Here is a 223,284-nt window from a genome sequence, read left to right as displayed (position 1 = left end):
CTTAGTTCTGTTTTCCCCATTGAGGGTGTTTTGTTTTGCGTTTTTGTATAAATAAAGTCTTGTCTGTTAACCCCTTCACTGCCTGCCTGCGCTTGGGTTCTTCTGCCAATCCTTGACACAAAATAAGCATCTCCAGTAAAAAGAGAATTTTCATTTTTGGGCTAATCTATTCCTTTAAGGATAAGGTAAAAACCTCTGTATTGTACTCTATCGTTATCGTAAAATTCTACTAAAGAGATAAGAGTAGAAATATCTTGGCCACTAAATAAATCATGTAGGAAACGCGATCTTATAAAACAACCAAAGTAGGTATGTATACGTATCATTTCTGAGACAGCTCACCTCACCTGCACTATGGATTTTGGATAACTCTGATTTGGAAGACCAAACGCGTGGCATTTAGTCTTTCCTCATAATGACAATAAACAAATCCGCCCACAGTGTTTCTATATCTGAGGTCCATGTCACATGCAGATCTGAAGCTGGAGGCTTGACTTCACACAATCAATTTATAAAATGGCAAACAGAAAGCTGTGAGTCATTTGATTGTGTAAGCTTTCAGACTGTGAAGAAAGTCCCCTCTTAACAAGGCTAGGGGTAGTTGAACATACAGCCTTACATGAGGCCATTCCGCAAAAAACATGATAAGAAATGCGAACCCATTCAGATTCAATTTAGCACATTTGTTGGAAGTATAAAAGATAGTCTTACTTGGATCTGATTTGGAAAACGTGTCCATGTCGAGAAGATTTCTGTAAAAGAAAAAATACATTTAAATATTTGCATATGGCATGTGGCCTATATAATCTAATGCTAAATCTAAAGGTCCCTCCCCAGTCTACACAGACAACTCATTGAAACTAAGCTTACAAATTCTTACAGTCAAAGGTTCATTAATATTATAACCACCCAATTTAAAATAAACTGAATTTGAAATAAATTCCTTAAAAGATCATTTACAAATGATAATAAAAACTAATACAAACATATAAGAACAACAGAGTGAAGAAACATGCAAAGTTCATCCAATAATAACAGAGGCCAGATACATTACGTAGAAGTCTTAGGCCCGATTCACATTCGGTGTCTTTTCGTTATTTTAAATATTGATGCGCTCATTTGAAGAGAGAAAGCAGCTTTTTTTTAGACGCGAAATGTGAATTGGGCCATAAAGAAGCACTACTGTGAAAAAAGTTGTAAAAAACCAATCATAACAGTTTAAGTGGAAAAAATATAGGCCCGGTTTCACAGACAAGGTTTAAGGCTAGTCCCAGACTAAAATGAATATGTGACCTGTCTTAACTGAATATAACTTGCTCAGAAATGTCTTAAAATATATCAGTGCCATTGTTTTGTCTCGAGATGCACACCAGTAATGTATTCTTCTAAGGTATTTTTATAAAAGCGACATAAATATCTTAATTCAACTAACGCATAGTCCTGGCTTAAGCTAAGCCATGTCTGTGAAACCGGGCCACAGTGTATCAACAATAAGTGGACTTCGGGGGTACATATTCTACAAAAGTCTATAGAATATGACCCATTTACAGTAGACGCACAATGTAAACTCAGCAGGCACAACATAGAAGAGTTGATGTCCCACATCTGTGCATAAGTAACTTTGCATCTGTGCAGGTTGTGAGGTAAGTTATTGTGTCAGTGGTGGCTTATGAAAGTCTGCCCTGTCCACTCAGATAAAATCTTGGCTTTAGGATAGATGTTTTCTGTTTCAGGTGCATGAAGGGATCAGCACTGAGGGAAAATATGATTTTGCAAGTAGTGTGATATTTGTGACCCTGGACGACAAAACCAGTCTTAAGGGTCAATTTTTTGAAACTGAGATTTTTACATCATCTGAAAGCTGAAGAAATAAGCTTTCTATTGATATATGGTTTGTTAGGATAGGACACTATCTGGCGGAACAACAACTATTTACAAAGATGGAATCTGAGTGTGCAAAAAAATCAAAATATTGAGAAAATCGCCTTTGAAGTTGTTAATCTGAGGCACTATAGCAGGCCATCCACTCACAAAAATAAAGTTTTTATACATATACAGTAGGAAATTTATAAAATATCTTCATGGAACATGATCTTTACTTAATATCCTAATGATTTTTGGCAAAAAGAAAAAATCGTAAATTTTTGCCTATTACTAAAAATGTTCCCGTTCTACTTAAGACTGGTTTTGTTGTCCAGGGTCACATTTATAGTTTACATGTTTAGTTTTCGCAGTAACATTAATAGTGTGACCAAAATTATTTATCACCACTCAGATCAAAATTTTGAAAGAAGTTTATAGCAAATCGGTAATTACAGAACACTTAGAAAGAGAAATTATTTTCACGCTACATATGCTTACTGTGGCATTGGGTCAAATATCCAGACTCGCAAAGGAGTGTGTTAATTCACATTAGCTAATGCATTACTTAATGTTTATGAATCAAACTCTGTTGTAAAGGGTTGCCAATATCAACGGGCAAAGTCCACCTTGAATGCAAGTAAAATGATTATTCAACATGTCACAATTTCTAATTACAATTTATTATAGAGTAACAAAGATAACATCATAATATCAAGTTGCTAGGCTGCGGATGATTCCCATCACTAAAATAAAGTTCTTCTGATGCGGAGCTTACAGGCTGCACTTTATGTGGAAATGTGCAGTATATCCCCTGACAACCTGGACAAATCCCTGGGATTGTTAGTGAAGTGTTTAATGTACGTTCACACTCCCTCTCTTGCTCTATCTCTTTCTATCGAAATATGACATTTTTATTTTAACATTATTACTGTCTATGTACTGCATCTACGCATTCGATTTATTGTTTATGTGAAAAATAAACCTAAATCTTTAGCGTGATGTTATTCTAAGATAAAACCATTTTTTAAGTATTTAACTTGGTTATCAACCCTGTAAAGTTATAATCCAATCTTTCAACTAATGTCATAACCAGCCAAAACTATAGAAGGATTTTAAAAACTTTATAAAGCAATGGCTATGTATTTCCACTGCTTGCACTTGTATCTATACTATATGCAGAGTCTTATATATATATCTTATATTATTTTAATAGACTGCCAGAAGCTTTTAAGATATTTTTACACAAAACTAGATGGATATCCTACATTTTCAAGATGATAACTGGTCGTCACATGCTAAAATAAACATCCAACATCATTCCATTTTAAATGCAATAAAACTTCTTTCTAATTCAAATTGCGTAAATTGAAAAGAACCCAGAATGTTCATTTAATCTTTGAATGTGGGCAGCTGCACACATGGGGTTACATCATTGGGTTTCCGGAGCTTTCAGGGTCCTGCATAAGAGCTTTCACCTGACATGCTAATAAAATTGACACATGCTTCAAGGATTTTTCTGAGGAGAAAGAATGATAAATTAATAAAAACAGCTCTTTCTCTCAGCTGTAATTTCAAGTGGCTGGGTGAATGTTCCTGGCAAGCTGACAGAGGGGAAACACCTCAAGGACAAGACGGAGGGAGAGAGCAGGGCAAACCGAGTGAAAGACAAAAACAGAGAAAACTTTTGAGGAATGAGGAATGTTTTGGGCCCACTGTTAGCGTTGTTTCTTTGCACATGCTGTCTGCATTTGTTTAATAAAAAAATATGCACATCAAGAGCGCAAATGGTCTGAAATTCAATGTCTCTTTATTGCCTGTAGAGGGGAACATGTTTAAGTTTGATAAGCAATATTAATAGTTTATTACTGGATAAGAAATACCTCAATATATGAAATACTTCAAGCAAAAGTGGCGCATCGATTTAATAAAGTTGCCCCAAGTGTGTGACATAAGTTGGTCACATTGACAAAATCTTGATGTAGACACCAAAGATATAGCAAATAATAGCGTGGTGGTCCTGATCTTTTTTAGGGAAACACTGCTAAGGTTTCTAACCCCGCAGTTGACTGGGTGGCATCAAAAATGCAGCATTAACTCCGGACAGAGTGTAAATAACAGGGCAAGTGGGAGTAGGAGGATAATGGAGCTCACTGTGAGACAGTCATCTATTTCATCTGCTGATAGGATACAGACAGATGCAGCCCCTCGGAGCTACAGTGAGGAGTGCCAGAGAGAGAAAGAGAGATATGAAAGCCGAAAGCGGGGGTGAGATGTTTGTCACATGTTAGGAATCCCTGTGTAAAAAGCACTTAGGAAAACGTGACATTCCCGGCAGTTCACAGTTTACACCCACCCACTCCCTCCCTCTCTCTCAGAAAACATCTAAGCTGTCTCCTTGAATAACTGCCAAGTGCTCAGTCTGTGCACCCTTTCAGTGAAGTAGTTTTAGCCAGCGATGTACATCATAATATACAGTACATAAATAAACACATAATTGTCATAATTAACATAATTATAACATAATTAACATAATTAATAAATAAACATAAAATATACATAATTGTCCCCACTCCTTCATTCCGATGTGTCAGACTATGAACAACTGGCTTCAGATTTTAATAATAACAGAGTGCGGTAATAATCAACGTGGTAAACATGATTTTTCAAGGTAGGAGATCTTCCCAGACTCATCCTTTAATGCATAATAATAGCATGCAAGGCTAGAAATGTGTAAACCAGTGGTTCTCAAACTTTTTAGTTGTAGGGCCCCCTTAGTGTAGGGTGCATCTTTTTGTGGCTCCCCCAAATAAAGACTCATAAATATGTAGGATTTTAATTAAACCAAAAACATATTCAGTTCTACAATGCTGAAACAACAATTTTTTTGGTTGGTGGGCTTATTTTATTGATGTATGATGCATAAAATTTATGATAAATTACTATATTTCATAAAATACCACAAAATCTGTGGCCCCCCTGGATCCATCTTGGGGCCCCCCGGTTTGAGAACCACTGGTGCAAACTGTGTTACTTACTCATGCAAGTAAGTTCCTCTGAAGGCTAATTCACACTGATCCAACAAACTCCAACAAACACGCTTGTTGGAGTTTGTTGGATTAATGTCAATGAGAATTTAGAATGTGTGTGTTTACTGGCATTGGAGTTTGTTGGTGTTTGTTTTAGTCTGAATTAGCCTTTGTGCAAGCGATAAAGAAACATAAAAAACAGCAACACAATCACGTTACTTATTTAAAGGGGCTAATTCGTATGAATTAATTTGATCTCACTTGTGCGTTTTAGTATGCTTTGCTTTGATGTCAGTGACAGTATAGCTTTAGTATTTATTTTTCTACTAATCATACATTTTTTGTCCCATTCACATGATACGAATTCATACAAATTACCACCCTGTAAAATAGTTACGAATTTCAGTGAGATCAGGCTAAACTCAGTAAAAAAACGTGTCCTAACCAGGCACGCACATGTCCTCAAAAGTGAAGCCAAAGCAATTTGATCGCCCCCTGGTGGCTGGCTGCAGTATAGGTCATAAACCCCGCTCTCCATGTAAACAAACAGGAATCACACCAAACTAAAAAAACAAAATTGCACTACAAATATATTTTTGCCAAAGAGGGTTTCTGTCATTTTAGTTGGTTCTTGATGTATGTGTTTGAGTTCAAGTGTTCGTTTTTCTAATAAGTTTGGTTTTAGTTAGTTATAAGATGTTATGAATAGGGGCGTGGTAACATGATTTCTTCATTTACGATTAAGTCACTGGGGAATATGGGCTGGATCTTGCTAGCGCGGTCCACCTTGCGCTAACTACTGCGCAGACTCTGACATCAAATGACGTCATTGGCGCAATATATTAGCGACCATATCTCTGACATTTTGGCTACAGTTTTCCACAGTGGAAGTGAATGGTGAAGTGTCGTCCATCTTTTTAACGGTCTATATCCTAACCAAGTCAAGATAAAGAAGTTGTCATTGAGAATTGCACAACACAAAACTGTAATGACTTCTAGGCAACGCTGCAATCACAGGTGTACATTTAGCTGCTATTTGACTTGTTCTAGTTAGAGTTAGCATTAAGGTTCTAAAGAGTGCAGGAACATGTTTTGTCATGAACATACAGCATAGATGTTCGTTTCAATCTGGTGCTTGGATGGTCTCATTAGGTTGAGCGCTGGTCAGCAGGGACGGGCAACATGTTTTAATCACCTGCATAGACGCATGGCAATCATCCGTGTGGAAAGCAGCGAGGGAATCAGTTCGTCAGAAGCACAGCTGTCTGAATTCCCAGAGAAAAGGCTTTTAATTAAAGAACAGTCACAGTACAGTGGACCTGCTACGGTTTCCTGATGCGTCAATTTACAGGGAGATGAGTGGAGGGTGTGACAGAGGAACTAAGACAGTGTGATAAAAGATTATATTATTACAAAACAGAAGAGTCATAAACATAGGAGTCATAAACATAAGCATAAACAATGAAAGGACTGTTCTACACATACAAACATCAGACTCTGAGGTAACAGCCCAGAATGGAAGGTTCAGACTTTTGCCAAAGAAGCTGTCATGGGAGCATAGTTCAACACAAACTGTAAACAGCTGCTAAATATGACTGGAAACCTCTAGTCTTGCTGAAGCATAGCTGTCCACCCAGATTCCTGCTAAAAAAACATGCTTCGCTTGGTCGAGCTAGCTTGGTTTGTTAGTTTGTAAAGGATTTTTCAGCTCTTGTCAGCTGGTTAAAGCCAGCGCCTAGATTTGTTGTTTTTCCATGCTGGTTTGCTTGTGTTTCCACCTGCTGCTGACCAGTTTCTTCAGCTGTGTTTGTTGAACTGGAATTGCTTGGGGAGATTTATTTTGAGTTTTATTTGTGGTGCAAATAATGTTACTGAATAATCTATTTTAAATGAAAACGTAAAAGAATAGTTCACTTCAAATTGAACATGTTATTTATTCACCCATGACATGTCATAACAAACCTAGCGATTCTCTAGTTGCTGTTATTTTACAAACTATGAAAATCAACCGTGAAAAGTTCTATATAGCATCTATAACTACTTTCTGTTCAAGGAAGAAAGGGAAGAAAGGTTTAGAACCAAGTACCCATCTAGGACATCTTCTTGAACCAAAACACTTTTTCTTGAACAGGGGTGGCGCCAGAACATTTTCCTCGGGGGTGCTAGAGGGGATTAACAGTTTAGAGGGTGTGCTAATAAAATTATTGAATAAATAAATGCCTTAGCTATACAACATGAATGTATTCAACATGAATATATTCACAATTGGCCAGAACTCCATATACTCTGTTGTCGTTTTACAATTCTGTAACTATAATGTAAACTAAGATAGCACTCCACGTACAAAAACAACAAAACATCTGATTTGACAATCCGGTTTACCTGCTCTTGAGCTGCTCTCTGCGGTAAGATGGAGAGTTTCTCTTCCAGATCAATACGATTTGTTTTAAGTAATGTTTTATTGAGTTCGCTGCTATCCAAAAGACACATTTTCTTACACTAAAGTACTGGAAAAGTTTGACTGGATAGCTAACCACAAACTCACGGGCTATAACAGATGCCAATCAAACATTATTCAAAAATACATTTTTTATTTTGGATGTTATCAGCTTGTTTGTAATTACATTAAAATCAATAAAGTAAATAAAATATCAATGGGACTATTCGTTAGCCACTTTTCAATCTTTTTTCATTTTATTAAGAATAAATGGCTTAATGATCTGATATGTGATGGGGAAAAAGTTTCAAAAAGTAGTCAAAATAGGCTTTACTCGCTACGCCACTGGAGACGCTAGTTGGCCAGCGTCATTCTTACATCTTCTCTATTCCAATCAGAAACTGGTGGGCAGAGTTAGTGTACATAGCCTACAAGGCTATTTGCAATCAGGGTAACGTTAAATAGACACCCTGTAAAAGATATTAGAAAATCCTTGGGGGTGCTTTGCCGGGGCTAAGCAGTTTTCTGACGGGGCTGTAGCCCCAGCAAGCCCTCCGCCCTAGCGCTGCCACTGTTCTTGAATAACATTTCTAGCAGTTTTAGAGTTAGGTTATAGGCTTGAACAACCTACTGTTTGATAGGACTGCTGTTCCAGAATCAACAAATAATGCTGATCCAAGAACATGTCTTTCTTAACTAAAGCAACATTCTGCATCACAACGGAGTGAAATCCAAATACACAAGTGAGTGACTTGGAAACCATAAAGGTGGCAAAGAAATCAAAAGCTCTGAGGAGATAACCCAGCATTCCAGCCCTGCCTGAAACCTGTTCCATAACCGTCAGATATTGTGTTATCCCAGCTGAACAGCCACTCACTTAAAGCTCAGACAAGTTCCCTGTCACTGTGACTTCTCACATTTTGTTTTTGCCAATTCAATAAATGCCTCTCCTGGCACTTTCACTTAACTGTGTTTGTCTTCATTTCTGTCACAGTACTATTACCACTGCTTCCACACAGCAAATAACTTGACCTCAGAGTTATAAAAAAGCGCTTCTGCAGCCCACGTTTAATTTAACCAGTCACGGAATAGCTTGTAATAAATACAGCATAGTTTAGTAAAAGTAGAGTAGTTTTATAATTTACAGTAATTTTATAGGGAATACAGTTATATTTTGTATTTGTTTGATGGAACAAATTGTGAGCTGTTTTCCAAGGACACACAATTTGTGGTATAGCTGTACCGTAGTACAGTGACTGTATTAGATAATACTGTAGTCAATGTCATGTAGAATTGGTGCTTAAACATCATGATACTTGAGGGTACTTCTGCCATGTTAAAATAGCTGTGATGTCTGAAGAAGCACATTGAAACTTTCAAAGATAAAATTCATTATACACCTGTCTACCTAAAGACATTAATAGCTACAAAATTTGGCTCGGCTTCATAGCTTTCATTTCCGCCTTCACCGTTTACATGCTTCTGCTTATGACAAGTTCGCGAACTGAAAAATACAGCCTGTTTCTAATGTTGTCAGACTAACCAATTACAAATATCTACCATTAAAAATAACAGTACAAAATCAGAACTATAAAATGGTAGTGTCTGCCAAACATTGTCCTCATAAAAGAAATAACAAATCAAATCATGAACATTCTGTCAGAAATGACTCCCTGTAATGTCATGTTGGAAAGAAGACAAGATAATATAATTGTTTTCTTTCATTGTACACAAAGAGATAACCTTATCACAAGTTTGATGCTGCGCTTTTCCATGATTCCAATGATTAAGGGCTGCCAAGCTTAAGAAAATGTTAAATAAGCACCATAAAACTTGCTGGTATATTCAAGTGAAAATGTTCCAAAACCATATGTTTCACAGGTGACCACGTGATAATACATACAGTATGTGAAACTCATGTGGCTTCTTTAAGGGTTTCTTGTGTGCTTTTTTGGTCAACTTTGTAGTCCCTTCTCATCCTCGACTTAATTGTATGGAAAACAGCACCATGTATTATCCTTCCTTATATCTATATTTCCCCTTCAGTCGGTCTCTCGACGTTGTGTTGAGAGACAGACTAGGGTTTGATCTTGAGAACCTATCATCTCCGAGAGGAATTTAAAACGCTAATGGGCTTTGGTGAATGGCACACGCACGCCAGTCCCCGCCCCGTGCATATAGGTATAAAAGGGAGGTGGCGGTGGCCATTCACTCATCCTTTGAACCTGCATGACGTACATGTCAAGCGCTCCATCTCTTTGAGATCCTCCCAGACTGCTGGATTTACGATGAGAAGCAGTGGATTTCTCCCTCTCTGTAGCGGACTTCCCCTGGGCGTCTCGGCAGCAAGCTGCAGATATTTCTGAAAGAGCAAATTTCTCTTACAGTCTGCGCTGTCTTCGGGCATGTCTCGCAGCTGTGTTCATCCCCGGGTCAGATGGGCACGACACCTGTATTGCATGTTGGGGGTCCAGCATGCAGTGGCAGGGCTCGTTCATTAAGGTGTTGCGGTCATGGTTGGCTACGTTCTTCGGAATGTAGCCGCAATTCCATCTGCTTCCCGAGCAGCGGGCAGACTCGACAATGGGATGGGGACAAACTTTCTGTCATAACGTGGTACTGGGGCCCTCCAAGCGATGGCGCGCCAGAGATGCAGAGCCCGCGGGAGAGGGCTTCTACCCCATTGGGAACCTGCCTAGGAGACAGAGTGGCCCTGACGGGATGAGCCAGGGGGATTGAGAGTAACAGGGGTTCCGCTCGGGCAGGTTTCGAGGCGCGTCGTGGTCACGACAGACGCCTCCCTGCAGGGGTGGGGTGCAGTGTGTAACGGGTCCCCGGCTGCGGTGGCACATCAACTGCCTGGAATTGCTGGCTGTGCTTTCGGCACTCAGGAGGCTCCGGCCCCTCGTGCAGGACAAACACGTGCTGGTCCGGTCGGACAACACGGCTGCCGTGGCGTCACCGTGGCATACGCGGAGCCGCCTTGGTTGAGCGGTTCGGCCAGGAGCAGGTGGACCTGCTTGCCTCCCCGGACTCCACCCATTGCCTGCTTTGGTACTCCCTCACCGAGGGACCCCTCAGCATGGATGCCTTATCACACAGCTGGCCGCGGGACAAGCAGAAGTATGCCTTCCCCCCAGTGAGCCTCCTGGCACAGGTCCTGTGCAAAGTCAGGGAAGAGGGACATCAAGTACTGCTAGTTGCACCTTACTGGCTCAACCAGACTTGGTTTTCAGATGACAACAGTTCCCCCTTGGCCGATTCCCCTGACGAAGGACCTTCTGTCGCAGGGGAAGGGCATGGTGTGGCACCCCAAGCCAGGCCTGTGGAATCTCCAGGTCTGGCCCCTGGACGGGACGAGGAGACTTGCCGCCGACGGTCAGAGAGACCATACTGCAGGCTAGAGCCCGCCACTAGGCGTCTATAAGCTTATAAGTGGCGTCCTGGTGTTCTTCTCATCCTGGTGTTCTTCTCGCGGGGAGAACCCACAGAATTGCTCAATCGGGTCAGCGTTGGCCTTCCTACAAGGAGACTAGAGAGTAACCTCTCCCCATCCGCGTTGAAAGTGTATGTAGCCACACCTTAGGGACCTTAATGTGGTCTTACAGATGGCACTCTTGATGGCGCTCGCTTCTATCAAGAGGGTGGGGGACCTCCAGACATTTTTCGTGTCCCATGGGTGCCTAGAATTTGGGCCCGGTAGTTGTCGCGTTATCCTGAGACCCCGGCCCGGTTATGTGCCCAACGTTCCCACCACTCCCTTCCGGGACCAGGTGGTGAACCCGCAGGCGCTCCCCTCTAGGGAGGAAGACCCAACCTCCAACGTGTTGTGTCCAGTACGCGCACTGCGCCCCTACTTGGACCGCACGCAGAGATTTAGAAGCTCTGAGCATCTCTTTGTCTGTTATGGGGGACATCACCAGGGGGGCTGTCCGCAAACAGAGATTGGCGCACTGGATTGCGGATGCCATAACTTGGCATACCAGTCCCAAGATCGCCCGTGCCCGCTTGCAGTGAGAGCCCACTCCACTCGGAGTATGGCCTCCTCGTGGGCACTGGCTCAGGGCGCCTCTCTGGCAGACATATGTAGCACTGCGGGTTGGGCTACACCCAGTACCTTCGCAGGGGTTTACAACCTCCGCATGCAACCAGTGTCAGCCCGTGTCTTACACGCTGCCGGCGTATAAGGCCAGAAACTGGTTTGGGCGTACACCTGTGAAAGCGCCTTCTCCCCTCTCCAGGCGAGTCTAGTGAGCTATCTTAGCCTCCCTACTTCCCAACTTAGGGTGAAGTATATGCATTCCATCCATCACTAAGCATTGGCATTATGGTAACAGACCGGGCGGAGCAGTCTGTTAGAACTAAGTCCAGTACTGGTAGAGTCGCCCCTGCTCAGGTGGACCCCTATACTAGGACTGTTGCCCCATATATAGTGACTCCCCTGCAGGGTCGTCCCGTATGTTGAATTCCTCACTCTTGGTTCCCCTGTTGGTGAATCCGGTGGATTACACCACCTGGGTTCTGTCGCCCCATTCGGGCTGAAACAATTTCTCACATGTTGTTCTCCGCACTGGTGAGACCATGTTGGTGTCTCCACATGTAACCTCCCCTTGTGGTAGGATGTGGCCTCCGTAACACACTCTTCAACGAGGAGAGCAGTGTTTCCCCAGTGTTCTTACGGCGCCGGATGATGTCTCGCTAATAGAAACGAACGCCACCACCCGTGATGGCCGTCGGTACAAGCCTCTCAGTATGCTACTAGTACTGATCCCACTGGAAGATTACGTCTCGCAGTAGCGCTCACTTGTGACTCGCTAGTCTAGTCAGTGTCGCTCTGCTGGAGGTCGTGATACGGCTCAGCGCCGTAGCGTGTAAAGACAGGTCCACAGTCTGTCTCTCAACACAACGTTTCCACAGAGGTATGAAAACACTATATTTTACGGTGTCTGTAATAAAGAGCAATTACTTAATAATGTACTGATTAACCGACTAGAATAATTGTAATAACAATATCTAGTACATGCAACAGGCGTCTGCTGTCAGTTACACAGCTATCAATTTTAACAAAATACTCTAGTTTAAGGCTCTCACTATTAACTTTTTAGCTATTTTTTTACTATTTTAGCATGCATACTACTAGGATATTGGCGGTTTAGTAGTACCTATAAAGTAGGCCTGTGACGATATACATCGCGATTCACACTAATTATACCTGTCTATGTCGATTCTGAAATCGCAAAGGCTTCGATTCTGTTTTATGCACAGCTCTTCCGTGAACTACGGCTCTTTGATCAGTAGGAAGTACTGCTCGATCTAAAATCATTACGGCTGCATTCGAAATGGCATACTTCCTTGCTATATAGTAGGCAAAAAGTAGTAGGTGAACGAATAGTATGTCCGATCCGTCAGTATTCATAAAACAGTAGGCGAGAAATATCCGGGTGGTGGAGAATTTCTCGTGAGATTCGGACATGCGTATACTAATGTTGCGTCCGTATACGCCTATTCGAGAGCGCCCTCTGGCTTTCGGATGTGGCGGCGTTTAACCGTAATCCATTGAGAAACTGAGCATAAAAATTACACGATATATCGTCCCAGCCCTACTATAAGGCATATATTAATTCCTTATTCTGCGTGCATATTCTACATCCCTTAATATCCAATACCAGACCTAGCCGATGCCTAAACTTAACAGCTTCCTTATAAGCAGTAAGTTGTACTTGATAGATGCAAAAGTTGTAGTTAATAGTTAAAAGTGAAACCCTAATCTAAAGTGTGAACCAAAAATTCCTGTTATATATGTTTGTTACAGACCTAAAAGTATATTACATGTACATAATTACAATCTGTAAGTACAGTGATACCTTAACTTAGTAACATGTTAAGAACATTTTCCGGCATGTTATTACAACACTTATTACTACATATTTAATTAAGTAATTACTCTAAATCATGAACACTAACACTAAGTGTTACCAAAATAATACAGGTTTGGAACTACTTGTATAATGGACACAACAAAAATAAAGAGAGAATTTTGTTTGTTTGGATGAACTTCCCCTTTAAAGCCAATTAAAAGGAACGGATGAGACTTGAGGCAACTAATAAATAACACAAACACAGTTGTATAATTACTGTAGATGGCATCATTTAAAAGCTGTTCAGAAACAACAAAGGGATGATGAAGTGAGAGAGACAGGCAGAGAGAAAAAAACACGACAGGTCTGCTGTGTACGGCTGCCTTCAGCACAGCCCAAACTCCCTATGGGCCGAGAGTGAAGCTGGAGGCAGTTACCCTGACAACTAACTGCCAATAATGATGTCTGCTGCCTTGATTGACAGCTGCCCAGTATCCTCTCTAAATTATAGATTTGAGATATCTTATATAAGAACATATGGATATATTTTTTTCTCCCTGCTTCAACTATTTTCTAATTAGATATCACTTTAATAATCGTTTTAACAAGCACAGCTAACCGGCTCTTCTGATTGGTCCTATGACAGCGTTGCCTTGGCGACATGCTGGGCTCTGATGGCCCCTCGGGACCTCACCTAGCTGTCGTCGGGTCCAGGCTGAGAAATAAATTGGATCTGTGTCAAAAGAAAGTAGCTAGACGACTGCGACAGAACAGTTAGTCATACAGTAACTAATTACATGAAAAAGCCATAACCAATTTAGCATGGGATTTTCTGTGCTTCGTGTCTCGGGTATTGCGGCAAAAGGTAACTTTGGAGAAAATTAGAGGAGACAATGAGAGGAAAGGAGAAAACAGAGGAGAGGACATACAGTATTCTGGAAGCCGTGTAGGGCAGAGCAGGGTGTATCTTAGCAGATCAATAAGTGAGGATGGTAAAAGTGTCACAGAGACATGACAGATGGTCAAAACAAAGCAAAACAAAAATGTATCTCCCCCGTCTGCTGGGTTGTCCTCAGACCTTGTGAAATCCCAGGCGATTCCTTTTGGCTTTGGCTTTTCCTGTAGTGACCTGGATAAGGGCTCCTCAGAGACTACAACATCTCACTGAACTAGATTCAAACTGCTCTGAGAAAGTGAGATGCCTTCACATTCCAAACACAAGCGTTTCACTCCAGCAGCTCAAAACCTGGAACCATGGAAAGTCTGACGTAAAACTTTCAAAAATGCCACAAACTTTGAAGTTTCAAGGGATGAGTGCCAGAATGCTAAAATTCAGAGCACCACAAAAGTGTTAGTTTGCCTTACAGCTTAAGATGTAATTCAGAGGTCTGTGACCCAGTCACATTGCTGATAGTCAGGATCGATGCACAGGAAGAGAACCCAGATGCAGGCAGTGGTTAAGGGGTTAACACAACAAGGATTTATTTAACAAAACAAAAGACCCACGAGGGGGTAAAACAACAATGACAAGGGGAAATAAAATAACAGGCAAACAGGAACGTAAACTAACTACAACTGGACTAAAACAACACTGACAAATCTTACACTAGACTAGACTTAGATCTTTTCACAGGTCGGAACAAGACGCAACGTCATGAGAGACACGGCGGCAAAAGAACAAATGGTACAAAACAAACGAGCACAGGACAAAAGACACAAGGGCATAATATAGGGGAACTAACAAACGATAATTAACAAGGGACAGGTGTCAGGGATGAAACAATAATGGAAAGCTAAACGAGGAAACGAAAAGGGCGGGGCCAAAGACGAGACAGGAGAGAACGCACACTATGTCCTAACAGACAATAATGTGCTTCTCTCCACACCAAACAAGAGGTTCTAACATGATCCTGTCACAAGACCAAGAAAGACATGACATGATGAGGCAGAATCATGACAGATATACTAAGCTTTACAGTACGAGCAGTTGTACAGAGTTGGACACACATTTACACACACAGGGAACAAGAGTGAACATCTGCATCGCTGTGGCTTGAATATTCTCAGTGCCTGTTTCAAAGAGACCTGCCCTAATTTCGTCTGACAGGGGCTGTAAAAGCCTGGAACCTGTTTGCACACGAGCTCTTTTGCCCAGACAACATCAAGAAAGCAACACAACAGACACACACGCATTGTAAAACACCAGCAGGTAATGAAAAGATGTAAGAATACTAAATGCACACAATTTGCTTGTAAACTAACGGTACTGTATAGCGTGTTGACAAAATGTTTATAAGTTCTCCTACTTGTAAGTCGCTTTGGATAAAAGCGTCTGCCAAATGAATAAATGTAAATGTATTTAATGTTTTAGAGTAAAATCAATACGGGCAAGTTCATTTTCTGCAAGAGCTAAATTGCTTTGAAAAACATAGCGTTTGAAACCAGAGAGAATCACTTGAAAAGTATGCAACATTTATTTAAATTGAATTAAATTAAAGAATTTATTTGCAAAAACAAATATGTTTAGATTTTTATATCTAATTTTTATTGTGCATTCCAATTAATATCAATGAAACTCCAGTTGGGTTGATTTGATTAAGTAATAATAACTAAAAAATACAGCTATCACAATAAAAAACAATTAAAACATGATGTGCAGGAATGTCCTGTTACTGTAATTTGTCTACATGTCTTTTCCTGTTGTCATCTCCAGATCTTCGTCTGAAACTGCACACAGTGGGGCTGTGTCCCGGACAGGGATTAGTTTAAACCAGGACTAGGCCTTGGTTAAATTAGGATATTTAAGTCGTTTTTAAAAACAGACTTTACAAAAAAACATTACTGGTGGGCATCTTGAGACAAAACAATCACACTGATATATTTTAAGATATGTCAGTGCAAGTTGTTTTCAATTAAGGCACCTCTAACATTTAAGTTAGTCTGGGACTGAATTAAACCACCACTGATGAGCAGTGTCTTTTCTAACTGGGTGTGCAACGCTCTTTATAGTACACTATACATATCAAAAGTGTAGCACTATAGCACTAGTAAGACTTGTCAAGCATTGTGAAAAGGAATAATATGACAAAAAATGTATTGTAGTAAAATATAGTAGTAAAATATATGTAGTAAAACACATAGACATTGAAACAAAAAAATGAAGTGTCAAAAAAGTCAAGGTGTCAGAATAATCAAAACTGTAAAATATTTACAATAGCCCAAAGCAAGGGGGAACATGAGGTCACTAATGCATGCATGTTAAACTAATTCCACACAAAACACACACGTGAACTTTTATCAATTGTCCATGAAATCAAACAACAGCAACAGCCCTGTCGACCTTCCAAATATAACATAAGAAACAAGATCTGAACAAGCTGGTTTACCCGCTTTTGAGCTGCGACCTGTGAGCTGATAAACAGCCTCTGTCCTGGGTCTATGTGAGTTTTTAAAGTAATGTTTCATTGTATTTTGGTTAAACATCATCACTGGCCACAAGGCCAATATTCTTGTATGACTAGATGGGTGAACTCACACAAACTCGCAGGCTAAGCCTGAGACAGTCTGGATTCTCACTTATACAAAGATACGAAATGGACTGGATACTAAACTTACTATCTTATCAAGCATTATTATTTATATGATTCAAAATGTTATAATAAAATAAATGAAACATAAAAAATTTTGTATATAAAATATTTGTATAATAACTCCGTGGGTCTCATCATAGTGGGCAGGGGAATGCCCATCAGGCCCGTCCATTGGCAACATCAATGTCAGACGCAACATCACATTTTGTTTCATTCATTTCAATTACATTCTTGTAAAGTGAGATTATAGACCAGTGGTGTCACAACTGGCGTGGCTGAAGAACCCAAGTGCAGGCAACGGCAGGTAAGGGGTTAACAGGGGTATTTTATTGTAAATATAAACACAAAACAAAAACTCCCTCGATGGGGAAAAACACTGACAAAGACAATGTGAATAAATGATAACAGGAAAACACAGGAACCAAGGACTATTAACTAGACTATAAAACACTTGACTTAAACTGACATAAACAAGACCAACAATGACTCACGATGGGAACAAGAAACATCGATTTGGACAGGTTTGAAACACGACATCACAGGAACAAGGAACGTACGTAATCCACGAGCCACAAGACAATGAAACATGAGGACTATTTAAAGGGTAGACAAACGAAGGATAATTAACGAGGGCAGGTGGGGAACATTAGACACGGCAGGAAAGCAATACATGAGACGAGAGGGGCGGGGCCAATGACAAGACATGAGAAAACACATGAGATATCAGAAGATAAACATCCCATGGTCTTCTCACACAAAACCTAAGGCTTTGCCATGGCTCTGCTACAGGACCAAGAAAAACATGACTAAATGAAGCAGAGCCATGACAAGTGGTTCTCAACTCTGGCCCGCGAGAACCATTTTCCTGCCGAGTTTAGCCCCAACTCTGATATAAACCACCTGAACAAGCTAATCAGCGTCTTTAGGAATAGATGTGTTCAACTTAATGCGGCGCTGCTCAAATCTATCAGCGTATGGCATTTAAGTACCGCCGCAATAGCGATTTAAGTGGAGATTGCTCGGTACGCATTTGAAACGCTCTTGCGGTACTTTAATACGATATGCCAAACAATCTGCCCAACATTAAGTTGAACGCGTCTGTTCCTGAAGTCACTGATTAGCCTCTTCAGGTTTTTTATCTGAGTTGGGGCTAAACTCGGCAGGAAAATGGATCTCGCGGGCCAGAGTTGAGAACCACTGTTATAGATGGTTTCATCTTAACAACATAAACAAACGTTACTGCGCATGTGCACTTTTGTGACTTAACTTCCGGTTCACATTCACAAACAATAGAGAAGAATGATTTGACAATAAAAAGAAACCCATAAGAACCATTACTTGGCTAAAATTGTCCCTCCAATATTTTGAATTTGGACTCCGATACCAAGATCAAACGCTAGATGTCAATGTACCATACGGTTTCTTTAAATGCGACCAGATGCGATAGAGTAAAATAATAATACAAATTAATATTAACATAAATTAAATAAAATATAAATAGTTATATTCATAGAAACGGTTATATTATTAGACACTAGCCAAACACAAATCGGAAATTAACTGGGGATCAGGCCTGCGCGCGTCAGATGAGTCTATATCTTTCATAGTAAGCAAAGGCGCTAAGGTCTGTTTGTTCTAAAGCACATTTGCAAACACACTGCTAATTATTTACGAAGAGAGACAGTGACTTGGATTTGTAGTGTGTTCTTCACTACTTGTAATTGCTGGCAGAGAGAGAAAGAAACAACAGAAGAAAAAAATGCACGTTTTTGTCACGGTTCTGCCACCAGACCAAGAAAGACATGAGGAGGATGAATCATGACAGAACCTCATGTTTAATGTGGAAAGAGGCATTTTTGGCCCTTATGGCTTTCCATACACTCTCTCGGTCTCGTCTTTGTCCCCGCCCCCTCGTTTCCTCATTATTGATTGTTAATTATTTCATGCCCCACAGCTGTCCCGCTCTTGATTTGGTCCCTTTATAATGTCCCTGTGTTTTCTGTCCTGTGCTGGTTCATTGTGATTGTATGGTGAGTTCCTGTGCCTTGTCAAAGTCTAGTCTAGTCTAGTCTAGTCTAGTTATTTGTAGGTCATGTCATATGTAACTTTAGTCTTGTTTAAGTGTAGTTAGTCTCAGTCCTGTCTTGTCTTGTCATGTATTATACATTATTCATTATTCCCCTGTTTTGTTATTTTACCCCTCGTGGATTTTTGGTTTTGTCTTTGTTATTATTAAACGTCTTGTTAACCCCTTACCCGCTGTCTGCACCTGGGTCCTCTGTCTGTCTCTCACCTCCACAATCTTGACAGTTTTGAGTTGATCACACTTTGATCAAACTAAGCCACTTCTTTGAAAACAGGAATAACCTGTTATGAAAGGCATAGGATCCCACTGAGAACCACAACTTTTATTTCAATGAAACATAAATGTCTTGAGTATCTTAGATCCTAATCACATTTTATTGTAGTCTGAATAGATCTAGTATCCAGATGTGATTTTTTACTTAAACGAAATATTGACAGGAGTTGTGATACAGAATTATTTATTTATTTATTACATGGGTTCACTGTGTGGGGCACAGACATATGTATTTTTTCTGACCTACTCCCAAAATTACCTGATAAAAATACTACATATAACATATATAATGTGTTTTATCAACACGACAGATGTAGCAATGCAACTTATGTTAGTTACTTATGACAACAAACCAGCCCAAATGGTCTCACCCCTAGTGTTGAACCTTGCTGTGTTAAATTGGAATGTGAACTGACTTAAACAAACACAGAGAGGGACTTTGTATCTTCAATTCAGCAGTGCACCACAGTCCACTGTTAAACCCCGATATATACAGTATGTAATAAGTTACACAACACTCTGTCTGAGTTATTTCTGAAGCTACAGTACACACAGAGGAAACAAAATCTCATGAATATAAACTGTATTCTACCAGACGGCCACGTACGCACACACTTTGGAAAGAAAGGCGCACAACCCCTTTCACTTTGCCAGTTTTCCTCTTTGTCAATCACAGGATGTTGGAAGCAGTGTGATAGAAAAGCCCTGGGTGGGGGGCGATTCCTGAGCTCTGGAACGCCGTGAGCATGCCCAGTGGAATACTAAGAGGAACAGATATGTGATCTACGTAAGGATGACTTCATCAGACTCGCTTTGCTCTCTTTTTCTTTCTTTCTCTCTCTCTCTATCTCTTACCTACTCTGTCCGTTTTCACTGCTACTAACGGTTGCATATGGAAAACAGCAAGGAAATGAGCTCTTGGTGGTTTAACAGAATGCTGACTATTCAGTTATTAATCAGAGACTATAAGGATATAGATATTTTACCCAGATGATTTATTGGCAAAAAAAGGTTAACAAATATTTCTAATGTCTCAGTTATAATGCTGCCATAGAAAACAACTACCTACTTAGATAGTCGACAGCATCTTATTAGGTTTTGGATCAGAGCCGCATCTGTACACACATATTGTAAACATCATGAGGTGTGTGATAAACATCTGTGGACTTTTGCCACCCCAGCAGTCTAACAGCAAGCCCGGTTTACTTTGACAGTGATTGACACAACCCTCCAACTAACTTCTGTTCTTGGCCCTGCTGGATTACTACAGTAAGCACAGTACAGATAAGAAACAATTCTGCCAAATGCATAAAAAGAAACAATTAAGCTAGTATGAACAGAAGATAAAATCATATAAACTCTACCACAGAAATGATTGTCCCTAATGCATTGTGAAATAGAATCTGTGTGAAAATAAAGGATTCTGGTAGCTCAGTTTGTGGAGTATTGTTAGCAGGGAATGACTGGTTCCTGCATCCAGTAAATGTAAAATTTTGCGAATTGAATATTGAAAAATGGTGGGTAAGGGACCATCTAAAAAGTTTACACATTATGTATAAACGAAGCCGGATTGTGATTCACAACAACAGTCAAACATCTTTGAAGTCATGAAAAATTAAATCACAACATCCCTGTAGGGTCAATTTTTGAAAGAGGATAGCCCCCGAAAATGGACATGCCAAAAAACATGTTATGACCAAAGCACATGTTCAATATCTGTGACAATAACATGGTACAGTGACCGTATATCTGACATATCTGAATATCTATTAAATATCACACATTGTCTACATATTGTACCTTCTGAATCACCAAATCATGCAAGAAATCTGTGGAAGAAAAAATGCTTTGCCGCGTGGAAAGGAAAGCTACTCAATTTATTTTAGTTATTATAGTGGCATTTTAATTTTGCCTACTTGCAAATGTCAGATTATTGCACTAAGCCTAAAAGAGCCGAGTTAATTTAGGAAAGATCTTGTCGCCGAGCGAGAGCATGTTAAGAACGAAATCAATACAGGAGTCACTCTGAGGGAAGAAAGAGGCGTTGGGCTGACAAGAGCTCTTTGTAGCAAGAGCTGATGATGCGGACAGTCAAGGGGACTGTAATTAGCCATATGAGTGTGTTCAAGAACTCTAGAAGTATTCACTGGTGTATTTCTTTACTAGGCTTTCAGTGTAGGTGAGGTAAAGGTATCACTTTAGTTTCACCCTAAAAGTTTAAACGGACCTCCTTTAATATTGTCAGAAAAGGTCAACTAGTTTTTCCATTATCAGTGGGTGCAAGCGCAACATGTGCAGTTCCACCTGGGGGCAAAGCATTCGCTTGCAAGGATAAAGTGAGTGTTATTGAGAACCAATTAGAGGGTTCAAGTGCGACATAATTTTAAAGTGAGGGCTGACATCCTAATAGACTGCACAATGGAGTAAGGCTCTGTTGTAGCCATATTATATTAAATGTGCATGGATATCAAAAGGGTCATACTTTACATTGAAGTGACAGTTCAACCAAAAATGAAAATCGTGTCATCATTTACTCACCCTCATGTCATTCCAAACCTGTATGACTTTCTTTCTTCCGCAGAACACAAAAGAAGATATTTTGAAGAAAGTTGGTCACCGAACAGCACTGGCCCCATTCACTTCTATTGTACGGACACAAAACCAATGCAAGTGAATGGGGTCCCGTGAGCAACATTCTTCAAAATATCTTCTTTCAAAATAAACACTTTAAGTGTTTTTAAATACTGCATTTAATACACTGCACTTTAATACATTGGTAACATTTTACAACAAGGTTGTATTTATCATTAATAAATGCATTAACTAACATGAACTAACAATAAGCAATGTAGTTTTTCAGCATGTATGAATCCCTGTCAATGTCAATACAAGTTTATGTTAGTTTATGATGCATTAACTAATGTCAACATGCCGAAATTAACATAAACTGAGATTAATACAGTAAATGCTGTAGAAGTGTTGTTCTTTGTTAATTCATGTTAGCTAATGCATTAACTAACTATTAACAAATGCAACCTTACTGCAAAGTGTTACCAAATGTATGTTGTGGGTAGGTTTAGGGTCACACGTGTAACTACATACAAATACTTTAATTGTGAATGCATTTTAACAATAGGTACATTGTATGCATTTTTTTCTCGCATAGAGGTCACTGCAGTGGACAGTTTTACAAAAAGTAATTTCTCATGTATAGCGTTTTGATGGCATAATTGCACATCAACCACAGGGGACACTAGTGCATCATCCTACAGTATACTGTCATCTCTTAAAATGTCCACTCAAGGGACATCTGAAAATCTAGGCTATTTGAAAAGTAGGTGTGAAAAAGTAATAGGAACACAGAAATCGTTTTGACTTAGTTTGTCATAATTCAAACACGAAAGAGTTAACTGGGGCCAAACATATTAATCAACTGTTGTTATTATTATGTATAATCACATAAAAAAATAAACAATAATAATACATTATAAAATAATTATATTTTATACGCTACTGTTACAATAAATAATCTATTCTGGAATTCTTGGAGACAATATTTGGAAATGCATTTGAAAAAAGGTAGCCGAAAATGAATCACATCACAGATAAAATTTGGGTATCACGCAGCCCTACATCAATGTCAACATGAATCACACATACTGTACCTGCTCGCAAAGCATTGTTTAAAATTACTGACCGCAACAACGTTTGAATTTTTATGATTTAGATATAACATCATAGATGTCAGGTCTACGGTCTCATATCAACATTTGACTTACATGATAAGACATTATAATACAAAACAGATAACTGAGATTACTTCCCCATGGCTGACCCCTTTCTTTTTTCTCAGTGCATGATTTCGTTACCACTTGTGTGTCATATGTGCCATGCATGTGTCATAACAAAATTGGTTATTGATGTTTTCACTCTGAAGTGATGTTTCCAAGGCATTGTTAGCTAGATCATAACACGGCCAGGAACAGTGTCCGACTTTCACACAGAGGAACAAAGAAGATGTGATAAAGCATAAAGCAAAAGCTATGACATGCAGCTTATTTTGACCAAGTGTTTTTTATAGATGCTGACATTGTTGTCAAAGCTCTCAGCGGCATTGTATTTCTCTGAAATCTCAAAGTGAAAGACAGGTGGTATAAGACACCAAAGCACTAGGAAAAATATATTTTAAAGTGAAGACATTATCTTTGCAAAATGTTAAATATATTATGCTAACCTTAGGAAAAGCATTGCTGGTCACCAGCATTCCTGTATATAGGTTTTCTGTTGTTTCTTTAAGATTTTAGTTTTTCAGCAAGAGCTAGTGAACAACACGACAAGCTCTAAAGCACTAACCATCATAAACCAGCCTGTACCAGAATAGAAATTCGTGCTGGTCTTTTTAGCAGGGTATTCTAATGAGAAAACACTTTTAGTGTAGGCAGTCACATGTAGCCTAGGCAGTGACATACTGTTATAGTAATTTCAGAATACAATCTTTTTACTGAAATATAAGACATACTGTTTCTACAGACACCATATTTTGTCATTCATGAAACTTCACAGGTCAAGAGCTATTTTTTTCTGTTGTGATCTTTACCGTAATTGTTTATTTATGCCTTGCTAGCTTGAAACAGCATATTACCATACCACTAATTTTGTGGTATATATACTGCATTTGAGCTACTTGATTGAAACATGTTCTATAATGAAAACATCAATGAGAAACTTAATAAAACAGCGTTAAAATTTTTAATTAATTGTTTAAATAATGTGAAGAGCACAACGTTTTTGTAAAACTCTGAAAAGCTTAGTACTGAGTTTTCATCTCAGTGTTTGATCAATGTATGCGATTGCATATTGATGGTTGTCTTGGCCAATGGTCTATCCCATCATGCACTCTGCTTTCAACAGTTACATGAGCATACCAAGCCCAAACTAGATGTTGGTCTTAAACGTCCCTGTTGAAAAAAACAGCATGTGCTGGGTTAGGTATGTTTTGATGCTGGTTTGACCTGCTTAAACCAGCTAAGGACCAGCACATGGCCATCTTAAACCAGCACAAACCAGCATCAAAACATACCAAACCAGCATATGCTGGTATTTTCAACAGGGGTCTTTATGCTTTAGTAAAGAGTTAAAAGACACAAGCCTCCCTGTACCAGCAAACCAAAAGGCTTGTCCTTCCAAAAAAGCTCTTGGTCTATAACCACTGAGGAAAATGTACATCGATTAAATACTGTCAATTGTTGGGATTGTAGCGTTGTGTTCTTTGCAGTGCAGCCTGTTTGAGTCTTCCTTATAGAGCATATTGAGGTCTAGCTCAGCGGGTTTCTTGTCACTGCTCAATACACTCAGACACACCTTTCATTTTCCTCAATGCGACCCATTATGTGATCTTTATGGCCTTATAGGTCAACGGAGCGGCTTCCTGCTGTCGTGACAGATCACGGTGCCAAAAATACCACAGTAAGATCAACTCAGAGCAGTCTGGCCCATTGCGCAATTCAGTAACCATTGTTTTTCAATCAATGAGATTTTAGCATTTCAGGTAAAAACAAGAGAGCTTTTTAACTCCACTCACAAGAATTATACAGTAATTTAGTAGTTTGTCATTCAAAAACTGTTTATTTGTGGCAAACATAGTCAGTTTGTAAAAAAAGTGCAGCAAATATAATAGTTGGCCAGACAACATTCAGCATTACTGATGATTTTAAAATGAAAAATAAATTGTTTTTACTGAAACATTTATATAAGTGCTTGTCCCACAGACTTTGCCCCATTATAGGTACATTACTGTAAATGTGATTTCTGTGTTTATTTAACTGAGGAAGGGCACTACATTAGTTTCTGCTTTAGAGCTCAGGCCATATTTAACCCCAAATTTTATAAAATAAAAACAAGTTTTTCATAATGTGCCTCTTAGTCAGGGTTTGCCCTTTTAGTTTGAACCGTGACCCCTAGTTTGAACTAGCAGAGAAGAGCAAAGCATCTCAGTAATGTGACATCCAGAGCAGTATAAATCTCTTATCAGGCCTGAGGAGCAGTAGACCAACAGAGGTTCACCGCTGCAATGAGTCACATAGCAACCAGAATTTACCGCTTCGACAGGCTCCTGGAAACCTGGCGAGCATTTGAGCCGGGGCCAGTCACGCTGTCCGCCTGGGCAGGTCATCATCACTGCTTCAGAGGAAACAATGTTTGTTCCACTGAACAAATGTGAACATCTCCCATCTTATCCTAAAAAGTAAACACACAGCAATGCCATTTTTCATTTTAAATTATATATATATTATATATATATATATTTAGATTTTAAATATTAAGTTATCTTGCAGTTTGTATCATTTTTTATATGTACATGCTTTTATGGATGAGCATTTATTTCACACTTTCATATAATAATATAATATTCTTGTATATTTATATTAACATGTTTTTAAAAAGAACATTTCTCAAAAATTATAATACATTATTATTATACATTCATAATGTGTAAAGCCTGTTTCTAGCAGCTTCTTCTGTTAAGGGATAGTTCAACCAAAAATAAAAACTCTGCCATTGTTTATTTGCCCTCATGTTGTGTAACACAAAAATATATTTTGAGAAATGTCTCTGTGGCAAGGGGGGCGTGGTTCAGCGAAGTCTGCAGCAGGAGAGAGAGTGAGGAGACGAGCGGTGAGTGAGTGGCGCTCACACAAATAATGAACACCTGTGCATTGTTCCAGTAACTGGCGTGGAGAGGCTTAAAAGCAGCGAGGCAGAGACAGTCGGGGAGAGAGACCGGAGCTGACGGCTGGTGGCGAGTGGCTCTGCACGAATGTCCAGAGGAAGTAAAGCGGGAGGCTTTGACCACGAGAAAGACTGTTCAGCCACAGAAGTGGCAAGTGTTTTGAATAGGCGCGTACAGCGCGTGTGTTATTTTTGTTTAAATAAAAGTTCTTAGTCGTCAGCTCGACCCTGATTCCAGCCTCTTCCTTCCTGTCCAGTTGAAGTCTTGTTACAGTGGTGCCGAAAACCCGGGATGGAAGGAAGTAGGAGTGCCGCGACCGGGGGGGCGGGTCCGTCCGGTTCGCCGTTTGCGGAGGTGATCTCTTCGCTCGCGGTCCTCCATCAGGAACAGCATAGAGCGTTGCTGCAGCTCTGGGAGGACCAGGATGTACGGTTCCAGGCGGTCCTCCGGGCTCAGCAAGAGGACCGCGAGTCGTTCCGGAGCTGGGTGCACCGGGAGGTTCGGACGGGGTCTCGCGCCGACCTGGTCCTCCAGAAAATGGGCCCACAGGATGATCCCGAGGCCTTCCTCAGTCTTTTTGAGCGAGTAGCGGTCGCGAGGGGTTGGCCGGAGGATCAGTGGGCCCTACACCTCATCCCACTCATTTCTGGAGAGGCCCAGGTGGCGGCGCAGCAGTTACCCCCGGAGAATCTCCTGGTGTACGCTGAGCTGAAGAAGGCCATCTTGCAGCGGGTCGGCCGGAGCCCTGAGGAGTATCGCCAGCGATTCCGATCGCTGGGGTTGGCGGAAACCGGTCGACCCTACCTGCTAGCTCAGCAGCTCCGGGACTCCTGCCGCAAATGGCTGATGGCCGGAGATAGCGACGTCGCGAGCATCGTGGATAAGGTGGTACTGGAGCAGTTCACGACCTGTCTGCCCCGGAGAACAGCGGCCTGGGTCCAGTGCCACCGTCCGACGTCGCTGGACTCGGCCATCCAGCTGGCGGAAGACCACCTGGTTGCGTGCCCTGGAATCGGGGAAGTTTTGCCAGCGGTCTCTCTCCCCACACCGGCAGCTCGCCCAATACCAGCACCACGGACCAGGCCACCGATCCCGCCGAGGGGAGGGCTCCGGGGATGCGGAAGTTACCCGACCGGACCGACCGACGGAGGGGGAACCGGGGCCGGCAGGTCCGCCGCGCCGGAGACGAGCGGCCACCCCTACACCATGCCTTACAACCCGTCTGCCTCTTCCTCCCCACGCCAGTTGGTGAGCCCACTCCCTGCCATTGGGGTGGCGGGAAAGCCTGGGCCGGCTTGTTGGCGCTGCGGGGACCCGGACCATTTCATAGATCGTTGCCCGGTGATGGATGTGGGGACCATGATCCGGGTCCCCGACGAGCCACGAGCTGCCCCTGGTCCGGCTGGCCTGTACCAAATACCCGTGAGTATTGGGGGGGTACATACCAGGCTTTGGTGGATTCGGGTTGCAACCAGACCTCCATCCACCAAAGCCTGGTTCGTCTCGGGGCATGGGGTAAAAGCCGCGAGGTTAGGGTGCGGTGTGTGCACGGGGATGTGGTGAAATACCCTTTGTTGAGCCTGCCCATCAAATTCAGGGGGAAAAAGCATAGTGTAGAGGTGGCGGTTAGTCCTCACCTCCGGCATCCGCTTATTCTGGGGACGAATTGGCCGCTTTTCCCTAAATTACTGAGGTTATTGTGTGCGGATGCCTCTTGGCGAACGAAGCACGGTAAGGGAAGTGGGGTGCATGTGGGCAGTGTGGTGCCGGGTCCGTCGGAGCCAGACTCCGGGGAGGCGCGCGAGATCGAGAGGGTGGTACTCTCAGATCGCGATGACTTTCCCCTCGAGCAGGCTCAGGATGCGACGCTGGAAAGGGCGTTTGAGCAGGTTGCATCCATCGACGGACAGCTGGTTCAGCCCACGCGGCCCCTCTCCTATCCGTATTTTGCTATAAGAAAGAATCGGTTATATGAGGTGACCCAAGACACCCAGATGAAAGAGGATATAACCCAATTGTTGATTCCAAAAAACCGTCGGGAAATGCTTTTTCAGGCGGCTCATAGTAACCCAATGGCAGGGCACTTAGGGCAGGGTAATACACTGTCTCGCCTCATGGCCCGATTCTTTTGGCCGGGCATTCACGACAACGTGCGCAGGTGGTGCGCGTCTTGCCGCGAATGTCAGTTGGTAAACCCACCGATCACCCCAAAAGCGCCGTTGCGCCCTCTTCCGTTGATGCAGGTCCCCTTCGAGAGAATTGGCATGGACCTCATCGGGCCATTAGAGCGATCTGCACGGGGATATCGCTTTGCATTGGTTCTGGTGGACTATGCAACGCGATATCCCGAAGCAGTGCCACTCCGCAGCATTTCCGCGAAAAGTGTGGCGGACGCACTGTTTCGGATCATCTCCCGGGTGGGGATCCCCCGCGAGATCCTCACCGACCAAGGCACGGCGTTCATGTCACGTACATTACGCGAACTGTATGAATTATTGGACATTAAATCGATTCGCACCAGCGTCTTCCACCCACAGACCGACGGACTGGTGGAACGATTTAATCGCACGTTGAAAACCATGATTCGTAAGTTCGTCCACGAGGACGCCAAAAATTGGGATAAATGGTTAGAGCCTCTCTTATTCGCAGTACGAGAGGTCCCCCAAGCCTCCACGGGGTTTTCCCCCTTCGAGCTCCTGTATGGACGCCAGCCCCGGGGGGTGCTGGACGTCCTGAAGGAGAACTGGGAGGACGGGCCTTCCACCAGTAAAAATGAGATTCAGTATGTCCTGGACCTGAGAGCAAAACTCCGGACACTGGGGCGGCTGTCGATGGAGAATTTGCTACAGGCTCAGGACAAACAAAGCCGTCTGTATAATCGGGGTTCTAACCTGAGGAAATTCACACCGGGAGAGAAGGTACTTGTGTTGCTCCCAACATCTAACTCTAAATTACTTGCGAAGTGGCAAGGACCCTTTGAGGTCACACGGCAAGTCGGGGATCTCGACTATGAGGTTATTCGGGCTGATAGGGGGGTGCACGTCAGATTTATCACCTCAACCTCCTTAAAAAATGGAGCGAGGACGAGGCAGTGATGCTGGCGACGGTGGTATCCGCAGAGGAGGATCTTGGTCCAGAAGCGAATGTTAAACCGCATTCCATTGCTCTGGCCCCGGGGGGACCACCTCTCACCCTCACAGCTCACTGACATGGCCCGCCTACAGGCGGAGTTTGCCGATGTGTTTTCTCCCATTCCAGGCCGAACGAATCTCATACGGCACCATGTCGAAACCGAACCGGGGGTAGTGGTGCGTAGTAGAGCCTACCGTTTACCCGAACACAAAAAAAAGGTTGTTCAGGCAGAATTAGAGGCCATGCTAGATTTGGGGGTAATAGAAGAGTCCAACAGTGACTGGGCGAGCCCGATAGTTTTGGATCCCAAAACGGACGGCTCGGTCAGGTTCTGCGTGGACTACCGCAAGGTGAATTCAGTGTCGAAATTCGACGCTTACCCAATGCCCCGGGTCGACGAATTGTTGGACCGGCTCGGCTCGTTTTTATTCGACGCTGGACTTAACGAAAGGGTACTGGCAGATCCCCCTAACACCAGTATCCAAAGAAAAGGCAGCCTTCACCACGCCATTCGGATTACACCAATTTGTAACACTTCCGTTCGGATTGTTTGGAGCCCCGGCTACCTTCCAGCGCCTCATGGACCGTGTCCTCCGACCCCATGCGACGTATGCCGCTGCTTACCTAGACGATATTATTATCCATAGTAACGATTGGCAGCGGCATATGGAGCATTTGAGAGTGGTCCTGAGGTCGCTGAGGGAGGCTGGGCTCACAGCTAATCCGAAGAAGTGTGCGATTGGGTGGGTGGAGGTCAAGTATCTGGGCTTCCACTTGGGTCATGGGCAGGTGCGTCCCCAAATTGATAAGACCGCAGCGATTGCGGCCTGCCCGAGACCTAAGACCAAAAAGGAGGTGAGACAGTTACTGGGGTTGGAGGGATATTATAGACAGTTTGTGCCTAAATATTCGGAGCTCACCAACCCGCTGACTGATCTCACTAAAAAGGAAGTACCCGATACGGTCCAGTGGACGGAGCAGTACCAGCAGGCTTTTACCATGTTGAAGGCTGCCCTGTGTGGCGGGCCGCTCTTGCATTCCCCTAACTTTTCTCTCCCTTTTATCCTGCAGACCGACGCGTCGGACAGAGGGCTGGGCGCAGTACTGTCCCAGCTGGTGGAGGGTGAGGAGCGGCCGGTGCACCATAGAGAAGGAGTGTTTGGCTATCCGGTGGGCCGTCCTCACCCTCAGATACTACCTGCTGGGTCGGGAGTTCACCCTCTGTTCGGACCACGCTCCCCTCCAATGGCTCCACCGCATGAAAGACACCAATGCCCGGATCACCCGTTGGTATCTTGCTTTACAGCCTTTTAAATTCAAGGTGGTCCACAGGCCGGGTGCACAGATGGCTGTGGCCGACTTCCTCTCCCGGCAAGGGGGGGGAGGACTGCAGGCCGGATGGCTCCCCGGCCTGAGTCGGGCGGTGGGGGTATGTGGCAAGGGGGGCGTGGTTCAGCGAAGTCTGCAGCAGGAGAGAGAGTGAGGAGACGAGCGGTGAGTGAGTGGCGCTCACACAAATAATGAACACCTGTGCATTGTTCCAGTAACTGGCGTGGAGAGGCTTAAAAGCAGCGAGGCAGAGACAGTAGGGGAGAGAGACCGGAGCTGACGGCTGGTGGCGAGTGGCTCTGCACGAATGTCCAGAGGAAGTAAAGCGGGAGGCTTTGACCACGAGAAAGACTGTTCAGCCACAGAAGTGGCAAGTGTTTTGAATAGGCGCGTACAGCGCGTGTGTTATTTTTGTTTAAATAAAAGTTCTTAGTCGTCAGCTCGACCCTGATTCCAGCCTCTTACTTCCTGTCCTGTTGAAGTCTTGTTACAGTCTCATTCATTGGTTTTTTGTCCATACAGTGGAAGTCAATGGTGGACAATGTTGTTAGCAACATTCTTTGGTGTTTTGCAGAAGAAAGTCGTACAGGTTTGGAATGACATGAGGGCGAATAAATAATGACAGAATTGTTTATTTTGGCAATCTCTTAAGTACTGTTCAACTGTTATTATCAATATTTACCTTCATTCTAGTCAACTTCTGAACAAATCCATCCATTTTCAACAGTCTGATTAATTCATGTGGCTTTGTGGGCCTGTGGCAAATAAAGGGCTTTATAGCATTTTCAGCCAGTCACATTTTTTTCATCTTTCTGACACACAAAAACGTGACATGAGGAAAACAGCACAGGCTCGCATGGAAATTCCTCGCCATCACTTCCATGTACATTAGCACCCGGCTCTACTGTCAGGCTGGCCCCCGAGCAACATATTCAATTCTACTCTCATTTCAATCTACATGCTTTAATGCATTCGGCTACTAATAAGTCCAGCAGTCACAATCTGAACGCAATAAACGCAAGCCTTTTTCATGTTCTGACCTGCGAGTAAGACCTTGTTTCTAAAAACAGAAAGACAATGATTTCTCATATACTCTCAAGGACCGCAAGATTTCTCTCATCATTGTCTGGGGACAAATAGCTGCCAGTGTCACAGCATCTAGTAAAGCAATCTGATGCCCCTCAAAAATGGTTTGTAAAGTTCAAGAAGCTCTGATGAATGAAATGATGCACATGTACCTCTCATATTAGAACAAATAGTAACACATTAAAGCTACAAAAGTGAAAAAAAAATGGTAAATTGGATATTCTTGCCTAAAATTATGAGCTCATAAACACGAAAATCACCTGTAAACCCACCTCTCTGAAATCACTTTAAATCATTCATGATTTTTTTTTCAATTATTCTGCGGTCACACTAGACTTTCAGAATGTGACATTTTTGCGTATATGGGCAGTAACCAGAGAAAAAACATTGTGGATTTCAACATATTTAAGATGTTATTGTTGTTTTATTATTGTTATTTAATGTATTATTGTATTATTAATTATATATACTGTATATAGATATATATTATTTAATGTACACAATTATATATTATTATTATTAGGATTTCCTCCAACTGAAAAAGGTCATGCCGTGGCGATTTCATCTTCTATTGGTCACACATTGTTATGTGATATTACAAACTTGCAGGTTAGAGTTAACCAAACATGGCAAAATGCTATTTTTTACAAGAACTTGCGCTTCTGGACTACCACATTTGCATGCATATGAAAGGAAGTCTAGTGTGATCGCAGAATACTGAAAGTCTTCATTCCTTAAACCTTGCATGCAAGGGAGAAAAGAAAGAAAAAGGCTTCTTTGAGGTGATAAAGTTGTGTTCAAAGATTCAAGAAGCGATCGACAGAATCATCAGCAGGTGCGTAGTGGTAATAAAGTAGAGATGAGAATGTAAAATAAGCAAATTTACGTTTAAGAATGCAATAGGAAAAGGTTACAGACAGCAGCTTTTAGTAGACCCAACATCATTCTTTACATTGATACTGTATCTTCTGGGTGCAATATAAATCCAGAATCGAACCAAGGATGAGTTTATATTAAGGATAATGTAAGGGTTCTGGGCTGTGAAGTTGTTAAAATGCTAAGAAAACCACCCCAAGAGAGGCTGGACTCAGCAGGGTCTGCGGCTGCCCTCATAATTCTCCATATCGGTGACACAGGAAATAAATAAGATCCCCAGCACATCCACCTGATGAAGAGCTTATTAAACATGTCTCTAAATTAGCATCAACTAATGATGTTAGACACGAGAATCACAAATTGGCAGGCTGGAAGTAAAGTGGTAGTGCCTAGCAAAACGAATCTGTGGGAACAGTTTTGATATAAGGAGATCAAATGTGCTGTTTCAGGTCGATCCACTCCCCGAAAACGAAACTATTCACACATTTCTTACGTACTCTCAAAGGAATGTTCTGAATTCAAAGCAAGTTAAGGTTGTTTTACCATATCATTTTTGTTTGGTCTGTTATAGTAAAAGTGAAAGATTTTGTCTTGTGTTGTAAAAAATGAATGGAACAGTTTTGTATTTACAGTGTCTATGAAGATGCAGGCACAAAACGTTACAACTTTCATTAACTTAACATTAAAAAGATAAATGATACAGAGCACACCTAATTTTTCTTCACTGTAACTGGTAAAAAGTAGGTGTGAGCTGAATGTATGAAGATAAATCTTTCTCGATAACCCAACTCAACTTTATTTATATAGCGCTTTTTACCATTTTCATTGTTACAAAGCAGCTGTACATGAAACATTTTGACTATAAGCAAAACATTTAAAGTTATATAAGTAAAAACAAAAAAGGTGAAAACACAGAAGACAGACACGCACACACATGTTCAAACACACCCATATACAAAACACAGACTCACAACTCCACACACACAATACACACACGTACAGTGGTTATCACACACGGGCGCACACACACACGAGCACACACACACACGACAGTGGTTATCACAGAGAAGCACACATTTAAGATAAAGTAGAGAGAAACACAGGTCAAATATTAAACAGACTATAAATTCCTATATGTAATAATAAATAAGTTAAGTAAAACTAAATTCTAATTGAATTAACTCTATTTATTAGCAGAGCTCTTCACATTTTTAACTCCAAGAAGTGCAAGCAACTTTCATTATCGCAATCACATACACACACGGCCCCCGTTTCCCAGCATACCTTTGCTGACACCGCTCTGAACATCAACACTGCGAGGGAGGCAGTGCCAGAACATGTAAATAAATAAACATCTTTTTTCTTTCTGCAACCAAAGGAAATTGAGTAATCAAATATATACGTAAGAACGTTCAGCAACCATTACCAGTGTTGGGTAAGTTACTCTGAAAAAGTAATTAATTACTAGTTACTAATTACACATTTGATAATGTAATTAGATTACTGTACAAGTTACTCTCTTCAAAAAGTATTTAATTACTTATTACAAATTACTTTCTATATCCTATCAACCTTGATTAGTTAAGTGATTCAAGGATAGACATGAAACGGCTCTTTTAATTCATTCAAATAAATAATATAAAACTACATAAAGTATTATTATCAATTACAAATGTGAGAATTATACATGAAAGCACGGATTTTAAAGTTAGACTTTGAATTTTGATGTAAATTCCTCTTCTGCACACACACATATTACACAAAGTATTTAGTTTAATTACATCAGAAGTAACTGTAATTAAATTACAGAAAAATAAGAGTAATCCCTTACTTTACTTTTTCAAGGGAAAAGTAATTAAATTACAGTAACTAATTACTTAGTAACTAGTTACACCCAACACTGACCATTACATTACGTGTTTCTGTGCCTCAACTAGTACATCACTATGTTAGCAGTGCAAAGGTTGTGGGTTCAATTTCCAGGGAACATACATACAGTACTGATAAAATGTATAGATTTAATGTTGTTGGCTTGGATGGAGTCTGACAAATGCATTAATGTAATGTAAACGTAATGTACGTGAAGTGAACAAGTGACAATCTTACATTATGTCAGTATGATTCTAATGGAGCAAACAGTGTACCTTGCTATATGTTTTATTACAGAACATATACACAAAAATGACTACAGTAAGTTCACTACGCCATAAGACTGAGTGAATGAGGTTAATGTGACATTGATAAGTCAGACCTATTGTTCTAAATATACGCTTATTTTATTCTTGAAATCTGGGAGGTGTTGTGAGGGCCAAACAGGAACAGAACTGAGATCCACAGTCCTGTTCACCAATTCATTTTTATAAGAGAACTGTAACAATCCAATCCGGCTTTAATAAGGTCGTAAACAAAGGAAAGGTCTTTCTTTTACTTTTAAGACAAACCCTGACCCAGTTGTTTTGTAAAAGTAACAATATTTGAAGGAACTAACAAGCAAATATGTGCCACTGAATAGATCTGTAACTGTATAGGTGAATAACAATGGAAGTGTTCAACAGCTTTACTGTAATATTTGTGCAAAGTACAGTAATAGGCCTTGAATTTATTTGCATTTACACAGTGGCGTAACTTTGTTTTGAAAAGTGGTGGGGACAGAGATGACAAAAACAATACTTTAATAAATTGTTTCTGTAATAACTCATTGGGAATATTTATCAAAAATAGTTGGCTACTCCGCTTTTCGACTCCAGCACAGTATGTGATTCCCAAACTGTTGCGGCGCATTACACTTAAAAACAGTTTATTCCTAAAAAATGTCACTTGTTCATTGGTTTACGCGTTTTTGTGCTTGGACACTGGATGCACAAGCAAGCGCCACGAGTGCAGATGATGCATGCATTTTAATACTGGCCACGTCTCTCTGTCCTCCGCAAATATAACTTCGCTTTGGATAAAAGCGTCTGCTAAATGACTAAATGTAAATAACTTAAGAGTGTGAGCAACGGGAGCGGCGCAGCCTGCATTTTCCATGCATTTTAGATGTTAATGGCCCCTAAACAATACACACCTTCCGCAAACATTTCCTAATTTCTTCCAAAAAGTGGCGGGGACGTGTCCCACCCGTCCCACCCGCAAATTGCACCTATGCATTTACATCCAAAGCGACTTAAAGGTGTACAATTTACAAGAAATATAGAGCATTTACTATATAGTACCTAAAATTCATACTTTCCTTTAGTCAAAGAATGTACTTCATATTACAGTGTATTATAGGTACATACTACATTCTTTCTCATTTTGTAATTACTACATACTAACCTTGAGCTTAACCGTAAACCATATTAGGTACATGTAGTTTCCTGTTTTGTGTGGGGTTTGTACAGTACACTGTAAGTGCACATACTGTAAAACCAAAAAAGCACTTCCAAGTCACTTGTCAACTAACCGTGTGTCTCTACAGGTATGTGTACTTCCCTAATAAAAAAGGTTGGTAACACTTTATTTTACGGTGCCCTTGTTAGATGTTACATGAATTTACTATAGTATTTACTATACATTATGCATAATTACGTGTAAGCTCGACCTGATTTTGCCAAGTGGCTGAACGGGCACTGTAAAATAAAGTGTAACCAAAAGGTTTAGTCATTTCTATTATTACAAGCCTCTTAAAAAAGACTTGGCTTAACTAGTAGGAGTGTAACGGTTCTCGGTAAATAATCTAACCGTTCTCCACCAACGGTTCGGCACACGGCTCATCTTAAATCTGACGACGCATTTATAATATGGTTCGTTAAAAATTATAATGCATAAAACAGACTGACAAAGTTTAGCTAATGTATGTTTGTCGATGGATACACATTTAATACCTACAACAAATCAAATAACGTAGACAAATTTCAATAGGATTGACGTATGCTGTAATATGATCAGTCATTTATGCTTTCATCACCCGGGTGTTGTGAGCGCGCGAGTGCAGGTGAGATGTTGCTGTTTAAACTACACTCATTCAAGCCTTGCCAATTTAAACATTTAAGTGCAAGATGATGCACAAGAAAACTCGCTTGCGCGCTGTGAGAAGATCCGAAGCGCGCATAAGGAAAGTCTCAGACATGGCGCAAATATTGAGTTGTCTTTGAAGCGCTTAAACGGACAGATTCACACACGAAGTAGATCAACATGCCCCTCTTGTCGAGTATCTTAACAAACATAGTAGGTTATGTCTTAAGTGAACGGACGAAACGGACGAAAAACAACGCATGTGTACAGTATCAGTGTACTGGATCTGTTTCATTCCTCTTAAAGCGACAGCAGCATATTCCTGCTGTCTGTTAAAAGGCAAGGAAATCACTCACTGCTTGTGACTCAATAGCTTCTGTAACTTCAATTATGATTCGTCTTTATTTAATTTGTACATATGCAATGTTATGTTTTATTTGATTACAATCCATTTCTACCTTAAAAGGTGTATATATACAGTATATTATTTAATTTTCTGCTTTGCTCTGTTGTTTTATTGGTGCTGTTACTTGTAGCTTGATCATTTGTTCTTATTTTTATTTGTCAGTAGTCCCTTTTCCCTGAACATAGCACAAATCGAACCGAACCGAAACGGTGACCCTAAAACCGTGACACAGACCGAACCGTGAGTAATTTGAACCGTTACACCCCTATTAACTAGCTTAAACCATTGGTGTGGATATTCTGTAGACATTTACCAAACCATATGCGATTAGAGTGACCTAACACCCTCATGCACTTTAAGTTCAGGTAATTACACTGCCTCAAAAAAAAACCGTCAAATGGAGATTGAACTCTGGTCACAGCGAAACATAATTAACACCTTGGGAAGCGGCGACCTGACAAGAGCTGAGATGATAGAGCTGGATAAAGAAGGACGCGGTCACCTGACACGTCTTCACCACAAAATTTCAAATGCTATTAGATTATTAATGATAATCTTAAACTATAATTTACTTTATTGGTAAGTTTATTTATTTATTTAGCCCTGTTGTGCAAGCTCTCTGGAGCTTGTGCAGAGGCAGCAGCTTTTGCCAGAGGGGAACTGGAATTAGGGCTGTGCCGATAAACGATATCATATCGAATCGCGATAGAATGTATTTCAAAAACGATGATAAGCTATTGGCATTTTGACTCGATATGGATTAATTTTACAGTCTAACAGAACGCAGAAATAAACGCAACAACAGTCAGTCAGCGTGCAGCTTTTAGCATGCGCGTCAACATACAAAGTCCATCTCATACTGCACTTGGCAAAGAAAACTCGACATGAGGAGGAAAACATTACTGAAAGCGGAAACAAAGGTGAAACTAACCTCGAGTTGTCATCACGCGGTTTATCAAGTGTCTTATTATTTTCACAATCGCCGGTTAAACAAAACAAACTTGAGGCGCACTTGCAAGCGAGTTAACGTTACTTCGAAACTCAAGCACAAACGTTTTTATATCCATCGTTAACATATCTGCTAACATGAGCTGGTGCATATGAAACAAACCAGCGCTGCCCTGTACAGATTAGAGATGTAATAAAGTGAGTTTGTGTGCACATTAAAATATTGAACCTTGTATGTAAGATGCTTGCATGATTAAAAAATAAGATTATTTTTTATTATTTAAAATAGATTATTTTAAATACAGTTTTTTAATTAAATATATATCGAAATAAATATCGTTATCGATCAATATAGAAAAAAACTATCGAGTTTACTTTTTTGCCATATCGCCCAGCCCTAACTGGAATCCCCTGGTTGGGAATGGGTTCTCCTGAGGTTTTTTTTCTCGATTAGAGTTTTGGGTTCCTCGCCACCATTTGCATACTGTTTTTTGCACTATTTGCCTGGCCGGGGGGGCTGCTTTAGAATTTTAAAGTTTTACTTAATTAATATTGCATATAGGAATTTATAGTCTGTTATATTTGACCTGTGCTTCTCTCTCCTTTATCTTAAATGTGTGCTCTCACTGAGCGTGTGTGTGTGCGTGCGTGTCTGTGTGTGTGTGCGTACTTGTCTGTGTATGTGTGTGTGTGTGTGTCTATGTCTATGTGTGTTAGTACGTGTGCATATTGTGTGTGTGGAGTGTTTTGTATGTGGGTATGTCTGTCTTCTGTGTTTTCAACTTTTTCTTGTTTTTGCAGGTACAACTTTAATTGTTTTGCTTATAGTCAATATGTCTTATGTACAGCTGCTTTGTAACAATGAAAATTGCAAAAAGCGCTATATAAATAAAGTTGAGTTGAGAGTTGAGACATGTGGACTAAAACAACAGGTTTCTTTGTTCAAGTAGGTTCTGATACAGTATATCAATAACACGTGCATTAGTCAAGATTCTTACATAATTAATATGCATCCGATTCATTTTTATCCCAGTTTATGGGGTTTATTGTGACTCAGCTCATCTGCAATGATAACCATGGTGACAGCGGTAAAGTGGCCCTACAGTACAGGAATGCACCTGATCGTAACCATGGCATCAGTTTAGGTCCTGCCCACCCTGTGCAGTCTTGCAAAGGAGCTCCAAGATTGTGCGTATGTGTGTGTGTTCCCTGTTGAGTAAACCTGCTCAAGGGGACAATGAGTGTAGTAATTCACCGTCAACAACATCTCTTCACAATGGCTGAGAAGACAGCCGCTGCCCACTCACATTTGTTTAAGCGAGCAAAGCCAGATGCACCATAAACTAATACACATCAATAATTCATTATAAGTACACAGAAAGAATAAAATGTATATATGAAAACAACAACAGAACTGACTCGCTATCAAAGCCATCACATGTTTTCCAGCGAAGTCGAAAAACACATGCTGTTAAGAAGTATGAGATAAATCATTCTGCAAACAGCCTGTGACTAAGTAACCCTTCTGTAGGAGAAAGAGTTGGTAATTGATGAGTAATTGTATGCAGATGATTTATAATAGGAATACATCTGAAATTAGTCAAACGCTAACGCCTCTCTCTTTTGTAAGTTTGGAAAACAGCATCTGCTAAACAAACGATGTAAATATAAATAGCTAGCTTATGTTTGACAACAAAAATGTGTTATTATAAATGACAATGTAATAGCATGACGTGAGATCTACAACATTTATCATAAACAGCTGTTGAGCAACTGGACTGAATTAAACAATAACATGGGTGTCACATTTGGAAGTGTCTCACCAAATATAGCGAAACCTGCATGAAAACAGTTTTATAAAGTAAACACACACAAATGTTGTATGTAAACAACTGAACTCAACCGAAAGTCCCCAGTTTAAATGCAAATGTGCAAAGCGGTTCGTGCAACCATATGAAATAACCAACACATAACGAGTCGTAATCTTAACATTAAGCACCATATCTGCGCTCTCTGTAAACGGTCTTGTTCTTTATTCTTTATTTAGGTACATCCCATAAAAGCACCATATGCGGTTATTCCAGTACACAAATAAACTTAGACTAACAGCTGGCGAGAGCAGTGTGAAGTGTTTGTTTTGGTGCATAAGAGTGGGCAACTCTGAAAGTAACTATGGGGCGGAAGTAACATATCAATAATATTCATTCAAATCTATTTAATAACACCGATATGCATCACATATACACACATTTTTTTGTGGAAAATACAGAAAAGTATGTATATGTGTTGCCCGATGGAAGTTATACGTAATTTTGTCTTCTCCAAACGCTCTATAAAAACAAACCGCGCAATGTGTGTAACGTTATAAGCGGATTGAGAGTAAAGGTGTGAGTGGCGCGTTGCCTCACCTGCAAGAAACGGTGATCTCAACTTTTGTGGCTGGAATAGTGGCATTGAGAGGGTCAAAATCTCCTGTCGTCGCCATGTTCAGAAAGCCGCAGCTACTCATTGTGTTCATGGTGAGCTTTCGGTTTTAAACTCCTGCCTACGGAAGTGTGTGGAGACGCGCACCGCTCACGAGAGGAAATTCGTAGAGGATCACGAAAGATTGCGCCGAGAAAAGCAAAGCTGATGTCAGTCCATAACAGAGACAGCGTCCTCTGCTCGCCATAACAGAGCGCGTGCGTGTGTCAGTGAAGGTACGTGTGTGTCAGCCTGCATGCGCGACGGAGTGAAACCACACTTGGCGAATTCTTCTCTGTGAATTCATGTGAGATTCAAAACAGATTTAACACTGACAGTGCCGTGACATATATAACAAAACTAGCAATAACGATATTATTATATTATCAATATAGTAGTAGTCGTAGTAATAATATTAATGTTAATAATAAATATTATTGTCTATAATATGTTACTTATTGTTGATGTTATTATTTTATTAATTAAAACCACACTTGTTTTAATCTCTTGTTTGTAAACTGAATAGAAATAATATGAAATAATTATCAGTATATAACTGTATTAGTAACTATATATTATAAATAACAGTATAATCATAATTGTTGCGTATAGTGGCCATGAAGGGATGACTGGAGGGCATAATTCCACAATATTTGCTTTAATACCCTCTCAGTTTAGATTAAACCAACCAAATATGAGGTGTACAATACAGTGTTTATTTTACAAATTATTTAGCAAAATGACACAGAAAAAACCAGAAACAAAAAATATGCAGGACATAAATCATAACCCATAAAAATGGGTTATTTTCAACTGGTTGGGTCAAAAGGGACAAACCCAACCGTTGGGCTAATAAATGATGTTTTATTAACAAAGTTCGGGAGAAGCCGGAGCATATAATTAACACCGGCTGGTTAACCAGCACATAAATAGACCAGGAATCCTACCTGAAACCATCTCTAAAGGATTAAACATCCCTCCACCTCCCCGGCTCCTCTCCCCGAACTTGAATATCTAGCAGGATTCCGGGGGGTGAGTTCTTGGTTCGGCCGTTTCCGAGCTCGGCGCACTCGCCCCTATTGGGGGGAGAGAGAGCGTACCGGGTTCGGAAGGAACCGGCGAGCTCGGAGCCCGCTCCCCGGACAGCACGCCAAATACGCACTACCCCTGCTATTTTTATTATCTGCACAGGTGAACTCGTGAATGTGATGGGTTGTTTCAACCCATGGTTGGGTCAGATATGAACATTTTCTGGGTTCATTTGAGCCAGTGGTTAGGTTCGTCCCCTTCTGGCCAAACTGTGGGTTGAAAATAACCTAGTGTCATTTTATCCATTATTATCAATATTTATTAAAAAGTCAATCCTGATCTCACAGTTATTCGTAACTATTTTACGAAGTGGCTTTTTTTGTATGAATTAAAACGTTGTGAATCGTACAAAAACGTACGATTATTACAAAAAGGTGAAACTGAGACCACACCGCTAGCCACGCTCCTAAACCTAAAGTCCTTGCCGCGAAAGCAAATCGTACAAAAATGTAGGAATGAGCTAATTTTAATACAAATTAGCCACATCATAAAATAGTTACGTTTTGCCGTGAGATTGTGTTGGTTTGACTCAAGCCAGCCTAGGTTGGATTTTTTTGCCAGACCAAACATTCTTCCTGAAGACACTCCAAGCAATTTACCAACCAACTTACAACATGCGTATAAAATATATCTTTAAGATTCGCTCCAAAATTTCTGTTTATTCTGCATTCTTCTCTGATGGAAGTGTCTTTTCAAACTCTTGGAATATAACACACGTTGGTCTCAATATTGCACTCATAGGAAGAAATACCATTACAGGGCTCAACATAAGTAATGACTGTCATAAATTTGGTATTACCAGAATTACAGTCATGATAAATGACAAACAAAAGTGAGACGAAGACTTATCAATACTTCAATGAATTCTAAAACTCTTTTACGTGGACAGCTAAACAGATATTCATTAAACTTATCAGATATTGTGGGAATATTTTTTAGATAAAAGTATGACTTAAATATCAATATAATCAATAAGTGTTTTCTTTCATTTGTTTCATTAAGCTGTGTGTTTTGGTCATGTGCTTTCTATTTCACTCAGTAGAAAGTTACTGGGGCAAACAAAGAAAACAGAGAAAGTTGGGGGTTGGAGTCGTAAATTATCTAGATAAACACACACACATATAAAGAGTCACAAAGAAAAATAAATGTTATGAATCAATCCATTGCATATGTTCTAAGTATAATCATGAGTTGTGATGTGTTTTAATGAATCATAGGATTAAGAAACAACGCTATATAATTAAAAACATTAGATGATTGAGTGTTTTCTTTTTACTAAAAGAATGTTAAGAATGTTGGTATGTTGTCCGGCCACAATAAACTGTTTCTAGGAGACCACTCCCCAAAAGAAACTGTCCTGGAGAACATTCCTCAGGACTGGCGACTGACCACAGGATATACGTTTTGAAATGTTATTTTACAGGAACTAAGAAAAAGGACTTCACGGTGATTGGTGGAAAGGGAGCAGCACTCCTTAAAAGGCAGAGGAGGAGTCAGAAGATACGAGCGACGTCACATACTTAATAAATATGGGTGTTTTTGAATATTTTGTGTTGTTGGCTTGTGGTGGAGTGAGGAGATCGTCTGACAACCCAAAGCTTTGTTACCTTTTTACATCTGATAATAAAACTTCTGTTTAATTTTGGAGAACGTCTCTGTGCAAATTTTTGAGCATGCAGGACTGCCTTTAAAGTCCAACAAATGGTGACCCCGAGACGTGATTTGACGAGACGTGATTTGATGAGAGACGAAGGCATTTTCTGCCAATTTCGTTCGGAACGGATTCAGATTCAACACACAGGTCGACCTAAAAATAAAAGGTAAGCAGAAGCCTGTTTATTCAAAATTCTGCTATTGAATATACCTAAATTGCTGTGTTGAATTTGATGAACATTCCGAGTAAGTACAAGTAAATTATAAAAAAGAAGTTTGAGAAATCAGATTTAAAAAGGCCAGGGTATTGTAAATCCCTCATGAGTCTGGGACTCATAAATTGCGTTGTGGTATTCGCGTCTGGGACGAAAAAGGCTAGGGTGAAATAAATCCCTTTGAGTTTGGAACTCATAAACTGCGTTGTGGTAATCGCGTCTGGGACGAAAAAGGCTAGGGTGAAATAAATCCCTTTGAGTTTGGAACTCATAAACTGCGTTGTGGTAATCGCGTCTGGGACGAAAAAGGCTAGGGTGAAATAAATCCCTTTGAGTTTGGAACTCATAAACTGCGTTGTGGTAATCGCGTCTGGGACGAAAAAGGCTAGGGTGAAATAAATCCCTTTGAGTTTGGAACTCATAAACTGCGTTGTGGTAATCGCGTCTGGGACGAAAAAGGCTAGGGTGAAATAAATCCCTTTGAGTTTGGAACTCATAAACTGCGTTGTGGTAATCGCGTCTGGGACGAAAAAGGCTAGGGTGAAATAAATCCCTTTGAGTTTGGAACTCATAAACTGCGTTGTGGTAATCGCGTCTGGGACGAAAAAGGCTAGGGTGAAATAAATCCCTTTGAGTTTGGAACTCATAAACTGCGTTGTGGTAATCGCGTCTGGGACGAAAAAGGCTAGGGTGAAATAAATCCCTTTGAGTTTGGAACTCATAAATTGCGTTGTGGTAATCGCGTCTGGGACGAAAAAGGCTAGGGTGAAATAAATCCCTTTGAGTTTGGAACTCATAAACTGCGTTGTGGTAATCGCGTCTGGGACGAAAAAGGCTAGGGTGAAATAAATCCCTTTGAGTCGGCGAACTCATAAAAGAATATTTAAAAGTGAAAATTGCGTTGTGGTAATCGCGTCTGGGACGAAAAAGGCTAGGGTGAAATAAATCCCTTTGAGTTGGCGAACTCATAAAAGAATATTCCAAAATTGTCTGTTATATGTTTGAATGTTTGAAAAAGTGAATGCAATTGTTGATGTGAAAATTAATGTGAAAACTGATTTAACCGTGTGAAAATAGATACTGTATAATTTTTGCAAACTGTGAATAGAATTTGTGTATAAAATGGCTGAATTTCAGAAAGAATGCGATGAATATGGGTGTCCGCCAGTAATGGTGCAGTGGCAAAATGTTACAAATATGCTTTTAGCACAGACAGAACCAAAAGATAGAAAGCAAAGACAGAAAGAAATTGATAAGTGTTGGGTAGCATTGTGTGATGATTGTGGGTGGGAAAATGCAGAAGAAGTGAGAATGCCTCTAGCACCGAAAGTTAGAGAAATGGAAAAGAAAGCACATAGTAAGTTACGGAGACATATTGAAGAGAAAGATAAGGTTAAGTGGTATAATGCAGGAAAAAAGAAATTAAGGATGTGGACTAGAGTAGCGTTAACAACCACAGCACTCAGCTCACAGAAACCACAGAGTAGAGAGAGAACACAGGAAGTGAACAACTCAGCAGCCAGAATGAGAAATGGAGAGAATACAGGAAGCACCAAGACTATCCTCTGCTCCGCCCCCAGAAAAGACCAACCCACTTCATTATACCCAACCCTAAGCAACCCCCCTTCATACGAACAGCACAAACAGCAGGTATTGATGACAATAAATGGGGGAGAAATGGATGTTGCAGTAGGAGAAATGACTGGTGAAATAGACAGGATACGCAAGGAATTTGATGAATTAAAAACTGCAGTGAACAAGGGTGTGGAAGACACATTAGTAAAAGCACGACGAGTTATGGAAGAAGTAGAGAGAACAAGACATGAACAGGAAGAGTCTGAGAAGGGTGACAATGAGAATACTGAAGAAGACATTATATTTGCAAAACCAATAAATACATCCACCCCTAATCCACAAGCAGGGACCGATATGCTAACAGGGCCAATACCAGTTCAATTTGCAGGGAAAATGACACTGGGTGAGCCAATAGCCCATAGGTTAAGGAGCAGGAAACAGCCAGGGCACCCAGACCATGAGGAAGAGAAGGAGGAAAGGGAACATTACCTGAACTATGACCCAAGTCGTCAACTACAGGTACCTCAAATGCAAGCACCATTAATACACAGACCAGGAGGGAATTCACAGTACCAACCTTGGTCACACAGTGACATGACAGCAATAGCGAGTAAATTGCCACCCATTACCTCAGGAGGCAGCAGATGGTTGAGTAAGCTGACAGCACTCAGCCATGGCACTGATTTGGCTTTGGGTGATTTGAGATGCCTGTTGGGTCAGATACTGACAGCCTCACAAATGCAAAATTTAGAGCTCGATGCAAATACTATGTATGTTGCAAATGAGATACCATTTACCAGAGTAAGTACTGTTGTAAGCCAAACTCTTCGTCGACTATATCCTGTGCCACCAACGGTGTACCAGAATATAAAATTCCGCATTAAGCCAGGTGAGACTGGAGCGGCTTATTATTTCCGTTGTGCTGCTGAGTGGGAACAAATGGTGGAGGAAAACAGTTTAAACAACCCTGTGACACGAGACATATTTAGAGCAGCAGTAATGACAGGAGCTCCAAATGGAGTAAAACAAGCAATGGAGAATAACCCAGATATCCCAGTGGCAAGTAACGAGGTATGGGAAAGACATTTAGTGCACCACACAGACAGAGCAGTGGAAAGAGCCAATAAAGAGGAAGAGGAACTAGAAAGAGTTAAAACCCAGTTGTTAAAATTGCAATTAGAAAAAGCCAAAAGTGAAGGGACAACCAAAAAGGCCAAGCAAATGCCACAACATACTCCCAATGCACCCCAACCCATAGACCCATATCAAGGACCCCCTTACAGTGGTTCTCCTTTTGGAGGACCGACACACCACCATCCATATAGCAACCCACATTATGCCCAAGGACCAAACCGTAGGCAGGGACCCCCCTGGAGAGGAAATGGACGAGGGCAGCCGGAAAGAGGGAGGGGAGGGTTTGAGAGGGACCAGTGTTTTGAGTGTGGTGGGTATGGACATTGGGCGAGAAATTGTCCACAAAAATCAGCACAGAGTCAAGGCCAGAGTAACGGTCCACCTGCGGGGGGATGGGGTCCCCGAAGAGGTGGCGCCGGTGGTCGTGGCAGGGGACCACAAACCCCACACAACCCGGGGCAACACTTCCCGTCACCTTCCAACCTACAGGCGCCTGTGCACCCAACATGGGGCCCGGAGGGTGGGGCGGAGGGATGTTGAAGGGGCCCACAGAGAACCACCATGAGAGGAATGGCTGAACCTCTCATGGAAATAGTGGTAAGTGATCAACCACTAAAGGCTCTGGTGGATACCGGGGCCACATACTCTACTGTAACAAAGGGCACGATTGACAATAGCGATCTGACAAATCGCACAGTAGGAGTAATAGGGTTCTCTGGTGAGGTAGAAAAATGGCCTATGACAAAATTGCTGAAAGTAAAAATTGACAAACAAATATTGACACACTCATTCCTGTACTCTTGTAATGCTCCCATCCCCCTTTTAGGCAGAGATCTATTAATCAAATTAGGAGCCAGCATTTTATGTTCACCCGAGGGAGTGATAGTGAAATTTCCAGATGGTTCAGAAACAAATTGTTCTCTTTCAGGTCACACCACAGACAGTCAGTGGATGTTAACATCGTGTGGTGAGTTAGAAGATGCTGATATATATTGGGTTGAGCTAGATTCCAGTGTAGCCACTAATAGTATTGTATCTAGGTATAATGAACATCGCCAATGGATAACAAATATAGATATTTTTCTGCCACCAATAGACCCCTTACATTGCACATTGTTTTATGACAGGGATGACACCACACAATACCAAGATCTATTTCAGGAAATAGAAGACAGCAAATGGGTGATAAGGGGATCTGGTCTCATGATAGGAAAAGAGGGAGTAGTGACACCAATTTTACTGACAGAAGAGCAGATGAAATGGTATGAAATGTCTGATACAGCTGCACCACACGTCTCTGTAGCATTACATCCGAAACATGAAGCTAGGGAGCTAGGCAACATGACTAAGAGGCTGTTGGCAGCTAATGATTGGAAACCCACAGAAACTTGGGGTATCCTGTATTCCGAGACACAAAAAGCATATTGGGTGCAAGACCAAACAGAAGACACAGGGGTGTTGACACATAAACAGATCTCTAGAAGCCATGGTAGGGAGCAGACAGACGCTGACGGAGCAGAAAAAATGATTGACACATTGCCAGATAATCTATGGTCTCAAGGACCAACAGATGTAGGGTTTTGTAACATCAAACCTGTTAGCTTTAAATTAACCACCACCACACCTATTTGGGTCCCTCAGTACCGCAACAAACCAGAAGCAGAAGAAGGTGTAGCCACCACTGTTTCTGGACTGATTGACAAGGGAGTGATAACCCCTTATAGGTCTAATTGGAACACACCAATTTTTCCTGTGCCAAAACCAGGCACTAACAAATACAGATTGGTACATGATTTACGAAACATCAACTCCATTGTAGCAACACCTACAATGACAGTGCCAAACCCATATATTGCGCTGTCCACATTGACACCAGCGCACCAATGGTTTACATGCATCGATTTGGCAAACGCTTTCTTCTGTATTCCAATCGCAGAGGATTGCAAAGCATGTTTGGCTTTTACATACAGGGGATGCCAGTATTCTTACAACAGACTACCACAAGGGTTTATTTTGTCACCAGGAATTTTTAATCATGTTTTAAAACAACAGCTACAGGACTGTAGCTTACCTGAGAACTGTGTCATGATCATGTATGTTGACGACCTACTCTTGGCAGCCACAACTGAAAAGGCGTGCTTGGAGGCTACCAGAGTTGTGTTGCTTCAGTTGCACAAGTCTGGTTTCAAGGTAAGCAAGGACAAACTGCAGGTGTGCAGACCTTGTGTTACATTTTTAGGTCGACTGATCACGGCACAGGGATCAACTTTGACAGGGACACAAAGACAGGGTATACTCAGCCATCCTAAGCCAACCACAGTGAAAGACATGTTGTCATTTTTAGGCCTCACAGGATTCAGTAGGCACTATATCCCTATGTATGTTTCACTGACCACACCACTCAGACAGTTGATCAAAGAGCATGGCATGAAAAATCTGAAAGCAGAACTTCAGTGGACACAAGAGGCTGAACGGACGTTCATTGACCTCAAGACACAGCTAGCTCATGCCGCACACCTGAATTGTGCCAATTATGAGTTACCTTTTTTCCTGGATGCCTCAGAATCTGGCTCCAGCGCACATGGTGTCCTGTTTCAGAAAGACCAGGGCAGAAGAAAAGTGTTGATGTATGCGAGTGTGTTGTTAGACTGTGTAGAACAAAGACAACCACTTTGTTCTCGATTTGCAGCGGGTTTAGCTAAAGTTGTGCATAAAACATCACACATTGTAATGGGCCACCCACTGACAATACTCACCACACACTCCATCATGTCATTCGTAAATTCAGCATCATTCACATTTTCACCACTGAGACAGAGAAGAATAGCTAAGATTTTGACCAGTCCCAATTTCACATACACACATAAAGGCATTAATATGGCTGATCTGATGGGAGATGGACAGCCACACGATTGTGCACCCATCACCGAGAGAGCATCCAAAGTAAGAGAAGATCTGTCTGCGGTGCCATTGACAACCCCACCGCCAGTTATGACATTGTTCACAGATGGTTGTTGTTTCAGAGCAGAGGATGGGAGCCTGAAGGCAGCATATGCAGTAGTTGAACAAGTGGGAAGCTCATTAGTGACAAGGAATGCAGGGAAGTTAGAAGGAAAACAGTCAGCACAGAGAGCAGAGATGATAGCAGTGACAAGAGCCCTGTACTACGCTGGTGAGACCCGTGTGAACATATATTCCGATTCAGCATATGTTGTAACAGCTGTCCACGTGGAATTGCCCTTATGGCAGAGGTGTGGTTTTATCACATCCTCAGGTCGACCAATCAAGCATGCATGCGAAGCCAGAGACCTTTTAGAGGCTCTGATGATACCCAAAGAGGTAGCAGTTATTAAATGTCCAGGACATTCCAAAAATGATTCCCCTATCACTGATGGTAACAATGCAGCTGATCTAGCTGCCAAAACTGAAGCTGGCTATGTTGCAACTCAGCAGGTGGTAAGATCAGATAGAGCCTGTAGTGATCTTTTGCCTCGTTTCACTCGAGAATATTTGGTCAAAGAACAACAGAAATCTGCCCCTGAAGAACAATCAGTCTGGTCACAGCATGGAGGCATCTGTGCTAGTGATGGTCTATGGCAAGCGCCAGACGGACGTCCGGCATTGCCTGTCTCTCTGACCGGTTCAATGTTAACACAAGCCCATGGGGTAAGCCATGTCAGTGACAAACAAATGATGAGAGCTCTCGAACATTGGTGGCATCCATTTTTGCAATCCATGGTGTCAGGTCATGTGACGAGTTGTTGTATCTGTCAGGAACACAATGTAAAACCTAGCATCAAACCCAAACGGGGGTGTTTCCCTTTGACATCTGGTCCAGGGGAAGAAATTGTGATTGACTTCACAGACATGATTACACGAGTACATGGCAAACGCTATGTTTTGGTGATTGTTGATTATTTCACTGGTTGGCCAGAAGCATATCCTGTCGGCCGAGAGGACAGTACGGCCGTGATAAAGTGTCTAATCAACCATTACATTCCACATTATGGGTTCCCACGACGTATCAGATCTGACAATGCCACCCATTTTAAAAATGAACATTTGAAAATTGTTGAACAGGCTCTAGGCCTAACACATGCGTATGGTGCAGTTTACCATGCGGCCAGCCAAGGTAAGGTTGAACGTTTAAACCTGACAATTAAACTAAAATTGGCTAAAATCTGTGCACAGACTAAATTGAACTGGCTGTCAGCTTTACCCATTGCTCTCATGTCTATTCGTTCTTCTGTCAACAGGATCTCAGGCTTTACACCTTTTGAATTGCTTACAGGTCGTCAATTTCCAGGACCAACCACGGCGTTGAGAGAGGACACAGTGCAGCCATTGTCACATACTGTGTATTTTGATAAACTAACAGCTCTGATTCGAACCTTTTCCCATCAGGTGACTCCTGTACCAGCGCAACCCGAGGAACTGCCATCACCAGTCACAACAGACTGGGTCAGGATCAGAAAATTCCGCAGAAAGTGGAATGAACCACGGTGGTCTCAACCTATACGTGTGACAGCTCGCACCTCACATTGTGTGCAACTCCAAGGCAAAGGAGACACTTGGTTCCATTTAACATCCTGTGTAGCTTGTGACCCCCCTTCTAGGTCTCTTGCTGACACTGGTTTGGACCTGAGGACTCAGGTCCAAGAGAGGGAGGATACACAGAGTGGGAACGGTAACACAGACACTGAAATTGCTATTGAACAACACCAACAGCTCCAAATTATACACAAAACAGGTGACATTTTCACAAGTCCACACACAGAACCATTGGCTCACTGTGTAAGTGCTGACTGTGCATACGGAGCAGGTATAGCTAAACAGTTCAAACAACGATACGGTACACAGAAAGTAATTGATCAAAATAAACAACCAGGTGAATGTGCAGTGACTAAAGAAGAAGACGGCAGAATTATTTTTCACCTAATAACCAAAGAACAATACACTGATTTACCAACATATGACTGTTTCACAGAAAGCCTAAAACACATGAGAGATTGGTGTGTGGATAACAGAGTAAAAACAGTCTCAGTACCCCGGCTGGGGTGTGGTCTAGATAAACTAGACTTCAAGAAAGTACAAAAGATTCTGAGTGAAGTGTTCACGGACGTGGACATACAAATAACCATTTATTCCTTATAATCAAGTTTTCATTATTGTGTGATTTTGAGTGTTTTTCAATGTTTTTCAATTTTCAGGTTTAACAGTGTATTTTTAAGAAGTGTTTTCTTACAGGTTTTAAGGTATTAAGTTTTTAAGAAGTGTTGATGTTGTAAAGATAACAAGATATTACTAGAGAGGGTGAATATAACAGCAACAAAATGAAACTGTGGGAAAATTGGAAGTTGTTGTGTGTTAGGGATAATTGCAGGGACCATCGTAGGGATAATTTTTGGAATACAAAAAAGTAAGGAAGGTAATAGCACCACACCGCGAACTATACATAGAAGGTCAATAACATCAACAGACAAGTGCTTACTGAAATATGGAGGAATAGAGATAGAATACACAAAAGGGAGTAGCACATCATATACATTTGATTTAGGATTTTGTGTGACCTCTTTCGAGGTCAAGAGAGGGAATTGTGGGAATATTTTTTAGATAAAAGTATGATTTAAATATCAATATAATCAATAAGTGTTTTCTTTCATTTGTTTCATTAAGCTGTGTGTTTTGGTCATGTGCTTTCTATTTCACTCAGTGGAAAGTTACTGGGGCAAACAAAGAAAACAGAGAAAGTTGGGGGTTGGAGTCGTAAATTATCTAGATAAACACACACACATATAAAGAGTCACAAAGAAAAATAAATGTTATGAATCAATCCACTGCATATGTTCTAAGTATAATCATGAGTTGTGATGTGTTTTAATGAATCATAGGATTAAGAAACAACGCTATATAATTAAAAACATTAGATGATTAAGTGTTTTCTTTTTACTAAAAGAATGTTAAGAATGTTGGTATGTTGTCCGGCCACAGGGAACTGTTTTTAGGAGACCGCTCCCCAAAAAGAAACTGTCCTGGAGAACATTCCTCAGGACTGGCGATTGACCACAGGATATACGTTTTGAAATGTTATTTTACAGGAACTAAGAAAAAGGACTTCACGGTGATTGGTGGAAAGGGAGCAAAAAGCAGAGGAGGAGTCAGAAGATACGAGCGACGTCACATACTTTATAAATATGGGTGTATTTGAATATTTTGGGTTGTTGGTTTTTCGGAGGTCGTCTGACAACCCAAAGCTTTGTTACTCCTTTTTACATCTGATAATAAACTTCTAATCGATTTTGAAGAACGTCTCAGTACAAATTTTTGAACATGCAGGACTGCCTTTAAAGTCCAACAATATTTAAAGCCCACTTTTATTTAGTAATGGTGAATGTTAGTTGCTATTAGAGCTATTACATGAATGGCCAACCGGAGTAGGTTGTATAGCTATAAGTGACACAGAATTGAGTAGAATCACAAACCGAGGGATAAAAAGATATTTTGTGTGGGCTCATACTTCAAAAGAGATATGATTATCCCTATTGACAACTTGTTCTAAATTGTGGTAGAGACTGGTTATACTTTTGTTTACTGCTTCTCTATGTGCAGTAATAAAGCAATAAGGTTCAAAAAGCGGTGCTGTATTCTCCTCAGCCTTGACTATAGCACAGCATCAAGTGCCTTGTTGCTTGTACAAAACAGTTACGACATAATAAAAGGCACATATGTTAATTCCATCACTCTGCTAGACGATATAATGCCTGACATATAGACAGTAGCATTTTTGTTGTGCTCTGCAAAGATACCAAATATAGCTTGGTGAAAAAGGTCATAACTGTGATTTATCACAAAAAAAACATTTAGTATTCTGAATCTGTTTTATACATGTATATTTAATAATAACCAATAAGGTAGGAGGCTAAAATGAGCTACAGTTTTTTTTGTCACATATTTTACTGAACATTTTGTGTTATTGACATCCAGGACATTATCCATGTTATAAATAATTTTATAAACAAAACACCATCGTGATAAAGAGTCCCTATCATACTCAGTGAGTTAGTTATTTCATCATATTACAGCATAAGTTCAACATGTCATGAACAGTGAGGTGCAAGGACAGAGGACCCACACGCAGACAGCGGGTAAAGGGTTAACACAGACTTTTAATTATAAAACAAAACAAAAACCCATAAGGGAGTAAAATAACAAGATATAAACATAACAGATAAACAGGAACACGGACTAACTAAACTAGACAGGACAAAAAAAAAAACATTTACCATATATTGCAAAAACACTACACTACACTACACTACACTACACTACACTACACTACACTACACTACACTACACTACACTACACTACACTACACTACACTAACAAGACTCAGAAGAACTCACCCACATGAAACAAGTGACAATGAACCAGCACAGGACAGAATACACAAGGGCATTATAAGGGATCAAAATCAAGAGGGGACAGGTGCGGGGCATGAACTAATAATTATCACTAACGAGGAAACAAGAGGGCAGGAACAATGACAGACCTGGAGAGTATGGAAGGCAATCAGTGCCAAAATGCCCCTCTCCACATGAAACAAGAGGTTCTGTCATTGTTCTGCCACTAGATCTAGAAAAGCAAGACAAGATGGGGAAGAACCATGACACAACAGGGCTTAATTAATACAATTAAAATATTTTAGCTGTAGGCTAGTTATGCAGCTAGTTTATCTTTATCTTTACAGAGAAAAACGATAAAATAACAGCCTCATGCAAAGCATTCTGGGAACCAGAAATCCACATAAACCTTTTTCTGTTTTTGGTTCCCAGAATGCTTTGCATGAGGCTGTTATTTTATAGTTTTTTTTCTGTAAAGATAAAGACTTGTTAATGTTTAATGTTCATTTATCTTTGAACAAACTGTTGCCAGTAAATTACATAAATGTAAATCTACAGTAAGTTACTGGCAAACTGCTGCCAGTAATACTGTAATTTCGACATATTTTTTTACAGTGTACAGTAGGCTGTGTGGATTTTTTCGATGATCTTTATCATCGCACATAATGCACATCGTACACCCAGCAAGCCCTTTCTACCATGCAGAACCTCAGCGCCCAGCAGCTGTCTTCATTTCGCAAGGTGCTCGTCTATATTTAGAAGAGGGAATTCACCCAGCTGTAAGGAATTTCTCGGCATCGACCAGCTCAACCACAAACGCTCTTACGTCATCATACCATACTCATACCATCATGCCATGCTTCAGTATCTTCACTGTCCCACTTTACCTCAGATATAACAGAAAGACACTATAAAACTGAGAATCAAGTTAACTGAAGAAGTGTTTGCATGAACATGCAATGTGAAACATATGCAAATGCTATGCTCAAAGTGAGAGTTCACCGAAAATTGATTCTGTCATCATTTACCCACCCTCTTGTCATTTCAAATCTTTATGACTTTTTTCTTCAACAGAACACAAAAGAAGATATTTTGAAGAAAGTTGGTAATCGAACAGCGCTGGACTGCATTCACTTCTATTGTATGGACACAAAACCAATGTAAGTGAATGGGGTCCCGTTAACAAAACATCTTCTTTTGTCAGCCATGCGACCAAACAGATCCCATCTATTAATCTACAGATTCTATGCATTACTTAGTACTTTGATGGGTAAATAAATACACTGTAGGCACACTGTGTATTGTGTGAAAATGACTTACTGTATATCCAGTGTCTGAAATTGTCAAGCATTGACGGTCATTGAATTTCAAATGGTCACAAATATGGTCACAAATATTTTCAAGTGATGTGACAATAAAGAGCAAACACCATAGCAACAGCATTTGTCATGTTGGCTGTAAGTACAAAAGACGTCTTATTATAGAAATGAATATAAATGCTCAGATAAAATTGACACTCGCTTACTTTTTATAGAGTGCTTCTTTATGTAGATTATGAAACTAATTAGAATACATTTGTGAGGATAATTATTTCAAAGTTATTTATCTTTAGTATTTATCTTTCAAATAAGACCCACGCCAACGTCTAGTTCGCCATCTGTGCTTTTACTTTAATGCTTTAACTCTTTCAAAGAGAACATTTATATGATATTTTTATACTGCCATAAATAACAAATCATTCAACTTAAATGTAGTTTGCATGTTATTATAGGTTTTTTTGGAGGAGTTTTTGCAGTGACTACTGTGCATTACTAGGCCACAGCTCTATATACCATTGTATATAAATACACTTTTTCAGTTTATTCTTTTGTTTCAGTTTTGTGAAAACAGGTTTTGGTGTGGGTAATGCTCATTATTGTAAATTCCATTGCTTAGTAGTGTATTTGGTATTTTGCCCAAACATTTTTCAAGAAATATTTTGTTTGGTTCATAGAAAGCGAAGAAACTCTACACTGACCTGCTGGTTACACAGAGACCTTTTTTTTCAGCAAAACTTTCAATGTGATCCTAAACTTCCTGTAGACGGCATGGGGTCATATACTTCACTGTTCTAAAGGTTTGAGGGTCACTTTTAAATGTTTTTCTGAGCTTAAAACCCTTTCTGAGATGGTGTCATACTCAAAACATATTATTTTCATTACAAAACAAAAACAATATTTAAACATATGAAGAAAATTTTCATAAAAATTTTCATTTTCATCAGAGCCATGAGGAGATGGGAACTCCTTCAATACTGTTTAAAAAGCTTCTCAGTGTGAAACCTCAAGATGTTGACTGATTAAATGCCAGGAGTTTATTCTTACAAAGGGCAACTAATTTGGAGACGTTAAAACATTCCAGTTTTGAAGTATTGTGGATTTAGTCACAGCATAATTCTCATAGCTACATTTGTTTGTTATTATATAGTTTAGATGAGTTGCTGTTTCCCTTTCTGTCGGTCTCTCGACGTTGTGTCGAACCGACAGAATGGGGTTTGTCTTGAGAACCTATCATCTTCTGAGTATTTAGAAAAGGCCAATGAAAATTGGCGAATGAAATTTGCATGCCGGGCTCCTCCCCGGATGTCCGGGTATAAGAGGGAAGCCGGCGTGCTCATTCATTCACCTTTTGTTCTTCAGAGCCTACGCATCTGATGAGCTTCTCTACGATCTGGGTGATCATTCTTTCTGTTGGAATCTACGACGTGGACAGCGGACGGTCCCTTCCTGCAGTGACTCTCCCCTGGGCGTCTCGGCAGTTCCGGAGGTGTTCGAGCAAATTTCCTTTTCTAAAAGAGCAAATTTCTCCAGCGTGGCTTGTCCCGCTGTTCTCATGGGTGCAACACACTCATCGAGGAGGGGGACGGACACAATGCCTGCTTCCAGTACGCTGGGGCAGACGTTGTGGATACGTCCTGCCCGCACTGCGGGTGGTGACGATTCAGACGTTGCGTCACAGGTGGCTGTGTTCCCCGGGACTCAGCCACCACCTCGTTTGCTCCCCGTTCCGTGGCGGCAGGACTACGGCCCTGCCGTCCGCTATGGCAAGCAGCGAGGGTGAGAAGAGGATTACTGTGAGCGATAATCCGCCAGCCACGGCTCACGGACCGTTCACACCTCGTTTCGCTCGTCTGACCGTTCCCCAAAAAAGACGGTCCGCCGTCTTATTCCTCAATCACGTATTCGGACACGATGCGTGATGATGAGAGGTCTCTTGCAGCATCGGGGGGTGACGTACTGCCATCCGACTCCGACGATTCTTCGGGCTCCCTCCCTCGGGGGGTCGAGCCCAGGAAAAAGCGGATGTCGAGATGTCGGCCATGCTTTCCCGGGCCGCCGTGAGTGTTGGGTTGCAGTGCCCGCACTGCCTCTCCCGGCGTTCGCGGCTGGCTACATGGCGCCTCGGGTTTGAGCGCGGCTCCAAGCCGCGCCCGCCCCCAGTGCCGTGTTTACCGGAAGTGCATGAGGAACTTTGCAAGACCTGGAACGCCCCTTCCGGCACGTTTCACGTCAAACAAAGTTCTGTCACCCTCTCTTCCCTCGAGGTTGAGACAGCTGGAGGATGCGTCGGTGTCCCCCAGGTGGAGTTTGCCGCCGCGGTGCACTCGTGCCCGTAGGTGGCGGCCACCTGGGGGGGCTCGACCTAGACTCCCGTCCAAAGCATGTGGTGTCTCGGCATCTCTGGTGTCGAGAGCTTACATTGCGGCGGACCAAGCTGCCTCCTCTCTCCACGCTATGGCTCCTGCCAGGCCAGGGCGTTGAGAGAGCTCCACGAGGGTAAGACCGACCCAGCGCTTATGCAGGAACTCCGCGCCGTCACCGACCTCGCTCTACGGGCGACCAAGGTGACCACGGGGGCCCTGGGTCGGACGATGTCCACACTTGTGGTCCATGAGGAACTCCTCTGGCCGATACTTGCGCAGATGAGTAACGCTGAGAAGGTCCGCTTTCTCGACGTACCCGTCTCGCAAGGGGGGGCTGGTTGGTGTTACTGTGGAGGGTTCTCGACAGTAAAAAGCAGTCCTCCGTGCCGCAACTCGGCCGCCTCGGCCGTCGAGTCCCGTGCACTGTCTGCTTCCCAGCAGCCCTGGTCCTCTTCAACGCCCTCCAGTGACCTGGAGGAGACAGCGAAGAGGAGACCATCGCCCCATCAGCAGCCGCGGGCAGCGGCTGTCATGGGATCACCTCAGGGGGATCGAGGCTACCATTGGGCCCGACCCCAGCCACAGCGCTGGTAGGTCGGATAGGGACGGTTCCTGCCCCGTCCCTCCATCTGCTGGCCCCCTCTGGGGGGCTGGCGCCCACTTACTCTCAAAAAGGAGAGTTTCCTCTCTCTCTGGGTTACCTCAGCCGCTCTCACCCTCTGCACGACGGTGAACGGCAAACTCGACGTTGCGTCATGGCAAAGCGCAATGTCGAGTATAAACACCAGCCCTCAGCACTCTCAGTCAGACAGTGCGTTGAGCTGCGCAGTCGCCAGGCAGGAAATATGGCAGAGCCGATCTCCTCCCCGGGGGGCCTCCCCTGGCAAGGAATCCGTACTGCTAGCCATCGAACCACCCTCCGCGGGGGCGATGAAGCAGATCAACCTCTAGTCCCCTGTCACAGTTCTGGGAGCCCCCAGACTGTCAGGCGGGCTGAGGAAGACGATCCGTCTCGGCTACGCGATTCAGTCGCTACACGTCCGCCCAAGTTCCGGGACGTCCTTTTACCTCAGGCAGAGGCAGGGATGCCCCCGTACTTCGGGCGGAGGTCGCCTCCCTTCTGGTGAAGGGAGCGATCGAGCCCGTCCCACCGGCCGAGGTGTTCAGCGGGTTTTACAGCCCGTACTTCATTGTCCCTAAGAAAGGCGGAGGGTTGCGCCCTATCTTGGGTCTGTGTGTTCTGAACAGGCACCTACACTAGCTGCCTTTCAGGAGGGTCACGCAGAAGCGCATCCTGGCGTCCGTCAGGCGTCAGGACTGGTTCATGGCAATCGACCTGAAGGACGCGTACTTTCATGTCTCGATCCTCCCTCGACATCGGCCGTTCCGACGGTTCGCGTTCGAGGGACGGGCATATCAGTACAGGGTCCTCCCCTTCGGTCTGTCCCTGTCTCCACGAGTCTTTACGAAGGTCGTGGAAGCCGCCCTCCTTCCCCGTTGGGAAGGAGGTGTACGGGTACTAACTATCTCGACGACTGGCTCAAGTTTGGGCACACTCTCGAGATCTGTGGTGTACACACAGGGACCTGGTGCTCCGGCACCTAGATCGGTGGGGCCACAGGTCAACTGAGATAAGAGCAAGCTCTCCCCGGTGCAGAGCATCCTCTTTCTCGGTATGGAACTCGACTCTGTCCTCACGAGCGGCCCCGCTCACCCCCAGGGGGGGGCGCGAGGACTAGCGCGCCCGGTCAGTGTTGAACTGCCTGAGATCAGACAGTCAGCGGTCCCCCTGTAACAGGAGGCTCCTGGGATTCATGGCATCCTCGGCGGGGGTGGCCCCCCCTCGGGTCGATGCATATACGACCGCTCCAACACTGGCGGCAGAGTCAAGTTCCTTGGAGAGCGTGGCACACCGGCAGCAGGCGTTGGTCACACGCTTTTCTGCCGACACACCCTAAGGGGTGCCGTGTGCAACGGGCAAGCAGTGTCGGGGCGGTGGACGGGCCCCCGCCTGCGTTGGCATTCAACTGCCTAGAGTTGTGGGTTGTGCTACTTGCATTGAGGGACTTCCTCTCGTGCAGGGAAGCACGTGCTGGTCCGGTCGGACAGCACAGCTGCTGTGGCGTATTCTTCACTCACAGCAGCTAACATGACTCGCCCGACGCCTCCTCCTCTGGAGTCAGCAGGTGATCAGCTCCCTGCGAGCCACACACATCCCAGGCGTCCTGAACCAGACAGCCGATGTGCTCTCTCGTCAGTTGACGCCTTGCGGAGAGTGGCGACTCCCTCCCCGCGCAGCCGGCTCATTTGGGGGCAGTTTGGCCAGGCACAGGTGGTCCTGTTGCCTCCCCGAACTCCACCCATTGTCCGCTTGGGTACTCCCTGTCCGAGGTACCCTCGGCACGGATGCCCTTGCGCACAGCTGGCCGCGGGACAAGCGGAAGTACGCTTCCCCCCAGTGAGCCTCATTGCACAGGGCCTGTGCAAGGCCAGGGAAGAGGAGCATCAAGTGGTACTAGTTACGCCCCTTCGGCCTAACCAGGACTTGGTTCTCGGAGCTGAGGCTCTGACAACAACTCCCCCCTGGCCGCTCCCCCTGGCGGACAGCTTCCCCAGGGGAAGGGGCACGTTACGGCATCCCAGGCAAAACCTGGTCTCCATGTCTGGACGGGACGAGGAGATCCTGAGTGACCCACCCCCGGTCCGGTTGGGACGTCACTCAGGCTAGGGCTTCGGCCACTGGGCGGCTATACGCCCATAGGTGGCGCCTCTTCTCGTCCTGGTGCTCTTCTCGGCGAGAAGACCCGCGGAGTTGCTCGGTCGGGTACGAGCTGTCCCGTCCTCAAGAGAGACGGGGGAGTAACCTCTCCCCCTCCACACTGGGAATGTATGTAGCCGCTACGGCCGCTCATCATGACCCAAGTGCTGGGTAGCCTCTGGGACAGCACGACCTGGTCATTAGGTTCCTAAGGGGCGCGAGAGGGTGACCACCTTACCCGCGCTCCGTACCCTCTTGCGACCTAGGTGGCGGGCCTCAAGAGGCCCCGCCCCCTTCGAGCCTCTCGGGGTTGCCGCTCTTTCTCAGTCTTGATAAAGACGGCTTTCCGCATGGCGCTCACCTCCAAGAGGGTAGGGGATCTACAAGCACCCTCCGTGTCCACAGATTGCCTAGAACTCGGGGCCGGGATTCTCACGTTATCTTGAGACCCCGCCCCGGCTACGTGCCCAAGGTTCCCACCACTCTCCCGAGAGACCAGGTGGTGAACCTGCAGGCGCTCCCCACCGGGGAGGAAGACCCAACCTATCCGTGCTTGTCCAGTACGCGCACGGCGCCTCTGCTTGGACCGCACGCAGAGCCCAGAAGCTCTGAGCAGCTCTTTGTCTGTTTCGGAGGTCAGCAGGAGGGCTGTCTCCAAACAGAGGCTGGCGCACTGGATCGTGGATGCCCTCGTTAGGGCATACCGATCTCATTTCGCCCCTGCCCGTTGGGAGTGAGGCACACCCCTCATGGGCACTGGCTCAGGGCGCCTCTCTGGCAGACATCTGCAGAGCTGCGGGTTGGGCTATGCCCAACAACTCCGTGAGGTTCTAATACCTACGCGCGGAACCGGTGTCAGCCCGCATCCTGGCAAGGTGTGGGACCGGCAGCCGGTAGGGCGTACGCCTGCGGAAGCCCTTCCCCCTCCGGGGGGAGCAGTGGCGATCCCGCCTCACTTCTTTCCCCTCGGGTAAAGAACAGGCATTCCATCCATCACTAAGCACCCTTCCAGGGGACAGGCTGGGCAGAGCAGCCCTGCCCCCTTAGGCCGGGGAACAGTTGAGTTATCTCCCACATAGCTCTAACCGGACCTAGTGCTCCAGACGTGGTAACCCCCCCTCCGTGGGCTGTTCCGTCTGATGTATCCTCATGAATGGTTCCCACCTTGGCAACCCATGACCTCCCCAGGTGGACTCCCACCTTGCGGTTAACTCCTGCAGTCCGCACTTTCTTCCCATGAGTTCTCCCCTGATGGTGAGACCATGTGGTGTCTCCACTAATTCCTCCCTACGGTAGGTAGTGGCCTCTGCAGCGTTTTCCCCCCAGGGGGAATAATGCTTACCCAGTGGCCCGTACGGTGCCGGGCAGCTTCTCGCCATTTAGAGAATTAGGCCTCCGCCCGTAACGGCTGGCGTTAGGGGGCTTCCCAACTTTTTGTGGAAAGCTCTGGGTCCCCCTTCCTCTCCACTGGAGGGTCATAATTTCCATAGGAACCCCATTCTGTCGGTTCGACACAACGTCGAGAGACCGACAGAAAGGGAACGTCTTGGTTACGGATGTAACCTCAGTTCCCTGATGGAGGGAACGAGACGTTGTGTCCCTCATGCCACAACACTGGCCACCCACCCCAGCGGTCTTTAGGCTCCTCAGACCAAAGGTGAATGAATGAGCACGCCGGCTTCCCTCTTATACCCGGACATCCGGGGAGGAGCCCGGCATGCAAATTTCATTCGCCAATTTTCATTGGCCTTTTCTAAATACTCAGAAGATGATAGGTTCTCAAGACAAACCCTTTTCTGTCGGTTCGACACAACGTCTCGTTCCCTCCATCAGGGAACCGAGGTTACATCCGTAACCAAGACGTTTTCCAAAATGGAAAACATAGCTGAAATTAACCCTAAATTTTGAGCAGTCTGAATGTCAAATACCACTAGACTACATGTTCACTGTATATTGTGTATGCACTGCCCCCTATTGATGCTTCTCTAGGGTCAGCGCATTGCAGAACAACCCAATTTTCTTCAACTTGGAATGCAACGAGAACACACCTAATATGATTTTGACAGATGTAGTTTATTTTACAACTGCATCTGACATTCATAATAACTACCCGACATTAGAAGAAATTGTACAGCTTACCCGAAGGTTTGAACCAGAAAAACAGATGTACAGTTCAGGCTTTATGAAAAGTAAAACAGAGGACAGAGACGCTGGTGCAAATATCTTTGTACCATTCCAGCAGTTAAGACTACGATACAGTTGCATCAAGATTTGTGACGTGTCATAGTTCAAGTGTAGAGATCCACACAATTAAGTAACTTTGGTCAACAAACATCGAAAAAAATAATGGACATCAATATTATTGAATAACTTAGGAGCAAATCAGTTTAGTCCAGTCCTTACATTTACAAACACATGTGCTTCTCAAATGCACTGCTCACGTGGCAGTCTGTGATGCCTAAAGCCCAGCTTTAGGACTGTGCCACTTAAACAAACACACACATTGACCTACAGTATCTCCTATGATGGTCAGCAACATCTATAGGCTAAACATAAATATGAACAGGGCACTTTAACACTGCAGTTTAGAAAATATACAGCAGGAAGATCTCTGGAGCAGATACAATAATTGGGCTTCCAGGAATGGGAGCAGAGTTTCAGAAAAGAGGTGTGTCACGGATAAGAGGAAACTCGGAGGAAGCCAAAAAGTTCACTGTGAACGTCTTGTTCATCTATGATGTGGTCACTGAAGGCCCTCCTCTAAAGATCCTTTCACCTGCCAGATCTTTACTGTCCGGTCACTAAAAAAAAGAGAGAGAAAGAGAGATTATTACATTTTAATGCTCACTCTGCTTCTTACAAAAGCTTACTTCACACTGGTGTGTTCTTGTGAAAGAACTGTGTCACTCACTCTGAGACGGTGAAGAGATGACTGCTGTTAGTGCAGATGTCATTGATGGCGCTGTCATGAGCCCTTATTTCTCCCAGGGCTCTGAGCGTGTCTGAGTGCCAGAACTTGAGCAGTCCGCCCCTGCAACTGCTCATAACAGCGCTGGAGCCCGGCACTATGGCCAGACCATTGACCAGGTCAGAATGAGCCTGATCTACCTGCTAAATGATAGAAAAAACATATAAATGGTTGTTTTTGTTACCATAGTAAATTCATTCCCTGTTGAAAAAAAACAGTATATGCTCAGTTAGGTATGTTTTGATGCTGGTTTGACCAGCTATGGATCAGCACATGACCAGCTATGGACCAGCACATGACCAGCTATGGACCAGCACATGACCAGCTAAGGTCCAGCTTAAACCAGCACATGACCAGCTAAGGACCAGCTTAAACCAGCACATGACCAGCTAAGGACGAGCTTAAACCAGCACATGACCAGCTAAAGACCAGCTATAGACCAGCACATGACCAGCTATGGACCAGAACATGACCAGCTTAGACCAGCACATGACCGGCTATGGACCAGCACATGCCTGGCTATGGACCAGCACATGACCGGCTATGGACCAGCACATGACCAGCTTAAACCAGCACATGACCAGCTATGGACCAGCACATGACCAGCTATGGACCAACACATGACCAGCTATGGACCAGCTTAAACCAGCACATGACCAGCTAAGGGCCAGCTTAAACCAGCACATGACCAGCTATGGACCAGAACATGACCAGCTTAGACCAGCACATGACCGGCTATGGACCAGCACATGCCTGGCTATGGACCAGCACATGACCGGCTATGGACCAGCACATGACCAGCTTAAACCAGCTAAGGACCAGCACATGACCAGCTATGGACCAGCACATGACCAGCTATGGACCAGCACATGACCAGCTTAAACCAGCACATGACCAGCTAAGGGCCATCTTAAACCAGCACATGATCAGCTATGGACCAGCTATGGACCAGCACATGACCAGCTAAAGACCAGCTTAAACCAGCACATGACCAGCTTAAACCAGCACATGACCAGCTATGGACCAGCACATGACCAGCTTAAACCAGCACATGACCGGCTATGGACCAGCACATGACCAGCTTAAACCAGCACAAACCAGCAAACCAGCATCAAAACATACCAAACCAGCATATGCTGTTTTTTTTAAACAGGGTTAGCTACCATAAACTAGCATTGAGTTAATTAGCATTGCGCTTTAGTTAATGCCAGTATAGTTGTTCATGTTAGTTTATTGCGAATTGACTAATGTTAACAGTTACAACTTTTGATTTAAAAAATAGATCAAGAAATGTGCAGGAAAGTATACTCATTGTTAGTTTATCTTAGCTAATGCATTAATCCATAATGTTTCTAGTAAAATTTTGGTAATGCAAATGGCAATCTTCCAAAAACATGGTTACTATATTTCAAGTCGAGTCAATATTATTTTATAGCACTTGTCATTGTTGCAAAGCAGTTTTACATACATTTTAATTTAAAACTATAATAGTAATAGATTAATAAATAAAACAAAATGAAGACAGTATATCATATTAATATACATATATTACTGCAAGATTTTCTGTATGCCATGTACCAGTGTTGTAATGTAACGAAGTACAAATACTTCGTTACTGTACTTAAGTAGAATTCTCACATATATGTACTTTACTTCGTTATTTATATTTCTGACAACTTTCACTTTTACTCCACTACATTTCCTAAATAAAATGTGTACTTTTACTCCGATACATTTCTCCTAACCATCTTCGTTACTCGTTACTACAAATGAAAGAATTTTCAGAAGAAATTTGAGTTGGTGACGTAATGCCTGTTTGTTGTCATGTCAACCGCCAAGCACGAAGAAGAAGAAGTCCTGCTTGTCCGGGCATGTCACATTATTGATGCCATTATGGAAGCACCTGCTGCAGGCTCTGCTGCTAACGTTACCACTCCGGTAGCAGATGACGAGCATCTCGACTACAGTGACGAACTTGGTGAACTCCGTGGTGGTGACGAAGATAACGTATTTGCAAGAAATATTTTCGTACATTGGAGTGAAAAATTCTTCCTACCGGATTAAGTGTGGGTTTCCATTACTCTGGTTTTATTCGCATTTTGAAGTTTCACATCAGAAACGAGTGATGGAAATGCCAAATTTCTAATTAAAAAACCTTAATTCGCAAAAAGGTTTTTACGCTCGCTTGAGGTGGTTTTTCATTTTTGCGAAAAAGGGTTAATGCGAATAATGGGAGATGGAAACGCATTTGCTGAATAAATTCCTCCAAAAAGTCATGTAACTGCACTATGAGACTGCGTAACCTGACTAACCAGAGTAATGATCTTGTGACACAGCATCAGAAATGTTGTGATGGTCATTCTTAAACGCCTGAGCAAAGTCGTCAAGTATTTTTGTAATTGCCTCTTAGAACTGTCACGACTGTGTTTCCCGAACAGCAGGCATCCACAAAAGCACCGCATTTATTGAGTTTCCTAATCGTCTGCTTGCGCAAGTATATCAAAACTATTATATTCAGTGGCTTCTCTTACTGATATTTAGTGCCAGTTTATTAGGTTGACTAGTTGGATGGAAACGGCAAATGTTTTATGCGATTTTCCAATTTTGCGCATAAGCTAAATTCGCAACTTTGGATGGAAACCCGGTATGCCTACCGAGAGTCACTGAAATATTGGCATTAAAAAACTCCCCGTCCAACCTGAAGAAGCACATCGAGGTAGGTTAAATTAATTTTCATTCAATTCACGTTATTTAACATGAATTAGTTATCATAAGCCTGTTCAGATATCTGGCTAACGTGATGGCCAGGCTAACGTGTGCTAGTTAACTTTTCTGATTAGCCAATGTGCAGATATTTAACAACACCAATGATTTTCCCTCCGAATTAATTCAACACATAATACTGAAATGGTTAATAACGGTTTCTGGTATAGCCTAAGTGGCGGCCGAATATTTCCTAGGTAAATTAGCGTTACACCGGTGGAGGGATTTTTTTTAGACCACATTAGGCTAATTAATGGCAGGTTACAGAGGAGCCTTCAGGATTACTCACATCTTCAAAAGCACCGTGCATTTTGTTGAACTTGAGATTTGCTTTGATTTAATTACCTCAAAATTCTAACCGTTCACTTTTTTTTAAATACCTTTACTTTTACTTTTAATACTTAAGTACATGTTATATCAGACAATTACTTTTGATACTTAAGTATACTAAATGTCAGGTACTTTAAGACTTTTACTCAAGTAATATTTTAAAGGGTGACTTTAACTTCTACCAAAGTCATTTTTTGGTAAGATACTTGTACTTTTACTCAAGTATTGCTTTCAAGTACTTTATACAAGACTGCCATGTACATTGATGAAACCTAACTGAAATAAATACTATGCTGGATTGTAAGAAAATGTCACTATCCTTGATTCATTTCAAGTTTGTCATGTTGGCATTAAGCAGAAAATATATATCTTATTGAAGTAGACATAAATGCTTACATAAATCACTTATGTAACTTTCATTACTTTTGGTTTCATTAGTTTACAAATAAAGTGCTTCTTCGTGTCAGCTTTTTATGAAACTAATTGGAATATATTTGTGAGTACGAATATATAAAACGCCCTACTTCAAGCACCTTTTTCAAAGCTAACCAATGACAGAGACTTATCGTTTCCATAACAACATGCGAGGAACGTGATTGGTCGAGAAGGCTCAAGCTCGAAAAAATAAAATGGCAGCCGAAACGCCCGTTGGAGCATAGTTAATTAATAAATGTAAGTTTAATTTTCACTTTCAATAACTTCTGATTGCATTTCCAGCAAGAAATTAGTATTGTAGTTTTTAAATATGTGACTGGTTCTTGCAAAGACGCTCTCTGTTTATAATTCAAATAGACTTCCGTTACGCTGCCTATGAAGCCTGTCTCGCTAAGCTGCCTTCGTGCACAAATGCTATCTTCGAACATTGCTGGCTGCTATTTGTAACCACAACGCTGCAAGCATTTTTTTTTTTACCAAAAAAGCATCATTGTCAACATTTTCTTATCAAAAAAGAAGTCAAGTGTGAACACGGCATTAAAGCGTTACAAAACACTAAACAACATTTATTTAGATGGAAACTAGTTAATTTTGAGCTTTTTTGCACTATTTTTGCCAAACGACAGTAAGGTAGACTATAGCTGATAATGGGGGATTCATGACCCTTTAAGCTCAACATAAAGACAGCAAATTATTGAATGTATAAATGCTACTTTATCTTATGTTCCACATTTTTTTGAACAGTGCAAACAGAACTGCAAAAACTGTGTAGGTGTTTACCGATCAGTGTGAATTTGCATCTACGCAGCTAAGATTTACAGTGGATGTGTCATCCTGCACTTTAAATGCTTCCACTCTGACTAATTTCTTATTTGTTTTAGTTAAAATGTCACACATTGAAGTTGCAGTACTTTATTAATTACACTGTTTCAAAATAAATCCAATAGGAGATTGTAAGCAAAAGACGTATTGTGTCTTACATCATGTGTGGGTGCAAGATGGTGGGAAAAGGATGGGTTCTAAATATTTTCAGTTTGAGATACATTGGTCTAGAACAAACTATTTTCTATCAATCTGATGAGCTTTGATAAGTCTGACGGAATGTATTCTTGGACGGCCTTACCCACAAAATGTTTAGTTTTTTATACATAATATTAAACTGATGGTTCACCCAAAAATGAAGCCTCAAGCCTCAAGTTGTGTCCAACATGTATGAATTTCTTTGTTCCACTGAACACAAAAGAGGATATTTAAAAGAATGGTTGTAACCAAACAGTTCTGAAGTACAACTGACTTCTATACTATAGAAGTCTACTATAGTAGTCTATGGCGTGTTCAACAGATCAAAGAAATTTATAAAGGTTTGAAACAACATGAGTGTGAGTAAATTCATTTTCATTTTTGGGGATACTGTTTCTTTAAGAAAAGCCTCCTTATTGGCAACATACCTATTATGCCCAAAAAATGCTGCACAGACAGGACCCCACTAGGGTTTGAAACTGATCGATAGTGTTTGCTATAGGTCAGCAAAGATACCCTTCCTTCCCTCAGTTCTTACCACTTGCAGCTGTTTGCTGGTCAAATCCCATTTCTTAATGCAGCAGTCTCTGGCAGCGGTAAACAGAGAATCGCTTTGTATTGCCAGAGCCTCCAGGCCGTCCTGATGGGCCGAATCAAAGTAGTGTGTGGCACCGATGCTCCCCTGAGCACCTTCCACCACATCAAAAATCTGCAACACAAACAAAATGACTTAGAGACTCATCACATAGTCTAACAGTCCAAAAGCATGTTCTTTCACACTGTGTTTAATGATCCTGGTTGCACATTGGAGGCATATTAATGGTTTAAACTATTATTTGTGTTCAGGCAACCACAAATGAGCCGCAACAGCTTGTGAAATTGTGCGTGAGCTGTGACCGAAAGGTGAAAATTATCATATGGAAATCAGCATACGCAATTAAGACCCAAGAGGCATCTGTGTTAGTTCACAAACAGTGTTTCAGAATGTCTGAACGTACTTTTACAGTATGATCTTTTGAGCCTGTGATGACCATATCTTGACCCTTTCCCATCTGGTCTACCGTAAGGCACATTACTGCTCCCAGGTGTCCCGTCAGTTTACCAGTGGAAACAAACCTGAAGACAGAATTTAATAACATGAAAATGTATAACTGGAGACTCCGAAAATATCCAAACAATGGCCTTTAGTGAAACTATTTCTGCAAAAATCTTCCGAAACACATCAAAGGGCATTGCATTCTGTTGCCACAGGAGGCGCTATTTGGCAGAGCAACAGCTGAACAAAAACTGGATAGTATACGGTGATAGTAATTCAAATGAATTTTTCTGTCATTTTAATGTATCGCCCAGTTAGTCAACTTTTGTTAACATAAAATAACGCAAGCATGCATGTAACTTATTTTTAACGGTTATCAGGTCTTTAAAATCTTTGCTCAAAAAACACATTTTGGTTCATTTGGTTTAACTTTGTTAAAAATATCATAATACATTTTTTTGGGGGTCAGTGATAGTCAATGAAAAGACCTTAAAATGCATTAGGGAAACTTTATAAAAATAGTGTTTTCATTATCTTTAGAAAGTCATAGTACCTCCTTAAGTCCCACATTCTGACTGTGTTGCCTGATGCAGCATACAGGAACGTTCCAGAGGGATTCAAGGCGATCTGGTTGATCTGGTTTTCTCCCGGTGGGATGCCAACAGAACTGCTGCTCATAGAAGCACATGTGTCACCTTGAGACACCTGTCCGGATGAACTGAAGGACAGAGATGGAGGGCTATAAGTGATCATCGAGAACAATTCAAAAACTCCAGATTTAGGCTTTAGTAACTGGAACACCAGCAGTATAACTCACATGAGGGTGCGGATGCATTTGGCAGAGTCCCGGATGTCCCACACTTTGATGTAGGCAGTGGAGACACTGAAAACCAGGCTGGAACAGTATCGGACTGACACCACACTGCTAGGGTGATCGCCAAGAGACATGATCTCCTGACCCGTTACTAGGTTCCACACTTTACATGTGCGATCTAAAATAAAAAGACCATTCACATAATGAGTACTGTATACTGTATATTTATCCATAATATTTTAATAAAACAAAGCTGTGGAATATGTGGAAAATGAATAACATGGACCAATTTTAGGGTTCACTTAAATGTCACATCTCCACTATAAAAAGCACACTGGACATTCTGCTGAATTTCTCTATGTGTTCCAGAGAGTTAAAAACATACCAGTTTGGAGGGTAAGATTTAAGATTAATTCGCTGTTTACTGTTCTTATAAATATTTCTAGTTTAAATGAAAGTGAATAGAGCACAAATACATGTACAGTACAGTATATCCAGTAATAGAACCGTATAGAATTGCCATACTAAGTTGTGTTAACATAGCATTTGTTAAAGGGATAGTTCACGAAAATGAAAATTCTGTCATCATTTACTCACCATCATGTCATTCCAAACCTTTATGACTATCGTTGTTCTTTGTTTCTTTGTTGAACACAAAAGAAGATATTTTGAAGAATGCTGGTAACCAAACAACATCGGGCCCCCATTGACTTCCATTGTATGGACACAATACCCCCGAGACATTTCTCAAAACGTCGTCTTTTGTCTTCCACAGAAGAAAGAGTCCTATACTGCGTGAAAAAATGATGACTGAATTTTTATTTGTGGGCAAATGATCCCTTTAACACAGTGTTTTAACAGTGTACTTATACTTTACTTCATAACACTGTTGTAACCGGCTTCCCATGACATGATTTGCATGATTCTCTGTCATCCCTTAAAGCAAATAAGATTTGCTGCGCTGTTACTATCTCTTAAAAATGTCATGAAGTTGAATGTCTGACCCTTTGAACCAGTGAAGAGAAGATCATCAGTCGAGTCCACACACAACAGGGCTTTAGTATGACCCTCGGCCACGTGCGCGCATTGTAGTTTGGCTGTTCGACTGGACCGGGCTGCTTGAACTGGGTTTAATGCGCTTCTGGATCAAAGACACACACACACACACACACACACACACACACACAATACTGATACACTATCCAAATTAATCAAGCAAAAATAATGGCTGTCAATCAACTAAACGTGTTCAATTATTTGCATAATATGTTGACTACTTCATGCAAGCAGTTATGTCTGAAACAGCTAAAAGATATTCTCACAGACAAATAGTACAACATTTCTTGATGAAAACGTGTGAATCTTTTGAACCTTATTTCCCCAGTGTTCACACTGTTTTGTTCAACTCCTGTAATTAGAAATATATTTTCATTATAGGAAGCCTAAATTAGCATCACCCATGTGCCCGCAGTGTGATGCAGATCTGCCATTGACCCATTTCTTGTGTAGCCTGATGGCAGGGAGACTGATGGTAACGCTAAAAAGAATGTTGGCAGTCAAATAGGGCTTTGGGCCAACACACACGGCAGCGCTATCCTTAAAAATCGTATTTGTCTCCATTGCTGTTTTTTTCCCAAGAATGCAAATGCCAACATAGTTTTTACTTTGAAAAGACAGCGACCAAAAACGAATAACATACAGTTAAATGATTGTACATCTTAACTGGTTGGGATGTGCAGTACATAAGTTTGTACTGTATTTTGCTGTATGTGATTCAATGCACCACCTGGTGGATATTGTGTGAAGCACAACAAGTTTAAATTCTAAGCGTGTGTGTTGGAGCGTGTTATGCATTTTAGGTTGATGCTTAAATGTTGTTATATGGTTATTTTCAAGTCTGAAGAGCTCATTACCAAATCCTGATGATATTCTGGTCTCTAGATATAGTTTCTACATGATAGTATATGCAAGTCCCTACTTTAATGAAAGTGTATGATTCTTTTGCCTGGTTTATTGTCCACTATGCAGAAACATGATCAAAGATGACAAAAAAGTCACAAAAATACTGTACAATCACACCTATCCTCAAAAAGCGGCACCATTTTAAATATCATTAATGTTTTAGTACAAACATTGCGGTATGAGTTGTGCACTGAAATGTCATACTTAGGGCTTCTACTTATTCCTGGCTCAAATTACAGGATTCTCGGACAGATTTTACCCTCTTGAGAATCTTTGAAAAAATCGTGTCCATGACCTCGATCGGGTCAGATGTTCGGTCCAGATTATCACGTAATGTGAGGCATTCACAGATCAAATTTTACACCTCCCGATCTGCTCTGAGAAAATCGGGATGGCCCCGATCATATCAAACATGTTTAATATTTAGGATTTTAAATCGTAATGATGACGTTGGTACTTTCACAACAACCAATGAGAGACAGGGCTGCTACATGACGGAGTGACTGACAGGACAGTAATAATGTAAACGCATTGCGTTGGATAGCAGAGATGTACAGATTTCAACAGCTTGTTGAAATGTGTCAACATAACAAATACCTCTGTAATGTGTCCTTAAAGTTGTCGCTTCGCAATGTCCATTGTGTTCTGTATTTTACATAGTGAAACACAACTTTATTTAACAGCTACCAGAAACAAATCATCCCTGCATGACCACTAGTTGACATAACGCCATACTGCCACTAGATGTCCCCATGACATCACATTATTTACATCTGCTTTCTGGTGAAATCACATGATACGCGTTGTCCTCTGGTACGATAATCTTAAAATGATCTTGTAGTGTGTGATGTGACAGAAATGTCAAATATTTTGTTTGAGCATGGTTAAGATTTTAAATAAGAGAATCTATCAAGATTCTCCTTATGTGTGTGCTGCAACCAGATTTTATAATCGGTCAGGATATTAAAACTCCTGTAATCTGAACCAGGCTTTAAGTAATAAAGTCCAACTTTTTGTTTAGAATTTAGCATTGAATTACCAATACGAAAAATAATTCTTACTGTTTGTCCTGGGTTCTGGTTCTGTCTGCAGGGTTTTGGCTTTTCTCCTGAGCTCTCCTGCGGGTGACAGGCGAGCGATCCAGAGACCTCCTTTCTGTTGCCGTAGGAGATCTGGCACTATAAAAAGCAACTCTGGATTAAAATCCCCAGAAATACTGACGGTTAAGTTAGTTCTAGTTAAGTGAGTATTTTGCTGAGGACACGAGTTTCGTATTCAAAGCAAAAAGGTTTAGACAACAAGAGGATGAGTAAATATTAATAATTCTTTTATGTGTCCATATTTTCTTGGCACGACTGAAAATTTGTTAACCAGACTTACGCAGCATTTGTTTTGGATGTTAAGCTTATTGTGTCTCTGTCTTTTAAGTGGGCTGCAGGATCCTTATGACTGTCTGGACCCACTACAGGAAGCAGGGGGGAAGAGAAATCCTCTGGTGGGACATCAGGGTCTCCAGTGTTGGCGTACAGCAGCTCCATTTGAGTTGTTGTTCTTCTACGAGCCTAAATCCATTATGCATTTAAAAGAACAATAAGTGCTTTACTTACTGTATTTTTTAAATAATGACCATTTATTAAATGCTTATTATTATCATCCATTTTTTAAACTGTGGATACTGTGGTAGGCAAAAGAAGAAAATATCAAACTAAAGACTTTGATAGGTTAATTTAAAAAACATGAAATCATCATGTAGAAATTGTGTATATGAACTAGCAAGAAAGGTAATACAAGATTGGGAGATAGTAAGGGTTATACAAAACAGACTACTTTAAAGACCTATGGACTGGTTTTACAAATGTAGTTTTTTCTATCTTGGCGTTTGGAATAAGATTTGAAACAGGTTAGAGTCAAGTTCGGGTTTGGACAAAGATTTCCTACAAGCTGTTCATAGTCACTGGCATGAGAAGCATTTGTTATATCGAGCATCTGCTTGGCTAAACATTTAAGCAGATGTTATTAATATGTTTGGCCTATTTTCATGGCAGAGAAGGATGTGTATATTTTAGTTAACTTTATTTTCTTATTTTTTAGTAATTCACTAATATACAGATGCCCTCAAAACTAACAGGCACTCAATAAAAGTCACAAAAGTCATGAATTCATGGGGTAACGTGTAGAAATCGGTTTGTTTTACCTTACTCCTGACTTTGGTTTCTCCACAAAGCTTCATGAGATCTGAAGCCAAAGAACTAGAAGAGACAAAATAAATATTCTGTTATCAGATTCTGCATTGTTGCAAAGCAGTTTTACAGAATGTAAATTATAGAACAAACAGAATATAAACGAAAAAAAAAAAACAAGATAAAATAAGGAAGAAAACAAATGATGGAAAATAGGAAAATTACATTTTATTTTAAAAAAAATTTATCAGAAAAAAACTAATTTAAGGAACAGCTGACCAAAAAACATTTCTTTGAAGATCGCTTTGTTCTGTTGAACATGAAAGAAGATATTTAGATGAATGCAAACAGTTCTAGGGCACTTTTGTCAACCATTGTAGTTTTTCCTAATATGGTAGTCAATGGTGGCAGAGAACTGTTTGGTTACAAGCATTCTTCCAAATATCATCAGAACAAAGATAGTTATACAGATTTGGAACAACTTGAGGGTGAGTAAATGTTGACAGAATTTTTATTTTTGGGTGAACTGCCCCTTAAAGGGGTCATATGCTGCGAAAACGTGTTTTTCTGTGTCTTTGGTGTTATAAGTTGCCCATGCATGCATTAGACACATAAAATTGCAAAAATTAAAGTGTCGGAACAAAAGATGCATTCTATCTAAAACAAATGCTCAACCAGACCTGTTTAAAACGCCTCGTGTAACCACACCCCCACAAATCTATGTCTGACTGAGACCGCCCAAATGTATACGCAAGTAAGGTGGACGTACCTGTCAGTACATTTGCTTTGGAACCTGATGTTACAAATATGGTAAGAGGCGTTACATTTCCGTCACACGTTTTCAGTATTCGACCAATCACTACACACTGGTTAACTGGCCAATCATAGCACACCTCGCTTTTCAGAGCGATGAGCTTTGTAAAAAATCTGCGCGTTTCGGAGAGGCGGGGCAAAGAGGAGATACATACATGCACGGTATGTGTAAAATACAGCATTTTTGAACCTTAAATCGTGTATACACATTGCATTACATCTAAAACAAATGATAATATTCGTTTTAGCCATCTCATATGACCCCTTTAAAGTAAATAGATCCAATTTAGGAGTAAAATAACTCTTTGGTGCTAACATGTTATTCAATATTAAAATTGAATAAAATAAATAATTTGATAATGCAACCATTTTTTGCAATGAACTGACACGACCAGCAATCAAATCAATTAGGTGTGGTTTGTAGATGAAAGAACATCAAGACTTGCCTTTTCTCTGTAGTCGGCGTCTGAGATGATTCATCACTGCTACTGTCATCACCGTTCTCTGAATAAACACAATGACATACACAAACACACTTCAGCGCTCTCTTTTTTAACTTGTTAATGTCAGTAAACAAGTGTTATTCGAGTGACATGCATCATGGTGTTGCAATTCAATCCTGAATTCAAAAGAACTAGAAAAGAGCTTTGCATGGTGGGGAAAAGCCAGGACGCCAGCGTTAGGGTTGCAAACGCATTTCCACCAACCATCTGAAAATGCATGGGGTGTAGAGACAATATGGGGATCTCAGATGTAATGTAAATACGTCCCTTTCCAAATCTAATCATAGAGGCCACAATATCAACCAGAACAATCCGACGGCATGTTTTTCACCTGAGGAGTAACTGTAGTTAATAGTAGGGCTTGGAAAGCCGCTAAAAATGATATACGGTATTTGCATAATGAACTTGTATTTTGTTTGTTTTCAGTTGTGTTCTGACACATTATGGAACTCAACAACAATCTTGCATAGCGTCAAGTAGTGTGTTTTGGACGTTACAAGCAAACCACTATAAAAAAACGGATTCATTAAAATGAATATTGATAGTAATAAACTGAATTTCCTAATTCTATCTGTGTTTCTGAACTTGGTCCATGTTTATAAAGTGTAAGATAAAAAAAAGAATAAAATAGTACTCAATATCGAGCCCAGCCCTATTTAATAATACTGGATCTCACTAACAAAACACATGTCAAAGTCTTCCACGGGTCTACATTGAAAGCTTTCTATTGTGCTTCTATATGCAACACTTCAGTTGTGCTGTAAAGAGTGAGGTCCGCAGGTGAGTTTAGTCGAGAACCATGCAGCTCTACGCTACGGTTACTGTCTGCGGTTAGTCTACGGGAGACACATGCACAGGTGGACAACTCTAGTGGCCTTTACTTACCCGACGGCGTGTTACCTAGTTCTGTTTGAATTCAGGCAACAAAAGACAAAAGCAAATTAAGATCAAACTTCAAAATAATGAGGCAAAACCATGCAGGATTATGAACGCGTGTTCGAGTGCATGTCGGACCTTGGAGAGCGTTTCCGAGCAGAGCGTCCAGCTCAGGGTTGAGTTCGGCTTTCTCTTTTAGCATGTGGAAGAGCAGCTGGTTCTGAGTGGCGCTGTTGATCTCCGTCTGTTTCAAACGGCCCTCCATGACTTTGATCTGGGACTCCTTCTGCGCAGCTTGTAAGCCCTGAGAATAGTTTTGAATGATAAAGCAACAAAATTGTATTTGCAATCCTGGTCTTACTTGAAAAAGCCTTTTACAATCTTTTCAACATCATGTGCAGTAGAGTATAAAACCGAAATGCAATATCAGCTTTTCACAATCCAATCAAATCCTGAGGAAAAATCAAACCTTGTCATTTATAACATAATATAATACTGTATAATATAATATAATATAAAACTGTATAGTATAATATGTAAGGGATAATGTACAGGCAGCCGGCTTATTTCGCGATAACAGCCGACTGATTGTACATGATCCTGCTTATTACACGGCTACTTGGCACATGAGAAAAAACTGGACATGAAATGTGAATTTGAAATATTTGATAAGCTCATTTTTACCGAACGCAGACCTTCCATGATGAAAAGCCGATTACTTTCGGTTTTAAGGTAAGAAACGACGTTCAAATGTCACGAACAGGCAATTTGGTTTAATCATTTGTAAATATAATTTCATATATGTTATTAAAAGACATATTTATATTTAACTTGTCAAAATAAAACCTGTTAAACTGATTTGCTGCATCCGGGTTACTGTGGGTTATTCGTTTTGAGAGGTTGTTATCTGGGAATAACGAAACTGCAAATGTCGCGACTGGCCAATCAGAATCAAGCATTCCAACAAGCCGTATAATAAAATGTAATAATGAATATCATTAAAAAAATTCATAATGTTAAATAAATTGTGAATTCTGCTCTATTTACAATACTACATATTTTACATATAAGGGCATACTTTATTTTGACTGATATTAAACAATGGTACTACTACATTTTTCTATATTCGATAAAAAAAACAATCCAATCAATACAGTTTTTATGATATTCGATGCATAAGTATTATGCTTAAATGCCGATACTGACACAGTCACCAAATTGTAAATGTATTTCAATATCTTTTCATTCAAATTAAAATCTACGGATCTTTTATACAGTACCTTATTGATGGCCATTGATAGGAAGTGGTCGAGCAGGACACGTGCCTCCGATAGTGTGCATGAGCTGATCACAGCAGAAACATCCATTGTATCTCCTTCCTCCTATATTGACCAATTCATATAGAACAGTTTTAAACCACTGATTGGATCAAACAAAATGTATTTCGTATCATGAACAACAATACAGTATGTGCACGGTATGTTACTGCACATTGCCTGTTATCTCTACACACCTTGGCCTCTTCCATCTGCATGATGTTGGCCTGGCAGTCAGCGATGCTGTCATTGATGTAGTCTATGTTAGCAGTCAGCGACTCAATCTCTTCAGTGAGAGAGAGGACGGTTCTGTCGGCATCCGTGTCCTCACTTGTGATCTTATCCCTCTTTCTCATAACCTTCTCTTTGCGCTTCGTCAGCTCTTCACGTTGCTGTGGAAACATAATTGAAATATTTGTCAATGTACTTAAAGCAATTGATTGGGCCTAAACTTTAAAACTATTTGACCCTTTTGGTTTGCTTTTTTAATTTAGATTAGCTGCATGTTTTAACTAGATGCAATGTAATGGCATCAAGCAATTTTTGATCCTCAATGACAGTAAAATATTGTGCAAAGCAACAAATCCACTGTCAGTCAATCTCGGTGTGGGCGGGGCTAACCAGCACTACACAATATTGTTGACAGCTGCAGTTGGTTAGGACAAAAGGGAAACGCAACTGTTAAACCAACTACTTTACATGTTCAGTAGTAAAAAAATCAAAATCAACATCTTTAAACGTCTGTCAACCAATCAGGATCAAGCTTTCAACAATGTTTAAACATTATATATAATATCTCAGTCATTGGTCAGCAAAGTTTTTTTATTTTAGTGAGTGGTGTTAAAATATGAATACTGTCTGAAAACTAGTTAAAACTCATTATCAACAGTCACCTTCAGCAGGCGATTCATATCGGTCTCCATGTTAGAGATGGTCAACCTCTGCATGATGATGTCACTAATACGACGCTCCAATGACTGCCATTTAGCCCGTGCCGACCTAGCAAAGTATACGCCTCCTGTTCTCATCAGGTATTTTCTGCAAAATAAATCACACTCGCTTCAGACTAGTCGCTCAAATGAACATTAAAGGTCATGCATGTTATTTTTCCAAAGTTAAATACTCTGACGAGACGGGAGTGTTCAAGGAACCTGTTTGTTTGGAGAGGCCAGTGTCAAAGGAGTTCCCAACTTCACATTAAAGTAACCTATGCGTAATGAATCACACATTACCTTGTTCCATTAGCTGCAGTGGCGCCTGCGGTTTGTGGTCGAGGCGTGCGAGGTGAGGACTCCTGCAAAGGCTCTGGTAAACTGATCTTACGGTTAACCTTGCCTGATGTGGGTCGCACCTGTCGCCTCAAAGCGGTTATCTGATGCAGGGAATAGATCAGACATTCAATATATTTTATGATGGTGTTATATTGTTCAGGTTAATTTGATCTTTAAAAGAATAAAACAAATTGCAATGCTGCAATTTAGCACACTTATAGGGAGACTTTCATTCTTCTGAGGGCACGAATTTCGCATCTAAAACCACACGGAAAACGCAAGCCGCACTGCTTTCTCATGCGCCTGCCGCGTCTCTACATTTAAAATAACGAATATGCATGCGGAAAAGACGCGAAATGTGAATCGGGCTTAACAATGGCGGTAGCCATTGACTTCTATTAAATAGACAGAAAAGCAATGCGAGTGAATTGGCACCGCTATTGTTAGCTAACTTTTTGGTAACATTCTTCAAAATATCATCTTTTGTGTTCTTCAGAAGAAAGTCATACATGTTTACACTGGCAAGTGAGTGAGTAAATGACGACAGAATTTTTATTTTTATGCATTGTGTAATGTTGCTGTGTGTGAATGTAAGCAGTCTGCCAAGTTGTAAAGCCGAAAGTGAATGAATAACAAAGTTAATGGCTTGGGGAAAAAGGAGTCGACTCTGAATCACGCGAACCGAGTCGTCTGTCGTTCTAATTTCAGTTCCGGGTCAGATTTGCGTTACTCCGTGTAATGCCCACCTACGTGCCATTTGCGACACTGCATGCGGTAGACCAATCACAGCAGACTAGACCATCTGACCCATCAGATCAGAGTAGGCTGACAGAAAGGAGGGGATTAGACAGATGAATCGCCGAACGAATCATTTGAGAGTCAGTCAAGAAGTAAGCCAAGGTATTAATAACTGCCTATTATTAGAAAATGAACGTTTTTTTACACCGTGTATGTACGTAAACTTGTTGTTGGACACTCCATAAACCAAAGTAGCACCTTAGAAATCATAAAATATTTACTCTTTAATAATAAATAAGCATTGCAGATTCGGTCACCTCATCTGTCCTCCTGCGCAGGATAAGCTCCTGTTGTCTCTTTTGTGCCTCAAGCTGCCTCAGCTGGTGCTAAAACAGAGAAATGCGAGAAAGAGAAGTGGTTAAAGTGCGAGTCTCAGCATATCCCATAGTGAGCTGTTCGAGTGGCAATGTTTTACCTCCTGTTTGCGCTGGTCTTTCTTTAGTGTGGCGATCTCTCGGTTCCGGCGGGTTTCTGTGGCTCGGTTCCTCTCCTGTTGCTCTTTCATATGTTTCATCAGACCCACCTACAGGCAATAGAGTCAACATGACATATGATAGTACCAATTTCATAAAATCATGAATAAAACAGGATGTTGTTTGGAGAGTTTGAAAAAGTTCCCTGTATATTAAATAGTGGTCCGTAAGACATTTGAGCGAGGTTACGAATGTTTTTCTGGTGTGTCGCCAATACTGGTTTAATTTTTTTATTCCTGTTTCTACTCTTTTGGTGCTAAGATTCTTTTCTGTAAGACTGCATTGTGAAAATCGCTATATTATAAAATATAATAAATAGTTATATAGAAGATCAAATAAGTTCAATTTTAAATTGAAAGTTTCTTCGTGGCATCCACTACAAGTCTCAATATTCTAATATACTGTAAAAATATTGGCGACTCTGAGATCCTTTGGAAATTTGTGACATTTTTTATTGTCTGCTAAATCAGAACGGTAGAAAGAAACACATGGCACCTCAACAACGCACATGATTCGAGGTGTCATGTCTTCGCACAAACTGTATACATACTGTATAACATAAAAATATGCAATGATAAAACTAGGCACACGCAAACATACTTTGGTTTTCTTCATCTCGTTCACTTCCTGCTGCAGTTTCTTCAGCTGTTTCTCATACTGTGATTGGTTCTTCAGCAGGCGGGCGTGCTCCTTCTGTGCTGACTGTAGTTTCTGCAGCTCCTTATTCATGGAGTTCAGTTTCTTCTCGTATTCTGACTTTATCTTTTTTGCTTTCTCTTCCGTACACGACTCCACAGAGCCTGTATTAAAATATTGACTTAAAAGGTGCCTTTGTGATTAAATGACAAAGCTTTTTATCACTATTCCAGTCAAGCTGTTTCCAAACAATACCACTAGAGGGCGATACAGGTAAACAGATGGGAATGCTTGCCTTGCATATTTCATTTCCAAATGCTTTTGTTTTAGTGTTTTTGACCAGTAGACCAAGTCAAAAAATACTTTCATAATAAAATAACTTTTTTTTCATAATGATGAGTTTACGAGTGTCTTGTGTGCATGTTGTACCCATGTTGTGCAGCACGCGGTCCCTCTCCAGCTGCGTGTCTTTGATTTTGCTCTGCAGCATCATGAGTTTCTGTTCGTACTGTTGTTTAAGCGTGTGCAGGCGCCTCTGACTGTTCTCAAGCTCGTCGATCAGTCGCTGCTTGATGGCAATCTCACACGTGATGTTGGCCAGGTCTGCCTGGAAGTCATCTGTCAACACATTCACAAAACAGAAAGCACAGATTCGATCACCAGACGGGCAACAGTGGACAACTTGGTTTACTTGGGTTTCTTAAAGTTTTACCTTTTTCCTCCAACTCAGAGTCTGACTCATCAGAGCTCTCCACCTCCATCTCATCCTCCTCTTCATCTCCATCTGCCTCCTCAGCTTCATCATGATCACTCCCATCCTGCAGTTGTTACAGTACACTATCATTAGCACCAACGTCTGGCTTACTTTCACAGTAACCACATGTATTTTGATCTATGCCCTTAAATATGGTGAATTGGATCGTAAGACTTCTGAAGAACAGTACACTGTAGGGAATAATAAATATGTAATGATTATGGTTAATAAGTAAATGGGCAGTTTTCCCTTCATACAACAACTTTGTCGACTTGGAATTATATACAGTACCGGTAAAAAGTTTTAGGACACTTGAGTAAAATGTTTCTCATTATTTTGAAAAACTTTTCATCTGAAGGCGTATGCTTAAATGTCTGAAAATAGTTTAGGAGACAAAACTATAATTTTGCAAACATACATGTTTTTATGACAAAATCTACATTTTATTTTTTAAATGGATGGTTTTGAATAAATAATGAAGAAGGAACAGCCAATAAGAACACAGAATAGATGGGAACTCTTTAAATACTGTTTAAAAAGCATCTCAGGTTGAGACCTCAAGAAGCTGCTTGATAAAATGACTCTAGTTCTACAGTTCTACACTTAAGATGATGAAATATTTACATTTAGTCATTTAGCAGACGCTTTTATCCAAAGCGACTTATAAATGAGGTAAACAATGGAAATATAACATTTTATTTTTTTACTTTTCCATAGTTCCCTTTGTTTTATTTCATAATTTTGATGAGTTTATCATTATTTTAAAATTTGGAAAAAATATGAACACATAAGTGAGTAAGAGTCCTAAAACTTTTGACAGGTAGTGTAGTAAGATTTGATATTTTTTGTCAAAATTTAGTTAGTCCCATATTCTTTTTCAGTGACAACCTATTTACTGTACATCATGAGATGTTGTTTTTCTATTTCAAATAGAATGCCAAAACTTTAAAGCTCTCATAATCTCAAAACTGCTCAGAATGCGGATAGAACATAATTCCAAGGCAATGATTTATTGACTATTCACAAAGAAGTTATTCTCTTATTTAACTTCTGATGTGTATTTTTACTTACATTTCACATTCAACTATTTAACCCTGATAGCCCTATCTGCTCAAAAGGTCCCCTTTAAAAACTTTAATCCAATCTATGTTCATAATACAAAGTTAAACATTCTAATATATTTGTAAACCATCCAACAACTGACTTTTTTAAATATAAATGATCATTTTAGTCTGACAAAATAGAGTCTGTAAAAACATACCCCCTCTGGTTCCTCATTGGCTCTCTCTGAGGGCTCCTTGTCCTGTTCATTATCCGGCCCCTCCTCCTTTATGACACTGAATGACATGATGAGAAATATTATTAGAACATAAGAGCACAAATTTAAGACTGACACATCTGAAAAAAGGGAACCCTCAACCCAGAGATTTGGTTCAAGACTCGATGAACTGAAAGTTGTCTGCATAAACAACTTCTGATCCCCATCAGTGATATATAGTAAAATCCCCAAATTTTCATAGGATCCTTAAAACGCACAAATGAGAAAACCTGATTAAACCCAAAATTAATAAATTCCAGATTAATTCGGTTTAGATCTGTAACACTTTACAATAAGTTTTAACAACAGAATAACACTTCTACAGTGCAATACAGAACAATATTTCTACATTGTTTATTTATCTTAGTTAATGGTCATTTCAGAATTTACTAATAGATATTTAAAATAAAAAATGGCAATATATTAGTTAATTCACAATGAACTAACATAGATGAGCAATAAACAAGTGTACAGTACAATGTTTACTAATATTAAAATGTTACTGTAGTTCATGTTAACTAATGCATAACTGAATGAAAAGAACCTTGTAAGGTGTTATAAATCATTCCTTCATTAAATCATTAAATCAAATATTTCACTGTAAAACCAAAGCAAGCTCCCTTCTGCTTACTACTTTCATTATTGATCAAACATTAATTTAGTAGATGAGACATGTACTAGTAGCTGCCATAGTATCTTCCCTGTAAGGTTGTAAGAAATGAAGAAAATAAAGAAATTTGATGAATCTAGTGTGTTGAAACTAAAATCATTAATTCACTGAAGTTGGTGGTGTTATATTAGAGAAAAATGAGGAAAGAACAATGGATCAGCTATTTCATGGCATTGTGACTACGGATAGTGGAAAACGGCATTTAGCGACTTTTCCCAACCTGACATTCTCAAGATCCTCGTGAACAACTTCATCCATCTGCTGGAGTCTTCAGGAGTGAAGGGTTGGATTGAAGAGTGAGGTGAGGATGAGAAAAACCAAAGTCCCAATGATGACGGCAGAACAGAACATGTGAGGCACAAACTATAATTTTACTTTGTCGGTTTGGCAATACTAGTAGCCTACTTTGTTTGATGTATGGTGTAGATACTGTAATGCTGTTTGGTCTGAACCAAACTGAACCAAAGTGCCATTCCACCCTCTCATCTTCTGGCCTCATTGCACTGTAATATTTGGGTTGACAGTTGTTTGCATCAGTGTTTTAGGAAGATGAAAAAATGGTCATGTCATTTTAAACCTGAACATAACTCTTTAAAAACACAAAAGATGTTTAGAAAAAAATGTGTCCATACAATGAAAATCAATGGGGGCCAATGCTGGTTGAATAGAATTTTTTTTTTAAATATCTTTTTGGTCTTGTGAAAAAGGCATTGAAGTTTTGCAATGACATGAGAGTAAATCATGAAAAAACGTTCATTTTTTTGGTAAACGATACCTTTAAATAATCTCAACTAGTTGGTTGATATACATATGGCTCAGAGAGAGGGTGGAAAATGATCGTAAAAATTAAACTAACAGTTTTTGGTGCAAGCATTCCTAATAAGTAAATAAAATAAAATGGTACAAAAGTATGAAAGTGTAGAAAGTATACTTGGATATCTGATATAGGTTGAAAAGGTAAGGAGGAGAATATGGTAACCTATGGACCTTTTTCACAAGCCTTCTGATGATGCGTTGAATGGTAGTTTTTTATATTTTCATTTTTTATAATGTATGTACATTTATAACACTGCACTTTGTATTATATTACTTTTGCATCAAATTACAAAAAAATGTTAACGCTAATGCAAGTGTGTTTCTTATACTGCCGTTATCAGACTCTCTATTATATTCATTTTGTTGAAAGTAGTGAAAAACTATTTAAGCAAATGAGAGTGCAAAAAATATATATTTGTGGTAGTCTCCCATTCATCGCTATAGAAGTTTACCCAGCTATGACAACTTCCGTTTCTTAGAAGCCCGGAAACATGAAAACAGTCCATTGAAAACCACACATGCTTATGTTTATGCAAATGTTTTCCAATGTTTCCTCTTGGGAGCTATAATTCACAGCTTCACTCTCCAGAAGCTTGGGAGCTATAAAACAAGCTATAATTTTACTCTGTCGGTTTGGTAATACTAGTAGCCTACTTTGTTTGATGTACGGTGTAGATACTGTAATGCTGTTTGGTCTGAACCAAACTGAACCAAAGTGCCATTCCACCCTCTCATCTTCTGGCCTCATTGCACTGTAATATTTGGGTTGACAGTTGTTTGCATCAGTGTTTTAGGAAGATGAAAAAATGGTCATGTCATGAAATAATGGTCATGTCAATGCTCTGTCTATTCAAGAACAATCCCTGACACACCCACGTTTGTGCAGGGAAAAAGAAGACATCCGAGTTGTTTCTCAACTACTGAGCATCAACGTCAGCATCTTACCTCTTCTTTTTCTTCTTCTCTTTTTTTTTCAGTTTCTGCAGGTCTTTCTTTGCGATTTCAATGATATCCGCTGCCTCTTTTTCGGGTGCAAGGTGAGCAGGGGAGATGGCGGAGCCAGTGTAGAACGGAGAGCGTGTGGAGGCACGCGACAGGTTTTTCCTTAGGTTTTCATTCACAGCTTCACTCTCCAGAAGCTTCGCTCTAAAAAAAATAAAAACGTACACATGCACATTACACACAAGCAGCCAGAGAAAAGTAGAGGCACAACTTATTTAATTACTTTCCAGTATAAAAATAAATAGTTATGCAAATACTGCTGTGTATTTTAATATATTGAACTATAATATTAATTCACATAGTAAATTAGGATGTTTTAGTTATATTAGTCGTTTGTTGTGAAAAAGTTTGTTGCTGTCCTAATGGCATGCTCATATCTTTTATTTAATACTTTTTCTATTCTAAATAGTTTTGCGTGCATTACCTAAGCTCCTCGATCTCTTTGATGTAATTTTGGATCATGTTTCCGATCTCTTCACTGCCCTCACCTGCGGAAAAGTTCAGCACATTCATATACAGACACGAGGTATGTAAAACGAGTAGAATCATTGTTCACCTGAAGGAAATAATCCTTTCTTCAGAGATCAAATGAACCAAATGGGGTCCTGGATTATGTTCTGGTCATATTTAGAAAATCCCACCATTTTTTACATGTACCTGCTCTGGCGAGGGTCTGGTTGGCCTGGTCGCTCAATAGCTGGGTGAGTCTGGCTCGCTGGGCATCGATGGTTTCCTGCATGGCTTTCACTCGCACACGCAGGTTGTTGTTTTCCGTCTGCAGCATTGAGTTCTCATGAACCATGTCATTTATGCTTTCCAATCCGTCCTCGCCAACCATACGCTTCCCCTGAGAAATATATGAAATTTGAACATCTTTACATTCATCTTTTGCATTAGATGAATATAACCTTGGGCGAAATGTACATTTTTCCCTTTAGATGCCGTTATCCAAACGCGACTTACTAATGAGAATGCATTTACCATTTTGGGAATTGTTTAATGTATGTATAGCCGAGGAAAAATGAAGAGACCATTTCAAAATGTAAATACAGTTTTATTTGTAGGTTTGTGTTTAGGTAAAATTAAAAAAATTTTTTTTATTAATTTTATTAAAAAAAAAAAAAAAATTTTTTATTTTATTTCAAATAAAACTTTTTTTTAATTTGTGTTTATTTGCAGAAAATCAAACTGGAGAAACAGGTCCAAATAACAGAAAAGATGCTCTGTATTTTTTCTGTCCTCAAATACTGCACCGAAAACAAGTTAATTTTCACTTTTAGCCAATTCAACTATTATATTTGTAAATGTACTTAGAAAAAGTAAAAAAAAAAATGTATGTGATAACCTTGATCACCGTTTTCATATGTCTTGTCATCCCGTCAGTCTTTCACATTGCTGTTGGATGACTTTAGGTCATTGCTGAGGTTTGATTTGCTTAAAATTCAACAGACACTGGAATGGCCACAATACATCTAGACATGTCGAAATACTACATCTAGAAATGAAAATTTGGAATACTTTTTTCTGCGGCTGTATGTACTGTATGTTCGACAAAACAAAATCGAAATATCCCAGAACAAACCGTTTTGTACTCCATCAGCTCCATTTGCAAGCGAGCGATCTCCGTTCTTAAAGCGCTGATCTGCTGACTGGCCCGGTCCTGGTTGACCATCACTCTGTTCTTGATGTTGCGGGCGCGATTTGCATACTTCAGCGTGTTCAGGGTCTCCATGAAGTCTCTGTCTGATGGGCTGATGCAGGCAATCATCACCGTCTGACTGGAAGTCACAAGAGACAGGAAATGTTTGAAAAGATTGTAGAAACATTGACAATTAAATGTCTCAAAAGAAATGAAAATAATCTACAGGTGCAGACCTGTTTCCTCCCAGGGAGTCTTGAAGCAGGCGGGTGAGTTTGGAGTCGCGGTAAGGCACGTGTGTAGACCGTTTGCTCCTGTCACCCAAAGCGCTGATCACATTGCCCAGAGCTAACTACATCACCACAGAACAAAACCAGGATTATTAAGATAACAGAGGTGTATGTCACTTTCACATTAAAATGCCTCACATCCATGAGTTTGCTGTATTAATAACCATATTAATAACCACCAGAGGTAAATATTACTAGATACAGGTGCACATACATGTATGTAATGTGGAATGCCATTTAGTCTTTATTGTCACATAGTGCCTCTTGTAACATACCTTGTAGCTCAAAGCATTAAGTGTTTAAAAACCTTGTTCTGTGTTTGGTTAAAATATAACCATTTATTTTATATTAAATTGATATTCAAATTAATTAAGAAATGAATAGTCCTTGTTCTGTGTTTGGTAATAAAATAGCTATTTATTTTATATTAAATGTATATTAAAATTAATTTATGTTAATATCTTATTGTATATTAATTGTAGTAAATTAAATTAAAACTACTCAAAAGTTATTATTTCTTTGCAGAGGTCTACAGGAAGTTAAGTTTGGGCCAGATAATGTTTGTTTATGTTGTTGCCACTAAAACCATCTATAAAAACTATAAATTAGGATTTTCCACCTGTTTTATCAAATATCGTGTAAAAATTACATGACCAAAAAAAAGGTATCAGACCTTTGTCAAACTGGTGAAACAAACAGTAAGTTCAGTGCATCTGAACACTAACATTTGAATGAATTTTACATACAAACAAACTTCTATTCTTAACAAAAAAGTTCTTCTCTTACCAGTCCACAGTTGATAGAGATGCCCTCCTTGGCCCTGTCCCCGGTGGCCCCTGTTCGTTTCAGGCGTTCAGAGCCGGCTAAATCAACAAAGTGGAATTTAGCCGTGAGCGTCTCGAACTCGTTCATGTCTGAGGATCCGTTCACCAACCTGTTATCTGTCTCTGTGTCCTGTAAAATTAAAAGAAAACGATATAAAAAAGACCTCATGAAAAGCTTACTGATGGTAGACCAATCAGCTTGCTTTTAACTTGATGCCGGACTTCAGCAATGGTAAAAAGGTAAATAACCAAGTATAAAAATGTTATTTATAAGGGATGTAACAGTATCAAAATCTCACTGTGCGAAAATACCTCAGTATACAGTCCAATGTACGGTATTTATTGCAATATTTAAAATGACAAATGATGACTTGGAAACGTGCCAAAAGCATCCTCTTTTCTTTATCCTCTAATCATAACTGTTGCTTAGAGGTATAAGTTATAGTATGTGATGGGTCAAATGACCAAAAATCTCTTTTATAAAATAAAATAACTGCACCAGGTGGACCTTCCCAAAGGTAACATCTATTATTATATCTATTATTTTTTCTAACATTCTCTATGTTAGGCCCGGAAGACCTATCGTTTCATACAGTCACGTGACCACGATAATATTGAGACAATTTTGCTATTGCGATAACACGATATCGATAATATTGTTACATCCCTAGTATTTATACTAGAAACTTCTTGGTATAAATACCAATATATACTATACTGACATAATATCTGATAACGATTCTCTTTCCTTTTTCTTGGCTACAACGGTGCAAACATTTGGTTAGAAACAAAAGATTTAAAAGCTGTTTTTTTATGTTGTCTCTCACAGATCCATGTTATTGTGATCAGTATGAAACAGCAGGGAGAAAGTTTTCCAGCAGCCTCTGGAAGTTTGCCAGCTGGGTGGCATCACTCACATTGTCTGAGGCACAGACGCGAACTTGGCACAGGTGGATGGTGAAGATGGCATGTGAGCGCGAGCTCTGAACGTTCATTTGAGTGCTGGCAGTGGTGCGAGATAGAGCACCTAATCGGAGACACTGCATCATCTGCAAAAGACAGAGATGAATTTCTGACTGGGCCCTAAAACACTTAATCTCTCATCAGCATAAGGACAATAAAGAAATAATGCATTAATGGTGTTCATTAAAAATGATCATAAACTTTAAAAAACCCTAAGAAACAAACAAACTAAGAAAAATTACTTAAAAAATGAAAAGATGTAAGTTATCAGTAGTAATGATATTTTAATATGTTTTGATCATTTAGATTATTTAAAATTGTATATGTAAACTAGTGCTTTGTGTTTATATAATATATATGTTTGTGTTTATATATAGCTGAGTGTGGTTTGTATATTAATATATGTATATACAGTATTTAAGAAATATGAGTAATATATAGTAATATTTATACATAACGTAAATCATATTTGAATATAAATGTTTATATATTTATGTAAATATTTGCCCAAACATTTATTTTGGAATCGATTAATCGTGATGAATCGATTTGACAGCACTAATGTAAACTGATAGTGTAAAATAAAATAAGTAAAAAAATAAACTTACCGCTCATTACATTTTAATTTTCATAAAAAAACATGTCATTTATTTTTTTGTTTGTTTGTTAAGTTTTACCTCAGCTTCAGAGCTAACAGTACGTGTTGTGACTCCCACAGTGTAAATCCCTCCGTTGGCATCATCATGAATCTTAATGTTGGATTTCTGCTTCCGGGCCTCCACATCACGGGTGGAATCAAACAGGTCCAGGACTTCTTCATTGTACAACTACGAAACAAAACGCCCCACCTTAGACAGCTGAAAACATGCCAAAATTTTATGTAATTAATTAGCCAAGTAGAGGCTTGTGTGAAAATCTCCAATCTCTGCCAATGTTAAGACAAGCGTGTAGTATTTGTGGCACGCTGTCAACACCACTACTGGCATGACAGCAGCTCTAACTGCATTATCAATGTATAAATTTAAACCTCTGCTCTGATATGAACAGATAACACAACATCTCGACTTCCATTAAGGCCAAAAATACCAGGCCTGTCACTCATCAGGAGCCACATGTCTCTGGAATCCTAAAGGTGGTTTCCCGAGCTCAGATTAAACAAGAATGACTGAGAAACCAGCGGTTGTTGTCACCTCTAAGAATTGGGCGTTGATCTTAAACTCAGGCACGGGACGTCCCTGCTCTGTTGCGCCCTGTCTGCGCTCTTCTATGCCCCTGAAGAGGTGACTGACCGCCCGTGGGATTATTCCCAACTCTACATCACCGTTCACATCAAAGCCTGTGCCCATGGTGTGCGTCTTCCCAGAACCGGTCTGTAAAGATAAATGATGTCAGGTGAAGACAAGCTCTATTAAATGGATTACAAATTGAAGTGTGTAAAGAAATAGAAACAAAACTAGGTTTTCAAGCCAGTTTCTCCAAACAATCCCCACCCATAATTATGTTTTGGGATAAAATAGAAGCAACAATGCAATTATATGGACAAATTCCAGCGTTATGAATGTGACATTTTCAGTCAAAACTTGAAATGTAGATTCTCAGAGAATGTATTTCTTACCAATATGTTGAACCAATCGCTTTATATTTGACTAAACCACTGATGATAAAGTCAAGATATCAAAAAATAACTTGTGTCTACGCACAAGTTTTCTATTTTTCAAAAGAGGGAAAAATGTATTTGTTTCGGATGTGACAGCCACATTTTTGAGAATTTTTGTGAATTAAAGGTGTGATGAACTGGGCTTGTTTATTGTTGTATACTGTTGTATGCGGTCTACCTATGACGTTCGCGTGGTTTTTACATAAAAAACAATAAGTAATGGGCTATTTTCTATGTGGCGCGGTATTTCATGTGGCGCATTCGCACGGGATATATGAAGCCTGTGATTTTACTCAAATTTCCTGACTTATTTCCCGGATGTGATGGCAAGGCTTTGCGTATAGTTTGTATAGCCTATAGTTGTATGGTGTTTAATGATATCTGTACCTGTCAACATTTGAGCCCCGTGATCGTGAACCGGACATAAGATCACCGCGATTTTCCATGATAAATAAACAAATGGGAGACTCCCGGTAACTTATGGATATGACCCAGCACCCTAAATAATACCAAAACACTTCAAAACAGAGGATAAAACCTTGAAAAATGATATATGAGCCCGCCAAATAACAGCGATCTAACAAAGCAATAGTGACGCATAGTACAAATATGTTGTACTCACATAAGATTGCTGCGCCATTCCTATCGGATCCAATATTGACGGCACAGCACTGCTTTTTAATTTTAGTCTCTCCGCAATCTCTGCCTTGTTCACAAAGGAATCCGTGGTAATGTTTTACCCACGTGAGCTGGAACCTCTTTAAAAATAAACTTCAACCACGCATAACTAATGTCGGAATCCGAAGGAAGGTTATGCAGTGACTGTGTTCTTCCACAACCAGGCACTGACTCCACAATATTTTGCGATCTTTAACGGCATATTTATTGCTTGCTCGCTCTATCTGGTTCCACGCAACTTGTTTTACTTCAGTACTGTCACGCGCGAACCAGTGGGCGGGGCTAGAGAAGTAGTCATTGATATTTTTCTGTGGAGGCGGTGTTCAACCTATCAATGACATCAGAGATGGCAAAAGTACACACATCCTTTACTTAAGTAGAAGTACAGATACTCATGTTTAAAAGTACTCAAGTAAAAGTTGAAGTACTGACTAAACTTGTTTACTCAAGTAAAAGTATAAAGTATGGGCTCTAAAATGTACTTAAGTAAAAAGTAGCCAATACTACTACCTGTTTTAGAGTCACGCTCGTACCTCACAACTGAACTACCATTATGTAGAACACAAGCATAAAAAAGACTGATGGAATAAATCTATTTGCCACTACCTAGGTAGTGGAAAAAAACACAAATTTGTAATACAATTATGATGTAAGATAAGAGTGTAAAGGACAAGCGTATTGATAATAATTGTGACAGAATTCCCTTTGTCTCAAGTTCTCAACCATAATTTTAGCTATTCTTTGTGTTGCATTCCGCCTTGGTCTGTGGCAGCTTCTTAGACTACTATCTTAATAGCCAGGAAATGACTGTTTGGTACTGTGATTGTCAAAACATTTTATAACAGAATTTCACTGCTTTCAATTTTAGATTAACTGTCCCTTTAAATTTTATGCACAGACCATTCATGGACATATCATTATACAAAGGTTGTAGACACTTGGGAGATCTTGTCAAAAAGAGAAAACTGAGAAATAAAGAGATAATTAATTAGGCAAGTCCATTTACTTGGTAACCATTACTGTTTTTCTCGATTGGTTAAACACATTTCTTGAAATTATGCCTCGCTTTAAAATATTAAATGTTTAGCCTCTTACATTGTACGTTACACTCGTTCAACATTAAAACTGATGTCAGTGTTGCTAGATTAGGTGGATGATTTCCAGCCCAAAGGCTCACTAAAGCCTACTCACTCCAACAAAAACCAGCCCAAAATTTTAACTTCCAAAATAATGTGATAGTATTTTATTGCAATGTCAATCAACGTTGATAAGGATCGTTTTTTATTTCCTTATAATTTTAATCATGACAAGATGAAAACATATAATAAAAATAAGGAAAATAGATCGAACAGATCAAACAAAGCAAATGCATTAAGAACATTAGAAAATAAGACTAATAGGATATGTCCAGAAACCACTTCAAATGGCAATCAGGAAATTAGCGCATTTTTGTGCAAAAGTGCCCACTATAATTAGTTCATCAAAAGCAACGCAATGAGCAGGTATTTTTCACTCGTTCATGAACTTAACGCACACACCACGATAGCAAAAACATGCAATTCATACATACTAATGAACAACAATAATGCGCTTACCTTAACGAGCTGCCTTAACTTCTGACAGAACTACAGTACATCTTTCGTGAAATATATGTTTGTAGAACATGCGAATAGCTAAATAGCTAAATTACATATTTAAAATCTGGTCCTTTCGCGCTAAAAAACCCTACCATTCACGAGTCACCACATGACGCAGAATATCACGCTCGAGATCTGAGAACAGTTACCCCGTCTTCTTTGATTTGATTGGTCACCGCGTTGCTCTGTAAACAGTAACTCCCGCCTTCTTACATTTGATTGGCTAGTGGCCACCTCACACAGCGCTTCGGCTTTTAGGCAGACCTATCATTAGGTTGAAAAAGTCACGCAATGACAAGAAATAATATTGATTGTGCATCAAATACAGATTAAAACTAAAGTAACGAGCATGGTTTGAAAATGTAAGAAGTAGAAAGTACAGGTATTTGCGTAAAAATGTAAGAAGTGAAAGTAAAAAGTCGTCAGAAATATAAATAGTGGAGTAAAGTACTGATACCAGAAAAATCTACTTAAGTACAGTAACGAAGTATTTGTACTTCGTTACTTCCCATCTCTGAATGACATAGATAGGTGCATTCCAGGACCTGGCGTTCCCTGAGCCTGGTGTCCATAACAGTTGTAATTTCAGTAACAAGGGCGTTTTCAATTCTGACACTTACAGGATGTTCGCTTCAATACAATTCCCTCTTATATAACAAAAGCCTGGGTTAAAATTGAGGTCTTAATTCATCGCCCCTTTAAAATGTGCAAACCAGAAGCAATAATACCCAACAAATGGAGAAGTGATGACTCCTTATTGAACATAAAATTACTATATTTTAATTTTCAAGCCCATTTATGAGGAAAATGGACCATTATGGATGTGACAATTCTGTTATGGAAGTGACAATTCGCTGACTATGGAAAAATATGCTTTGAAAACATTAAAAAATGCTTTAAAACGTTAAGATAGATGTGTCTCAGTATTCAGTCCTTTAAGAAAAATGATTGTTTCACCTTTAACAAAATGTTGCGCATATCATGAAATATACGTTCACTTCAATTTTACTATTTAATTTTATACATATAGTCCTTTTCCATGCATTGTTACCCAGCATCTTTAAAGAAACATTTACTCTAATAATTTTACACATGGCCATGCTACTGGCTGTGTGATAAATACAAAGCAGAGACGTTTTCTGTTAGCATGGCTCGCCGAGGGGGCGACCACAGACAAAAGGGGTTCAGGGTCCCTGTTGCTATAGACACAGAGAGGAATGACACAAAGAGGCCTGTCCACACGTCACCCTGGGAAAGAGATGCTGACAGGAAGAGCCTAAACAACAGCAGGAGAATGAATAAAAAGCCAGAGAAATAATGATGAGATGTTTGGGGTTCTCACGAGGGAAAGTTTTTAGTCATAAATCGAAAGAACACACTGGACAAAACATAAATTGTATTTAGATTGAGGGGTTTGGCTCTTAGTAATCCATTAGTATGATGAAACCCACAGCTTCTTGTCAGAACATGTCCGTTGTTCTGGTTTTGACAGACGCTTCATGGCTTGTTTGCTTTTCTTGATGTGTAGCACGTTCCAAATTATCACAGCTAAAAGCAGCTTAGGCTTGTGTACCATGCAGAGAACAGTAAAATAAACATTAACCAGGTGTTTGTTGTAACAACAGAGAATAGACATTTTAAAAACATTTAAATTACATAATAATTTATCTTGCCAAAAGTAACACATCAGCCTTTGATGAAGTAAAAGTCATTCAATTTCTTTTGAGCAGTCCGGGAATTCAAAACATGATTTTTCTTGTTCTTTGAAATAAGATTTTGACGTACTATATCGACATATTGTAACACAAATTAAAAACACCATTTACTGTATTTGGTGAAGCTAAGTCGTATGATAATATTATGTTTACTTTAAAGTCCCAGTGAGATAAAAAATGACAACCCTTTTTTCCTGAAATATTGCAGCGTTTATAGTAAAAAGCTTATCAATGTGGGTCATTTTCTCTTTCAAATTCATGTACCCTCATAATCTTCAGTTAAAATGCACTGAATTGACTATCCATCTCAAATGACGTAAAATGTACATTTTGAGTAGTGTTTTATCATAAATCCAATGGGAAAAAACAGTTCTAAAAGCAATCCCAATATTACTGTTGGTCTGTACCGTTATAGACGGTTTCAAAGTGACAACATAAACAAACTTTACTGCACATGCGCGCGTTCGTGGACTACCCTTAACTTCCAGTACACATTCACAAACAATAGAGTGCCTGTAGATTATTTCTGATAACAAGCAAAAGAAACCGAGAAGAACCGTTACTTGGCTAAATTTGTCTCTCCAATATTTTGAATTTAGACTGTGATATCAAGCTCAACCGCTAGATGTCAATGTCCCATACAGTTTCTTTAAAGGGGAACTCCGACCAAAAATGAAAATTCTGCCATTATTTACTCACCCTCAAGTGGTTTAACATCCCTAGAACCTCGGTTTTTCCCCAGAACGCAAATTAAGGTAGTTTTGAAAGTTTTCTGACTCCTCCATAGATTGCAACGCAACCAAACACACGAGCCACATGACAGTGCATCCAGTGTCCACATCGCTCGACGCATGCACGTTCTGACCACGCAAGCTGATGCTGACACCGGATGCACTGTCGTGTGGCTCTCGGGAACGCACGCTGGAAACTAACACTCAAATTAGGACGTTTTTTAATATATTCGTTAGTTTTGTTTGTTTGCGCACAAAAAGTATCCTTGTCGCATTATATTAATTTATACTAAACCACCGGAGTCGCGTAGACTATCTTACGATGTCTTTACGTACTTTCAGCGCTTTGAAGAATGGTTACATTGCAATCTAAGGAGTCAGAAAGCTTCCAAAACTACGTTAATTGCGTTTTTGGGAAAAATGGGGGACCTACAGATGTTAAACTACTTGAGTAGGTGAGTAATTAATGGCAGAATTTTCATTTTTGGTCAGAGTTCCCCTTAAATAAACAAATTGTTTATTTAATAAAATGAACGTACAACAAAATTCAACAAATCGTTTATTTAATACAATTATTATACAATAATATGATAATATAAATTAAATACAATATAAGTAGTTATATTATTAGTCACTACAGACCGGAAATTCACTGCAATCCCGGCACGCGCGTCCGATGAAGCGGTTTACTGTATAGTTATGGTGTTGAAGGCCTTTTTCTCTCAAGTTAGAATGGTTTTAATGAAAACTTCAAAGCATAAGGGCCGAATTACAGTTATTTTATATCACAATTAAAATGTGTTATTATAGGCAAAATGTGATCTGTCCATTTTAATACCGACTAGAAAAACAATTAGACCTTCAGTTCATCACCATCCCGTAAAACACTTGTATGATTATTGAAAAGATGTCACCACAATGCTTTAGTGCTTTAGCCTTACCTGTCCATATGCGAAGATAGTGGCATTATATCCTTCAAAGCATCCTTCGATAAGTTTATCAGTGCAGTTGCTGTAGATGTCATCCTGCTGCGAGTCCATATCAAACACATAGTCAAATGTGAAGGCTTTGTCCTTTCCCAGAACCACCTGGGGCTCCCCAGGGGTCACAAAGGTACAGATGTGGCATCCTTCTATCTTTTCCTTTGCCAACTGTGGACGAATCCTGAAAAACAGAGAGCATTTAAAAAACATTTAACTGATTAATGTATTTTATGTTGAAGTCGGTTGGTACAGTTGAGTGTATCACTAAATTAAATTCTGCCTTAACATAAAATCAATATATAGACCACTTTGGAAGATGTAAATAATGGTCCAAAGGCACTTCCGGTTTCATTTTTATTTCTTTTATTTTTAAATCTCAGATACACAATCAAATCTATATATTCGTTTAACATTTTGATTTGGTTATAAATGTTCATACATTTATATGAACATTCTGTTGGTTGTATTTTGTTCAAACGTTTGTGTAGTGTTAAAAAACTGAAACGGGAAGTTCTACAGGACCAGCGTTGAACCAGTGTTATTTACGTCATCCGAAGTGGTCCATATTTAAATGATAATTTGCTTTTCTATTAGATTTGCCTAAACTCTGTTTCACTTTGGTGCTATCAAAACACAGTCCTATTTGTTTAAACATAAAGCATGTAAAACAAGCAGTGCTGAAGAGCTGATTTGTGTACAGTAAATCAAATCAAACCCTTAAAGGGATAGTTCACCCAATAATGAAAATTCTGTCATCATTTACTCGCCCACTTGTCATTTCAAACCTGTATGACTTTCTTCCACAGAACACAAAGGAAGATATTTTGAATAATGCTGGTTACCGAACAAGGGCGGTACCCATTACTTTCATTGTAACAAGAGGGTGAGTAAATGATGACAGAATTTTTGGATCCCTTTAAACCTCATTCACCACTTTCTCAAGTGTTGTTCATCCTGATCCAAAGCCTCCAACAAAACTACTGACACTAAAAATGCAGGTTCCATACAGTTTTTGGACAGAATATGTTTTTTTTTTGCAAAGAGGATGTATGGAAGGATGGTCATAAACTCAGAGGACAGAACATACTGTATGCTCCATTTGTGTCTAAACATGTGATGTAGAGTAAACTTCCCTTTAAGAGGATCATGACTGCTGTTTGTGTATGGAAATTCAGCTTGATGCCACACACACACACACCCACACACACACGCACACACACACACACACACAAACACACACACACACTCTATTCCAGAGCCCATTTATGAACAGAGGCCCTCTGTGAGAGAGAGAGAAAACTCTGGCAACCCGATAGGTAAACAGTCACACCCTGGGATTCATTTACTCCCATTTTCTGTTTTCGTTATTAAACCTTTCATCTATATGACCTCTGCTTTGCCTAGTACTTTTTAAATATGTAAATATTAAAGGATTATTTTGTAATGAAAGAGTTGAATGAACTATACAACAGGGTTATTCAGGTTCATGGTCAAATTCACAACAGCACTGTACTTTCTGACTTATGGTGTACTGTATAATATGCAAAATTTGTTCCACAGTCTCATTTGAGGCTGTCAACTAAATGTGACTTTTATGTGCTGTCTTTATAGTGTTTCACACACACAGCTGTGACATTTTAGCTATATTCTGGTTTGTTATTGTGATGTTGTCAGTTTTAAATACTGCATACATCCAAAATTGTACAAACACTTTAACAAAATAATAGCTAGACTAGTTAGACTGAGTCTTTTCTGTAATAACCTTGATATAGTAACTAATTGTTGAATTTAGTTTTTGCAATGAACTACAGTACAATATCAATTTATGTGTAATACAAACTAAGGGATTGTGTTAAAATTCCATTCTGCTCAGTGTAACAACATTTAGAGCACTTTTAACAGGGTACGATGATATTAAACTTAACAACAGACTCAGTTGCTCATTTTCAACTGTAGCATGAATGGCTGTGAGAGCATGAGCTACGCTAAAGCTACAGTAACGCTGGGTTCACACCAAACGCGAATTAAGCAATTTGCGCGAGTACATTACATACAATAGACGCGAACTCGCAGCAGGGGATGAGAATGACGCGAATCGGGCAGCATGAATACCGCGAACACGCGTCAATCTCGTCTTCCACGAAGGTTGAAAATATTTGTCAGTTCGCGTCACTCGCGTAAAAAGAATGAACTTTTTCCGCGAGTAATAAAGAGCGTGGAACGCGATTGTTCGCATTTGGTGTAACCCAGCATAAGAGCCAATCACTGCTCTTATTTTCTCTGCTCTTGGTCAGGAGACCTTTGTTCAGACTTTGAACGGCTTATGCCGTTAATCCAAGACGTCCAACACCATCCTTCTGCAGCAAACAGATCTCGCACACGCAAACTTACACATTTACACATTCGCATTTTGAGTGTTACAGGTAATGCTTTGCAATTGCAATGCTCGAGTGGTTTTTAGTGTTATGTGTCAGTCAGTTTCAAATAAACATTGGGTGTTCACATTTAAAACTTACGTGAACTCCTTGTCCAGGGAGTGGAAATGGGAGTGTATTGCACTCTTGTAAATGTCTCACAATATCTTTTACAATATGTATAATTACAGAGTCACTGAGGCAGGGTCGTCGTATGGTCTCTCTTTGATGACATCATCAGTGGTTAAGAGGTAGCTGGAGTTAAATAACATTTACGAGACCAATTTATATGTCCACAAAACACTTAAAGATTTTACAATGGACTAAAATTGTCATTGTAGTATGGTTTATTTTTTAAATATGCGTTAATGCATTCCCTCTAAACTGCACAGAATGCACAGGCACACATAAGGCCAAGGGTGACAGGCTTAACCCTTGACTATGGAGACATTGGAGATGTCACATTGCAAGACAAGACACACAAGCGTGTTTGAGCAGTACTGTCGTGAAAGTGACATCAGGACAGAGAGAAAGAAAAGAACAGCTAGAAAATCATTCTATGTACACAACGATGCTTTGTTCTTAACATTTGTAACCAGGGAATTAACTTCTAAAGTTGTGTGTGTGTGTGTGTCTCTATGTCTATGTGTGTTAGTACGTGTGCATATTGTGTGTGTGGAGTGTTTTGTATGTGGGTATGTCTGTCTTCTGTGTTTTCAACCTTTTCTTGTTTCTGCAGGTACAACTTTAATTATTTTGCTTATAGTCAATATGTCTCATGTACAGCTGCTTTGTAACAATGAAAATTGTAAAAGCGCTATATAAATAAAGTTGAGTTGAGTTGAGTTGAGTTAAAGTCTACCAGCAAAGGTGGATGAAAGAAATGCAGGGCAGGTCACACACTGTTTAAAAGACATGAAATGCACATCAGCTTTTGACAGGCCTTGATCATGTGACTGACCGTGTTAATGTCAAGCTACAGGCCTCATTACTGTGATTACACTGACAAAGTCTCCACAGCTTCACATATTCCCAGAAAAAGCCATGACTGAACTGGGTATGACCGTGCTCTGCAGGTTATCTGGCCATTATCCAAAGGCAAAAGAGTCCAGTTGGTCTGTTAATGGTCATTTGACCTCTCATAACTTCTCATATGACCACATAATGAACCAAGAACTGGTGATCGTAAATAATGTGAAATGGAAAGTAAATTGCAATTCCAATAAAGCAGACTTAAGCAAATGAACAAGTGCTGATGATAAAATGACTCCTACTTCAGAAAAAAGCAAGCCTATTAGGGCAGCATTATAGGTAAATTATATTTTTTGCTCACAATGATATTTACAGCTCGTTTGAGAGATGAAAGTATAGACATTGTCTGGGGATATTACATCTGTGTATTTTCCCCCTCAAACCAAATTGTAATATGCAGACTTATACCAAAAATATGAGGTGCAAAACAGATTATAAAATATCACACACTTTCCGACTTTCTTGGATACCAAAATAAACTGTCATGATGTTCCGAAAACAACAAACTTAAGCACACCCTACAGTCGTGAGGCTTGTTTCCAGTTTTCATTTCTTTGCGAGAGTCATCATTTCTGTTGGCAGGTCAACAGGTGACTACAGATTTCAGTCACTGAACATTATAAACTGTGAGATGTTAAATTAATTTACAGATTCTACTTAAACTAAATTCCAATTACAAACAACAGATAACAGTTGTAATTTGCCTCTGTTAAATTAGAGTTTTTATAATTTTATAAAAGGCAATATCTAGAGCTGTCAAACGATTAATCAAGATTGATGGTCCAGAATAAAAGTTTGTGTTTACATGATATATGTATATAAATATTATAATGTCATAATAAATGAGTACTGTGCATATTTTGTATTTATAAAAACATTCACACACATGCATATATTTAAGAAAAATATAAATATTAATACAGTATATAATTAAAATTATTGGTAAATATAAATAAATACGTGTAAATATTTCCTAAATATTTATTCACGTATGTGTATGTTTATAACAAAATGTAATATGCACAGTACACAGACATATGTTATGTAAACACAGACTTTTACTCAGGATGCGATTAATCGCGATTAATCATTTGACAGCCTTAGTAATAACCATATCATAGAAAAATCTACACTGTAAAAAATTGCTGTTAAAAAACAGCCAAATTCTGACAGTAACATACAGTTTTTTGTTAAAACAGTAATATACTGTAGAAAACAATGCATCCTGGGCTTGCTGTTAAAAAACAGCCAAATTCTGACAGTAACATACCGTTTTTTGTTAAAACAGTAATATACTGTAGAAAACAATGCATCCTGGGCTTGCTGTTAAAAAACAGCCAAATTCTGACAGTAACATACCGTTTTTTGTTAAAACAGTAATATACTGTAGAAAACAATGCATCCTGGGCATTATTTTGCAGTTTAAGAAACTACTGTTAATTTACAGCCATCTGTCAACAGTAATCTACTGTTGTACTTGTATGCAATGCATTGTGGGCTGTGTTAACCCCCTCAGACCCTGCTTCAATAAGAATGGACATTATGTCTATTTTGGTTTAGACCAATAAAACTGCATGTTTCTATCATTTTAATAATACCTCACAGATTGTTTACCAAGTTAATGGTAACCTCATTGTCTTGCCCCGGTTATATTTTATTTGATTATGTTATGTTTTTCAAAAGAATCTAAAGATATTTTAGAGTTGTACAACACAGGATTTAATTTATTTAATGTCCATCCCAGTGGACATGCGGTCTTAAAAATTATAAAATGGCAGACTTTTTTGCACTCCAGCTCATTACACACAATTGGCATTTCACAAACATTGATCCCTTGATTACCAAGCACAAGCATAAATATGATCAAATCAGCCATCAAGTATACGCAGAAACCCAACAGGCACAATCAGACATATAGGGCCTATATATAGGCTACACATGTGGTACACAGATTGAAATACTGCAAAAAATATATGTTTTTTTCTATTTACTTATTGTATTACTCAGTCCTACAATAAATATGTATTTTGTTAGCATTTTTTTTTTACTTTGACTTCTATCACACTGTTTAGATTTAAATTACAATTCACATGGTTAAAACATGCAATTTTATGTTGCTTCAGTTGGGGTTTGTATGTAAAAAACAAACAAAATCGTGAAAGATACCACAAATCCTATTTTTTACATTTGTTTCTAAATTAAAGAACAGTTAATGTCAACAGAATATTTTTGCATATCCTTTTAGCATAGGAAAATATCAGAGGGTAAATAACAGTACAATGCAGTATTTTTCTGGAGCATGAGAATTAGTTTTGTGAAAGTTCGTGATTGTTTCATCAGTTCAGTAAGTTCACAATTCTTTAGCGTCCCGAATCATTTTCAGTCAGGTACTTTTGGCCAGGTGGAGTTTTCCCACAAATGTCAGACTTTTCTGCCCGAAGAGGACCCACGCGAGGACGGACCATCCGTAGCGCTTTATCTGCACCAACCTGCATTTGCATTTTCAAATTACACGGTAAATAAAGCATTTTTTTTTACTTTTATCGAGAGTATGTGGTTCAGAAAGGAAGTATTATCAAGTAATGTTTGAAATCGCTGCCTAACAAGCTGTAGTTAGTAAGTAACTTACGCGATTTAAAAAGGGCTCGTCATCTCCGAGATATAACCCAAATGTTCATATTTACTTGCATTTTACAGACCCCATTGTTTTATCGGCTTGTTTTGTCATCTCTGAACTTTCATAACTGTGGTTATTGCAAACTGGCTAACGTTAGTAATCTTAAACAGTCTGTTGCTAATGCTAATAACAGTAGCTGCAAATCACCACTAAACGTAATGTTTGAAATTGCAATGATTTTCCGTTTAATTGTGGCTTATGTTTGAAAGGAAAGCAAACTGACAGTTTGAGTGTTTAGCAAATACAGATTGATTTAGCATCACTTGCGTAATGATTAGACATGGTGGTGGAAAAAAATGAGAGGGAAGAGAAAAATATTTTTAATGCTTTTGCGCTATCTTGCAAAACTTTTGCGTTCACGCGAGAAACATTGCGTTCTCTCGCAAAGATATTTACATTCTCTCGCAAAGATATTTGCGTTATCTTGCAAAACATTCAAACGTCCTGTTGTCCCGCTCCGTACATTAACAATGGAGCGGTTTATAGTAGATTCCCAATAACTCGTGAGCTAAACGTTGTTATAACACAAATAACACACAATTCCTTAGATTAGGATCTACATCCCAGTCTTCCTCAAAACGAGAATATAAATTGATATCATCTGAGCAGGCGACATGGACAAGTCCAAAGGAACCGTCGGCAAAGTGACTGTAAATCCGAAAAGCGTTACTACAAAAATAGTAATTAATAACTTAAATGTTACACACTGAAGTCTCACCAAATTCAGTTTACACATTAATGCTCTCCTGCTGAATTTAAACTGGTTTTAGTTATACTATAGTATGTAACACTGAAGTTAATGACTATTATTAGTAGCCTAATGATATTCGTGTTTTGCACTTTGCAGACGATCCCTTCGGTAATGTCTCAGCCAGCTCCCGCCTGAGATCAATAAAAGACTCGATTTGTGGAATATTAATTTAAAGTTCATTGTTTACGTTACATAGAATGAGGTGTAATTTGTGTTATAAGAACGTTTAGCTCACTAGTTATTGGTCCGGGAATCTGCGACTACAGACCAATGTTTATGTAGCCTACGGAGCTAGTCTTAAATTCTGCCAGCGGGACATTAAACATGAAGTGTTTGCGAGATAACGCAAATATGTTTGCGAGATAACGCAAATATGTTTGAGAGGGAACGCAAATATCTTTGCGAGAGAACGCAATGTTTCTCGCGTGAACGCAAAAGTTTTGCGAGATAACGCAAAAGCTTTAAAAAATATTTTTCTCTTCCCTCTCATTTTTTTCCACCACCATGTCCCTAAAAGGGCTCCGTATAATATTGATATTGGTCACATGGAAAATTAGCCATTTATTCACCTCTCATTTCCGACATATTTGAGCCTTATATCGCTGCATATTTAGTGTTTAGTGTCAACGCTTATCTAAATGTTGATTAAATTTAATTTGATAATTTTTTTGTTTTCTGCTGTTTTACAGTGTTCCATGGAATACATCAGGGAGAAAAACAAGCAACCAACGTTATGGTCATCTGCAATAGATGGTTGATGGATAGTTCCTAATTACATTTTTGAATGCCAGCACCTTCAGTATCTCATAAGACTCTTAATAAATGTACTCTCATGTTTTAAATATGTCAAGTTTAAAGGGGGTAGCCTCTGTTATTTAACCTGTTTTATTGCCATTGTTTTTATTTGTAAGTTTCAATTATTTGTTTTGCTACTGAAAAACTTAACTTGGTTGCTTGGTACTTGAGTCATTCTTTATTTGTGTTGCTGCTCTTAAATAAAAAAAGTTGTTTATGTCCTTTCTAAAACATTTGCTAATAATTTTATTAATATTTTTTTATTATACATATTTTATGTTAAGCAGACATGTGTAGCCCAAAGGACAATATTGTGCAATAAAGATTAAGTTAAAAAACAGCTATGTACTGTCGTTAATTCTTACAGCAATATACCGTAAAATAATTCCACAGCATGAGTAACGTAAAATTACGGTAAATTACTGGCATCTCTGCTGCCAGCATTTTACCGTTAAATACGGGAAAAACAGCAATGCACTGTATTTCGTTTTTACAGCAATATACCGTAAAATAATTTAACAGCATGAATAACGTAAAATTACGGTAAATTACTGGCGTCTCTGCTGCCAGCATTTTACCGTTATTTTACAGAACAATCTTTTACAGTGGATATGGCTGAAAAGAAAACAATAATATGAATAGAAATGTTTGAGGTCACATCATTGTTTAAGGAAACTTAATTTAGTATAAACTGCGCCATTAGCTCAAAAGAAGGGCTCAAATTAACCCGGATAACATACTTTGTACCGATTCTGTATCACACTTGCATTGAATTTGGATACTGTAATATTATTATTGAATAATTGGATTATTCATTTTATAATACCAAATATGAGTAACAGATATCCAATAACAATCCAATACATTTGCAAAATTTGCAGACAGCAACACCCAATTGTTAGACCTACCTGTTTTAAGGCACTGACTGACAGGAACAGGCAACGACTGTAGTTATTACACTATAATTATAACAATTACGAATTATAGATTTTTTCCCCTATCAAGTGTACTATGAAGTTGAACTCCTACCTTTGTTTACCCTTGTTGCAGACACACCCTCAGACCGTTAACAGACTGTCTGATGCAAATTGCACAGAAAACTCAACACAGTGGCTATCTAACATTATGCCAAAAACGTTGCATTTGTTAAATATGCATTTGTAATGGTGGCATACGTTTGCAATACTTTGCCAAAGCATTTGCACATCTGTTTGCATATCTGTATAGGAGGTGGTTCCTGCTAAGATGCAATGCGAACCAGATACACTACTTTGGTTGTCATAAGTCTGGCTATGTGAGACTACACTTTTATCCTTTGACCATTTGTCAAACATTTCTAAAGGGAAACATGATCAGGGACCTATGCTCTGCGGTTAAATGCATCCTGTTCATGGAAATTACCCTTTCTTCTGTATCTCTCTACCATTTATATTCAATGAAAGGTTGTCTAAGGTTGCAGGAACAGAATATTCCTAAGTGGCCACATGAGTGAATAAGAGCATATTTGGCTCGCCAATATTTCTGTTTGTCATCCTTGCACTATCTACAAATTTACAATAGTACCACTGTTTGCCAATGTATCTTTTTAAATATTTTTTAATTATCTTGTCAAAGAACACGAATAATGCTTCAAATCATTTTGCTTTTTGAGGAGAGGCGGGCTGTATTTTTATAACTGATCTGATTATTTTCACGTAGGCTAGCAGACAATAAAATGAGCAAATAATGGCATGTAGAATGAAGGAGGGACTTAAAGGGATAGTTCTAGGGATGCACCGATACAGTATGTATATACGATATATGTCCGATTTACAGTATCTAAATATTAATATAAAATTCCCTAAGACTGAAACAAAAGGCAAAAAGTGGACATCTGCTTTTATTTGAAAACATTGACAGAAAACAAGGTCATCATTAGTTCTCTTTTTTTCCCCATGAAAATCATGTACAAAGCCTACTTTACACTATTAACGATTCTTTAACCTTTTTTTGGTATATTTTTTATTTAATAAACAAATTATAGATGTTCTTCCAGAGCAACCCAGAAATGTTTTCTTTATAGCCACGTGTCTAACAGGTCTCAAAACAGAAAGCATTCAGACAGCAGTTTAATTCAAACAATATGCTTTTGCTCCTATAATTTACACATTTATAAATACTTTATCTACATACTGTACCTACATCAAAAATGTTTTGCTAATAGCAGTAAGTGAATGATCACTACAGAAAGATAATGTACTGTACTGTATTTTAACTGTGAGCAGCGTGCAGCCGAAGAAGTTTAACCAGAGGAAATTATTTATGATTTATCGGCTATAACATATCAGGCTAAATTTTATTATCATCCGATACCGATAACATTAAAAATGACCATTTATCGTCTGATACCAATAACATTAAAAATGACCATTTATCGGCCGATACCGATATTGCCGATAATTTATTGTGCATCCCTAGATAGTTCACCTAAAAATGAAATCTCTGTCATCATTTACTCACCCTCAGATGGTTCCAAACCTGTATAAATTTCTTTGTTCTGCTATTTGGAGGAATGTCAGTAACCAAACAGATCTCATCCCTACAATTGCAATAAATGGGGGTTGAGATCCCTTTGGTTGCCGATATTCTTTCAAATATCTTCCTTTGTGTTCAGCATTTATACAGATTTGGAACAACTTGAGGGTGGATAAATGATGACAGAATTTTATTTTTGGGTGAACTGTCCCTTTAAGCCATATCTTATAGTTGCAATGGTTTTATTCAAAGTATGTTGTTTCAATTTTCAATTTCAGATTTCAGTGTTTTTACTAGGGCTGCAAGGTATTACGGCGTATGCCTCTGCAACGGAATAAACGTCAACAGCAACAGTTTTTTCTATTTCGTGTATGGTATTTAAATATCCTCAACATCAACCTGCCAAAAAAGGGACTACGGATGAAAATTAGCCAGTGTTGGCTAAATCTAGTGCATTTTACATATTGTATGTTTTATTAATGTGCATTGTCCCTGATTAAAAATAAAAAGAAAATAAGTGGGCGTGGTCAACTCACATGCAGCGTTTCTGCAGGTTAAAACGAGTGGCAGGTGAGACTGGGTGTGACAAAAAAAACATGGAGAAAAATAAACATAAAAGAGGTGGACATGGCTTGGGATTCTATATGTAACTATATAACAGTGCATATCGTTGGCATGAAATGTAATTACTTATATCATGAAACAGGTTTTGTCACCATCCCTTTCTTCTACTAATAGAGCTTCTCTTGCAAATTAACTTTAAAGAACAGGTACAAACAAGCCTATTTTCTTACACGTTGTAACATAGAGAATCATGCTATCGCATTTCTAAGCCTATTAATATCCAGTGAGTGTTCGTCCTAACAGGATAAAAATGTCTCTCGAGTATAAGGAATAATGAGGGATTTTTTGCACAATCAGCTGTGCATTATCAGAAAGTGTGAAATAAGTATGTTTGAGTTGCACAAATGCAGAAAGTGTCCACACTGGTTGACAGCCCGATCACCACTTCCTGGATCAAAGGTCTCACTGCACACGTGAGGTCACGGACAGGACGGAAACATAAGGTGTCCAACTGCCGCCCCATGGGTCAAGCAGGGAAAAATAAATGACCAATAATGAAAACATGGACGCAAAACAACCGCTCATGCATATGAGCTCATAACCAAAACATTTTAAAAATGGAAAGAATCTGTTTCCTTTATGAGTGATTACTGTTACAGTATATTTAAAAGACAAACATATATGATAAAATGAACATGATGTCACTTCTTGAACCGTCTGTTTGTACACATTATCTGTACACATCAGCAAATTTGACACTCCAGCCTGAAAGCTTATATTCAACTTTTTCAAATTATTTGACTGATTCAACTTTATTACAGAAATATCAGTGACTTTCACCTCTTTAGCATTAAACCGCAAAAGAGTGTGAATGTAACAAGGTTGACACAAACAATGCATTCATCTAGTGGCTCTAGGATATTTATGCCCGTCTATGCTTATACTGTATACTATATGACAATATCTCAAGAATAATGCAGTTTCACAAGAGTAAATACAGATCTATGCAGGAAAATTGTTTTCTCTACATAACTAATTTCAACATTCATAGATATGATTTCAGATTAAAAGATCATGAAAAGCAATTCGGTCAAGTGATTCTAAACTTTTGAACGGTAGTGAATGCAGCTTTGACTTTTCAAAATAATGGCTATTGAGTCTTGCTTTATAAAAAGGCCATTTAACACGCTAACAGATGTCTTATGTGCATGAGTAAACATAAACCCATCTATCTGAAGAAGTCCACTAATGCCATCATCTCTATACACTAAACCACCCAGCCCTTTGTGCACGTGATTGTGTTGAATCATGAATTAACATGACAGATGTCTCTCAGGGTTGTTTCTATTTAACTCCTTCATAAATAGTCATGAGCAAACCTTAACAAAATCCAATACACTCAATGCACGGCCACTTCCGCGTTTACACTCAGGGGGCGAAAACACATCCGCTGCCCCAAGGGAAGCCATTCATCTCTACCTAGAGCTGTGAACATGACAGAGGAGAAGATTCATATTTGTACTCGCTGCTTGCACAAAATTTGCCGGATTACAATAAACGATATTCGTCAGCATTGTGAGACTGTCAGCTGCCCCCTGTCAATTAAAATGGAGAAGTACTTCAAACTACGTTTAAAAACACATGGACAGCTTGGATGCTATTGCTATTAGCATGTAACACGTAACGTTAAGGCTGGATAACACTGAATGGCATCATCTTTACACGGAGTTTATCAAAGATTTTCAGCCGTTAAATACCTTTACCTTTAAACAACAAATTTGTATGAATCTGACCAGATATCAATAACACAGTTCCCGGTAAGACACATCTGTCATATGGCTCTAATATGCAGGTTTGCTGTAAAGAAACAGACATCGCTTGGCTCATAAAATGTATATTGTTTAAATACTGAATCGGTTTTTAATTTGTTGTGTTACACAATTCACCTTAAGTTGATGACATTGATTTTTTAAAATAAATTTTAACGTTCTCACTTACCTCATTGTTATGTTACGAGTGTGATTTTCAAATCATTAATACTAGGCTATATGTATTTTCTCAGCTCCCAGTCAGAATCAGATGACAGGTGATCAGGGAGAGGACGACATGTTTCAGAATTATGATGAAGTCAGAGAAGACACAAAATTTAGGAACAGGACACACCAAAGGATAGCTTTGACCTTAAGCTTCAATTTATCGTTTAAATTTTGTGAAGTTTTCCAAAGATCACAGACAAAGTAGTACTGTTAACCACAAGAAATATGAGAAATGGTTAAGAGCCGGGATAACATGAGAAGAACAGGGACATCTTTTGAAATAAGTAGTGAGCATTTTTACTGTGTATTGTGAGAATTTCATATAGTCCATTCATTTTAATCATTTTAAATATTTCACTTTACAATATTCCAATATGAAACCTTAGTTAAATCAAAAGCATTTGTTTGACGTATTTAATAGTTTTTGTATTTGCATTTTACCAGACAATTTCTCTGTATCAGTTATTATATACAAGCTTACATTAATACATAAATAGTTACACACAAAAAGTACACACTAAGAACTAAGATATGGATGACTGCACAAGCACATATAATGCATATTACGTACAGAAACAAATATGTACATTACATTAATGTCTAAGTATATATTTACATTATTTTTATTTACATCACAATTTGTACAAATAAAACCAAATGTATGTATCCACAGTGTTACGTTTATTCTTTAGCCTTAGCTAACTTTAACGTTTTCACCAATAGACCATTTGATCTTCAGTAGCTGACGTGCTGTGGCTCAATCACATCTGCACTCTTAACGTGATGACAACAAACTGTAGTACCAGTTAAGGTTTAAATCCTTACTTGTAATAATGTAAATCCATGCTCGGAACATTATTAAATCTCTGTGAAGCTTCATAAAACGACACAGCCATGCCTGACATAACCACAGTCACGTGTGTATTTAAACGCTATAGGTCATGACTAAATTAAAGTTTTGTATTATAGCACCGTTACATGTTTAATATATAGTATTTTAACAATACGATGTATTTCACTTATCTATATTACACGTTAATTCCCCCCAAAACGAGCGCTGGTAAAGCACATTTGCTATGGGTGAATACAACCCGGAAGCTTTCCCGCCCCCTGAAATTTTACCGGAAATACGTAGGCAGCACTCCATGCATTGAGTGCATTCAGCAAAGACAGAAGGTGGAACTCTTGATTTTAATGTAGTCCGCCCACTTTTCAAAAATCTATAACCATTCCAATCAGCCACACAATGACCATGTACATATTGCAGCTAAATACGGCTGTCAATACTTTTCTGAGGATTTACTCTGAAATATCAAATAGTGACAACTGTATTTGTGTATACAGATCTGAACTGAACTAGTAGTTGTTAAAGACAAAATATGAATCATCATTCATTAACTTTAGTAATAATGTTTTTCGAGTGAAACCGATTTTTAAATAAAAAATAATAAAATGTAGGGCGGGACTCTTATCACCAAAAATGAAGTGCCTCATGAAAGGACTGTTCATGATGCCTGGTAAGATAGGAGGGGTTGAAAAACAAGAGGGCTTGGTTAAAACCGTTAAAAAAGTCATTACATTGTTAGTTATTACATTATTATTTTTCCCTTTAGTTCACAATAAGACATGCAATTAAGAATAAATATTACCTTTATGTTGATTTAATATACAGTACAGTAGTGATGTACTGTAATTGGGCCAGTTGCATAAACTGCTTAGACTAGTTTTAGAAGTTAGTCATCTCATTTTTTTCTTCAAGACTGGTCATAACTTCTTTCATTAAAACCTTCATAAAAAGGTAGATTGGTCTAACTGAAATGTGAAAAGGAAGACTGATTAGTCCTAACTAATTGCTAGTCAGTGAGACTAGTGGTTAAGACGCAGTCTTAAATTAGCGGCTAAATTTATGCAACTGGCCCATTGTGTTGAGGTTGCACACTAAGCAGCAGTTTAAAGAATATTTAAAACTGTAATTAAAAAAATATATATATATTACAAGTTCATATAAAATAAGCCTTACAAGTGATTCGCAACAGTAATCTCATAATGATAAAGTGTTGTCAGGTACAATTTAACATATTGTGAGATTATTTGACTTTAACACACAAAGATACAGTAAATCCAGAATTTGATTTGATTGTCAACCTAAAACATGTTTTTCAATCAACACCCATTTTCACCCATTTCATTTTTTACAAAAAAAGCACTTTTTTCATAATTGCGATCACTGTAAAAAAAATGAAAAGTTAACTTAAAATTTCAAAAAATTTTGAGTTTACTCAACTTTTGGCCAATTATTTCACCTAACTCAATTAACTGAGTAATGTCACATGACTGTCAATAGAAAAAAAAAATGTTGAACCAACTTAAAATCAAATTTCTGAGTTCACTCAACTATGGACTTAGTTGACCCAACTCAAAAGATTATGTTTTATATAACTTTAATATATAATTGTTCTATTATTATATACACACTCTACTTAAGTAACTGCTTAAGCTGTTTGTGTTTTAAACTTTTAGTAGTGGCCTCACTGCGACTTCAGGCCTCAAACATGGTAACAATCATCAAACATCATATAGTTAAAAAAGGAACTCTAAATACTAAAGGTAACTTACAATGACAACAAAAACAAAAAATATAGCCAGCAGGCACTTTAATAGCAATCATTTTAACCGGCGAATTGAAAATTCTGCAATGCATCCTGGGAACTTTCAAACACTAGAATTGTTTTTTGAGATTACACAGTTTGGCAAGTTGGTCAAACTTCTTGAAGCGCTTTGGACAATCACATAGATATCTAAGTACAGTCAACAAAAGAATCTTTGTTGGTACCACATGTAGACTCATTTTGTTCAGCGTACTCAAAATATTACATTCTTCTTCTTCTACTAAAAAAACTTTGTTCAAGTTACTTTATTTACCTTTGTTGGCAGAACAATTTGAAGTTGTATTTTTTACAGTAACAAGGGTAAATGTAAAAAATATTAACCACAATTCTGTCCATGGTAGTTGTAATAAGGATACAGTAAATACTTTATATGTGAAGCTAGGGCTGCATGATTAATCGTATTTTAATCGTGATAATGATTTATGCCTCCCTCAATTAATTGATCATAATCGTTGTGATATTAATGTTTTAAAAGCAAGCACAAAACTCCCGATAAGGCAGTGTTTCTCAAACTTTTTCTGCCATTCCCCACTTTGAAGGTATGGAAAGGTTCCGAGCCCCACCCATCCCCAATCGTCCCAACAAAATTATAAACTTGTGGTCCACAATCTGCTGTAGTGTTGTCAAAAATATCGATATTTCGATAAGTATTGATACTGAAGAATCTGAAACGGTTCCAATACCCATGTCCCACGTATCGATATCAGCTGCGCGTTCCCGCTCTCTTTCTCTTTTCCGACAGTGAGTTAACACACACTGCACGTGAACGCATAACAACAGAGCCCCGCCTCCTCTCACATACTTGACTCGTTTGTGGCAGTTAAATCGTGTTTATGTTAGAAAAGATGGCCAGTCTCAGTAACACATCTGGCATGGTGCACACTCGTTACGCTTCCCGTGTTTACCATAGCGATCCATGTATGTGCGCTGATCAATAATTTTATCCACTCGTTTCATTCGCCCTGGTTGTTGTTTATGTTAGTACAAAGTCTCCGCAACAGTTCTCATGTTTAATGCACGCGTTTCTGTCTTTATGTGCGCTCATCAATGATTTCATCCACTCGTCTCGTTCGCCCTGGTTATATGTTGTTTATGTTAGTACACAGTCCGCAACAGTTCTCATGTTTAATGCACGCGTTTCTGTCTTTATGTGCGCTCATCAATGATTTCATCCACTCGTCTCGTTCGCTCCGGTTAATTTGATGTTTGAAATAATGCTGGTGCGGGTAAAGTCTCCGCAACAGTTCTCGCGTGTGATACACGTTTGCACTTCCGTGTTTACCATAGCGCTCTATGTATGTGCGCTGTTCAATGATTTCATCGACTCGTCTCATTCGCTCCGGTTAAACGTTGTTAATGTTAGAAAGATGTCCAGTGCGGAGTCTCTGCAACAGTTCTTGCGTTTAAGTTTGCGTTTCTGTCTATATGTGCGCTGATCAATGATTACAGTATGGGCCTATGTGAATAAAAGCCAATTTAGCCAAATAAAAATGTAGGTGTAGCAAGGAAGGCGGGGCGAGAGCCGTGGGGCGAGTAAGGCGGGGCCGGCGGCGTAAGTGGCAACGAGTGTCAGCTGTGCGACCGCCTTACTCGCCCCACGGCTCTCGCCCCGCCTTCCTCGCTACAGTAGGCTATTAACTAACATTAACGAACAATGAATGAGCAATACATTTGTTCAAGTATTTATTAATCTCTTTTAAATGTTAGTTAAAAAATACAACTATTTATGTAAGCTCCCCTGTTGAAAAATCCAGTATATGCTGGGTAAGGTATGTTTTGATCGATGCTGGTTTGATCTTAAACCAGCTAAGAACCATCTTAAATCAGCATATGACCATCTTAAACCAGCACATGAACAGTTTAAACCAGCACAAACCAGCAAACCAGCATCAAAACATACCAAACCAGCATAGGCTGGTTTTTTCAACAGGGTCTGGTCCATTAATACTGACAAATACAACTTTGATTTTAAATAGTAAATGTATTCGTAAAATTAACATTAGATTAACAATTAATAAATAATGTAAAAATATATACCTCATTGTCTAGTCTTGTTCAATTTAACTTCAAATAAAAATTAAAAAGGCTTATATTGCTATTGCTTATTAGGGCCTTATTGCTATGGCAGTTTATTCCCCGTGGTATCGAAAATGGTATCGAATATCGATATTTTTTTAGGTATTGAATCGAAGTTAGAAATTCCAGTATCGTGACAACACTAGTCTGCTGGTGTTGAATCTCCAGTTTTCTATTCATTCCATGTCACAAACGTATCCATTGCTAATTTTTATACGCATTACCGCCTCTCCACAATAAAGTTTTTGTTCTGCTTCAATTTACATTCCGACGTGAAATCATTCTCGTAGGCTACTATGGCTCATGTGAAATTTTCTTCACTGTCCGATGTTGTTTTAAGTTAGACTTACCAATAAATGTGTCAATGTTTTGAGTGTATGGTCAATAAATAAAGGAATTAATAGAGATGGGCACAAAAATGACAAAATTTCCTCCCATTTCCCCTCTATTCCCCACTAGTGGGGCCCGCCCCACACTTTGAGAAACACTGCGATAAGGTCAGAAAATCATTGCAAAACTTGTATCTTTTAAACTGGCACTTTACAGGAAATACAAACACAACATTTTTTCACTGCATTTCTACTATTTTAATACTTTTTTGCAAAACCCACAGACAAACATGAAAAGTGACCAATGATTTATAAACAAAAGAACAAGAAATCAAAATGGAGTAGCAAGGTTTCATTCCGAAGGTCACAAAATTCTTGTGGTGGAGTGTTTAGATGATTGATTGCGTGCTTTGAAACATAGCTTCAAAGTTCAATGGCAGCAGATTATAACATATTCATTGGCTGTAAAGTATAGGCCTAATAAACATTAAAAACAAAAGTTCTGAACTGGCAAAATAATCGTGTTTATTAATCGTGATAAAACTTTTGAGCAAAATAATCGTGATTTAACATTTTACCAAACTTCAGAAGTGTACATTTGATCATTTTGTTTTTTATGACAGGGGTCCAGACTCAATTTTTTACTAGGAGCACTGTTGCCCCTGACTGAAATTTATAGGAGCAGAAAATTTAGGGTTTACTACGGTGGCCGCTACACTGTAAAAAATGATTGCGCCAATTAGTTATCAACTTACAATTTAACATTTTGAGTTAGGTTAACTTCTCTAGATTTAACTTGTTGAGATAACTCAAATATCTAAGTTTATCATGGCTGCACTTATCAGACTTAAAAGTATGAGTCAACTGAACTCAAACATATTAGTTAAAATAACTATGCTTAAATTATCTGGCTTTTACATAGTGCAAATGTCTTGTGCATGCGGACGACAGTGATTGATTTGAGGCCCAAAACGGCTAACGTTAGCTGTTACTTTGCGTGCATTTTCGAGTAACGTTAACGTTTTAAGATGATAGTTTGCGACAAATCTCTTTGAAACAGCACCGTCATAGTTGGGTTTCAGTGTCTCGCATCTATTTGAGTCTGTTGTTAAGTTTAAAGTTAAAAACAATCGTCTTTTCTTGCGTTAGCAAACTTAAAACTTAGTTAAACTTAAAGTAGTAGATATGTGTCAGGTAAAATTCAAAAATAGAATAAAGTTTTATGTAGTTCAGGTCCAACCAGCAAAGCTTATCATTATTATTATTATTAGTCCACAGATTGTTCTGACGATCTGAGATTGTGCTAAATTACTTCCCATTCAAAACTAACGTTAACCCAAATCAGGCAGCACAATCTTATGTCTTTTGATTTTTATGTTGCTTTTCAACTTCTAACATTTATTTTATTAAGCAAACTGTACAGTAAAATTAAGTAAACATTGATAATGTGTTTTTGCAAAAATTGTAACCTAACTAACTTTTCTATCCTGCCTCTTTTCAGGTGAAAACTGAAGCAGCCAGCTAATCCGTGGAGTTTTCAGTTAACTGTTAGGTACATTGATAATAAATGATTCTGACTAACTTAATTGACATGCATATGGTTTGAATGTTATAGTTAATTTCTTTTTATGGTTTCTCAATTTAGAACATTAATAAAATATATACACTGTACTCTCTTATACCCATATTTGTATCTCTGCTAAACTTTACAGAATAACAAACATCAACCAGAAAAAAACACCTTTGTTTTGTGTTGGAACAACTTGTGACCAACTTAAGAGCTTGTTCAGGTAAAAGCGACTCACACTGCACAGAAGTTCTGGATTTATGACCTCCAGGTTAGTTGGTAACATTTTTTGATGCCTGATTAACATACTACAGATAGTTTTGGATTAGGCTATCTTTGGTTGAACTTTTGGGTGATGTAAATTGTTATATGGCTGTGTGATTATTATCCACAGTGAATTAAAAATATCTTCTCTCTTAAAGGTGCATGTTGACGTCCGAAATCAGATGGGTCACTGTTCTTCGTGGTCTCCTTGTCTATATGTTTGAGGGCAGTGTTGGGTAAGTTACTCTGAAAAAGTAATGAATTACTAGTTACTAATTACACATTTGATAATGTAATTAGATTACTGTACAAGTTACTCTCTTCAAAAAGTATTTAATTACTTATTACTAATTACTTTCTATATCCTACATCAACCTTGATGAGTTAAGTGATTCAAGGATAGACATGAAACGGATCTTTTAATTCATTCAAATAAATAATATAAAACTACATAAAGTATTATTATTAATTACAAATGTGAGAATTATACATTAAAGCACGGATTTTGAAGTTAGACTTTGAATTTTGATGTAAATTCCTCTTCTGCACACACATATATTACACAAAGTATTTACTTTAATTACATCAGAAGTAATTAAATTAAATTACAGAAAAAACAAGAGTAATCCCTTACTTTACTTTTTCAAGGGAAAAGTAATTAAATTACAGTAACTAATTACTTAGTAACTAGTTACACCCAACACTGTTTGAGGGTCACTCTTCAGAAGATATGGTATGAAAGTGAGCTTACTGTTGAGAATTTATATGTCGGTTAATCATGGAAAACAGTTGATATTTTTCACTATTCTTGTATAATCTATGCACAATAAAAAGAATGACTTTATTCAATTATTTCCTCTCCTCAGCTTTACTCTCCGCCAAGCTCTTGGACTTTGGATCTTAATTTGTGTTCTGAAGATAAATGGAGGTCTTATGGTTGTGAAACGACTTGAGTATGAAAAGTAATCCATGACAGAATTTTAATTCTTGGGTGAACTAACCCTTTAATAGGACCTACAATGAATATTAAAGTTTTATTTTGCTGAAGTCTATAAAATTAATAATTATGTTTCTTATTTTTGTTTTGACAGAAAACCCATCAGAGAAATTGTCAGACTGGCTGATGCTCTTTGCTGTGATTTAGGCCCTGGATATAGGCTACCCAAACGAGTTGTCTAACAAATTTGACTGTCCATAAAGACTTTGTGGGTATGCAGAATGAGAAGTTAAGGCCCATTACAAGTTAATGTGTAAGGTTTAAGTCAAGTTTTTATTTGTTTGAAAATATTTTACAAATGCTTACAAAAGTATACTTGTTTTTTTTAATGTAAAGTTTGAGTGTGTTACTGTTGAATGATGTTACGTTGAATGATGATGTGGACATTGGACATGGATGTATGCCAAGGATACAGACACCTTGCCACATTGTAGCTATATCTGGGAAACCGTTGTATTGTTTATGTTTTATGGTTATTTAATAAAAGAATAACTTAACTTGTGTGGGTTCATCTGAGTTAAGTTAACTTATCGGGTTTTACAGTGTGTAAAACCCGATAAATACAGGGTTTTACAGTGTGTAGCAGATTATCATCACTAAATGGCTGGTTGTCTGAGTGGTGCCTGCAGAATGATATAGTTTTTATAAATAACTGGAAGAGTTTTGAGGGCAGACCTGACCTGTTGAAACGAGATGGTCTCCATCCCTCCTGGGTTGGGAATTCCATCCTGTCTAGAAATATGGCAAAAAGTCTTAATGCTAATGCTAAAACTTGACTCGCTGGGGCCCAGGTCAGGGAGCAGACAGTATGGCTTAACCAACTGTCTGCTTGCCGTCTCACGTCGCAGAATACACAAAATGTACAACATGTAGTAATCCGTTCTCCCAAACATCACAAAATAGAGACTGTGTCTGTCCCCCGGATTAGCAAACATAAAATAATGCGTAAACCTCTTGAAAGTAATTTAATAAACGTTAAACAAACTAAACATGAACAAAATACAGATAATCAACTGTTACGACTCGGATTGCTAAATATTAGATCTCTCTCTAATAAAGCACTTTTTGTTAACGATATGATAACAGATCATAAAATAGACATGCTCTGTTTGACAGAAACATGGCTAAAACCAGATGATTATATTGCTTTAAATGAATCTGTCCCCCAAGATTATTATTATAAACACGAGCCTCGTCTAAAAGGCAGAGGGGGAGGTGTCGCAGCACTTTACAATAACTCTCTTAGCATTTCCCAGAAGTCGAACTCTAAATATAATTCTTTTGAAGTCATGGTTCTTCATGTTTCAACACCTAATACTAAAGATAAAACTCTTTTTAAATTGATTCTAGCTATTGTATATAGGCCTCCAGGGCACCACACAGATTTTATTAAAGAATTTGGTGGGTTCTTATCAGAACTAGTACTGGCCGCAGATAGACTCCTTGTCGTTGGTGACTTTAACATCCACGTAGATAACGTTACAGATGCCTTAGGAATGGCTTTCAAAGACACTCTTAACTCCATGGGCATTAGTCAACATGTGTCAGGACCCACTCACCTTCGTAATCATACTTTAGATTTAATACTGTCTTACGGTATAAATGTGGACGACGTTAAAATCCTTCAGCAGAGTGAAGACATTTCGGATCATTATCTGGTATTATGTTTGCTTCACTGGCCTACGGCTGCAAATAAAACTCATTGTTACAAATATGGTAGAACAATAACTTCAACTACCAAAGATGCGTTTCTCGATAATCTGCCCGAATTGTCTCAAATCATGAGAAATAACGTTGAAGATCTTGACATTACCACTGAAAATTTTAATTCCACCTTCTCGGTAACGCTAGACAAAGTTGCTCCACTACGTTTAAAGAAGATTAAAAATGGCAGCCCCACACCGTGGTATAATGAACACACTCAGGCTCTAAAGAAAGCGGCCCGAAAAATGGAGCGCAACTTTAAGAAAACTAAATTAGAGGTATTTCGTACAGCATGGAAGGATAGTATTCGAAAATACAGGAAAGCCCTAATAACTTCTAGATCCGCCTACTTTTCATCACTAATAGAAGAAAACCAGCACAACCCTAGGTTTTTATTTAACACGGTGGCTAAATTAACAAAAAATAAATCGTCAGTGACTTCTGATCCTGTATATCAGCATAGCAGTGATGAATTTATGAACTACTTCACATATAAAATCCAAGATATTAGAGAAAAAATTATAACAATGCAATCAGAAGTGAAACCCGCTGAACAAACTAACTACAGCGCCCTTAAGGAGAAAATGCAATTATTTTATACCGTAGATCAAGATGAGCTGTCTAAAATTATTAGATCATCTAAATCAACAACATGCATACTAGACCCTATACCTACAAATCTACTGAAAGAGATGCTCCCAGAAATTATAGATCCTCTTCTTGGTATTATTAACTCATCTCTGACATTAGGACATGTGCCTAAAGCATATAAGGTGGCTGTTATAAGGCCCCTTGTCAAAAAACCCCAACTCGACCCTAGAGAACTAAGGAACTACAGGCCTATATCGAATCTACCTTTCATATCTAAAGTTCTGGAAAAAGTAGTTTCAACTCAATTATGCTCCTTCCTCCAAAGGAATGACATCAATGAAGAATTCCAGTCTGGATTTAGAGCATGTCACAGTACAGAGACTGCTTTGATCAGAGTTACAAATGATCTGCTATTGGCGTCTGACCGAGGTTGTATCTCGTTATTGGTGCTGCTAGACCTTAGTGCTGCATTCGATACCATTGACCACAGCACACTCCTACATAGACTCGAAAATTATGTCGGCATTAAGGGAATAGCTTTGAAATGGTTTAAATCTTATTTATCCGACCGTTTTCAATTTGTAGCAATAAACAATGAGGTGTCACGCAAATCGCAAGTCCAGTACGGTGTACCACAGGGCTCAGTCTTAGGGCCTCTGCTCTTCGCATTATACATGCTACCTCTAGGAGATATAATAAAGCGACACGGAGTTAGCTTTCACTGTTATGCTGATGATACTCAACTTTATATTTCCTCGAAGCCTCATGAAACACAGCAGTTCCATCGAATAATGGAATGCATAGTCGATATAAAAAACTGGATGAGTAACAACTTTTTATTACTGAACTCGGACAAAACGGAAGTGTTACTTATTGGACCGAAAACTGCTATAAGTAACAACCAAGAATACTGTTTAACTATTGACGGATGTTCCATAAAACCCTCGTCGTCAGCAAAGAATCTTGGCGTTCTATTCGATAGTAATCTGTCATTTGAGAGCCACGTCGCCAACACCTGTAAAATTGCGTTTTTCCATTTTAAGAATATATCTAAACTACGTCATATGCTGTCAATCTCAGATGCAGAGAAGTTAATTCATGCATTCATGACATCAAGACTAGATTACTGTAATGCACTGTTAGGTGGTTGCCCTGCAGGCTTATTACAAAAACTCCAATTGGTCCAAAACGCGGCAGCTCGAGTTCTTACACGTACAAAAAAGTATGAACATATTAGCCCGGTTCTGTCAACCTTGCACTGGTTACCTATAAAGCATCGCGTTAACTTTAAAATCTTGCTTATTACCTATAAAGCCTTACATGGTTTAGCTCCTCAGTACTTGAATGAACTCCTTTTGTATTACAGTCCTTCACGTGCATTACGCTCTCAGGCGTCCTGTCAGTTGGTAATACCTAGAATTTCAAAATCAAGTGCAGGTGGTAGATCCTTTTCCTATCTAGCGCCTAAACTTTGGAATAGTCTTCCCTGCACTGTCCGGGAGGCAGACACACTCTGTCAGTTTAAATCTAGACTAAAGACGCATCTTTTTAATCTTGCATACACTACTCTTCCATAATATAAATCTTCAGAGGGTTTAGGCTGCATTAGTTAGATCAACCGGAACCAAAAACACAACTGATGTACTTGTTGCATCAAAGAGTACAGAACAGTACTCTACTCTCAGCCAGTCTTGTCTCATTGTTCCAAGGTTACCACAGCGAGCAGGATGCAGTTCATGGCCTGACCTGATGGTAGAGCGGAGAATGGGAAGTGGGGACCTGACAAGAGCTGAGATGATAGAGCTGGATAAAGAAGGACGCGGTCTCTTGACACGTCTTCACCACAAAATTTCAAATGCTATTAGATTATTAATGATAATCTTAAACTATAATTTATTTTATTATTAAGTTTATTTATTTTATTTAGCCTTGTTGTGCAAGCTCTCTGGAGCTTGTGCAGAGGCAGCAGCTTTTGCCAGAGGGGAACTGGAATCCCCTGGTTGGGCCTGGGTTCTCCTGAGGTTTTTTTTCTCGATTAGAGTTTTGGGTTCCTCGCCACCGTTTGCATACTGTTTTTGCACTATCTGCCTGACCGGGGGGGCTGCTTTAGAATCTTAAAGTTTTACTTAATTAATATTGCATATAGGAATTTATTATCTGTTATATTTGACCTGTGCTTCTCTCTCCTTTATCCTAAATGTGTGCTCTCACTGAGCGTGTGTGTGTGTGCGTACTTGTCTGTGTACGTACGTGTGTGTGTGTGTGTGTGTGTGTCTCTGTGTCTGTGTGTGTTGGTGTTTGTGCGTGTTGTGTGTGTGGAGTGTTTTGTGTGTGGGTGTGTCTGTCTTCTGTGTTTTCAACCTTTTCTTGTTTTTGCAGGTACAACTTTGATTGTTTTGCTTGTAGTCAATGTGTCTCATGTACAGCTGCTTTGTAACAATGAAAATTGTAAAAGCGCTATATAAATAAAGTTGAGTTGAGTTGAGTTGAGTATGACACTGTATGTTTTATGTATTAATATAACGTAATTTGAATTGAATATGACACAATTGTAAAGAAAACACGTTCTGAAAGTGATTTGCAGTAAAAAAATATTTGAAATTACACTACTTGTTGAGTTCAGTCAACCTTTCTCTCAGTTACGACAACTTAACATTTTAAATTGACCTTACTTTAATAGTGTTCATTTCACTTGTTTTATAAAGTCCATTCAACTTTATTCTTAGTTCAGACAACTTAACACTTCAAGTTTACTGAACTTAAACTTTTAAGGCAGCACGAACACTTACTTTTTTAAGTTGAAACAACAATTTTTTTTTACAGTGTAGGTGTCACCGCGCTGCAACCAAAGAAAACACATGAAAGCAGAAAAAACACCAGCAAATTCAGAAAGCATCTTCATTAGTTTGGCGACACATGCCCTGCAAATACTCGCACCACAAACAAATACAGAAACGCGCTGCAAATTCTCGCAACACAAACAAATTAGGGCTGAAACGATTCCTCGAGTAACTCGAGTAATTCGAATACAAAAAAATCATCGAGGCAATTTTTGTTGCCTCGAAGCTTTGTTTAATCCATTTAACTACAGTACACACGGAGCACTGCGTTTACCCACGGACCGTTATTACTAACGCACAGCCCGCTAAACTCTATTCATGTTACAGGGTTCTCAAGTCTCACACACACATTTTAGTCTGTTCACACGTATTTCTCATGGTGATAAATAACTGATAGCTTATTGAAATGGTGAACTGCTATTTTACTTAGTTTTAGTCTATTTTGCGAGTGAAACTTGTTTTCCAGCTGCATTGAGTCCATCAAACTAGATGCAGACTTGTGGATGCCAAATCTTGTTATTTTCACATGTCATCTGGCTGTTCTGCGTGTCTGCCTGAATGAACTGCACAGTTTATCGCGTGATGCTCATACATTTGTCTGCGTCTGCGCTGAATGAGGACATAAACACAGAGTTGCGGAGCAGAAATGCGCCCGCGCGATAATTCTTTTCCGCTTGCGGATACTGTTCTGCTCGCTCGCGGAGTTTAAATGCGCCCTCGCGGAGCAGCTTTCCGCGCGTGGTTATCATCATGCGCGTTTGCATCGCGCGTGTGCCCACGGATTCCATGCGCGTGAGTTTTGGGTCTATAGAAACTCCATATAATACTGTCCTCACGAACCAAGTTCCAGACATAGTCGCCCATCATCGCTTCATCCCACCATCCCTGTGCTACAGAAATTTATAGAATTTTCTGACAGTGACAATTGGAAAATAATGTTTAAAATATGTGAACATTTTTACAGTTTTTTTTTTTATATACCAATATATCGTATGAGCTAAATATACCATAAAAACATTGATGCTACATGAAAATAAATATTACCACAATAATTAGCACCACAGAATTGTACAAGAACTATAAAAAGAAACAAAAATTTGTTACACTGTGTAATCAAAATGCATGACTTGAAATTATGATCAAGTGGAGTTTTTCATCTCATAACTATGGTGGTTTAACCAGGGGAAAGGGGTATAAATATTCAGTTCAATTGAGTTACTCAATAACAAATGTTTGCCCAATTGCCCTTCTGAGTAAACATTTTAAATAGAATAGAGGTCAAAAAAGTGAACCACTAAGCAACAAATGGCAAAACCAAACATGATGCTGTATCATGTTCAATATAAACCCTGGACCAATTCAACTGACTCAGAGAGTAATTTGACAAAGCAGCCTGTTGTTAGGCCCAATGGCTTTAATTATTAATGGCTTACTCAAGCATGCAAGTGATACTGAATATACTGTACCATTGATAAAGTCTTATAAGCTTAGAACCATAACATTTCTAAAGGTCTTTCAATAAACTATACAGTAAAGAAAGCTCATCAGTGTGGTGTCTGCCTGGCTGTTTTTCATACACACCAGAGTGTCAGTTGCAAAACTCAAGTGCAATGACCTGCACAAGGTACACAAACAATTCCTTCCAACTGCTTTCCTATAGAAAGGGGTACCTTTAGTTTTAAAATGTTTGGTGAAGGCAATCATTACTGTTACTGTTAAATGGTTATGGTTAAGTGTTTCAAAAATACGCAACTTTCCTTCTGTGCCATGAACATGAAAATGAACATGAATACTTAAACTTACTGTTTTTAGTTACAATTATAAGTAATTAGATTAAGTGTAAAATCTAATAGGTAAACACACAAACAAACAAACAAACAAACAATTCCATAGACCTAAGCCACACCTTCAGACCAACATATCATTGCCAACAACCAACACTTAGCAACCACCCAGAACACCCTAGAAACCATCTAAACATCGTACTCAGGGAACACTCAAAAGACCTTGGCAACAGCATAACAGTGCCCTGACAACCGTGGCAAAGACTTTTGCATGGGCAAGTACCACTCAAAAAAGTTGATCTGAGAATAGCAAGACAAAGCACCCTGTTTTTTGGCCCATTAGTAGTGGTTTATTCAAGTATGCTGTAAGCTGTCTAATAGCCTTGTTTCAGGTTTAAGTCTGTCAACTAATGAACAGACATATAACATGACAGAATTCCCCACTATTAGAGTTGTTATGCTGTTCGCAAAGAGAAGCATCCAAGCATCCGAATTCTATTTGAAGTAGAGTTACGAACACAACAGATTAATGAATTTGATGTGAATCGAACACAAGACAAATGAAGTGCTTTTGAAAGGCAACAGTGTAACAGGTAGAGACTGGTACTGTATCAACAAGTCATTTAAGCCTGGATAAACTAAAATGTAGAAGAAGTTTCCTAAATCTCATCTATTCCACAGTAAAAACACTGTCACTGGTTACACTATAATTAAACGGCAGTGTCTGTCGCTAACAAAAAGAAAAATGATAGATTCCTACTGTATGCATTATTGTAGCAGATTTGTGGGTTTAGGTTTCTGTCAAAGGCAGTCATCATCGACTCCTTTTATAAGAAAATAAAGAGTCCCACTGTCTCTAGGTGCTGAACCAGACCAAAAAACACTGATGTCATGCCTTGTGAAGAGAAATTCCACTGATACTTGAAATTTGAAGACGTTACGCAAAGTGATTTCGAAGTACAATTCAAGCTTAAACAAACTTTGTGGCGTCTGTGCTTTGAAACCCAAAGGGGGTGTTGTTGTGTGTGTGTGATAATGTCTGAGATATGTCAACACGAGCAAGTTCTTAGGGTGCACCTTTGCACTATGCCAGAGAACTCTGCAAATCCATTGATTTCAATGGAGCTTATGCATCGCAAGGACGCAGTGCGTTGTCATGTGACCGAAAGCTCACCAATATAAAATTCCAGTTGTTCTTTTGGAAATCCAATTTGCTATTTTTGAGCCCGAGTAGCTTAGTGAAAGAACAAGTGTTAAGCATGTATGACTGTACTTTTAAGAATACCACTGGTACCTTAGTACATGCCCTAAAAAATCTGTTTTTACTCATGTGATCTGTTTTTGTCCCATATGCCCACTGAGTAAAAATACAAAATTGATCTGTTTTTGTCCCATATGCCCACTGAGTAAAAATACAACATAAAAACTACAGACCAGTATGTACAGACCTTCTCAGCCAACTTTACCTATTTCCTGTAAACATAATTTGTACACCCCATATACCTTTTTATATGCCTTTGCAATAAACATTGCTTGTAATAAACATTATTAAGCACTACACACATACAGTTTTCCCAGATCATACAGGTGCCTCCGGGATTCGCAAAGAGGCCTGCACCTGTTTAGATACATTCAAAGTTCCCACTCCTTCCTTTCAATCTTTGACAAGCTTTTATAGGCAAACAGGATGTCTTCATAGAAATGTGACAGAAGAATAAGAGGCGGAGTGAATGACATTAGGCCTAAAACCAGACTTTAAGCAAACTGAGCTGCAGGTCAAAGTCTGTCAACTTCAGTAACCAGAGATCCTAAGACTTATCAGAACAATGAAACTTGAGCGTATAGAAAGCCTTTGTTTTTAAGAAGAAGCATTCTGCATACCCTTTCAGTCTGATCACAAAAGGACTTGTTTAATAACGTCATTATCAGATAGTCCTGAACAGTATGACAGTCCTGAACGTATATGCAAAATGAATGATATATTCACCGAGTACACATATGGATCAAGCAAGTAAGACATTTTAATGGCATTAAAGTTGTTTTTAAAGGTTGTTTAAATTGAATTGAATTGAATTGAATTGAATTGAAAGGGATCTGGAGTTGAAATGGCAATAAGAGTTTAAAATAATAACATGAGTATATAATATATATATAGTATACTGATAAACGATATACACAATATAATATAATATGGCTTCATCTATCTAATAGACTTAGAAATTACCATAGGTAAAGTTAAAGTTAAAAAATTCTAACAAAAAACAAAATCTATATAGAATATGTAGATCATAGCCTACATGCATTACACATGACATCATTTTTTTTACCATAACTACACTTCTACATTATCTGCTGTATACAATATAAGCGCAATGTTTATATAACCACATAAGGCCTCAGAGCGACAACCTAAAAAGTAAGGTAAAAGCCGTATGCACGCAAAAAACCTTATATAACCAAAATGTCTAAACCGCTTACAGTACGTTACAGTATGTAAACACAATGAGCTTGTGCCGAACATAAAACCCTGTGGTGATGTTGTCATTGGGCCCTATGATGATATTGTAGCAGGTACATTAGAGGCGGGCCCATATGGAGCATCGTCAGACAGACTCTGTCGGCACTCCTGTAGAGTACATAATAAATCCGTAGAATGAATATAATAAATATAGATTTAGATTATATACCTGACAGCCACGCGCACTGAGCTCTCGTCCTGTCCCGCAGACATGATCCCGTTCAGGACACACGGGATAAATATAGATGGTTTTCCTTTTCTTGATCGGCTTAAGCAGCAGATACACACACGGCGTCTCTCCGGGCGTCTATTCGGCCATTATGAAGCGCGAGTAATCCAGACAGCTGCTCTCTTGCAAATTAAATGATAAAAGACAAAACAAAACATCTCGTGATCGGTGCAGTACTGTTCGATAACTGACTGCTCTAACACACACACGCGTTGTGTGACCTGAGGAGAGACTCTCCCCCGGAGCGGTACGTCATCGAAATGCACGTTAGGCCACGCCTTCTCCCTACAACAAACCAAATCGCTGATCGTCAGATTTTTTTCATTTTTATTATTTTTATTATGTTACTAGGTGTTCTGCGATTATGAGCTAATATATCTCAATAGTAGCTATTACTTAAAAACGTTAATATTACATTAAATAATTGTAAAAAATAAGCAGATAAATGCTTATTATATAAAATAATAATATACTCATATATATTTATATTCATGCGTATTGTATTACATATGTACTACTATGTAGGCCTATTGCTAATTTTAACATTTTTTTCTTCGTTATTTCTCCTACCTACATGCTTAATGAGCACCACAGCTCAATGCAAAACAGCATTGCTTCGGTTTACATACAGAAAAGATAAAAACTTGTAATGTAAAGGTAGAGCACCTCCATCTGGACAACGTGCAGTAACTGCACACAAAATAATGTGACTCGTGTGTCCAACGAAGACCTTTGACAGTTTGTATGTATTTTTAGTAAGCAGACAGACAAACAAACTTATTTGGTTCTGTTATTTTTATTACATGTTATTGATTGTTTACATACGTGATAGTCAAGTCTCATCCACATTATAATTAAAAGTACAAAACATACCCTGACAGGCATTGAGTTAATAAAACAAGTATAAATTAATCGTTTTTGTTCACTGCTTATTTAATGTTGTATTTTTGTACATTAGGAAGTACAATTACTCCTTGGGTTTATCTTAACTAAAACATTCCCCCAAATGAAAGACCTAATACCCAGAGGTCAACATCTTCCATAGACATAATAAAGGTAATAATTGATTATTACAAATTGTTTCTGGTATGATCACCATAGCAATTGGCTAAAATGTATGCGGTCCATTTAAGCACATCCTTTTTAGTAGTGTAAAAGTAGCCATCCCAGTCCAATTAAAATCTGAAGGTGTTCAGTAATGTTGGTGCTATCCTGCATCTTGTAGTTATTTTATCTGCTGGCAAAGAAAATATATGGTATCTTGCTGGTCATCACAGCTATGTTGGTAAAAAATAAACACTACAAATGTTTTACCTAAGCATTAAAATTAAGAAGCTAAAAATACAATGAACTGAACACAACCATATCACAGATATGTTAGACAAATTTCACAGTATATCAGTCTGAAAAAGACAAATATGTGCAATACATTGCCAAACAACCAAATTATACAATCTGACATGAGACATAAGAACAAAGAAAAAAATACAGAACATACAGTATTTGTTCAGAAAAGCAGAAACAATGATCTATATCTCTTTTCGTAGCCGATTCTGTAAACGATTGTTCTGTGGATTGTATGTGTATAAAAAATATTGTCATATTGGTTTTACCACAGGTAAGTTGTTCAGGGTATTTATAAAAAACTAGACATAATTATAATAAACAATATGAGGAAACTCAGCAAAATAACTTTAGAGTTGTAATACTTGAAAGTACCTAACCGAAGCAATTCAAGAAAAATACATCATGTGAGTCTTTCTCTTCGTCCACATAAACATGAAAACTATTTTTACAGTTGAATTCCTGGTTAAAACAAGCTTGGATAAAGTGCCAAAACTAAGCAAAACAAAATAAGTAAAACAACAGAGCAAAATAAAACACGAAAGCAAAATTAAGTTAGATTTTAGAAGTTTTTACAATTAAAGTTGCTTCACTATAGAGAAAAATGTATACATCCCGAATGTTAAAATCAATGTTAAAACTTAAGTACAGAATCTTTTGCATTCCTGAATATCAAGCACATTTCTCATTCCTCATCCTTTTGTTCTGTTGTCTTTAGGACCGAATCCTCACCCAAGATCTTACATAGTTCATTCAGTCTGAGCTGCATCTTAGGGATGCCGGCGAGCTGAGACTCTAAGCGCTGTTTCTCCTCTGTCAGAGAGAGCCGTGTGGCTGTATCCAGCTGCTCGAACCGCCAGCCACCCTCTCCATCAAACTGCAGCAGGTGCGTGTGATACTTCCTGTGGACAAGGGTAGAAATGACTTTTAGCCAATTGTTCCATATGTGAGTTTAGTGTATTTATAAAGTTGGTTCCCCTTAAGTTCACAAAGGTGTCCCAGCAGCATAAAATGAAAGCATGTTTTACAAACATGGCAACCAGAAAGTGTCTTTTAAATAGTATATTGATTTTAAACCTTTCATAATTTGTCTATTATGTGTTCTTTTGCAATATATATTTTGTTATATATTGCAAAAATACATAAATAATTTTTGTGGCCATTGGAACATTTATAATATATTTGTGAATATTCTTTCAAAGACTATGAAACACATTTCCTTCAAGCAGGGTCCCTCGTATTTTTGTTTTGTTGAAAAAGTGTTACGTTTCTCACCATAGAGAGGGTCTATGAGTAATGGACAGCAGAGAGATCCCAGCATCCTTTGCAGCTTGAAATATTTTACCCTCTACATCAATGCTGACAGCACTGGTGCACTCATCTAGCAGCGCATACTTGGGCCTAAAGAGAGGTTTAAATTACATTCTATAAGCTTTCAACATAATGTACCAGTAAATACAGACAAACAAATGCAGTATAAATTAAGATGTCTTACTTGTGGTAAAACATGCGTGCCATGCCCATACGCTGCTTCTCTCCTCCTGAAAGTACATCTTTCCAGTCCAGCTCAGCATCCCAACCTGAAAATGTACACCAGAAGAAAATGTTATTGCTTGGAGGCTTCCAGTTCATAGTTCTGAAGATTTAAAAGGTGTTCATACTTGCTGTCAAGAATCAACTTTGTATCTCTAAAGTTGTTTAGGAGAATTGAGTTACAATATTCAGATATAGTAGCTCAGAAAATGTTATGTTGATGTTGTTTATTTGTACGCATAAGTGTAAATTGAGTGTTTAATAAACAACAGGAATTATGCAAACTAGGTGCCACAAACTTTCCCAGCAAATTTGCACTGAACAATGGCCCATTATGCAGACTGGTTCTGATTGCTGCTGTAGGTTGTGGATGCACCAGGGACTGTACAGCATCACTCCACTATTGTGATCTAGGCTCTTCAAATTAAAAATTGAAAAAGTAAACTTGACTCCATTACAGCTCTGGATGTGTGTCAAGTTATAACAGTGTTCTCCATTATTTAAATATTGCTGCCATGATCAATATAAAAGGTAGACAAGCATCTTTAACGTTTTTTTTTAACTGTCTACTACTAGCACCGTGTTACTTTTAAATAGAGTGCACTCTGCAAGTAATATGTTTACTGCTTTATCATAGTTTGCATTCTGGTCTTTTATTTTGAAGGTTGTAGTGTTATGTTGTCACTTCCTTTTGTAGTCATTTTGATGGCCTTTGTAGTTCTTTCATGTTGCCTGCACTAATTGTGTCCAGGTGTTTTGTGTTTCCCTAATCATTATCATGTGTATAAAGTATTTACCATTGTGTTTGTTGTTGTCTCTAGCTGGTCGTTGTTCATGGGTACATGCTGTTCAAAATCATGGTGATGTGCTATTGTTTGGATTTATTAAACATTTTTATCTGCGTATGGATCCTGTCTTTGTACCTCAGATTTTGTTATTCTGAGACATTTATGTAAAATAATTGATTGTATTCACTATGTGAACCAAGAATAGATGTGACAATGTGGGAACGTTGTTAAAGCACCACGAAACCCAAGCACTATTTTTGCCTTCCGGGTTTAAAATCCTCATCTAGCCAACGTCAAAAGATGTGACGTGGCGATGTACTATAGTATACAGGGCTCTTGCGACCTAATTTCTCAATGGTGCAACTAAAAAAAATCTGAGGTCGCACCGGTGCGACCAGCCGTTCGAGGGAAAAAAGTCTCGGCGAAAGTCTCCCTGTGGCTCAACAACAGACACATTAGGCCCATATCGTGGTCTAAACCAATCAGAGATAGTGAAGGGCGGACCCCCCTCTGATTGGCCGTGGTCCAGATATTCCTGTACATGTGTACGTTTGGAAATGCTGTGCTGCAGTCGGACAGAGAGGTGAGTAGCCTAGGCCCGTCAGATAAACAGAGTGGATGTAGCCGCAGATGATGAGAGAACATGAAAAGAACGATTGACAACTTTTTCGTTAAGAATGTTAAGTTAAGGCCTGATCCGTCCGGAAATCATAACCAATGCTCTGACACGCTAGACTGCGACTAAATGGTCTCATTTTGCGACAAATTTTCCTGACAGTGTGACAAGTTTTTCTTAATGGTCGCACCGGTGCGACTGTCAAACTGATCAATATATAATTTTTGCGTATTATAAATTTAATGCGCAGAAATGTTATATTGCGCAAGCTGCGCATTCAGTCACTCATTTTCGTCTCCCCTCCTTCAACCATTCACTTATCCTTATTCATGAGACTGTGTTTTCTTGACCAATGAGAAGACTTTCTCCTAACTATTCATGACAGAGCCTTGTGATTAGAACGCCCGCCTCCCATGTCGGAACCTTCGCCGGTGGTTCTTCTTCTCACAGCGTTCACGCCCAATTTAATTGCATTTTTCAAAAACGACAGTGAGGTAGAATGTAGCTGAAAGCGGAGGTTTCGTGACGCTTTAATTGCCAGGCAAGAATTATGCATACGTACCTCCCTCCCGAGTAACAATCTGGTTTAGATTGACAATGTCCAAAATAACTTCCAGGTCTTTGTCTCTGTAACCCTTTTCATGCATGTCGTCCAGAGAGTCAGGGTAGATGACCTGGTCCCGTAACGTTCCGATGGACATATATGGCCTGGGAATATGAATAACACCTTAGCAAAAATTATGCATGTGCTATATTTACAGGGTCAGACTGTGGTGAAAAAAGTTTTTTGCTTAAAGTTCTCTGTTACATGACAGAGCATCTAGTCCGCACATAACTCATTGAAAATTAATTGTGTCCTAGAAGACAATACAATTCAGAAAGAAAATGTTTCTCTAAATTTATCACTTCACAGTTTTGCTACCTTGTCAGAAGCGGAAAAAAAAAATCATTTTGTTTGCACAAAATCCCAGTGATGATTCAACCAACAAGGAACAGCTACAAAGATCTACAAAGATCATAGCTGATCTGGTGTCTCTCCATTTCTCTCCCATCAGCCTGAGTATAAAATATTAACTGCCTTCCTGAGCTCTGGCTGCGCTTGCACCTGCGGGAAACTGTAAATATTTCACTACTGAGGACTCTGGTTTCTGTCACTCAGCAGTTCATAGAGCTTTAGTTACGTTGTCTCTCTCTCTGGTTACAGGTCTTCTGCACAGGTCAAATACTGAGGGCGCAACATCTGCAAAGTAGACACCATTTTAAGTCATCACGATAGAGATTCTTCCTACACGAAAGCAGTTTCCAAAGGAACTAAGACTCTTTGTTTCGACAAACATCTATCCATCGCTAACAAGTCAGTCCCAAAATGCATCGCTAAGATGGTGAATGAGAATACAGCTTGTGTGTCATTTTTTTATTTGCGTCTTAACCGATTTGTATCAGCGTTCCTATGAATAATTACTGTTGCACATACCTCTGTGGGATGTAGAACATGTGCTCAGGTGAAGGTTTGTGAAGTAGGCCCCCGTACACAGGCCAAAGGCCGCTGAGGATCCGGAAAAGAGAGCTTTTCCCACATCCATTTGGCCCTGTGATTAGCAAATGCATACCTTCCTCTACCTGTAAACAAGACCCAGGTACATCCAATCACATCAAATAGGTCTTGAACATTTTATGATTTAAATGCAAGTGCAAAGCATACATTCATTCTTGTGTAAATCTATGTGATTTCAAAACCACACATATAATCACTTGAAAAAGCTCACCTGTTCACAACAAGTTACAAGATTTGAGGCAAACTGGGTAGGATGAGTTACAGTATGAACCAAAAATTTGTTAAAAATCCCTGACCTTAAAGGGGTGGTTCAACAGTGTTTCATGCATTCTGACTTCTTTACAATGTTAAAAGTGCTGGCTTCTCATGCTTGACGAGTTGGACGTATAACGTAGTATTTCTGTGCTCGATACACTACCCCAGCGTTCGTATAGGTTTCGGGAAGTTTTTTTCGAATATGAAATTCCCTTACGTAACAACTTTGGACAATTCTCCCGGAAAGCACACCTTTAGGAGGTTGTCTGTTTTCGGAAATAATCGTACAGCTGTATCTGTCTTTTATAAATGTAATCAAACTAAAGAGTCTTCGAAGTTACGAAGTATGCAATACTACTCTATAGATACTCAAGATTAATATGAGATTGGCAAAAACTGCGTGTGTTACATCCACTTTAAGTATGAGTAACAGTAATATAGATGCCTGCTTTAGCAAAACCACTAATACCAGCTTAGTAGCACAAGGTTATGTCAGTGCTGTGTGGGGAATTATAATCAATACTGCAATGAAACTGAATGAAAACTTTCTAAACTAAACTTTTTTTTGTGTATATGTTTATGTGTCAATTTTAAAGTTTGTTATATTGTTGTTTTACTCACCTTGAAGTTTAGGCTGGATACAACCACATCTCCATTCGGAGTGATTATAGGCACATTTTCACAAACAATACCTTTATCCACATCTATTACTTTGCCTGTAGAGTGCACAGAAACAATATGTTTATCAGGCAGAATTCTGGAATATAGAATATTTTTTTGAAACAGATGAATTCAAAAGTGAACACTGTATTATGTCACACTTATTGTGGCCAATAGGTCATTGTCACAAATAATACCAAAGGTTGCATGCATTTTCTTATGAGCTTTGAACTTTGTGAACTATATTATGTCCTCAATTTTCATGGTATTTACTGAAAATGGTCTTATCTGTGGTTCTTAAAAATCAATTTGTCTATCTTTCTGTTATCATTGGTTGTCGCATTTCTTGGGACTGATGGTCATTGTTCTCACACCTGCTGTAACACATTTTACACATCCTGGAATACAGTACAAGTATACAGATTACTAAACTCATCAGCTCCCTGTCTCCTTTCTTTGTGAAAAAGAGTAGCAAAACCATTTGGTAAAATATACAGTATTTGAAAAGATTGTCAGCCGATTTGGGTTTGGAACCGAAGAATGTAAGAGTTAATCTGGCATAACGTGTCTTAATAGGTTATACTTGTATATCATCTAAGGTATGTGAATAAGACAGAGCATGACAAAAGCAGCAGAACTACCTTTGATCTCCAAAGGACCATCAATGTGCATCTCAGGTTGGTTCCCGCTTGTGATCTCCCCTGCAGTCGTGGCAGTAGATGAACGTTTGTATATTCCCCTCTGGACTTCATCGAACACCAAGAACAGGTTGTGTACCCGTGCTGTGTAACCAGCCAACTCTGTGACCTATAGTACACAAAGAAAACATTAAAGGTTGGTATGACCCAACAACAAGATCTAGCATCAGATAACATAGCTTGCTTTTAGATTCAAGGTCAGTGGCCAGGCATTTGGAATACTTATGTAAACATGTGACCTAAAAATTCTGCATCTTGAAACTAGAAGCCTGCATCAAAAATGCTAATCAAACCCATTGTTTGACGTTAACAGATCAATCCTTTCTTCTGCATGGGGCAGAATTCCTAATCTGATTCAAAGCATGTGTTAGGAAGTGTTTAGCAAGTGTTTTTCTTTGTTTAAGCAGACACACCACATCCCAAGAGGCTCAGCAAGAGACATAACGCTTTCCTTTGGGAACTCAGTGGAGTCAACTGGAAAAGATTCATCAGTCTTCTCTACTTTTGTTCCTACTCAGGCTGAAGAGTTCAACCATAAAGGTTTAATCTTAAGTAACACATTTTGGCAAATAATTTGTCATGAATTGCATTTGAAACTGACTTGCAGAGGAGAGGTGTGCCATACTGTACTTCAGCCGATAAAACAGACAACAAATTCCTATAGACTTATATTGAAGGAGGAACCAGAATATGCCAGAGTCTTGGTGTGACCTATTTTGAACCATTTAACCACCTTTCTTCCATGCAGAGCACCCTAGCAACCACCTAGAAACCACATAGCAACCATCTATAAATGCCCAAGCAAACTCTGAGCATGTGAAAAAAGTAGTTCAGCCCATTTAGAGTATTTCCTTCATATCATCCTGTGTGATAAGCACAACACAATGTCATTTAAAGCATTGGTTGGGGGTAGCATGTTGTCAAACTACATACTGTATGCTGCATGGCTCTGACTGTTTCTCTATTCAACAGATGGTGGATTAAGTTGCCCAACAGGCTTAGTCAAAAGAGAGTGAGTCTGATACCAACACTGCAAAGATTCCTAGCTTTCACTGATCTGTGACATCACATCCTTTTAGTTTTTTTCATTCATTTTAGTTCCTGTGGTGATCCAACACATGCAGCCACGATTCAGCTCAAGAAAGCACTACAGCCTTATCCATCTAGTTTCATAGATCTTTTGGTCTTTGCTTTACATATAATGTTACATGTACTGTATATAATGATGTTATACTTATTTCTTCATATTCTTGTGTTCAGTGATCATATCAAGAACAATCATAATGAAGATTTATCCGAATCGGACAATAATAAATGATGATCATGCATTTAAAAAAAAAGGAATATGCATTTTACCTCTTTATAAGAACACATAATCCTTTCAATGGCATCGGCTCCTGAAGCCAGCAGATTGCGTGCAGTTGTGAAGGCCTCTGTTCTCTCACTCACCAACACTTGTGTCTGACCATCAGCCAGCTCTTTAAAAGCAAATGGATATGAAACAACATGTTGTGAGCAAAATGCTGTTAACATGCTTAGGTTACTCATAGTATAGTGCAGAAATGCTGGAACTTTAATTGTCATTTTAAATACCCATCCAACAATCAATAAAAGATTGGCGGTTATCAGAGACCTGGTAGCTGTAGAGCGGTGAGTTGTTTTGTGTTTATCATGTAAACGCACTGACATTTTGTGTCACGAATGTGGCAAGAAGAAAAGAACCCAGATGCAGGCAGCGGCAGTCAAGGGGTTAACAAAATAAGACTTTAATAACAAAACAAAACCCCGCAATGGAGGGAAACAAGACACGGTAGTAACTCATATGGAAACATAAAACAAAAGACTTCCCACAAGGGGGCAAAACAAGAGAACAGGATAACTCAAACTTACTGATTAAATGACGGAGAAGAATATATAACATACATGACAAGAGACAAGGGGCTCAAACAAAACAAGGTACACTGACTAGGCACAGCAACCGCCAAGGTATACTCCACAAGCACATACACATGCAATACAGGAGCACAGGACAAAGAAACATGAGGGTGTATATATAGGAAAGACAAACGAAGGATAACGACACAGGGCAGGTGAGGGTAATCAGACACTGCTGGGGAAACAATACAGGAAACGAGAGGGGCGTGGCCAATGACGAGACACTGGAGAGAACGCATATTATTGTCAAAAGGACAATAATATGTTTCTCTCCACACATAACCAAAGGGCTCTGTCACGATCCTGCCACATGACTAGAAATTCATAAACAAGAAGGTGGACCGTGACATTTTGCCTATTAAACACTGAAATTAAGTCTGACACCTCAAACAAAAAACAATCAGACAAAAAAGACATCAGCAAATCAATAAAATTGACATGAGATGGCATACAGAATTACCATACCGTTGTCAGCAAAGCCAGTGGCGGTGATAATGGGCACAGCTACCATAACCAGACCACTTCCACTCCAGACGTACTTCATGAGGAATTGTTCGATCATGATGTACCACAGACGTTTGGACAAGATGAGATTCATCTGCTCAGCCAGGGCGCTATAACATTTCTGCAGCTGCCTCATCTCCACCTGCCATGGGCAAAATGATGTATGACAACAGCCAAAGGATGCTGATCTAGGCATATGCTGTTTGAAAGTCTCTTTAATGACTTTCAAATAGCAAGTGCCTAGTTATCGGCAGGAACTTGGAGAGATTAAACTGAATTTGAAATGAAATCTTGCACACCCCATGTTTTCTATAGTAAGCTATTTTCTACTGTATGCATATATTCATCATTGCAAGTATGTTATGGTCTGTAACCTTTTCCCCATCATGTCATATTTAAAGTATTTACACATGCCATTTGCATTATGTTTTTTTATATATAAATCTATTAACAACGTAGGCTGCGTCATCTAAATATCCACCCCCATAAATATACCCATATCATCTGTAGAAAGACAACTTCTGCATTTGCTATAATTCTTTTGATATAATTTTCATCGTATTATCATTATATCTATACATTTTTAAATACATATACCGTTCCCTGGTAACTGAATTGACCTTTGCGTTGCTAACATAATGCCCTACCAACTGAGCTCCAGAAACAACATTGTTACGGTCTTCGTGTATGTTTATAAATACATACACATGCGCATTAAATACTCACCTTGTGTCCCCTATAAAAGGCTATCTCTTCTGCATTGGCTATGATCCTGGAGTGCACATATCGCAGGTATCCCTTCCTGTGCGCCTCCTCCGCCACCAGCTTACCGAACCTCGGCGAGCAGGCACGCAGAACCTTCGCCGTTGCGAACACGACAAGACCGGCCAGGAGGGTCGGTCCGGTCGCGTTCGCCCCGCGAGATCTCGCAGTCTGTATTAATGTATATGAAGTAAGTATCACATCCAAGATCGGTTTAGTGAGGTTTGAGTACAGATGCGCAATTGACTGCGAGAACATCATCACATCTTCGGTGAGTGACTGGTCTGGGTTCGCCAGCCTCCCGTCCATATTACTGACCTTATAATAGGTCTGGTCGGTAAAATATGTTTTATACGCGTGATTGACAAGGCGCGTGCGGAAAGCCAGTGCGAGTTTGCACTCCAGATAACGGATTGCGCTGTTCACAAATGTAGCCGGGATGGCGATCAGAAGCCATTTCATCAGTTTGATCACGAAGCTCCGCGGCTGCTTCTCTACGATCGTTTTCACTATTTTACCATCCAAACCAGCCACGTAAATAGACAGAAACGTCCTTGAAACCAGAGCCAGTGAATGCAAACTAAGCAAAAACAGTTCCTTAGTTAAGAACCTCGGAAATACGATTTTAACCAGCTCAAGAACCTGCTTGAAGAATTCCGCATTGACACCGGGCGATTTATTAAGACCCGAAATCGTCTCCGGGGCGGATTTATGTGTTGATGATATCAATCCATTTTCTTGCCGAGCTGCGTGTGGGTTGTTCTTTTGTGTTTTGCGTTGATTTATCTGTTTGCAGATGATGGGGTAAAGCGTTTTCGCCCCGTATGCAGCGGCCGCTAGGAACACCGCTCGTTTCGCCGCAGTGCTCTGATTCCATCTCACTTTAGATGTCGCATGGAGGATGTTGCTCATTTTTTGTCCTGGTGTTACAAAAATAAATGTTTTGCAATCTTTAGTCTATTCCGAACTAGTTCCATAAGGTTATGGATGCATCAAAAAGGTGATATAAACAGATAACTTCATGGCATTGTGATATTGAAACAACACCACTCGCTAGCAACGTTTCCGTGACCGTCAGTCCGGGTTTCCTCAAAGGCCGCCACGCCCCCATCGTATGCTCTTGCTGATTGGTTGCTGCACTTGACGCGTTTAAAACGGATCTATCTATCTATCTATCTATCTATCTATCTATCTATCTATCTATCTATCTATCTATCTATCTATCTATCACACATCTAAGTTAACTGTCAACCGGTATGAAGTTATTGTATTTACATTACACTCATTCATTTAGCAGATCATTTATCCAAAGGTACTAAACATTTTTAAAACTATTAATCATGTTTTACTGTTTAGTCGGGTAACCTAAAAATGTGTAAATTTAAAGGGTCAGATCAGATCACAATTAAAAAATTAATAGATAAATATATTTTAATATAAAACAATTGGCTATTTTTGGCCACGAAAAAAATGTGCTGAAGTTTTCCTTCTGGGCATCGTATTCTTATTTTTTATTTAACAAGTTAAATCAATTGGTTGTGACGTTACAACAAGCTTCCGTCAAAAGTTTGATTTCTTCCTCGCGCAAACTTTAGCCCGCATGTATTAGCCTAGCTGCTTTTAGTAGCCTACACGTATTAATAACTTACGTATTGATATGTAGTAATTACTGTTGGTTAATATTCCTATTTCCCGTATATTTCTGGTGTACTCCTTACAAAATAAAAATGGGCGCTGTCATTTAGTTTCTGTATAGAGAAAGAAAGCACGTCGTTTTTTTTATTTAAGTCGCCTCAGACTATTCAATTTACTGTAAAACATGAACTGGGTCGGAGGATCGCGGTAAGTATCTTACAAGATAACTTAAAACTCATTGTTTACAGACTTTATTATACAATGTAAACCAAAGAAGTTGATATGAAAAACATTTAACTTAAATCGTTAAAATGAAGTAACGTTAACGTTAGCCCAAGTTAGGTCTAAGTATGTCTGTTATAAATGTGTCTTAACTAACCCATTTCAGGAGCAGGTTTATGAAGAACAAAGAAGACACCATGAAACAAAGGGTAGTGTATTCAGTCTTTCAAAATTTTGTAAATATGAGTTTAACTGTATTGGTTGCATAAACCTGGATTGGAGTAACGGTTATGTTTACGTGTACAAGTATGTTATTCTGTCAGAGAGCATGTCTGTGTGATTTCTCTTTTTAAATTCTAGGCGTTTTTTCAAAAACAAAGGATGAAGGCAAATTGCAAAAATGTTGACCCACCAAATGGAAACAATACTGGAAATATGGACCTGCTGACATTATTCATTGTCAATCAGATAGCATCAAAGAAAACGCACACTGGTACTTAAACATTTCTAAATTTACAAGCAAGGTCGGAACCTGATTCCCTCAGAATGTAGACACTGTTGATTTCTGGATTAAATTCTGTGACTAATTTATATGCATGTTAATATAAAAGAGCAGTATGAACATTGTTTGTCTTTTATCTGCATGATTTCATCTTTTAATAACCTTAAAATAACGTTATATAAAAATGAAGGTCATGTGTTATACTTTGACTTTCAGGCAAACCTAAAATGAATTTGTTTAATGCAAAAGTGACCAAGAAAACTTTAAATGAGCCCTTAGAATTACCAATGAGCCCATGTTCTCCTTCAAAACTGAACCTGGTCACCAGTCAGCCACAGTATATGGCTACGTAAGCATGTTATTCCATCTACCTGTATGACATATGCTTCCTAATAAGTTCATTATGGACCATAAATCATGGGTCTTGGTTTTGACAGTGCCGATTCAGATGTTGATACACCTGGTTTCAAAGTCAGAAAACATCAGATTGCTAAAGAATTCAAGTTTAAGCCGGTAAATTTGACTAAAAATGGCCAATACTACAAATTACATGTATTTAGTTGAGTAGTGTCGGACCTTTATTACATTACATCTTTTTCAATGCTTTAACCAAACAGCATTTTATTCTGCTCTTTATTGTTTTAGCTTTCACCCTTGCTTGAATCGAACCTCTCTGACATTAGTGGCTCAGAAAACCTACCTCACATCCTGAACACTGTAAGCTCCCTGCCAGATCCATTTAGTATTCAGTCCAGACCTGCATCACATGTGTCTTCGTCCTTGCCATCTCAGGAGAACCCTGACCCTGACAGTATCAAGGTACACTGTGTAACTCAGCTTTCACAATGCATTTAACTTGTGACATATTTTGAAAGTAAACAAAATATTGGCACCTTTGCACCATTTGTGCCAGAGAAATGGATCATAAAGCTTGTTAAGGAGACACGTGCCACATGATCATACCTGAAACTAGAATCCTCTAGATTTATAATGAAAAAAGGCCCATATTTAGGGACCAATTTTAGAGAGATTTTAAACAGTTTAGGTCAGTAAGCATTAGCATCACCCTGTCCATCATCCACAACCAGGGCTGGATTGGCCATCGGGCATACCGAGCATTTTCCTGGTGTGCCGATGTACTTTTTGGGCCAAAACGGACGCATGAGCCATAGAGATGGACGGATTAGAAGCGTGAATCGGGCGCGTATGCATGGAACGCGAATGCAATTGCGAATCGGACATGTATGCCATGGCCAAATTAACATCCCAGTCCAGCCCTGTCCACAACACCCTAGCATTATGGCAGCAAGTTGTGCATGACATGCACCTTTTAAATTTTCTTATGATAATGTAAACTATGCACGTGATGATCATGATATATCTGTTATTTGTACATATTAGGTTGCTCAAATCAGATTTTTTGTACTTTATTAAAACCACTGATTGGAAATGTTTTTTTTTTTCAGTTTGTGCCATTCTCTCAGCGAATAAAACCAGCTAATCCATGGACAGATGTAGCAAAGGAAGCACATGTCTTGCAGAGCAGCCCAGTGGCTGAAACTCAGTTTGGAATCACATTACCAAAGTGGGTGAACTGTTATTATCATATTCCAATGTCCAGCAATAAAAGAGATTAGGCATGCTATAGGCAGTTGATGTCTCTGTATATTTGAACTACTGACCCATGTATAACAATATAATTATCATCTGTCACAGCACAGGCACAGCAGATGAGTCGGCACACTCGGTTTTGTATCCAACCAGCCCTTTAAAGAGCAGTGAACAGCAGGAAGAGCCACTGTTTATCGATTTCAGTAACAGAGATCATAAAGGTCGAGATAAGGCTCATCACAAGCAATCCATTCAGTTAATGAACCTTACTAAGTTTTCCTCTTTTATTGCTTATAGAAAGTCCTCACACTGAGAACATCTTTTTGGAAACGTCACTTTCTTCCTCCATGAGAATAAAGTTAGTGTTTTGATTGATTGTAAATAGATGTTCTTTAAAAAACATTGTTTGTATCATATAGTGATTGTGTCATCGTTTTCTTTCAAGAAACAGTGATGGATCACAAAACATGGACCGAAATGGACACTTCCTAACACAGGTATAAAGAACATTTAGTTTGGAAGGTTGCATAATTTCTTGACATGCTCAGAGCATCAATATTTTGATGACATGCTCAGAGCATCAATATTTTGAACTATGACGTTTTTATTATAACCCACTGTAAAACAATATACAGGTCAACTATATTAAATGTAAGAAAAACTGAGAAAAGAGTCTCTGCTTGGCAATACCATCAGAAATGGATCTAAACGATTTCCCCAATCAAAATAGATATTTCATATTATTACTATACATTTATAACAATTTTATTATAATTTTTTATTATAATTCTATCATACGTTTTCCCCAATCAAATTAAACATTTCATATTATTACTATATATTTATACACATTTTATTATACTTTTAAATCTTAAAAAGTTGCACTTGGGTACATTGATAATTCCTGTTGGTGATTACTGTACAAGGAACATTTTTAACAAATGAAACAAAAATAACTTCTTGATACATGAATGTTTTATTTAGTTCTCTGTGGGAACTAAAAGTAATTGTGCCCAGGACAAATCTTTTGGTTTAAATGAAATACTTAGAAGAATTTTAAATGCCTAAAAAAGCTTTAATGCAATAAAATATCCTTCACACAGAAAAATCAGCGTACAGGAATGGACCTATAAAGGTACAAATGCTTTGTCACTCCAGCTATACCCTAACAAAAGTGTACAAAAATGTACCAAAATGTATCCAAAAATGTTTAAAGGTACAGTTCTGTACACTGTCAGGGTACAGCTGGAGTGACAAAGCATGCTTTCCTGTGTGATTTAAATGTCTCGCCTTTTTCTCCATCTCATGAGCCGTCAATGCATTCCTGCATTGGTATATACTCCCTCCTTTTGGTCAAAAGAAACACTGAGATATGTAAAACGAATAGTTCACCCAAAAATGAAAATTCTGTCATCATTTACTCACCCTCTTGTCATTTAAAACTTGTAAGTGACTTTTTTTCCGCAGAACTCAAAAGAAGATATTTTGAAGAATGTTTGTAACCGAACAACGGCGGTACCCATTGACTATTTGACTTTCATTGGTTTTGTGCACATACAACAGAAGTAAATGGGTACCACCATTGCCTTTGTTTTGAAAATTCTTAATAATATCTTCTTTTGTATTCTGCGTAAGAAAGTCATACAGGTTTGAAATGACAAGAGAGTGAGTAAATGATGACAGAGTTTTCATTTTTGGGTGAACTATCCCTTTTAAGATTTGTTTTTAAAGACATTTCAATGGCTACATGGCCAGACTTTAGTACAACATTATTTTAAGATTCTTTCATTTGTTGCAGGAATATGCCTGCTCAAATGAACAAATATTACACACTGAAGATGCACTCATCAAAAATCACTGTTTCCTGTCAGTGAACAATTCAACATCAGCACCCTCACTAGCCCCACCCTGCAAACAAAAAGTGAAATCCAACTGGGGTTTTCAAAATGAGGTAAAATTAAAAGTTTCAGACAGTTTGAGCAAAGTAAGCTTTAGAGAGAAATACAAGATACATTTCTTCTTTCTCATCTGCAGATTAAAAAACAAACACATGATGGGAATGCTGAGAAAAATGCCCCAATAATGCAGGATGCAGGGACGCAAACGGCAGATTTTTCCCACATTTCCTGCTGTGATGTATCAGTGCAGTGCTCACTTATTCATGCAAACTCCATCAACTCAACCAGAGTCCACACCACTAGGCGGCAGTCTGTTCATTTTAATGAAGTGTCGGCAGGTGCATCAGCTACAAAAATGCAGGCCCAGACACATCCAAAACTACCAAAAGGGTTATCTTCCCGCAAATCTCACCGACAGACCAGCATGAAAAAAACTCCAATACTGAAACGTCCCTTACGCAAAGGCTTAGGTATAAATACACTAACTAATCTATGTGAAACCTACAAAACACATTTTCCAGATTTGGTTTCTGAGAATGATGAAAATTCTGTCATTATTTTCTCACACTCATAAAATCAAGGAAAAGAATTGCGACGTCAAAGGGAAAATGGGCTTTTTTGAATTTCAGTCTATTTCTAATACGGATATAATTGTATTTTATTATATATTAATATATATATTACATTCATTTATTTTCTGTCATATATTTTGGGCCCTAGTCACTGTAGTTTGCTTTGCAACATGAAGGGTAGGAAATACAGACAGGTTTTTTTTGTGAATTGCTTTTGTAATATTATGGTTCTAAAATGTAAATACGTTGGTGTAAGATCAGAAACATTTTTACATCCTTTGTTTACTCCAGAATTGAAAGTAGGGCAGCTGATGGAATGCAGAGTAAATATAGAGAGGTGTGAGGACTAACGGGTGGAAAGTGTGATGCAAAACCCTGTCAAGGACATCAGGCGTGCAGGAGAATCTGTGAAAGTGAAGAAGAACTTCACAGCAGAGAAAGGTGCGAATTGTGTCTCCGGGGAAACTGAGAAAGAAATTGCTGACATTACTCTGACATTAGAGCAAAATGAAAAAAGGATTAAACACTTAGAAAAGGAGGAGGAAAATGAAATTAGACTACAAGAACTAAAAGCTGATTATTGTTTCTTCTTTGTGTTCACGTTGTTCAATGCCTGTTGATTAAAAACTGAATCTTAGGAAAACAATGTCAGGTATTTGTATTTCTTTATTATTATCTCCAAGTACATATTCAAGTTTTCAAAGTTTATATATTTAGTTTTATAGAATATAAATCTAGCCAACATTTACAGCAACATTAATCAAACACAACATTTGTCCTCAATAGGTTGTATCAATGGTAAAAACACTGCATTTCAATTTTTGCACATACAAATACCAAAAATACATTAGATGTGTTGGTAGTGACAAAGGGCTGTCCATGTTGGACCACCTTCCAAATACAATCAAAAAATCAAATACATCTGCTACACATGAAACTGTTTAATAAACCTTAAAATTACATCAAAGACAATCAGGAACTTATTCACTTTTCTTTGACCTAGTTGAACTAAAACGTTTTATTTTGGAGGTTCGGTTAATCCCAGGAATATTTCACCACAAAACAAGAAAATTCTATTATCATTTACACATTTTCACGTCGCTCATAACCTAGTTTTTTTTTCTTAGTATGTGTTATAGTCAAACAAAGCTACTGCATGGATCTCGTAAGTGATATGAACTTCTTTTAAGATCCGATTTGGCAGAAAAAAATATCACTGACCCATTCATTTTGTTAAGAACAGCTCAGACAAAACACCTGCCTTTGTATTCCACCGATGAAACAAAGTTCTACAGGTTTAGAATGACCCGAATGTATGTAGATATAGCCAGAATTTTCATTTTGGGTGAATTATTTCTCTAAAATCTGAACGGATATAATTGTTAATTTGTGCTTCTTTCTAACAAGTCTTTCAATAAAGAATATTAAATGACAACGCAACAAAACTCACAATACACAAATCCTAATGTGCACAATTATGTATCACCGAACAGACTGAAACCCTTAATCCACAAGTTTTCAGTTGCACAATAGCTATCAACTTGGTTTTGATAAAGCTAAAGCCACAACATAGAGATTTACGTTTTTCTCTATTTGGATACTTACATAGTAGCACACCAGAACATTGGATATTATAGTACTTGTTAAAGTACAAAACAGTTAAGACCAATGCGATGGCTTTTGTACACTAGGCTATAAGGAAGACAAATTCAAAAGACAAATAATAAACATAAACCTTGAAAATTAGTCCAAAAAAATAACCAACTGAACCAAGTTATCTGTAAGGCCACACAACACTATCACAGGAAACTGCAGAAAGCTACATAAGACTTTTTAGTGGAAATTATTTTTGATCCTACTGTACTGCTTATGAAGGCCCAACTAGTAATAAAGGTTAAAAGTCTTAAATTACAAAATAAAAGACTTTGAATCATACAGATCACATATCGCAAATAAACAACGTGGTATGCTACAATTTTTCAAAGTTTCAATATTTGCAAATATTTTAGTAAGGACCTTTTCCATTATCTTATTGTTGTTGTTGATGATCAGGGGATAACGTGTTAAGCAATAGGATCAAGAATGCAATTTTTTTTAATATAAAATTAGCATTTTGATGCTTAAACAAACAATACCCTTCAGCATAGTACTGATATTTTTACATGTCATTTTACATGAATAAGCAGAGGGTATTCATCTAACACTATAGAGTAATGTGCCAGTACCGCAAAAACACTGACAACATTATAACAACTGGCTTGGCACTGTGTGTATTTGTTTATGTGTGCTCTGCAACCCTGTTCTTGCCATCGCGATGGACGTCTGGATGAGAGAGACTCAACCTGACCAGTACAGTGGGCGGACTTGACATCAGGGTTAAGTGAGGCTGTTCAATCGATAACTTCTCATCCCCTTCTGCCTGTTATTCAACATCTGATGCATCGTTGTCCGATAGGTGGTAGTTTGACCCTTTCACCCTGATGTATTCCACCTGCCGATCTTCATCAGAATCTGAGATACCGCACGAGCACAGCTGGTTTTCAAACAATGACTCGATCTCCTCTAGCCGTCGGCCCTTAGTCTCGGGGAGACAGCCGTAAATAAAAAACAAACCAATCAGGGCCAAACTTGAATACAGGAAAAATGCGCCTGAAAAACAACAGAGAGAAAAGTGTTACGACATGCGAAATGGTATTGAAAATCTATTTTAGTTATAAGAGATGTTATTATATAGATATAATAATGTGACAACCTTTATTTCCAAGTAAAAGGATATTTAATGAGAATAAACGGCAAAATGTGATTTTCCAGGGAGTTCATTAAATCATAAAAAAGTGAGTAGCTGACCTTAAAGAAAACTAGAGAAGATATTTTAAAGAAAGTTGGTAACCGAACAGCACTGGCCCCCATTCACGTATATTGTATGGACACAAAACCAATGCAAGTGAATGGGGGCCAGTTAACAACATTTTTCAATATCTTTTCAATTTTTTCATATCTTCTTTTGTGTTCTGCGGAAAAAAAAGTCATACATGTTTGAAAAGACAAGAGGGTGAATCTTGACTAAATGATGACGGAATTTTTATTTTTGGTTATCACTTTAGGTAGGGCCTTAATGTAAAAATGTAAATAGTTTATGGTTATGTGTTAACATTATCCAATAGAGCGGTTCAGCCATGACATCAATTTATAGGCCAATCCAAAAGGCAGCATTTTGATTTTGTGTTGACCTTAAGGGGAAAATAATACTGAGCCATGGAGACATAATTAGTTCTAAAACACCTTCATGCATAGTACACACTCTTGAAGTTGTGATATCAAATACGGTATCAGTGCTGACATAAAGGTCATGTTCATGATTGATGTCGCTGCACTAATTAAAGCATTACCGTAGTAAGTCAGGTACTGGGCCATGTGGAGGAACGTCAGAGACACCAGTACATTAAAGGTCCAGTTCACCCCGGCTGAACAAGCATTGCCTGTGCTTCTGGCCCACAGAGGGTAAATTTCAGAATTAACTGTCCAGGGCATAGGTCCCATTCCTGTCAGGAGGTTACAAAAACATTGTTGGTAGGTTAGTATCTGATACTGGACCTTATTTGTTTTAAGACTTGACAACAAAACGTTATGGCAAAAACCTTTAAACTGAAAAATGACGTAATACTTGACATTTATAAAAAAGTTTGAGCCAGTGACTTGACCATCTTACCTGGGGCAAAGAATGCAATATAGAGCACAAGTCCCAGTAGCACAACCCACGAGTAAGAGGTCGGACAAAAGTTATAAGCCCATATGCCACTATCCGCCGCATGTGTTGAGTTAGAGCACCTGTTGGACGTAATAAAGACACAAAATAGTAGGGGTGAAGTTTAGTTGCTAGGACATTTTCATGTGGCCACTAGAATGCTCTGGGTGATGGCTAAAGAAAACGCCTTTATTATCATTATCATTTACCAAATGCGATCTGTAAAGCATTTTGTCCGTTTACGGCTACCGTAGAAACAACATGGCAAAATCCATGTAAGGGGACCCGCGGTGTATGTACAGTAGATAGAAATAGCTCATTCTAAGGTAATAAAAACACAACGCTTCATTATGCAAGGTCTTTATACACCTCTGAAGACATAGTTATGTATATTATTCTGCATTTCTGTCAGTAGATCTTCTTAAATATTACACACAGCACCCTTGAAGCATTTTTGTTTGTTTTCAAAGCATAGTTTTCCACATGTCACATCCATAATGGAATCGTCACATCCATATTAGTCCATACACAGAAACTGTAGATTTTGCATCTCCTTGTGTCTGCTTTCCTTTGTAGAACAAAATCATTGACAGAGTCCACCCTGTTCACTCTTAGTGTATAAAAAGTGAGTCAGTTGTTTTATAAAGTAACCAATGTTTTGGGTAAACTATCCCAAAAAATGAGCCAGAGGATATTTTAAAATGAGATTATTACACATGTATTATACATTTCAATGTAATTAAATGCAAATTTACCCAGGCATTTGGAAATGTACTGTAAAACTAATAAAACCCCCTAAATAATCTGATTTTAGCATCAGTGGTGACTCACCTGCCCCACGCTGCTCTCTCAGTTGAGGTCGGATTGACTGGTACACAGGAGGAGGCAAACACAGCAGTGTTGTTTTCCTGATAACAGTAACCACAGCTAGAATCCAACATACAGGGTTCACATGACCTGAAACACAAGTTGCCAAAAATGCAGACAAAAATGTTTCAATTTCAAGTCTTGGGCAGACATTAAATTTAACTTAAAACATTATAATGTACATAATCTAACGTTCACAACCTCAGTCAATTCCAGACCATTTATTGAACCAGCTGCTCAATAAATACCTCAACATCCATACCAGAGCCTCATTAAGATGCCCATCGACTTTGCAACACTTATTCAGTATTCCTAGCCAGTCCTAATGAACAACATTGTGTAGCACTGGCCAGTCATATAACAGAGGTCATTTACATATAGATGTGGTACAATTTCATAGTCATTTTTAAAGTCATTTGCATTAAGCTGGTTCTCTGCATTGTCTACCTCCTAAAAATATTATTTTAGTTTACTCAAATGAAAACTTTTAAAACGTTCATTGAAATCAAATCAAATATTGACCTAAAAATTATTGGAAAAACTTAACTCACTGAAAATTTGAAATGTTGCCTCAAAAATAAACTGAAGTAAGTTTAAAGCATGTAAAATTATAAAAATAAACAAAAATAAAAATGAATTAATCTTATATTAAAACATTAAAAATAAACCAATAAATCATAAAATGACAAAAGCATATACCAAAATGGATAAAACATTAAGTAAAATTAACACAGAAACTAAAAATCTAAAAATAAAAGCTAATTTAAAATATGAATAAAACTAAAATCAAAACTATAATAACTCTGGTATACACAAACACCATCATATTGCTATTTGCACTTTTGGTTAGAAGTTAGGTTTCACTGGCTCTGCACTTGTACGGTGCACAGTTACAATAAAATAAGTTCTAAAGGTACAGTAGCTGGTACAACATGTTTAATACTGTACATAAACAATAGGTAGAGAGTGGATGGAAAATGGTATCAGATTTTGAAAAGTCTTTCAATTTTCAAAGCAAAATATTATTATAGAATGAATTTGAGGGGAAAAAATGAAATGCTCTAAAATAAATTATATACATTTTGCTAACAGAACACGCCAGCAATCTTGACAAGTTCACTGTGGTGACGGTGTGTTAATTAATCACTATACAGTATTCCATTACAGACAACTTGAGGACAGGTCATTCGAGAAATCGGTATGTTGTCACTGTGACAGTGCTGCCATTACCCATCCATTAGCAGAAAAATAAATGTGTTTTGTTTCTGCGTTGTGTGCAGGGTGAACTAAAGGATGGTTGTGGTAGTAAATTAGGATGGAGGGAGCTGCCACACTCTTTCAGACTACAAGGGAGGTCATTGTTATAAGGTTAGAGACACTTCAGACACTATGTGAAATTAGGCAACAGCGAGCAGCCTGGACCCCCTAACACGCACGGTTATTATTGCAAAGTACACACCAGAAGAGCCAAACATAAAATTGATTTTCATTGTGCTTTGAGGCTGATGTATTGTTTGTTGTCTAAAGGCAAGAAAAAACCCATTAGACATTGTATAATTTCACAGTAAGAATATGGTTATACACATTGTGCTTAGTGGACTCAATTCCATCCAGACAAACATTACTTTAAAGGGATACTTCACCCAAAAATGAAAATTCTGTCACCATTTACTCACCTTCGAGTTGTTCCAAATGTGTATACATTTCTTTGTTCTGATGAATACAGAGAAAGATATTTGGAAGAATGCGAATAACCAAACAGATCTCACCCATTGACTGCCATAGTAGGAAACATTACTTTATATTTTGCTGTGTTCTATTGAACACAAAAGAAGACATTTTGAAGAATGTAGGACAGCAAACAGTTCTGGGGCACTTTTGACAACCATTGTTTTTTTCCTACTGTGGTAGTCAATGGGTGTTGAGATCTGTTTGGTTATAAGCATTTTTCCAAATATATTTCTCATCAGAACAAAGAAATTTATAAACATTTTCATTAGAACAAAGAAATTTATAAACATTTTGAACAACTCGAAGGAGTAAATGAGGACACAATTCTCATTTTGGGGTGAAGTATCCCTTTAAGTTAGAATTTGCATTTGCAACCCATTTTACTTACCGTAAAACAGAATGTTCATGTAAAATGTGAACCTTTTGGTTAACATTATTTTCACCCCAGTTATTACTCTTTGAGGGAAGATTACAAAAAATGTTCTGCTTTGGAATTACATGCACTGATCAAATAAGAAGAGTAGCATATGCACAAAATGGGACTAGTTACTTTTTATAAAAATCTTATTGACAAGTCACCAAGTAACAATACACATGTCACCACTTTTTTGTTTGCTGTATTATAAATTATTTATTTCGCCACGGGGAACTAGCTCTAGAAGATAACAATGTGCATTACTGCATACTCACAGATGAGCTGTGCAGCTAGAGTTGGGGGTTGTGGGGTCTGTCAGATGTTGTGTGACAGGTGGAGAATGCTGGGCTGACAGGAGGAAACCGACAGCCAGGACGCAAAGACTCAAAACAGTGCCTATACATAAAAAAGTGCACATGTATCACATTTACTGTCGCACAGCGAAGTATATCTCATGAAACTGTATTTCAATGTACAAACACTTGTTTATTCTCAAGTGTAGATTCAAGTAGATTTTAACTGAAAGGCTGAACTGTGTTTACAGGGGACGGTTTTGATTGACAGGTAGAGGTGGTAAATACAGTAAATTATTTTGCGGCAATGAGTTTATATCTTGGCGTTTTATACAATCATGAACCACAATATCAATTTTATGCAACAATGATTTAAATTATCTTTAAAATAATTTTAATTTTGGGGAATGGCTGTTAGTTACGCAAGTACTGACTTAAAAAAAAACCTATACCAAGTCACCCGTAAAAACAGACAACCAGCCCCTCTCTCCTCTGATATAGCTATATGTACAGAAAAACACTGAAAAGCTTAAGTTATAACATATGTATCATATTTGTTTATTTGGGTATGTCAATATCTTACCAAAGATGCTCCCCAAAGTAAGTCTGCGTCTGCCCACCCGCTCAACCAACCAAACACCCAGCAAGGTAAACAGGAAATTGGTGAACGCTGTCACAGTCACTAGCCAGATGGCCAACTTGTCATCTCGAACTCCGGACATCTGCAGAATAGTGGCGCTATAATACCTACAAATAGAATGGGAAGGGAACAGTTGAAAATACCTATTTACATTAAAAACATTAATATTCATGTTACATGAAGAAACAGATTTAATTGTCAAAGGACATCAGCTACTTTCAAACAAACATTTACATACGGGGACACATTTATCCAAAAGGGACTTGCATCTAAGGTATATATTTGAAAAGTTTGGTTCCAAAATGAGATAACTCCTGTTTTTTATTTTGAAAAATCATGTTTTTTATTTTGTTATCATGTTTTATTGTGTTAGTTAGTTGTATTTTTTAAGTTATTGGCTTAAATATTTAGTTATTGGCTTAAATCAAAACAAACCAACTGCAGTTTGATTGATACACAATAAAAAACATGATTAAAAAAAATGTAAACGGAGCTATCTCATTTTGGAACCAAACTCTTCATTTCATCAGTATGTGTGTCCCCTGCATCAAACCCATGACTCTTGCAGTGCTAATTCAATACTCTACCAACAGAGCTACAGGAAAATTCTATACTGCCTGCTATTTTTTTAAATAGTTAGATAAGTTAATTGTGCATCGATAAACATTTAGTTGTTAGATGATCACATTATACTATGCTACCTTGAAAGGATAGTTCTTAAAAGGATACTATCATAAAAGGAGAGTTAACACAAAACATATTTGGTGATATATGCATAATATATTTTAAAGAACGTTGGTAACCAAACAACATTGAGATTTCTCTAAATATTGTCTTTTGTGTTCCAGAAGGAGTCATGTACAGGTTTTGAATGAAATGATGGTAAAGAAATTAGGATTTTTGGGTGAACTATCCCTTAAATGTTGGGCAGACTAATAAATAATGGGTCAAAATATTAAAGATAGCTTGTCATTCATCACATAGGAAATGTTTGAGGTATTGTGAGATGCCGTATCATGTACTGGGTGCTTTTTACAAGCATAATGCTAGAATAGCTTGCTTGTATATTACTAGACATGCCAGCCAATGAGAAAACAGTCATGCAATCAACTCAGGTCCATCATGCTATAATCTCATCTGTTTTTTTCCCTTAACCAACACTTTACAGTCTTGGAGCTGTTAATGTATATTTAAGCATCCTCATACTATTACAAAACATACACATACAATTCAACACACACACACACACACGCACTTGTCTGGTTTACTATCTCCGTGGGGACAGTAGTATAAACTGTATATTCTACCCCCTATCCCTAACCCTACCCCTAAACCTAAAGATCATAGAACACTTTTTGCAATTTTAGATTTAAAAAAAATATTGTTCTGTACAATTTATTAGCTTTTTTGCCCTTGGGGACCTCAATTTTGGTCCCCACGGTGACACGAGTCCCCGTGTGTTGGTGTGCGTTCAGGTTTAGGTCCCCACCGGGATATACAAACATGAACGCAAATTACACACACACGCACGCACACACACACACGCGCTTGGCCATGACATCAGCACTTGAGTACTTCATAATGGATGTAAGGTTAAATGAGAGGGCAAAACTCAGGCAAAAGTGTTTTCCTCTACACAACAGAGTGGAACAAGAAAACATTCATAAACTGAAAATTTTGGCTTTTGGTTTATTGCATTTGTTTACCTTTGTTTTTCTAAAAGGAAAAATCATAAAAACATGACATTTTTAAAGCACACTCTGTTTTGCATTGAAATGTCCAAACACCACCGTGTTATATATTTTGTTCAGTTGTGTACTTACATAATTGCAAATGTTCCTTTAAATCCAGAGAATTTCACAAATTTAAGGAGTGTAATGCCCCTCTTTATTGTGCCACATTATCCTCGGTTTCTCTTTTACTGCCGTATAAATCATATGCGTGTTCGACTTCATGCGGCGCTGCACAGATCAATCGACATAGCAATCTATCGAAGTATCAAGAATGATTCGAAAGCAGTAGGCTACTGTCAGGTCGCCCTCATGATACTTTGTCATATGCTGATCGATCTCTGGAGCGTAGCTTGCACTCAAACACACCTTATGGTCTCATGAACCAATGTGAAATAGGCCTAGTGGTAATGTCTATCCTGCCACTCTGTTGTTGTTATTTATTCATTTTTGGCATTTCCTTTAACTGAACAATGCTAACCAGTCAAACCCTGATTTCAAAAACAAAGAACACAATGAAACAATTAAAAAAAGTTGTGTTTCGCTTTCATTTTTACTCTTTCTTTATGAAGTTTAACATGTTGAATATGAAAATCCCATATTTTTTTTACCATTGACGGTACTCACAAAAAATATATTTTCACATATTATACATTTCGTTATTGTTCCTCGTACACAGAAATAAGAAGGTACTGGCAGAACACTGTGCTCAAAACAACAGTTTAACATAACAGTAACTAAAAATGTGTCGTCCAAAACATCAGAAGTGTGCATTTGATTGTTTAAGTTCCAGATATAGTCACCCATCATCGCTTCATCCCACCTTCCCTGTACTACAGACATTTCTAGAATTTCTGGCAGTCACAATTGGAAAACAATTTTTTAAATTTGTGAAAATTGTACAGTTTTTGTTTATTTGCAATACACCGATATATCGAAATGAATGATATAAGCTCAAAATTTACTTGAGCTAGGGCTGTCACGATAAACCGACGATAAATATCACGTGATTTATGCACAGCTTTTGCGTGAAGTACGGGAAAATGCTGCCGCATCCGAAAGCCAGAGGGCGCTCTCGTGCGGAAACTCCAAATACGCACTGCAGAAGAAGACCATAACACGTTCTAGAATCTAGGGCTGCGTCCGAAATCGCATACTGTGACAGTCCGTACTGAATTTGAATAAGTACCTACCTATTGGCCGTCAAAACAGTACGTTCTATATAGTATTAGTGGGAGTAGTATGAATACATTTCGGACATACTGCGTCCGCCATGTTTTATGGTCATGTGCCCCGTATGAGAGTTGTTAAAAACATAATTTAGTCACGAGAAATTAATTTATTGGCACTTATATTAGAAACGGACGTCCGCCTTAAAGTTTTACGGTCAGCTCCCATGGCATCATGGGATAGATAAGTTTCCATCCGATCCACAATCACAAATCTCGGCGGAAGTAGTAGACCATCCGGATATTTCTCGCCTACTGTTTTTTTGCATACTGAGGTTTCGGACATACTATTTATGACTCATACTCATTTTCGCCTACTATATAGTATGGAAGTATGCGATTTCGGACGCAGCCTAGGAAATGCCTATAGACATCTTTTCATCAATGTTACACAAGCCTCATCAGGTATTTTTATGATAATAAAGTATATTTATAATGATCATGTTTGACGGGTGTTGCTTTTTCAAATGCACGTTATAAGCCACGCAAACTCGCACTGCTTTTAGATCGAGCAGCATTTCCTACTGATCCCAGAGACGTGCTTCACGGACAAGCTACGCATTAAAAAATATCGACACATCGCTTATCGCAGCCAACTCGATTACAATAGGATTTAGTGGTATCGCGGTAAATTGTCGTGCAGCCCTAAGCTAAATACACTAAAACACTGATGCTACATAAAAATAAATATTCCCACTATACTTCGCACACTGCCAGGGAACCCACAGACGAGGTTATCTTCCAGCACATGCAATATATTTAATGAGGCACGCAAGATTACAACAGCAAAAACCCAGGATAACAACACAGGTAACCATAACAGTAGACAAGACAATAAACAAGGGAACAGGCTGAGTATTTATAGTGTCCGGGGATGAGGCTGATTACGGGTGGTGCCATGATTACAAACGAGGGACTGGTGAGGGAACGTGGAGGCTCATGGGAAATGGAGTCCTTGGGGGAAACACAGGAGAAACAGGCATGGGAACAGAACAGGACTGTGACAACCCCAGAATTGTACAAGAACTATAAAAAGGTCGGGAGAAACAAGAAATTGTTACACTGTGGAATTTATAATACAGAAAGAAAGCAAAGCTTCCCCACCAAGACGTCCTCTCAGTATGCAGAAAGTACACATTGCTTAGAGAATGCTGATTAGAGGATAAAGTGTGAAAGCATACAGTTTGGTCTGCTTTAAAACCAGAGACAAAGTTTAATTATTTCCAAAACAGACAGCATTTGTGCTCAAAGCAAACTACGAGATTAATAATGGTTCTCAAAGAAAAAGCTTACTATGTGAGACTAATAGACAAAGAAAAAATGGTTTAATATTATTGGGGAAATAACTGAAACCTCAGTTTTGTTCTTATTGCCTGTACACTGACAATAAACCTTTCATCTGTCTGGAATTAAGAGACTGTCCTCCAAAACAGCATGTTTTTGCTCAAAATTCCTAAATAGTGTAATGCAAATACAAATAATTCTGGTGGTTTCAAATAAAAATCAGACCCAACACAATCATCCATCATAGCAACATTATACACATAAATATGATTTCATGACAGAGGTAGGCAAAACCTTCGCATGCTGCTGGTAGAGGCACCAGTTCACCCTCTTATGGGCATATTTGGGGAAAGGGGAGAACAACGTCCTCTCATAATGGTTGGAGCATATATAGGCTGGGAATTAAATGTAGCTGTTCCGCCAGTGACGTCACAGGTCTCAGCTGTGAATCGGTGAACATTTAACTTCATTGCATGAGCCAACATATATTTAATTGGAATGAAAATAGAAAAGTAGGAAACGTCCATGAAGATAGCACCACTTTTAAGATATTTCATCAGTTTCTGCTTTCATTAGCAAATTGAACCCATCACATTATCCACTGGATCTGAAATCCCAGGCCTATCGAAAAACCTTTATCATGTTCTCCTCCAGTATTCCCTTGCGTATATGTTAAAAAGTGCAGTGGCTTTATCTTTTAATGCCTTCTCACTCCATTCCTGAGGTTTGAAGTCTGATGAAAATGTCATTCTCAACAAGGGTCCCTACTCCTTTAATAATCTCATATAGTGGCCACTTGGATTAATAAAAAAGATGAGAGAATTCAAGACGAAATATAGCACAATGACAGAGGTGGGGGGTATTTTGCTCGTGGTAATAGGTGTCACAGAAGGTCAGGACATGAGAAGAAGACACTGATGAGTACTTATTAGAGGGTCAAATTAGAAGTGTGTTTTTTCTTCCCCCATGATTGCAAGGACATTCTTTTTTCTTTGTATGTAATACAGTGCTTCTAGCAGTCTGTCAGAGATCTCTTTGGACTGCAGACAAATTACCTACACTGCAAATACTGTATATTTATTTTAAAGGCAGTGGTGCTTTGGAAGAACTCAACTCCTTCAAATGCTGCAATATGAGCAAATAGCCACAAAGTGTGGGATGTGAAGGACAATTTCATTGATTGGGCAATTTGCTGAACGAGTCAGTGTTTAGAGTCGACACTGGACATGTCAAACGTGATTTGAACTAACTTTCTGGTGAATTAACCGGGATATGTTCCTACACAGCAAAATCGGCAGTGTTAAAAAAGGTCAAATGAACTCTCACAGTGTATATATAATCCACACTTTGAGAGTGTGGATTATGTATACACTGTGAGTGTTAATTTGACAACTAGGGATGCTCTGATCACATCGATCTGATTGAAGTCATTTTGCTTTGAGTATCCTCTGATACCAAATACCAGTTCAATACTTCATGGTAAAACTGTTCATGGTAAACAAATGTGGCTTGCTTTACTTGAAGCGGGCTCAAACCCGAGGCTTCTCTCCAGCTCCAAATGTAACCCTCACCCATAATAGAACTGCACAGAGAAAGAATAAGAGCAAAGCAGTTGGACATTGGAGGGGGAGGGATGTCTGAAGAATTGACACTGGGGCGGCATGGATTGACAACATCATTATGTTCTAAACCTACACTGTTAAAAAAAGTGTAATTTTACAGGTAATGGTCTGTATTATTTTACAGAAATTTTCCTTTTTTCCATTAAAAAGTTAATGCCTGTTATTTTACAGATTTTTGCTGTACTAAAAAATACTACTTATTAAATTATGGTTAATTTCCTGTAATTTTAAATTACAGAAATATTATGTTTTTTTAAAAGCAATTTATAGTATTTTTACAATTCCCAAAATGCAATGAATTAAAAATTTACGTATTTTCTCTGTAAAAAAAAATGTAAAATTGCAACTGCTTTGTAATTAAATGCAGTTGAAGGTCATTATATATTTAGGGTATTTTAGAGGTCAACTGGTAATTCTACAGACACAAATGTAATTTATTTTGACATTTATTTTTGTTCTCACCTAAACAACATACAACTTTGCATTTTGACAACTTAAATATAGTAAACTGTAGTAAAACTGCTAGATCCTATTACGTTTTTGAAACTTTGCCTAACATATTAAATATTAAAATAAAGTATTTACGTGTGCAACGGTTATCGATTCACTATAGCTAATACAACATACAGTATTTTAACAATTTGTAATAATTTCTGTAATATATTACAGTACCGCAGTATTTGTAATTTAAACAACAATATTGTAATTAATCTGCAATCAAATTTATAACTCTCCTTTTGGGCATATATATTTTAGTTGTGTAAGACTCCCATCATCCAATCAGAGGCTGCAAATTTAAATTTGGCGCACTTGCGTCCTAACGGCTGTGAGTGGCGGTACTAGTGCGAGCAGCAGAGCCAGAGCGGGAGTTTTCAAACTCCAGTGGATTCCTATGGTAGCCAGGCAGGCACCGCGGGAAACATCTCTGAGAACAGCCGTGAGCAGTAGCGTGCGAGTGAGTGACAGTGAAGAAATTTCTTCCGCTCCGATGGAAATATATGACATGTAGGCTACATATAAAGCGCCAATACTTTTGAAACTGTGAGGAAAACAACGCGCCTTTAGCGCCTGCTTCACTATAGTCGTCGTCACCATGTCAGTCAGAGCAACCGACCGCCGGATGAGGTAAGCGTTTTATAACACATTTAAACGATTATTTTATTATTTCATGTCGTGTGCAGCACTCTTTGTCTTAAAGCTAATTGTTAGCACTCTTCTGATAAACCTGGAGGCCTAACGTTACTGTAATGTTAGCTATGGTTAGCTAAGGAGTAACGTTAACGTTAGTACATATAATGCAGTAATTTGTGTTCTCAAGATAAAAGTTTTTTTTTCAGAGACGTTTTTATGAACGTTTTTGGTTATAGAAATGTGTTTCCGATCCAGATAGATGATTATTAGACCTGTAGGTAACGTTACACTGCAAAAAATGACATTCTTGCTAAGTGACAACAAATCTCACCCCATTGGCAGATTTTATTGCCTGTTTTTACCATAAACGTACATAATTCTTATATAATTTTACATAAAACAAGACTAAGGCCCGGTTTCAAAGACAAGGCTTAGCCTTAGCCAGGATTATGCCTTAGTTAAATTAGGCTATTTAAGTTGCTTTCATTAAAATGCAACAGAAAAAACATTACTGATGTGCATCTTAAAACAAAACAATGGCACTGATATATTTAAAAAATTTCAGTTAAGACAGCTCAAAATTCATTTTAGTCTGGGACTAGTCTTAAACCTTGTCTGTGAAACCGAGCCTAAATACCTTTGGTCACTTTTCTTGTCAAGTAATTGTATATCGATTTAAGAAGTTTTAGATATTTTTAATAAAAACAAGACAAAACTGCTGCTTAGTAAGAATGGCACTTTTTGCAGTGTAGGTAAAAATGATCTAATGTTTTCCCTATACATTTTGTTTTAATTTCATAGCAATACTCTAACGTTATATCTTAATTTTCTTGTTGATGTTTTATATGTCTATCTGTGGAACTTGTGCTTTGTATGTGTAAATGTTAATACAAACAATTTATTTTAAATATTTTATTTTCAGGTTCTGGGGATCTAATGCTTGTGATAATCTACAGCAGATGACCATGACAATCCAGGTATGGAAAATATTGGACTGTTTATAATCTAAAATCTACTTTGTATGTGTGAACGTAATACAATGTATTTAAATATTTTCAGGTTCTGTGGATCGACTGCTTGTGCTAATCTACCGCAGGTGACCATAACAATCCAGGTATGTAAACAATTGGACTGTTTATAATCTAAAATCTACCTTGTACGTGTGAATGTAATACAAATTTATTTTTAATATTTTATTTTCAGGTTCTAGGGATCTAATGCTTGTGATAATCTACAGCAGATGACCATGACAATCCAGGTATGTAAAATATTGGACTGTTTATAATCTAAAATCTACCTTGTACGTGTGAACGTAATACAACTTATTTTAAATATTTTATTTTCAGGTTCTGTGAACTACTGCTTGTGATAATCTACAGCAGATGACCATGACAATCCAGGTATGGAAAAAACTGGACTGTTTATAATCTAAAATCTACTTTGTATGTGTGAACGTAATACAATGTATTTAAATATTTTCAGGTTCTGTGGATCGACTGCTTGTGCTAATCTACCGCAGGTGACCATAACAATCCAGGTATGGAAAAGATTGGACTGTTTATAATCTAAAATCTACATTGCCAAAGACAGACAAGTAATTTGATTCCATAGGATTGCTTTGACAGTGGCAATAAATTAAATTTGATCTACACGGTATCATTTTCCTATAATATTCATTATTAATAATTTGTGTTGTCCTTGTGGGTCCACTGTGACTGTGCAAGATGTGTTACTGCAAAAGTAACTCTTGGGAGGTTTTGCTATAAGAAAGTAAACTGAATATAGTGTATAATGTACATAGAGATTTGCAGTCAGTCTAAGTATTTTGCTGCGACCGTTGATATCTGAAAAATATGTTTACCTGATGCCATCTAAAATGTATGTTTTTCTTTCTTCAGCAGATAACTTCAGGATTTATAGAAGGCATATAATGACAGTGAGCGGGACCAAAACTCTTGACAATCTAAGTCCACCTATAGGTAGCATAAGTAATCTATATGACTCAAGTTGCTCAAATAATGTCTAGATGTGTAACGAATACCTTGCATGTACAGAGCTATGTTCTGAATCTGATATACTCCACTTGTATTCCCACTGTCAGATGAACATTTTAAAAAATAAATATTTTTGCATTTCCCCAGAATGTCTTTTTCTGTTTCATTGAAGGTACAAAATAAAGTACTGTTTTTTAATATTGAATATTTATTTTACATGTAAAGAATTTAACAGGAAATTATTGTAGGCCTGTGACCTGATAGATTCAAATAACTGCTAATTACTTTTAATTAACAGTATTGTAGGTTTTAAATGTAGCTACTTTTGGTGTATTTTAATAATATATATCTTTATTATAACTGGTAAATGTACAGACATTTGGTTTTTATTAGTAGTTTCTTAGTTATTATACATTTAAAATGTTTTTTAAAAGTAAATTCCTTTGTAGATTGACAGAGAAGCTTAATAAAATTACTTAAAAATTCCTAAATTTACAGAGATTACCCTGAAAATAAGTTGCTTTTTAATGTATTTTAATATAATTTATCTGTTTTTACACAGTTTAATGAGCAATTATCAACAGTGCTGTACTGTAATTTAACCAATTTTGACCGTAAAATTGGCTCTGTATTTTTACAGTTCATTTCATGTAATTTTGTGAAACAGTTCTTTTCCGTAATTTTACGGGAAATGTCTGGAAACTCTGCTGCCAGACTTTTTACCGTTTTTTTACAGATTTTTTTTTAACAGTGTACTGTATGTTTAGAACTATGTCATAGGAAAAATACTGAATGAATCCAGGTTTGTTCCCTTCAGTTTTATTATTTCATTTTTTACAGAACACAATATACTTTATTATGATTTTATTGCATATTTTTATTACAATTCAGCTTAATGGAGCATTATACTAAAGCTATAGTCTAGTAAACATGAATGAACTAGAATGTTCTACTTACTATATAGCAGCATAATATTAAAACGTTTAAGAAGACAGTCTTTTATCAAGGACTTTAAGGGGTCATACGACATGGCTGAAACGAATATCATCATTTGTTTTAGATGTAATGCAATGTATAGACATGGTTTAAGGTTAAAAAACGCTGTATTTTCCACATACCGTGCATGTTTGTATCTCCTCTTTGTCGAAAAAGCTGAAAAGCGAGGTGTGCTTTGATTGGCCAGTTAACAAGTCGAATTCTGCAAGCGTGTGATGGAAATGTAACGCCTATTACCATATTTGTGGGGGTGTGGTTACATGAGGCGTTTCAGGCAGGTCTGGGTGAGCATTCGCTATTAGATAGAATGCATCTTTCTCCTCATAAATTGGTAAGAACAGAGCTTCATTTAATACGGTTTCAAACTAAAAATACAGCTGGTTTACTCTGTGCTATTCACTCACTTATCTATAATTGTACTCTCACTTTGAAATGAATTGAAATTGGTATTTGTCTACAGGCGAATGTAATCTATCAAATTACAATTATTTGATTGTCAGTTTCATCATTAACAACCCTGTTGGTGAGAAATGAGAGAAATAAAAAAACATGTTCATTCAACTGTCACAAAGAATACATTACAGATAACTTAAAAGTCAACTTGATAACTTAAATAATCGTGATCAACTAAATTAGCAGCTGTCTGGTCCTGTCACAACTCTGCTTTATCTTGTCATGGATTTCTTGATCTTATGGCAGAGTCGTGGCAAAGCCTTATGTTTAATGTGAGAAAGCCATGAGGTGTTTATTTTTTGACACTCCATGTGTTTTCTCGTGTCTTGTCATTGGCCCCGCCCCTCTCGTTTCATGTATTGCTTCCCTGCCGTGTCTAATGTTTCCCACCTGCCCTGTGTCATTATCCCTCGTTTGTATTCCCTTTAAAATGCCCTCATGTTTCATTGTCTTGTGGCTCGGTCATTGTGTTTGTTCAACGTCTCCCTGTAGTGCAACTCTGTGAGTTTCTCGTCTTGTCCTGCCTTGTCATTTGGATTATTATTTTACGTATTGGACTTCCTTGCATTTTGCGTTGACGTTTGGTCGTGTTTAGTTTTGTTATTTTGTCCTGCTGTTTTTGCCCCCTCGTGGGAAGTATTTTTGTTTCCGCTTTTATATTAGTTCTGTCCTTGTTACCCCATTGTGGGTCTCTTGTTTTGTCTTTGTATTTAATAAAAGTATCTGTTAACCCCTTCACCACTGCTGCCTGCGCTTGGGTTCTTCCCCTCTGAGATGTGTGACGGGTTCGGTCAACCAAAATAGAAACTTCTGTCTTTACTTTTATAGTTTATGTAAGTTGTTTCACCAGCAAGTTGTTTTTTTCCTCTATGAAAAACAGAACACACTGACCTTCAAAATGATGAAAGAACAAACATAGTCACGACTATGTGTTATCTGTGCAGCCCACCTGCCTACATTGAATAAACTCTTTCTGATCATGAAAAACTCAAAAACAGGTATGAGTGTGAAATGGCAAAAGTCCTGGATTTATGACAAGCTGTGAGATGGACTCCTAGTCCTGTTTGAAAATAGTAACTGTTTGAAGAGTGTTTAGACATAACCCTGCATGCAAAAAAACCCCAAGGCTTCTCAATGGGAGTCTAAAATACAACAGATGCCAATTGTTCGGAGAAGGATGGCGGAGGGGTTCCGATATGGTTAGAGGACATAATTGGTGAGTTTTGGGATGAGATGGAGAGGTGTGGTGAAGGTCTAGACTAGATGTCTAGCCACAGGCCAGACAGCTTAAAACTTGTATTGTACCTGCAGAATATCATAAATATTATATTCTTTGATCTCTTGAGAGTGTTGTACTATGAAATCATTTATTCCACCCAAACTAAAAAGACTCAGTATGAGAATTGCCATTGAATATAGTGTTAAATGAAACCAAAAATAACAGTGCACACAACTTTTGTGATAAAAAAATTACACAATTTTCCTTTTGGGTGAACTATCCCTTTTAGTAACTAAAATCGAGTTTCTAAGAAGTCATCAGCTGTGTCCTGAGGATAAAATAAAACCCCCAACTTTATAAAAGTGCACACAGATGTATACCAGACACAATGTTCTCTTGTAAGAGACTCCCGCTGGCCGACAGACAGCTTCGTTCATTCTAGCCAAAGGTACACACACCTCATGCTGATATTTAAGTTATGAGGTTTTCTAAAAGGTCATATTGCCACCACCGTCTGCCGAGACAAAACGTCGGATTAATAGCCATTTGTTTTATTGCACCCAGTAAGGCCATCAGAAGAAGCATTAGGATGACTGAAACCTGAAAACCAAGATTATTCATTTTCAGAAAAAAATGAAAATTGCTGGTGGCATTTACTCTTTTTTTCCCTAGTTTACAAATGTATGAGAGACAAATGTTGTGTCCTTTTCGGAGGATCTTTGTCTCCCATAAAGTAGCCCTAAAAAAGAGCATTCTGCTGCGGTTTTGCTTGCAACTTGACTCATTGAATAACAGATTGTGGTGTGTTTGGCTAAATCTCAGTCACCATCCATCTCAATGATAAACTCTGTTATGTAACGGGAGTGAAGGGACATCATGGATAACAGGTTGGGAGCAGGGAGGGTGCTGTGGATTTACACTCAGCACTAAGGCAGAGACAAATGTATGTTGTATGAAAATAAACACAGAGCGAGATGCAAAGAGACAGACAGAGAGAGAGAGGTAGAGTGAGATGTGCTCCCATGAGGGCTAACCTATTTCACCAATGAAAAAACTGAACATTGCTTGGATGCTATAGTATACAAACCTATGGATACACACTCATCTGCTCATTCAAACAAATCAATCTGAATTGCTCTGTCTCAAAATGACTAATTTTGGCGCAACTAAGCGTGTTGTTAAACACCAGCACTAGCACATCAACAATGACATGACAAATATGTTTCAGACGTTGTTTTTAGCCTGTTTAAAAAATAATATTTTGATTATGCTGTTACATAATAAACATTTTATGCAAATGTTCATTTTAAATGTTCCTTACCTGTCTAGCGATGGGTGTTTATGCTCATGTTGATATAATATGTAATAGAAGTTTGTCTTTTCAAAACTTCTGCTGCGTTTTATTGAGTTACGGTGAGAGGGTTCAGAAAATGTGACGTGATAAGAGAACATGAGCATCAGTGCTCCCTGTTTTTTTTAATTGTATTTTGGAAATTTTCAGGGCGCAGATGTTTCAGTGCACTGGAATGATTTTTCAACACTTTGACATATTGAATTATGTTTGTTATAAACATTGGAATGTCGTAATCCAGCTTCAATTACGTCTGCCATGTCCACTAAAGTACATTGCGAATATTTTGTGAACAAGAGCAGGTATTTGTACTGACATATCATTTCAAAAGTGTCTCATCTGTTTACTAAATATCTGAAAAAACGTTTTCATCTAATATACTTATCTTTATAAAGAAAAGTGTATTAGATACATTTTCGTGGATCCGATTGTTACATTTTGCTTGTTTTGTTGGATGTTTTCCGTATGACCATATCTTTTGTTACATTTGAAAAAAGTAAAATGTTTGAATGAACTTATTCATATTAAGTCTTTGCCACCACCAAAATAAAATCTACTTTTTCTAATCTACAATTCTACATTTTCTAATAATATATAGAAATGCAACATCATTTTGGTGAATATATTACAAACGATTGCGGAAGTAAACAGTAAAAATATTTTTTGTTAACTTTAAAGTGGATGGCAGGTCATATGTCAATAAGATGATAAACATAATAAAACAAACACTACATACAAAAGTGATTAAACTGTTTATAGATTGTGCACTTGTTTTAAATGTCAATCTGAAAACCTTTCAAATGAACTTAATGTATTCAGAAAACCATTTTTGTTTGCAATATGCATCAGATGGTCAGTCAACAGATTGTGGTCTGATTTGGTGGATGATAAACATGAATCACACACGACTCCATGCTGATCGTCAAAACCATAGAGCGCCAGCACCGTCCATGCCACAAACGTAATAAAAAGACACAGCATGCCAGCAGCAGCAGAAACAGGCCAGCACTTTATAGCTCAAACTGATCGGTATTGCTCACTAATGACTCAAATGAGCATCCGTCTTCATTGAAAAACAGTGATTCCGGATTGTTGTGCCTGTTTTGGCAACAGGGATTAATACTTTTTTCCAGCCACAGATAAGACTCAGTTGCACGCGCACACACACTCTGTACAGGATGCCCAGACAGCTCTTCCAACATTCACACAAACTCTTCACAACCCTTGTGACTTGTTGAAACACTTTTGTACTAAAATGAAAAACATGTATGTAAAGCATTAATTAGCAATTAAGGCATATAAATAATGGTTTTGTAGGGGATGAGGTGAGTGGAGAGGAAGCATTTTGCAGGAAAGCAGACTTGTCGGTGTCTGATGAGAAGGAAGCATTAGCACAACCTAATTACACCAGCAGCATGGCCAGTGTTTCAGCCTACACGGGGATCTCATCCAGCTGCTTATCACTGATAAGGGAAATCTATTGTCCTTGTCTTTGGATGTATTAAGACGCCGAAGAGCCTTGACAATCAAATGACAGTTTTGCGTATGAATATTTACTATGCAGCTTTCTGTCAGTCACACCATTCTTCAGTCTAATATTTTGGTATAATGATGCTAAACTGTACAAAGTTTAAATGCTGTAAAAACACTCCACATCCCTTTTCTTCATATTTAGCTAATTAGCTATCTCATTAATGCTGCGTCTTGCAATTGGAAACAATTAAAACGGCCCTGGAAGACATTAGTATTAATAGTAGCTAGTGATACACATTATAATGTTGCAATATTCTCTTGTTGTTTACTGTCGGTAAACTTATTCTCCTCTCTGTTTATCATATTTCTGGCTTTAATGAGCTCTGCAACTCATGTCAATGTGTTTTAAATGACTGTTTATCTACCATTTCCTTTATTATGTCATATTTGATTAGCCGGCTTTGATTAATTTGATTAATATCTCCTGGATCAGCCTTTCAATTACACTCTAATTCAAGTACGTTATCTAACAATCTGTTTAATCCTATTCAGTCTGGTTTCTGCTCAAACCACTGAAACCGCACCACAGAGAATGACCAAACAACCTTCTCTCCTTTGTGCTGACTGTTTCACCATCCTAATGCATAAAAGTGCTGCATTCAACTCTGTCATCTCATATTCCCATACATACATGCACTAGCCATATACACATACTTTCTATAGACATCTCAGGCACTGCTTTTATAAGTGAATCTTTGACTACTCATCTTACTCAGGGTCTCCCACAGGGCTCTGTTCTTGGTCCTCTACTATGTATGTTACACTTAATGACATTATCCCCAGTGATAGGAACACCATTGTTTTACTGATTACCTTCAAATGAACATACTTATACACCTGGTACTTAGTACCCAGTACCATTTTTTTAATGTAATACTGACTTACCTATATTATTTTATTTGGTCCATCATCCTTTTGTAAAATATCTTGTTATTAATGGGGGGACTCATTTCATCCCCTCTCAAACTGTCACATTTGGCTCCCCCACCTAGCATCTTAAACTCATAAAAACTCTATTACCAAGACTGCATTTCATTCTTTATGATATTGCACATCCTTGATGGTTTGCAAATGTTGTTCCAAAAGATACACAGCAAATATTTTAATCATGAATCCTTCACAGAGCCTTTGAGTTATTAAGGCACTATACAAGGAAATCATTGTCAAATTTTGGAAAAACAAGATAATATATGCAATATATATACACCAAAAACGCCAAAAAAATCCTAAATGAGGTGCCTAGACCAAAATAATTAATGCAAAAGGAAGCCCACACACTAATAATAGAAGAGAAAGGCCTTTGTTTTACTAAAAATGGTCACATGTGACCTTTCTCAATGCCAGAACAAACTGTCTCGATTCAGAGTTGATTAAGATTTGTGTTCATGCATGTCTAACCAAATCGATATTTATAACTGGCATAAATTACCCCAAGAATTTTTTTTAGCAGTATTTACAAATGCTTCTTCTAGAGATTACGCTTTACAGATAACTTATTCCAAGTTTTTCTGTGTACAGGGGATTAACATTTTACAGAGTTGTAATGCCTGAGAAGTAGAGAATTTTGGATAAATATCGCACTGCCCATTGGGGTACTGGTATGCTGTATAAAGGTTGTGTTGATTTTCTGTTTGGCATTTTTGAGTATGTGTGTTTGTGTGTATATCTGTCAATTTTAGCTGCTATGATCTCTGTCTACACTCACTCTGAATAGATGAACTGACAACGACAGAATGATTAAACTGAAGGTGTTTGATAGATCGAAAATGTCATTTTAGGACCCATCTGTCAAGACCTGTAATCTTCCAAAATGACAGCCGAGAAAAAAGTCCACACACACAATTTTCCCCTCTCCCTCCAATAAACACTCCTCATTTTCTCATGAGAGGTTGCCTAGCAACATCACACATTCCGAGATTGTTTAAAATGCTTGAAAAGTGATCATGAAAGGAAAACCGCACTACAGCAGGGTATTTATAAAGGTTGCCTAAAATAAGAATTACAAGTACAGGCATCACTAAAAGTGAATAAATAAGGACTACATTTTAAATCAGATACACAAATCTCTCACACAAAAATTGATTGATGTGGCTGTTACTTGGGTCATCCCCAACACATTCACTGCCTTTGTTGCACCATTCCCTACATCAATTCCTTGTCATAGTTACTGATTTGATTTTGTTATATTCAGGTGTGTGTATATCATTATCGTTTGTAGTTCTGTTCTGTTTTAGTTCCTGGTCCGGTGTTATCAATATGTCGATAGCCGATGTGTATGACAAACTTGAGAGGATTCTCTCATCCCATTCTTTGGATTTATTAAAGATTACTTGGTAGTTTCATTTTTCGAGAGTGTTTATTACCACACAAGTGTCAACATGAAAATGACAAAGGGCTCATATTTTTACAGTTTTTTAAGCGTTTCATGCATTAGTAGACATGACATTTAGAACTAAATGCTCTCTCCCCAGTCTATCTAGATGATTTATTGTTTAGCAAAACTGTGAAATAAAAGCATACAGTATGTACATAGTGTATCACCTATTCAGTTATTAGGAACTAGAATAGTATTAGTAGACTTATAGACTTATTAAAGTGTCTTAAAATGTGTAGCTTTGTTTGTTGTTTGTTGCTCCTCACTTATTACAAACAGTAATAATAATCAAATCACTTTTATTGTCACATCACCACAGCACAAGTGCCTTGGTGAGTGAAATTCTTGAGAGCGTGCTCCAGAAAGTGCAGAAACAATTTACATATAGACAGTACCATTTACATACTTACAGACTTATACAGATGACAATGTGCAATATACACATACATATACTCCGTACACACAGTGTACTATTAGACATACTTACAGTTATCAATACACCATATTATACACCTTATGTACACATTCTACATTATGTACACATATATACACACAATAATATGTGAAGGTGCAGCAGATTATACATAAAATGGATACGCAAATGTCATGGATGTGCATTGGATGATATCCAGTGACAGCAGATAGCTGTTGTATTAGTGCAGTGTGATAGATTGTTGTATTAGTGCAGTATGTACGTGTAGTAATAGCAGTTTGTATTAAGTTTACCTCACTAGAGTTTGATGACAAGCTGAAGAGCAGAATAGTGAAATATCAGCCTGTTGTCTGCTATAACGTAAATAGCTGCCCGGAGGCGTTGCAAAAATGGCCACCAAGTGAATGGACTTTGTAGATATCTTTACGTCTATGAAAGCCTTCAGTTTTGATTTCATGGGTACTTTAGCAAGTCTGTTTACATATACAGTAAGCATCACAGAATTGTGGAAAATGAAAACAAAGGAAAATAATAGCTTTATTTTAAAAAGTTTGTGTGCTGTTTCTGCCTGTGTGATTTTCACTTCAAATCACCTTTTACGTAAAATTTCAATTAAGATGCTGCCTTAGAACTGTTTTTGAATTTTGAAAGAGTACATAGGTAAACCAAGGTAAAAGTAAACTTTTAAGATGCAGAAGTGTAGAATATGGCCTATTCAAATAGATATAAAGTAGGGTGAAGTCAGCTTGATTGGGACTGTTTTTGAATCATCTTAAAGTCAAGAAGGGTCCCAATCTACCTGAATTCACCCTACTTTAATTCAAGAAGCATTCATTTTACTGGCCCTGTTGAAATGAGTTTCCAAAATTACCCGAGTTAAAAGACAAAATGAGACTTACATGACCGTGTTGATGCCGGAAAGCTGTTGGAACATCTGGAGTCCGCAGCCCACGATGAGAGCGCGACGAACCGGAGGGTAGGTCAACATGCGCCAGATCACCGGGCCCTCTGTAAGCACAAAAACACATATTTACGTCAAAACATTGACCAGTTTTCTTAAAAACAAGTGACTCACACTTGCCATCACAGACATTCCCTCTGTCACCAGTACAAATACAAACATACCAAAGATTTTTGTAAAACTTGACTTTATTTAGAAACTTGTTGTTTACAAACATCTAAAAAGAGCGAAAGTGATATTTTGCAAAGTGAAAGATGTTTCAGGTCAGGGTTGTTTGTGTTAAAAAACACCATTACATTAACCGTAAACTTCAACAATGATGCTGACCAAAGAACTCTCACCTGGCAAAATCAGAAAGGCCAAATGTGCACCAGTAGTATACATTTATATTTAGCAGAAGCTATTATCCTTACAAATGAGGTAAACAATGGAAGGAATTGGAAGAACATAAGAACAACAACATAAGCCAGTAAAACTGGTCTCATATAGCCACAGTATACAAAGCTTTTAGGATTGAAGGAGTAGAAGAGAGATAGAAGTCAGAACTAATCGGTCAGGTGTTGATGGAAGAGATGTGTTTTCAGCCGATTCTTAAAGATGGCTACAGAATCTGCAGCGGGCAGATCATTCCATGAATGTGGAACAGATCCAGAGAATACGTCAAAGGCTTTTTCATTTAAACAAAATGAAAGCAACAGATTCTCAACAGATTCTTAACCTATCTCTATTACTTCTATGAGCAGACATAATTCGATATGGCTTTAATGTGGAATCCCTACACCGAACTCAACAATGACCCTGCAAGGATATGCCCTGTTAACCTGAACCAATTAATGAAATCTTCTAGATGAAAACACAGACATCAAATAATCATTACTAATGTACTGTACAGGTGCTGGTCATATAATTAGAATATCATCAAAAAGTTGATTTGTTTCACTAATTCCATTCAAAAAGTGAAACTTGTATATTATATTCATTCATTACACACAGACTGATATATTTCAAATGTTTATTTCTTTTAATTTGATGATTATAACTGACAACTAATGAAAATCCCAAATTCAGTATCTCAGAACATTAGAATATTACTTAAGACCAATACAAAGAAAGGATTTTTAGAAATCTTGGCCAACTGAAAAGTATGAACATGAAAAGTATGAGCATGTACAGCACTCAATACTTAGTTGGGGCTCCTTTTGCCTGAATTACTGCAGCAATGCGGCGTGGCATGGAGTGGATCAGTCTGTGGCACTGCTCAGGTGTTATGAGAGCCCAGGTTGCTCTGATAGTGGCCTTCAGCGCTTCTGCATTGTTGGGTCTGGCATATTGCATCTTCCTCTTCACAATACCCCATAGATTTTCTATGGGGTTAAGGTCAGGCGAGTTTGCTGGCCAATTAAGAACAGGGATACCATGGTCCTTAAACCAGGTAATGGTAACTTTGGCACTGTGTGCAGGTGCCAAGTCCTGTTGGAAAATGAAATCTGCATCTCCATAAAGTTGGTCAGCAGCAGGAAGCATGAAGTGCTCTAAAACTTCCTGGTATACGGCTGCGTTGACCTTGGACCTCAGAAAACACAGTGGACCAACACCAGCAGATGACATGGCACCCCAAACCATCACTGACTGTGGAAACTTTACACTGGACCTCAAGCAACGTGGATTCTGTGCCTCTCCTCTCTTCCTCCAGACTCTGGGACCCTGATTTCCAAAGGAAATGCAAAATTTACTTTTATCAGAGAACATAACTTTGGACCACTCAGCAGCAGTCCAGTCCTTTTTGTCTTTAGCCCAGGCGAGATGCTTCTGATGCTTCCTGCTGCTGACCAACTTTATGGAGATGCAGATTTCATTTTCCAACAGGACTTGGCACCTGCACACAGTGCCAAAGCTACCAGTAACTGGTTTAAGGACCATGGTATCCCTGTTCTTAATTGGCCAGCAAACTCGCCTGACCTTAACCCCATAGAAAATCTATGGGGTATTGTGAAGAGGAAGATGCGATATGCCAGACCCAACAATGCAGAAGAGCTGAAGGCCACTATCAGAGCAACCTGGACTCTCATAACACCTGAGCAGTGCCACAGACTGATCGACTCCATGCCATGCCGCATTGATGCAGTAATTCAGGCAAAACGAGCCCCAACTAAGTATTGAGTGCTGTACATGCTCATACTTTTCATGTTCATACTTTTCAGTTGGCCAAGATTTCTAAAAATCCTTTCTTTGTATTGGTCTTAAGTAATGTTCTAATTTTCTGAGATACTGAATTTGAGATTTTCATTAGTTGTCAGTTATAATCATCAAAATTAAATGTAATAAACATTTGAAATATATCAGTCTGTGTGTAATGAATGAATATAATATACAAGTTTCACTTTTTGAATGGAATTAGTGAAATAAATCAACTTTTTGATGATATTCTAATTATATGACCAGCACCTGTATGTGCTATTAGGTCTGTTCCTTCTGTACAATCCCAATGCACACTTCAATATATGTGTCATGGTTATGCTCTATTTTGGTTTAGTTTTCTGTGTTCTGTTCTCCTGCCTCATTTGTTCCCTTGGTTGTTAATTGCCCCACACCTGATTCAGTTTCCCTTGATTACATTTCCCCATGTATTTAAGCTCTGCGTGTTCCTCAGTTTGTTATTCATGGTTATGTGCTTTGTGGGCTTCTTTGGATTTCTTAGGCTTCATTAAACTATTCCGTTTTGGATTATACTTCGCTTTTCACATTTGCCACACTTCCTTACTCCACTCTGTAACAGATATACCACCCTTATTTAAGCCATAATGTGACATGATGTCAATCAAAAGGTTTTCAATCTGTTACAGTGCCACAGTGTTAACAGTCAACAAGAGAGTTGGCCTACAGTATGTATAACTTTTTTTGTACTGCGCAACGCATTTTGAGTACTTAAAGGCTTTGAGAAATGGCAAAATGTTCTCGAACGCTTTTCAGAATCAACAATAAGTAGGGCCTACAATTAGCACAACAAAGGCTACATACAATGAAAATTCTACCAGTGTAACCACCTCCTTACATGTAGGGGAACTGTTGCTTAGTGCTGAGAGTGTTTCTGTTTTTGCTCATGAGAAATATTACACTGTAAAATTATCAATAGCTTTGGTTACATAAACAGTTTTTTGAAACTAGCCTCCAAACAGCAAAAGCCTCAGATTGTGAGAGAAACCTATTGCATGTTTTTATGGAAAGCGATGGCCGGTTATTCCTCTGAGACATCGGCTGATTTGATTACTGCTCCAAATTCAGATTCATGAACTGCATTTAACAAGACTGTCCAGAGGAACAGCGCTTTTAATGTGGTGTTGAGTTCATCCACTCAGACCTGCAATTTTTACTTACAAATAAAGCTGGATAAACATCTGTGTGTCCTTTTAATCGAATCACAGCAGGAGCACAGTAACTAAGGAAATAGGAGAAACATTGTTCCCAGTACTGAGGATTTTTTTATGGAAGAAAGCATGTAAAGTTATCATTTATCCAATAATTTAGTCTCTTTTCAGACATATATTCTATAAATAGTAATCAATGGCAGATTTGGCTCTTTCAAGGAACAACTTTGTGTCTTTAAATGAGTAGCGTAGTAGTTGTGAATAATGTAATAGATACCACATGACAATGCCATCTGGCCTACCCAAATAATGAAATTGAGACATAAAATGGAGACTTGTGGGTGGACTATTATAATTTGTGCCAGTAAGCACCTAGCCAGAACACCCTAGAACAGTGGCCGCCAACCCATCGATCGCGATCGACTGGTCGATCTTTGAGACGTTACTTGTCGATCCCCGAAAGTAGGCTAATACGAAAATGGAGAGACAAATATATTGTGCCTGATCAATGTCCAGTTTTGCAAGCGCATCTCTCTTTCTCTTCATTCAGTGGTTGTATGTTTTTAAGTTCTGCATTAATCTTTTCATGGCTGTATAAATAATGATTCCCTGGCCTGCGTGAGTTTTTAATGCGACCGTTATCATTAATCACATTTCATTGTGATGCGCGACTGCGCGTGATCGCTCTTCAGTGTTTCTAATGTCGGTGGTCAGTGATCAAACGCGAAATGAGACTCGCGCATGCACTGGCGTAACTGTCATTTGGAGGTCACTATGCTGTTGCGGTGCATTACGCTTAAAAACAGTTTATTCATATGACATAAAAATGTCACTTGTTCGTTGGCGTTTTTGTGCTTTTACACTGGATGCGCAAGCAAGCGCCGCGGTTTCATACTGTCCGCGTATCTGGAATCGCGGCTCTCTGTCTTCAGCGAATGTAACTTACGAGTGTGAGCAACGGGATATGGTGAGAAAGCGTCGCATTTTAATGTTGAGTTTGTCTGAAAGACAACATCGGTCTATTCACAAAGTTGTAATAGTGAATGATCCGCGGGTCTGTCAGTGATGGTAAACTGCACCAGTACTATCTCATGCGGGAGATGACATCTCCTGCTGATATCCTATTTATGTTTTCAATTAGCCTAATATGATAGCCCATTCCATACTACTACCTTTAGCTATTTTTGAAACAGATACTTATTACCAAGACATTATTAGACGGGTAAAAGTAAATAGATAAATGATTTAAAATAAATAATTAACGTTGTTGTTATTATTAGGCCTATTTATAACATTTCCATCTATATGATGTATTTACTTAATAAAAGTAAACTAAATAAATGCATCATAAAGAACAAATCTTTATACAGTAAATACCTAAATAATTAGGGTCTTGTTAAACTTATTCTAAACCTCGTTTTAATGTCAAGCTGTCATGTATGAATTAAAGTCCTTGAACTGGTGTTTGAATGGTGTTTTTCACCTCATTATGGCACACTGAAAGTGGCAACTCTACATGTTACAGAGTTTGCTTAGTTGCATCTGAAAAGTGGAACAAAGAATTTCAGGTAATTCAAATAGACCCACAATTATAGACTAAATAAAAGGCCTCAAGCAGGAGGTTCAATTGGGTGTTTTTATTTTCAACTTTTTGAATGGTAGANGAGGAAGGGCGGATGAGTCCGGAGTTCAATGACTCACGAATGTACTTTACCATGGCCTCTCTTTCAGGACCTGAAAGGGAAAATAACCGACCCCTAGGCGGAGAAGTGCCCGGGAGGAGATCTATGGCGCAATCGTAGGGTCGATGCGGAGGTAGAGACGTGGCGCGGGACCTGCTGAACACGGTACGCAGATCGTGGTATTCCCCGGGGACTCCGGTCAGGTCGGTGACATCCACCTGAAACACAGGAGACAAAGACACAGGCGAAGGAGCAGGACCAAGACAAGACACATGACAAGCAGGGCTCCAGGACAAAATAGATGTGTTAACCCAATCAATGTGAGGATTATGTTGTGACAACCATGGATGCCCTAAAACCAGAGGGGAGGTGGGGGAATCGAGGATGTACAACCTAATCTTCTCACAATGATTACCCGATAGAAATAGGCTTACGTGTGGAGTGGTGTGAGTGACTGAAGAAAGCGGCAGCCCCGTCAGCGTCACAGCAGAGAGGTGTGGATGCAAGGGGATGATAGGAACTCCCCACGCTCGGGCTGTGGATCTATCCAGAAAGTTCCCCTCTGCTCCGGAATCGACGAGAGCTTTACCGGCATGGGTACGTCCTTCGTAAGAAAGGCGAAACGGCAGTGTGGTGCGCAGAGTCGAAGAGGTTCTTGTGATGGCGCCCACCCGGACTCTCCGTTCTACGGGTGGGCGCTGGCTTTTACCGGACACAGAGCCACCTGATGGCCCGCCTTTCCACAATAAAAACAGAGTCCTTGGGAGAGACGTTGCTGCTTCTGCGCGGAAATCAGATGTGAACGTCCGATTTGCATTGGCTCGGGTTCCGGTGGTGATTGGAGTGCAGCAGCGGCGCTCCGGTCAGATTCACGTCCGTTCTCCCGATTAGGATCCCGACGACGCCAGGCAGGCGGGGAGGTGTTGCCCCGGCGACGGGCATTGATGCGACTCTCAATCCGCAAGCACAGGTTAATGAGTTCCTCCAGATCCCGGGGTGGATCGAGTGCCGCGATCTCATCAGCAATATCTCCTGAGTTGGTAGATAACGGCACGGTGAGTCGAGGATAGATAGCCGGTGCTGAGAGTTGGGCGGAAGCGCCTGGCGACCTCACCCGACTCGAGACCGCGCTGGCAGGTTGGGGGAAATGCTGCGCCTGGAGAGGTAGCAAGGGAATCCCTCCCAGAGAAGATGTCCGACAAAGGTGATCACTGACCGGAGCGCCAAAGCAAGCTGCTGAAAGAGGCAGACCAAAAGAAGGAGCGTGGAGAACAAGGAAGGTAAGCAAATAAGACTGGATACAAGACACGACTAGACAAGACTAAGGCTGAGATACTTGAGACAAGAAAAACTAAACAGAAAACTTAACATCAGCAGGCGAGCCGCAGCTACACCTGGGGCAGTCTGGGGCAGAAAAATCCACAACGAACAGACACTGGACAAGAAACACTGAGGGAGTTATAAAGAGAACGTAACGAGGAGATCATAACCAGGTGTGGAGTAATTAAGGAAACGATAATGAGTGAAGTGCCAACAGGCGTGTGAACACAGAGTGGAAAAACACCAGTGCAGGGGAAGTCATACGGAAACACGAGGGTGGGGCAAATGACGCAGACACAAGCACGAAGCCAGCTAAAAGCTCGGTGACAGCCAAGTGCTTGACAAAAACAAAACAATCCCCGTGCCAGAAGATGACCCGACCAGGCCGTAACAGTACCCCCCCACCAGCGCCCCTAGGCGCTTAAGGGGAGGGCTCACCTCGTCTCCGGTGGAAGTCCACGATCAGCGACCGATCCAACACGTCCCGCGAAGGAATCCACGACCTTTCTTGTGTGCCATAGCCCTCCCAGTCCACCAAATACTGAACGCCCCGGCCGCGGATGTCCAGGAGTCTTCTTACAGTATAGACTGGGACCCCATCCACCAGCCGCGGGGGAGGGGGGGTGGGCCGAGAACTGGCTGGGTTAAGAGGAGAGGTGACTGCCGGTTTGACCCTGGATACATGGAACACAGGGTGGACTCGACCAAGGTTGGGAGGAAGCTTGAGACGTACGACCACTGGATTAACCACCTTGGTGATCCGGAATGGCCCAATGAACCTGGGTGCCAGCTTACGAGAAGGCACCCGGAGAGGCAGGTCCTTGGTGGAGAGCCATACCCGTTGACCACACACGTAGGCGGGGGGAGAGATCCGGTGGCGGTCCGCCGCTGCTTTGGTTCTCAGCGTGGTTTGGGCCAAAACCTCTCTGGCCTTCGTCCAGATACGGTGGCATCGCCGGACAAAGGCCAGAGCTGAGGGAACCGCAGCGTCGAGTTTCTGGGAAGGAAACAGAGGAGGTTGGTATCCGAGAGAACACTCAAACGGGGACATACCTGTGGCTGAGACGGGAAGGGAGTTGTGAGCGTATTCCACCCAAGAGAGCTGTTGGCTCCAGGAACCGGGATTACTAGATGTCAGACAGCGGAGCCTGCGTCCCAGCTCCTGGTTGGCTCGCTCGCATTGCCCATTAGTCTGAGGGTGGTAACCTGACGACAGACTCGCTGAGGCCCCGATCTGACGACAGAATTCTTTCCAAAACCGGGAGATGAACTGAGGACCCCTATCGGACACGACGTCCACCGGAAGGCCATGTAGGCGGAAGACGTGGTCCACCATCAGTTGAGACATCTCTCGGGCGGATGGGAGCTTGGGAAGAGGGATGAAATGGGCCGCCTTGGAGAATCGGTCCACCACTGTGAGAATTACAGTGTGTCCACTCGACAGGGGAAGGCCAGTCACAAAATCCAGGGCGATGTGGGACCATGGCCGGGAAGGGGTGGGAAGGGGACGAAGCAGACCCGTGGGAGGATGGCGGGCGGTCTTGCTTTGCGCACAGACAGGGTAAGCCAACACAATCTGTCTGACATTGTTGGAGACCGACGGCCACCAAAACCGCTGACCCACAGAAGCCAGGGTTCCCTTGATTCCTGGATGGCCGACCAGCCTGGACGAATGACACCACTGGAGAACCTTCGGACGCAGCGAGACGGGAACAAAAAGACGACCCGCCGGACACTTCCCTGGTATTTGCACCCAGCGACCGGCCTCCTCTACCCGCCTCTCGATTCCCCATGCCAGGGACCCGAGGTCCCCCCTTGGTGGAGGTCAACGCGGTGAGCGGTGCGGCCACTTGGCCAAAGCCCCGGATGAATCGCCTGTAAAAGTTGGCGAACCCCAGGAACCGCTGCAGTGCTTTACGAGAGTCGGGAACTGCCCACATGGCGACAGCCTTGATCTTAGCGACGTCCGGTTCTATGCCCCGGGGTGAGACCACGTGACCAAGGAACGAAACCGTATCGGAGTGGAATTCGCACTTCTCCGCCTTAACGAATAGTTGATTCTCCAATAGACGTTGGAGGACCCTCCTGACATGTCGGGTATGTTCCTGGAGAGACTGGGAAAAAATCAAAATGTCATCCAGGTACACAAAGACAAAGCGATTAATCATGTCGCCCAGCACGTCGTTAACGAGGCCCTGGAAGACGGCGGGAGCATTGGTCAGCCCAAAGGGAAGAACCAAGTACTCGTAATGTCCCGATGGTGTGTTGAAAGCCATCTTCCACTCATCCCCCTCGCAAATGCGCACCAGATGGTAGGCGTTGCGGAGGTCTAGCTTAGTGAAGACCCGAGATCCCTGTAATAATTCAAAGGCAGACGACATTAAAGGTGTAAGGGGTATTTATTCTTTACCGTAATTTCGTTCAAACCTCGATAGTCGATACAAGGACGCAGGGAGCCGTCCTTCTTCTGTACGAAGAAGAACCCCGCGCCGGCCGGCGATGAGGAAGGGCGGATGAGTCCGGAGTTCAATGACTCACGAATGTACTTTTCCATGGCCTCTCTTTCAGGACCTGAAAGGGAAAATAACCGACCCCTAGGCGGAGAAGTGCCCGGGAGGAGATCTATGGCGCAATCGTAGGGTCGATGCGGAGGTAGAGACGTGGCGCGGGACCTGCTGAACACGGTACGCAGATCGTGGTATTCCCCGGGGACTCCGGTCAGGTCGGTGACATCCACCTGAAACACAGGAGACAAAGACACAGGCGAAGGAGCAGGACCAAGACAAGACACATGACAAGCAGGGCTCCAGGACAAAATAGATGTGTTAACCCAATCAATGTGAGGATTATGTTGTGACAACCATGGATGCCCTAAAACCAGAGGGGAGGTGGGGGAATCGAGGATGTACAACCTAATCTTCTCACAATGATTACCCGATAGAAATAGGCTTACGTGTGGAGTGGTGTGAGTGACTGAAGAAAGCGGCAGCCCCGTCAGCGTCACAGCAGAGAGGTGTGGATGCAAGGGGATGATAGGAACTCCCCACGCTCGGGCTGTGGATCTATCCAGAAAGTTCCCCTCTGCTCCGGAATCGACGAGAGCTTTACCGGCATGGGTACGTCCTTCGTAAGAAAGGCGAAACGGCAGTGTGGTGCGCAGAGTCGAAGAGGTTCTTGTGATGGCGCCCACCCGGACTCTCCGTTCTACGGGTGGGCGCTGGCTTTTACCGGACACTGGACCACCTGATGACCCGCCTTCCCACAATAGAAACAAAGTCCTTCGGAGAGACGTTGCTGCTTCTGCACGGAAATCAGATGTGAACGTCCGATATGCATTGGCTCGGGTTCCGGTGGTGATTGGAGTGCAGCAGCGGCGCTCCGGTCAGATTCACGTCCGTTCTCCCGATTAGGATCCCGACGACGCCAGGCAGGCGGGGAGGAGTTGCACCGGCGACGGGCATTGATGCGACTCTCAATCCGCAAGCACAGGTTAATGAGTTCCTCCAGATCCCGGGGTGGATCGAGTGCCGCGATCTCATCAGCAATATCTCCTGAGTTGGTAGATAACGGCACGGTGAGTCGAGGATAGATAGCCGGTGCTGAGAGTTGGGCGGAAGCGCCTGGCGACCTCACCCGACTCGAGACCGCGCTGGCAGGTTGGGGGAAATGCTGCGCCTGGAGAGGTAGCAAGGGAATCCCTCCCAGAGAAGATGTCCGACAAAGGTGATCACTGACCGGAGCGCCAAAGCAAGCTGCTGAAAGAGGCAGACCAAAAGAAGGAGCGTGGAGAACAAGGAAGGTAAGCAAATAAGACTGGATACAAGACACGACTAGACAAGACTAAGGCTGAGATACTTGAGACAAGAAAAACTAAACAGAAAACTTAACATCAGAAGGCAAACCACAGCTACACCTGGGGCAGTCTGGGGCAGAAAAATCCACAACGAACAGACACTGGACAAGAAACACTGAGGGAGTTATAAAGAGAACGTAACGAGGAGATCATAACCAGGTGTGGAGTAATTAAGGAAACGATAATGAGTGAAGTGCCAACAGGCGTGTGAACACGGAGTGGAAAAACACCAGTGCAGGGGAAGTAATACGGAAACACGAGGGTGGGGCAAATGACGCAGACACAAGCACGAAGCCAGCTAAAAGCTTGGTGACAGCCAAGTGCTTGACAAAAACAAAACAATCCCCGTGCCAGAAGATGACCCGACCAGGCCGTAACACTCTGAGCATAGCTTACCAGCTTGAACCATTTTATTTGATGACAATGCAATTTACTTTTGAGCCCTAACACAATGGAAATACCCAATTACAATACCTATAACACTAGGCAGAAAACCATCGCAATTGCAAATTATGCTGAAAACAATTATAGTGTGCCCATTCATAGTGTTTATATAGTGATATGCGCTTATTTCAGTCGACATCATAATACACATCAATTACTGTTACATGATCTTCTTACAGTAAAATGTACAAACACAACAAGCACAGCACTTAAAAAAAAATCTTGTTTGGACCAAAAATGTTGTTCTGCTCTAGGGATCTTGAAAAAAGCTGCAGAATATTGATAGGTAGCTGGAGAACTGGTCTTAGGGAAGCCTTGCGCCGTTAGGTTGATTTACGGATTATTGGACGCATTTTTATGGGCCATTCACGTTTATTTGTGTATTCAAAAATAGCTAGAAGGAGCTTCAACGTATTAGGACAGAATGGATATCATATCGCATGCTCTCGTATTACTTTAACCTAGTAAAGGGGACATACCTGCAAGGCAATATACATGTACTGTGTAAACCTGTTTAACTGGACATTTCCCATATTTACTGCTGATCTACTATTAACTTTTACAACATTATTGTGCTAACTGAAAAGGCACTGCAAAGTGATTCCCAAACAGTATTTAGGACCTTTCAACGCCAAACACCAAACTATACAGTATTAGACAAGCACCAGCTGACCAAGTAAATAAACACATAAATAATGGTATTGCCAAAGAACAGACAAAATCCCTGCCAGCTATATCTGGATCGATTCAAAACTACTAGCCACAAAAAGGCAGCCAGCTACATCATTCATAAATCTCTAATCAATCATGTGCCCACATTAATCGGACTACAAGTTGCTTATAACTTGACTGACCACTTCTGATTCACTTTAATGGATGAGCAAAGAACGCCAGTTCTGGTTTTAATACACACTATGGCAACAAAGAAACAATGAAAAAATCGCCTTTAGTCAAGCCGATGTCTCTTTCATGTGCTTCTGACAAAGAATCAGGTGAACTGGTTGCCAGGCATCCCCAGTTAAGTTCACCAAGCCCAGCTACAAAGATTCGCCCCGGCAGCTGGGTAGTTATCAGAGAGTGCCCTGGGCAAATGGTTGCTAGGAAGCTAGACGTACCCTGGAGACGAGAGTACGGTCTCGCTCTAGCTTTCTCTCGCTTTTTCTTTCACTTTCTCTCATCTCATAGTCTACAAGCTTTGTTTCTTAGACCTCAGCCAGGCTTGAAAAAAGGAAGTCTACACACAAAGGACGTCCTCATTATCGTGTCCTGAAATTATATGCAAAAAAAATGCAATACAGATAAAAAGCGCTTTCACTCTTTTAACTTGCATGTTCAAAGTGTTGCATATGGGTACAGGTTGTATAAGGTTATGATTACAGTACATTCTGAAGAAGAGATGCTGTAGACATTTGTGGTGGACTGCTGCAGGGTGCACGCATGCAGTTTATTATTCAGGAGTTGAGTATACGTTTGTGAAATACAATAAGAGACTCATTTTAGCACCTTTAAGATCTATTGAAAAAAGCCACATTAAACCCACAACCAGGATTTATTGTTTTAATCAAGTGACCACGCTAAAAAAATTAGAAATATTCTGACTTAATGAATACATTTCTGCATGTTCCACCATTTGCATTCTGTTTTGCACTGTTTTGGCTGACCGGGGGGCTGCTGACATCAGCTTAAGAATTTCAAGTTTTTGTATTTATTAATATGACTTTAAAATGTAACATTCTGCTAAATTTATTTATTATTACAAATAGGAATTTATAGTCCGTATAATATTTGACCAGTGTTTCTCTCTACTTTATCTTAAATGTGTGCTTCTCTGTGATAACCATGCTGTGTGTGCGCGTGCTTATGCGTGTGCGTGCTTGCATGTGTCAGTGCATGTGTATTTTGTGCTCTGTGCGTGTGGAGTTGTGTTTTAGGCATGTGGGTGTGTATGAACCTGTGTGCGTGTCAGTTTTCTGTATGTGTTCACATGTGTTTTTACTTGTATAACTTTAATGTTTTGCTTATAGTCAATATGTTTCATCTACAGCTGCTTTGTAACAATGAAAATTGTAAAAAGCGCTATATAAATAAAGTTGACTTGACATGTAGATGTGCTGAACGCTATTACCAAAACTGACTGAGCAGCATCGAGTAAAATGCAAAACTAGTTGTGCAAGTAGTCCATTATTCTAGACATCGATGACATTAAAAGGAGAGCAAACAAAACTTTTGTTTAAGTCTCCTCAGATATTACTTATGAGAAAAACAACCAGAAATCTCACAAAGGAGAGTTTTAGAAGATATATTTGTATGTTAGTTAGTTAGTTCACCCAAAAATGAAAATTCTTTAATTCTTTAACACTTTTGATATAGGCTATTAAAATAACATGGGCTAACTAATATAGAGGGTATGCAAGTGTCATCACTTTCCCATGTGATTACCACGTGAACACGCCCGCTTGAGAGGTAAAACGCTCGGCAAAATGAATGATTATAATATCAGGAAACGCCATTCCGCGCAACATTTGAGTGTCCAAGAACACCTGATTCCTTTGTAAGTCGTAAGGTAGTCGTAATTATCACCGTCGAGTCCAGTTGCTTGTAATTTCTGCAAATAATTGCGCTTTTTAGTCCCGGTTTCTTTGTTTCTTCTATTGAAAGCAACCATTTTTTGTTTTACCACTCAAGGGAGCGTGTCCCGGGGTGTCCCGGCATGTTCACGTGGGAAAGTGACGTTAACGCATTCCCTCTATAGGCATCTAATATTATTTCAAACTTATAAAGAAGCCTTTGGAAGCTATTTAAAGAAAAGAAGATATCTATATAATATGGATGGATATTACTGTATACACAGTATATTATAATATAGATGGATTTATATTTTTAGATATCTGTAGTGTGTAAATGTCTACAGTGGCAGTGTTTCAAAGCAATATACATACAGTATACTTTGATAGTGCAAACTAAAAAATGCTAAAAGGTGGAACATCTCCAAGGACAAATACTAGATCTACAAGCACAACTTTACTAATACTACCAATGCAAAGGTGTGAATGGACAGTCTAAGAAATGACTAAGGAAGTCTAGTATTGTTACAGTTTAGTTCAATTCCCTCCCTGTGTTCCATCCCCATGCGGTGTGAGACCTTCTAAGGGTGTAAACATGTTTCTTGAAGTTCCCTTCTACGTCATTATCCCGAGCCCATAAGGAGGCTCGGTCATAACGCAAAGAATCATGGGGCGCGAAGTGTCCATCAGTTGTACCCTTCGAAATCCTTCATTCTGAAGGGCCCTTGGAAGTGACCAGTTACGAGCACTTCGGTTCGGAACGACCTTTCAGTGTGGTGACCATGATTGTTTGATGATTGAAGTGCCCTTTGGAGGGCAAAATATCCCATTTGGAACGCACTGTTTGACTGTTCTTGTGTTTCCTGTCCTTTAATCAAATCTTACCTTAATTAGTTCCTCATCAGTTTCCTTAGTTACCTGTTGTGTCATGATTAGTTTCCATAGCTACCAATTATGTTCAGCTGTCTTGTTTAGTTCCCTCTTTAATCCACATGTTTATACTCTCCTTGTTTATTTTGGGGTGGTTTTGAGTTTGGATGGTAAATTTTATATGAAAAGTGTTGTTCTTGTTCATGCTTGTAAAGAGTACATGACACCTGTCACGTCGCAATTTTTTAAATGTTGCTAGGTAACCACCGAAACAGCTGTCCTGTCAGTCAAGGATTATAGCGCGAGCGCTCTAGTTGCTGTAAACTGTCATATTATCAGAAACTTTAAAAAGGCATAAGCAGAGGGTGCTTGCTCTGACCTTGCTCGGTTAACCCGCGTCAGCCAACACAAGTTTCTCCTTCATCATTGCAGTTTCAACTCAACTCAGCTTTATTTATATAGCGCTTTTTACAATTTTCATTGTTACAAAGCAGCTGTACATAAGACATATTGATTATAAGCAAAACAATTACAGTTGTACCTGCAAAAACAAGAAAAAGTGGAAAACAGAAGACAGACATACCCACATACAGTTTCCTGTAATACACCTGTAAAATTGCGTTTTCCCATTTTAAGAATATATCTAAACTACGTCATATGCTGTCAATGTCAGATGCAGAGAAGTTAATTCATGCATTCATGACATCAAGACTAGATTACTGTAATGCACTGTTATGTGGTTGCCCTGCAGGCTTATTACAAAAACTCCAACTGGTCCACTATAAAGCCACTACTGGTCCAATGGTTAATTACTAATGGTTTCCATTAGAATTTTAAAGTTTTACTTAATTAATATTGCATATAGGAATTTATAGTCTGTTTAATATTTGACCTGTGTTTCTCTCTCCTTTATCTTAAATGTGTGCTTTCACTGTGTGTGTCTGTGTGCGTGCTTGTCTGTGTGTGTGTGTGTGTGCGTGTGCGTGCTTGTTTGTGTGAGTGTGTGCATGTGTGCGCTTCCGTGTGTGTGTGTCTATGTCTATGTGAGTTAGTACGTGTGCATATTGTGTGTGTGGAGTGTTTTGTATGTGGGTATGTATGTCTTCTGTGTTTTCACCTTTTTCTTGTTTTTACAGGTATAACTTTAATTGTTTTGCTTATAGTCAATATGTCTCATGTACAGTTGCTTTGTAACAATGAAAATTGTAAAAAGCGCTATATAAATAAAGTTGATTTGAGTTTCCGGACGTTTCAAGCAACTTTAAAGTTCCGTCACCACATCCACCTCTCCTCAGGTGCTCAGAGCGCTCCGCCAAAAATGCAAGGTGTATCAAGCGCGCAAAGCGCTCCCTGCCAACTGAAAACAATTCAAAAGAGTCGTGTCTAACAGCAAAAAACGCGTTCTGTCTGAACGACCCTTAAGTTCACCATATATATTGCATGGGGTACATTAGCCAAAATGGAATTTGCAACCACATCACAATGTCTTAAATGTCTATGTAAGGTTTGAGATTAGTTCCAAAAATGAAATTACATTCTCCATGTGAACAGGCAGTTAATGTCATGAAGCGAGAGGGCACACGAGAACAAGGACAGAGGACCCAATCGCAGACAGCGGGTAAGGGGTAACAAGGACTTTAATACGAGAACAACCGTGAAACAAAAACCAACGAGGGGGTAACAAAACAAAACAGCTAGGGTAGGAAAGGGAACATAAACAGGAACATCGACTCACTACCCTAACTAGACTAGACTATATATATATTACATAAGACATGACTACAATTAACTAGACTAGACTTACATACACTTCAAAACACGACGGGTGACAAGGACACAGGGCAAACCACTCCACACAAACGACAATGATCCAACACAAGACAGAAGACACAGGGGCATTAAATAACGGGACAAATCAAGAGGGGACAGGTGTGGGGCATGAAATCATAATGAGCACTAACGAGGAAACAAGAGGGAAGGAACAATGACGAAACCGGAGAGAGCATATGGAAGGCCAACAGGGCCAGAATGCCTCTCTCCACATGAAACAAGAGGTTCTGTCATGATTCTGCCACTAGATCAAGAAAAGCAAGACAAGATGGGGCAGAACCATGACAGTTAATGCTAAAAGATTTAGCATTCAGAAAAGTCACAGGTTTTGTCATTTAAGGTTATGCTTTTATGGCCTTTTGAAAGGAGAGATCTATATGTTCCCTGATGAACAGTGACATTTAGCTGGTATGAAGTGAAAAAAGCATCCCTGATGCAATGAACAAAAGCATATTGTTTGGAAATGGCATCCTGTGGCTTGTGGTGGTAAAAAGCTTCCAACAGAAAGAGGAAGGAGTAAAACTAGAAAAGGAGACCCAGTTTGTTGGTCAGTTCGCATGAAATTTGTTCACTGCAATACTTAAAAAAACATGTGCTGACATAAGTCCGAAATCATGTTTTGACTACACCACCTATATAGTCTGTAGATCTTGAACAGGGATATAGGCTATGTCTCAATCAGTTCAATAATTAATGCACCGACCAAAGGAGTGCCTTTCTTGGTCTGTCTCGATGTCAAAATCATTCATTTACCAAATAACAATGTAACTTGCTGCTTAATCATAAATTATTTAAACTACGTTGGGTCAACAATATAGCTGATGATGTCACATAGGTGGTGAAGTAATGTTAGGCCGCAAGAACCGACAAACGGATGACATCACATTACCCCGAGAGAGGTACCCCGACTATACGCTTTTTAATCACTCTCGTGGTAAAGTGATGCCATCCACCAGTCGGTTCTTGCGGTTGCGGCGCAGCATGAAGTCGAACAAGTCTAATGTCTACAAATGAATACATTCAGAATTAATGTCAGATTATTGCTGTGAATGATGAACGTGGCATCTCAATACTACTTTTGTTATCCTCTTTTGTTTTTTTATTCATTTGCAGGTTTCCCGAGGTTAATTATCTTCCTAATCATAAAACCTCAACTATTGTACAGAATCTTTATTTTTCTTGCATAGTACTAAATACTGATTACATCACAAAAAAATCCCTGCAGCCCTGAAAATACTTTTCTTTGTAATTATGTAGAAGCAATGTTTTTTGTGTAAAAATCAAAAAGGTTAGCCAACAGCACCCTGGATTATAATGGAGGTACTGCTGTACTCTGACTTTCATTTAATATTAAATGAATATTGAGAAAAATTCTGCAGGGGGATAAAGGTCCTTTCTCTCATTTTATCCTCACCATCACTTTAAATAGAGATATGATGTGAATTTTGAAGCAGGACCACCACACAGTCTAGTCTTAAATGAGTGCAGTATATTGTCATACTAGGGATGTAACGGTATCAACATTTCACAATACGATAGTACCTCGATATGAAGACTACGATACGATATTTATTGAATTTTGTGCAGGAAAAAAAACAAAACAAATGAAGACTTGGAAAAATGTGGTATAAGTGTTTATTAAACTATGACTGAACAAAGATCACATTTATTATTTTTAGATTAGGTAATTTTAAAGTGCAAAGAACAGTAATATAATAGCATAAAAATTAATAACATAAAAATTGAGAACATGAAAAAATTAAAATGAAAAAAGTTTGAGTTGTTTGTCAACTTTTAACAACTCACAACCAGTCAGGTACTCGCCTCATTCACTGCTTCACTCACACACTCACCTCATTCACTGCTTCACTCACTCATGTAACAAATGGCTCTTCATATTAGTCGTATTCCCCGAATTGTACTTCACCGCAGTCTGGCAGTGTCTGCATATTGTTTTTTGTCTGTCCGTCACCTTTTCTCGTTTCTTGTTACGGGAAAACCGAAACGCTTCCACACATGCGATTTATAATTCGCTTTAGCTTCAACTAGAGGTGGGAGGAATGGCCAAAAATCTATTTCAAGGAATGAGTAATTTTATTTCACGGTAACGATATATTTCATGAAACAATCTCCCATTATAATTTTATATTTTAAACCTCATTTTTCTTAGATTGATTTAACTAATTTATTTATTACAGTTCATTTAAATGCTCACCATAGTTAAAATGTAGGTAAGTTATGAAAATGTACTAAAGATATCAAATTAAGTTCTGATAATCAGATGTATTATTTATTCATATTTATCTTCTGGCTATATCATATGTATACAGTAGGAAGACAGACAACATATAACAATAAAGTATGAATATGCACAAACAATGAGAGTACAGTATATGACTAAACTGGTGTTCATGGGGTCTGTACTGTAGGTCTTTATCGCTCTTCACTCTCTATTAGATGAGCACTTTTAGTGTGTTGCGACTCTCTGTCTTTAGGTTAGTTTATTCTCGGGCTTGTTTTTGCACTGCGAGTCTCTGGTGACTCCTCACGCGTCTCCCAAAACTGGAGGTAGAAGCGCGTCACATCAAAGCGCTCACGCGCATCATCGCGCATTTCAACGCAGTTTCACCTTGGTTCGCCTGAAGTTAAACTTTATAAAACTATTAACAGCTTTTCAAAACAACCTGACTTCTGAAATACGTGTTGAGAATGAGCTTTTTTAAATGCTGGCGCAGATCCCTGCACGAGCACTGCGGGTGAGAGAGAACACGCCGGACTGGAGCGCATCACTAAACTACAGACTGAAAGAAGGTCAAAAGAATGTTTGATACGTTCATTTGTTACGGGTGGATTAATTCATTAGTTTTTTTGAGAATAGCGCCTAATTTGCAGAGTGCCGAGTTAACCACGCCCACTTATTTACATTCCGCGGAATACATGGAATAGAAAAATCTCTTACGGTTGACATTTTATTCCGCGGTAACAGAATATTCATTCCGCCCAGCCCTAGCTTCAACAATTTGTAAATCCGTTTCTATGCCACTAGCGGCATCCGCCATTTTCGCTCAACTTGATCTGTAGGGCGGCAGCAGAGCGCAGAGGATGATGGGCACACATGGGTTGATGGGAATTGTAGTTCCCGCTTCCCTCAACTCGCTCCATTTGGCTGAAAAAACTACACTTTGCCTGGAAGATCTATCGTCATGCGACCACGATAGTATCGGGAAAAAATGCTATCGCGATACTTCGATATTTACAATACCGTTACATCCTTATGTCATACCATAACCAGTTTCACATGATAACCATTTATACATATTAGAATGATTATTGGTTATTATTATGATTAATTATGTATAATTAATTATGAGCATTAGCTACACTGTAATAACTAATCAATATGACATCAAGCATCATTTTCAAGAAAACATTTTCACGTTTAATAACGCTAATTTAAACTATACATGCTTAAAAGATCTATACATCTATTTTCCAAAAGAATACTTCAGTATTGTCTCAAAATGTAATTTAATCTACATTCTATATTCGGTATTCAGCAATATTCAATCTTACATCCTGATCTTCAGGCCATCTATACAAATCCAGTTTTCCAATGACATCATCAGCTATTACATGTAAACTCTTCATGAATAAAAATAAGTGAAACGATATGGTAATCTATAGCCCTCTTTTTATGGTTTTGAAAAAAATTGAATAATAATCGAATTATTCAAGATTTGTAAGACATCATTCAATTGTGTTTTTCAGCTTCCCACAATCATAAATCATAAATGTCATCCAAATGGCAAAATTAGCAATGAGGAACATATCTGGCAAGATATTATCGATGCGACAGTATTCGCCAGCCAGAGGCAGAGTGTGTGTGTTCATATGTCATACCTGTAGTCATTGTGACTGCCCAGTTGGGAAATTTACACTAAAAGGTTATCAAAGCGAAAGACCATTTAAAAGGATGCAACCAAAGAAAGTAATACAGTGGCCTTCTACAACCACAGGCAATATAGACTGGCCATATTTTTACCGGGAGCATTGTAATATAAAGTGAAGCATAGTAAATTGAACAGACATAACATGGCAAACATCACAGACCTACTGAATGCATCATTACAGTACATTCTGTTATTTGGTCTCATTAATATAACACTAAAAGCCAGAGCGACAATCTTCTAACATTAGGCTTTCATCAAAGGATAATGTTTGTTATTTTCAATGTCTTGCCCTATGGTCCAAGCACTGTGATATAGCACTGTGATGACAAAGACACATTAATGAAATAAACCTGTTATACATTTACACAACATAGAACCAGAAATCTTTTGTTGTATATTTAAAAAAAGATTGAAGTGTTTGTCATTAAAATGAAACACAATAATGTGGGTGTTGGAACTCAAGCATAATATCGTGTGTTTTGAAACACAAAACACAACTGAACTGTTCTAGTGTCACAACAATCTGCAACATTCTACACACAAAAAACCCCACACATCTGCACACTCATGTGGTCACTTGTTGTTGATGTATACATAAACATCTACACATTAAAACATACTGTACATCAAAACCAATTCAGTAGATGTATTTTTACCAGTAGGTGACATGTTATCAGAAAGATACTGGAGAGATACTGTTTTATTTGGCCAGTAAGCAGGGGCGTTGCTAGACCTAAAGCTCTACTGGGGCACATAGGCCCCTATACTTTCTCTATCACTTTTTTTGTGTACAAGAAGTATGCAACACAATGCACTATACTAACTTCCCTTTCTTAAATCACTATTCCTACAGTGCAACAATACTGGGGAAGGTAAACATTTATGTATTTCAAAATATTTGAGTATCTTCAGCATACTTAACATTAACATAAATTAACATACATATTTGCATGCACTGTCTGGAAATAATGCATTTCTTGCACATCTGCATTCATTACACAATGATAACAAACAATAATTTCATCTTTTCAACAATATTTCAAATAATATTTCAAATACAGTTGGTTCATTTTTTGAACCAATGCAACAGTTGTTGCAAGGAAACACACACGCGAGCGGACATGGATTTCTCCGCGAAAGTACAGCACAAGTTTGTGTTTTCGGACCGGTTAAAATGCGTCGCTTTTACTATGTTGCATATAGATTTTTGCCGCTATTACCAATGTAAATGATTCCAGTGACAAATAAACAAAATGGTTAAAACTTGATATTTATACTGGGGCACGTGCCCGGTAAAAGGGGTCTAGAGACACACCCTGCCAGTAAGCAACCACATACTGTATTAACTATGAAGCAATGCCCACACAGTAACTCAGAACATTTAACAATATAGCAACATACTATAAAGATAACTTTATAAATTAGAAAAGCCTGGAAACCACCCACAACAACCAAGTTTTGCAAAGACAAGCACCACCCAAATATGGGATATATATTAAACTTTAAGGTTTATGAGGTATCATGCTCTCTATCCTCATATCAGAATTGTTTATTCTAAATGCTACGTAAACATGTAATTCCCATTTTATCAGTCTTTTTCTATATGTGATGTTTTAGTGTAGCTGTCGCAGTTGGTGCGATCACAGATGGCATGTTTAACAGTGTCACCTCATTTTCACAGATGATTTCTCATTATATCTCCCCTGATCCTCTAGAAATCTATCACATCCTTTTCTATTAGTGCCGTGGTGTTCCACATCAGGAAAAATCAAAACAAACAAAATGATGAACTAAACCAGAACAACATGCACAGTATACACAGCAGGGCAACAAAACATGATTGCAGCACATGACGATACCTCTGTGTAGCCTATATTACAATATAATTAAGTGACATCAATCTCAGAAAATAATTTGTCTGGAACAACAATCAAGTGAATGCATTTGACTATTAAATAATTCATCTAGATCATTATCACATCTGTTGGAGTCTTGTTTGGCTGGAGTATGTTTTCAAACATCTTTTTCATATATTGTTTGTCAAAATAACTCTTATTAGTTTTAACATTTTAAAAGGCGGAAGTATGCTTATTGCTTATACTACTTTTAATGCTCTGAGTACATATAAAAATATAGACTTAGGAAATGATTTAAGCAAACAGACAATTTCCTGTTTTTCAAAAACCTCTAAAGAACAAGTCAACACATACAGTTTATAAAATGTTAGACAGCAACTACCAAACATTTTGTTTATAATGTCATAGCTAGCTATGTAGCATCTACAAATATTTATACTTTTAATTTTAATTACTTAATTCCGTTTTACACTTGGATGCACTTGCTATGTTTTTGCAGGTGTGAGAACTGCCAAAAGTAAGTTTAAAACTTTAAATTTAGATATTAAATTCTAATGTATTCTTTATATATATTTTAACTTTTCAGTATCCTGCATTGTGGTAAAGCAGCTTATAATTTTAAAGAAATACATATTAGTAAAGACAGTGGGTTGCGAATTGCAACCAACGGCTCACTCCACCTCTACCCTCCTTTTCAAAGCACTACGGTGGCTGAAACAGGACTAAGGCCGTGTTCACACTTGACTTCTTTTTTGAAGCTGCCAGCGTTTGTTTTACATTATAATCCTATGGAGTAAACCGTGTTTTCCAAAAAAGTCACGAGCGCTTTTAAACGCCACCGCCGGCGTCTTTTTCTGTAGCTCCGAGCACCTTTTTAAGTTGAAAAAAGTCCAACTTTTCTGAAGAAAACTCCCTACATCAAGCATCTTTTTTGACAGCTGACCAATGACAAGCGAGTAGCGAGACCTGTCGTTTCCATAACAACATGGTCGAGCAGGATCCTTCTCTAAAAAATAAAATGGAGGCCGAAGCGCTACTTTGAACATATTTTAATATGAATAAAATTTATTTTTCACCTTTAATAACTTTCGATTGCATTTCTAGCGAGAAATTAGTACTGTAGTTTTAAAACATGTGGTTAGTTTTGGTAAAAACGGTCTCTGTTTATAATTCAAATAGACTTCCGTTACTCTGCCTATATGAATCCTGTGTGCTGAGCTGCCTTCATGCACAAACGCTGCCAGCTTTTCTTTTTACTAAAAAAGCGCTCGTCAACTTTTTCTTGTCAAAAAAGACGTCAAGTGTGTTCATGGCTTAGATGTTGTCACGAAAACCATGAGTTTAGTCATTCACTGCTCAGAGCATTACAGTACATCTTTATTACAATCTAAGTATTATTTTATAATTCATAAATACAGTGAAGACTGTACTCCTGAAACATTTATATGCTTTCGAGTTAGCATTTTAGGACTTCCGGTTCCATCGCTCCAAAGTATATGGGTTTTTGGTAAATCGCTTGAAATAAGGTCTGTGGTAAACAAAACCTATACATATTTTCACGTTTTATTCTATGACATAAAACACACCAATTATAACCCCCTCGTGATTTTTTAAAGCCTTACTGTGTCTTAAAAATGGCAGTTGCTAACAAGTTGTTAAAAGCGACTACCTCCTTTGGCGGGGATGTTAGATGTCATCGCGCATATAAAGCTCACAAATCTCTTAAAAAGTAGATGCGGAATTCATTCACTGAGTAATTACTTACCAGGGAACACGTTTTTAATAAAGTTTGAAAGAGTTGTCGGAGGCTTGGTGGTGGTGACGTTAATATCGAGTGACCTTAAGTGTGGTCTGTTTATAGCATCATGTTAGCTTTTTACTTCTGCCGATTGTATTTCGGCTTCAAAAGTAACAAATGTTGTGTTATTTGTAAAGGTTATTTTGATAGACAAAAGGTGTAAACATCATAAACCTTTGTTAATCACAGAGCTTATTTTTTGCGATCTTTCAATTCTATGGAAAAAATGCATAGGCTTTCGGTCAAGGGAACCAGCGTGGCGCTTACTTCCGGGTTAAAGAAATATGTCATCTCGAAGGTACTGGATTGGATAACATGAGAATCACTGTTTGTACTCCCATTGGTAGTCCCACTACTCATTTGCATAAATGTGATTGACCCCTGCTCAACTTTGTGCCACTGGGAATAGTCACTGCCATTCATGTTCATGAAACACATAACTAATGACCTTGCACATTTGAGAGGTGAGAGCATGGCTTGTTTTGTATGTGTTTTGTCAAAGGTATCATTTTTATGATGCCCAAGAGCGATTATTTATGGCTGATCCACAATGACATGGCTGGGGCCGACATCTGTTCTGATCCGTTTTGACTGGGTCACGGATAACAAGCAAAACTAATGCAAAATTCCGTTAATATAACATAAATATACATATTTTTTAATAATAAAATGGAAAGGACAAAACTCATATGTTTTAAACACGTCGGAAAAACAATCAACAATCAAATCCCACAACATTGAGATGCAGATTTATCACTCATTTGATAGAAACTAACCAAATTATGTTGATTTTAACATTGACAACATGTCCAACACTAGGTTAAATACAGTTTCATTTATTTTTGTGTTGTGAATAATTTGATGTATTTTTAGTGCAACAATTTAGTGCAACATAAAATTACAACAAAAGAAACTAATTGGCCACCACTGTTCTAAAAACTCAGGTGTGGGAGAATGTGATTTGTGAACAAGATTGTATACGGGTTGGTTGGGGGGATAGCAGCTTCCTACGGCCAGCAATTGTCTCCACCTACGGCTGAATTAGATTCATTTGAATGAATCAGAATGCAACATGCTGTTCAACAAAACAATATTTAATTGCCCCCCCTGTGCCATTAAATAGCCACTAATTTTACCTTCCATTACACTTGATCGTTATAAGCAAATTCAAATGAGTTGTGGTCCCAAGATTACTGCCATGATGTTTAAGCATTGTCTGGCTTTTCTTTATAATTTTCATATTCTACTTCCCTTTCCATTGACATTAACAGCGGTACTCTGACTGTGTCAAATAAAATGTGCAACATGGCATTTTCTTATACACTATAATATAACTGATATTATATATAGAGCTTAAATACTCAAAGGGCTCCTTCACCTCTAGCAGTGAGGTATAAAAACCTTTTGAATCAGAGCAAATTAGCAGAATCAAATCACTTTTCAAGGTCCTCTTGCCCCTTGACATTGCATTGGCATTGCTCAAACTGTGACTCCATGTGAGACCTGGGTCTTAGGCGTTTATATTTTAAGCATTTAATTTTTTTATGGGTTTCTTTGAAGAGTTTCACTTTTCTGTGCAGTCGAATCATGACTCAATTTACATTCATCTATTTACAGCAAATTTACTGTATATGAAATTTTGTTGTTGTTTGCCTACACTTTAAATACTGTAATTTCACCGAATTTTACTGTTTTATTTTACAGAGTTTTCAGTATTTTTGAAATGCGGTAAAACACTATAAATGTACAAGTTTGGTGCAAAATAACATGAACAACATGTCATTTTATTTTTACAGAAAATGTTATTTTATGTTTTTTTCTGGTGCCCCAGCTGCCAGATTATTAACATATTTTTCAAGGATTTGTTTTTACAGGATTGGTTTTTTACAGGATTGGTTTTTTACAGCGTTTGGACCCGAAAATGGTGGTGTGTGACATTGTGTGTGTGATATTTATAGGTTGCCTTTCTATATCAAACTGGGGCAGTAGAAAATATTTTAAAATAGACAAAATGACAGACTTTACCTTTAGGGCAAGTCTGTTTACTCTGTGATCAATTTGCTGGCCCTTAGGCAGCAATTTTCTATGTAGGCTAGGGGTGTCAAACTGCGGTCCCGCAGGGCTGCTGTTTCTAATCCAGTTACATTTAAATACAGTGTTTTCATTGAAAAATGGTCTTCGTCTACACAAGCCTTTTCAAACATTTTACAAAAGTTGTTCATTCTTACTGAAATGGCATACTTCCCTGTAATGTACATGAGATGTAGAAAGTTTCAGTACACATAATTTCCACCTCTTTGAAAGTTGCGGCAATGTTGAGAAAAGGCAGACTTGTTGCTGCAGGTATAAGACTATAAAGCGAATGGAAATGAAGACTTGAAATCATGGCAAATACAACGAAAACAAATGTGGTACAATGTCGTCCGCCATTTTGTTTTGGGCTAAATGGCACAAATGAATGTGTCACATCACTACAAATGCGTAATTTTATAAGAGGCCGTTTACACGATACAGTTTTCTACTAAAAACGGAAAACTTTTTATGCTTTTTGATTGTTCATTTACACGAAAATGGCGTTTTGCGGGACTGAAAACACAAACTTTTGAAAACGGGTCTCAAAGTACAAATTTTTGAAAACGACAGCATTATCGTTTCCGTGTAAACTCTGAATGCGCCGTTTTCCAAAAACGATGACGTCATACGCATGCAAATTATGCGTTCAGTCTGTAGGCATGAGCGAGTATTCCCCAAACAAAAATGGTGGCCCCCATGCTGCATGTTTGTGCCGCGTGACATACTTATCATTTCTCCAGCAAAAATAGATTTACTGCACCACTACAACCAGCGGAGACATAGTATTTATAGGCACACTACTATAAACACACATACAATACATGTCGACAAAGTATATTAAAAGTGCTTTTTCGATTAAAACAGGGTATGCGTATGTGCGCAGGAACGTAGTGTTTCTTTACAGTGCAACATCGGCATCCACCGGCCTGGCATGCATGATACATCATTTTTATTCGCTTTCTTGCATCTATGTAAATGCAGATCGTTTTGATAATGCTGTCGTGTGTACGTGAAACTTTTCAAAAACACAAAGGAAAAAGTTTTCAATCGTGTAAACATACTCTAAATTTCACAATCATTTTTACATTCCACACGACAACCCGTTGGAGCTAAACACAACACAACATCCCTCCATAACTTGCCTTTGACACCTGTGATGTAGGCAGTAATTATAAAAGTAGTAGTTATGCATTTGAATTTGAAGAGACTGAAATCTCTTGAATTGGTGATCAAGATTTTGTTTCATTCATAATGTCAAATAAACAATAAATTCTAATACAATGGTCTCAATGTTTGCATCTTTATCTAAAATAACTAAAATTTTAGAGTAAGCTAAATATGCAACTGGCTTTTGATCAGGGCTTCCATTCGTACAGAAGCCATATTTAGGTTTGAAATGTCATCTATTCATTTTTTACATGAGTAATATTCTCTTATGCTATCTATGGACACAGTCAATCTGGCTGGACATAGATTCATCATTCTGGTTACAATCTGAAGGATAAGAGTGCATTCACATGACAGTGATTACAATTGCAGGTCTCTGTACTGTTGATTGTTAATAGCTGTTTGTACTCGATTGCGGTTTTCAGCCGTATCACATGGTAGAATATGTGAGCTTTACTGTCTGAGTTTATTGGTAGTCTCGACCATGTCTTTGACAACGCAAACTTTAAATTTGCTACAAATCACTTGGGATGATGATTTGTTTGTTGTAGTCATCACTTGCATGCTAACCATGAGGTGTGTGTGGTTTGCCATTATTGTTTGCAGTCTTAAATGTTTCTTGGAATGTTCGCTATATTTTTGGTTTCTGTGATTTATAGTTTATTCTTTGATTTATGTTTCGGTAAGATTTTGGGTACAGTGCTGCTATATTAAATGAGAATCTAGCCAATGTACATCTGCTAACATTAAGTATGTTGTTCACTGATAGGTACACATGTTAGTGATCAATGTCAGACTATTTTTTATCATCAATAGTTTCTATAAGGCAGGGGTGTCCAAAGTCAGTCCTGGAGGGCCGGTGCCCTGCAAAGTTTAGCTTCAACCCTAATCAAACACACCTGAACAGCTAATCAAGGTCTCACAAAGAAGACTAGAAACTTCCAAACAGGTGTGTTGAGCCAAGTTGGAACTAAACTCTGCAGGACAGTGGCCCTCCAGGAGCGACATTGGACACCCCTGCTATAAGGAATATTAAAACACACAGAGACCAGTTGGAGATTATATGTGATTTATTTGTATTTATTTTGTAGTATATTGTATATGTGAATAAGTCATCTTACATGCCATGTGGCATACTCACCACTCCCTGGACTGGTACCTCCTATTAAGAGAGGGCGGGACAATAGTTGTCCTTGTTTATTCTTGTGGGTCATACCATATTGCAATGTGGGGCCAAGTAATATAACTTCAGGCTTGAGGTTGTGACCAATTGTTCTCAAAGCCATTTAAAGACTTGAATACCCAATAATGGGACATGTCACTTGAATAATTTTCTTCATTGGTTTTATTGTTTAAAGGTTATACAGTATGTTAGATATGTTCATTGAGAGATTTTGTCACAGATTTTGTTTTATTAGTGAGGCTGGCCAAGGTTATTTAGGCCAGTCTAGTTGTAACCAGGTGTCAATGAAGCAAGTGTCTTAAAGTGTTTTCATGGTTAAGGTTGCGACAAAGTAGGCACTGAGCCTAGTGACATTATGTCTGTGAACTCGTTGTTAGATTGTTTTCCTTTTTTTTTGCACTTTTATACCTATGGTGTACATGTTTCCTCTCAATTTTGCCATCAATTAAATTAGTTTTTTTTTGGGACTATTACCAGTGTCCTCTGAGCCTTCCTACCACCTCCCCTTAACCTGAACGGGACACGATACGACATCACTATTTGTATCTGGCAAAACACTCTGCTACTACTTCTGATTACTGTATGGTTTTCCCTTTGCTATTCTGTCATTCAGAATGAATCTGGTCGCGTTGTTCTTGCAAGATTGCAAACAACCACTTTCCATAATTTAATGACACCAGTGAACTGTGTTTGTTTTTGTACATGCTACTTGCATGGGTGAGAGTGTGAAAAACTGTTTTCTCACCTTCTCCACAGTCCTTTTCCTCCTCTTCAATGCTGCTTTTGATAGTATCATACTCCTCGTCTATGTTCTGGTTACCACGGATCTGGCTCAGCACACGCCTGGCCTTCTGGGTAAGACCCTTTTGGATGAGCCAGCGAGGGCTCTCCGGTAAGAATAGGAACCCTAGGAACTGCATCATAGCAGGAACCACAGACAGACCCAACATATACCTACACAGATAAAAAAAATAATTTTAATCTTAAACTGTCTTTGAATGCTAAAAGATTAAATTGCACCAGCTTACACATCTATTACCTGCGTAAAGGGTCGTTCATAGAACGATGACTATAAAGATAACTAAAACTATATTAGCACCCACAACAGATGATAATTTTATGCTTATATTAAGCAAGCATGCTGCAGTTTTACATTTTAAATGCCCATTAAATGTCTATTAAATTCAAATGGATTTTATTGATTGTCAGTGTTTAATCTTTTGTCAGTTGGAATAAAATTGCTTAAAAAATGATTCCAACAATCATTTTTTTTGTTATTGTTATAGTTTTGTATTTTTCTATTAAATGTAGATTTTTTTACTTTAAACTGAAGACGAGGTAATTAGCGATAAACAATTGGCAATTACAGACCAGTTTATTTTTAAGACTTGAGAACTCTAAAAAAACTATAAAAGGATTGTGAAGATGATCTCAGATTTCTTTTTTAAAATTAAAAATAGCTAAATTTATTTAGTTTTAAAACAATTCCGTGAAAATGTCAAACTTACCATGAAAAAAGAAAGTTTTTACCAACGGTTTTTACTATGGTAACAGCACAGATTTTAACATTTGGTGGTTCAAACACCCATGTGAGATCTCTCTTCAAATTTGTAAAGCATTTGTTTTATTTTTAGTACATGATTTTTCATAGTCAGGTAAGTGCCATTTTCAGGATTGTCACATCCATAATGTTACATATTCCTCATAAATGGACACATGAAAATTAAAATAAAAGAACTATTTTATGTTCTATAAAGAGGCATCCCTTCTCCATTAATTGGGTATTATTGCTTCAGGATTGTGCATTTTATTTCACAGAAATCCTACAAAGTTTGTCGTCTCCCAAAAAACGCGTCCTTTTTTTGTCACATCCAAAATGCATGTTTATTTCCCTTTTTTAAAATAGAAAATTTGTTCATAGACTGACATTTTTTTATTTGTAGACTCAACAAGGGTTTAGTAAAATATAAACAGATGGTTCAATATATTTTTAACAAATAACAAAATTCAGATGGCACTAGGTCGATGCAATATAGTTTGCATGAAGTCAGGTTTTCTTTGTAAATGATTCTTTGGAATGACATTTTGTGGAAAACCAATGATATACTGTATCTTTAAACTAAATTTTGCTTGTTAAAAGTAATAGACACTAATACTTTAAGCTGTATTTCACAGAAACAACTCAGAAAACAATACTGTACTGTATAATCATAGCCATGGATGCCTAATTTACTTACTGCCTCAAGAAACATTGATGTTAAAAATCTGTCTTTCTTACAAGTTCTCAGTGTAAACACTTTGTTTGCTAACCCGATAAACACCTGTGCACCCTGCTTTCCAAAAACGTCGTAGCAGCCAGTCAATGGGATTGAATGCCATTTTTGCGTATTTACAGTATTTCAAGAGATCCGCCTGTGGTGGTGTGCGGGCTAAGCCTGATGCAAATTAGATTTCTTTCTGAAATGGTACATTTAATCTGAAGGTTTGCCATGGTTCACAATGTTTTCAAATGTAAAGTTCAAGGATTTGTTCCCTGGGATTTAAACCAATGACCTGTAGTATCGGTTGAGCCACAGGAACAGGGAAGCTGTAGAACATACCTCCAGCCCCCATGATGCATGTAGCTGAAGGCCCCGTCTATAAGGCTGGCTACGAACTGGCCCGCTGTGATGAACAATGTGTTGATTGTGACCAGTCGTCCTCTTAGATGAGGTGGAGATGTTTCAGCGATGTACACAGGAACAGTCATAGAGGCTATACCTGAAAAAATTCATTCATTCATTCATTACATTTTTGATACATTTGATGACTTCAAAGTACACACAGCATTGCAATGTTGGTAAATTCTGCTTGTAAAAGAGCATTAATTAGCTCATAATAATTTAAATGACCGTTTGACGACAATGAGTTACTGTATAACAAAAGAGCATTTGCCATGTAAATATTTAAAATGTATTGCTGTAGCATACATAAAAAAGGTGGTGGAAGTCATGAACATAAACAAAAATAATATTTTCAACATTAATTTCAAAGCAATTAATCATATTTCGTAATTAGAGATCTTTTTCTAATGTAATATTATTTAGTCTTGTTTGAAAAGAGAGTTAGAATGAATAGTAAAGACACATAAGCACAGAACAACATAATTACATAATTTGCCCTCATGAGCGTCAGTGGAACAAAAATAGAGAACATATGTTTTCGTCATGCGGCCTATAATTGTGCTATATTACCAATTTAAAACCATAATATAACTCTGTGATAAAACAGGTTAAAGGCGTTTATCATTCATGTCCATGTCTAGGACACAATATTAGCACACATTCAGGCAGCAAAGAACAATATTTTAATAAATGACAACTTGAATTTTATTAATTGCAAAGCTATTGTACAGCTCAGGGAACTTTAAATGTAGTTAGTTTAAACACTTTTTAGGTTTCACAAAAGAAGAAAAGTCTTGGGAGGTTTGGGATGACAAATTATGTAAACAATTGAAGGTGAGTAATGACTACATAAACCATTTATTTTATTTTAGTTTTTCTTGTGTGTGTGTGTAATTGTGTGTACAGTATATACCAATAATGCTTTATGAGTCACCAACACAATAAATCATCAAATACTGAAAGGTTTATTACACTGTAAGAGTTCTCTGAAGGACATTATCTTTATGGGCTTTCAAAGAGCGACAGAACTACACACAAGACTACTTGACATGTATAGTGAATATGCTTTGTGTGATGTTCCCCATCAATCAAAAGGGGCTTAAGAAAAGCCCAATGCTACAGACAGACCACCTGACCAATTACATCAGAGGTGTCACATTATGCAAATAATTTACAAGCAAGTTATTTCAGGAATCACTTGGATACGTAAATGTGTTTCCCTGATAACTCGGATTGGGAAAGGAGATACTGTAAGTAGCCTATAATGTGATTTGGCAGAATCAATGTTCACACGATATTTATAATAGAAGACAAACCAAAAGTGCACGGCCACATTTATCTGACAAGGTCTACGACATCACCGCTCCCTATAAAGTCTATTAATAGCCCCAGTTCACTGCTTGCCGTCGCTCTCGTTGCCCGGCAGACAACGTACCTGTTGCCATGGGAACGCCTCACTGCTTGCCTCGCAAGGAGGTTAATCAATACCGTGAGACAACAGTTGTTATTGCCGTTTCATTTACGCTTTGAAAAACGCAGACTTCACATGGGTGACGTATACGTATTCTCTCATACAAAAGTGTTTGATGCAGGTTATCCAACATTGCTGTTTGGGAAGCTGTGTATTACTTTCTTTTTGTTGTTTCTGTGGATAATATTATGAGCAGACATGTAGTAGACATACATCTGTAGTTATAACCATGATGTAAACAGTGGAGAAAAACAATTTAGTTAATTTGTTGATTTAACATGGTCTCCTTGGTGGTTAGCTGGTTTTGCTTGTAAGGCAGCTTGTCACTCTGATGAAAAATTCCCAGAATCATTAAAACAGATCAGCCTAACCAGCTTGGCGATCTGAATGAGACATGCTCGAAGCAGATTGCGGTAATGTGGTGAAAACACACGCCACCTGGTATTACTTTAGTGCTGAAGGGTCTGAAGCACGCATGCAGTTAATTTAACATCTTTATCTGAATGCTTAAAATAGCAGATTATGTGTTCATGCAATAAAACCACATCTCACTCCTAAAACGTATAGAGCAGTGGTTCTCAAATGTTTTCGTTGCAAGGCCCCCTTTTTGTAGTGTGCATTGGGCCCCCCAAATAAATTCTTTATAATAACAATAATAATATATTATTATTTTAATATTATAATATTTATTATTATTATTATTATATAGTAATAATATAATAAATATTGTGTTCTCAAAATTATATAGTTTTAGAACCACTGACCTAGAGAACATGCTTACTTTCTACATAGGCAACATCTTCGTAAGCAGCATCTTGACTGACAAGAATTTGGAACTAGAATATAAATAGTACTCCATATTTATGCATGTGAAAGACTTTAGATTCTGGCACATATTGTTTCAACGCAATTTACATGTTTATGCATTTGCCGTATGCTTTCTTCTAAAGCAACTCTACAGTGCATTCAAAGTATACATTTTATCAGTGTATGTTCTCTGTGATTTGAACCTGAGACTTTTACACTTTTACGAATTTGGCCAAAAATATAAATCTTATATGGCTTATACTGTTGTTTTCTACCCTTCTGAACCGTTTATTTATATGAATCATGAAAAATGCTTGTAATAAATATACTTGTATACATTTACTCTACTCTTTTATACAATACTTGTTTTATGCTTATTATGCTTATCATTTTCAAAAAGCAAAAACTACACTGTTATAATGAATTTCTAATGAATCATTCTCTAATGAACATTAGCTATTTGTGTACCTCTCATAAGCAAAGCAATTTGTGCAATGCACTTGAGTAACTGTTAACACGTTGCTAAATAAATCATTTCATTTCAGTGATGTATGGCGTTCAGTTTCATCGCAACTGCTTATGTCGACAGTAAAATGACAAAATGCTTCCTGATCTGTAAGTCGCATTGGATAAAAGCGTCTGCTAAAAAACGAATGTAACTGTAGACAGCGTCAACATGTACAATACAATAAAAAATAACGCTACATTCAGTCGCATCATGATGTTGCTCAAGACCTTCCACTGCCAATACACATTAATGGCCATCAGTAAATCTGTTGCTCTTTCAAAACATTCACCTAAAAATACAAGTATCAAGTATCTACTCACTGACACAATACACAATGTCTTAAGACTTTCAATAAAAACATCAATATTTTAGCTCAACTGTAGAAATGTAACAGTCAGGCAGAAGATGTGTCCTTGTTTATATCCACTGACAATATCAAAGATGTTTTTTTCTTTGGTTTACTGTTCTTCAGCAGCCGAACGAGGGGACGGATTCATTATTGTGAGAGTCCACGTTGAAAACAAAGTGGGAATGAAGGAAAGGAAGGATGTCCTTTATTATCAGTGACAGTATCTTGAAGCCAAAACCCATCCACCCAAGTCAACCGCCTCCCCCAGACACTCACCGTGAGAGGCCCAACCCTCTAATGGCCTTTCACTGCAGAAGGGTTGTGGAGTCATGGAGACAGCAGTCGAGACAGCTTAACTTCTCTGATCACACCATTGGCTTAGACGTCATCAGGCCAACTGAACTGCTAGTTTACACCATCTGTGATTAAGAAGAAAGGTCTGTGCCCAGACTGAAGGGTGAGGATGTCGTGATTCTGCCTCATCTTGTCATGTCTTTCTTGATCTTGTGGCAGAATCACGACAGGATCCCTTGTTTAATGTGGAGAGAGAAGTTTTGGCCTTCCATATTCTCTCTCTCTCCGGTGTCGTCTCTGTTCCCGCCCTTTCGTCTCCTTGGTTACATTGTTAATTAGTTCATGCCCCGCACCTGTCCCTTCTTGATTTTCTCCCCTTCATATAGTCCTCATGTTTCATTGTCCTGTGTCGGTCATTGTGTTTGCTGTGTGTATTCATGTTGTGCCTATCGTCTCCTCATGCTTGTGTTCCTGTTGTGGATTCCCCAGTCACATCTTAGTAAGTGTTGAGTTTAGTTCATGTCTTTTGTTTGTTAGTCTAGTGTTCAGTTAGTCGTTGTCCCTGTTTATCATTTGTTACTGTTTTACCCCCACGTGGGTTCTTGTTTTGTTTTATCATTTGTTAAATAAAGTCTTTGTTAACCCCTTCATCCCCGCTGCCTGCAATTGGGTTCTCCCCCACCTGTTTCGTGACAGAGGAATTTCCTGAATCCTTTGGGATGAAGTTTCTGACCACTGTGTTTGTGACTTGACTCGACTTTTAGAGGGGACTGTTTGATTTTAAGGAAGATTTTACTGTCATATAGAAATAATGAAGATAATAGGCTTGGAAACAAATATGATTCATTTTTATGGTTCCACTGACCTCGGATTTGCCCTAGACTGTTATTGTGTTCTCATAAAGGTCAGTTCAGAAATAATTGGGCTCAATCGCTTGAACCAGACATTTTGTTTTTTCTTCTGAAGAAAAAGCGCAGGTAACATTACAGGTAAATTAGGAGGTAATTTGTGAAAAGCACTGTACAGTGAAATAGACTTATAAATTAAACGAAGAAGCTTTTATAAGACATTTGTGAAGAAAGCATGAGTGATGCTTGCCGGTGCAAAATTTGTCATCATGTTGTGAGTAGTTGCTTGTATGTTGTTATGCTGTGTGGGTATCAAAATCTCATTTATATTTTAGGTCCTTATATGGCTAGGTCTTGCCTTTAAAACAAGTATATTGATTTTTTTCTTCTGATTTAACATCCGGAAAGCACCAACAATGATGTTTGAGAAATGTGCACTTAAAATATAGATAAATATATACCGTTAGTATAACAATATAATAGGGATGGCCATTAAATTTTCTTAGAGAGCATGTAAGGGATTGTTTCGCAATCCTTTCCTGTCTTGGGAGTCGTGACAAACAAAAATTAACAATTAACTTTATGCATTAAACTGAAAAAATCTATACTTTGGTGAAATTATAGTTTCTCTAATACATTTCAGACAGCATACATAAATATCATCACATATCACATCACATATTATAAAACGACTAAAAAATTATTTAGCTATATTTTTTGGCTATATCACCCAACCCTGACTGGGTGAAAGGTAAAAGTGATTCACTGTATCTGAGCAACCAAGATCGCATACACCGGACAATATAAAGCTTGAGAAAACACCAGTCTTCCCTAATGACGGTGTGTAATCCTGCATAATAAGCAATTAACCAAATTGCTTTTTGGAAACACTCATGGGACATTTGACTCGTTCTTGGAAGCCCTTATGGTACAAGCTTTATGAGAAATTTCACTTGCAGCAAGTGGAGCTCTGTCAGTCTTACCACCCAATCAAATCGCGTGAATCCTTATGATTCTGATCTAGTAATTGCCTTCATTAAAAATAGTTCTGAATTTCCAATGAGGCATGGCATGAAATCTTATCAAAGCCTGTGATCTTATACACACGTTATGGCCTACACACTCTTTCAAGTGAAGTAATTATACAGCCTGTCTATAATCCTTTAGAATAATCACTCATATTGAAATCACATTAAAGAAGTCAACTTGTGCTTTTTTGAGTCATAATTTGAAGAGTTTGGTTCCAAAATGAGATAACTCCGTTTTTAAAAATGTTCAGTAATCATGTTTTTTTATTGTGCATTCCAATTAATATCAATCAAACTGCAGTTGGTTAGTTTTGATTTAAGCCATAATAACTAAAAAAATACAGCTAACTAACAAAATAAAACACAATAAAATCATGATAACATAATAAAAAACATGATTTTAGAAAACTTTTAAAAACTGAGTTATCTCATTTTGGAACCAAACTCTTCATTTATGTCTTGGAGAAGTTAAATACTTAAATCCCAGCAAAGAAAGCATACAAAACAATGTAGCTTTATTTGTGCTAGTGTAACAGTTTTAATATGGTTATTTTCATTCAAAATCCCCTTTTCTTTTCTGTTGAATTTATATTGTTGTTTAATTGTTCTATATGTTACATGTATGTGTTAATATTTTTCGTTTTAAATTTGAATGTATATGTTCAATTAGGATGACAAATATGGTGCACTGTCACCTTAAGAGAATATACTCCGCTGGCGCTCGTTTAGCTCGCTCAGATCACTTCCTGCTGAGCCGATAGGAGGTTATGCTGTGTTTTAACGAGCAATGGTAATACCAAATACAGAGAACTACCATCACATTGTTCACAACTTATGCTCTGTTTATGCAGAAAATAAACGAAGCTGAACAGACAGAGACGTGTCTTTATTGAAGATTTTGAACACAACGCAGAGAAGATTTCCCGCCGTTACACTAGATTGGAACTCATTACAAGGAAAGACAATTTAAAAGAGTAGGTCTTCAATTAAATTCAGAATAACACTATTGATATATAATTTGGCTATTAATGAGCTGACAAACATTTCGACAAACATTTTTAGGGAAAACATATAATTACATGATACTGTATGTACTACATTTCTGCCTTTTATAAATACTACAAACAGTTAAATGCAATTATGTCAAATATGTAATTATTTTAAATCAAATTTCTCTGTCTGTATAAAAATGTCTGTCTGCTCTAATATTAAACTAATAATATATAATATGTCTGCAATAATAAAACTATTATTAACCATAATTAATAAATGCACTGTAAAAACTGATTTCACAATGTTCTCCCAACAAAGGAAGCAATGTAAGTTGAACAAATATTTATTAGAGTCTATTATACTTGTAGGCTTTTCACACTGATCCAAGACATGTCTTTGCTTGTGAAACTGTTGGCATGTGTTGAATTGGTGTGAAATAACCTAAATTAAAAACAGCATTGCATAAATGGACATATTTTACGTATATAAATGTTTATACAATCACTGAGACAACAAAAAAATCGTATTGTATTCGGTTACCATGTTTTTATTACGTTTTCTCAACTATTTATTTATTTTTTACAGTGTGCTAAGGAAGCATGTTGGTTCATGTTAACTGTGGTAAACATTATTGTAAAGTGTTTTAAAGCATCTTACGGTGGCAGTATAATCAATAACATACATTCCAGGTTGTTTATAGCAGTTTCGTTTTTCCATGTAGGCCAATGTAAAAGTATCTTACTGTTCTATCGCCTCAAACGATTCAGTGCTTGAGTGAACTGTCCGAATTATTCATTCTGAATTGCGAACTGAGATAGAGTGTTAAGTTAGCCTGTCTGACAAAAACTGAAGCAAATGAGCGAATCATTGCTAATCATTTGACACCCGACACTCAATATAAACATCAATATATTGATTAAAAGTCTGCTTGAGACAATAAAGAGAGTTTAATCATTAATAAAATGGCAGCATTGGGCACCAAAATGTGTGGTAGCAAATAAACGGGATATCTGGATTTATTTAAAGGGATACTTCAGCTAAATGAAAATTCTGTCATCAATTACTCACCTTCAAGTTGTTCCAAATCTGTATCAATTCCTTTGTTCTGATGAACACAGAGAAAGATATTTGGAAGAATGCTTAACCAAACATATCTTGCCCCCCATTGACTCCCACAATAGGAAAAAATACAATGTCAATGGCTAAATCTGTCTGGTTACAAGCATTCTTCCAAATATCTTTCTCTGTGTTCATCAGAACATAGAAAATTATACAGATTTGGAACAACTCGAAGGTGAGTAAATGATGACAGAATTTTCAGTCTAAAATTTGATTTAGCCCTAGTCAGTAGAATCAACACGACTACTTTACACAAATGAAAGTAATGTTTAACATACCTGGTGAGCTACAGAAAAGATATCAGTTTCATCTTTTGCAGTCCAAACATGTTTATTTGAACTTTTCTGATGTCAAAAGCACACTAAAGTTGTGGACCAGCAGCAGGTGCATTTTATAGTACTTACCAAGCCCAAATCCCACTATAAGCCGTCCAACCAGCAGTGCTTCTTTATTCGGAGCCGATCCCAAAACTATTCCCCCGACGGAGAAGATGAAGCTGGCCAAAAGGATGCACACCCGCCGCCCGAACAGCCCGTTGAGGCACCCCCCGAGCAGCGCGGACACCGCCGCCGAGGCCACAGTCCCGGACACGAGCAGCTCCTGCCATAGGGCAGTGATGTTCATGTCCCTCTTAAGCAAAAGCATCGCTCCGGAAACCACCCCCATGTCATAGCCGAACAAAAAACCGCCGATCGCGGAGAACACGGCCAGCACGTAGACGAAGCTTGGCGTGACATCCTGCTGGAACTGTTTGCGCGCCGCCCGCTCCAGGTCCGCGGTGGGCGCGGCGGGTGTGTGCGCGGTGCTGCTGGCGCTGGACGGAGCCTTGATGAGACTCCGTTCTCCATCATCCGATACTCGCTTTCTCCTCTCGCCCATCAGATTGCTCATACTACGTAGATTATAGTCATCGCTAGATTTGCGGGACATAAGTGAAAACCCGCAAGAATAAAATGTCCACAAAGACTCAAAGGTGATCAACTGGAAAAGTAGGCAGACGTGAGTCCAACTCGATGTTTTGGTGTGTTGTTGGTGAGATTTTATAAGCGGTCTACACAGGTTGACTCCTCATAAGTTATCCCACGGCTCAGTGTCTGAAGTCTGAAGGATGAGACAGTGTATGGAAGGCCGTTTTGGCAAATATGTATTTAGACGTAACGTGTACAGACGATATAACGCATGTACGTGTTATTGCGCCTATAAGCCCTATTCGGACGGGACTATTTTTTCTGAATGACGTCTGAGTTACAACTCTTCTCACACAACGTCTGTGATTTTATACTGATACGGACGGGACTAGATCTCTTAGATTATTACAGAGGTAGGGGTGTCTGTTTCGTAAACTTGGGCGGTGCAGAAGATCACGTGCTCTGGATACGTGAATAGCGTATAGTCATCTGACCCAACAACAGCAGGCTGCTTATAATAAACCCACAGAAATGAAGTAAACATGATTATTTTATATAATCATTTCTCATTTTCATTAATTACCATTACCATTATGTAATTGAGTGGACAAATAAAGCGGACTTCCGGACTGATATCAGTAAACTGATATTACAGTTGCCAGTTTTAACAGTTTACGAGATTTGGCTTGTCTCAATTTTATTTTTGTATTTCGCAGAATTGCAAAAGTATCCACTATTCAATAGGAATACTTAATTAATGGGATGCAGGAAGTATAAACGCGCGTTAGTAAGCGCTTACGGCAGTTCACATTGGCCAAAACACGTAAAGAAACGCGTTTTGAAAATATATTGTCAGCAATCACAGACATTCTCATTCGGACGGCATTAGATTTCTCAGAGGACCACTGAGTTGGGAGAAAAACAGTAGGTAAATTGCTCTGGAATTTTTACAGAGATCGTGTGAGAAAAAAACAGACATGGTAGATTCAGTCCGAATAGGGCTAAAGACGTAATTTCATGTACAGACGTTAGACTCGTAAACCCTAGACTCCCGTTTTCAAAATAAAACTAATATCAAGCAATATTATATATACCCTTACCATTTTTTATTTTAGCAAGGCTTTCCTTGTTTACTCTTCATGATTATTTTTTATGCCTGTTTTAATTATACCACGTTGCTTTATGACATGATGATTATTTTTAATACTTTTGATGTAAATTGGTTTAAATAATTTTATTCTCTTTGTGAATTAGGACTTTGTGAATGCTGGTATGTTTTATTTTTATGCACTTAAATTAGCTTTATGTATCAGATTTCATTAAAGAGAAGACCCAAGAGACAGAGACGAGTTAAAAACCAAAACAAAATGTACTAGTTTGCTACAACAGAACAGGCACTGAATGAAAATATGTATCAGAGTTAGGCTCTACACAGCCAAATCAAACACATGCTCAGAATGAGACAGGTAGAGTATCAAACACAATGGTGAACACACTTTTTTGAAAAGTTATCTATTAGACAAAATTCATAGCACTTGGGTTTTATTGTGAAATACTGCCAATTACAAGTCTACACTCATTTACCAACACCAATGTTATTTAATGGTCTTTGGGCTCTGTAAAGCAGAACAACACAGCTTCTGTATTATACAGAAATCTTAAGTAAAAACATATGTGCATATTAAGAACACATTCTGCACATAAGGTTAATAAATGAATATAGGCTATACATAAGCAGTTGCATTACTAACATCGACTGCTTAATGCTCAGGTGGCACGAGCACCTTATGAAATACATAACTATGATTTCTATGAATTTCTATGAACTATGAATTTCCTGCCCCATATAACAACAACGGGACAAAGACAACAGTGTGGTCAACTTCATGCGGCGCTGCGCATACTGATCAGCATATAACATCAAAGTACCACGAGAGTAATTAGAAAGCACTGCTTCTTCTTTCCGGTGTGACAACCTCATATCTGTCCCAAAATGCATTCCCATGTACCCTTGTGGACTCGTGCCTAGTGCCCTATAGGTCTGCGCTTCCTGACGTCACCAAGTGTGGACTCATCATTTACGTTTACATTTAGTCATTTAGCAGATGCTTTTATCAAAAGCGACTTACAAGTGAGGTAAACAATGGAAGCAATTGGAACAACATAGGGACAACTAAAAGCATAAGCACAGTATAACTGGTCTCATGTAGCCTACCAAAGTTTCCAAACTAAGCTTTTTTTTTTAAGGATAGAAAGAGTAGAAAAGAGATAGACATCAGAACTAATCGGTCAGAACTTAAATATGGCTACAGAATCTGCTGATCTTGTAGCAGCGGGCAGATCATTCCACAAACGTGGAACAGATCCAGAGAAGGTAAGTGAGAGAGATTTTTTCAGTTTTTTGGGATAGCACTACGAAATGTCGTCATTTGCAGAGCATGGGGATCTGGTGGGTGCATAAGTCTGTATTAGCGAGTGAAGATATGGGGGTGCCGAAGCAGTGATGGTTTTGTAGGCCAAGAGCAGAGCTTTGAATTTGACGCGAGGGACTATAGGGAGCCAATGTAACTTAATGAAGGGAGGAGTGATGTATGCAGGGGCGTAGCCAGAACTTTTTTTTTAGGTGGCCAGGTAAGACCCAGCGATTTTATTAGGGTGACCAAAAATCCTTACAGACAGAAATTCTTTAACTTCTACTGTAATTTACACCAATTCTTCATTACACATAGTTTGCTGGTCAAAAACATACACAAAGAACGTAAAGTAAACAATTTATTTGCAATGCTTTCATGTGCTAACATTATTTTAAAATAATTTGCTAGCTATCATTTGCAGTAAGTTAGCATTTTTTATAGAAAATAAACATTGTAGTACCCCAACTTAAACTTTCGCGAAAATATAATTAATGAATGAAATCCAGTTAAACAAGACTAATTTTACTGACCTGATCCTTCTGCTCACGATGAACTTACACGGTACACAGACAGTACCTGTCACGAAGCGGTTAACAGCTGTTCAGCTATAGCGCTCAGACTGTTTGCGTCAGTGCGTCAGCGTATGACATCATATTAATGCAAGAGTAATGTTCTCGCGTTACTTTCAGTGCATATGCTAAATGATCTGCGCAGCACTCTGTAAACTCAGAAACACATCTTAAAACTGCTTCGCACAACAGAGGTGGCCAGATAGGTGGCCATCCATCTTTCAGGGGTAGCCGTGGCCACCCATGGCCACCATATAGCTATGCCCCTGGACGTGTGCGCTCCTCTGTTCATTGAAGACCCCTTTTGCCACTGCATTCTGGATCATCTGTAGAGGTTTGGTTGTGCAAGCTGGAAGTCCAGCCAGTAGCGCATTGCAATAGTCCAGTCTGGACAGGACATGAGCCTGGACTAGGACTTGCGTAGCATGCTCATACAGGAAAGGTCTTATTTTTCTAATGTTGTAGAGGATGAATCTACAGGACAGGGTGGTGCTGGCAACATGGTTTAGCTGATCATCGATTACCACTCCCAGGTTTCTGGCCATTCTGGAAGGTGTGATGGTCGATGAGCCTAGTTGAATGGAGAGGTTGTGATGAATCTTCAGGTTGGCCGGGATTACAAGCAGTTCTGTTTTTGCAAGGTTCAGCTGCAGGTGATGGTCCTTCATCCATGTCACTCAGGCATGCTGAAATGCGTGCAGAAACAGTCAGATCGTAAGGCTGATTTGACAGGTGGAGTTGTGTATCATCCGCATAGCATTGATAGGAAAAGCCATGTTTCCGAATGACAGAACCAAGGGATGTGATGTATATGGAAGTGAGCAACAGTCCAAGCACAGAGCCCTGATGCACCCCTGTATTGAGAGGAGGAGGTCAGAGGACCTCAGAGGAGGTCCACAAGACCAGAGTGTGTCATTCGGGACAGGGCCTTAGAGGAGTGAGTGTTAAGGAAGAGGAAAGAGTGAGAGGAAGATGAAGTGTGGAGAGAGGATTGAGAGTAAGGCCCTGTCCCAAATGGCACACTCCGGTCTTGTGGACCTCCTCTGAGTCCACACTTGGTGATGTCAGGAAGTGCAGACTTTGTTGGGTACTAGGCATACCCGCGGGAACGTATTTTGAGTACGGGTTGCTGTGATTTTTTTTGTTGCAGGGCAGAACTGTGCCATGGGCAGGATGCTTAGTTTAATGTTAATAAATAACGGAGGCAAAAATGAGTTGCTCCTGAGACTAAAGAAGGATGCCAGTCTGATTATAGATACAGCATAACAACAAACACATAAACGCATGTTATATGTATGCTAATAGCCAAAGCACAATCTGTTGTACAAAACTAACTTAGCTGCGCGGCGGCATCTTAACCAGCCAAACATCAACCTATAAAAAACCATGGGAAAACCAGTCACGCGATTAAACACAACTGCATGCTGCACGCTGACAGCACATAGAAATCAACCCGTAAAGTTACACATTCTGCCTGTAGACCTATTAGCCACAATCTCAAAAAAAGAAATAACTGTCTTACATTACTGTTGGCCTGCATGCAAAACTTGTTTTTGCGCCATTTGGACAAGACCGCTCGTGACACTTGACCTTCACTACCGCCGTGACGTCATGAGACACCTGTGTTGTCATTGTAACAGTAACGTTATTAAAACAAAAATAGTAACGTTATTAATGTTTTCAATGGACATTCGTGAATAGACACATTAAGAAAATCTATTATATTTATTTTTGATAAAACATTTTCATTTACGGAGTGTTTATTTACACTGAGTACAAATAGCCTGCCCAAGGCAGCAATTCTTTTCACACTAAAGCCTGGCTCAGACTACAGGAGTTTTAAAATCCTGACAGATTTTAAATTCTGGTTGCAGCACACACATAAGGAGAATCTTGACAGATTCTCTTATTTAAAATCTTTAACCTGGCTCAGACTACAGGAGTTTTAAAATCCGGAAAGATTAAAAATCTGGTTGCAGCACACACATAAAAATAATCTTGACAGATTATTTTATTTAAATTCTTAAACAAGCTCACACTCATCAGTGTACAACTAAATTACACATATTTTACATATCCATAGGATATGCAGTTTTGTAAAAGGTGCTAATAGTAACCGTTTTAAAGGGTTTACTATTTTTAGATGTTGACATCACATCTACATTTGAATCTCTTTTTCAAGCACTACAAAAATAGGTTTGCCCTTTGTAAACTTGCATTTATGAATGTGAAATGTCCAGATAAGAAAACATTGGGGGGTAAAGTTGTGTTTATAATTAAGACTAAAAGTAGCAAGTGCAAAAATAAACATTTAGAAAGTTTGATTGGAAGTTTTTTTATTTCATAATTGCACATCAAAAGACATGCTAAAACACCCAAACTACAGGATAGTATTAAGATTATCATACCAGAGGACACCACTTACGTCATCTCACCGGGAAACAGAAGTAAACAAAGGGACATCGCAAATTTAATTTCACGTGATCTCACCTGGCAACGGTTGTGTAACGTCTTTGTCGCTCTCTGAATGATTCTCTGTCTGTCTGTCCAAAGCCGCCGGAGCGTATTTTGAGCAGGGGGTGCTATAATGCTTTTTGCTAGGGCTGAAGTTATGACTATGGGAAAGACGCTTAAGTTTAATGTTAATAAATAACGGAAGAAAAAAAATTGTCGCTGCCGAGAATAAAGATGAATGCCAATGTGATTATAAGATACAGCATAAAAACAAACACATAAACGCATGTTATATGTATGCCTATAGCAGAGGTGGGTAGAGTAGCCAAAATCTTTACTCAAGTAAAAGTACAAGTAACTAGAGAAATTGTTACTCAAGTAAAAGTAAAAGTCACTATTTTAAAATTTACTAAAAAAGTATGCAATGAAAAAACTACTCAACTAGCTAGTTACTTAGTTACTTTGTATCTGATTATATAGGCCTACTACATAAAATTAATATTAACGCCAATATTTTAATATTACATTTTAATCAATATTTTTAATTATCATGAGCAGATATCTTTGCAATATACTAGAGAGACTAAAGAATAGACAAACACAGAAGAGACAAGCATTTCTGTAAATTTCATCTAGTCAATGTAGTTTACACAATTTATTTAGAATAATAGACCACGTCAAACTAAAGCATTAACTAAACTCAGAGCATTTCCTGAGATGATCTAGAACATCTGCAGTGCTCTCTTAAATGAAATACACATTTTTGAACAAAGCTTATGTTTTCTCGTGTTGTGTCACGTGTGTGTTGTGAAACGCTCTTACTTAAACAAACAGTAAACAGTGAACCACACGCCCATCAACAAGTTTTCTTCCTCCTGTTCTTCAAAAGTAAATTTCTGCAAACCCACGTCTCTGTGTCTGACAGGTAACACGCATGTTGCTGTGTCTGACGAACAGGTCGCGCGGGTGCGCGCATATGGCGGGCATTTATCATTGCTGGCAAACAATATGACACATTTGCAGTTTTGATTGTATAGATATAGATTAATATCCACTTCATCCAACGCTCTTTGTGTTCTGCGTGTTCTTAAATTTCGCGCTACGAGGAGTGAGTAATCCTGCTTCAGATGATTCAGATCGTGCTGCGAACTGATTCATTAGCCTATTCAAATGGTTTGCCATTGTTCAATTAATGCTTTCAAAAGAATCGACTCAAAAGAATCGATCACTCGGGAATGCCCGTAAGAGACGACGACCTTGAAATAAACAACGCGTTTTAAAAAGCATATTTTAAAATGAAGGAACGAAGGAACGTCACGCAATGTAAGTTATGTAACGAAGTAAAAGTACAGATTTTCTATTAGAAATTTACTCAAGTAAGAGTAAAAGTACACACTTTTAATTTGACTTAAAAAGTACATATTTTCCAAAATGTTACTCAAGTAAATGTAACGTAGTAAATGTAGCGCGTTACTACCCACCTCTGGCCTATAGCCAAATAACAATCTGTTGAATGAAACTACAAGCTGCGCGTTAGCAGTTAACTTACCCGGTTTATTTAAAACCGACACGACTTCTCCCCAGCTCTTTTCTTTATCTGTGCGGTTGTGGTATGTTTTGGAGGATACATTATATAGACAATCATGTTGTTGCCACAAGTTGTTCCTCCATCTCCGCTGTCCAACGTACCCTTGCAGGAGCTTTCGTGGTCGACATTTTTAAAGGTCTGTCAGTCACCTCCGTCACCTTGCAGATGTGCCACTCACTGGCTGTTGCGAAAGTACCAACGTCATCACCCCGATTTAAAATCCTAAATATCAAACATGTTTGATATGATCGGGGCGGCCCCGATTTCTCTCGGAGCAGATCGGGAGGTGTAAGATTCGATCTGTGAACGCCTCACATTATGTGATAATCTGGGCCGAACCTCGGACCCGATTGAGGTTCTGGACCCGATTTTTTCAAAGATTCTCGGGAGGGGAAATCGGGGTAAAATCTGGCCGAGAATCCTGTAATCTGAGCAAGGCTTTACCGAAAATAGCTGTATTTTCTTTGGATTAAGTAGTAATAGTAGTTAGATGCTGTTGATACTGCAATATGCAATAATAACAGTGTAAATCATTATATTTATAAAAAAATATTAAAATGATGGCAACTTGTTGAGATTTTAAAGCCCTACACCCCTAACCTTACCCTAAACCTAAACTTTATGAATACAAATTAATTTTAAGTCTTAAATAAATTTTATTGAGAACAAATGCCTTTATGATCTATAATGTGATAGAAAAACGTAAAAGAGTAGCCTATATTCAGCAAGAGTTGGAATAGAACCTGGGTTTCCTGTGCCACTCTATGCTGACTTTACACCTTACACCACTGGAGTAGTTTTTACACTTTCTCTATTCCAATCACATATTGGTGGGCGGACCGAGTGTAAATAGTAGCCTATCTGCCTTTGTTTATTTATTTTTGACATTGTTTCCGTTTTTCTTTGGCTCGACTTCCCGCGACTATGGTACTAGGCACGAGTCCACAAAGGTACGAGAGCACATTTTGGGACAGACTTTCAAGTGCTTTCTAATCACTCCCGCGGTACTTTGATGTCATACACCGATACGCTGATGGTCTGCCCAGTGCCGCATGAAGTCGACCACACTCTTGTCTCGTTGTTGTTATTTAAGACAGTTTTTATAGTTCTGTATTTTATATGGTGATTATGCCACCCAAGCATTATGCAGTAGAAACTTATGTTTGTAATTCAGCTGCTTATGCATATTTATTTATTTGTATATACAATACCCAATGAGCATAATGTGTTCTTAATATGCATATAAGTTATAAATATATGTTATTTAACATTTCTCTATAATACAGACCCAGATAGCACAATCCATCTGGTTTACGTCTATTTGACGTCTGCATTTACATCTGCAAGACATCTTAAATACATAGTTTGCTCATCTGCAATACGTCTCGGAGACGTCTGAACGTCTGTAATACGTCTGCTAAAGATCTGGAGATCTGCTGCTTAAAAGCATCTGCTAAACATCTTAGAAAGAGCTGTTGTACATCCATTCTAAATCATAAACATCTTACAGACATCTTCTAGATGTCTATATGACGTCTGACAGCAGACATCTCCGAGACGTATTGCAGATGAGCAAACGATGTATTGTAGATGTCTTGCAGATGTAAATGCAGACGTCAAATAGACGTAAACCAGATGTATGTGTGCTATCAGGGGAAGCTGTGTTGTTGAGTTTTATAGATGCCAGAGACTAGTGTCATGGTTCATGGGTCTGTGGGTTCATTTCTCTGTCTCTGTCTAGTGTGTTTGTGTGTGTGTCTGAAAAGACGCTAAATGTGAATCCGGCTTTATACAGCTGCAGCGCATTAGCACTGCCCTTTATATAGGGCGTTTATGTTGCGTGGTTGTCGAGTCGTTACCTTGTTTCTCTCTGTCAGCGCTTGCTGTTTCAGGCTCTCGTGGATCAGGCTGTTCTTCTGCACGATTGTTAGATTACCCACATTTACTGGATTATCGGATTCATAATTAGGCTTAATAACAATACAGCCTACTGTATAAGGAAGAAATGATCTCATTTATGGGTTAAATAACAGTATAATACATAACCTAAGATTTAAATTATCACAATGAAACATTAACATTGATAAATTTTGGCAGATATAATATTATTAGATTATAAATGAGCTAAATGAAAAAAAGGCCACAACATTGTTCGATTCCATTCACAGACTTTCTTCTGTGGTGTTTGAGGACCTTTTGTGGACATCAGATACAACTGCAGACATATATTTTGTTCCAAAATATACAAAAAAAGAATTCAAGTAAATCAGTTACACTTCCACATAAAAAAATAGTGTAGTATGCTAAGCATTTGCTAAAGTAAATTGTAGTAAAATTATTAGATATTATAGTGTTTTTGAACATTACCATAGTAAATGATACTATAGTATTTACCACAGTTTGTCAGTTTACAATATTTAATACAACAGAATTGTCAAGGATACGAGGAGGAGAACCCAATTGCAGGCAGGCGTGAGTGCAGGGATAACAAAAGACTTTATTTCACAACTAAAAACACAAAATAAACACCCACGATGGGGGACAAACACAATAATTAAAAACGCTTGAAAAAAGAGAAAGAAAAACTTCCCACAATGGGGCAAAACAAAAACCAAAGAACACTAAAACAACTCACTTAACTAAACAGGATCACGGACAGGACAAGGCAAGGCAAGGCAAGGCAAGGCAAGGCAAGGCAGAGACGCTGGTTCACAGGAAACACACCAAACATAGTACATCCACAGCACAATCCACGAGCACAGGACAAAGAAACAAGAGGGTATATATAGGAAAGACAAACGAGGGACAATGACACAGGGCATGAGAGGGTAATGGAACACAGCCGGGAAGTAATACGGGAAACGAGAGGGGCGGGGCCAATGACAAGACACTGAAGAGAACGCATATTATTGTCAAAAGGACAATAATATGTTTCTCTCCACACATAACCAAAGACTTTGTCATGGCTCTGCTACAGGACCAAGAAAAACATGACTAAATGAAGCAGAGCCATGACACAGAATACTGCAATATTCATGAAAAAATGTAATTTCCATAATACAGCCTACTACTGCTTACTATCAGTTTACTACTGCTTTTCTTTCTTTTTTGTCTTTGTTGTTTTTTTTGTATTATCTTTTATTATTTTTTCTCGTCTGTTTTTGAATGTAAACTGTATACCCTCTTGTTTTGTAATGTTTTCATTATACTTTAATAAAAAGCGCTTTTTATCGCAGATGAAATCTATGCAATTGAATTGCCACTGCTTTTACATCAAGGTGGTTATGAGGACTATATATTTCACATAGGTGTGTTTTTTCCACATATAAATCTCAAAACCTACTTCAGTTAATGGACTTATTAATGGAACGCTTAAGAAAAAATATATCAGCTGACATTCTCGCCAAATGAGCATTTAAGCTGTGTCATCAGCAAGTTGTTTCCCATCGTGCTTTTCATGAGCGCAGTCGGTGTAGAGCAACTGCGTCCGACTGAAGAATCCGATACAGCCGCCTTGCCATCGCGAGAGTTTTTTGACACACGTCAGCATGACATCAGAGCAAGGCGGATGTAACTCGAACACATTTCTTACCGGCATGCATCTCGTGCTAATCACCGGTGATCGGTTCTGCGCAGAATTTGGCCATCTCAAACGAGCCTAATGTCACCCATGAATGACACGTAGTTACGTAAATGATGACGTCACGAGTATATATTTAATCAATTTAATTGCAATTTTTCACGTTTTGGGACTTGCCATGGGCTAAAACAAAGACGTCTGTACACGAAATTACGTCTTTAGGTGCAATATCCCTTATACGCGTTACATAGTCTGTACACGTTATGTCTAAAGACATTTTTGCCAAAGTGGCCTTCGATAACAGTGATGAGAGTGGAGGCAAAGGTAGAGCTAAGCATCATTGTGACGTGCCATGACATCAAACAGCTACACACCAACACATACACGTGCAGTGCATGCATTTAAGATATGAATAATACAAATGTGATAGCTTGTTATTTGTTATTATGTTATAAGCATTGTATGTTTGATATATTTTGAAACATTATGAAAAAGGTGGGGAAAAAAAACGTGCAGCACATGCAACAGAGTACTCAATATGTCCTGTTTTTCGCACAACAGACTGTATTCCAGGGCTGACCAGTTTTATTGTCTTTAAATATACGTTTTGGCTAATTGTAGTATGTTTACACCAGACTTTCACACTTAGTCCATTTCTCTAGGCATACATAAAAGTCTTGGTTACAAAATAAGCACTGAAATTCTTACACCATTGCCCCAGAAGCGGTACAGACAACACATAATATAAATTCAGAAATTGTCATCTTTTATGGAAAGCATTTGAGCATTTTTGTAACAATGGTTATTAATGAAGTTAATAACTTTATACAAAACCACAAAGAAATTTGCTTCTAAAACATTTTTACTAAAGTGTCTGACACCTTCTGTGGGTGTTTTGCATAATTGTCCAGCAGTTGCCGAAACTGACTTAATGCTATACAATACATTTTGTATACATTTACATTACATTTACATTTAGTCATTTAGCAGACGCTTTTATCCAAAGCGACTTACAGATGAGGGAAACAATGGAAGCAATTGGAACAATATAAGGACAACAAAAAGCATAAGTGCAATAAAAGAAAATTGGTCTCACATAGCCTATCACAGTGTACAGAGCTAAGGTTTTTTTTTTTTTAGAGTAGAAAAGGGATAGAAGTCAGAACTGATCAGTCAGGTGTTGACGGAAGAGATGTGTTTTCAGACGGTTCTTGATGGCTACAGAATCTGCTGATCTGAATTTCTTGCATGTACTGCCATTGTTCATATAACCTGTAGGGAGCTTGTTTAATTCATATTAAACCATACTAAATTATACAGAAATAAACTAACTCCCGACAAAAACCTCTTTACAGTGTAGATATAACATTAATTACAGTAATTGTCATTACCAAACAGTCAATCATGGTGCGACTGCAGTTTAATTAAGTTCCATTTTTAAAGGTGCAGTAGGAACTAAATTTTAACCTGAGCTTTTGTTATATAAGAGAGAATCGTATTCAAGCGAACATCCTGTAAGTGTCAGACCTGAAAACGCCCTTGACACGAGGCTCAGTGAACGGCAGGTCCTGGAATGCACCTATCATAGATAGGTTGAACACCGCCTCCACAGAAGAATATCAACGCCTACTTCTCGAGCCCTAACCCCTTGGCTCTGCAGCGAGTACCACTTGCATTTTTCAAGGGTTTATCCACCGTTTGCGAATAATGGAGGCTGTTTTGAAGTGTTTTGATATTATTTCTGGTGCTGGGTCATTTTGGCCGGGAGTCTACTGTTTGTTTATTTATCATGAAAACTATAACATTTGAGACCGGTGATCTTCTGTCCGGTTCACCTATTACTTATTGATTTTGATGTTTTCGAATGTAAAAACCACGCGAAAGTCATAAGTAGACATCAGACAACAGTATAAAACGGCCAGTTCACTGCACCTTTAACATAAATCCATACACTAAGTTATTGAAATCTTACAAAGATTTTAATTTATGTGAGAAGCAATTAACTTAGCAGATACGTATTAAATGAATCTTTTAAACTTAAGGAACTGCTCAAATTGAGTATCTTTAAAAAAAAGCAATGGGTCTAATATGTTCGGAATTTTGTGAAACATGTATATTGTATAAATATTATATAAACATGTTATTTTCTAATAAATAGCCAGAATTGGTTTTATATTTAAGTTTGCATTTTTATTTGGGAAAAGTGGGACAGTCATTGGCTGTCAGCGATTGACAGAAAGTACACTACCCACTATTGACCTCTGTGGGCGGACTGTATTTGTATGCACAAAGTGTGATAATACTAAGTGTCACGAAAAGCAGTAAAGAACCCAATCGCAGGCAGCGGGGATGAAGGGGTTAACAAGACAGGGGAATATTTATTAAATAACAAACACAAACATGTTATTTTCTAATAAATAGCCAGAATTGGTTTTATATTTAAGTTTGCATTTTTATTTGGGAAAAGTGGGACAGTCATTGGCTGTCAGCGATTGACAGAAAGTACACTACCCACTATTGACCTCTGTGGGCGGACTGTATTTGTATGCACAAAGTGTGATAATACTAAGTGTCACGAAAAGCAGGAAAGAACCCAATCGCAGGCAGCGGGGATGAAGGGGTTAACAAGACAGGGGAATATTTATTGAATAACAAACACAAAACAAAACCCCACAATGGGGTGTAAACAAGAACAGGATTATAATATAAGTAAAAGGGACGTAAACTAACTAAACAACACTTGACATAGACTAAACTAAACACTTACTATAACAGGAGAAAACAGCAACAATAGGCTCAGGAAATACAGGGAACATCAGGACACTGAACGCAGCACAAGGCACATACAATGACCGACACAGGACCATGAAACATGAGGGTATTATATATAGGGAATACAAACGAGGGATAACGACACGTGGCAGGTGTGTGTAATCAAACACTCAGGGAAAGATAACAAGGAAACGAGAGGAGCGGGGCCAATGACGAGACACTGGAGAGAACGCATATTATTGTCAAAAGGACAATAATATGGTTCTCTCCACACATAACCAAAGACTTTGCCATGACTCTGCTACAGGACCAAGAAAAACATGACTAAATGAAGCAGAGCCATGACAACTAAGTTCAGTTCACATCTAGGTGGTTCCCATAGTAAGGTTTTATTGCTCATATGTTGCTTTTCATAGCTTATACACAATTTAATTGAGTCCTTATGTTTGGCTGCCATTTATAAACCAAGTAGGTTTCCTAAAATAGACTTCATTCAACAATACAACGTCTTCATTTGTTCAGTACCTAATTTTACTGTTGTCTAAAAATAATGATTGGCATTATGAAGGCATTAAAAGGGTTAAATAATCTCACTGATACCATGTACCCCAGATAGCAAACTGACTCCGGAACGGATCCGCCCCGGAAGTGTCACAAGCTCCGGAACGGATGCACAAAACGGGTCCGGAACGGAGTCCACTTGCACAGCGCAGCGGATCCAGAACAAATAAGGATTGCGGATCCGGACCAGATCTGGGGCAGACCCGCCCTGTATCCACTGATAAAGCAGCTGATCTGCCACGGATCCGATCAGGACCCGTTTATAAAGAAGCTGATCCGCCACGGATCCGATCAGGACCCGTTTATAAAGCAGCTGATCCGCCACGGATCCGATCAGGACCCGTTTATAAAGAAGCTGATCCGCCACGGATCCGATCTGGTCATTCTGTCTGGATACCTTTCAGATCCCTCATTTAAAACTAGTATTCTGGCCAAAACTAGCTAAAGAAATATTTCAAATCTAATGGACCGACATTGGATAGACTGGATTGCTCTATAATATTTAATATGCCTGCCTTTATTAATAAAACATGATGAAATCATTCAAAACTTGTAAATCAAAATTCAGCCATTTTAGCCAGTAACAACTATTTATGTATACAATTAATAGGTATTACAGAAAATGAAATGCAACCATAAATTGTCCAAAGAACATTTTTTATTTAATGAAAAAGAACACCTTTTTAATGTAGCTCAAGAAACATTTATTCTTATTGTAACAAACTTGAAGAAGACTACAACAAGCGTGTGATTCAGGTGGGTTCTTTTATTCAGCCAGCACATTCACCAGCATTCCATAGATCTCGTTACAGCGTTATCTCTCTCACAACAACCGACTCGTGCCTCTCTCTATACACTCAGCTAACTCTTCTTCTCCTCTGGTCTACTCCAGGAGTCTCTATATTGCTGTTGCCACCTAGTGGACATTCATTACATCTTCGTAGGTTTTATTATGAATGTGTGCTTGTCCCGAATTATTAAACATTAACAATCAAACTACAAGTTAAACAAACATTGCAAAAATAAATATTTGTGGGGGTTAACTCTTTGTGCGCATTTAAACAGATTAACACATATTCTCTACATTTCTCCACATTCTCCCCTACAAAATAGAATGTAGTCCCGACATTCTCAGATACATTACTGGTTATCCATTTTGAGATTTGTGTCTTTGGTAGGAGTCAGTGATGCAACAGTTCTAGTACTCATGCTATTCTTTTGCACGCCACACAACACGTATCTCCTTTTCCGTGCAGTGTTTTTGCAGCAGACATCATTGTGCACCATGATCTACCGCCATCACTGTTCATCAACAGGAATCTGTACTATCACTGAAAGGATCTAACCTTTTACCGTTGAAACAATCTGCTGTGTAAGTATTTCTTCTGGTCTGGCTACTACAGTATAATTAAACTGAACACTATTATACTACTTAACCATTTAAACTGATTAAATTATTTTGCTGGAACTCGTACGTAATTACCATT

At 38.8% G+C, this 223,284-nt stretch overlaps 7 protein-coding genes and 1 long non-coding RNA gene across 12 annotated transcripts in view; 3 read left to right on the top strand and 5 right to left on the bottom strand.

The window, feature by feature from the left end:
• LOC130547499 (copine-8) overlaps positions 1 to 41,053 on the bottom strand; it is a 146,820-nt gene extending 105,767 nt beyond the window's left edge. The window contains exons 1-3 of the mRNA XM_057323463.1: positions 41,044 to 41,053; positions 40,042 to 40,058; positions 712 to 752 (exon numbers count right to left, since the gene is read on the bottom strand). Of these exons, the coding sequence (XP_057179446.1) occupies positions 712 to 752; positions 40,042 to 40,058; positions 41,044 to 41,053 (68 nt within the window). The remainder of the gene's footprint in view (positions 1 to 711; positions 753 to 40,041; positions 40,059 to 41,043) is intronic.
• On the top strand, positions 40,764 to 52,107 carry LOC130547963 (uncharacterized). The gene has a single exon (XM_057324357.1). It carries the CDS (start codon positions 44,176 to 44,178, stop codon positions 46,300 to 46,302), a length of 2,127 nt encoding a protein of 708 aa, XP_057180340.1. The 5' UTR covers positions 40,764 to 44,175; the 3' UTR covers positions 46,303 to 52,107.
• Positions 52,108 to 61,655: 9,548 nt separating this feature from the next.
• LOC130547656 (kinesin-like protein KIF21A) lies at positions 61,656 to 126,064 on the bottom strand. Of its 5 annotated transcripts, none has more exons than XM_057323784.1 (35): positions 125,766 to 126,064; positions 95,433 to 95,655; positions 89,264 to 89,443; positions 88,751 to 88,900; positions 88,028 to 88,159; positions 87,073 to 87,240; positions 86,233 to 86,348; positions 85,940 to 86,135; positions 85,015 to 85,204; positions 84,782 to 84,845; positions 84,301 to 84,501; positions 82,760 to 82,807; positions 81,813 to 81,888; positions 80,510 to 80,615; positions 80,227 to 80,415; positions 79,762 to 79,961; positions 79,104 to 79,211; positions 78,946 to 79,014; positions 77,852 to 77,991; positions 77,513 to 77,657; positions 76,817 to 77,011; positions 76,584 to 76,685; positions 75,442 to 75,607; positions 75,313 to 75,333; positions 74,371 to 74,428; positions 73,126 to 73,180; positions 72,312 to 72,493; positions 71,993 to 72,109; positions 69,974 to 70,110; positions 68,973 to 69,147; positions 68,709 to 68,894; positions 68,118 to 68,235; positions 67,658 to 67,828; positions 62,515 to 62,714; positions 61,656 to 62,404 (listed from the first exon to the last, which is right to left on the bottom strand). In XM_057323784.1, the coding sequence occupies exons 1-35, from the start codon at positions 125,807 to 125,809 to the stop codon at positions 62,347 to 62,349; spliced, it is 4,686 nt and encodes a 1,561-aa protein (XP_057179767.1). In that variant the 5' UTR covers positions 125,810 to 126,064; the 3' UTR covers positions 61,656 to 62,346. The 5 variants fall into 5 exon arrangements, with proteins under 5 accessions (XP_057179767.1, XP_057179769.1, XP_057179770.1 ...); XM_057323786.1 differs by having other exon boundaries at positions 61,657 to 62,404; positions 68,709 to 68,873; XM_057323787.1 differs by lacking the exon at positions 75,313 to 75,333 and having other exon boundaries at positions 61,657 to 62,404.
• Positions 126,065 to 126,612: 548 nt separating this feature from the next.
• LOC130548139 (ATP-binding cassette sub-family D member 2) lies at positions 126,613 to 137,593 on the bottom strand. Its single transcript, XM_057324691.1, has 10 exons — positions 136,440 to 137,593; positions 135,675 to 135,855; positions 134,631 to 134,752; positions 133,218 to 133,383; positions 132,538 to 132,632; positions 131,581 to 131,726; positions 130,669 to 130,814; positions 128,665 to 128,749; positions 128,445 to 128,570; positions 126,613 to 128,071 (listed from the first exon to the last, which is right to left on the bottom strand). Exons 1-10 carry the CDS (start codon positions 137,385 to 137,387, stop codon positions 127,855 to 127,857), a joined length of 2,232 nt encoding a protein of 743 aa, XP_057180674.1. The 5' UTR covers positions 137,388 to 137,593; the 3' UTR covers positions 126,613 to 127,854.
• Positions 137,594 to 138,312: 719 nt separating this feature from the next.
• On the top strand, positions 138,313 to 143,468 carry LOC130547609 (uncharacterized). The gene is made up of 11 exons (XM_057323678.1): positions 138,313 to 138,825; positions 139,051 to 139,183; positions 139,272 to 139,347; positions 139,480 to 139,653; positions 140,301 to 140,419; positions 140,551 to 140,666; positions 140,743 to 140,803; positions 140,891 to 140,942; positions 142,244 to 142,396; positions 142,480 to 142,813; positions 143,207 to 143,468. Exons 1-11 carry the CDS (start codon positions 138,714 to 138,716, stop codon positions 143,263 to 143,265), a joined length of 1,389 nt encoding a protein of 462 aa, XP_057179661.1. The 5' UTR covers positions 138,313 to 138,713; the 3' UTR covers positions 143,266 to 143,468.
• Positions 143,469 to 143,585: 117 nt separating this feature from the next.
• LOC130547607 (proton myo-inositol cotransporter) lies at positions 143,586 to 208,069 on the bottom strand. The gene is made up of 10 exons (XM_057323669.1): positions 207,356 to 208,069; positions 199,472 to 199,631; positions 197,617 to 197,825; positions 168,855 to 168,963; positions 150,550 to 150,713; positions 149,949 to 150,069; positions 147,492 to 147,617; positions 146,625 to 146,743; positions 146,305 to 146,457; positions 143,586 to 145,564 (listed from the first exon to the last, which is right to left on the bottom strand). Exons 1-10 carry the CDS (start codon positions 207,879 to 207,881, stop codon positions 145,338 to 145,340), a joined length of 1,914 nt encoding a protein of 637 aa, XP_057179652.1. The 5' UTR covers positions 207,882 to 208,069; the 3' UTR covers positions 143,586 to 145,337.
• LOC130547612 (uncharacterized) lies at positions 158,818 to 159,974 on the top strand. The gene is made up of 4 exons (XR_008961904.1): positions 158,818 to 158,860; positions 158,949 to 159,002; positions 159,085 to 159,139; positions 159,501 to 159,974. It is a non-coding gene; the product is annotated as an uncharacterized LOC130547612 (long non-coding RNA).
• On the bottom strand, positions 176,458 to 177,817 carry LOC130547611 (uncharacterized). Its single transcript, XM_057323680.1, has 2 exons — positions 177,711 to 177,817; positions 176,458 to 177,637 (listed from the first exon to the last, which is right to left on the bottom strand). Exon 2 carries the CDS (start codon positions 177,557 to 177,559, stop codon positions 176,564 to 176,566), a length of 996 nt encoding a protein of 331 aa, XP_057179663.1. The 5' UTR covers positions 177,560 to 177,637; positions 177,711 to 177,817; the 3' UTR covers positions 176,458 to 176,563.
• Positions 208,070 to 223,284: the final 15,215 nt, after the last annotated feature.

Source organism: Triplophysa rosa, linkage group LG24, assembly GCF_024868665.1.
Source record: "Triplophysa rosa linkage group LG24, Trosa_1v2, whole genome shotgun sequence".
In the NCBI taxonomy this organism is placed as follows: Eukaryota; Metazoa; Chordata; class Actinopteri; order Cypriniformes; family Nemacheilidae; genus Triplophysa; species Triplophysa rosa.
The sequence above is the reverse complement of the archived record's forward strand: the minus strand, read 5'-3'. Positions and strand labels throughout refer to the sequence as shown.

Excerpts from the sequence above, each read along its gene's own strand:
- LOC130547963 (XM_057324357.1), top strand. The coding sequence starts at position 44,176 with ATGGCTGAATTTCAGAAAGAATGCGATGAATATGGGTGTCCGCCAGTA.
- LOC130547656 (XM_057323784.1), bottom strand. The coding sequence starts at position 125,809 with ATGTCTGCGGGACAGGACGAGAGCTCAGTGCGCGTGGCTGTCAG. Across the intron at positions 86,349-87,072 it reads TCTCTATCAACTGTGGACTG|TTAGCTCTGGGCAATGTGAT; the intron begins GTAAGAGAAGAA and ends GTGGTGATGTAG. Across the intron at positions 75,608-76,583 it reads TATCAATGGCCATCAATAAG|GGCTTACAAGCTGCGCAGAA; the intron begins GTACTGTATAAA and ends AACTATTCTCAG.
- LOC130548139 (XM_057324691.1), bottom strand. The coding sequence starts at position 137,387 with ATGAGCAACATCCTCCATGCGACATCTAAAGTGAGATGGAATCAGAGC. Across the intron at positions 132,633-133,217 it reads TGGTCCTTTGGAGATCAAAG|GCAAAGTAATAGATGTGGAT; the intron begins GTAGTTCTGCTG and ends TGCACTCTACAG. Across the intron at positions 131,727-132,537 it reads TATCCAGCCTAAACTTCAAG|GTAGAGGAAGGTATGCATTT; the intron begins GTGAGTAAAACA and ends TCTTGTTTACAG.
- LOC130547609 (XM_057323678.1), top strand. The coding sequence starts at position 138,714 with ATGAAGGCAAATTGCAAAAATGTTGACCCACCAAATGGAAACAATACT. Across the intron at positions 138,826-139,050 it reads ATCAAAGAAAACGCACACTG|GCAAACCTAAAATGAATTTG; the intron begins GTACTTAAACAT and ends TTTGACTTTCAG. Across the intron at positions 142,397-142,479 it reads ACTGGGGTTTTCAAAATGAG|ATTAAAAAACAAACACATGA; the intron begins GTAAAATTAAAA and ends TCTCATCTGCAG.
- LOC130547611 (XM_057323680.1), bottom strand. The coding sequence starts at position 177,559 with ATGGCTTTCAACACACCATCGGGACATTACGAGTACTTGGTTCTTCCC.
- LOC130547607 (XM_057323669.1), bottom strand. The coding sequence starts at position 207,881 with ATGTCCCGCAAATCTAGCGATGACTATAATCTACGTAGTATGAGCAAT. Across the intron at positions 199,632-207,355 it reads TATAGTGGGATTTGGGCTTG|GTATAGCCTCTATGACTGTT; the intron begins GTAAGTACTATA and ends GAATTTTTTCAG. Across the intron at positions 146,458-146,624 it reads TATTGCATTCTTTGCCCCAG|GAATGGGACCTATGCCCTGG; the intron begins GTAAGATGGTCA and ends ACCTCCTGACAG.